The sequence below is a fragment of the Ailuropoda melanoleuca genome, chromosome 18 (assembly GCF_002007445.2).
Source record: "Ailuropoda melanoleuca isolate Jingjing chromosome 18, ASM200744v2, whole genome shotgun sequence".
Taxonomy (NCBI): Eukaryota; Metazoa; Chordata; class Mammalia; order Carnivora; family Ursidae; genus Ailuropoda; species Ailuropoda melanoleuca.
Window position 1 is genome coordinate 30,688,093 of NC_048235.1, and position 285,705 is coordinate 30,973,797.

At 47.5% G+C, this 285,705-nt stretch overlaps 5 protein-coding genes across 17 annotated transcripts; 2 read left to right on the forward strand and 3 right to left on the reverse strand.

Moving 5' to 3' along the window:
* The first annotated feature begins 9,175 nt into the window (after positions 1-9,175).
* Positions 9,176-138,434, forward strand: ANK1 (ankyrin 1). 9 transcript variants are annotated; one of them, XM_019798971.2, is made up of 43 exons: positions 37,672-38,679; positions 46,314-46,415; positions 67,205-67,303; positions 71,810-71,908; positions 72,473-72,571; positions 73,523-73,708; positions 74,728-74,826; positions 75,300-75,398; positions 75,694-75,792; positions 77,856-78,053; positions 79,425-79,523; positions 79,938-80,036; positions 80,561-80,659; positions 81,732-81,929; positions 82,486-82,584; positions 83,035-83,133; positions 87,078-87,275; positions 89,537-89,635; positions 91,257-91,355; positions 91,590-91,688; positions 92,919-93,011; positions 93,448-93,520; positions 95,151-95,244; positions 96,397-96,475; positions 97,948-98,045; positions 98,147-98,371; positions 99,425-99,585; positions 99,872-100,083; positions 100,638-100,842; positions 101,163-101,259; positions 101,519-101,747; positions 102,710-102,835; positions 102,932-103,051; positions 104,389-104,467; positions 104,757-104,831; positions 106,673-106,804; positions 107,628-107,774; positions 122,797-123,355; positions 126,513-126,768; positions 130,806-130,889; positions 131,842-131,907; positions 132,237-132,370; positions 138,080-138,434. In XM_019798971.2, the coding sequence occupies exons 1-42, from the start codon at positions 38,641-38,643 to the stop codon at positions 132,333-132,335; spliced, it is 5,616 nt and encodes a 1,871-aa protein (XP_019654530.1). In that variant the 5' UTR covers positions 37,672-38,640; the 3' UTR covers positions 132,336-132,370; positions 138,080-138,434. The 9 variants fall into 9 exon arrangements, with proteins under 9 accessions (XP_034503398.1, XP_019654530.1, XP_034503399.1 ...); XM_034647509.1 differs by lacking the exon at positions 132,237-132,370 and having other exon boundaries at positions 37,680-38,679; positions 122,797-122,960; positions 123,180-123,355; positions 131,842-131,982; XM_034647507.1 differs by lacking the exons at positions 37,672-38,679; positions 132,237-132,370 and adding an exon at positions 9,176-9,349 and having other exon boundaries at positions 131,842-131,982.
* A 4,657-nt stretch (positions 138,435-143,091) lies between these two features.
* NKX6-3 (NK6 homeobox 3) lies at positions 143,092-147,076 on the forward strand. Its single transcript, XM_034647775.1, has 3 exons — positions 143,092-143,452; positions 145,389-145,558; positions 146,837-147,076. Exons 1-3 carry the CDS (start codon positions 143,092-143,094, stop codon positions 147,074-147,076), a joined length of 771 nt encoding a protein of 256 aa, XP_034503666.1.
* A 16,539-nt stretch (positions 147,077-163,615) lies between these two features.
* Positions 163,616-198,180, reverse strand: GPAT4 (glycerol-3-phosphate acyltransferase 4). 2 transcript variants are annotated; one of them, XM_034647493.1, is made up of 14 exons: positions 198,025-198,175; positions 186,004-186,150; positions 184,130-185,132; positions 175,264-175,333; positions 174,580-174,880; positions 173,705-173,779; positions 172,865-172,954; positions 172,594-172,687; positions 171,869-171,984; positions 170,966-171,021; positions 170,343-170,428; positions 166,825-166,953; positions 166,659-166,738; positions 163,616-164,656 (listed from the first exon to the last, which is right to left on the reverse strand). In XM_034647493.1, exons 3-14 carry the CDS (start codon positions 184,292-184,294, stop codon positions 164,548-164,550), a joined length of 1,371 nt encoding a protein of 456 aa, XP_034503384.1. In that variant the 5' UTR covers positions 184,295-185,132; positions 186,004-186,150; positions 198,025-198,175; the 3' UTR covers positions 163,616-164,547. The 2 variants fall into 2 exon arrangements, with proteins under 2 accessions (XP_034503384.1, XP_019654535.1); XM_019798976.2 differs by lacking the exon at positions 186,004-186,150 and having other exon boundaries at positions 198,025-198,180.
* Positions 198,181-229,185: 31,005 nt separating this feature from the next.
* On the reverse strand, positions 229,186-241,171 carry GINS4 (GINS complex subunit 4). 2 transcript variants are annotated; one of them, XM_019798980.2, is made up of 8 exons: positions 240,998-241,171; positions 239,990-240,103; positions 236,195-236,281; positions 235,348-235,386; positions 232,612-232,709; positions 232,356-232,444; positions 229,385-229,475; positions 229,186-229,295 (listed from the first exon to the last, which is right to left on the reverse strand). In XM_019798980.2, exons 2-8 carry the CDS (start codon positions 240,083-240,085, stop codon positions 229,199-229,201), a joined length of 597 nt encoding a protein of 198 aa, XP_019654539.1. In that variant the 5' UTR covers positions 240,086-240,103; positions 240,998-241,171; the 3' UTR covers positions 229,186-229,198. The 2 variants fall into 2 exon arrangements, with proteins under 2 accessions (XP_019654539.1, XP_019654538.1); XM_019798979.2 differs by having other exon boundaries at positions 235,273-235,386.
* A 14,224-nt stretch (positions 241,172-255,395) lies between these two features.
* On the reverse strand, positions 255,396-280,083 carry GOLGA7 (golgin A7). Of its 3 annotated transcripts, none has more exons than XM_034647592.1 (6): positions 279,928-280,083; positions 279,480-279,611; positions 273,577-273,729; positions 266,530-266,631; positions 265,410-265,472; positions 255,396-256,804 (listed from the first exon to the last, which is right to left on the reverse strand). In XM_034647592.1, the coding sequence occupies exons 2-5, from the start codon at positions 279,588-279,590 to the stop codon at positions 265,425-265,427; spliced, it is 414 nt and encodes a 137-aa protein (XP_034503483.1). In that variant the 5' UTR covers positions 279,591-279,611; positions 279,928-280,083; the 3' UTR covers positions 255,396-256,804; positions 265,410-265,424. The 3 variants fall into 3 exon arrangements, with proteins under 3 accessions (XP_034503483.1, XP_002918590.1, XP_019654540.1); XM_002918544.4 differs by lacking the exon at positions 279,928-280,083 and adding an exon at positions 279,829-279,927; XM_019798981.2 differs by lacking the exon at positions 279,928-280,083 and adding an exon at positions 279,829-279,927 and having other exon boundaries at positions 265,410-265,477.
* Between the last annotated feature and the right edge of the window lie 5,622 nt (positions 280,084-285,705).

Here is a 285,705-nt window from a genome sequence, read left to right on the forward strand (position 1 = left end):
TCCTTAGATTTCCACCTCTTACCTCGGAATCTCTTAGAGATGGTCAGAGATGTTATTCGCACTTCCCCACCCCATGGCTGTCATTGTCCTCATGACCGCCCCAGCCCTCGAGTGTGACCCATCTTGGTACACAGCCAGCTCCTAACCGCCATTCCTATCAAGTTCATGAAGCCATGTGCCTGCTGTGGGATACAAGGCTCCAATGCTGGCTTAGGTGTTCAGTGAAAGGAGGTGAGAGAGTCAAAAGGGGTGGGGCAATGATGACTGGATTTTCCACACTGGACTCCAGCCTAAATTCAGAGAAACTACGGCCGTTCTGGAGGCAATACGCGATTGTGGCTACGGGGGAACAGCTCCAGAGTAAGACCTGGGTTCCTTCTCTAGCTCTGGGATCTTGGTAAGGACCTCTCCCACCTCGGTGACATCCTCACTAAAATGGGGGTTATGACAGGGCCTGCTCCAGCTATTGCTGGATTAGTAAGTGAATAACGGATGCGAAGTGTTTAGACCATGTCTATTTTCTTTACTGTTGTGAACATGGTAACGTGCCTGGCACGTAACAGGTGCTTGGTGAGTATTGAAAGAAAGAAAGAGAGCAAGGGTGAGAGAGAGAGAAGAGGAGAGAGACTGAGGAGGGAGGTAGGAAAGAAGGGGGAAGGAAAGAAATAATAGGTGAATGAACGAATGAATGAGCACATGGTAAGTGCTTAATAAATGCTATTATTATTATTGTCATGTATTGAATTCTTCCATCCCTCCTCTTAAAAAGGATAAGAAGTACAGGGGCACGTGGGTGACTCAGTCAGTTAAGTGTCCAACTCTTGATTTCAGCTCAGGTCATGATCTCAGGGTCGTGAGATCAAGCCCCGTGTCGGGCTCCTTGCTCAGCAGGAGGTCTCTCCCTCTCCCTCTTGTCTCCTCCTGCTCATGCTCTCTCTCTCTCTCAAATAAATAAATAAATCTTTAAAAAAAGGAAAAAATAAGAAGTAGTTTTGTTGATTTGAATATGATTGACCAAATTTTTCTCATGTCTCTTGATGACGGGACTGTCCAGCTAAGAGAATGGCCAAACGTGGGCATAAACGTGGGGCTTCTGAGGCAGAGAAAGGCCTGAAAGATCCATCAATTGATTCATTAGCACATACAACCATCGAAAGTGGAGTTGGTCGTGGTCGGCCACCCTAGAACGTTGCTTTGCTGCTCTTCCACTTTCTTTTCTTGATCCTCCTTTTTTTCACCCAGTAGTGGAAAGAGCAGGGGACTCGGGGGCCTCTGCACTTCAAAAGCCCTGGCCAATCACATTCTGCCCCAGGCCGCAAGTTCCTTTTCACACTGAGGACCCAGGGGTCCTTGTCCAGTCTCTCACCCGCTGGTGCTGGGAGTCTCAGCATCAGAGTCTGAGTACTTCAAGCTGCAGTTTCAAAGGACTCAGGGACCCGCCCCCCCCCAGCCCTCTCTGGAGCTCCCGAGGCCAAGACTGTTCACACCACACTAAATGTCATTTGGCCTCTCATTCTCTCACAGTGTAAAGAACAGGAAAACTTCACTGATATTTGACGAGATTGACGTTGCAACTAACCTTTAAGAGACGACCACTTGCGGAGTTCTGGTGTGCTGTCTAACCAGAATGTACTCCATTAATGGAAAACACGTGAAAATGCTCCGCCTTCCCGGACTGAGGCCAGGTCTTTCGTACCTCGACCAAAACAACAGATTGCAAACCCTTGAATGCAGAAGAAGCTATGACAATTCAGCTGTCTTTTCTTTTTTTTTTTTTTTTTTTTTTTTTTTTNTTTTTTAAAGATTTTATTTATTTATTCGACAGAGATAGAGACAGCCAGCGAGACAGGGAACACAAGCAGGGAGGGTGGGAGAGGAAGAAGCAGGCTCATAGCAGAAGAGCCTGATGTGGGGCTCGATCCCATAACGCCGGGATCACGCCCTGAGCCGAAGGCAGACGCTTAACCGCTGTGCCACCCAGGCGCCCCTCAGCTGTCTTTTCTTAAACCAGACATTATAAACAGATTTGCCAAGTGTAAAGCAACAATCCCCTGCTTGGTGAATTTTTATTTATTTTGCAAAGTATAATTATTTTTCATGAAAAATTTATCTGTGTTAATGTAAAATGGGCTTATTAGGCTATGTCCAAATGAAATAGTACATACTAGTTTTTAAAACTCTCGGTTTTAAGTTCTAACACAGTAAATATTGATAAATTTCATTTTTTCAAAAATGCTCTATGGGGTCCTCAATTATGTTTAGTCTGTAAAGGGGTCCTAAGGCCAAAAAGTTTGCGAGCCACTGTCTTAAATTTACCAGAATAAGTGGGAGTCTACCACTGGATTATTTATTTACTAAGTACCTATGATTTAACTTCTTCAAGCTTTTAATTTCTCCAACTTTTCATGGTGAAATTTTTTTTAAAGGAATGAGATCACTTCTCTATTTTATGTTTTGCCTGAATGTAAGAATTTTGCCGCACTTTAGGCCAGTGCTGAGTGGATAAAGATGTATAAGTTTTAAGAGAATGAGAGCAAAGTTTTCCGAATCAGGACTATGTTCCCCAAATATCGATCTCTTAACAAATTTGTAGCCTGAATACATGTACAGCATGAAATAAAGCAAATCAATAGCCTCCCTCCCCTATAGTCACGGTCTCTTTGAATAAGACATGAGAAGTAGGTGATTTTGTGGGCAACAATGAACGCCCCTCATAGACAAACCATTGCAGACACGAGAAAAGGAAGGAAAGCTAACCCCCAGCCCATTTATGAGTTTAGTATAGCATGATAAGACAACCAAAAGATAAGAAAATAAAATAATTGGCCTATAAAGTAGGTCTACAGATTTTTTTTTAAAGATTTTTATTTATTTATTCAACAGAGATAGAGACAGCCAGCGAGAGAGGGAACACAAGCAGGGGGAGTGGGAGAGGAAGAAGCAGGCTCATAGCGGAGGAGCCTGATGTGGGGCTCGATCCCATAACGCCAGGGTCACGCCCTGAGCCGAAGGCAGACGCTTAACCACTGTGCCACCCAGGCGCCCCTAGATTCTTTGACACACTTCCTTTGACAATGTCTTCGCCCTCAAGTGTCGGTTGGATTTTAGTGGTTTGCTTCTAGCACATAGAATATGGTAGAAATGACGATGTGTGGTGTCCAGAAGGTCATTAGAAGGCTTGTGGCTTCTGTTGTGTTCTCTTGGATCACTCTGGGGGAAGCCAGCTGCCACATCATGAGGACATGTGAGGATGGGTCCATGAGATGAGAAATTGAGGCTTTTTGCCAAGAGGCTTATGAGGACTGCGGAAGATGACCGCAACCCTAGCTGACATCTTGACTGCAACTTCATGAAAGCCTCTGAGCCAGAGCCCTCAGACAAGCTAGTCCTGAGTTGCTGATGCTCAGAAGCAGTGAAGTAAGAATCTGTGTGTATTTTAAATTCCTAAAAGTTTGGAGTAATGTGTCATGCAGCAGTACCAAATTAATACAACCAATATGATTTATGAATGCAAAAATCCTACATAAAACCTTGCAACTCTTATTCAGTGGTGCTATATTGAAAGTACTACAGGATGGCCAAGAACAGTCTAATTCAGGAATGCAAGGATAGTTTAGCATTGGAAAAATCTGTTAATGCAACGCAACACCTTCACAGAAAAGGCAAACAAAGACTTTAATTTCAACATCCGTTCCTGATTAAAAACTTCTAATAAACTGAGACTGAAAGGTACCCTCCTTAACTAATAAATGGTACCCACAAAAACCTACACAGTGACGTACTTACTGTTGGAGCTCTAAAAGCAGCCCCATTTAAGTCAGTGACTGGATAAATATGCTGATATCAATGCCTCCATTCAACAGTGTACTGGATGTCTTACCCAATGTAATAGGACAAGAAAAGAAAATAAGGGGTACAAAAACTGCCAAAGAAATCAAAATGTCCTCAATTGTGAGTAATAGTTGTCTGTAGAGAAAAATTAAAAGAGTTATGGCCACAAACTATTAGGACTAATAAAAGAGCTGAACGCAGCTGCTGGCTACAAGTTCAAGATACAAAAATTAATAAGATCCCTATATACTGCAATAACCAAACAAAAATAAAATTCAATAAAAGTTCTCACTTTTAACAGCATTAAAATAACCAGATCCCAAGGAATAAACTTAAAAAAAATGGGAAAGATCTTTTATGGGGGAAATTATAAAATTATAAAACATTAAAGATCTGAATGTGTATACAGATACACCTACCATGTATATACAATTGAAAGATTTGATATCATAAAGTCAATTCTCTTGACATTGATAAATGAATTCTATGTAATTGCAATCAAAATCCCTAGGTGTTTTTGTGTGTGTGGCATTTTCCCAAATACACATGGAAGAGCAAACGGCCAAGAGAAGTTTTGATACTTTTTTTTTAACATATTCAAAATACATGCTTTTTATTTAAGTTTGAAATTGATGGGCTACAAAAGAAACACTCCCAAGCTTATAATATAAACTATGAGGTAGTTTATAAATACAGTAACTAGATATGATGATTCAGTACAAGGGCTAATATTATATTAAGATCCTAAAAATGAATTTTCTAACTTATGAATCAAAAACTAAAATCAATTATTTCAATGCAAGGCATAAATAGACCCCAACTCTCTTTTGTCTAGATTTGTATCTAAGCCAGTCTACTGATTTTCTTTATTGTTTTCTGTTTCCAGTTTCATTGGTTTCTGATCTTTTAATTATTTTCTTCTTCTTGAGTTTATTATACTCTTCTTTTTCTAGTTGTTTAAAGTGAAAAGCTTTGATACTTTCAAAGAGGACTAAAGCAAGGAGGTATTAAGACTTATTACAAACGATATTAAGCTTATGATAAAGCAATAGCAATAAAGACAGTGTGATATTGGCAGCAAGACAGATGCACAGGCCAAGGGGTAACAGGAGAGAGCCCCCAATGGACCCCTGTACATGGAGCCTGCGCGTAGGATGGGGATGGCACCGCACTTCAATGGAGAAAGGACAAGCTATTCGGTAAATGGTGCTAGGATAATCAAGGATCTATATGGGAAAAAACCAGAACTCTTAATTCACACTCTGCATATAAATAAGCCCCGTGGATTTAAGGATCTAAATATAACGCTCAAAACTATGAAATATTTATAATACAGGAAAATGTACTTATGAGCTCAGGTTAGGGAAGGAGTTCTTAAACATGACAGAAAAAGCACCAATTGCAAAGAAAATGATTGATATATTTAACTACATTAAAATAGACATCTATTAATCAAAAGATACTATTTTATTTATTTTTCAAAAGAGTCTATTTATTTATTTGAGAGAGAGAGCATGTGGGGGAAGGGAAGGGGACAAGCCAACTCTGGGCTGAGCTGAGCCCAATGCAGGAGCTGAAACCAAGAGTCAGACGCCTAACCAATTGAAGCACCCAGGTGCCCCGAAAGATACTATTTTAAAAAGGAAAGAGATGCGCCACACGCTGGGAGAAGATATTTGCGATGTGCGTAATTGATAAATGATTCCTATCCAGACTATATAAAGCACTCTTACAGTTCAATAAGAGAAAGACAAACAACAGAACAGAAAAATGGGCAAAGGGCTTAACAGTAATTTCGCAGAAGATGAAAAATAAGTGGTCTGTAAACATGAGAAAAGATGCCCAACCACATTAGTAATTAGGGAAATGCAAATTAAAAACGTAATGCCGCACCATTTTACACCTGCCAGTTTGACAAAAGTTTGAAAGTGTGACAAGCTGGAGGAGCACCTGCATACCCTGCTATCGGGAGTACGGATTGAACAGCCAGGTTCAAAAACAACTCGGCCTTATCCAGGAAAGCTGAAGACATATGTACAGTCCCGTTAAGGAACGCTGCTCCCGCTGGCATTCACACTAGACAAATCTTGAATGTGCAGCGCGAAGCTCTTATAAGAATGCTCATAGCAGTAACGTTTTAATAGCAAAAAGCCGAAGACAGCTCAGATTCCATTAGCGGTCAAATGGATAAATAATTTGTGGTGTTTGCTTACTATGGAATACCGTACAGCAGTGAAAATTAATAAACAACTCCTGGACCAATCTCAGAAACATCATGTTACGTAAACATGCAAATAAGCTGAAGAATCTATACAGCATAGCTCCACCTACTCAAAGTCAGAAAAACATGCAACACTACACGATACCTACAGAAGTGGTAAAACTGTAAAGAGAAGCAAGGGAATGACAGACGGACCACACAAAGTGCAGGACGGTGTTTACATCTGTCTGGGGAGGGTGGGGACACGAGGTAGAAGGAATGAGACGAAAGACTATATGCACCACCTTCCATTTTTCAAATGTGTTTCAATGAGGATGTCTTATTCGTTTTATAATAAAAACTTATTGAAAACTTCTTCTATTGACTTATTTATCATCTTTGAACTACAGAACCTGAAACAAGAGTACTTTGAAACATTCAACAGTTGTTGAATGCCATGCTTATCAGTCATGGAATGAATAAGTTCCTATTAAGGAAAATCAATTAACTGATAATTAATTAATGCTAACATAGTAATATTAATTAATAGGAAGGAAAATGGATTGGTTAACTGTGGACAAAATTAAAGTGTTGATCCCAAAGCAAAATGACCGAGTTGGCCTCCAGACCCTAGATGCAGACTGCCTGGCCTGGAAACTGGCTCTCTGCCTATTCTTAAGTAGTTTTTTGATCACTTCATTCCTCAGTTTCTTCATCTGTAAATCAGGCCTAATGATAGTGAATCCCTCACAGGGGAATTATAAGGATTATATGAGTGGCCGTCAAGTGCTTAGAACAGCTCCTGCCACACAGTGAGCGCTGGGTATAAGCTTGTATATAAATAAACAAACCAGACAAAGAGCAGAGGGGCTTGTGAAGGACTGGGGTGGAGGGGGTTGAATTTTCAAGGCATCCGCACAATCCCGAAATAGCCTGGGCCTGCACTTTGCGCACCAGGACGGACTTGTGGTTCCCTTTTAGAGATTAAGAAAAGAGAAAGGTATTTTGTGGCAGAGAGCTTGTGAAAGCTCTGGAGAGCTGTGACAAATATCACTTCAACTCACATCACAGAATGCACCCATCCCTAGCCTGACGGTCCCGGGAACCCTGCTCCAGGGAGGAATTCTGGGATCTCAAGCACATCGTGGGTCCAGTTATTTGAGACCCAGGTGCTTGCGTGCGGGTCCCATTCCCTTTAGCCTGGTTGTTTGGTTGGCCCCACATGGGCCTGGCCATTTCCCTCCTCTATGTATCCACGGGAGAGGAACCTTGCGTTGCCAAGGGGGCAGGTGGAGTTCTGGGGTTAAGTTCTGAGACGCCCTAGTTCCCAGAGCGGCTCAGCTGCTGGAGCCTAGGGCTCAGGTACCTGTGAGGCACTGTCTTGCCTCCGGAAGCACTGCACAAGGACCTCACAGAAAGAATCAAGCCTGCCTGACGTCTACCCTTGCCGAAGATTTGAAATGAGTTTCTACTTACAGGGCATTTTCTAAATCGTGTTACACGCCATGTTTACTTGCTAACATTTTCTCCTCAGAGACTGGAAACTAGTCTCTCCTCTTCCCTGGATGGTGAAATGGCTCCTTGCTCTTATCATGCTGCTGGTGACAACCACGGATCCATTCCAGAAACATTTACTGAGCGCTTGCTATGTACCAACTCCCCTACGATTGATTCCTAACCCATTGCTGCACCTGACTGGGGTGCAGGCCAGCAGTCTGCATCACTGACTAGCCTAGCCCAATGGCTGTTGCCAAGGGAGGCCATTTGCCCCATGGTAGAGCTGTTTGAAGTCATGTCTAATAGGACCTGCTTTTACATCTTTTGGCCTTCTGGGCCCCTTAAAAAGAAAAGCCATAGTTTGGAATTGTATGCTTCAACAGACATCTGTAAGGACTTGTGCTGTAATGACTGTGGTGGTTATTTTTAGTCTTGATGAGGCCTCAAATCTGCTTTGCCCTCCCCACACCACATCAGGGGCTGGTCTGCTTGGAGATGGCCTTGGCCTCCACTGGAGGGCTTTCCAGCTGCTGTGAAAAACAGAGCAGCCCTCGGTGGCGTTTTCCACAGCAGCTGTGCCCTCACAGCAAGCCCCCTTTGGATCTGCCGAAAAGCTTTGAAGCCAGATGGCTGCCTGTCAGGGGACCTGGACCAGTCGCAGTCTGGCGGCAGGCTGAGAGGCATGTGAGCAAGGCCGGAGGGACCCTTCCCAGGCAGGACTACCGCAGTGGTGTCCATACGCCTCTAGAAAGGAAAACGAGGATACATGGCACAGAAGCAGCAGCCCCATCCAGGCCCCAGGGAGCCTGCCTTACAGTTCAGCTCCTTCGGGTCATCTGTCCCCTCTGCCAGCCACCAACTGCTACTCTAGGGCACAGTGTTCTCACTGGATAAAAAAGCCACTCCCGGCAGACGCCACCTCATCCCACTGTGTGAGGGACAGATGCCGTGGAAGGTGAAAGGAGCCTTCCCAAGGCAGGCCTGCAACAGCTTGGCCTGGGATGGGCCCAGCCTGGGCTCTGTGGGCAGCCCCCACCTCCTGGCAGCTGGGGTGTGGGGCGCTGCCTCGGCCCCCTTTCCTTCCTGTCGCTGTTTGTGGTGACTCACCTCTGGTTCCCAGGAACGCTGTTATTTTTGGCCCCGATGTTATTAAGGTCGTGCCCACATTCCCTGCAAATCAGCAATTAAGGAACACCTCCCACCCCCCGTGAAAGCGTGTGAAAACCAGGGCCAGAGCCACGGGTCCCTGCAGACCCAGGGCTGGTTAGCACCGAAGGCCAGAGGCTCCCCCACAGTCCTCTGCCCATGCAAGGCATGCTGCCCCCACCTGGGGCCTTCCTCTCCTCCTGGCGCCCCCTCTGGGCAGCCCCGCCTCCGGAAGACCCCGGCACCCCAAACCCGGAGGCGGGCGGGCACTCCCCTCGCCCCCCTGCGCCGCAGCTCTGTAAGGGACTGGCCGACCTGGCTCAGGGCCCCCGGGGGCTCTCGGAAGGGACTGCGTCGGCCGCGGCCCGGGGAGCGGGACCGGGCGCTCGCGGGGGAGCGGGAGCCGGCGAGGGCGCTGCTGTAATCTGCGAGCCCCAGGCGGGCGCCTCCCCTCCGCCCGCGCGCTGAGCTCCGGGGCCGCCCGATAGCGCGCCTCTGCTGCCGATAAGGCCGTCGGAGGGCCGCGCGCTGCGGCCGCCTGCCTCCAGACGGCCCCGGCCCGGCACAGGCGCGGCGCGTCCCGCAGCCCCAGCTGCTCCCACAGCGGACCGCGGCGGACCCCCGGCGGGATCCTGGTTAGGGACCGGCATGCCCTTCCCGAGGGGCTTCCTCAAAGTGAGTGCTCGAGCAGCTGCTCGAAAGGGAGGGGGGTGCTCGGGAAGGGCGAGGAGTTGGCGAGGGGCGGCGAGGAGCCGAGCTGCCTGTGCGCACACCTGCGCGCACCCCCTGGGCTCCTGGCTTTACAGTAGCGTCAGCACTCGTTCGCTCGGTCGCTGAAGGTGGCAGGCGGCCTCTGCTTGACTCAGTCCAGTTCATAGGGTTTACAGCCCGAGATTTCCTGTCAAATTGAGTTCCACCTACCTGGTTCTCTGAATTATGTTCTGTCTGCATTAGGGGTTGGGAAGAATAATCTTTGGATTATATTCCTTCTCTGGTCTATTGAGATTCTAGAAGCTTTCCTTTAAGTGTGTATTTCAGGTGTGTTTTCACAGGCCAGCGGCCCTGAAAAATAAGGACCTGTGAGAATTTGGGCTGGTCTGACAAGTCGCCTGGGTCAGCCTCGTCTGGAAGGGGGCTTGCTTGTTTACTCAATGACCCACAAAAGTCAGTTACCTCATTGTCACACCTTCCCTGCTCTTGAAAACTCAACTTGGGATTTATGTTGCTAACTTACTAGAGGGGGGAAAAGTCTTAGAAACAAGGGCAAAAAGCCCCAGAGTGGCTCTGGGAGCTAGGATCTGACAGATATTCTTTAAGTGGCAATGGAGCATTACAGGGGGTTACCCCATCCCACCCCCAATTCTCCTGTCATGATAGGACATATCACCATCTACCAGCACCGCCTCTTGGCTGTTTTTAATGTGTCCTGTGTCAAGTTGTGGTTGTTGGTTTTGGTGGGGGATTCAGAGGCCAGAGGTGGACCCCAGGCCACATGCTTAGAGGGACCCTAGTGTTGTCACTTGGGAGAGCGTCTACCCTTCTAAGCTGTGTAAAAGTGTATGGGTACGAGGGAAACCATAGGAAGTGGGAATTCCTTTTTAGTGGTTTCACATCTTCACAATTTGCCTTCCTGATGATTGATTTTCTTCCCCGGGAGGAGGAGTGTTTGTGGGGGAGCCTGGGGACTCCGGCTTTGAGCCTCACCAGCAGCAAACAGCAGCCAGGTTATGTGCACCTGAGGCTTTTCCTTCCACTGGGCAACCCTAGGCCAGAGTTTCAAACTGAGTCTAGGAGGCTGTTCATAAGAGACCTCAGAGCTCGGGGAGGTGACTGTGAGTGACACAGGAGGCGTTAGAACTATCTCTAGACCCAAACAATGACAAGCCCAGCATCTTGCAGGAATAGTGAATGGCTCCTGAACAAATGTTGAAAACGAGCATGATGACTTTCACCAAATAGCCTTGGGAGAGACACATTTGGTATGTGTGTCAGTTTCTTTCTGGCTACTGGGTCCGCTGTGCAGCTGAACATGAAAACAGTAGAAAATGAAGCACAGGCATCCAGGGTTGTTTTCATAAGCAGGGTCGTAGAAACTCAGCTGATCCGGGACTTCAGGGGCCAGTTACAATCAGTTTTTAAACCCAGGTTGTCACCCCTTCCCCCAAAATGTTTTGGCCAGTGTCTTTGAAAAATCAGCTGACCTATTTTGAATGTAATTGAAGGGAAGCATATTGAGAAAGGCTGTTTGTTGTTGTTGTTGCTGTTGCCAAAAAAAATAAGAGAGAAAGTAAGAAAGACAACAGGGTGCCTTCTAAAGGTAAAGGCACTGAATATCTTTGTCCTCAAGGTCTGTTCAGCGTTTACTAGACATTCATCAAGTACCTGCATCTGTCAGGCCCTGTTGTAGGCACTGGGAATATAGGCAGGGGACAGAGCAGGCACAGGTCCCTGCCCTGTGGAGCTTACACTCCAGCAGGGCAAGGAGAGCGACAGGAAACAAAATAAATGAGTTCTTATTTACTGAAAGGTGAGACGTGCAGGGAGCAGGGAACATGCAAAGGGGATAGAGAGCCTGGGGAATTCGCGCATCCATAAGGCAAGCAGAGAGAGCCTCCGTGAAGTTCACTTTGGCTGCTGTGTCTCAGACTTAGATTCCACATGACTGATAGTAAGGATTCCAATTTAATGTTAAGAATCTTAAACGTTAGACTTTGTTGATTACGAGAAGCAGATTTTTCAGTTACATTCTCACTGTTGAGATGGATTACCTGGAGAATCGAAGAGAATTCGTGATACTTGGGGATGCAATTATCTGTGTCAGGTTCTTCCGGTATTGGGTGGGAGGCTTTTCTTTCTGGCTGGCCCACTTGGTTGAATGACATTTTAATCAGTCCTCCACTGTTTGTGTGGCTAGCATTTCTAATGCCAAACTGCTGACGATGGTATTTATCCATTATGATTTGGGGGGGAAACTTTTGTAAGATGGCCAGTTAAATGGGCGCTGACAAACATGATGATCTTGGTTAGCAGGATTCTTAAAAATAAAGAATATTGTTTTTTGTACCTCGCTTTAAAAAAAAAATAAAGCAATTGAGCAAAGACTTGAAGGAGGCCTGAGAGAGGGCCATGAGCAACATTGGAGGAAACAGCACATGAAAGGTCCTGAGGCAGGTGTGAGCTGGGGGAAGAACCAGAAGACCAGTGTGCGTGGGGCAGAGGGAAGAGAGCAGAGTCCGAAGGGGTAAGGTCAGAGAGGTGGTAGGAGGGAGACTGGGGAGGGGGCAGGGGTACAGAATATCTAGGGTCTTGTATACCATTGTAAGAACGTTATTTTTACCCTGAGAGAGACAAGAAGCATTACACGATCTTGGGATTAGACACGTGATACGATTTGCCTTCTTCCTCTGCCTCTGAGTTCCTAATGCCTCTGAAACCAAGCTCCCAGGAATGAGCTACCAAATAGAACCACCTAGGCCACACAGTTATCACTGACCTCTGGTGCATTTGTTCTCAGCCTTTTTTTTCTCTGGGATACATAGGGCTGGTTGTTGACATAGTTCTGCTTGATAGATTTCATGGCCATACCCCGGTATTGATAATCCCCTTCTCCCTTGCGCTCTCCAATTTAATGAGAAAATAAATAATGCCACAGATGCTCTTTACTTAAAAAATTGTCATGGGTAAAATTAAATAGGGAGCAGAAGCCACTATAAAATCACAATTCATATGCAGTACAGTAATGTGTAATCACAGCTACTGACCCTTCGCTGCTTCCTTTGGACCTCCACATGGATAAAGCAGACTATGGTTCTGGAACATAAGCTGTCAGGAAAGCTTATGGGGTGTAAGCGTGTGACAGCAGAGTTGCCATAGAGGGGGAGCCTTGCATTTGCTCTAGGTTTTAAAAAGTACGAATGGTCTTCCTACAGGGCATCTTGCCTTCCAGGACCCCTCCTTTACACACAACCACGGTGATTTTGTAGAAAGGCAAGTCTCACCATGTCACTCCCTTGCTTTGAAACTTCAGTGGCGCCTGGGTGGCTCAGTGGGTTCAGCGGCTGACTATAGATTTCAGCTCAGGTCATGATCTCAGGGTTGTGAGATCCAGCCCTGCCTTGTATTTGGGCTCCGTGCTCAGTGGGGGGTCTGCTGGAGATTCTCCCCCTCTCTCTGCCCCAGCCCCCACTTGCGCACGCTCTCTCTCTCTCTCTCTCATAAATGCATAAATCGAGTCTTCAGTGGCTTCACATTCTTCAGGTTAGAATCCAGACTCCTTACCAAGACCCCTCCTGCCCTGGCCTGCCCATCTTTCCCACACTGCTTCCTACCCCTGGCTCCATGAGAATTGCTTCGGGCACACCAAACAGGCCGCACTTGTCCATTTTTATATGATGTTTGTAAGCTGCACCTGGGGGGCCGTGTGCTTGTCTCGTTCGCTGTTGTATCCTAGGCACGTCACGCAGAGCCTGGCAAGTAGCAGGTGCTCATGAAACGGTTGCCTTCATGAATGAGCAACAGACTACTCGCCAGAACACCTCCCGGCTGATTCCTGCTCGCTAGTTTGGTCACAAACCTGCAATCAAAAATCACTGCGCTAGCAGTTTCTATGTTGACCTTTAGGATACTCTGCTGTTGGGATTTTTTAAAAATTCACAAGATAGTTTCTCCTTCCTCAGAGCTTTCCTTGCACTTTCTTGGAACCTCCCCTAAGATCCTTCTCATTGTCTCTCTCTTTACACTATTTACACACCCAAGCCGGGGGTGGCAGGAGGAGAGCAGCAGCTCCAGCTGACTCACGTTTGAGTCACTTCTCCTATTTTCCCTGGCATCAACCACGGTCTTGAACGTGAGGCTGAACTTGTCCGAACCATGAACATTGACTGAGTGTTAGGAATATGTTGGGTCGTTTATTTGGAAAATAAATCAACAGGGCCTGCGAGGAGTCGGCTGTCACAGCCTAATGCCCCAGCTGGCCGAGCGACCCGCTTTCTCTGACATGGACTGAGGCCCATGTGACTCTGCTCAGGCCACATTCGAAGTTTGTCATCATTGTCTGACAGGCAGTGACAACCAATTAGAGATCCGGTGAGAAGCAGAATTGTTTCCTTCCCTGCCTCCCGCTCACCCTTGACCACACCGTCCCTCTGCGGCTGGCTCACTGAGTGGAGGCTGATTTATCTCCTGAATTTACTGTCACAGTACAGGAAGGAAGGCGTATTAAGGGCGGAAGCCGTCCCACAGCTCCTGCGCCTGGCCAACCAGCTGCTGAAATCTGCTTGGAGTGGAAGGTGGGACGGGGCTGGCGGCAGCCTGCATTGCCAGAAGGGAGAGCTTGCTGAAGGGCAGATTAAGACCATCAAAAGCAGCAAACAAGCCCTGCTCTCCTACCCAGGGGCTGGCACCTGAGCGCCCTCCTGAGAAAGCTGCAGGCACTGCTTGTCACTAGGAGACAGAGGAGGCGGGGGAGGCCTGGCTGGCCCTCCCTGAGACGATATTGGTCAGAAAACTGCCTGCCCTTTCCAGGAGTGGATTGTGAAGCCTTATTTTGTAAGAGAGAGCACCTGGTTTCAATTTCTTTTGGGAAGCTAGTGCCTAGAAAAGCTGAAAAGAAGCTGGCTTTAGTCCAGTCCTGTTCTCTGATGGCCCGGCCATTGATCAAGGGTGATGATGATTTGCAGACAATGGAAATTGTCCAGCTGCTTGGAAAAGCCTTTCTGGGCCGCACTCCCTTGCCCACTCTGGCAAGCTCTCCTTCCACTGGGGTGGGGTGGGGTAGGGTGGGGTCATAGTGTATACCTATGGCTTTCCTTTTTTCCAAGGCTAGGGGGTGTGTCACCTGCAAGTCCCACTTCGGGGCAGGCTAATGTTTCTGTCTAGTGGTATGATTCGAAGGTACAAGTAGAATGCCCATTCTCCAAAACCATCACCCCGGGTCTGCAGTGAAGCCTGAAGTTACACCATTAGAGATTATTCTTCAGGTTCTTAAAGGGGTTTTGATCTCTAAACATCTTCTATTAAGTGCATACACTTAAGCCTTTATAATAGGATCTTGAATTGTACAGATGCAAGGAAATAATTCTTATTTGCATGGGATTAGTTGAGGATTTAGGCAAAAGCAAGGAGTGGGATTTAGGGCAGGTTCCTGGAATAGGGGCATGGAGAGGGGTGAGGTGCTGGTACAGTGGGGAGGAAGGAAGAAAAAGCTCGCTCTCTTGCTTAGGACATGGCTGGGCCCAAAATTCCTTCCCAGCAATTTGTCTATCCCAAGATCTGGATCCCAGGCAATCTACCCATCACAATGTGGAGTGTGCAAGTCGATGAGCAATGCTGGCCTAAGTGGCAATAGAGACTGGTGATGGAGTTGCCAGACTGAATACCCTTCTCATGCACACGCCATCCAGGCCATGGGGTCAGCCCTGGAGCTGGCGGGACTTCGTGGCTCCACTGCCACAGTTGATAAAACTGTGTTCTTCCACTAGACCTTTGCAAACGCTAGTGCTCTTCCACTAGACCTTTGCAAACGCTGTGTGGAATTGATTGACCAGGCGCTGGGGCTCTCCCTGCAATAAAATTGACAAGAGGCCAAAGGGGAGCTCTAGGCAAGGCTTTATTGGAGTCTGTGCACAGGCAGAAGGGAGGCAACACAGTGTCGCCAGGCTGACTCCCTGAGGCAAGGTCAGGAAGAGTTTCTTAAAGAAGCAGGTGGGAGGGGCGCCTGGGTGGCTCAGTCAATTGGGCATCCGACTCTTGATTTCAGCTCAGGTCATGATCTCATGGGTCATGAGATCTAGCCCCACACTAGGCTCCAAGCTCAGCAGGGAGTCTGTTTGCGGATTCTCTCCCCTTCCCCCATCCCCGCTCACATTTTGTCTCTCGCTCTCTCTAAAATGGATAAATAAATCTTTTTTTTTGTTTTTTTAAGAAACTTAGGTGGGAAAAAGGATGATGTTTAAGCATGTAGAGGTGAGGTTTTCCTTGCCTACTTTAGAGATCATGCTTTTCCATACATCGCAGGTCTCATTAGCATGTGAAATCTGCACCCCTGCGCGTGATTTTTAGTATTTAAATGAGGGAAAGGTAACTTGAAAGTAGTCCTGGCGGTCACTGTGCACCTGCTAAGGCCAGCGTGGGGGTCCATCTGCTGCAGACTGGTTTGGTCTGGATCTCACTAGTTATTTTGGGAGGCTGGCTCCCTCCTTTAAGTCGATGTCCTATTTTCTGCATTCCTGTAAGAGATATTGCTCAAGAAACACAGACTCATGAGTTTTCTTTTAGGGAGTTTTTCCTTTATGGTACATCGCATCGAATTAGGGTTTTGGGAGGGGCCTCGAGTCCTGTCCCTATTCTGTCTCAGAATAATACAGTTTTACAGGATACCAAGTATGGCATTTTCTTTACGTACTTTGTCTTAATGTGATATTGAAACCACCCTGCAAGGTAGGCATTATTACCGTCTCTTTTCTGATGAGGAAACAGAGGCTGAGCAGCAAATTAACTGGTCCAAGTCCCATGGCTGGGTTGCCGACTTCTGTCTGTCCCCGACTCTCTATATAGACAGATGCTGGCAGGTGTGTGTCTCCACACCTCCAGGATAGGTCACATTGAAATGATTATTTTATGTGCCTGTCTCCCCACTAGTCTGCCTTCCCAGCGCCCGAACTGCGGGGTGTGGGTGAACACACCCAAGCAACACTGAAGGCCTGTGGGCTCTGCAGCCAGACCACCTGGGTTTGAATCCCTGCTCTGCCCCTTTCTAGTTGGTGCCCTTGGGCCAGCTATAGACCCTCCCCCTGCCTCCAGTTACTCAACTCTAAACTGGAGACAAGAGCGGTTGTCCTAGGGTTGTAGTGAGGAGTACAAGAGATAGAGCTTGGCATACCAGGGAATACTATCTATTTATTTATTTTTTGGAATCAAAAGTTCTGTGGATCAATAACTCTCCATATACTAAGAACTTTGGGAATTGAAAAAAATACCTTTCTACCTTCAACATCAGTTCAGTTCAACAGAGTTTACTGAGTAGGAAGCAAGGGTAAATGACTCTCAGGAAGGGGTGAGTGCTCATTAGTGGGAGGCTGGAATGGGGAAGAATTAATTCTGCTTGTCAGTTGAACAAGGGGGTTTGTCAGGGAAACTTCGTAGAGGAGGAGAACTCTGAATGGCCTTGAAGAATCAGCAGAATTTCACAAAGCAAGGATTGGGATGATGGCGGATGCAGAGAAAGCATGATCAAAAGTATGGAAGGAGGAGACATGCCTCGTGTGTCTGGGAAAGGTGTGTGGTCCAGGTGTTGAGGGACAGGTGGGTGGCGTGCGGAGACTGTGAAGTTTCTGAACATCAGCCTAGGACTGTGGACTTGATTCTGCCGATGCTGGGGAGCCAGCAAAGGCATTTGAGCAGGAAAGTGTCATGATCAGAATGCTCACTGTGGCAGGGTTGAGGAAGAGGGGTCACTGGAGTGGCAGCGAGTGGAAACCAGTTAGGGAAATACCGCCGATCTCCAGGTGAGCACTGATGACATCCCAATGAAGGGGAGCGGCAGACAATTAACAACACTGAGTAGCCGCTGTGTATCAATCACCACGCTCTGTGATTTACACGCCTCTGCTCATTTGGTGCTCCCAGCAGACACCCATGTTACAGATGAGGAAACTGAGTCTTGTGGCAGTCCGGGAAAGTGAAGAAATTAGGTTGCTGTCTGGGGGTGTCGACAAGCTGCTCTTGGGGTGCCCCGTGATCGGGGGGGGCTGGTCCTCAGCTCGCAGGCCAGGTAACTTGGTTTTGAGGCACAGCCAGAGCAGCAGGCTTGGGAACTGACTTGCTGCCAGTCCGACTCACAGGAGTCCGGAGTTAACACCAGCCTGCCAACTTCGCTACGAGAGGTATGACTTCTCTGGCCATCTGGTGCTCTTGCGCCCTTACTTGTGTTCCCTGATCAGTGGATTCCAGCCCATTAAGAAAATCTAACTGGCAAATCAGTTATAACCGTGTTCTGGTGAGCATGCAATCAGAGAAACGGGGGCGGGGGGAAGTAATCTTGAAGAATATGTCATCAAGACTGCGCTAAGGCCTGATGAACCATTCATGCCCCGCAGCCGAGAGCATCACGTTTGTTATAAATTGCTGATTAAACAACATTGGAATAGAAAACGAGGCTCGTTGCCTGTGTCGACGCCAATCTGATTGGAAGCAGCTGCCTGAAATGCTGTGTTCAGAAAGATTCTGAAGCCACTTTTAGGCTGATGGGCAAGACTTTGGGATAAATTAGCAGCCTCTGCCAGGGCGCCAGGGGGGGAGGGCTGGTGTATTGGTGGGAGTGTTACCGGGGCCATTTCTGGACCAGTATTGTTTTTCTTCTTTCTCTCTTTTTTTTTTCCCCCAATGGAGCCCAGTCAGATAAACCATGTTCCAACAGGGACGCCTGAGTGGCTCAGTCGGTTCAGCGGCTGCCTTCAACTCAGGTCATGATCCCAGGGTCCTGGGATAGAGCTCCATATCCGGCTTCCTGCTCAGCAGGGAGCCTGCTTCTCCCTCTGCCTGCTGCTCCCCCTGCTTGTGCTCTCTCTCTGACAAATGAATGAATAAAATCTTAAAAAAAAAAAAAAGCAAACCAAAACCATGTTCTAACAGTTATTTATTTGAGAGACACCCAATCTTTCAAGGAGACTTCTGAAGCTAACTAGTGTTCTGCATTATGTGTTGATTTTGCAGGCTATCCCTCAGAAGTTATTATAACATCACTGATTAGAAAGTTCCTTCCTCTGCTAGCTATCTCAGGTTCCAGGGGGTCAGGTTCAGGTCAGAGAGCCAGGCAGTGGTAGTGTCTCCATTCAGACGGACACCTGTAGGAGCACAGAGCCCAGCTCCACCCCCACTCCCTCACTGAAGCAAAGGGCATTGTTGGTCTTTTCTTTGCCTAATGAGTGTGAATTGTCAGTCGGTATCACCTGTTGGAATGGAGCTTTGCAACCGAACCTCTCTAGGCTTTTGATGGAATCACCGACAAACAAGGATCTCAGGATCGTTGGTCCCCAGGCCGGGCCTGCCCCTCCATCCCTATCTCTCTGCACCAATCCGAACACCACCCATCCCTTGAGCCGTAGAAAGTCCACTGTCCTCGGCAGGTTTCAGAGCCCCCTCGGTCCTCGGCATCCCGTAAGGCCATGGCACTCATCTAGCATGTGGCCCATCTCCACTGTAGTATGTCTCTGGTACAAATAAATACTGCGGAGTTTAAAAAAAGAAAAAATGAATGACCATTGAACTCTGACTTCGGTGTGTGTGTTGAAACGTGAAAATGTGGCAAGGTTGTTGGTCTGAATGATTGGTTCAATGGAACTTTCTCCAGCACTGCCTTTATTCTTCTTCCTAAATCCTCATAAAAAAAAGCCTTTTACTAGAATTTCAGTCTTTCTCGGATTTGGTTGAAACACATCTGCAGGTAGAGTGATGAACTGACTGCTGGGGAGCTTTGGATTTTCAGTCTCCATCTAAATTGTCTTCCTTTGGGGTTTTGAAAAATCACTTATGAATGTCCTTGTTTCTCCACCTGAAAAATGCAGATAATATCACTTGACATTGACAACCACAGGAGTTTGGTATCAGGGGCTGAGTTAGTATGAGCAGGCCGTTCTGAATGTCTCAGGCACACAGTGATGTTTAAATGGGTGCCCCAGGGGCGCCTGGATGGCTCAGTCAGTTAGGCATCTGACTTCAGCTGGGGTCATGATCTCAGGGTCCTGGGATCGAGCCCCGCTTTGGGCTCTCTGCTCAGTGAGGAGTCTGCTTGTCTCTCTCCCTCTGCCCCTCCCTCTGCTTCTATCCTCTCTCTGATGTAAATAAAATCTTTTTAAAAATAAAAAAAAATGGGTGCTCTAGGATTAGGACAACTGTACTAAACCCTCTTTCCCTACTCCATTCATTTGCAGCATGGCAGTCGGTAACTTTGCTCCTGGCCTTTAAATAGATGAGATATTTGGAGCAAGAAGTGCACGGTGCAGCTTTAAGTTATCGATTAAGGGTCTTTCCTTGTTTGCATCTAATTTTGTTTATGTAACAATAAAAGTGCTCCCACTTCGAGACATTGCTGGTAACTGAGCTGGGCAGTGGCAGGCCGGGGGGCTCTGTCTTCAGGGTCTCCATGGTTTATAGCATGCCCCAGGCAGCCCTTTCCAGGCCCTGGCGGCAGCAGGAGGCCTGCCTGAAGACGGTCTTCACCATGCCTTTCACACATGGAGGCCTTCCTCTGAAATGTTCTTAATTCCCTTACCCCCATCATGACTTGCTCTCACTCCTGTTCCTTCTGAGTCATGCTCCAGAGCTTTTTCCATGCTGATGGGTAATGACTGAGCACCCGAGAGGGGCAGGGTCCTGTGCGGGTGCCGATGTGAAGTGGCCTGTGGTGGCTGCCCTTCAAACTCCCTCAGCCCGGAAGGGGGGGTGAGGCGTGAACACAAACCGTTCTGGTCCCAAAGAAGAAAGGAATCCATTGCAAGGGATACAATGCTTTGGACATTCAGAAAGAGAATATTGAAAGCAGAGGACATCAAGGGAAGGTCCTTGAAGATAGTGCCTCCAGGTTGGCTGTAAGGGACAGATTTGATAGAGATAGTCGAGAATGGAGGAAGACAGGAACGTGGAAGGGCACCCCAGAGGGAGAGGTCACCCTGGGGAGAGAACCCGAGTCGTCAGTGCATGTTCATGTCAACTCAGGTAGGAAAAGAAGGGTATGAGATCAGGATGGAAAGTGAGTGGGAACGTAGATGAAAGAGGACCTGGGAATGACCTGCCAGGGTGTTCAAAGGACCGGAAAGCAGTGGGGAGCAATGGAAGGGTTCTGAGCAGAAGTCTCATGATCCTGGTTGTGTTCAGGAAGTTGACTGGTGTGCCAGTGTGCGACATGGGTGGCAGGGAGCCGGGCTCAGGTGCTTGCGTTAAAATGGAAAGCAGTGCGTGGATGGGAGAGAACAAACTAAGAAAAGGAAAATGAGAGGGCCTCACTAATATCTTCTGAGCCGTGTGCCAGGCCCTTTTCTAAGAACCCTACAAGTATTTTTTCATTTCATCCCTGGGTGGCTCTACGAAATCCTTGCATGTCACAGATCAGGAAACTGAGGCGCAGGGAGATTACAATTTGCCTAAGGCTATGTAGCCAGGAGGTGTTGGAAGGTGATATGAAGCCAGGGAAGCTGGGCCCAGAGCCTGACTCCTTAACCTGTACCTTATTCTTCGGGAAGGGAAGCAGGGGCTGGCCTCTCTCCTCCCTGACCGCGTGGTGGCATTTCATATGGGACTCCCAGGAGTCCACTCCCAGATGCTGGCTCTTTGGCAGGATCCTAGCAGATCTGTCTTTTGGATCCTTCATATCATACCACTCTGCCCCGGGGTGCCTGGGTGGCTCAGTCAGTTAGGCATCTGCCATCGGCTCAGGTCATGATCCCAGGGTCCTGGGATCGAGTTCCGCATCGGGCTCCTCCCTTAGCCGGGGGCCTGTTTCTCCCTCCGCCTGCCGCTCCCCTGCTTGTGCTTGCTCTCTCAGTCTCCTTCTCTCTGACAAATAAATAAATAAAATCCTTAAAAAAAAAAAAAAAAGACGCATACCACTCTGCCCATTCCTTCAGCATAGCCTCATTGGACCCACCACGCACAGGCTCTCCCCTGTACTTTGAAACATGAAGTGGAACTGCCTCAGTAAGTGTGTAGTGTGTAGACATCTGAACCCCCAAAACAGATGTGTAACAGGATGTTTACTTAACTTGCAAAAACTTCACCAGGGGGGTTTTTTAAGTAGCTAGTTCTCAAGTGCATAGGAAAATTATTTTATATATAAAAACTTTCATTGAAAGCAAAAAAAATGCTTTAACTGCCTAGATTTGGATATACCATACGTGGTAAAAGCATCTCAGAATGTTTCCACTTCCTCCTTGCCTTTTGTATTTGTCAGTGAATTCAATGACAAATATCAGTCACCTAAAAAAATACTCATGTGGTAGCTGGAAGCTTGAATTGAATGAAACTTACTGAAGAGGTGAAAATGTAAGATACTCATGTGGTAGCTGGAAGCTTGAATTGAATGAAACTTACTGAAGAGGTGAAAATGTAAGATACCAAAGTTCACATGCACAAAACAGGAAAATTATGGAACTGGCTGATTTTTTTTTAAAGATATTACTTATTTGAAAGAGAGAGAGAGAGAACGAGCAGTGGGGGAGGGGCAGAGGGAGAGAGAGAGAAGCAGACTGCCTGCAGAGCAGTAAGCCTGATGCGGTGCTCAATCCCAGGACCTGGAGATCATGACCTGAGCCGAAGGCAGATGCCTAACTGACTGAGCCACCCAGGATCTCCCAGAACGGGCTAATTACATCCCCAAAAAAGTGTTTTGCTTTAAGAAGGAATTCACTAAACACAGCTATTGCATTGAAGTTCTTTATGGAGTGAACACGAGTTGGGCATAAAAATACAAGGACGTCTGCAGAGCTGAGCTAGCTGGAGATCAGAGCGAAAATGACCAGCCTCTCCTGCCCTGTGTTGTGTGGGGACATAAAGAGTTTTAGAGTCAACCACCGGGAAACAGTGGCTTACACACAGCTGGTCAGGTTTCTCCAAGACCGCTCAGAGCTCTTCCACGCTCCCTTGCTTTGAGAATCTCTGAGGGTAGAGTTTGTGTCTCCCCACGCTTCCTCGCCCAGTACACCCTTTGGGGTGGGGTGGGTTGACAGGGCACAGGGCTGGTGGTCCTGGGGAACACACTTTGGGAAACATAGTATCAGGCTACATTGAGAGGGTGTTGTTCAGATTTTCATTTTAGGAGAGACCCTGGTAATAGGAGCACAGATATAGGCAGGAAATCACCAAGGAAGGGGGTCTGGAATGGCATCTGGGGGAAACCTTGAAGGAACAAGGAGCAGAAAAGAATAAGGAGTCCGGAAGAAAGTCCCTAATTGTCACTAGGGTGCCACTGGCAAGAGCAGAGGGTCACACGATGGTGTTCACAAGGTCATGACCAGGTGAAAGATGGGGCAGAAGTCAGAGGAAGGCAGATTGCAATCTACTGTGAGGAACGACTTAGCAACAGGCAGAATTCTCCGGAAAGTAGTGTCTGATCAGAGGCCTGTCAAAAGCTTCCAAGGAAGGACAGTGGCATCGACCAGGACTAGGACTTAGATGTCCTTGGAAAGGAGAGCCTTGAATGATGTGATTATAAGATAAACAACGCAAAGAGGAAATGGGGTTTGGTGCTGTATTCACTTTGCTGAGGTCGACTACCTTACGTTATCTAATTTCTTTCTTTCTCCTCCTGGGTCTGTGGGGCCTTGATAATTTGCCTGGTTGGTTTAATAGCTCTCTGTGGAAATGAGGAAATCATTCAATCAGGGGAAATGGATTTGGGATGAGCAAAGGAGCTTTTTCCGGTGTGGATATTTTAGGAATGCCTACACCATCTAGTATATACAACGGTTAGAAATCTTGGGGCTTTCTGATCGGCTGATGTCTAATGATCAGGGCAATGAAATACTTGAAATTTTATAAGCCGAATAGGATGGAATTCTTTCATCTAATTTGGGACCCAGATTTGCATTTTGTTTACTTAGATTTGCATAGGTGATTAGAGAGACCCAAACTCCAAATGTGTAAGACGAAGTAAAAATTAATATTTGCAATGTACTATCTTTTGATTCAAATAAAAGGCTTATTGTTTGACTCACCAGGAGTCCCAAACCCCCTGAGATGGTTCTCCAAGGTGTTAGGAAATCCCTGGGGGCGGGGGCGGGGAGGGCCTTACAGCTCCCTTGAGACAGGCCTGCAGCCTACGGAACTGATTGATTCTGTGTGATGCCCCCACTGGAAACACAATCTGATTTGGTGGAGGTGGAAACTGGGGAACAGGAGGTTCAGGCGACTGGTTTGCCATCACTCACTGGTTGGTGGCAAACAAATAAGGAGAGATTCACGGAGGAAGCCTGAAGGGTAGCGGCTTTTTTTCTCCCAGCTTGAAACACCCACCCAAGAAACAGCAGGCACATCCTCAGCCAGCACAGATGGATGACTTCCCTGCAACACGCCCAATTTCTTTCTGGCCCTCCCTCTTGGCTTTGAGAGTTTGCATGTTCGAGTTAACAGCCGGCTCTGGAAATATTCCCTCCTCCATCGGCTGGTCCCACGGCAGACGTACCCAGTTCCCGGAACTGCGGTGCGCTGGGGGACAACTTAATACCGGGAATGAGAAAGAGGGCGTGACAGGCAGGTCTCCTTGGTGAAGGGCTCCGGCGCCCTTAGGCTGGTACCAGGGGAAGGGGTGGGGTGGGCAGGCCTGTGAATGGCCCCATCTCTCCAAACTCAGGACTCAGCAAGTAGTGACTAAACCCCTGTTTTGTAGCTAGCCATTTAAAATTCCTTGATTTAAATCCCCGGGTTGACCAGCTGCGTTCCCAGTTTGGCTAGAAGTTGTTTTGACTGCTCTGCCCTTGGCCTTAATTTACATGGGGCCGGCCACCAGGCCCCAGGCGGCTGCTTCAGACGAGGGAGTGGCCAACAGCCGGGATCCCTCAGCCCCTCCCGAGTTTACTCCTTACCCCCAGCACGTGTTCTCACCTGCCTAACCCTGGGCTCTGAGATCAGACCTGAAGCTGACAACGGGCCCCCAATCCCTCTTGGCCTTGGAGACCTTCTCCCCTCCCCTCCCTGGCCCTCTCTCCTTGCTCCGTTGGTCCTCGCTGTCTGTGCCCTGTCCCAGTAAGGACAGGGAGAAGAGGCCACCGGAGCCGACTCTAGGGGTGAGGTTGTGGAACAGGCTGGACTAGAAGACAGAGGGCTTGGTTTCTGGTCCCACTTCTGCCATGATCTGTGACCTTGAGCCAGTCGTTCTGTCCTTCCAGGCCTGGAGATAAGGGGTTGTTTCCAGGCCTGGAGATGAGGGGTTGTTTCCAGGCCCTGAAATCTATGCCTCTCCGGCTGTAATGGGAGCATGCAGCTCGGAGTGTAGGTTGATTTCGACCTTTGCTGGGTTTGGGAATGACTGCATGCTGCTTCTTCTGCAGAAGACAGCAGCGGTGTGTGAGGGGGAAATCAAAAGAGGGTAGAGAGGTAGGAAGTGTGGTGAGATCCGAGCCTGAGCACCCAGGGCTCGGGGAGCATGGGAAGGTGGGTCCTGCCTGTGATCCCTGGGATGCGGCCCCCTGAGCAGAAGACCCTGACACAACCGTGGGCTGGGGGTGGTTCCTGTGGTACCCGCCTGAAAGGAGTCTCTTGAGTCGCACAACGGTGCCTTTCCAAATAGGGAAGAGCCAAGAGGCAGGGAGCCTGACCGCGGGTGTGCGGGTGGTCCAAAGTGGGCTGACTGCTGGGAAAACGGCAGAAGGCGGGGGAGGCTGAGGGGGTCGAAGAGATTTTGGGGTGAAGTGCAAGGTCACAGATGAATCCCGCTCCTCATCACTGACAAAACCTCTGACTGGTGTTCACCTCCTCTCTCAAGCCTTCCAAAGAGAGCCCTCAGTTCCAACAAAAAGTGACTTTTTTTCCCCCCGAAGAGGGAGACTCGCCACAAACAGAAGCAGAGGGCAGAGACATTTCTCTTCAGCATTTCTGGTCAGGGATTTCACCAGTTGTACAGTGAGGCACGACTGCAAGTTAAATGCCAAAGCGCTCGTGATTTTTTTTGTATGTGGCATGTTCTCTCCCCTCCCCCACCCCCATTTTGAAGTAATCTGTCCCGTGAACTGTACCACAGCTGCCCACAGAAAAGACCTCTAGCAGCCCCCTGCCCTCCTCACCATCCTCTCCCCTTCCCTGGCCCCCAGCCCCAGAGTCTAATGCCCTCAGACTCGCTGTTTGTCTGGAAGTCTGAGGCTGCCCTGACAGGGACGGTTCCCGTGCACACGCGTGTACACACACACACACACACACACTCCCTCAAAGTGGCCTGGGCAGGTTCTGGAACCACTCAGGCCTTGGGCTCCAGGAAAACCATTACCGTGTGGGCCCAACAAGCGTCGACCCACCGGGGGTAGGACTCTAGTGTAGGGGAGGAGTCCGCTCCTCTCCCCCTCTCCCTGGCTGTGGGGTAGGAAGACGTCTCACCCCCGGGAGGAGAGGAGAATAAGCTGAACTGTGCTATGATAATGAGTCACTCAGGCTAACTCAACAAACTCCTACAGGCATTTGAAAAATGTTAACGCTATTAATGAATTCAGTCAGCATCCAAGAGGAAGTAATTGGAAGTTACTGGTTAAAAATCGAGAGGAGGTGAACTTGGGCCTCCTATCCGGTGTGATTAGCCAGCTGCATTCTGGGGAGTCCCCGGGGAGGTCCCCCGGGGCTGTTTCAGCTGTCTGTGACTTCAGCTTCCCTGATTGGCCTCGGGACAGGGTAGGCCCTTCGCAAATGCAAAATAATAATTAGACTAAGTGGCCTGGACAAAGCCCTGCCCTGGCACACACCAAGCGGCCATTAGAGAACAGAGACCTCCCCTGGTGTTCTCTCATTGCTTTCCCAGACAGAGCTGATGCCTTGTTTATTTATGGCGTCCTCAGAGTTCCTGGGCTTTCTGTCCTTCCACAGTCTCGGTGTCCATGAGAGCCGAATGCTTGCAGGAGCAGGTTTGGCTCCAGATTGCAGAGTTCAAATCCTGGCTCTACCACGTATATGCTGTGTGACCCTGGGCAAGTTTGGTAACCTCCCTGTGCCTCTCCCTGTTTTCCATTCATAAAATAAGGACCATTAGAGCGTTTACCCTCTGAAGCTGCTGTGAGGACTAAATGAGTTAGCGCTAGCATTGTTATTTAGGGTTTTTTGCATTTTCATTCGTAAGAGTAAATGGACTATAACATTTCCTTTTTAATAATATCCTTATCAATAAGGTTTTGATATCAAGCTTATGTTGACCTTATAAAACAAGCTAGAAAGTTTATACTCATTTTCTATTTTCTGGAAGTTTGTGTAAGGCTGGAGTTATTTTTCCTTGGTGTGTAAGTCCCTCACTAATAAAGCCATCTGGGCTTATAGTTTTCTTTGTGGAAAGGTTTAATTATGGGTTTAATATTTTTATTAAAGTCTCAGTAAGGGGGCGCCTGGGTGGTGCAGCCAGTTGAACGTCTCCCTTCGGCTCAGGTCATGATCCCAGAATCCTGGGATTGAGCCCCGCATCGGGCTCCTTGCTTGGCAGACAGCCTGCTTCTCCCTCTCCTCCCCACTTGTGCTCTCTGTCACTATCTCTGTCTCTCTCTCGAATAAATAAAATCTTTAAAAAAAAAAAAAGTCTCAGTAAGTTGCATTTTTTCAAGGAATTCTTTATTTTTGAATTTTCAAATGTATAGACATTAATTGTTCATAATGTTTTTATTATTGCCTTCATGTCAAAAGGATCTGTAGTGATGTCCCTTACTTCATTCCTGACTTAGGTCCTTGTGCCTTTTCTTTTTCCTTGATCCATCTTCCCAGGGACTTAACAGTTTTATTAGTTATTTTAAAGAAGGGGCACCTGGGTGGCTCAGTCAGTTGAGTGTCCAATTCTTTTGATTTTGGCTCAGGTCATGATCTGAGTCATGAGATCCAGCCCTGGGTCAGGCTTCACGCTCAGCAGGAAGTCTGCTTGAGATTCTCCCTCTCTCCCTCTCTCCCTTTCCCTCTTTCTCTCCCCCTCCCCACCCCCCACCCTGCCGCGTGTGTGCACGCTCTCTTTCCCAAATAAATTATAAGTCCTTAGAAAAAATAAAGAAAAACCTTTGACTTAAAAAAAAATTAAGAGTTAGCACTTAGAGGATGCTTAAAACAGTGCACACCCCATAGTAAGCACCCCCCGAATGTTACCTGCTGCTGTCTCTTGGTTCCTCACCAGTGAGTACTTCTACCGTCTTGTCCAGTGGACATCACCAAAAGATGCACAGAATCTGTGGGTGTAGAGCAGGGCACTCCTGACCCAGTAGGAGGCGTGTCTCAGTGGTGGCAGAGCAGTGGGATAGAGCACTAGAATGTTCCTTGACCACATCAAGATACCTCTCACCACCTAGGCACTTCCGGATACCACACACTCCACCTCTGCCTGCATTTGGGCCTCTGCTCCAGCGTCACCTCCTCAGCGAGGCCGCCTGTGTCTGCCACGCATCCCACCTCACTCCCTGTCCTTTTCCCTGTGTGATTGTCCGTTGTGGGGCTTGCCACTTCCCTATCAGATCTGCTGGATTCTGAAGAGTGTCTGGCACCCAACAAGCATACAGATATATACTTTTTTTAAAATAAGTCCTATGCCCAATGTGGGGCTTGAACTCACGACCCCAAGATCAAGAGTCACATACTTCGCTGACTAAGCCAGTCAGGCGCCCCCTTGCAGATATTTTTTGAACCAATGAATGAATCCAACAACCATCATCTCATTTTCCTGTTTGCATAAAACCGTTGTGAGGGACGGAAACTCCCTTCGATCTCACAACAGGAGATATTTAAAATGTTAAAAGCTGTGCTATCATTTGGAATGAATTATTCTTTTGCATAATATTCACACAGTTCCCTAGAGTGGACATATTTCTTTTGTTGCCATACATATATGTGTGTATTTACAAGTGTTTGTTTCTGGATCCGTGTGTTCTATCTTCTGTAACCAAACACCTGGAGCGTGGGGGCCAGGGGGAGGTGCAAGCTGAAACTGATCCCATGACTTCCTAAAAACTGGCAGTCGGTCCTTAAGGTTTGGTTCAAATCTCTCTGCTCAATAAAAGATTGCCCTGAGTGCCCTTGCCTCCTCTGACCTCAGCACGTCTTACGGGATCCTGTCATTCAGTTTTAGCCGGGCCATGGGGCATCTCTTACTGGACCTTCCACCCTTTTATTTTCCATACAGCGTATCTTTTTGTCTGCTAGTTTGCAATCTTCCCAAGGGTGGTAACCATGGAATCTGCTGATTTCTTTCTTCCATCCGGTTCTTGGACTGCACATGGCAATTCACCAGTTCCTGTCTGAATGGAAGGTTAAATGAATGAGACGCAGAGCTATCAGCACCACCAAGTCTTATGTTGATAATTGATCTCTGTTACCCTCACCCTAAAAGCATCTGAGGGACCAAAGGTCGATATGGATATTGGCAATGATTTTCCTTTGGAAATTTTGATTGGCATCTTTGTATCTTATTTCAGAAATCCTGGAAATGTTTCTCTCTCTCTCTCTCTCTCGGCAAGAACCAGCTCAGTCATTATAGAAACGATAATGGGTTTTTTAGTGATACTTGGTTCACTGCCCCCTTCTCTTGTTCTTTCTCCAATACTTAAAATACCTTTATTTAGGAGTTCAAGATCAGGAGTGTTGAGAAAGGTCATTGTGAGAAACAGCTTGTAGAACTATTTGTCAAGGTTGATTTTAAGTACAAGGAAGATATTCATAAAGTCATAACATTTTAGATATGGAAAGAACATCAATACTTCTGTAACATTTTATTTCTTTAAAAAGATATGAAGCCAAGGTTTAAAAAAGGGGCCATCTAGATATGTTTCATCATTGTACAGATTAGATATGTCCAAATGAGTAACATACCTTAGGATTCACCCGTTATAGGCGGGGATTTCTGCGGACCAGCGGGACAGAGAGAAATGTAGATGTGGCTGATTTTTAACTTATTTCCTCACCTTTTATGTAAGTAATTATAAAAGGGGTGATATAAATACTGTATGAAATGATATCTCAAAGATTAGCCAGCCAGAATTCACAAGGGGATTAAATAGAAAGATAATGGTCTCTATTCAATTATTAAGACTAATATGATGAGCCCCATGTGAAATATTATGGGCGGCACCCGCTCTTGTTGCCTTGGTAGTAAAGAGAAAATAGGCTTGGGAAGTAGGAGGCAGATACCAAGGTGTTCTTCAGTGGTAACTGCTAAGTCCGCTGTGGAAAGGAACTTAAGATCTTGAAGGCAAGAGCCTATCTTCTAGTTGTCAGGTTGTGAGGAATGGCAGAATTCAGGAGATGCTAGGTAGGCCAGGTACTGGCTTAATTGGGTTTAATTGCTTTGAAATGTTTTGTCTCTGGGAAGAGAGAAGAAACCCCTTCAGCCAGCATTTGGCCAGCTGGGTCTGCTCTGACCATCAGGGCTCCAGTGAAGGGGAAAGAGACGGTTTCACAGCAGAGGGTCCCTAAGGACTCCACTCCCTCATTATCCCTCCCAGGGTTGAGGACCCAGGGCCAGCTGTGGAGGCTTAGCACCTGCTTCCTGGAGCTGTTCTCACTTGGCTCCAAAGGGGGTATTACTGAAGTTACTGTCATAATTCTAGGGAACTCAGTTGGACTGGGATTAAAACCCACCTTATTGTTTCAAGACTCTGCATTTCCCCAACCCTTTGGGAAGAGACAGTCTTGGTTCGGTCCCCTCTCATTAAACCCTTTAGGGCCCAGGGTCATGCAAACATTTTGGCGTCGAACTTGCCTCTGTTCTGCGTCTGGGGTCTCTTCTGACTAGCGGGAATCCCAAATTAATAAAGAAGCCCTTAGCTGCACTCAGATTTCCAACACGGATCCATTCTTCTTGGAGAACACTGAATTTCACTTTTCTCATTTACCCCCCAAATACCTTAGCTCATATAGTCAAGCAAAACCCAGAGCAGCTCTCTTCCCTCCGCTTCATGCCCTGCCCAGAGCACCGTCGTGCTCTTGGGTGACTTTGGGCAAATTACTTCATGTTTTTGTGCCACAGCTTGTCTTCTGTGAGATGCGAATTCTAATGACTGCTCCCTAGGGTGGTTGTAAATTCGCTGACATCTACGCACTCAGGACAGCGCCTGGCTCTGAAATCTTAGCTCCTATGATTTTCAGCGTCTTTCCCCTTCCTACTCTTGTATCTGTACCTCATTGGCACCAGAGTGAAGTATTATGGGCCAGAGGGCAGGGAAGGGGGTCCCAGGGCGTGATCTTCCCAGGCCCCAGTTCCTACTGTGGGTCTCAACACTACCTCCCCCGAGCTGGGTAAGCCTTGCTCCAGAGACTGGACAAACTTCGGGGAGCATGACCCCCTCTGGAATTCTTTCTGTAGGTCAGACTGGCCGTGGGCCACCCATTCCAGCTCTCTCTCTTTAGGGAGGATTGTTCAAATAAAGGAGAGGCCTGAGCAGATCTCCTGGCCGACCATGTAGGGCCATCTGAAGGAATACTTGGGCGTCCTTTGGAAAGTGAGCCATGGGGTCCACTGCCAAGAGTCAAGCCCATTTGGCAGGTTGGAAGAAAAAAAGTTGTCCATGTTAGCATGTCCCAGTGTAAAATGAGTTTGATTTTGCAGCTTCTTCCCATACCAGCAGGCTGCAGAGGAAGGTTTCCATAATGTGTGGGAACGCTGGACAGAGTGTAGTAAACCGGGCCATTCTGGCAGTGCGGCTCGTACATGTTTTCCAAAACGTGTGTAATTTCCGCCCTGAGTCTTGGGCTCCCCCGGTCGGCAGCCAGGCAACATGTTCTGAAGTGTCTGTTCTGAACGTAGCCAGTGCCTTATAAGAGTGGCGAGCAAGGAATGTGGCAACGGGACGCGGGCCAGCACGCTTGATGAGGGGGCGCCTTCAGACGTCTCTTTATGCACCCCGTGACAGGTCACCGTCCTCCCGCCCGCAGCAGACAGATAGGCACCATTAAGGACCCGCCTGCCTCATTGCCTTGGGAGTGAGGAAGCACACTTGCTTGGTCAGGGGGCGGGGGGAAAGCTGCGGGTGAGCCCTGGGGTGCAGGATCCTTTCCTGCCGCACAGCCCAGGGCTCTGCCCCACCTAGGAAATGACAGCGGTTTCGAGGCCGTTTCCACAGGGGCCATCACAGCATGTGGGGAAATGAAAAATTTGGCCAACCAGCTCAGAACATCTGATTTTTTTTTTCATGGATGTGACTCATTTTAAAATCTGAATTGAATGAATTTCTTTGGCTTCCAGTTCAGCTAAGCTTTCCTGAGCCTCTGGTGTGCGGTCTGTATCATGCTAACACGCACGTATGTTGCTTTGACCCGGCCGGGCTGAAGCTCCCATTTGGCTGACTTGGGAACATAACCCTGTTCAACTTGAGAGACACGTATTCGTGCTGCTTCTGTACTGGGCATGGAGATGTCGAGGTGAACGAATATGAGAAGATCCCTCATCTCATACTTGGTTCCTTGCCTGGGTAGTCCTGGGTGGTTCCAGAACTGCTCAGCAGGCAAAAGCTTTTGCTATTCTCAAGGCATTGAGTTCTTTAGGAATTCCGGTTCTAGTTCTTATCCCAAAACAGAAATGGATACTGAAGTTGAAATTTGTTATTGTACGTAAAACATTCTGCTCTCTTCATCTGGTTATTGGATGCCAAACAGTGACGTTTGGATGCCTCTTTGCTTCTCACTGTTGGGAAAATAATCCTGCCCCCTGCAGATTTGCCATTGGGGTCTACTCCCCTCCTTTCTCTCCAGCACAGGGACAGGATTTCTGGGGTGCTGGGCACAGAGACCACTGGGGAGGTCAGGCTTTGTTGGTCTCTCCCATTGGCAAACTCTTGGCTGTGAGCACAGCCTTGCTTCGGGGGTGGGGGGGTTGGGGGTTCCAGAATACATGATTTGAAAATCAGAGAGGGAGGTGACAAGTATATTCAAAAGCACATTGATTTTTCACACCAGGAGTGGGGATATGCCAAAACAAAACAAAACAAAACAAAACCACTCAATACTGAAAAAAATGGACTCGGAGTATAAAACCCTTTTCCAAATCAAGGACTTGCGAGGGGTCAAATTCCACTGAGGTCGAGTCAGAGTGCACTTACAACTAAAAAGATCCCTTTGGAAGGACAGTCATTATCTTGTCCCAGGAGTAAGGGGAAACCCTGGGTGTATGTTAAGAGAAAATCCTGGATTCAGCCCGTCTCCCCCGGAGCAATCCCATGTTTAATGTTGGTCCTCTCCGGATACCATGTAGCACCTTTCTCATGGGTTTAAAAATAGACTCCAGGCCTGCCAACCCTCTTAAAAGGAACATGATAGAGATCAGTGCCAGCGCGATGGGACCTGATACCCGGCTCTGATCGCCTCCCTAAATAGAGCCCACACTTGCGGTCTCTTGCTCTGGGGAGGCAGGGCACCCAGGGCTACCCAGTTGGCCACTGAGTGCTCACCACACAAAATTAAATAGCAAAACGACCAAGACTGTCTTTTCTCCTTTCCCTTTCCTCTCTCACTATTAAAAAGCTTAAGAAGGAATTACAAGGTCTGAAGAGAGTCAGGGTGGATTTCTTAGTCCATTCAGCATAATAGCTATAGCATATATTCTGCCAGGTGCCTTCCTAATGAATTATTGGGCAGGGGGGTGGGGGCTAGCGCAGGAGGGTGCGACCGTGTCTCCGTGAGGAATAACGTCTTCCCAGCAGCCATGCTCTTGATGGTTTATGAACTCCCCGGGGTGGTGGATGGCTGGCTCCGCTGGCGATAAAGGAGCCTGCCTTTCTCAGTAAAGGGTGGAGTTCCTGGTACCCACCCTTATCCACTGTGCGCAGAGGCTCCAGGAGCTGGGGCAACTCCCTGTGTGCACGAGGGCCCAACCAGATAGAAGACTGGTTGAGGCAAAGCTCTATTTGTCGGAAGGCCACGGGGCAGCCAGAGGCAGGGATGCCACCAAGGGAACTGTCTGATGTGTGGCTCGGGAGCGGGGCTTGAGCCAGACATACGACTGGAGACTTTCTTCACCACAATGGATGCTGAAATGGTGCATGATAAGCCCAAGGGGGTCTAGTCGCTGCAGCAGAGTGCTGGCAGCTCTTGGGGGTCCCGTTCTTGGCCATGGGTGTTGGACTTTGGGGAAGCTCTCCCTAGGCCCTAATTTTCCACAACAGAAACAAAGCAACACCCCATACCTCTGGGGGTGGGGGAGTTCACCTTTGACAAAAGTTTTAGTTGAGAAGAAGGAAGGGAGAGGAGGAGGGAAAGGGGGTCAATTGTCATTTTACTGAGCACCTGCTTTGTGCCCCATAATGGTACTGGGGATTTTTCGTGATTTTCCTAATACCTGGAGAAGTGAGTCACCTTATTTTCATTTTACTGAGGAAGAAACCAACACTTAGAAAAGTTATTTCCCTTATCAAAAGTCACACAGCTCAACAGCAGCGGAGTGGGCCTACTGATTTCGAGAATTGTAAGGCTGCCCAGAAAAGCAGAGTGCTATTGTCATTAACTTAGTTCCAAGTCTGAGGATTAAACCAGGGGAGCAGGAGGGGCTCGTGTGTCACTCAGTGAATGGCAGGGGAGAGCCTTTTTGCCAGGGCCTGAGGTGCCAGGGAGGCCCCTCTCTGGAATCCTGGGTCTGCACTCAATTTGTCAGCTCTCGTGTTCCTTTAGAGAGGAGCCTGCTTGGGTCTAGGCTGGCCGCCACCTGAAACTGCCTGTTCCTGTTCCCCCAGCACGTTCTGGGGAGGCACAGTCATCTGAGAATCCCATGCACCTGAGATTCTTTGCTCCAGGCTTTTGAGCAAAAAGGCATGTTCTCCCAGTTTCTGGAAGAGCTAGATTCATGGAGGAGTCTTGGCAGGGGCCCCATAAACTGTCCTGGGCTCCCACTCCCCACCGGGGTTTCTGTGTCACAAGTGAATAGCTTGTCTTTTTTTTCCCCACAGAGCTGGAATTGGCCTAGGGACAGGCCCCCCAACTGGAGCCTCTAGCACCATTAGGCCTGTCTGCAAGGGACCGTCAGAGACAGTGGGTAAAATATTTAGTGAGATTAGAAAAAACCTGTAGATGCCGCAAACCTACAGGATAGAACAAGTGGTCCCGTGTCCTTCCTGAGAAGCCCCAGGTTTTTCTCTAGCCCATCAATTCCTTTCTGTTGCTTTACTTTGATTTCAGGAACGCGCACTGGCAGATCTCACGGACACACTCAATTCCTGCAGTAAAAAATGCAGCCCTCAGGTTTGGAAAGGAAAGGAAATAGGCAAGGAGCAGGATGGTTATTTGTTGTCTGAGGGTGTGGTCATGATGGAGGGTGCTGGAGGGGCAGTCAGTTCATGGGGAAAATAATAATCCCTTATCTTTCCGAATGCCTAGAGCCCAAAGACTCCACGGTTAGTCGTGTAGTTTACCCTGTGCTTCTGTACGCCTTATCGAATGGTGAGCTATCTGTCTCTGCTCTCCTGAAGGATCCCAGCAAAGATTCAGCCCTTTCTGAATAATGAGTTTTATTAAGTCACATGCCCAACAGCTGGAAAGTTCTTTCTTTCTTTCTTTCTTTTTTTTTAAAGATTTTATTTATTTATTCGACAGAGATAGAGATAGCCAGCGAGAGAGGGAACACAAGCAGGGGGAGTGGGAGAGGAAGAAGCAGGCTCATCGCGGAGAAGCCTAATGTGGGGCTCGATCCCATAACGCGGGGATCACGCCCTGAGCCGAAGGCAGACGCTTAACCGCTGTGCCACCCAGGCACCCCTGGAAAGTTCTTTCTGTCTAAATGTCTAATGGAAATCTTCTCCACATCAACTTAACCCCATGGCTTCCCATTTCCTTATGACGACGGTAGGTATGCCCTCTTTAAACATCAGTTGGCAAGCATTTATGGGCACCACTGTCCAGCACTGTGCTGCTCCCATAGGGGAGCAGGTGGGGAAGGGGAGGGGTTGGGAATAGAGAACATTTGAACCAAGCTACTTCTGCCTGGAAGAAGCATCATGGTGACCATGCCTGGGAAAGGCACCATATAATTAGGCCGGTCCTGGGGTTCCAGGCTCTCGTCCTAGAGGACTTTACATTCGAAGGGCCATATCCTTTAGCCTTCTCTTCTTTAATGCCAACCACTTCAGCTCCTGTAACCTTGGGTCTTACTGAGCAACACATATGAAATTGTTTCCTCGCTTCTCTTGGGCCTTGCCTCTCTGCCTATTCAAGTTGCAAAGCCTCAAACTAATGAGGTCATGGCTAACATCAAGAATTCTTGGCAGCCCAGAATACTCAGGTCCTCTGATCGCACCTCAGCATCTTTCCCATTACTCCCACAGTACTCTGTGAGAGCACTCTCCTCTGATTGTAGTTAGCTTCTGGTCCCCTGTAACTATGTCGTCCTTTTTCTTTGTGATTGCGTATAACCCATAGCATTACAGGGTACAAAGGACACTGGGCTTAAGAGTTAAAGGTCTGGGTACCAAAATTGGACTGGGAATATTTTAGTATTTAACTTCGAGTATTTCACTTTACTTGCAAGGTCTTAGTTTACCTCATAAAGAACTCTTAAATTTCAATAATAAGGAAACACACAACCCGATTTTAAAACGGGCAAAGGATTTGAACAGATACACCATCAAAGAAGATATGTGGATGGCGAGCAATCCCCCGAGAAGATGTTTGACACCATTAGCTGTTAGAAAAGGCAAATGAACGGCACAGAGAACTACTACTACCCGTCTATTAGAATGTCTGAATTAAGATTGACCACCCAAGTATTGGAGGCCATGTGGACCAGCCGGCAGAGGGGAGGGATTATGATGCCAGAGGAAAATTTGGAGGTGATTCTGGAGGCTTGTTATCTGAATTGTAGTGATGGTTTTATGGGGGGTATGCATAAACCAAAACTTACCAAATTGTACATTATAAATATGCTGTTTGTGTTATGTCAATTAAACTTCAATAGAGCAGTTAAAAAAATAGTCCGTCTTTTATCGCGCGAGTCAATTCTACCAGTGTTTTTGAGAGTATCATACATATTATTCATCTTCCATTTGAGTATGGCGTTTTCTCTCTCTCTCTAAATATTAATGCTGGAACGGTGCTTTAGAATCCCTTGAGCTATTCCACTGGGCTATGATCAGGGCTGTTCCAGTAAGCATAATTTATTAATTGAAGCTTTCTCTGTAGAGCATTTTAGCAAATCTGAGAGGCAGGTTTAAGAGGCGTGGGGCCAAAGACCTGTAGGGATGTATGTTTTAACATTTGCATGGGTGCGGAGGGGCTGGGGTGGCTTCCCACACCCAGACACCTTGCCCTTTGGGACAGCGGGGCAGAGGTGGCCTAGCCTGAAGTTCATCCTCTAATGATGTTGAAGGTCTCAGACCTGGAATGTTCTGAGGCTGCAGTCTTCAAGTGCCAGTTTTTTCACCCCCATGGGGAGGTGTTAGCTGCATTATACACTTCAGATCACTCTTTTTTTTTTTTTAAGATTTTATTTATTTATTTAACAGAGATAGAGACAGCCAGCGAGAGAGGGAACTCAAGCAGGGGGAGTGGGAGAGGAAGAAGCAGGCTCACAGCAGAGGAGCCTGACGTGGGGCTCGATCCCATAACGCCGGGATCACGCCCTGAGCCGAAGGCAGACGCTTAACCGCTGTGCCACCCAGGCGCCCCCAGATCACTCTTTCTTGACAACATACTGACCTCATCTCTTGATCTTTATTTATCCCACTTATTTGGGACTTTGCCTTAATTGTTGAATGGCTTTGAAGAGCATTTCACTTTGGAAAACACCCAGAGTTTTTTCTAACCTTCAGGAGCATGCTCCAGATTACCTATTCCTGGCTCTGAGTACACTTTCATTAGGAATCTTGCCAGTGCTGTTAATGGAAGGGCTTTGGGTCCACTGGACCCTCCTTTTACTGGTGGTGAGCATGGTCCTGACCCTACCTCTCTGGGCTCAGTTTCTTTGCCCATACAACCATAATAGCATCATCTACCTTATGGGGTGGCTGTGAGGATTAATTGAGGTAAGGCAATATGTCCATCACCTAACACATGCTCAGTGCATTAATTCTTTTTTTTTTTTTTAAGATTTTATTTATTTATTTGACAGAGAGAGAGGCAGCCATCGAGAGAGGGAACACAAGCAGGGGGAGTGGGAGAGGAAGAAGCAGGCTCCCAGCGGAGAAGCCTGATGTGGGGCTGGATCCCAGGACTCTGGGATCACGCCCTGGGCTGAAGGCAGACTGAGCCACCCAGGCGCCCCTAGTGCATTAATTCTTCACCGATACACACACCTCTACCATACCTATGTGTCAGGGCAGGAGGGGTGGGAAAAGAGCATTTGGTATTGTGTCTAGGCTGCTATTTGAAGACAAGGTGAAGCCGGGCTCATGATATAAAACATCCATGCTCTGAACAAACAGTTTTGCCAGGGGCCTGGTTACCTGGCATTGCTTTTGCTGATCCCTTGTCATCACCTGTTCTTAACAATCTGGCATCACCCTTGCCCCCCACCCCCCCACACATGCTTTTGACATCTGCCCCTGAAATGACCTCAGGAAAAGGTGAGGCTGGTCCCGAAAAACTGGGCGCTTACTCCAGCCTCCTCGGGTGGTGTTTCATTAACCCCGCAGACTTGAGGGATGAGGGAGATGGTAGTAACAGATCTGTGTCCTGCCTCTCAGCTCCATTTCGCATCGCGGCTCTCTGGCAGAATCTGGAATAGGCTGATTAGCTGGTATCTCAGGACACGATGTAAGAGCTCAAAACATGCAAATTGGTTACGGGGCATAAATAGACTTTGCTGAGCTCACCCTGGCCGTCTTTGCAGGCTCCGGGGCCCGTTCACTAGGGCAGTCGGGGTGGCAGGAGGCAGGGCGGGAGCGCCATGCAGCTTGGAGCTCCTCACCTCCATTGGACGTGTGTGCCTCCCTTCTGCAGCGGCAGGACGCTCGCTCCCCGCCCGACCGGCCGGCACCTGCAGCTGGGGCCGCACCCCCACCCGCACCCTCCACGCACCCCCTCCGCTGGGCTTGGCAGCCGGTGCCTTCTCTCCGGAGATCGCTTCGCATTAACTTTCCCATCTGACATAATAATGGAGAGAAAATGAAGAGATCCCATTAGCGGCTGGCTAGCTGGCTGGAGGGCTGGCGGGCGAGCGCGGGGTCCGGGAGCCGGAACCCGCGCCGGAGCCCGAGCCCGAGCCCGAGCCCGAGCCGAGCGGAGGGAGCCTGTATTTTTAGCCAGATGCCGCGTAACTTGCTGGCGCTCCCCGCGCCGCCGAGCAGATAACGGGGGAGGGGGAGCAGGGAACCGGGCTCGGATTTCAGCGCGGGCGCCGGACGATGGCAGCGAGACAGGGCAGGTCCGGTCCAGACCCTGCGGTGAGTGGACGGCCTGCTCGCGGCCGCTCGGGCGGGGAGCTCGGCGCGCGTTGGGCCGCCGCCGTGCGGGGTCCGGGCCGCAGCGCCCCTGGTCGCGGGCTGCGGGTCCCGGCGGGCTCGGCGGGCGCCCNTCCCGGCGGGCTCGGCGGGCGCCAACTTTCCGGGCGGGTGCGGGGACGCGCGCCGGCGGCCCTTCTGCTGCCTCACGCCGGCCGGGCGCCTAGGCTTCTAGCAGGATCCAGAGGAAAATTCCTTTGGCCTGGAGGCTGCCGCCGCGAAGGGGCCGGTGGTGGGAGGCGGCCCGACCTGTGGCCGGCCCGGGTGAGGCGGGCGCACGCGGGAGCGCGGGGGAGGAGACCGGGGCGCTCAGGGCCCTCGCTGAGGCCGCGTCCCCTCGCCCCGGAGGACAGTCCCGCCGAGTGGGTTTGCTGCTGGGGACCCACCCCCACCCGCACCTGCAGGGATGCCAGTGCCCTGGCCTTGGCTGGAGAGGGGGCCGCCTCTCCCGCCGCACATCTGACCCCTCAACCTTAGACACCCTAGTGCCCCAAGTCCGGAGCTAGAGGGAAATGAATGGGGATGAGAGGAAGGCAGACCTGTTATGTGCTGGGGAGCAGGTGCTTTCCCCGTACCCTGTCATCCCCAGGGCCCCCCAGCCGTGTATCATCCCTGTTTTGGCAATGGGAAAATTGAGGTTTGGGAACTTGTAGGAGGCATAGCATCAAGTGGCAGAGCGGGGATCACGCCAGGTCTTCCCAGCATCAGGGTCGACCCTGGCTCCGCAGACATCACTGCATCACCCGGCCTCTAAGGCCAGAGGCAGGAAGTGCCCTGGCTTGGGCAGGGCTTTTCCCAAGGCCTGGCAGTTGTGTTGGGAGATTACAAGGGAACCCCTCCCGGGACTCCTGCTTGCACCTTTTATTTCCTTAATGACACCTTTAATATGTTCATTCTACCTTTGCCAATGGCAGTCTGACTGGGGCTCCTGGAGACAGTTTGGGAAGCATGACCAGCATAACTTTCTGGAAAGAAAAACGAAAAACTTAATGAAAATGCACGCTGTGGCCCAGGGTTCACTTCTGTTTGTAGCCTGTGCGATAAAGGCAGGGGCGACACAGGTGTGCTCACTGGCTGGCGCTGGCAGTTCTTCCTGCGAGGCCTAGGGGGGCTCCTAGGAATAGCAAGGTGCTGAGTATGAAAGAGCTGTCAGATGTGGAGGGCAACCCCCAAACACAAGCAGACAGCTCTCATCTGGAATGGTGGTCTGCCTTAGTCGTCTGGATCTGCCACAGCACCGCCCCCCCCCCAAGGATCTAGAATCTCTTCCTGGGAGTCCTGACAATGGCCTTATTAAAGAAACTGCATTTTACTCAAACAAGACCCCTAGAGAAAGAGATACTATCTTATCTCTATTATCTTATCACTGTTTACTGATAATAGCTCAGTTTCCATCCACCTTTTTAGACATGAATTTTGCACTAAGAGAACTTGAGAAACTAATTCATGATTTGCCCTGGGCAAACTTGGATGGGCTCAAGGCCCAGAGAAGGTACAAAGAGGCCCTGGGATTCTCTTACTCCGCCTGAAACTCCACTGCGCTTGGCCTCTGGCGTTTGTGGAGCCTTCCGTGCTCGTGTGTTCCAGGCACGCTGACATTTCGTAGTGTGCTTCCGGCCTCTCCCTCCCAGGACACTGGAGCCCCCTGGGCTACTTATCTATTGCTATATTCGTATCACCCCACTCAGGAAGTGCAAGTTTAATAATAGTCTGGGTGTCTCAGGTAACCAAGGGTTCACCTCTCTTTTCCAAGCAGACCTGATGAGAACTCAAGGCCCTTCCTATCTCCTCCATTACTTCCTCCTGAAGTGAGGGCCAAAGTGGGCATGGCCTCTGAGCGCAGGTGGAAGGCTTCCTCCCGCAGAGCTGAACTTGAGAGAAACATTATGAACACTAAAAGTGATTGGCCCATGGGGCAGCATAGCACAGGGGTGAAGAGAAAGACCCTGGAGTTAAGCTACTTGGATTCAAATCCTGGCCAAGCCATGCATTAGCTGTGTGACTTTGGATAAGTTACTTAACTTCTCTGTGAGTCATTCACCTCGTCTATGCAGAAGAGACATCTATGCACCTGCCTCCTGGGATTATTGCGAGGAGCAAATGAGCCAATTTATGTAAAGTGTCTAAAACATAGTAAGGGATTTAAAAAGGCAAACTTGGGACGCCCAGGTGTTTCAGTCACTTGAGCGTCCGCCTTCGGCTCAGGTCATGATCCCAGGGTCCTGGGATTGAGCCCTGCCTTGGGCTCCCTGTTCCTCAGGGAGTCTGCTTCTCCCTCTCCCTCTGCCCCTACACCCCACTCATGATCTCTCTCAAATAAATAAATAAAATGTTAAAAAAAAAAAAAGGCAAACTTATTTTGTTATGAAAGGAAGTTCAGGGACATCGCATGGATTAACCAGCAGGGATGTGGACTGAGGACGCAACAAAATGTGTATACACCTTCCTGCCCTCAATGCTGGCGTGAACAATTTTCTCACAGGTAAAATTAGATTAAAATGAAGCTCAGGGGGCGCCTGGGTGGCTCAGCCATTAAGCGTCTGCCTTCGGCTCAGGTCATGATCCCGGAGTCCTGGGATCGAGCCCTGCATCGGGCTCCCTGCTTGGCAGGAAGCCTGCTTCTCCCTCTCACATTCCCCTTGCTTGTGTTTCCTCTCTCACTGTCTCTCTCTGTCAAATAAATAAATAAGTAAAATCTTGGAAAAAAATAAAAATAAATAAAATGAAACTCAAGATGAGGAAGGGTCAAAGACACAAGCAGGCAGCCTTGGTGGGGTGCTTAGAGGGGAGGGCAGCTCCTCGGCGTGTTGCAGGGCCCTTGTGGACTGGTTTTCTGGAACACAGTGAACAGCCTCCTTCAGGTCCTCTATCTAGTTTCCTCGAACAGAGAGGCCTCACTGAGGCTGCCCCACATCCCAGGGACAGGTGGGACTTGGGGAGGGCCACGAATTCTGCTCCAATTTATCAGAGCCTGGAGATAGTCTGGTTAACATTTTGTCATTATTGCCATTGTTGTTTTTCTGGTTAGTGTCTACTCCAGTAAACATTCTAAATGGAACGTGTTGGATTCTTTTGACTCTCTTTCTGCCCTATTGGATTACACAGACTGTTCCTGGATGCACCAGAAAATTGCACCTGGGACAGGTCATTGACTTGGAGGTAATTGAATTAGATAGATGGGCAGCATGGACTCGGAAGAACAAGATGGTGAGAATGGGTCTCGTATTCCAACCAGGGTCATTTGTTCCACGGCTTAAATATTCCTTGGCACCTAGGAGGTACTCCGTGAACACTAGTGTAATGAATCAACGAGTGCGTGCATGCATGCACGAATGACCCCTTTATAACTCCGTCACTTTGTTTTTCAAATCATGAGGGCAGGGACCTATATTCTGATTTTTTATTCTATTTCTTTTTGCCCTAGCTGAATCCTGGATTTGAAATAGGACCTCAGCAAATATATTGTACAATTAAACTGAGTGATACACAGTGGGAGTGACACCATTATCTATAATTCACCTGTAAGGTACCCTGAGGATCCTGCTAATGTCCTGACTACTCTATGCCAGAGAAGACCAAACGGAAAATGAAAAGGCCTTAGCAATTGAACTTCACCTCTAACTATATAGGTGACTTTAGCCAGTCACTTTATTCTTACCATTGGTTTTATTATCCCCAAAAGGAAGGACTGGGATGAGATGGTCCCATTCTCAAGGCCTGTCTTGGGCTTAGTACAGCCCTCAGGGTTAGAGCTGGGACCTGCCTGGGACCCTATCCCTGCCATGGATTAACCGTTTGATTGGCAAAGGCATGTGGCTCCTCCCAGGCCCCACAATCTGTCAGGGCTGCCCCAGGTTTGAAATTGCTGGCGATGCATCTTGGGGTCAAAGGCAGTGGACGGGCTTTCATCAGGGAGTCTTGGGCTGAATCCCTGGGTGTTAACTAACTGCAGAACCTGGGCAAGTTACTAACCTCTCCAAACCTCAGCTTCATCACCTCTAAAATAGGGATGTTAATTGTACCTCCCTGACCGGTTGCAGTAAGGATGGAAAGATACCATGTTGGTAAGACATCTGCCCAATGACTGGTGTTACTGTTGTAATTTCATTCCTACAGCACACAAACCACACAAACTATTTTGGCCTCTGCAGCCTACTCTCAGTTGGGCTTTCCTTACCCTCTATTTATTTGCTTGCTTGTCTGTCTGTCTGTCTATCTGTCATAAATATTCTGCTTCACCTGAAACAGTCAAGCCGTGTCACGTTGCACTATTTTTACCCGCCATACTCAGCTTTCCATCCTGAATCCTATCATTGTGCTGCAGAAGGTAGTGTGGGTAGGTGGGATAGGTGGGAGATATGTCTCTCAAATACTGTCATTCTTAGGGAATAATTTAGTATTTTTCCTAATAGTTGAATCCAGACAGACTTTCTGATTCAGCAGGTACAAAGAGACATTTCTCTGATGGATTAAACCTTGAGTCTGATTGCTCTGGGAATCTAGCTCTTGGGGCACCAACAGAGTGATCCTCATTTCTGAGATATTTCCCCCACCACAGATGCCTAGCCGAGGAACTAACGGGGACATTCAGGGCCTTGTGTTTTCGGCCAAGGGGGATCGTGGTCTAGCAGACATTTTAAGCTTTGAAGGATTTCCAAAGAGGTAGAAAATCTAGTCCCTGACCCAAGAAGTAAACAGTTTGGCTGGGGAGACAGAGAAAGATGTATTTAAAATACATTTTTAAAATAAAAAATCAAGCTCTTGTTTCTAGATTTAGAGATGGTAAATACTGAGTATCCAGGGACAGCATCATAGAGGAAATAGGAGCTGAGTGGACCTGGATTGGAATTAGCAAATGAGAGTGTCAAAGGGCTGCAGGCTCCCTTGAATAATCTGGGTGTGGGCCTGGAGGCAGACAGCCTGGGAATGCCACGGGAGGAGAAAGAAGGAAAGAGAACGGGATTCTTCTGCCAGCTGTGTTGGGGGCAGTGAGATCCAAGTGTGTGTATGGTGTTTTTGTTTTTTGTTTTTAAAGATTTGTTTATTTATTTTGGGGGGGCGGAGGGGGAGGGAGAGAGTATTTTTTTAAAGATTTTATTTGACGGGTGTCGGGGAGAGCACAAGCAGGGGGGAGCAGCAGGCAGTGGGAGAGGAGAAGCAGACTCCCCACTGAGCAGGGAGCCTGACACAGGGCTTGATCCCAGGACCCCGAGATCACGACCTGAGCCGAAGGCAGATGCTTAACCGACTGAGCCACCTGGGCACCCCAAGGGAGAGAGAGTCTTAAGCAGACTCCACCCTGAGCGCACAGCCCAACCAGGGCTCTACCCCAGGACCCTGAGATCACGACCTGAGCCAAAACCAAGAGTCGGACACAAAGCGACTGCACCACCCCCTCCAGGCACCCCCCCCCCAAGTGTGTGTCTGTTGTGAACAGGCAGACGCAGAGTTTGGGTTTGAGCTTATATAATGGGGCGGGGGTGGGGGCATGTGGGGCCTGGAATATGAGAGGGCTGGCAGGAAATCAGGACTTTCAGAAGATCAGCAAGGCAGGTGGAGTGGGGTTGGCTGGGAGGCAGAGAAAGGAAGCAGCTCTTCTCCTGCAGGACTGGAGGCTGGAGGTGGCAAGAGGGGAGGGGAGGGGCGGGACAGCCCTCCGGGGTGAAGGTAGTGTCTGTGAGGCTGGGGAGTCTTTTCTGCCATGGATTGGCTGTTAGATTGGCAGAGGCATGTGGCCCGGCTCTGGGGAGGGGTCAGGGTTTGCCTGTGGGCTGGTGTGTGACACCGTGTTCAGGGTGAGGAGTGGCAGCATGTGTCTTAGCGCCCTGTGGCTGCTGTAACAAGTCCCCGCAAACTTGCAGACTGAAAACAGAAATTTACTCTCTGGAGGCCAGAGGTCTGAAATCAAGGTGACGCAGGGCCGTGCTCCTTCTGGAGGCTTTCGGGGAAAATCTGTTCTTCGCCTCTTCCAGCTTCTGCTGGTTGCTGGCTTCCTTGGCTTGTGGCCTCACCGCACTGATGTCTGCCTCCGTCTTTCCATCGGGTTAAGAAAACACGGGCGTGTGTGTTCTCTTGGATCTTTTATAAGGATACTTGTCAGTGGATTTAGGGCCAACCTAGGTAATCTAGATGGGTCTCATCTCAAGACCCACAAACTTAATTACATCTGAAAAGGCTCTTTTTCCAAATAAGGTGACATTGCCAGGTTCCAGGCATTCGAGCACAGACATATCTGTAGGGTCCACCATTTCGCCCACTACGGCATGTTCTCTGAGGAGGGAGTGTGAAGGAAGGAGACAGAGTATTCTTGAAAGGAGAGGGAGCCACGAGGTACGGGTGGGTCTCCTGGAGGACTGGCCACACACGCTTCATGGCGTGTCACGTGACAGCCCTTACCCACCTGGGTACACACCCAGAGCTCAGCCAAGCACAGAGCTCAGCCCTTGGGCTGATACAATAATTATCTGAGTCTATATTATTTCCTTTCAGTTTCACAGCAAGGGTAGGAGAGAGGCCCTAACCCCCAGCAGATAAGGAAAGAGGAGCAGGGTGCCCGAGAAGCACGGGGCTCCTGCTCTGAGCCAGCCCCCCACTGCAATACTGTTCTACCACGCTGGGCTGCGCTCGCAGGCTGTGTTGTCCTCGCCTCTCACTCTCTCTGGCTGTCTTTAGTACAGACAAACATTCTTGGTGGCAGGTCTTGATGGGCATGGTGTTGGCGGCAGAGCAGCTATGGAAAGGAACCGCTTTACTCTCCTTCACGAGAGCTCAAAGCTCATGTTAAGTTGGCAGCTGAGCAAGGAGGTCAAGTTCACGGCTTTCAGAGGCGGGCTGTGTGCGTTTGAGCCCAGGCTCTGCTTCTTGCCTGCTGTGTGACTCTGCACAAGTCACGTCGGCTCTCTGGGCCTTGGCTCCTCATCTGTAAAAGGGGGACCACAATGCTACTTACTTCTTGGGGTTTTCAAAAATGAGTATTAAATGCAGATCTCTGCGGGTTTGTGAACAGATAGTAAATGTGAAGTGCTGATAATGGTTCTTAGTGCAGAGTAAGTGCTATGTGCTGTGTACTTAAAAGATCAAACCACAGAATAGTGCCCAGATACGCCTGCTAGGTTCCTATGATGCCTGCATCCCCAGCTCCCTACAGTCAGGGGCTACCTGCTATGGGCTCTTCTGTAAGAACGAGGAGCCCTTGGAAACACTGAAGCAGTAAGACACCAGGCAGTGCTGAACGATTGTGGTTGGAACGGGGTCCCTCGCAAAGACTGGTCCATCCAGGGCCCTAGCCAAGAGGGTTTGCTTGGTATCTTTATAAAGATACCAAGAAGAAGGGAGGGTGGGCTCAAAGCAGCCTCACTTTACAGACCTGAGAGCGGTCTAGTCAGGGACTCAAGGCCCGTCCCACGCCTGGGTGCCACGGTGGGCACCGGGCAGGGGGTGGGGCTCCGGGGTGCTGTAACGGGAGGGTGTAGGGGCTGCGGCCAAGACTTTGGCCCTTTTTCGCAGCCCAGGGCTTGAATGGGATCTTGAAGTCATCACCACAGAGCACGCTCACAGCCTGCCATTTCTCCTCACAGGCCGATGCTGCTACCAGCTTTCTGAGGGCAGCAAGATCAGGGAACTTGGACAAAGCTTTGGATCACCTGCGGAATGGCGTAGACATTAACACCTGTAACCAGGTACGTGGGATGGGGACAGGCATATGGTCTCTGAAGAGAGGCTCTTGCCCAGTGCCATTTCCTGACAGCTTTAATCTGCCTCTATTAACTTTTTCCCAGTGACCTCAAAAATCCCCAAGGGTTTCTGCCTGCTGAAGGCCCTAACCTTGGTGTTCACATCCCAGACGCGGTGCAGGGCCCCATGGAGAAGGACTGATGCCCGAACAGTGTGGGCCGAGCCCAGGCTCCATCCCCTGCTGCCTCTTCCCTCAGAAGTTGCCTTGGTTCCTGCTGTGGTCTTAGAATATGTGGCCTTTGAAACGGGGCAGAAGGAAGGGCCTTTGAAGGATGTTGTGTCAGTGGTGACATTAAATCTCCTTTGTCCACTAGCAGCCTTTGTGGGTTCTCGCTGTGCTGAGAAGGAAGTCGTGATGACAGCTCCCTTGCTCTGTCAGGTGTGGAAGAAAGCGAGTCTGGCTCAGGCTGAGAGCCACCGTGGCTTGAGTGGCTTCTCTGGAGGTTCCCGGTGCTAAGTGGTGGGTTTGGTGTCAGGTGGGGGTAGTAAGGAGACTTCGTGTGTTCAGGTCAGATCGGAGGGCAAAGAGTCAGGTTTGGGGCGCAGGTCTATGAATTGACTGAACAGAGAGGAAATTATCATCTAGAAAGAGAACAGGGGTGTAGCTTGGGCTCGTGGATTGGATGACCTTGGTTTGGTTTGTTTGGTTTGGCCAGCCAATTAAGTCGTTGGGGCATATGTGCTAAATCAGTTTCTAATTTAGAATACATTTACCAATCATAACTTTTTTTTTTTTACCATTTTAACCATTAAATTATTTTTAATTGTGATGAAATACACAGATCATGGAATTTACCATCCTAACCGTTTTTAAGTGTCCAGCTCAGTGGGATAAAGTCCATTCATGTTGTGCCATAACCATGACCACCATCCATCTGCAGAACGCTGTTTCTCGTGCAGCACTGAAACTCTGTTAGGCGCTAATTCCCCATTCCAGCCGCCCCCACCCCGGCCACCACAACTACATTCTGTCTCTACGAATCCGACGGTCTAGGTCCCTTCTGTCAGTGCAATCACACAGTGTGTCCCTTTCATGCAGTGTAGTGTCTTCAAGGCTCGTTGTGTTGTACTGCACTAGACTGCTTTTACAAGCCAGCAGGGGCAAATTCCCGGAAGGCAATGTGCCTCTGTCCCCCTGCCTTCTCACCCCCTGTCCCCTCCCTGTCCCCTCCACCCTGCTTAAAATGCAACATACCACTTGCTCTTTATCTTAGGACAGGACCCCATTTGGATTCAGTTGGTCCTCTGTGGTGTAAGTTCATAGCTCAAAGGTCAGAGAGTTAGGAACAGGTGCTGTGTTAGGTAGGAAGTAAAAGTAGGTGTGATATTCAGCCCATGGCAGTGAACTTCAGAGGGGAGACAAGCATGTGCCCTGGCCTTGAGTCTGTGGACGGGGTAGGGGCGGCAAGCCCTCCTCCCTTTCTCCCAGCCCTCCACCCAAGTGTACTGACACACAGTGAGGACGTCTGCGGCCACTCTCACCAAACACACAGAGTCCAGGTGTGGCCTCTGGAAAAGATTGGACCTGTGAACCCATTTCTTTCAAGGGAAGAGGATGTAGGAGCAAAGTATGGGACAGGGAGCAAGTCCTGGTATCGGAGTGGCTCAGGAGAGGGGCTCCTGGCTTCAACACTGCACCCCGCAAACAGCTGTAGTTGTGTCGTCCCAGCCCCCCAGAGGCAAGGGGATGGCTCTCTGTGTCCGCCTGGAAGGTTCCGAGGCTTCCGCAGCAGAAATGCAGAGGAGGGCTTCTCCGCTGTGTCGTTCCGCCGGACGAGCACCGAACCTTCAGAGGCCTTCCAAGGGTTAAGATGCCAGCTCTCAGAGGAATCCATTTAGCAGAAATGAGGACAACTGAATGCTCATAAGCCTTGAGCCAGGGCTTATTTTCGGTGTGAAATTGGAAGATTTTGATGACGCTGGGGAAATGGCTTTGTCCCGATTGGTCTGTTGGTGAGGCCCCAGGTGTCACTGGCTCAGCTCCCTGCCATCTCTCCTCAGGGCACTTCTGGGGTTCATCTTCACACGGCGAGCATTTTTGCACTTTATGACACTATTTTCAGTGGGCTCAGTGCCAAGGACAGGTAGCGCTGAGCCCTGCAAGCACCAAAGGGATGCTCCGGTCCCAGAAAGGTGTCTGTGGTCCTGGCTAAACCTGGCCTCCTGTCTGAGAGGACACAGCTGCAAGCACGGACATGAATGTCAGGGTGGAGAAAAGGGAAGGATTCGGGATCCTGCAAAACCCCTCGGGGCTGCTTATGCCCAGGGCCCCTTGCCTGGCTCTCCGGATCTTGGGCCGTTCAGGTCTCCTGCTCTGTGGCTGTGCAGAGGCAGGAGCGGCAGACAGAGGCCCTGGGAAGAGCCGCCAGGCTTCATGCCGGCTCTGGAGGGCCCTTGGCCTTGTGCTCCGGAGTGAAGAATGGGCGGGGGAGGGGCCATAGGAGCCGCGCTGGAGCCCTCATTAAACACATTAGTGCAGCCATGGGGACAGAGCGGTGCCTTACAGCGTTCACAGGGCTGGCGTCATGAGGGGCCTGGACCTAGCTTCTCAGAACATGCCTTCATTGTTTTGAGACTAAAAGCAGGCTCCTGCCCGGGGCCGCGGCTTGAGGAAATGCTTTGGCTTGAATCTTTTGAGCTAGTGGACTGTGATAGCAGTAACACAGCAAATGCTAATCCTTATATAAGTAACACACTTTCAAATAGTATGTTTGGTGGAAAGAGTAAGTGTGTCTCGCCGTAATAGGAAGTAATTACGCTAAGCGGTGTGAAAAGAGGAGCTCTTGACTTATGTAAGAGACATCTGAATATTCAGGGCAACCTCCTTAATGCATGGATTATGTCTACTAATTTTGATCGTCATCATTATTATATTTATAGAAAAGAACAAATTCACACATAAGGACGCATGTATGCACAGGCATGCACCGGTGTCTTTCTATGAATGCCTGATGCTTTCATTGAGCCAAGCCATAGGCAGGCTTTAGACCCACGTAGCCAGTGTCTTCCCATCTATCTCCACATGTGGATGGAGTGCTAGGCCTCAGAGATTTGATAGCACAAAGAAAAGTCCCAGTCCTCATCTTCTCTGAACTGTAGTCTACTGGTAGTGAGAGCTATTCATTAAATAATCACATAAATTGTAGGCAAACTGAAGTGTGTTCAGAACTGTGGAGGAGAGGCGTAGGATTTTTTGAGCATATATGAGACTTGCCCTAAAGTTGGAAGTCAGAGAAGGCTGTCATGAGGAAGAAATAGTTGAGGTAAGGGACAAGTAGAAGTTAATGATGTGAAGGAAGGGAAGAACATTCCCATCATAGGGGCGCCTGGATGGCTCAGGTGGTTAGGCATCTGACTCCTGATTTGGGCTCAGGTCATGATCTCAAGTCATGAAATTGAGCCCCGTGGGCTCGGCGCTCAGCTGGGAGTTTGCTGGAAGAGTCTCTCCCACTGTCCCTCCTCCTGTTCTCGTGCATGCGCGCTCTCTTTCTCTCTCGCAAATAAATAAATAAATCTTGAAAAAAATCCAATCATAGAGAACAGCCTGTGCAAAGTCCCTGAGGCAGGAAAAAGGACAGAAAGTTTAAGGAAGGCCAGAGTGGTTGCAGTGCAGAGGCAAGAGGCTCTAGATGAGGTTGCAGAGAATTTGGGATTTTGCTGGGCCCTATAGGCCGGGGTGATCGTCACCACAGTCAGCTGGGATAGCGTGTCCCAGGGCCACATTGAGTGTGTGTGTGTGGGGGGGGGCTGTTCACCTGCTGCGCCACGCTGTAGTTGCTGACTGAGGGGAAGAATCTGGGGGAAGGGACAGAGTGGCCAGAGCAGCAGGGGTGGGGGGCACTTGATGCAATGGCTCTCGGAGGTATTCCAGGTGTCTCGGAGGAATGGAGGCAGTTCAGCTTTGAGCAACCGGTACAGCTGTTCCTGCGTGTCCTGGAATATCCACCCTGCTTACGGAAGCCATGTTAAGGATACCGATCTTTAGCCCCAGAGCAGAGGGAAGCGGGCCACAGACTCAAGCTCAGGAGTGACGTGATCAGAGGTGTGCTTTGAAGGATTGCGCTGGCCACGGCATAGAAGACAGACGGAAGGGCCCAGGGCTAGATAGCGGAGGCCAGTTGCAGACAGTCACATCATTCTAGGAGAGAAATGGTGGTAGCTGGGATGAGGGTCGTGGCTGTGGAGATGCAGCAAGGTGAACAGGCCTGGGTGTGAATGGCATGGGGGAAAGTAGGGAAGGAAACTTTGAGAATGACCCTCAGATGTCTGCCTCGTGCAGGGGGTGGAGGGTGGCACCACTCACTGAGACGAGGAGCGCTGGGGAGGACTCGGTGTGAAAGGGGGAGGACACGAGATCAGGGCTGTGCAGAGACCCTGCTAAGGAGTCTTTCAGGAATCTAAGTGCAGATGCATAGTGAGCAATTGGATATCTAAGCCTGTCACTCAGATAAGAGGTCCAACCCAAACATAGATATTTGGAAGTCACTCAGCATTCGAGGAAGTCAGATGCTGGCATTGGCTGGTGAAAACAGGGATGAGAGGCTTTGCGAGCTTTATGTTGAACATAATCCCACCAGTGTCTTTGTGGGGGTTGGTCCACGTGTATTTATTAAACACCTACTTTGTGCCAGCTGCTATTCTAGGCACCAAACAAGATAGACAAAACAGACAAAGCCTGTGCTCTTGTGGCATTTCTATGCTGGTAGAAAAGACAGCCCATAACCAAGAAAATGAGCAAATGTATAATGTCAGCAAATGAGAGCGTGGAGGAGAAAAGTAAAGGTGCCTGTTGCAGATGGGGTAGGTAAGGGAGGCCTCTCTAGGAGATGACTTTTGAGAGACTCAAAAGAAGTAAGGGAGAACCACATGGTTTCTGGGGAAGAGCAATCCTGGAAGAGGGGTAAATGGGTGCAAAGGCCCTGGGGTCAAGAGTAAGCTTGGTGTTTGGGGAACAGCAAGAAGGACAGTGTAGCTGCAGTGGAATGATCTAAGTGCTAGACAAGGAGGTGGTTGAAGTTGCCGAGGCCAAATCGAAGGTTCGCAGGCCATGGTGAGGACTCAGGGTCTACTCCAAAGATGCTGAGAAGCCATTGAAAGATATTACACGGGAGATACTCCATTCAATTTAAGTTTTGTTTTTTTTTTTTTAAGATTTTATTTATTTATTTAACATAGAGAGAGATAGAGAGAGACAGCCAGCGAGAGAGGGAACACAAGCAGGGGGAGTGAGAGAAGGAGAAGCAGGCTCCCAGCAGAGCAAGGAGACCGATGCGGGGCTCGATCCCAGAACCCTGGGATCACGCCCTGAGCCGAAGGCAGACGCTTAATGACTGAGCCACGAGGCGCCGCATCAATTTAAGTTTTTAAATGATCGCCAGCCCTGGCTGCTGGGTGGAGAGTTGCTTGAGGCACAGAGACCAAAGCAGGGGACTGGTTAGGAGGCTGAGGCAATGCACCAGGTAGAGCCACGCGGAGGCGTGGAATAATGGGGAGATAGCAGAGGTGGTGAAGCCAGATGACTTGCCTCCCTAGTCTTTTGGAGTGTCGTCGTGCTGGTTTGCGGTCTCAGCACACACCACACAGGGACGTGTAGGAGCCAGGGTCCACCTGCTCAGCCCGGGCTGTGTCGCATACCAATACCAGCTCTGTATGGCCAATTTCCAGAATTATTACTTATGTCAACTCGAAATATTTTATTATGGAGCCATAGCAGTAAAAAAACACATATTTTCTGGGAGGATCCAACTGACTTTACATATTTGCCAGTTGGCCAAATTAAAAGAAAGAAGAGGAGAGCAAGTCAGAGGCTCTGTTTTCCTGAATTCCTCGAATTGTCGGGTGAACACGGGAACACAGATGCTCCACTGGAAACACAAGCTGTAAGTCCACGGCAAACACCCTCACTGTTTTAGCTTTCTCTTCTATTCCTTTTTTTTTAAGTTTTAAAAAAGATTTTATTTATTTGTTTGAGAGACAGAGAGCAGAGGGACGGACAGAGAGGAAGAAGCTAACTCTCTGGGGAGCACGGAGCCCCATGCTGGGCTTGATCCCACGACCCTGAGATCAGGACCTGAGCCGATATCAAGAGTCAGACGCTTAACCAATGAGCCACCCAGGTGCCCCATTCTTCTATTCTTATAACTCTAACAAACCCTGGCTCAGTTGGCCTTCCTGATAGGAAAGAAAGGTACTTGTGACCCCAGGAGAAAATTTCACGCCCAAAAGAGAAGCCTCGATGTCTACAGTACTGTCATAAGGCAGAGAGTAGAAGAGAGGTTTCCTGGAACATTGCAGGCATCCTCTGTCCCCTTGACCTGTCTTATTTATCTCCACAGTGCTGAGTACCATGAGACTTACTATGCCTCTATGTGTCTCTTCATTTGTCCTTGTCTCCTCCACTAAAATGTAGGAGGACTTTGTTTTATTTGGTGCTTCTAATCAGGATTCTGCATGGCATATAGTATGTGCTCTATGAATTCAATCAGCAGATGCTAAGCTATTGTACCCACCGATTCAAGCTATGTATTTGACACTTAGCCCATCCGAGTGCTGTCGTTTTTTTTAAAAAAATAAATTAAAAAAATTTTTTGAGAAGGGGAAAGAGAGAGAGAGAGAAAGAGAATCTTAAGCAGGCTCCATGCTCAGCACAGAGCCCGAGATCATGACCTGAGCTGAAACCGAGAGTCGGACGCTTAACCGACTTAGCCACCCAGACACCCCTGAGTGCTGTCACTTCTAAGAGCAGGGTGAAATCGTCGTTCTTAGGGACAATGACTCTCTTGCATGCTGGTGGTTCCAACGCTGGCACCAGCCCCAGCAGTCAAGTATGTGGCCATAGTTGCCGAGGTATCAGAAGCTCGAGTATCTGAATGATCATGAAAACATGAGGGATTTCCAGTGTAACGCACAACCAACAAGGGCGTGTGAAACCATGCACGTTCTATCGATGTTCTCTAAGTTTCCACATGCGCCTTCCACATGAAGCCCATCACTGCTGGGAACTGGTTTATCTTGAAGGTAAAGGGTTTTAGGCATTTCAATAAAAGGAGCACTTGTACCAAGAGTTTCTGCTCGAGAGGAATCTTTTCCACAGTGGCCGCATGCCAGGTCTTTTCATCAGGATTTGTTGGGCTCTGGCGATTGTGACAATTGCTACCTTTCTAAATTAAAGAGCCTTAGAGCCAAGAGGAGGTCATGACATTCGACTCTCACTTTATAACTCAGAAAGCCGAGGTCTGGAGGTTACTTGGAATATCTTGCGAGCTTTATGAGTTTGGATTCCGTGAGCTGGCGGTAAGAAGACCGTCTTGTTTCTCTGCAACTTCATTTATTCTGTAAACATGGATCGAGCACTTCTAAGGAATGACCCGAGCTCCTTGCAAGAGACTAACTTCATTCATCCCCTTCTCTTGAAGAAATCAGAGGTTGGGAAAGCAAGTCCAGCTTGTAAATAGAAGGTTATAGTTGAGGGTCACAAGTGCCATCCAGGACAGGCTCAGGATGTTTCCATCAGTGATGCATTCACTGAACAAACGTCTGTTGAGCTGCTCCAGTAGGCCATGTGCTGGCTATTCAGAGCAGAGTAAATCCAGGTGCTACTCTCACATTGCTGCTCGTCTGGGGAGTGGCTAAAATGCCAAGGAGTCAGAGAGGCTTTGAAGGAAGAATAGGAGTTTGCCAGGTAGACAAACGGGAATGTGGAGTTGCAGTGGAAGGAAGAACCATGCAAAGGCAGGAGTGGTGGAGGACACGAGCAACAGGGGGATCGGTGATGTTGGGATAAATGAAGTGAAAGAAGGTGAGGATGCGGGGCGCCTGGGTGGCCCAGTCGGTTAAGCATCAGCCTTCAGCTCAGGTCATGATTCCAGGATCCTAGGATCAAGTCCCGCATCGGGCTCCCTGCTCATCAGGGAGCCTGCTTCTCCCTCTACCTGCTGCTCCCCCTGCTTGTGCTCGCTCCCTCTTTCTACAACAAGTAAATAAATAAAATCTAAGAAAAAAAAAAGAAGGTGAAGATGGTGGTCGACCAAGGAGGTTACCACTAGATCAGTGTGGATATGGAGTCTGTTACTTTTCTCTGTCTTCTTTTTCATAGGAACTGTTGCCAGACAGAGATGGCACTCAGTCCCCTGACTCTGCTTGTCACCACCCCCAACTCACACAGAAAACCTCCCCATAGGATAGTATGGGAACATCGAGCCTCTTAAAACGTGCTACTATGGTGCAGCTCTGGGAGAGAATTGAAGGAATGGAAAGAGTGTAGACTGCAGCCCCCACGTGGGACAGGGCGATCTGCCGTGCGCAGTCAAACAAGAGAAGCAACCAGATTCCCCTGGGCCCGGTACTACGGGTCCTTCGGAAGTTTTGGTTCCTCCTAGAAAAGGCATTTAGTGAAAAAGTTGGGACTGAAAACCCCCATCCCCTGAATTAATTTAAATAGGTAAATTGCTTTTGCATCGCAGCCGAAATAAACTATTTGATGTTCATCTGGGTGATTGTCCTGACTAATTTGTAGTTTTAAAGTACGTTGATGACTTGTCATGAGTCAGGGTGACCCACGGTGTTTAATAATCACAGATCCCAGCTCTGCAGTGTCTCTGCTTTCCCCAGTCGTTCCCCAGCATGACCTCACTTCACCCTTGAGAGAGGCAAAGAGGGCAAGAGTCTTCCAGAACAAGGGCCAGGGGCTCCCAGCTCCCAGCCCAGGTCTCTGTGTCCTGCGCGTCAGCTGCAGAGCTGAGCCGGGCAGCAGGGCCCGTTACTCCTCTGGGAGGCCCTCCCTGAGCTGCTTTCATTTTCAGTTTGCATTCATTCTCTGTTAAGGAAGACTTGACTCACCAGTTCAGTGACATGACCAGGGACGTCTCTGGAATCCTGGGGACCAGGAAAAGGGTGAATGGCATCGTTAAGAATGATCTAGAAGATATTTTAAGGAGCGTGCATCCTCCACGCTCCGCTTTAGGCTTCGATTGCTATGGATTTACAATATGAAGAACAGATGTGATACTCTTAGTCTAGAGAGACTGAGAAAACAAGATAACTCTGTGCATGTGTCAGGTTGCACGAGGGTGCATTCGACTGCACGAACCCTTGTGGAGCGCACGCCCTGGGCCAGGCCCCATTCACCTACCATCCAAAGGTGAGGAACACATAGGAACCGAAGGAAGTCCTACTTTGAGAGACACAGACACAGGAACAGATAAAAGCAATTTCATGGGACGAGGGCCTTGACAGATTATCCCCAAGTGCCTTGGGGACACGGTTGAGAGGGCAATTCACTTTTGAGAAGCTGGAAACAGGGCGCGGTGTGGCAAAGAGAAAGGGACAGGAAAAGTCCCAGAGAAAAATGACATTCGATCTGGGCCTCAAAGGAAGATTTGCTTCTCTGGGTATTATAGGAAATGCTAAACACAATTCACAATTCCAGTTCTCTCTCATTGAAATAGACAATGCATGTGAATTTGCCTGGGATTATTCTCATTTGATTATGAATTTTTTGCTATAGATGTTTTTGACAACTGTGTCCTGATTTTAACTGTTTTGTGATTTTTAATTTAGCAAGAAAATGACTTCATGGTAGTTTAAAAATTTACACTGGGACACCTGGGTTACTCTGTGTTAAGCGTCTGCCTTCAGTTCGGGTCATGATCCCGGAGTCCTGGGATTGAGCCCGGCATTGGGTTCCCTGCTCAGGGAGGAGTCTGCTTCTCTCTCTCCCTCTGCCCCTCCCCCTGCTCCTTCCCTCACTGACTCTCTCTCTAATAAATAAAATCTTTTAAAAAAATAAAAATTCATGCTATATGAAAATATGTAAAGTCTTCTGTAAGTTTCCCTGTGTGCCCCCAGTCCCCAAAATCACTGTGAACAATGAGGTGTGAATCTTCTCACACCTTCTTCTATGCCTCTCTGCACACACATCTTAACTGTTTTCTGAGAGCTGTTGCATTGTTTTACTGTGGAATTAGGGGGAAGCCAGAGGATTAGGGCAATTCTGTCATTTTGAAAATACAGAGACTGAGGCCTGAGAGGTGAGGGCACACATCAGGACAGCTTAGAGGCCTCACCTCCTTCTCCAGTGCTCTGTCCTCTGACCACCCCCCCCCACTGCCCTTCTTCTGAAGGCCTGGCTCTTGTTATCTTTTTAAAGGAATGCCAAGGTCTCGGACATGGAAACTCTTTCTAGTCCACAGGAGATATTCTTAGCTGCTGAGCTGAATTTCCGCGTCCCTGTCTCTCATTAACTTGAGCTCACACTTCCTGCTCCAGGCTCCCGGGAGGCCTTCAGCCCCTGCAGCGGATGGATCTGCCACGGAGCTGCTCAGTGCGGGGGTGGAGGAGGTGTGCACCTTGTGTCTCCGGCGTGGAGAGAAGGTGATCCGGCTTGACTCATCTCCTCTCAGGGCTCTGACTAGTGTGGGTTTCTTTTTTCTTCTTCCCCATTTTTTTTTTTTAAGATAATGAAAACCATTCAAGTGTTTTCCCTCTTCGTGAATACCTAGTGCACTGGCTCTTAGCTGCGTGGGTAGGAGAGCTAAATCTAGGTTGGAATGAGCGGAGGAAGGCCAGGTGCCCGGAGCTGGTATTGCTCCTTTCCATCGGCGCCGCCCGCTTCTGAGCGTGCGCCATCTCGAACTTTCCGTTCCTCTTCTACCACCCTGGTCGGTCCCGGGACAAGGACGAGCTGACAAAGGAGATCGGGGTGATTTTCCACCAGGATGGATTATGGTCACTGCTTCAGCTCTGCCTGGCTTCTGGTTGACTGGATTTCAGGATCCTATATATATATATTTTTAAAGATTTTATTTTATTTATTCAACAGAGAGAGACAGCCAGCGAGAGAGGGAACACAAGCAGGGGGAGTGGGAGAGGAAGAAGCAGGCTCAGAGCAGAAGAGCCTGACGTGGGGCTCGATCCCGTAATGCCGGGATCACGCCCTGAGCCGAAGGCAGACGCTTAACTGCTGTGCCACCCAGGCGCCCCAGGACCCTATATTTTTAGCAGACCTTTCCCACCAAGCAGTTTCTGGGGAGCCATCGGCTAGCTGGGTGAGATAGAGGCAGCAGGGGGGATGGCCCTGTGGGAGGTGACCCCTAGCCTCCGGAAGAGGCTTCCCCATCTGCTGGTTTCCATGCCGGGCGGTCCGGTGGGGTGATTCTGGGTCTTCCATTGTGGATTAATCTCAGACCTCCAGTAAGACTCCTACCTCACGGGTCCTTCAGAAGCAGGAGGGTGTGTGTGCTCAACTCATTTCTGGCTCTGAGTCCATAGGCACGCAGGAACCTAAAGGCCCCCCATCCTCTCCCACCACAGCCAGAGCCCAGAGTTCCTCACCACAGTGGTCGCTCCCCCCACAGCCTCTTCTCATCTACCACTACTTCCTCCTACCTTCGGCTTTCTTTGCTAAAATTGTAAATACTTTTGAACGTGTAAAAAAAGTTGTAAGAACAATACAAAGAATTCTCACATCTCTCTCACCTAGACTGTTACCATTTTACTGCATTTGCTCTTCCTGCCTGTTTATCTATAATAGGTACTATGTATGATGTGATTCCCCATCACCCCTAAACATTCCAGTGTGTACCACCCAAAAGCAAGGACACTTTCCCACATAACTACCCTGCAGGCCTCCAAAGCAGGAAATCAGCATTGATGCAACACAACCATCTACAGACTCCATTAAAATGTTGCCAATTGTCCAGATAATGAGAAGTTGTTCTCCCTCTCCTTCCTTCCCTCCCTTTTTGCTCCTCCACCCTGCCTCCCTGCCTTTCCCCCAGTCTTCCCCTTCTCTCCTTCCCTTCCTGCCTGCTCCCAAGCTCCCCAATTCTCTCTCTTCCTCTGTTCTTTGGGTCTCTCCAGACTGTATTTAGTTGTCATTTCTCATCAGTCTCCTTCAGTCTGGAATGCTTCCTCAAGTCTTTGCCTGTCTTGCATGTTTCCAACAGTTTCCATTTTGTAGTTGGAACCTCAACTGTGTGTCTGCTGATGGTTCCTTAGGGCCAGACCAAGGTAGCGCAGTCTTAGTAGGAATACCCCAGAAATCTGCCCCCTTTCCTCCCCTGCTGATGTTAGCCTTGGTTGTCTGTTGGTGTCATTGATTTTTCCCTTGGTCACTGATTAGTATTTTGTGTGTGGGGGGTGGGGATATTCTGATATAATGCCAATATCCTGTTCTTCATCAGAGTTCCAGCCACCAACCTTGGCATACATTGACACCTTCTGCCTTATCAGCTGCCACTGTGATGGTTCCAGAGAGTGATTCTCCATGTCTGTCATTCCTACTACATTTATTAGCTGGCTTTTCCTCCTCCCTCATTGATTTTTTTTTCATTCTTTGTTTATACCTGTTTAGATTCGTGGGCTCCTATTTTATTTGATAGGTTATAAACCAATACTCTCATGATTTATTTTGATGTTCAGGTCTAAATGAGGCTAGTGGAAGCACTCAATAGTCTGGCTTCTTTGTTCTTCAACACGCCCTCATAGTTCTTTGAGCATTTCCTTCCTTTCTGGAACCTGTTGTCCCAAGGTGGTTTTGTACTTTTGGATCAGCCATTTTTCCAAGGTTCCTCTGAGTGGTGGGTGGTGTTTAGACACCACAATCTGGTCACTTGATGTGCTCATTGCTACTGGTTGTCGTGTGTGTCCATACATCCAGATCCAGTTCTGCATCTCTGTCTGTATGTATATTTTTTAAATCCATGAGATCATGTCAATACTTCCAGGTCTAGTCCAACACCTCAGAGTTCTTTCTAGGCCTTCCTCTTTCCGTGTTTGTAAGTCCCTTCAGACAGTGAAGACCCTGACTCCTACTGACATTCATCTTCCTTGGTGTATTGACTTGTTTGCTCAGTGTAACAATCTCCCAAGCACTGAAGCAGCCCCCTGCTCTTTCTCAGAGCTGACACACTGCTGCCTGCAGCTCTGCAGGGATCCCTTCTGGTTCCCTGCCCTGCTGCCTCAGATGCTGACATCTCTGAGCTGGGACGGGAGGGAAGGCAAAAGCAACAGAAGGGAAGGTGGGAAAACTCCCGTTCATTTTTTATCTCATTTCTGTTTTGGCTGAAAATTTAATGCAGGCAATTTGGAGAAAGGAATAAAAATTTATAGTGTTCCAGTGATTTTTTGGCCAGCATCTTCATTCACTCCCTCATGTAGTCAGACTGTAGTGATAGCCACCCTCTCTTTCCTTTTCTACCACTTCGTTTGGTCCTCACCCTCTCTGGCTCTGGTTTCCATAGTCTGCCTTTCTTTCTTCCCTTCCTCTTTCTTTCTCATCAGTCTCAGGATTTGGAGTAGGAATGGCAATCCTTTTTTTCTCTCCACAAACCCTGTTTAGATTCTTATTTCCTGTTCTGTTTCAGGGCTGCAGACTTCCAAATATATAACGTCAGTGATTTTGCTCCACAAAAGGATCAATAATACAGCATTGACAAGTCACAGGTGTACAGGCTGGGTGTTATTTGGAAAATTAAACTTCTGTAACATAGAGTCGAATCCTGATCTTCTCTGGACAGATAGAACAAACTAACAGAGAAGCCAGATTGAATAGGAAAGTGGGACAGTAAGTATAAAGACCTAGGTGTATGACCCTCTCTGTCGACATCCTTATCCTCATTATGGGCTAGATCTTCTGATTAACCAATTGACCAATTAACCATTAACCTTTACTGACCGTATGAGTAAAGGGAGTGTTGCATGAAGGCAGTGTTACTTAGAAGCCCCTCTCCCCCACCCCTCTTTTTGTTCATTCTCGGGTCCTCAGACTTCTTGGCTTTCTCTGCCACTGCTCTTGGCTTATTCTTCCCAAGATCCCAGTCCTTTCCGTCCCCATCAAAACTTCCCCTGGCCAGTGCTCCATTGCCTCTGGGCCTGGCCGGATGGCCACTAACTAATCTGATCAGTCGAACCAGAAGTTGTTCATGAATACAAAAAGTCATGCTTCCTGGATACCACGTTAGCATATTAGCTTAAGTCCTCCAGAAACACGCTGCTTGGCTCAAATGAAGAGAATGGGGGACTGAAATAATAAGTTTCAGAACACGTGGTGGAGGTGGGAGGAGGAGGTGGGCCTCAAGGTCCTCAGGACACAACCTGGGGCTGCCTGCTCTGTGGGCGTGGGGGCCAGCCATGTTCGTGGGTAAAATAAACAGCTGTGAGAAAAGGAGATGGAAGAGTGCGTATCCACATGGGAAGGTAAGCAGCAGCTTTCGAGATGTTCGTGCAGTTTTCAAAGAGATCTCGCATTTCAGGACACCATAGCTTTTCAATCTGAAACCATTCTCTGCATTGGACAGGAGAAGAGTTAAATTCCTTGTGACATGTCTACTGTATTTGTACATTTAGAAATCAATTAGTGTAATTGGGGCAATCAGAGATGCTAAACAGAGGAACAATTTACTGAGAACAAATGTCTGGAATTGTGTATTTTGCCAGTGGAATTTCTCACAGTTGGTATAAGAAAATACTCCAAATTAAATCATTCAGGCTGAATGTGACTTTTTTTTCCTTCTTAAAAATGTTAAAAGAAACACAGCCTGGCTGAGAACTCCTCCCCCTCCTGTTGGACAGATTGCTTCTCAGAAAAATCCTCTAAATTGACATTTTACCTGAAAAAGAGCAGAGGCAGATGAAAAACTCTGGGTATGTGTGCTTGGCTTGAACACATTTGCCAAACAAGATCATAAAAGGGCTGTCTGCCCTATTAGGGCCATGGGAAATGATATCATATGAGGTCAGGCGTCCTTAGAGGCTTAGTATAGGGAGTATGTAGGATGTAAAGAGCTTCTAAGAACATTGTTCCTACCCTAACAATAAGAAAGGCCTGGACAATCTACAAAATTATAATTTGTCCTGAGCCCTTCAGAGGGCTGAGATCACGCTGTGCAACCAAGTTAACTGAATTCCGAAGGGGTGTAAGCCCCTCTAAAGAGTGGCTGTGGCAGAGTACGGGAGAAAGAAGCAGCTATTATAATAAAGCCAAAATCTTTAACAAATTCTTAAAGGTCAGTGTGGACTGCAGTGTGTCTGAAACCATAGGCCTCTGGTGGATGTTCGTGAGACATATTAGGATAAGTCAGAAGACCAGAGAGAGTCCCTCAGGAGGGCAGGGGAATATAGAAGTTACTTGGTGGCTTTGTTGGAGGAATAGGTAGAGGCAGGAACAGAAAAAGCCTTGCCTGCTTCCCCAGATTCTTCCCTCATGTGAAGGAAAAACAAATCCTCTCACCTTCAGACCATAGGCAAAAATCCATTCTTTGGGGGAGGAATAGAAACAAACTACCTCTGCCCTAGGACACAGCAAAGACCCAGAGGTGCTGCAGGGAAGGTAGAGGCAAAACCCTGGTTCACCTGGAGGAGGGCAGGAGACTGTCCCGGCCCCAACATGGTCTTGTACCAATAATGAACAGAGGTCTGCTACTGCTGGAGAGGAGCAAGAAACTCCCACCCAAGACCAAGTATAAAGACAAGGTAGGTCTTGCTGCCACAGAGACGAGGGGAAAGAATGCTTAAAACAAGAATCCCCCCTTTGAGGTCCAGGTGCAAGACCTTTTGCAGTATTGTTTGTAAGACTAAGTCTGGGCCAAGGCAAAGGAGTGCTTCCCTGTTGCCCTCCTGCCCCATGACAAGGCAGAGCATGTTACTGCTGGGTAGGGGACAGAAGCATGGAGAAAGACCCCAGCTGAGGTACAGGCATGCAGGGCTGGCTGATAGCTGAGGGGAGATCAGCAATGCAGGAATCCCTCCAGCACCGTGGCTCCTACTCTAAGCTTAAGATAGCAGCAGCCTCCATCTAGAGGAATTTGAATGCTTTAGTGCACTGAAGGTAACAAACTCAAGCCTAAGTCAACTAACCTAAGTCAACACACATGCACGCATGCACATAAGAGAAAAGCAAAGCCATTGTCAGGAGGCAAAGCAATCAATAGAAGGAGACTCAGAGATGACCAGGATGTTGGAACTATCAGATGGTCTTTAAAATAACTGTGATTAATGTGGTAAAGGATCTAGTAGAAAAGGTGGACAATATTCATGGACAGATGAAGAATTTCAGCAGAGAGATGGAAAAAGAATCAAATGAAATGCTAGAAATTAAAAAAAAACAGTTTTGGGCAATGAGGAATTTCTTTAATAGGCTCATCAGTAGATTGGACACAGATGAGGCAGGTATCAAAGAACTTGAAGGTAAATCCATAGATATGATCCAAAGTGACACGACAGAGAAAAAAGAATAGGCAAAGAGAAAACAGAGCTGAGCAGCCAAGAGCTGTGGGACGATGTCAGTTAACTGAATATACGTGCAATTAGAGACTCCAAAAGGAGGAATCTCTAGGAAGAGGAATCTAGCAAGCTGGTGTTTTCCCAAGGAAGGCATATGGTTAAAAAATGGCCACAAATAGTTAATGCTTTGCTCCCCAGCTTCTCATTTAACTGAAGCGTTTACTCTCATTCTCCTCCACCTCCTTGTTGCTTATCTTCTACACCCAGTTATTTGAGATATGAAATACGTGACTTTCCCCATCATCTCCCTCAGCAGTCTGTCTGCCGTTCATCGTCAAGAGGAGGGACTGGGTAAGGTAGCTGGAGCGGTGAAAAGATGCCGGGCAAGTTTCAGCGGCTTACTTTTTCCTTTCAGCAAACAACGTAAACTTGAGTTAACTAAAATAAAACACACGGATCCTGGTTTCGAAGAGGTGGTAGATTATGGTTCATCTCTGTGGTTCGTTTCATCTTTGAAATACTGGAAGTGATCTCTTGTATTGGCTAGTAATACATCTTTTTGAAGATTTTATTTATATTTATTTGAGAGAGAGAGAGAGAGAGCAGGGGAAGAAGAGGAGGGGGAGGGAGAGGGAGATGGAAAGAATCTTAAGCAGACTCCACATGGAGCCGGACATGGGGCTCGATCTCACAGCCCTGAGACCCTGAGTCAGACACTTAACTGACTGAGCCACCCAGGCCCCTCTAGTAACGCATTCAGTAAGACAGTTGTGCAAGTTCCTTACTGTATATGTGCCGTAAATTAGTTTTCAGGCATTCAGCGACTTTAGCTGCTGGAGGGTGACCAGCTGTCCACCGGCTGAGGTCAGTTGCTGGAGAAAACTTGCTGCTGGGGGTCTGGGTGTTTGTGCATCTCTTGAATTAGGATGCTTACTGGATAGAAGGGGAGGGCACTAGGTGAGAAGGGCTGGGAGCATAGTCTCTGCAATTTTAGCTCATGGGATTAGAATTTAAACTCAGAAGGAGCTTCTCATCTTGCCATCGTTGATGAACTTGTACCCTGCCTGTGCCCAGGTTGCCTTGAAAAGGCCTCCGGGAAGGTTCCCTGACCCTCTTGTCAGAGCAGCTCCTTCTCCTCCGTCCTACTTCTAATCTCGCGCATGCCATTTTGGGCATTTTCATATTATCTTGCGCTTATTTTTAATGCATCTGTTGCCTCTACTAAATTGAGATCTTCAAGGATAAGGGCCTGCGTCTTATTCATCTCTAGTGTGGTGCCAGGCACAGAATAGGTTCTCAGTAAGTTTTGTCTGAGCTGGAGTAAGGAAATGCTTGCGTTAGGTAGCTGCTGTGACTCCAAGTGTGGTTGAGACAAGTGTTCGGTCCTGCCTTGTTCCATAGTTGATCTTGTTCTGCGATAAGTTCTGGGCCTTCTTGCGTATCTCCTATGCATGTCATAGGCATCTTGCATGTGACAGCTATGCCAGATGGAGCTTGGTTCTGTGGCTCTGAGGAGGGCATTGGATTCAGATCACCACAGCGATAGACTGAAAGTGACTTCGGGTGACTATGCTGAGAGCAAACAAACAAATTAAAAATAGAGTCAGAAAAATACAAAGTCATAAAGAAGAAAGAGAACATTGATCCAGGATCTGGGATGGAAGCTGAGTTACACAATTTAAGACACAGATCCGTTCAGATGGTCCCTTTTGTGTGGCACCTTCTGCCAAGAGTGTAGCTTTCAGAGGGAGGCCTATGATGCAGGGAGGGAAAGAGAGGGACTTTCTGTGGATCAGGGCAAAGAAACTCCTGGATATCAAACTATAGTGGCCATGACAGACCCGTGTGAGTGATTGTGACTGAAGGTTCGTTCTGAGCTGCCTGGTGAGCAAAACAAGGAGAAATGGGCTTTTATCCTCTGATGGAAACATACTAGTTCCTAAGGGCCAAAACAACAACAAAAACCACCACCAACAAAACACCCCAAGCCCTTTTTTTCTTGGGAAACCCAGATTTGTTTTGTATGTGGCTGTGCCCTAGAAAGGATGTGTGACCTTGGCTGGTCCTTTGACTACCTTGATTTCCTCAGCGTTCAGGGATCCTGACATCTCATTCCACTCCATTCCCTGGGCAGACAGGACATCTAGAATCCCTCTGGATGGAGATGCTGACACGGGCTCCAAAGAGCAGGAACAGACACCCTGGAGCATCAGCAGTCAACTTAGGTGTTTTCCTTGTTGACTTGCCAGCTCCCCAGCTTTGAGGCATTTGGGAGCCGCGACTGCTCATGGGAGGGGACCGTGCTGCCCCAGCTAGCACTAAAACCACAGCCGTCAGCACCATGCCACTCTCCCTGCCGCCACAGCTGAGTCCCCTGTGGGAAGCACACTGCGGCAGCCGCAGACAGCAGCCAGAGTCCTGAGCAATTGCAGGGAACCTTCCAGAACACTGCTGGGTTTCCAGAGTGGATGGCAGAGCACAGTGAGGGAGGACGGGCTCCTGTGCAGACCTGCCCTGGGGTAGAGCTGAGGGCCCGAAGCTGCAGGGAGGGGCTCCAGGCTTCCAGAGCCCCAGTCTCTGGACGGATTGCTCTTCAGCGAATTTGTGTTTTGCAAATTGATTGGAGGGGCACTGGTTTACTGCCACCCAGTGTTCTTCTCCCTCCCCCAGATTCCTGTTCTCACAGATCCGCTGTCTCCCTTTCTGTTATCAAACCTGATGGGGCCCAGCCTTTATCAGATAAGCCAGCTCACACTGGGGTGTGAATAATTCACACCGCTTTGGACGCTGCATTTAATGGTGTATGCAGTCTGCAAGAGGAGAACATCTCACAGTGATTTCTAGGCATTTGCATGAGGGAATGTTACGTGAGAGGGCCCTCCCATCACTCCCCAACCCCCACACACACCCGGCCAAGCTGGCTGTGCTGACATGCAAAGATTTGGTCCACTGCATTCTGTGTGTTTGGGGGTGCGGGGAGGGCCTGATTGAATGGAAATGCGGTGAAGTTCCCTTCAGAGCCCACTTCCTCCTTTTTCTGACACCCCAGGCACCTGTTGTATTTTCCCTGCTCAAGGCCCCAGTGTAAAGAGAGTTTTAGATGCCTTCCATTCTCCCATCGTGAGATACCTGCCCTCTCTCTCCTTATTTCAGTGCTTCCTCATTACTTCCTCTGCCAGTATTAGCAAAGCAACAGGACTCACCTGTTAAGGATTAATGCACTGCCACTCCCAGATAGAATATTTGTGTTTTAACAGGAATATCCTGATGCTGACTGCTGGGGTTTGGTGCTCCCGTGGGCAGGGCCGTTGCTTGCCACGAGCATTCGTTGGTCCTGAAGGCTCAGACACAAAGGGGGAGTGGGGATTTCAGGGGCACGTGGTGGGGCGGTCTGAGTCACACCGTCAGGAGCGAAGCCCTTCCACTGTGGTGGTGAGGGTCTTTTTTGTTAGCCAGAGCCTGCAGTGGCTGCGGGGCATCCCCTGAAAGGGAACGTGCTAGAACAGCGTTGACTGAAACAGGAGACAGGAAGGAATGGGAGAAGAAGGGGGAATGGCTGGTGGGCAAGGAGGAGGCGGAGGAAGAAAACACAGCAGCAGGGCACAGGGAGTGCTGATTGACTAAAATCCTCTTCCATATGGAGCCAAGATCTGCTCATCACTGGAAGCGAGATGAGATTCATCATATTGTCGGAATTATGTGTGGCTCTAAGTTGCACTGTTTGAAGTCAGCTTTTGCCAGGAAGTTTCCAGGCATCTTAAGTGCAAGGATCAGAAGGCGGGACATGTGAGAGTGCCAAGTAAAACCTTCTCTCAAACCTCAGTACGTACAGCTGGAACTTTCTGCGGTCAGGGAGAGTTCTGCTCCTGTGGACTGCCAGTTGGGCATGGACAGTGTTGGTTCTTCCCACCCGCACCCCACAATTGAACTGTCAGACAAGATTGACCGCATTTGAAATGGCAAAGTGGCCAAGGGACCATTTTAATACGGATTCTTCTGTCGAGGAAATCTTATAGCTGGGTGGTTGGTGGTATTTAATTCTCAAAAGACCTTATTTCAGAATGTATTTTTTTTTTTTTACTAAATATGCATCTATGTCTACAAATGTTTGGGATACACTGGTGTTGCCCCTTGCTTTTACTGCTTGCTGCCATGAAAATTAACCAGGGGGTTAAAGCTATAGAACTTCCGTGAAGTGATCACCAGAAGCCTGGCCAAGATCTAAATTTCAGGGTTACCCACTGCCTTAGTGAGAGCTTCCCCACACTTCTTCTGATGGAGCTGAGTCCAGGGAGTGGTGGTCTTGTTATTGCCCTGCGTTCCTATTATCTGGTGCTTCCGCAGAAAAGAGCTCGGAGAGGCTGGGCCAGCGCCACCAGGGCCCCTCCCATTCTTCCGGAACTTCTGGTCTGTCACACATCTCTTCACAGGGAAGTGGCCTCATCCCAGCCACTGGAGCAGCAGAATGCAGAGTCCCCTAACCACACTCTTCCTGCCTCTCTGCTCTTTACAGAATGGGCTGAACGGCTTGCACCTGGCCTCTAAAGAAGGCCACGTGAAGATGGTGGTTGAACTTCTGCACAAAGAAATCATTCTAGAAACGACAACCAAGGTATGTCTCTTAAGGAGCGGGAGCTTTTCATTGATAATTCAAGTGTGGGGGTCCCTCATGTATTGTCCCAAACTTGACAGAAACCCAAGCATGCTTCTGAATTTCTCTTGTCCCTCCCATCGTTTCCCAGTTCTAGGCATCCCTGAAGTCGCCTGGAAAGCACGGGACCCTATTTCCACAAAGAGTCGGTGGGCTTTTACTTTATCCTCCTCGCTAGACTATAAACCTAGAAATAGAGCCCTTTTCGTGGCTTTCTGTTTTCTTGGGGGTCTTTGACTCCTCCAGGGGCTAAGAGCGCTGGAAACCCCACTGTCAGGTGCCTGGGGTCCAAATCCCAGCAGAGATCCTTCATACTCTGTGACTTGTTAGCTAGTGAGAAGTCTCAACTCCCTCATCTGTAAAATGGGGATGATAATTCTTGGTTTCAGGATTCAGATGACGAACAAACAGGCATCAGCAAATGTTAGTGGCTGTGTTGCTACTGCGGCAAGGAGAAGAGGGCCAGACCCTCGCAGTTATTCTTCTCCAGCAGTCTCCTTGGTCAGCTCCACACTGACTTCCTCCCCTCCCTGATTGCCCTGAACAGCCTTCTCTTCTCCTATTAGGAGGCACTGGGCAAAGGCTGACGTCACAGCCCCCACACCAACATGCTCTTCCCCGTAGCCCCAGTGACAGAAGCCCAGAAACCACAGTCACAAAATTATGCATCTACAGGTTGCAAAATCGGTCTTATTTCTTAAATCCATCCGTCCCGTTTGCTTAGCAAGCAAAAGGCTGCCTGCCGCCGGCACTTCAAAACAAAACGACACCAAAAAATCACCTTTCTCTGCTGACTTGAGTATTGCTTCCTCTCCTCTTTCTTCCTGGTTACTTCCCGCCTTTTTCCTCTTGGCTTTGGGCCGCCAGCCTCTTTCTTTCCCTTTGCTGTTCCTTATCGGTGGTCTCACACCCAGCCTCAATTTCAGTTCCGGGCGGTTCTCTCCAGCACAGAACCGGAAGAACAGTACGTAGACGCCAGATATAATAGTTATGAAGCACATCACCCAAATATTATGAAGGTACAGTCATCCCCGGCGGTGAAATGCTGTAATTTTCATGTCATTTCCCGAAGGTGAAGAGATCTTGCCGGTGAAATAGACAAGACTTGTTCTTTCTGGATGTCTGTGTGTGTGTGTGTGTGTGTTTTTTTTTCCTGACAAGTACCAGTTGTTTCCACCCTCCTTCTGTGGACGAAGGGGATGCAGTTCGTTCTCCTTCTGGCGCTCCCCCGTACCTGGCTGCCAGCAGCGCGCCATCTGCGGGCTCCTCTTCCCCTGGCGCGGCCCCAGGAGCTGCGCCAACAGCGTGCTCCAGAGCTTTCGCTCTCGCCGAATTTCCCCCTTTGATTGTTATTTTGCAAGCGAACGCTTGGTGTGTCTTTGTTATTTATAGACATTTTGTCAGCCAACGTGGTTTCTGAATGCCACACAGAGGGAGGAAAAAAGGTGAAGCAGAAACCGTGGGCTGAGCCTGAGTCGTAGCAGATTGGGGAACTCTAATGGGTCTCGCAAGCATGAGAAAGATTAAAAAAAGAAAAGAGTAAAAAAGCCAAAACCGATATAGTTTCCTAAACTGTGCTTAGAAATTTTAAAAGCACAAAACAAAAGCATTCTTGTCCCCATCCTCCCGTCTCTGGCTCTCAGAGGCCTGTGCTCAGCCTCTAGGTTGGTGGTGGGGGAGAAAGCCTGCATCTCCCTGCTCACGGCTACCTGGCACCTGCCCCAGCCACCTCCCTTCGAGGAGCTCCGGGACTCCCTACCAGGGGACAAAGGGGGCTTTGTGGATCACATGTAACTAAGAAATTTTTTCTTTTGCTCCTTCGAGGGCATGTTCCTTCATGCAGAGGGAGGGGTGGAGAAAACAGGGGCCCCAACTCCTTGCCCTGTGACCTTCACCCCAGGCCAGGGGCCCTCTTGCACCTTGCACTGTGTGCACGTGTCTGTAGTTGGGGGGTCTGTTTCCCACAGTCCCTCCTTTGCTGTTACCCATCACCCATGCTGCCCTCAGCCCAGATCCAGAAGGTGGGCCAGGATCCACAGCGAGGGTTCCACGAGGGCCCATCTGCCCCCACCCCCACCCCCATGGGTTTCTATGGGAAGAGCTCTACTGTTGTGTGATTTCAGGCAGAGAGGGGCAGATGGAAAGCAACATCTGACATTGCTTCTTGAGGGCAAGGAGCCTGAGTGTCTGCCATCTCGATACTCCCACGCCTGGACCAGCGCCTGACACACATGTGCTCGGTGTGTAGCAGACGCATGAATGGGCACAGCACACTTCCTTCTAAATGGGGAGACTTGGAGTTCTGAGTCCTGATTTCTAGAGAAGGTTCTGGTGCCAACAGCCGTGTCCCACTTGGTACAGTGAGTGAGTCGGACCCAGGTGCCAAGGCCTCTAAATGTAAGCTCTTTGCTTCCATGAAAAATGATTAATTAGCATCCATACCTTCATTTCTGGCACTTACTCTCTGACAGATATTTGGGAAGAATTTTTGGTTTACCAAATGGAATTAAGGAGAAGTCAAAAAGACAACTTTGGGAGGCGACATGCAGGGCTCTCCTGCCTGATACAGGCCACACTTTGTTTAGAAACTAAGAGCTGAGCCCCCTCCAGGCCCCAGGTGCCGGCAGTGGGCTGTCTCTCCCACCTGCGGGGGCCTGGGGCAGCAGTGGCCGGGGAGCCGCAGGGCTTGGTGCCCGTGCTGCTCCGTTCCCCCCAGGTGAGGACACTTTTCTCCCAGTGACAGACGGCCCCCGTGTGTGGACTGAGTTTGAAGTCCCTACTTGTCGGGGCTTGAGTTGCCTAAGATGGCTTAGCAAATGTTTATGTAGTTTAGGTAAATTATATACCATCTGAACTACAAAAACATAGTCCGTTTGGGATCTCTGCTCCTTAAATAGCAGAGGGACAGATGGGCCCAGACGGGTCCTGTTTCTCCTGCCTGCCCTGTGGACAGAAGCTGTGGGGGGGCCCGTCCTGCCTGCCTCTCACTGAGCAGGGGTGCCAGTGGAGAGTGCGCCTGTGTTCCAGCCCCAGGAACTCCGGGAGGCAGGAGGGAGACTGGCAGGAAGGCTGGCATTCCTGATCACACGCAGCCTGCTAGAGCTGAACCCCATCTAGCAACGGTTAAATACCCAGAACGGATCCGGACAAGAAAATCTGAGTGTTCCAACCACCTGCTCAGAACCTGCCTGCTTTCTTTTTCTTTCTTTCTTTTTTTTTTTTTTAAAGATTTTATTTATTTATTTGACAGAGAGAGAGAGACAGAGCGAGAGAGGGAACACAAGCAGGGGGAGTGGGAGTGGAAGAAGCAGGCTCCCAGCAGAGGAGCCCAATATGGGGATTGATCCCAGGACCCTGGGCTGAAGGCAGATGCTTAACGACTGAGCCACTTAGGCGCCCCACCTGCCTGCTTTCTTAGTCCCTGTAAAGGGTTTTAGCTTTTTAAAAGTTTACTTACTTACGTACTTTATTTATTTATTTGTTTATTTATTTATTTATTGGTGGGGGAGGGGCAGAGGGAGACAGAGAACCTTAAGCAGGCTTCATGCCCAGCATGGGGCCTGACACGGGGCTTGATCTCACAACCCCAAGATCATGACCTGAGCCGAAGAAGCCAAGAGTCGGACGCTTAACTGACTGCACCACCCAGGTGCCCCTAAAATATTTACTTTAAAACACTTGTGTACTGCCTTTTCTTCTAGTGTTTATTCTCTCTGGCTTTTGTCTCCTCTCTTATTTGGGAAAGGCCTTGCTCATTATATGTATTTTATTGATTGATATTTCAAATAGTCTTTTTTTTGTCACTTCCTCTGTAAGATTTCCCTATTTCCCCCCATTTACATCCATATTTTTCTTCCCTTCCCTACATGCATTATGGAGTTCATTTTATTACCCCCAGTCCCTTTACATATTTCTGCCCTTCCTTCTCTTCACCTCTCATTCCTCTGTCCCCCTTGGCCCAGCTTCGGGTGAAGGGCGCCGAGCCCGCGGCCTCTGCGGCCTCCTTCCCCGGAGCTCCGGGCCTCGCGGGGCTCTGTGTCACCCTGCAGAGTCACAGCTCGTGAGGAGCTGGACGTCCACAGAAGGCCGGCTTGCCTGGCACGCCTTTCAGCGTGCGTCCTGAGGAAGGCCGACGGCCTGTCAGCCGCTGACAGAACGCTGTGTCTGCGGGCAGCAGACCAGGTGTTGAGAAGTGGTTTCTTTATTCTTCAGCGTGATTTTTTCTGTGTGGAGAACGGGAAGGGTTTTCCTCCTTGGGCTTTCAGTACTGTTTCAAGGTGTATACAGGGTCAGGCACACTCCTGCGTGCTGTCTATCCCTTTTGGCTGTAAAGAAAGTCCACTGTCCCCCACCCCAACCCACACCCTTGTTAGTGACCCTTAATGGTGACCTTTCCTTTGACCGTCACGGTCCTGTGGACAGCTGGGTGGGAAACGTCCTCCGCTTCCTCTCCCCCGTGTGTTGCAGAAGGGGAACACGGCTCTGCACATCGCCGCCCTCGCTGGTCAGGATGAGGTGGTCCGGGAGCTGGTCAACTATGGCGCCAATGTCAACGCCCAGTCACAGGTAATGGCCCTGTGGGCTCCCGGGCCAGAGGGCATTGCCCTTCTTCTCCGCTTGCATTTCTGTTCTACTGTGGGCACGTGGTCTAGATTAATCAGCAATGGGTGTCTCAGCGGCAATGGAGGCACCCTGACTCTGTTTGCCTGTTTCCACTACATGTTCTAAGAATGATGTGGTCGATCATTGTGGACCCATCTCTGTTCAGGTAACCAGCCAAACCGTATGTCTAGCTACGGCTTACCTGGGGACAGAAAGCATGTTTAGGGGTGGGTGGGACACGGGGGGTTCGCAAGGAAGGGAGTGAAAATAGAGGGGGTGTGTGTGTGTGTGCAAGAGGCTGATTTCCATGGAGTGTCGCCCCCACCTGGTGGCCTTTTGTAATAATCCCACTAAGCCATTTCAAAGCCTGAGTTTTTCCACCAAGAGACACAGGTGGGGACGTGGCCCTGTGGGCTAGGTGAAAATAGGAAGAAGAGAGAGTTGTCCTCAAGTTGCGAGGATTTTGCACTGGGTTCGGCATCTCTCATTTTGTGGGTGAGTGTTAATGACTTTGCTCTTGGTCCGCAGAAAGGCTTTACACCCCTCTACATGGCAGCACAAGAGAATCATCTGGAAGTGGTTAAGTTTTTACTGGAAAATGGAGCTAATCAGAATGTAGCCACAGAAGTAAGTACCTTGGGCAAATGGCCTCCCTGCTGAACACCCCGGGAGTAGGACACCATTGGGGGTGTGCATTCCCAGGACATGGCTTGAGAGCTTCCTTTGTTGCAATCAGTGTGAAGTGTCGTTGCGTGCTCTCTCCCTTCTGATCACGGCACTAATCCCGGGTGCTGCCCGGCTCTGCGAGGGAGGAAGAGACAGAGTCATGGGTCTTGAGGAATGCCCAGGCACATGCCAGAGACATGACATCAGACTCAAGCTTGTCCTTCCCACACTAAGCACCGCTGAAGGCTGGACCATGATGAGAAAGGATCCTGCCATAAACCATGAGTCACTTCAGCTCTGGTCCTGAGTTTTGTCATTGAAGAAAGGATGAAATTGAACTAGATAGCCCAAAGCTTCTCTTGACTACTAACATTGTAACCCTCAACAGTTAGGTGACCTTGTGCTCGTCTTGCTTCCCCAGTTCATGGGGTCCTGTGCCCCTCGGCACACAACCGAGGAGATTAATCACAGTAGCTCACCATCCAATCCTCAGTGCCTGGCATAGTTTCTAGCATTTGGTAGGTGTTACTAATACTCGTGCAGTGAAGAAATGAATGGTCCTCTGCCATGTTGAAGGGGGAGAGGGAGGGTAGGCAAGGAAACAGAGGGTAGTAAAAGCCTTCAGAGCACTCAGTCAGACTGGGAACAAGTTATAACGAAAAATGAATGGCCCTCGGCTCTGGGAGATTGCGGGGAAAGAAAGTGGGTCCAAGAAAGGCTTTAGGGAGGAGATGGCATTTAAACTGAGCTTGACAGATGAAGAGGGCTCTGTATGGTAAGAAAGTCATTTCCCGCGGAGGGCCCGTCATAAGCAAGAGCCCGGAGGTGTGAAAGCACGCTTCCTGCCTGGAAGACAGGAAGTGGTCAGGTGGGGTCGGAGTGAATGGATCTCTCCTCCTTTCCTGTGGCCAGGACGGCTTCACCCCTCTAGCGGTGGCTCTTCAGCAGGGCCACGAGAATGTGGTGGCCCACCTCATCAACTACGGGACGAAAGGGAAGGTACGCCTGCCCGCCCTGCACATCGCGGCGCGCAACGACGACACCCGGACAGCTGCAGTGCTGCTGCAGAATGACCCCAACCCAGACGTGCTTTCCAAGGTGAGGGCCAGGCCCTGGGCCGCGGAGCCGTAGGCGTTACCCCCAGCCACTCCCTGAGAACGCGCCGAGACCGGAGAGGGCACTCGCCCTCCGCCCAGAGCACCACCAGCTCCCACGGTGCCTCCGGATTCCCACTAGTGCCCTGGAGAGCGCCAGGGGACAGCCCCGCGCGAAACCCCCTAGTGAACAAACACCCAGGAAGATGTGCCTGGTGTGGATCAGGGAAGGTTCTTGTTGCCCCTGGTCATCCAGGGCAGGCTGGCTCTCCGGCCAGAGTGAAACTTTGGGATCTGGCAGGTGGTGTTCTAGAATTTATCCCCCTCTTTTCCTGGCTGGCCCCTGGTGGAGGAAGGGAGGTGTCCCTACGTGGGAAGATGAGAACGGGGAGGGCTCCGCAGGGGCCTGGACCGCTAGCTGTCTGATGTTTTGAGGCACTGCTGATGCATTCTCTGTAAGTTGGGGCTGTTGACGACTTCTCTATAGTGGGAGTGGTTTGCACTGAGCTAGTCACATGGTCCCTCCACCCCAGGGTCGCTGGGTTTGTCTGGAGGGCTGCTGACTGGATTAGGCACAGCTTTGGGCTTATGGGACAGAATGATGACAATGACCTGCCAAGGGGTCCAAAGGACCGCCTTTGGCCAGCCCCCTGAGTCACCACGCCCTTTTAGGGAGCTGAAACAATCTCTAGAGAGAAGATCATGGCCTGCATGGCACTTGTCATTCATTAATTAACATCTCTTCATAAGTAACCGTTCACGTGAGTGGGCCCTGCAGAGTTTGGGGTAATGCTAGTCCGTGGTTTGTCCACAGGAACCGCAAAACAAAGAATGGGGGTCCCTCAGAGGTGGGACCCAGCTTTGAATATGACTTGCTACAAAGCATTTCTCAACCCCTTCAGCAAACCCTTCCGTCTTGGGTCCTCGGGCCCTGCCGACATTTCCAGAATCCCTGTCCTTATTCTGAGGTGGAAATGGCGGAGCATGGCTTGTGACAAGTTGTCCCCCTCTCTTGTGCCCCAGACGGGATTCACCCCCCTCCACATCGCAGCTCACTACGAGAACCTCAACGTGGCCCAGTTACTCCTCAACAGGGGTGCCAGCGTCAACTTCACGCCCCAGGTAAGGCCCTCTGGCAGGCCCCGCTCCTGGGCCAGGCCCCTGCGCTTGTCTCCCCCTCACTGTGACACCACAGATTTCCTCCTTATGGCACGAGTGCCCTCGGGTGAGACAGCCCTGGTGTCTCTTAAGGCTCCTCCTTGATGGGTGTCTGATGATCTGCCCATCAGTTTCCATTTGCCCATTCTCGAGGTGGGAAGTCTGGAGGGCAGGGCTTTCTTCCAGTCTGTTGTGATGACACTGGGAGACAGGCCTTGGCCAGATTACTGCGATTACCCACAATACTGTCACATCCTCATAGATTTTGAGGTCGTTCCTAGGTGAGAAGTGTCCTAGCAGTAGGCTGAAAGTGGCTTCTTGCATTGCTGCCACTGTAGGGCTGGGGCCGGGGGGTGGACAGGGGTGTGGGGTGCAGAGCAGCTGCATTTGAGAGGAAGATGCCACAGCCTAACTGGTTCCTGTTCCTCCCCTTCCAGAACGGCATCACGCCACTGCACATCGCCTCCCGCAGGGGGAACGTGATCATGGTGCGGCTCCTGCTGGACCGTGGGGCCCAGATAGAAACGAGGACCAAGGTGGGTGCCAGTGAGCTCCGCGGCAGGGCAGGGGGAGGGAGTTCTGCCTTCCAGAGCCCCCACTGGGGTGGTGGGCTCTCCGTGACCGGCTAGCGACGGGCCTCCAGCATCCTGGAAGAGCCTGCAGCGGGAGCCAGGAGGCAGCAGGAGACACGGCGAGATGTGTTGGAGTTGAGCTGGTCCTTGAGGAAGCATCCTCGCTTCTGTGGCTGCAGTGATACCATGGGCAGTCTTCCCTCCAGTGGCTCTGATAGGTGCCTTTGGGGCTTTCTCTTTTGGACTCTGTCTTTTAAAGGATGAATTGACACCTCTCCACTGTGCAGCTCGGAATGGGCACGTGCGAATCTCAGAGATCCTGCTGGACCACGGGGCCCCCATCCAAGCCAAAACCAAGGTTCGTGCGTCCCTCCTATGAGGAGCGTCCTTTCAGCAGGGCTTCAGGTCTAGCCAACTCAGGATCAGATCCCATCTCTGAAAAACAGAGATGCTAATACTCCTAACCGAACCAGTGTGATGTGTACGCCAGTGCCTGTCACACGGGGGACACTCGGTGTAGCTCTAATTATGAGCTACATCAGGCACGGCCCACTTTTTCTCTAAAGGGCCAGAGAGTCAATATTTTTAGACTTCGCAAGCCATGCTCTCTGTTGCAACGATTCCACTCTGCCATTGTAGTAGGAAAGCAGCTATGGATGATATGCAAACTAGCAGTCGCGTTCCAATAAAACTTTATTTACAAATATAGGCAGCGGGCCAGATACTTCACTGAGAACTTCTCACTTTTCAGTTGGGAAGTATGGTATGACCCTTGTGACATTCTCTGAGTGGCAACTAACTATTAGCTTGCTAGGGCTGCGCTAGCCAAGTGCCTCACACTGGGGGGCTTGAACCGCAGCGGCCCATCGTCCCACAGTCCTAGAGGCTGGAAATCTGAGATCAGAGTCAGCAGGGTTGGTACCTTCACACACTCCCCGTTCAGAGGCTGTGAGGGGGAATCTGTTCCAGGTCTCTCTCCTGGCGTCCAGTGGTTGCTTGCAATCTTTGGCATTCCTTTGGGATCACCCTGACCTCTGCCTTTGTGTTCACACAGCGTGGTCTCTGTGTGTGAGTGTCTGTGTCCAAACTTCCCCTTTTTATGACGACAGGAGTCATATTGGGCTGGGGCCCCCTCTAAGGACCTCATCGTAACTAACCACATCTGCAGTGATCTGATTTCCAAATAAGGTCACGTTCTGAGCTCCTGGGGTTAGGACTTGAACATGTGAATTTTGAGGTGACACGGATACCGGCTGTCATGCAGCCTGACTGTGTGCCTCCCTTGCTGAAAATGTTTCCATAGTCCCTTTCTGAAAGCTAACACCCCACTTCCTGAGCTCACGGACCGTCATGAAGCCCCTCCTGCCTGCCTGGAGCTCAGCTCCACGCCCCCATCACACTCGGCCCTCCTGCAGCTTGCACTGCATAGCTAGGGCTCCCCGAGTTCCTGAAGGATCACTGCCTCTGGGTACAGCACACAGAGCTCCCTTCACTGGGAGGTTCTTTCCCTTCTGTCTTCCTAGAGAAGTCCTAGCTCCAGGCCACCTCCTCCTGAAAGCCTTCTCTCCCCACCCTCCCTCCTGGAAACTCTACCCTCCAGGGACCTCTGTGCTTTGATCTTGCCTTCCCTGATGGTCGCACACTGCGTGGCAACAATGTATCTGTTTCCACCTCTTTTGCCTGTGGGTCCACAAGCTTCCTTCTGCCAGGGATTATGTCAATTCTCTTTTGTTTCCCCAGAGTTTAACCCATAACCTGGTGCTCATTAATCACTTAATAAATATTTGTTGAATTACTGTGTGAAGGATTGAGTGAAGAGTCTTCTCTGTTTTTTATGTTTTTTTTTTTTGAAAGAGATCGCTACCTAAGAAACAGTGAGAGTCCTTAACGAAGTTGGTTAAGTGATGTGTGTATGTTAGTGGCCAAAAACAGAGGGATTTAGATCCGAGGTCCATGTTGTGGTCATTCATTCATTCAAAAGCACATGACTGAAGGACCGCTGTGTGTGTGCCGTGCTCGTAAGGAGATTGTGGGGCATATGAGAGATAAGAGGCACAGTCACTGATCTTAAGAGGCTGGTAAGTACAGAGACACACACCCAACCAGTTAATTCAGCAACTCTATGAGGAAGGTCCAAGTGAGTGGGACTGATGAAGAAAAGCCCACAGAAGTCTAGGGTGGTCAGGGAAGGCATCCCGAAGAGGTCAGCCTGGCTGGAGCTGGCTTGGAGGATTTGATGAGGTGGAAAGGAGAGTGTGGTCAGAGACCAGCAGGAGCATGAGGGCCAGAGTGAACCAAGCTCACTCAGGAGTCATGTGGAAGCATCGTGGAGGGAAGAAGTAGGAAGTGAGGTTGGAATCATCGCCTTGAATTCCCGTGTTCATTTCCTTTGCAACTGCTTGTTTCTCCCTCTTCTCCCAGAATGGCTTATCCCCCATTCACATGGCGGCTCAGGGAGACCACCTTGACTGTGTCCGACTTCTATTGCAATACAACGCTGAGATAGATGACATCACCCTGGACCATCTGACCCCACTCCACGTGGCAGCGCACTGCGGCCATCACAGAGTAGCCAAGGTCCTTTTGGATAAAGGAGCCAAACCAAATTCCAGAGCCCTGGTGAGTGGGAGGCCACTAGAGAAGGTGCCAGAGGGGCAAAGGCTAAGGGAAGCAGGACCAGAGCTGCATGGCTGAGCCTGGTGGGAAGTGCACCATTCGGTGCCTGGAGGGACCCCCAAGACTCAGGGCCTGGAACGTGGCAGTGCCAGCTGGGGCCCAGGAGGCATGGTAGCATGCAGGAGGGCTGGTGACCTTCACACTCCCCGTTCAGCACCCTGATGACAGGCTGAGGTCAGGGGGGAGGGGAATTGGGCCCAGGAGACCTCACTAAGAAGCAGTGTCTGTGGTACGTGTGTGGGTTGGGGGTGCCACTCCATCTAAGCCAGCCTGGAGCTGAAGAACAGTGATTCCTTATAGGCTGCCTGGCTTTTTTATCTGCTTTGGGAGGGGGTGGTGAGTGAAATGGGCTGAGTTAAGCATCGTTCCTCTGCTCATGGGCTTAGTTTTCCTAGTGCTGGGGTAGAAGTGAGTTCTCGCCTAAAACAAGTTCCCTCCAGGGGCTGTGGTTCCTCTCCCCCTTGCCCCAGGCCAGGCATTCCTAGGGCAGTGTCAGGGATCTGGTGGGGCCAGAGCTCTGCACAGAACATGCCCTTGACCACCATCTCCTCTCTGCCCACTCCCACAGGGGAGAATTGAGAAGGCAGGGGAGCTACCAGGTTCGCAAGGATGGCTCCTTCATTCATTCAGAAAGCTTTCACTGAGCTCTTGCGACATTCCAGGGACTATTCTGGGGTAGCTGGGGCATTTCTCAACCTCAGCACTATGGACATTTTGGGTCTGATATTCCTTGTTATGGGGGGGCTGGCTTAGCAGCATCCTTGCTCCCCACCCCCAGTTCTGATATCTTCCTCCCTTGGTTGTGACAATCATCAGTGTCTCCAGACATTGCCAAATGTCCCAAGGGATGCGGTGGGACAAAATCCCCCCCCCCCATGGAGAACCACTGCCTCCCCGAGTAAAGCCCCAGGAAAACAAACACACAAAAACAAACAAATAAAACTCCCTGCCCTTGTGGAGTTGACAGACACAGCAGAGCTGCTGTCCCGAAACCCACTTTACTAAAAGTGATCGGTGATTTCAGGGGAGAGGGAACATGATTTGCTTCACAAAAGGGCTCTCTATTGTCAGTTTCCCTGAAGGAAACTTAAAACGGCGGGCCCTTTTTGTGCATCCAAAATATGAACACATTTTTAAAAAAGGCTTATAAACAACTTGTTCAGAAATGTGCTTGGTGCATTAAAGGGAGTGCCACCTGCCTCTCAGGGCACTGGCAGTAACAGACAGTCCAGGCAGTGGGCAGAGGGTGCCTCTTCATCAGCGGGGATGATGACAAGTTCCTGCTTGTCTCTCTCCCTGTGTGTGGGGCTGCAGAATGGCTTTACCCCCTTACATATCGCCTGCAAGAAGAACCACATCCGTGTCATGGAGCTGCTACTGAAGACCGGGGCCTCCATCGACGCCGTCACTGAGGTAGGAGAGCGCCGCAGATGGCACGTGTCCCGTGGTCTTCTTCCACAGGCTTTCTGGAGAGTTGCTCCTCTTAGCTGTGGGTGGCTGCAGGACTGCTTGTGTGTGTGTGCAAGTCCAGACTGCTTGAGGGGATCACTTGGGTGACTAGACAAGGGGACGTGTGTCGAGTTTCAGGGAGCTTTCCAAGATCACGTGCGGGATTTTGAGTTGTAAAGCACACAGAGTCACCCTGCAGTGACTTTTTTTTCCCCCAACCATTTTCCTGGGAGCAAACCCATCTCATTTAACTCCCTTTGCTTGGAAAACCATTCTGGAGCCCCTGGAAACAAGAAAGCACTAGATTCATCTGGCTGTCTCTTCTTTGTAGGAGCAGGAAAGGCTCCTCTGTTCTCATTCCTCTCTTGTGTGTTCCAGTCTGGCTTGACACCTCTCCACGTGGCCTCCTTCATGGGGCATCTGCCCATCGTGAAGAATCTTCTGCAGCGGGGGGCGTCACCCAACGTCTCCAACGTGGTAAGGCCGAGGGGGGAGCAAGGGCTCTGTCCTCTGGACGGACGGCGCAGAGGGCAGATCACATACTGAGCCTAAGGTCTCCTCTCTGGGGCTAGAGCTGGAAATCTCACAATAGGAGAGACCTCGAGTTTGGGGAGAATATGTGTGTATCTTGAGCCTTTCCCCGTTAAATTCGTCACACCATCTGTCACTTCTAGGGGTTTTCTTTAGGCAATAATTTGGGAACGTCTGTAAGTGTTATCTGGGAATACATGTACAGTTTTTAACATTCATTAGCTCTGAAGTTTACTTTTAAGTATACCTAGAACACACACACGCACGCACGCACGCACACGCACGCACGCACACGCACGCACGCACCAGGTGTCAGCGGGGTAAAGGCTGAAGTAACTGCGTGCTGGGACAACTCCATCTCTTGGACAAAAACCCACCAGGTTACTCCAGGCTGGCACTTTGGAACTCTGCGTGTGTCATTTTGGGAACTCGGCATGGATGAACGTGTCTATAATTCTGTTGTTTCACAGAAAGTGGAGACCCCGCTGCACATGGCAGCCAGAGCAGGACACACGGAAGTGGCCAAATATTTGCTCCAGAACAAAGCCAAAGTCAATGCCAAGGCCAAGGTGAGTTCTGGAGGTGGGAAGGATCCTGGGATGTAAGCAATTCAAGGGCAACGAGGAAAAACCCATCCTTATGAGAGGCCCGGCAGCAGTGCGTGTGGCACAAAGGTTCCTCGTCGTTCCCACGGTGGTTGTCCTGAACGCTGAGACTCTGCTGTGCGGGGCTTCTGAGAAGGCCGGAGATAGGTTTGCGTCAGAGCTGTCTGTTCATTAGGTTAGGAAAGCCCAAAGAGCGTGGCTGGCCTGCAGGGTTCGGGGGCTGAAAGGGTTTCATGGTGGTTACAGTCATGGTGTAAGAGGAGAAGCAACTTTTTGGAGAACGTGTTACCAGTGAAAACCAGTCAGGAATTACTTGATCTAAAAAACGGAAGATGCCCCGACTGTGAAAAGTATTCTCAAGGGATTGGGCAAGTGAACAGTACAAATTGCTACTGAATTTGCAAGCAGTTGGCTCTGACCGACATTGGGTTTTCCCACTCTCCCGATGACAGAGGCTCAGTTTAGACTTAGAACTGTGGTTTGTGTTTGGGTCATGCCCGAGGCCCCCAGCTGGGCCCAACCGCACCAAGACCCTACCCCTGAACCCCTTCAGTATCGGGGGGGAGGAGGAGCAAGGGTGAGAGGAAAAAGCCATCTTTCCCCTTCAGCAGTTTAGACTTTCCCATGACCACATTTAAGCAGAGAGGCAGGTATTCACTCAGACGTGACTTGGGAGACAGGAAGAGCGCCTGTTACACTGTGTGAAACATTTTATATACACCACCTGCTTGATCCTAACCAGAGCCCTCTGAGGTAGATTACTGTTCCCATTTTACAGATGGAAGGCTGAGCCTTTAGGCAATTCAGTAGAAATAACAGCTAACTGGAAGGATAGTCATGAGGATTAAATGAGAGAGCGTATTTGTTTCTGTAACTCAGAGACTTGATTTGAATCCCAGCTCCTCATCTTACTAGCTGTGTGATCTTAAGAAAGTCACTTGGCCTCTCTGGGCCTCACCTTCCTTCTTTGTAAAGTGAGGGGTGGGATTAAGAAACCTTAGTATTCCCTGTTGTTTGTTTTCTCTTTGGACTCCAGGATGACCAGACCCCACTGCACTGCGCGGCTCGCATCGGCCACATGAACATGGTGAAGCTCCTGCTGGAAAATAATGCCAATCCCAACCTGGCCACCACTGCCGGGCACACCCCCCTGCACATTGCGGCCCGAGAAGGCCATGTGGAGACGGCCCTGGCCCTTCTGGAAAAGGAAGCATCCCAGGCATGCATGACCAAGGTACAGCCTTCTTCCTCCCGTTCTCAAGAGGCAACTGGGTTGTCACCGCTGGTCCTGGGGTGTGGGACGGGCATTCCCGCCTGGTCCTCTGCATTGCCTGGATGATGCTGAAAGCAGATAGGGAGCCAGCACCCCCAGACTGGCCACCATCTGTGAACCCAATGTGTCATCCTTGCCCAGAAAGGTGGTGAAACTGTAGTTTTTCGTTCCCCCACCTAAACTTTATCCCTTATCATGGTCTAGCTATTAGCTCTAGTCAAATCAGGTTCTGGAATACAAGAGGACTAAGACAACCCTTGCCCTCGACCAGCTGGTAGTGGGATAACAACACAAGATGGTTACGTGCCATCACCAGGGGCGCAGGTGGCAAGTGGGACAGGAAACCCGCTGATTCCTGGGGCCTCGGCCTCTTGGAGGGATCAGACATTGTTGTGTCCTTTACGTGATTGGCGTCTCCATGCCGGCGACGGTGGGACACCTCCTTTGACGTGGACTCTTGCTCTGGGGCGGACGGCTCTGGCACCCCACGGTTCTGACAGCCTGTGTCTCTCCTCAGAAAGGATTTACCCCTCTCCATGTGGCGGCTAAGTATGGGAAGGTTAGGGTGGCGGAGCTGCTGCTGGAACGGGACGCGCACCCAAATGCTGCAGGAAAAGTGAGTTTGCACTTCCTTCCCTCTCTCGGCTCCGGGCCAGAGCCAAGGATACACTTTGCTGCTTGTGCCTCTTGTGTCCACCTTTTGAATGGGCGGCCATCTAGGGGGAAGGGGCTCTGGCAAGACTGCCTTTCTGACAAAGGCCCTGTGCTCTTAGAAAAGAGGAGGGAAGACAAGCTTCCCTGAGCCTTCTCTGAGCGAGTGTGGTGATTGTGCTGCCCACCCCACCCCCCGGGGTCTGCAGAGCAAGGAGGTGGTCCCGGGTCTGGCGGGTTATGCTCTTGAGTGACTTCAGATCAAGACTGGATTTGGAAGGACTTTTAACCAGATTGTACCATATATGAAAGAAGTGATACAGAGCCCCCAATGGGGCTGTCCACAGCTGAAGGGATCACTGGTGGAAAGCCAGCTGAGTGAAGGCTGTCGTCTCTGTCCTCTTGACCCCTGCAGAATGGCTTGACTCCCCTGCACGTGGCCGTCCATCACAACCACCTGGACATCGTCCGGCTGCTGCTTCCCCGGGGTGGCTCCCCGCACAGCCCCGCTTGGGTAAGCCCGCCCCAGGTCCACACACCGGGGTCTCCAGCCCCAGACCTGCTCAGGGCCTCAGCTCCTGCAAGGCAGGCCCGGGGCCACCCCGTCCGGCACGGCTGTTCCGGGAGCAGCTGGAGGGTTTTCGTGTTTTGCTTTTATTTCTACCTCAGAGATGTCGCCTCGCTCACACAAATGTTACCTGCAGTAATTGCTGTTATTTGGAGACCAGGAGTGGGGTGGGAAATGGGTAACACTTCTCAGCAACAGGTTACCTCGCAGAGCTGGGCTTTGTGTTACACAACAAATGGGTTCCCCAAACTACAGCGTGTCAACTGAGTTCTGTCTGCTGCGTTTTGTCAGCTGGCTGCCAAAGGTCAGTTTGTCCAGGATTCTGGGGGGGGAGGTGAACCTTGGTCTCAGATTCTGACTCCATTTGGTGCTGGCGGCACAGTGTCTCCACTTTGAGAAAGATCGAGGGATTCAGGGGAACCTGCCGTAACCTTGAAGGGGGCTATTTCAAGTGTGAATAGTCAGCCCCAAATGTATTTCCCGTATGAGTTCAGATTTTAAATCATGGTGTTTTTAATAAGGCACACCACCTGTATTACGTGGTGGACGTAAGGCCGGTGTGTCAGCCCCTGAAGAGTAGCAGGCTCATTGCCTCTCAGGGGAAGCAGGTAAAGGGAGTTGACTGGGCTTGCTTATGTAAGATCAGACTCGGTGGGGGGGGGTGGGGGTGGCGGGGAGCCAGAACAAGGTGAAGGGATAAAGCTGGACATGAGGATCATTTTTGGGGACAGGCTGCCCTGGGTGGGACCAGAGGGTGTGTGGTGTTTGTCTGTGAGGGGAGGGGGCCGATGGCCATGCAGGGGAGGAAGGGGAGGAAGGGGGCAGGGCTCTGACACAAAGGATTCACCCATGATCCCTGCCCCAGGAGCTCACTACAGGGCAGCCAAGACTCAGAAAACCAGGATAATTTTGGGGAGAGCACATCCCAGTGCTCAGCCATGTGGCAGGGGGAGCCACGGGGAGGGGAGGTGGTGTGTGATGACAGCTGACACCTGCTGACTTCAGTGGGAACAGAGCCCAGAGTCAGGGAAAATTGGTGCGGGCTTCAGCTTGTCTTCCCTCCTCAGAATGGATGCTCATCTGAATTTTCCAGCATCACTTTGCCGGAGACACAGCGTCTCCCAGACACCTCTGTCTCCTTGGGCTCCTGTCCCCGCTGTTGTAGCAAGCCCACGTCACTGTGTAGACGGAGCATGCGGCCCTGCTAAGATGTGACTTACTCCTGCCTCTAAAAATAACGAGCTGGACTCCCGCCTCCTCACTCGCCTCCTGATATAAAAGAACTTGGAGCCAGGTTCATGGTATTTAAAGAGAGCCTTATCCAAGTACAAACCTTGTACAGATGGGGTTTGTTTCCATGGCAAAAAATAGTTTCCCAAGTAGTCTGGCAATTTTGTAGAATTTCACATGCAAATCTCTCTGCACCCAAACCAAACCCTCCCCCTTCTAATTTTGATGCTAATGTTGTTTTAACATTTAGGCAGATCTCTCTCCAGCACGAGCTTTCTTTCGGATGAGCTCATTTCCTTGGGGAAGAAGACCTTTTTGGGGCACACAGCCCTCCCTAACCTCTCTACCTAGCCGCCCCTTGTCCTTGTCACCTACAGAAGGTCATTCATTCCCTCTAATGCTGCTTTTTGGGAAGCGCAGAGGGGCAGCCTGTGTTCTGAGACCACCAGCTGTTGGTTTTAACCAGGAGTCACCTGGCCTGAGCTGCCTCCAACACAAGGGTGCCCTTTGCCAGTGTGGACCCCCACAGCTGGACTCCTGATTATACTGCCATGAGGATACTGCAGCTTTTGCTCCAGTTCCTGCCCCTCATCTGTTAAAAAGAGTCCTAATAATCGTTGCTTTCATGCTGTGGGTATTTGCTAGGGATTGGGCTCTGTTTAGGGCTTCAGCAACCTAATCCCAGTTCCTCCTGTGACAGCACAGAGAAGTAGGCGTTCTCTGGTGCTCCCCTCACAGAGAGAGCCCCTTTGGGGACAGCTCGAATCTCAGGCTTCACCCAGCGAGCCGCACCTCTTTGCCTTCTGTTGATACGTTCCAAACATCATTTTGTTTAGTTAATATTATAATCAAAATGTTGATCTCATTATGGGAACACAGCCTAAAAAGAATGTATTCTCGTTTTTTTTTTTTTTTTAGAAAGGATCACTCAAATGAATTATCTTACGTAATTATTCAGAGGAAATGATTTTTTTAATTCAATAGAATTCTTTGGGTAAATTACAAGTTCTCATTTTCCCACGAAATCCACTTTCCAAGTGGCTCTTTCCCTGTCCTCCAATGCTGTAAAACGGGAATGTTACCATACTGTCAGATCCCCCTTGTCCTCTTTCCTTTTTGTGAACAGTGGTCCTGGCAGAATGGTTTGCACAGTCAGAGCCTGGCAGGGAGGTTCAGTTCTCTGGGGTAGCCGGAAGAATGCTGGTGAAGGTGGGGAAACCAACATCTTATTCCACGCGCTCTGGGACTAGCGTGCGTGTGCTTTGAAAGTCATGGGTCCTGCTCGGAGGTCCTCAGGCCTGGCCTCTCTTCTAGCCCTGAACGTGCAGGGGGCCTCGCGACAAAGTGTGGTCCCTGGGCCGGCAGCTTCAGCATCACCTGGAAACTTGTGAGAAACGCAGCATTTGGGGCCTCCCTCGAACTTCTGAGTCAAGTCTACATTTGAGCAAGATCCCGAGGGCTCTGTGTACACATTGTGGTTTGAGAAGCACTCTTCCAGCTGAAAGAACCTCAGCTCTAGGGTCTGCAGGCCGGCGTGGGTTTCCCGTTGTTTCTTTACTAGGTGACATTAGATAAGGCACTTACCCTCGCCGAGAGCTGACTTCTTTAGCCACAAAATGAAATAATAATAAAAATGCCTGCCTGACTTGCTGTACGAGGGACCATGTAGGTAGAATGGGTTTCTAACAGTGAGGGCCAAAGCAGACTTCATCTGTCTGCAGCAGGACGAGGAGCTCAGTCTGGAATGTAAACCCATGAGCTGCTTCCTTCCCTGGAAAAGCCTTCCTACCAGAGAGAGAGAGACCAGCTGAATAAACAGTATATGGTGTCACAGTTGATTGACTTTTGGCCAGGCGCCGTCGTCTTGTCATGGCCTCAAACATCTTGTTAAACCAGTGCACTGCAAAACTGTATGCAGGCTTATTACTTTCGTATCTTTATTTTGGAAAACACCTTCACATATATTATCATATTTTATCCATCCAACAGCTGCGAGAAAAGAACAAGTTGGATGTCATTATCCTATTTAAATGCCTTTTAAAAATACAGAAGGGTGTCTAGAGGACACGGACTCTCCAGTCACCCGGCTAGTTAATGTGGAAGGAGGACTGACTCCAGGTCCCCGGTTCCTCACTGGGGACACCTGTCTCTCTGAGACCAGCAGCCCCAGCCCGCAAGCCCAGGGGGAGCCCGGGGCCCGTTGCACAGGAAAGAAGAGGGCTCTCTGATCCTTTTCCTTCATGAAATGCTGGGGCGGGGCCGGGGGGGGGATGTTCTTGCAGACAGGAGCCTTTCATTTACTTACCCGGGCTTCCAGTTCTTCCGTGAGCTGCCTGCTTGACTGCTAGCTTTTGCGGTGGCCGAGCACGTCCTGCTCAGAGTATGAGCACAGAAAATAGGGGGTGAGGAGAGGCACAGGACGGTTGCTGGCTGGGATGTGGGGGACGTGCGGATCCTTGAGAGCCGTCTCCAAATCAGAGGGATTTGGTTGGTTTTGTTGACTTTAATTGCTGTCCTTGGTGACACACCAGCTGTGCTCAGGGGGCGTGCAGCAGGCCAGAAAGCAGGCTGCATCCTCCCTCCGGTGGTCGGACATTTGAGGCGTGTGCTTGTCCACTCAGCACTCCCGTAACCAGGCTCCCGGGCTGCTTCTGTTTCAGAATGGCTACACCCCTTTGCACATTGCTGCCAAGCAGAACCAGATGGAGGTGGCCCGCAGTCTGCTGCAGTATGGGGGGTCAGCGAATGCCGAGTCGGTGCAAGGTGTGACCCCCCTTCACCTGGCCGCCCAAGAGGGTCACGCGGAGATGGTGGCTCTGCTGCTTTCCAAACAAGCCAATGGCAATCTGGGGAACAAGGTAAACATGGCTTTCCAGATTTGCCCTGTCATCTCAGTAAATGTTTTCTTAGTAGCTAACTATTCTAACCATATTCTGTCTGAATATTGAGCACCTACTGTGTGCTTAGGTTCTGAGGTAAGTGGTGTGTGTGTGTGTGTGTGTGTGTGTGTGTGTGTGTGTGATCCTTATAACAGCCCCGTGTAGGCTTTATCTGAGTTTTATAGATGAATAAACAGGGCCAGAAAGGTTGCTCACACCCCAGGTTGCATGACCCTGAGCTTACCTGATGCCAGAAACTTTTCTAATTAGATTGACTCAAGGATCTGCAAAAAGATAATACTAAAATCCATAGTACACTTTCCCAAATATAGGCCAGTGTCTACCTTCAGGAATGTGATAAGTAATTTGGTACTAAATATTCTTTTTCTGTGGGAGAATATTTTTAAATGCCCCTCGATACGCTAAACTAGCAGTTCCCAACCCAGGGACTATTGGTGGAGGACTATGGGTCCTTCCAAGACTACACAGCATTGTGGGAGGACGGGCACGTGAGCATTTTTCTAGGTGAGGTCTTCATAGTTTTTCTCAGCTTCTCAAAGGAATGCACGACCCAAGAAAGACTAAGAATCACTTGTGTTTTTTTTTATTANCCCTTCTGTTTACCCCCCCCTTCTTCCCTTTCTTCTCCTGCCGATCTTCCTAACTTCTTATGTTCCGTAAATGAGTGAAACCATATATATTTTTTTAAATAGTAGTTTTACTGAAATATAATTTAAGTACAATAAAATTCATCGCTTTGAACTGTCCTATCGATGGTTTTTAGTATATTTCAGAATCGGGCCACCATCACCACTATCTAATTCCAGAACATTTTCATCACCCCACAAAGAAGCCTCATACCCGTTGGCAGCCACACCCCATTTCCCCCAAACCTCTCAGTCCCCATCAACCACTAAGCTATTACCTCTTTGAATTGGCCTGTTTTGGACATTTCATATCATGGAACCATTACAAAGAGCCACTCCCTTAGATGGTAAGGGAACAGTTTCAGAAAGGCAAGCATTTTAAGGGCAAGCCAATCTGTTAAATCCCTGTAGACCCATTGGTTCTTTTGGCACAGGTTTGGACAGGCGACCCCCAGGAGGGAACTGTGAGGGCAGGACTGTTATATTGGATTGGATGCTCAGTTTCTTGCTTGTGCCGTGCCATTTCACGCAGGCTCTGTGAGGGGCCACGAGGGTGATGGTGATTCTCTATACTGGAGACATCCTCACTCATCCACACGCCACCTCACGGGGTGAATTACCGTGTTATCCCAAGAATCAGGCAAGGCACCCAGAGACTTGTGACTGAGCTAGGACTGTTCTGCCTGCTCTGGCCTTGGCTGCGGAGGGTTACTGCGAATGGGCCTCTGGTCAGCTGGCAGGAAAGCTCCGGACAGGCCCTGCCCCCGCTTCTGACTACAGAGGCATCATAGTTCTGTTTGTCCCATAGTTGGGGGAGCGTATTCAGTAGGGTATGGGGGAGAGAAGACTTTCCTGACATTTTGGTGTGAGAGTACACATACACGTATCAGATCACATCTCTGGGGCCCCCTTCTCCTCCTGAGAAAGGTGTGCTGAGAACCCCCAAGAATATGGTATTTTCAGTGCCAATAGGACCGTCCATCCTCTGACAGTGAGGCGCGGGCTGTGAGGTGGTAGTCACGTGCTACGTTTAAGTGGCATGTTGTGCTTTCCAGCGTGTTTCATCTGTGTTTTCTTAGATGGTCAGTGATCATCTCTATTTTCTAGATAAGGAGAGCAGGGTCTGAGGCTTATCTCAAATCAGGAAAATAGGGAATGTTATAAATGGAAAGTTCCATAAAGTTTATCTAGTTCAGAGGTCAGCAACCTAGGGCCCATGGGCCAAAACCAGCCCACCACTTGTTTGTGTAAATAAAGTTTTATCGGAACATAGCCATGCCTGTTTGTTTCCATGTTGGCCATAGCTGCTTTCTCACTGTAACTGACAGAGTTGGGTAGTTGTGACAGAGACATGAGCCTAGAATATTGACCATCTGGCTCTTAGCAGAAAACGTTGCTGACCTCTAATTTCGCTAAACCACCTCATTTTTTAGGTAAGGGTGTAGAGGCCCAGAGCTGCAAGAGCTTCGTCCAAGGTCACACAGCTGTGTGGCGGCTGCACAGACAGATTGGGCTTCTAAGCCTCCGCACTCTTTCACGGTGGCCCGGGATTCCCTACCGGACACAAGGTGATGAACTTCTTTTTCTTTCCAGAGCGGACTCACCCCCCTCCATCTGGTAGCACAAGAAGGCCACGTTCCAGTGGCGGACGTGCTCATCAAACACGGTGTCACCGTGGACGCCACCACCCGGGTAAGGCAGGCAGTTCCGCGTGGGCTTGGCCTCCCTTCTCCCCAGTGCGCGCCCCTCGTCCTGCCCGGTGCCGGCCTCCCCCGGCCCCACTTCAGAGGCAGCTGTTCGCAGAGCTTTGACAGCCCAAGGGCTCCCCAGCGTGTCGTTCTCTGCCACTTCCTGGGGTGACAGTGGAGCGTGAAGACACTGACCCTAATGTCCTTACTTTCTGGTGGGGAACTTCGAAAAGGTTCCTAGACCTTTGAACCTCTATAGTGAGAAACGAAGAGGAGCGTTTCATCGTGATTCGATGCCTTTCCTAGATGAGCAGTGTGTCAAGATCTCAGGCTTTGCTTGAAAATTCAGCCCCTTTTATTCCAGCAATTAGTTACATTCTGTTCAACTTTCTGTGAACAACTTCTGTGTGCGAGGAGCTCTGTGGGGCAGTTGAGGATAACGGAGTGTACAGCACACGGGGGGACCCTGCCTGGAGGACTTGCAGTCCAGTGTGGGGGGGACGATGGCAGGAGGTTGGGGGGGGACCGCCGGTCAACCATGTGATGTTGGAGTCTCTCTGAGAAAAATTTAGCAACTGTTTGATCACCAGCTGTCTGCAGCTTCACCAGGAATCTGCTTAAAGCCCAACAATGTTCTGGATCTTTGAGGCTTTTCTGGGCCCACTTAGGTCTTTTGGGGTCCTACATGAGAGACCCTATACTGTGAGTTAGAATTGGGGGTCCCAAAGCCATACAATTGCTTGAGGTCCAGCCTGCAGCGTTTCAAGATGGTTTCTGGGATCTGGTACCAGCTCCCTGGGGATACTTAGACCCAAAGGGCTCGGGGAACCTTGGCTTGTCGGCCTTTAAGGAAGCACCCAACTGTTCAGCAGAACAGATTCCTTGAAAATGAGCTCCTTTGCAGCCTAAGCTCCAATCAGTCAGTAAATACTCCAAGCCTGCTTGTTTCAAGCAATGACCAGTTCCTATAAATTCCATTCCATTACAACTCGATAGCCTTCATGGGGTTTTTGGACAGTGGGATTTCACCTTTCTAGTGGAAATAAGTATGTTCTTGTCCCAGGTCGGCAGCAACCTCCATGCAACTGTGTATCCCCGTTGGAGCCCCCTTCCCAGCAGACAGCCCAATGGCAGCTCTTTCCCTCTGGACTGATCTCCCCAGCTTCTGTTACCTGTGACTTCCCTGCTTTGCTGCTGCTTCCTCCCACCTCCTCTTTTCTGTCTCTCCCTCTATGTGTTGCCTCGGAATGGGGGCCCCACTGTTTCTCTCTACACTCGTTCTCATCTGCAGGACTTTCACCTCGCATAAGCGTCTCCTTGCCTAGACCTCTTCATGGGGTTCAGTGTCCGTTTTCCAGTCGCCTACTTGGCATCTCCACTTGGCACTCGCAGACACCTCAACCTTGATTTGTCCAAAACCAAACACTGTTCCTTCCCAGGCCAGTGGCGTCCAGCAGCAGTGGCAGGACAGCTCGCACCCCGTGCGCACAGCCTTCCAAAGGGCTTCCCTGGCCGCCGTCCTTTTCAAGCAGCCCTGCTAAGGATTGCGGTAATGCCCAGCCACAATGGCTCTGGGGATGCCTGGCAGCCCTCCTGCTCATTCATTCTCACCTCTTGCTTTTCAGATGGGTTATACTCCACTCCACGTGGCCAGTCATTATGGAAATATCAAGCTGGTGAAGTTTCTGCTACAGCACCAGGCAGACGTCAATGCCAAGACTAAGGTACAGGAGCACTGGAGAGCTAATCTCTATACTTCTTAAGTGCCAAATTAGGATACAGAGTTACTCTGGGTGTGCCTGGGGCTCTGCCACAATGTTAAGCCTTGACCCTGGAGGAGGAAATGAGGAAAATGCATTTTTTGTGGGTTTCATTTAGAAGACAGGCTCTGTAGTATGTGGGCAGTTCTTTCTCTTATAGCTAGTTAATCCTGCCAAAATGTCACCTTGATTTTACAGCAAGGATACAGTCCCTTGCACCAGGCGGCCCAACAAGGACATACAGACATCGTGACACTGCTTCTCAAAAATGGTGCTTCCCCAAACGAGGTCAGCTCGGTAAGTACCCACCAGTTTCCTGATTTTGGAAAGCTGTTCTCACGGGCAGCTCTGTGAGACCCCTATAAACCACAGAAGCTCGGTACCTATCCCTTCTGCCTGTCTGGGGCCTGGGCAGGCTGCAGTGAACTGTAGGTTCTGGTGACTCTAGGTTATCCCTTTTTTTAAAAAAACTTTATTTATTTGAGAAAGAGAGAGCACGTGCGAGCATGAGTGAGGGGCAGAGGGAGAGGGAGAAGCAGACTTGATCTGAGGACCCTGAGATCGTGACCTGAGCCGAAGGCAGACGCTTAACCAGCTGAGCCACCCAGGGGCCCTGTAGGTTACCATTTTAAGTACCATTTACCCTCCCCCTTTTACCTTTATTTAAATATCACCTTCAAAACTGTTTCTATATTATGCGAAGCTGCTGTCAGTATCAAGCGAGCACAACAAACGTCTTGGGTGTTTCCTGCCGTTTCGGGGCTCCGGGGTTGTCTTTGGCATAGTGATCATGGTTGAATGGGGCCTCCCCATCCGACGACGTGAAGCTTTCCTAGGCCTTCTCCATCCAGCTCTGGAAGCGTGCAGACCTTTGACTGGAGATGTGGCTGCAAAGCTTGTAACTGTGGTTGGAGCTGAATCTGCACAGGGCCCAGGGCACATGCTGGGACTGGAGGACTCAAAAGAACAGAGCCTCCACATTTACTTACTTCCACAGAGCTCTGCTTCTTCAAATCAGAGTAGAAAATATACCCCGCCCCTGGCTCTGGTGACCGTGATTTCCGACGGGCCTAGCTAGTTCTTTGACGTGTGTATGGATTATTTTAACTGTTTTGACGCTGGGTGACGGACACCCGAAGAACCGGGGTTGGGAGCAGTGAGCAGCATTGCTCTTCGCTTTCGTGTTCCAAAATCGCATATGGTGCCTTCGGGACCCATTCCCTCCGGTTGGTTTGGTTCCCTCTTGGCAGTTGTTGGCATGTCCTGGCAAGATTTCCCCGGCTCTCATTTCGAAACTCCCGCGCTCAGTGCTACGGATTTCGAGTCTCCGCGCCCTCCTCTCCCCGGCACCCCGTCTTGGCGAGCATCGTTGCTAACACCCGTCTGGGCTCGCACATGCGCAGGGGCCTTGCTCTGGGCTCCGAGGTGCGGCGTGTCTACGGGAGCTTGGTCTGTGTGAAAGGGGCAGTGCTTTCCCCCCAGAGTCCATTCCTTGTGTGATCTCGCTCTCTCTGCTGCTTTCCCCAGAATGGAACCACACCTCTGGCAATAGCCAAGCGCTTGGGCTACATTTCTGTCACAGACGTGCTCAAGGTTGTCACGGATGAACCCAGTTTTGTGGTATGTCGGCTCCTCCGCTGCACCCGCCACCCCAGACACACACAGCCTGACAGGATGCCCCTGTGGGTTATTCCGGGAATGAGAGCGCATTCTAGGTCCGGGGTAGGAAGCACCAGACCCAGGCGGGGCTGGGGCCCGCGGGAGCGTGTTCTCCATCGCGCGGAGTTGTACTGCCACCTAGTGGCGAGAAGAGTTAGGGCTGTGCGCAGAGCTAAGGGGGCAAACAGCGAGGGGGGTGGGGGCAGAGACGAGGCCGAAGGACGCTGGCGTTGCCTGTTCACGCCCTTGCCAGGCATCAGCTCTCAGGCCGAGGGCAAGGACAAACCTCCTTTCCCACCTCCTTCCTGTCTCCACAGTCATAACCAGGTAACTGCTGGATCGGTGAAAGGGCCCACTGTTCTACTTGGGTTGAATTCTCTTCTTTTTCTCAACTTAGCTAACCAGTGACAAGCACCGGCTGAGTTTCCCTGAGACGGTAGATGAGATCTTGGATGTCTCTGAAGATGAAGGTAAAGTCTAGGATTAACAAAAAGAGGGGGGCAAGTCAGGAGGAAGGGAGCACAGGGGGCGGTGAGCCCCCCCCTTCCTGGGGTCTCCTGGCTACCTGCCGTACTGCACATCCTCGGTCCGCCGGTCTGTATCGAAGCCAGAGAGAACCGTTTAATGATGTTGTCTTGTTATCAGCAATCTCCTTTAATGTAATTTTAGGAGAAGGAAAAATTGACATCTCAGAGATTAAAATACAGAATTCTGTGAAGTTTCCTAAATATTTGAGTGTTTACATATATAATACATGGAGTATGATTCTACTCAGATCAACTCTCAGACCATAAAGAACTGCGATAAAACTTAGCCTGAGATTTTCCTTGTGCTTTGAACAAATAACAAGCTATTCATTTAAATTCTGTAAGAATCTTTCTTAATAAGCTACGCTTCCGTCCCCATAGTGGGTCAGTAAGTTTTGGAGTGTATCCATTATTATGAAATGACTAGAGTTTCAGCTTCTGTGACCCACAGAGTGCTTGCAGTATTTTTTTTCTTGCCCCACATAAGCCCATCTCGTCAGGGAAGTCTTAGGGGACCCCTTGTGATGTAAAATGGTGGGGTTGATCTGGATTTTCCCTCCAGCCCCTGGTGGTATAACCGTGTTGGCGAGATGATTAAAGCTCCTTTTGTGTCCCATTTAATGATATGCCTCTTGCTTTAACTGACTTCAATCCTGTCCTCTCTTAAACTTGGCTCTTCTTTGCTTTCCAGGAACCGCTCATATAACTATAATGGGTATGAAACACTTTCTGTTCCCTGTGGCCCTTTCTCACGAGTGCATTCCACCCTAAGCAATCCCCGCTCTCACTAATGCATTCCCGCTTTCCACCCTCCTCTCATGGCTAACAGTCTGGAGCCGGGAGTTTGACTCTAACAGGGGATGTACACCTGTAAGATCCATGCCCAGGCGGGTGGCTCCCGCCTGTCCATTTCCGTGTCTGTGCCCATGCCACTGTGTTCATGATCATAACTGCATGAGCTGTTCTTCCATTCTGTCAGCTCCAGATCACAGAGCCAGGCCACTCCCCGCTAAGTGACAGTAAATGACACTGCAAGGTCGAGGGCTCCCACTCCAGTCCAGGCAAGGAGAGAGGAACAACGAGGCAGTCTGGCTTGAACCCATAGTTTGAACCTCTTTGGAAGGGACTTAGGAAGTAAAGAGGTTTCGGCTGCCGTGATGGCCAAAAACCCTAGAGCCCTTCGGAATGAATGGGTCCAGTCCATTGTAGTTGATCTTTCTGCAGTGTGCCGTGTGGCAAAGGACAGAATCAACTCTTTCCTTGTGTCTGTGTACCCTGCAAGGGCTGTTTTGAAGTGCAGCTTGCCAAGCCAAGAAAGTCCTTTCTGGGCTGTATTTTTTGTCTTCTACAAAGCCTGGTGTGACCAAGCTGTTAGGAGCTGGCTGCCTTGCTCTGTGCACCGGGGCTGGAGGAACAGGACTGGCGGAAGACACTGTTAGTGGTCCCCTTGGAGCAGCAGGGACCTTGCTCCACTCCTCGGGAGCCAGCACTGAGAGGAGGAGCGGGAGAGCACTTTTTAAAAAGAAAGAGGAGTTCTCCTTCTTGTCCCTCACGTCCGCTTGTGTGGTTTCAGGGGAAGAACTCATCTCCAAGGCTGAGAGGCAGGATTCCAGGGATATAGATGAAGAGAAGGAGCTGCTGGATTTCGTGCCGAAGCTGGACCAAGTGTAAGGAGTGGGCATATGGTGGACACGCAGGTCCAGCCCTGGGACACAGAGGAGAGGGACTCCTGACAGAAGGCCAGGCCCCACGTGTGCCACTGATGGGGATGGGATGCCGGGTGGTTGGACTGTGGGTCCAGCTCCTTACAATCAGTGAACTCTGCCTCGACCGCCGGGGACACAGAGTCCAGTGCCCCCCCCCCCGCCCCCGCTTACAGCATGCTGTCCAGCAGTTCGTCCCTTCCTCTTCCATGCCCCTGCTCCCAACTTTCTGCCTCCCTCTCTCGGTCTCCTGTTCACAGCCCCTCCCTCTCCTGCACTCCCAGTTTCTCACCAGAAAGGTCCCCTGAGGAAGATTCACATTCACAGTGGTGGCCAAGCTAAGCTCACATGCTGACCACATCCCTCTGTCAGCACGGCGCCTTAGGGAGACCCACGGAGGGTTTGTGTCCTCCTGGAACACACCCCCTGCCCTGGGGTGCTGGGAGTTACTCCCATGTGAGTCCATCGGCACACAGGGAGGTTTGGCGAATAAATCTAAATGCAGCAACTCTGTAGAAACACCGAGTCCTTGGTGTTTTCTGAAAAGATAGACGTGTGCCGGCTTAGTCCCATGGCTTCTACTAAACAGGGCAGTGGGCCAGCGGGAAGTGAAACCCCCAGGATAGTTCATCAATTAGTATTTACTGGATAAAATATGAATCTCAAAACTCAGCATCATTAGTATTTACTGCACATCAGCTAGGAAGAAATACGAGACTTGGTCCTTCAGAAAGAACTGACCTACTTATGTGGTGGGATCACAACACACCCACCCAAAGAATGAGATGTGAGGGCCAGAGTGAGGATCCTGCCAACAAGGGCTGAGGCTGAGAAGCAGGTGATAAGTGTGACGGAAGGCTTCGTGCAGGAGGCAGCCCCTTCACGGGCTTGTGGAGGACAGCTGGGCCCCGGGGAAAGGCTCTGAAGCGAGGGACGAGGCTGGGCCGTGCGTGCAGCTGAGTAGTATTGCCTATGTGGTGGGTGCTTTGGGGTGCAGCAAGGGGCAGGTGGGAGGGTTTATTACGGGGGTACAGAGCTGTTTTGTTAGGCCTCCCATGCAGATAGGGGCCACTTAGAAGATCATCCCTTTGATTTTCCAATGTTCTGGGCATATAGGGTCGAATCTCCAGCCATCCCCAGGATCCCTTGTGTCACACCTGAGACAGTGGTGATCAGAGCAGAAGAGCCGGAACAGGTAAGAAGCACCTTTTCTCTTTTTTCCGCATCTGCAGAGAGCAGGCACCCGGGACAGTGACGGTTTTGAGAGGACCTGCAGTACAATAGGAACTACGAATCCCAAAGCCTGTGGCACTTCCCAGGCCCTTAGATCCTTGCTTCCACACGTCCCTTGCCAACCCCTGTGCTGCCTGAGTTCTCCTTAAACCAGATATGAATGATAGGAGCCTCCGAGAGCCCGTCGTCCAGCCACAGCCACTCTTGGCCTGTGCCGCCCCAGGGCTGTGTGTCTGACAGCAGCAGCCATAGCCCCGGACAAGGTGGCATCCAGGGACAAGGCAGCTATGAAGCTGTCCAATCAGTCGTTCCATACTAGGGTATGTCATAGTGCTGGGACACTGGTGTCACTCACGGGCAGGCATTTGGGAGATAGGGTCAGCTATGGCCCCGGCACAGCTCTGGCCAATTCCCTGGATTCCGCCAAAGACAAGAAAGTCACCGAGTCGACCTGTGTCCTGTTGTTCCATGAACAAACCCATTCTCCTTGCTGAAGTGATGAACTCAAGCCAGTGGGTATTCCTGGATTTCTACTCTGTGCCTTCTTCTGGGCTTGACATAGGCAAACTGTGAGACCCAAGCCTGCCCCCTAGGAGCAGAGGTTCAACTGAGAAGGGTGGGCTCAGATACTTGAAGCTAGTTAACCCAGAAGGCAGGAAGAATCTCGGTCCTGATGCTCAGTTGTGCTATGTGAAGCCTTCTGGATTGGAGTCATGGGAAAGCTTCGTGTAGGAGGCAAGGTGCGAGGGTGGGTGGACAGGGCCAGCGAAGTTGAGGGACAAGGGCGTCAGGCCCCTGGGAGCGAGAGCAGAGTTGGGAATAAACCTGGAAGGGATGAGGGCCAGATGCAGACCCTGCTGGCTTTCTTGAGTCCTTGTGTTATGCAAGGCCCCATGTGTGGCAGCCCCGTGTCTCTGCCCCTGCAGCATCACTGAGGGGCAGGGACTGTCCTGTTTGCCGATGAGGCCACGGGAAGCCCCCCAAGGGTGGGGTCTGCTCTGATCACCTCCCGTACCTCAGATGGCTGCGGGACGAGTCCCTTGCCCGAGCTAAGTAGCTGGTAGGTGATGGTGCTTGGCTGCAGTGGCAAGTCTGCGAAAACTGAGCTCCCTAGAACAGGGGTTTCACGCTGGGGTGTGGCTGGAGGAACGAGTGGGTGGGGCTGCAATTTGTGCAGTAGATGTAGGACCTAAAAGGAGCCAAGGAGAAGCCATGATGGTAGGAAGAAATCTGTGCTTCCTTTTCAACTCCAGGGAAGCCTCGTCCCAAAAGGGCCAATGGTGAGTGTGTGGGAATATTTCCTCCGTTGGGTCACTTGCTTTCCGGCAAGGAGATGCTCCCCAGCCTCCCCAACACGGAACACCACCAGCTGGGCGGGACTAGTCCCCGTGGCCCAGAAATCGGTGGGACAACTGGCCTTTCTGTCCTCCTCAGGCGTCTAAGGAGTATGACGAAGACTCACTCATCCCCAGCAGCCCGGCCACAGAGACCTCAGACAACATCAGCCCCGTGGCCAGCCCCGTCCACACAGGGTGAGTGACTCCTGTGACGGCGTCTCGCGGGTTCTGGCCCTCCCCGTCCCCGTCTCAGAGAGAGTGCGGAGAAGCCCGACGCGGACCTGCCTGTGCCGTAGGTTTCTGGTGAGCTTTATGGTGGACGCCCGCGGAGGCTCCATGAGGGGCAGTCGTCACAACGGCCTGCGGGTGGTGATCCCGCCCCGGACGTGCGCCGCGCCCACTCGAATCACCTGCCGCCTGGTCAAGCCCCAGAAACTGAGCTCGCCGCCCCCGCTGGCTGAGGACGAGGGCCTGGCCAGCAGGATCATTGCGCTGGGGCCCACGGGGGCCCAGTTCTTAAGGTGAGCGGTCACTCGCGCTGGACGTGCGTGTGCGCAGCACGTGCCCCTAACCCGCCCCGTCCCGCCGGCCCGTGCCCGCGGCCTCAGCAGCAACCACCCAGACCCAGCCCAGGCGCAGGGCAGGGAGAGGCGAGCCCCGGAGCCCCACGCCATCTTACCGCTCTGTCCCGACAGAGGAGCAGAACCAGGCGTGGGCTCCCTTCTTCCAGAAACACCGAGCAGTCCATAGCCCAGGGGCGCCTACTCCTCTCAGACCTTGTAGGACACTAGAGAAGGGGACTGAGAGGACAGGGCTACTTTGGGGCCCCAAGGGTTTAATTCTTTAAGCTCTAAAATGGTATTTCTAGAAGACAGCCCTCCAGCATTGCCCCCAAGGACAAGGCGAATGGGCTTCCGAGGCCTCCCCCTCCTTTTCCGAAGCCAAGTGTGGGCGCTACTTGAGCTCCGCTGTCCGTCAGACACCACGGACGGTAATGTTGGGGCAGGTCTTGCAGGGAGGCCCTGCCTGCCCGTCTTTGTCCAGTGCTGTCCCCGTCACCAATGTCATCAACATTTCCCTCAGATGGAGGCTTCGATGACTACATCGAAAAGTGAAAATCAACACGAAAGCACTCTGCAGGCGGCTTTAGAAGTGGTGGGTGGAAGCTTGGTGGATAGAGGAGGCAGCTGAGGCTAGGAAAGGTTTAGTCCCCCGTCTGGGGACATCTAGAGATGTCTGGTGGGTTCTCGGCATCAGGTCCAAGGTCTGGGTGAATGGGCGAGCCTCCCCTGGGTGGCCGTGGCAGGAGGGCCCCCTGTGAAACGGGATAGAATCCTGTGCTCGCTGTTACTCGGGGGCCTGGCGGTAAGTGAGGGGCCGTTGGAGCAAGTCAGGAACCCAAGGCAGATCTGTTCCTCTGTCCGGCCCGCCCCAAGGTGGGCCTCGCTCTGGCTGTGGGGGGGGGGGGACCCTCCCCCTTCTCCTGTCCTTTCCTCCCCGTGCCCAGCCACCTGCCCACAGGCATGCACACCCACATCTTTATCCCTTGTCCCCCATCTGCTCTGTCCCCTCAGCCCCGTGATCGTGGAGATCCCCCACTTTGCCTCCCATGGCCGCGGGGACCGTGAGCTTGTGGTGCTACGCAGTGAAAACGGCTCTGTGTGGAAGGAACACAGGAGCCGCTACGAAGAGAGTGACCTGGATATGGATCAGCTCCTCAATGGGATGGACGAAGGTAACAGCCCCAGGACACCCTCCTTCCAGAAGGTGATATTTGAGCTTGCACGTTTGGGGTGGGTTGTTGGGGCCGCCTGGAGTTTGGGAAGGTGGGAGAGCCAGGATGGCCCCATGAGGTCCAGTTCCGGGTCCCTGGGACACCTAAGGGGGTGCCCAACCCCACTGCTCGGTGCCTGGGGAGGGGGCGGGCCTCAGGAGCCAGGGATGAGGAGGTCCTGGGGACATGGCGGTGGAGCCTGTGCCCAGTGTGACCAGGTGGGCGGCACTGTGCTGTGTGATTCCAGAGCTGGGGAGCCTGGAGGAGCTGGAGAAGAAGAGGGTGTGCCGTATCATTACCACGGACTTCCCCTTGTACTTCGTGATCATGTCACGGCTCTGCCAGGACGATGACACCATTGGCCCTGAAGGGGGCCTCCTGAAGAGCAAGCTGGTCCCGCTGGTGATGGCAACGTTCCCAGAAAATGCTGTCATCAAGAGAGTGAAGCTGGCCCTGCAGGTGACACAACCTTCCTCCTTGCCCCCTACCCCGCCAACTCAGAGTTCATGGAAGGCGGGAGGAATGCAAGACCCCCAGGAGGACGACCCTCTTCCCCAGGACATCCCCTCACTTTTATCTAATGCCTTAAAATTCCAGTTAGAGGTGTGACCTTAAAAGTCAAAAGCGAGTCGGACGGGTAGGAAAAGACAGGCACTCCCTGTGAAATTGCAGAAAGCTCCGGATAGTGCATTCAGCCCCGGGGGATTCCACGGGGCTTCCTGGGGAGCTAACTAACACAGAGCAAGGGTGGTGACATCCTGGGAATGAGGAGTGGGAGAGAAAGGGGGAGAAAGGGCTCCGGAAAGACAGCTGAGAAGTGACATCAGCCCTGAGACAGGCCCTGTGCTCAGTGAAACAGATCTGCATGGTACAACAGTGGAGGCCCCCCCAACACCCCCAGGAGCCTTTGCCTTCTGCATAAACAGCCTGCTCTCCCTTTGGGGGTGCACTGCCCCTCGTGAGCAAGCACCTCTGCTCCTCGAGGCTGAAGGTCCACCTTTGATGCCTCACAGGCCCAGCCTGTGCCAGATGAACTGGTCACCAAACTCCTGGGCAACCAGGCCACGTTCAGCCCCATTGTCACCGTGGAGCCGCGGCGCCGGAAGTTCTACCGCCCCATCGGGCTTCGGATCCCGCTCCCTCCTTCCTGGATGGACAACCCGAGGGACAGCGGGGAGGGGGACACCACCAGCCTGCGTCTGCTCTGCAGTGTCACTGGTGAGAGGGGCCCCTTCGCCTCTGCTCCATCTTCCCAGCAGCAGCAACTCCTTGTGGCCGCATTCAGGGGAGACGGGAAAAGGGGAAGCCAGCCATCAGCTTGCTTTGACTTCCCTAGGGGATGTGCTCCCTCCATGGAGTAGCCCTGTGACCCCTAGAGGAGGGGTCGCCAGGAGGAGGAGAGTGTGAGAGCAAAGGTGTGCTCAGGGCCACGCAGATGTGCGTGTCTCTGCCCTTCCGTGCTCCGCCCTTAGCATTTTGCCAAGCTCTGTGTCTTCCATCTGAACGCTGCCCCCAGCCCGTCTCTGCTCCCGTTGCAGGAGGAACAGACCAAGCCCAGTGGGAAGATATAACAGGGACAACCAAGCTCGTGTACGCCAACGAGTGCGCTGCCTTCACCACCAACGTCTCTGCCAGGTGGGCCGCAGCCCCTGCACTGAGGGGGGGGTCAGCGCCGCACCCACTCATGCCCCATCCTCACACCCCGACCCGCGCATCCTGCGCTTGAACCCGAGGGAGGGCCTTCTGCTGCCCCTTGGCACACAGAGGCCGCGCACTGACTGGCGGGCATGTCAGAGTGGCCACGCCCACGGCGCACAGCTCCTTCTGTCGGCACGGAGATGAAGCTCTCCATCGGCGTGCCGGAGCAGGCGTCTGATCAGCCCCCTCCTTCTAGGTTCTGGCTGTCCGACTGTCCCCGGACTGCAGAAGCTGTGAACTTCGCCACTCTGCTGTACAGGGAGCTCACCGCGGTGCCCTACATGGCCAAGTTTGTCATTTTTGCCAAGATGAATGACCCCCGCGAAGGGCGTCTGCGCTGCTACTGCATGACAGATGATAAAGTGGACAAGACCCTGGAGCAGCACGAGAACTTCGTCGAGGTGGCTCGGAGCAGGGACATAGAGGTACCGTGCCTGGCTGTGCTGTGCCGGCATCGTCTCCCCTGATTCTCACCGCTGGGCCTGCTCCTATGATCCCCCATCTGCAGTCCACGGCACCGGGGCCCAGAGAGGTGAAGTCACCCTGACTTCACGCAACTAAGGAAAAGGTAGAGAAAGGATTTGTCCAAGTAGTCTGAGCCCAGAGCTCACGAGCTTACCTGCTCTGTCAGGGTTCTGGTAGCGCCCTGATGAGGCAGGGAGGATGGCTGGACAAATGATGTGAGGAGAAAGGAACGGGGACTGGATTTGAACCTGTTGCTGACCCCAGGAGACGCATCGTGTCAAGACATGCAAGGAGCCAGGATCTTTCCAAACGTCTGGCCTCAGAGTCTGTTCTGAGGCTTCCTGGGGGGCTGAGGGCACAGGGTTGGCACTCTGGAGCCCTACCTCTAGTCCCGATTCGGGAACGAACTAGACAAAGTATTGCTTCTCTTTGGGCCTCAATTTCCTCAGCTGTCAGATGGGTTCAATGGTAACTTCTCAGTTGAAAGCATTACGTGCACAGTAGGGATTCCTATATGCATGGGTGAGATTCCAAAATAACGTGGTCCTTTTAGCACTTCTCAGAAACAACCTTTCTGGACAGGTGTAAAAAAAGACCCAGCTCTCCTGGGGAAGCCCTGTGATTCTTTAGTGGTGTCCTAGAGCACTCAGACGGCAATCCTAATCTACCACCCAGGGAGACACAAAGATGCCTGCCTATTCTAAAATCCTTTGAAGTGGGAAAGCATGCCTCACTCATTATAACCTCAGAAACAAAACCTTTTTCAAAACAAAGGGTGGGATTTCCCGGAGCACGGCCCCAGCGTCTCGTGTGGTAGATGGGGTGTGAGCTGGCAAAGGCAAGACCAGAGCTAGAGGCAGGACGGGACTTGCAGTCGTATCTCCCGGACAAGCTGTATTTGCTTTTCTTCTCCCTCCTGCAGGTTCTGGAAGGAATGCCTCTCTTCGCAGAGCTCTTTGGGAACCTGGTCCCCGTCAGAAAAGCTGCCCAGCAGCGGAGTTTCCAGTTCCAGTCATTTCGGGAGAACCGTCTGGCCATACCTGTGAAGGTTCAGATGCACGCTCCGGGTCTAGGTTCGGGAGGCAGAAGGCACTAAGCCTCTGAAACAGCCCCCCGAGTCTTGCTTTTGTGTGCTTGGATTAAGGTGAGGGACAGCAGTCGAGAACCAGCAGGGTCCTTGTCATTTCTGCGCAAGGCCATGAAGTATGAGGACGCCCAGCACATTCTCTGCCACTTAAACATCACCATGCCCCCCTGTACCAAGGTGAGCTGCCCCCTGATGAGGGCCCTTGCCAGAGGGGGTCCCCGCACAGACTCAAGGTCAGGTTCCTCTGAAGGACGACTTCTTGTTGAAACGCTGCCTTTGAATTCCCTGAGTTCCAGGAAGGCTCTTGGCTGTCCTCTGGACAGTTGAGTGTGGCCTGGCAGGGGAGCACGCCCCGGCCCCTCCCACAAGCTAGGAGCAAATGCCAGTGTCAGACGGCGGTATGCGTGTTCTCACCATGGGCCTTGAGCCCTCTAGGATGTTCTTTCTCAAAGGTTAGAAGGAGCCCCACAGGCATCCACCTTGGCACCCCTCGTCTGAGGCCTCTGAGATTTAAAACCGGGTGTTGAATTGCTCAAGGTTACTGGCTGTTTTTGAGGGTTTTTTCAAGCCTCTTTTTCATGTACTTGCTTACCTTCACCAGGCTGCCAGGCCCTCAGAGAAGGGCGCCCTGGGGTCTCAGGCACTGGAAACACCCAGAGTTTTGGGCTCAGCAAAGGCATCCTGACCAAGTATGTTGATTTATCCATCCCTGTGAGAGTGTCAGAGTCATCACTACTCCAGGGACTTTGGAGGGCTCATGCCTCTCCATGTTCTTGTTCTTTTGCTGCTACTGGTAACAGTCAGCCTTCCATGCCCAACTAGGGAAAAAGCAAGGCTCTGTCCATATGTCTGTGACTCAGTTTCTCTTTACTGTCCGAGGAGAGTGTGAACAACTTTTCTTTCAAAAGAGTATTTCCTGCACCCTTGGGCAAGCATCTGGGTGCTTCTCTGCAGAGTTATTTAACCCCTCTATGCCTCAGTACCCTCATCCATGAGATGGGAGTGGTACTAGTACCTACCCGGAGGCTATCGTGAGTGCTGAACAGGGTCTGGCACCTGGTAAGGGCCACACGAGCTTGCCATTATTGTTACTCTTTTTTCTTTTTTTCAAGATTATATTTATTTGCTGACACAGAGAGAGAGAGCACAAGCAGGGGGAGCAGCAGGCAGAGGCAGAGGGAGAAGCAGGCTCCCCGCTGAGCAGGGAGCCTGATGTGGGGCTCGATCTCAGGGCCCTGGGATCATGACCTGAGTCAAAGGCAGATGCTTAACCGACTGAGCCACCCAGGCGCCCCTTGTTATTTTTAATGAAGTCTGTGAACCTCGTCACTCCCTGTCACCTCGACCTCCTCGCACACATCTGGTCTTTGTGTCACGGCTCCAGAGAAGCAGAGCTGCTCACAGTTTGCCAGGACGGGCATCATGCCCCACCCCACAGCCCACGGGCTTGAAGCAGCTCCAAGAAGGGGGAAGCCCCAGACCCAAAGTACCCTTTCTTTGTCTTTCCTCGGCAGGTGAGCAGTGCCGATGAGAGGAGAAGGACTCTGACGCCGCTGGCCCTGAGATACAGCATTCTCAGCGAATCCTCACTGGGTATAAACCTCTTTGCCATGTGTGCTCACTGCCTTTCCAGAGGGTTGTAGGTGACATCGCTCCCCCTCGCTCCTATAAGAGCTTTGTGTTGACGCTCTTTGCTTAGCCTGAGCACAGCACATGGAGGCTTTGGCCCCGGTCTGCACCTACCCCTCACAGGCTTAGCCATCAGGCCAGCGGACACTGAGGTCTGCCCGTGAACTGAGCCTCCGTCTGAGGTCATTTACTCACACCTGCTGATGCTGTGTCCTGCCAAGACTACTGACTGTGACACAATGCTTCTCCCCAGGTTCCCTCAGTGGGACAGACCGAGCAGATATGAAGATGGCTATTATATCAGAACACCTTGGCCTCAGCTGGGCGGGTGAGTTGGGGAATTGGGGGCAGAAATGCACTTTGCCAGGCTACACATACCCCTACAACTCCTTCCCCCTCCTGAGCAACCTCCTTTCACCATCCTTGGTGCCTCTGATGTGTGATTGCCTTGGATGAGTCTGTTGCCCCAGCAATGCCTTTGGGTGCCAGTGCAAAGTGAGCTCCCTCCCTCCTCCATTTTCTGCCTGGTTTTTCTTTATGAGAAAGAATTAGCTTTTTTTTAAAGATTTTATTTATTTATTTGAGAGAAAGAGAATGAGCAGGAGGGAAAGAGACTCTGAAGCAGATTCCACACTAAGTGGTAAGCCCAATGCAGGGCTTGATCCCATGACCCGAGCTGAAACCAAGAGTTGGACGCTCAGTCAACTGAGCCACCCAGATGCCCCAGAAAGAAGTAACTTCTGAAGTTACAAGAGACCTTAGAATAGATCTGAATCTCTTCATCTTACAGATGGGAAGACTGAGATCCAGCTAAATAGAGTGGCTCTAGTTTTTAGCTAGTTAGTGAGAGAACTCTGGAAAACCATCAAACAAAAAACACAGAGACAAAAAACTACGTCTCCTGACCACCTGCCACTGCTCCCTGTATTCACATTGCCCTTCCTCAAAGGGTGGCTTTGTTGACGGAAAGAAAGGAAGAAAAGTAGAAGTCTCAAAATTTTTCTCTTATAATCTCTGACTGTTGCTGAGGTCTACCAGAAGTCCCATCAGCAGAAAGGGCAGACCTCATTTGAAGTGAGGCTGTGTGTGGGGAAAAATACAGTGAAAGCTCAAAATGTTTTTTTGTTTTTTTTTATTATGTTCAGTTAGCCACTGTATAGTACAAGAAGAAAAAGAAAAAGCTCAAAATGTGTTTTACTCAGTCACCGGCCCTATAACTTAATCCATCCCCACTTTTTTGTTAGCTTTCATACGAATGGACTTCCTTCACTCAGCCGCCCTGCAGAGAGGGCTTCAGACAAACTCAGAAACCTTAGCAATAACTTGCTGAAAGACTCTGTGACAAAAATTTACAACGGAAGCTCAGGGACTATTCATTCTTAAGCCAAAAAAGAATGTCTGCTGCTTCTTTGTGTGTGTGTGTGTGTGTGTGTGTGTGTGTGTGTGTGTCTGTGTGTGTGTCTGTGTGTGTGTGTGTGTGTGTGTGGTATGTGTACATTCTGATTCTTACTATCAGTGTCCCTCTGGTCTCCCTCATCCTTGAAATTGGACTCTTTGGCTGTTCTCCCCTCCAAAGCACCTGTGAGAAATAACAATAAAAACAATGGGAGGGAAAAGCAAACATTCTGTGTTACTGCCTTGCATTTAGATGGGAACTTGTATTTTCATTTTAAATGTAAATAATGCCTTTCCCTGAAGAAACCTAAGTACAGAAATGCATTTCGACTCTAATTGCTTCTTGGTGGAAAGTGAGTGGCATCCTGGCGTCATTCAGACAGCCCTGGATTGGGCATCCGCCAGCTCAGCCTACACCCGGCTCTGGCATTGGCTTGTTCTGTGACCTTGATGAGCGCTGGCCATGCTGAGAGGCTCAGTGTTGTCATCTCATATTTGAAGTGATGAAAGCAAGAAAGGACATTCATTCGTTCATTCATTCACTACCTACTTTTTGAGCACTCCTCTTCCTGCCCCACTTTCTGGAGATACAAAGATGCGGGAATCTCTGTTTCCCTAGATACTTCTGGGTAAGAAGGACTACCAAATCCACGGGGAGACTGTCCTTTAATGCCTGGTACTCCCCGCCAGATGCCCCCCTCCACGGCGCCCCCCTGGGGGGCCAGAGCCTGGCTCTGGCGTGGCTCACCCCCTGCCTCGGGTCTTTGCTTGCAGAGTTGGCTCGGGAGCTGCAGTTCAGCGTGGAGGACATCAACAGGATCCGCGTGGAAAACCCCAACTCCTTGTTGGAACAGAGCGTGGCCTTGTTGAACCTCTGGGTCATCCGTGAAGGCAAAAACGCGAACAGTCAGTACCGTTAAGCTAAGGAAACCTTCTCTTGCCAAAGCCCGTACCTCTTCGTGCAAGCGATTCTTCCTTCCCGTTCCAGTCGTGATCCTTGCCTTTGGAACCAGTCCCTTTTGCACTCTGTCTCTGTCTCTCTGTCTCCCTGACACACACCTCTCAGGGTCACGGGTCCTCTAGGCAATCCTGTCATGAGAAGAGAGGAGAACCTTGGCCTCAGCCTTTTCCCCAGCTGAGTAAGAGAACGGTCACACGGGGACTGAGACAACCACATAGGTGCGGGGTGTGTGACTTCCTGTCACATGAGCACTGTCCTCTCAGGACAGAGCGGGGGAGAGGGGAGCAAATCCTGCCTATATGCGGGAGTATCTTTTCCTCCAACCTGGAGGGAAGATTTGTCTCACTCTTTCCAGTTCTTCCTCAACTAAATTCCCAACCCTCAGGAACACTGAGAGGGAATTGAGTGTCTGCATTTGCATCTCAAATTGACTGCAAGGACCAAGGTTTTCAAAAGGACAGTACCCAGTTCTCCTCACCCTCACTCCCTGTGGAATTCCTCTTAGATGACAAACAACAGTCTTTCCATGCTTGGAAATTGGCCACCGTTAGGGGTTTGGAAAAGATCTGTGGAAGGATGACAAAATATCCCCCAGCAGGTAGCTTTGATTCTGACAAAAGAGGGTGCCTCCACATTCTGAGAAGATAAATCACCCCCATCCCCCACTTCCTGCCTGCCTAGCTCTTGGAGCCCCCCCCCCACATTCCCGCCCCACCCACAATGATGAGAATCCCCCAGCGAGCATCCCTTCTCTTCTCCCCCCTGCAGTGGAGAATCTGTACGCAGCCCTGCGGAACATTGACCGGAGTGAGATCATGAACATGCTGGAGGGCTCCGGCAGACAAAGCCGCAATCTGAAACCTGAGCGATGGCACGGGGACCGGGACTACTCTTCGTCACCCTCCCAGATGAATGGTGAGTGTCTCCTGGAAGGAGCTGGGGCTGAGCCGGGCGCCACTTTCTGGGCACCAGCACATGACAGTTCACGAAACCATCTCTCCCTTTGGTGGGAGGTGGACCTCCACACCCTCCCTCCCTGGTGGTGGTGGGTGCAGAGGCAAGCAAGAGAGACAGGTGTGCACTCCTGGGCAGAGAGTCTCCCTGAAGCTCTCTGCGGAGACAGGCTCCTGGTGTGGTCCAGGAAAGAGCTGGGGTCGGGGCAGGGGCTGGACTCCCCGCCCCTCTCTTTAGTTCTGTGCCAGGAATGGACCCTCTTGGGGCTTGTGTTCCCATCTGCAAGACAGTCAGTGATAGAGAAGCAAAGGGCATGGAGATTTGGGCCCAAGAGCTGATGTGGATAAGCCAGCTGGTGTTTTCAAAGTCCTATTGCAGCCCTTCTGTGAGGCTAAGTGGGCTCCTTTTTTTTTGAGTCTAGTCTCTCCTTCTCTCTCTCTCTCCCTTTTTTCTCACCCCATCTCTTTCCTCTCCCTCTTTTTAATGTGCTTCAAGCATGGCGCAGACCCCCAGCGTGACCAGTCCCAAGGGGAGGAAGCCCAGAGGCCCCTGCCCTTTGCCCCCAGGAACCCCACTTGGTGGGGGGTGCCTCCCGTGCACCTCTTTCCTTACAGCGGCAGTGAAAGTAGCCACCTGCATGAAGGAGAGGGGCTGGGGTCCCCCACGGCCTCTCCCTCACTTGCCCTCTCTCCAGCCACTGGGCGCAGAAATAGCAGAGGCCCTGCTCTTTGGTGGGAGCCAGGAAGCTAGGGTTCTGGTCCCTTCTTTCTTCCTGACTCCATGAGCTGCTGGGCTATCTCCTCCTCTTTAAAGTCAGCAGGTTAGAGTCAATTCCTAAGAGTCCTTACAGACCTTGAAGAAACCATTTTACTTCTCTGGTGCCCAGTATGTCACCAAGGGCAGCCGCACCACGCTGTCCTCCCCAGGCTGCTAGTTTTCGGGCGCCCCTGGCCACGCACTCCCGTGCTGGCTGCACAGGTGCCTGCGGCCCGGGGTCGTGCCCGCAGCAGGTGAGTTCTAGGTGGCTCTGGGCGTGGGGCCTCCTTTTGCCAGGTGGAGCCTGTGCATGCTGAGTCCCCACACGTTTCTCTCTCGCGCGTCCTGTGTGTCCTGAAACACGCCATCTAGCACCACTGGCCGCAGGGCTCATCTGTTGATCACGTCCTGTCATCTTTCTCTTCTGCCTCTGACCTCACCTGGGCCTCTAGTCCGCTCATTCTCTCACACTGCCTGTCTCCACTGTCTCCACCTCGGCCAGTGTTCAGGAGCCGTCCACCTCCACAGATGCATGTCATGAAAGACTTCCAGCCCTTCCTCCCCACGTGTCCCACGGCTGCGCGTGAGGGCGTGTGTGCACGTGTGTGCAGGGGGACGGGGGTTGTCTCTGGCTCCAGGGGAGGCCGCGTACTGCGCACTGCTCACTCTTCATACTTGGCATCGAAAGGCTCCGAGACAGTGGTCCACCCCACACCCCTCAGGGGACCAAGCCAGAGTGCAGCAGGGACTGCTAAGGAGCCCAGCTCCCTTCCGCAGAGAGAGAAAGGGAGGGATGCTGAGGGATGCTGAAAACTTCAGGAAAACCACATGACAGAACGCTTCTCCTTTTCTCTGTGATATCTGATCACTTGGTGCTGTTTCAGTCAGGTCAAATCAGCAAGCTTTTGTTGCTTTGTGTCCCAATTACGTACCTAGAGGCCAGCAGGCACATAGAATTACGCGAGTATAAACAAGGCAGGACGACAATTAAAACTATGTTACGAGGGTGGATCCCATGTTACATGTTCTTACCACAATAAAATTAAAAAAAAAAAAAAAGAAAGAAAGAAAAAGAGTGCCAGACTCAGGCATCTGTGAACCTCCCATCAGCTGCAGGACTCGCAGCCCCAGTCAGGCCTGGGGAGGCCAGTGCCTAAACAGATTTCGAAATACTGGTGAAAAAGGCTGTTTTAGTTGGTCTGCTCATTTGGCAAATAGTTTTTGAACACCCACCACATACCAGGCATTGGTCTAGCAGGAGAGAGAAATCAGTTCTCAGACAGACATGCACAAAGATCCCCTAAAAGTCTGCCTCCAGGGAGCCTACCTTCGGTTTGGAGAAAGACCGTAATATGTAAGTGAATGCTAGACCGCACTAGCAGAGGGAGGCAGGAAGCCAGGGCGGGAGCAGAGCTCAGAGGCAACAGGAGCCCAGCTCTTACAGACTACCCTGAGGACACTGGGTTCACTGGATTAGACAGAGAGCCACTGGAGGCTTTGGTGCGTAAGAGTAGCGTGATTTAACTGCAGCTTTCAAAGGCTTCCCCTCCCTACTTTGTTGATCTTAGACAATCACAAACTGAATGCTTCTATGCGTCCTGGCTTCCCTGTCCAGCCTCGTCACCCATTCCACCCCTCATCCAGCAAGCCTCCTGATGGACACCATGTGCCCTGATTGGTGCTCCCCCCCGTGGCCCAAGCAGACACTCATGAGCAGACACTTGGCTCGGTCTGCTCTGCCTTTCTGGCACTAGAATTGGCTTCTGTGTGTTTATCCTGCCCTCTTCCCCGTCCCAGGAAGACCACCCCATATCTGGGTACCATTCTGGCCTGTAAAGAAGGAACAGGAGGGCTGAGAGGCAGAAGGGTGGGGAGAGAGCAGCCGCCTGTGGTTCCCCTGGCACTCCCCTGGGCAGGGGCTCATGATGGCTTGTCCTGCTGCCCGCCCAGCCCGCTACACAGATGTCACAGTTGGACCTTGCCTCCTTTGCACTTTACCTTGCTTCTTTGCTTGTCTGAGCCTCCTTATGAAGTGATGGGGATGAAGGGCAGGACTTGGGTGCTCTGTGCTGTCAGGGAAACAGAAACTCGAGGTCTGTTTTCCTTCCGTCCTGGCTCCTCTTGCCATAGGCACCTGCCTGGTCAGAGCAGGAGGGGGCTTAAGTTCAAAGGCCAGTTTTCTTCCCCTCCACAGGAGGGGACTGCCCTGGGCTCTTGGGTAATAAACATGAAGAAAAATATTGCTTATAAAACCAAAAAAAGAAAGAAAAGCATGTTTCTAAAAACAAATCATATTTCTCATATAAGAGGGAAAAAATGGACATCTCCCATCCACACTTGTCAGTCTATTTGTTTGGTAAGTTGGACTGTGGAAATGTCTGTTCAGAAATAAAATGTGTTTCACTTCTGTCAGCTCCGGAATTCAACTGGTGAATGTGGCTCTTGTCTGAGGCCAGGGTGGTTGTCCACTCCTTGTCTAGCTTGCTACTAACATTGAACTCTGAGGGTGATCATTACATCTTGCTTAGCAGAGATGCAGCAGGATAACCAGAGAGGAGGAGAGACTTGGGGAGGGGCCGTGGGCCTGTGCTGTGTCCCAAAGCAGTATCTGTAGTTGCCTCTTACCTGATCTCCCCAAAATGCAACCCCAGAGTGGGAAGCTCCAGACTGAGGGATGGGCTGGTGACTCAGGTGTGCCAGAGCCACATGAAACTGTTAGAAAGACAGGCATTTCTGAAACTCAACCGAAGGGACTCAGCAGACCTTATTATGGTCTGGTCCACCCTAGATTTTGTGAGATAATCCTCATGAGGATGTGCTCAGGCCTGAGGAGCATGGCTCTGACTTAATAGTAATTCCCACTGGCACTTTGTATGGCCACCTGCAGCCTCCGACCTAAGCTTATGGGGCTGTGGCTAGATCAGTGGGTATCCTCTGGAGCCTGAGAGGCAGCAGTGAGGCATACACCATAAACACTTATTACTAGAGGAGGGGCTCCAGAAAACGCAGGAAGTCCTGGGAGAGGGTGTGCATGAGTTCTCTGCATGGACACATTTCATTTGGGTGAAATTCCACTAAAGTAAACACCATGAAAGTTTTAAGGAAGAAAGGTCCCCAAGGATAACCAAATGAGCCTCAGGTATTCTGTGGCCAGGAGAGCTACCCTCTTCCTGTCTTTATCAGGTCTTAATGAGATTCCCAAAAGTGACAGAATATTCACTTGGCTATAACCTAGGGGCTGTTTAAGATGAGGTAAATAAATAAGGACTGAATATACCCTCCTGCTTAAAATAGCCCCCCACACCTCAAAATGGGCCAAATATATGAAACAACAGCTTTCATGACTTTGGACATTAGTCAACAAAAGACAGTGATCCATGGGACATGGGAAACAATCAAGGAAAACTCTGTAATTGACAGTTTCTAGGTCATGCCATAGGGAAGAGAAATCCAAGAAGTTTCCCTAGGTTGAAGAGAAGTTGTTGAGAGAGAATGGGGCAACTAGAGTTGCTGAGATATAGAGTACCAGGGGAGACATAGGTGCTTAGAGAATTCTGGAGATCTTCAGAGGGTCCCTCACAAGTTTTGGTTGAGTATTAATCAGTGATTCCTAACAGTCAGACTGATCATTCAGAGACATTGCATAGGGAACAAAAAAGGGTCTTATCTGGAAATAGAAAAACAAAAAAAACTTGCTCTAGGTGATCAATGCTCTAGTCCTGTCTAATCAGCCTTGAAAGCAAACCTCAGAAGGATCAGATTGCTTCCAAGTTACTTACTTAACTGCATAATAGAACAAAGCTCGAGAATATTCATAGGAATACAGAAATATCTAGCACCCACCAAGATAATATTCACAACGTCTCACATCCAGTTAAAGATTACCAGGCATAAAAAGAGATAGGAAAATGTGACCCATAACAGAGAAAAATCCATTAAAACTGACTCTTAACTGAAACAGATGTTAGAATTAGCAGACAAGCATGGTAAAATGGTTATCATAACTGTATTTCAGGTGTTAAAAAAGTTAAGTAGAGACATAGAAAACATTTTAAAAGACTCAAGCCAATCTTCTAGAGAGGAAACTATAACGTGTAGGATGAAAAATACACTGAATGAGATTAGACAGTACAGAAGAAAAGATTAGTGAATTTGACAACATAGTAATAGAAACTCTTCAAAACTCAAAAGAAAATAACATTTTTAAAAATCATCAGTGAGCTATAGGGCAATTTCAGATGACCTTATATTTGTAAAAATAGAGTTCCCAACAGAGAATGGGTGAAAAAGCATTTGAAGAAATAAGGGCTGAAAAATGTCCAAATTTGATGAAAACTATAAATACACAGATCCAAGAAGTTCAATGAACCACATGTGCAAGAAACAGGAGAGCAACTATGGCAAAGCATATTTTAAACAAACTGGTCAAAACCAGTGATAGAGAAAGTCTTAAAAGTAGCCAAAGAAAAAGGGACATGTTATGTACAAAAGAACAAAGATAAGGATGACATCAAACTTCTTGTTGGAAACAATGCAAGTCAGAAGACAGTGGAGCAACATCTTTAAAGTAGACCACATCTTTAAAGAACACCTCTAAAGTAACCTAGAATTCTATACCTAGCAATAATTGCTTTCCAAAATGAAGGCAAATGAAGACTTCACAACATACAAAAACTGAAAGAATTCATCACCAGGAGACCCATGCTTCAAGCAATGTTAAAAAATAAATAAATAAAAGTCTTTCAGGCCAAAGTAAAATGACACCAGACAGAAATATGGATCTACAAGAAGGAACTAACAGTGCCCAAAATGTTAACTGCAAGAATAAATACATAATTTTCTAGTTGGTTACATTATTTCCTATTTAATCTATTCAAATCTCTTTAAAAGATAATCGACGGTGTAAACAAAAATAGTAACAGTGTAATGTTGGTTTATAACATATGTAAAAATAAAATGTATGACAACAATAGCAGAAAAGTCAAAAAAGTCAAGAGGGAAAAACAGAGGTGTACTTTTAGAAGGTGCTTATTATACTATATACCAAGTGTTAAAATTTCACTTCAAAGTAGACTATGATAGGGGCACTTGGGTGGTTCATTTAGTTAGGCATCTGACTCTTGGTTTCTGCTCAGGTCATGGTCTCAGGGTTGTGGGATCACCCTGCCTCACGCTTTACACTCAGCGGGGAGTCTGCTTCTCCTCTCCCCCTCCCACACTCTCTGTCTTTCTCTAAAAAAATAAGTATTTAAAAAAAAAAGTAGGCTGTGATAGGTTAAGGATGTATATTATGAGCCTTAAAGCAGCTACTGAAAAAATAAAACAAAGAATTATACCTAATAACCCATCAAAATAGATCAAATGGAATCATAATAAATTTTAATTAATCCAAAAGAAGACATATAAAGAAGAAAAAGAGAAGAACAGATGGGATAAATAGAAAAGTAGAAATTAGCAAGTGATAGAATTAAACCTAACCATATAAACAATCTCATTAAACGTAAATGGTCTAAATACTCCAGTTAAAAGGCAGAGATAGTCATACTGAATATATAGGTAAATCTTGACTATGCCCTTCAAATATCAAAATATAAGTTCCTTAAAAATAAAAGGATGAGAAAAGACAAACTGTGCTAAAACTAATCAAAAGACAACTGGCATGGCTATATTAATATCAAACAAGTAGGTTTCAGAACAAAGAATATCACCAGTGATGAGGAAAATAATTGCATAAGTAGCTCATCAAGAGGGCATAACAGCCCTAAATGTTTATGCACCTAGTAATAGAGCTTTAGAATACATGAAGCAAGAATTGAGAAAACTGCAATGAGAAATAGACAAAACCACAGTTACAGTGGGAGATTTCAATACCCCTGTCTTGATAACTGATCGAACAAGTAGAAAAATCAGTAAGCATATAGAAGATTTGAACAACACTATCCTCCAGCTTGACCTAATTGACATTTATACACATTCCATCCCATAACAGCAGCATGCACAGTCTTCTCAGTTGCATCTGGAACTTATACCAACATGGACCATATTCTAGACCATAAAGCAAGTCTCAGATATAGAAGAATTTGAGATATACAAAGCATGGTCTCTGACCACAGTGAAACTAAATTAGAAAACAAAAACAGGATATCTGGAAAATTTCAAATATTTGGAGCTAAATAATACACTCTTTAATAACCTGTGGGTCAAACAAGAGAGTAAAAGGTAAATTAGAATGTAGTCTGAGTTGAATGTAAGTAAGAACACAAGACATCAAAATTGATAGGATGCCAGTTGTTGTGTGTTGGACTCAGCCTATCAATAGCTAATAATGTGGCTGGGCCAGCCCTTGTGGTTCTTATTATGATTGCAAGATGCCCATTAGCAATAACCACCAGGAAGCCTTGTGGAGGGGATTTTATTACTTACAGAACTTCAAATTTATATGGCATATTTAGGGCCACATAGCATGGTTGTGAGGAGAGAAAGAGAGCAAGCTTGGGGCTGGGGTTCTGCTTTTTTGGGGGTTGAGAGCAGGGGCTTAGGGTTTCATGGGCTCACTTTTTTAAAAAGATTTTATGTATTTGAGAGAGAGAAAGAGCACAAGCAGGAGGGACAGGCAGAGGGAGAGGGAGAAGCAGACTCCCCACCAAGCAGAGAGCCTGACGTGGGGCTCAATTCCAGGACCCTGAGATCATGACCTGAGCCCAAGGCAGACAGTTTACCAACTAAGCCACCCAGGTGCCGCTCATGGGTTCACTCTTTATTGGTAAATTTAAAACATAAAAGTGGGAATTTAAAGCATGGGAAAAGAAAAATCAAGTGGCCCAAATGATCAGTTATTAAAATCATCCAAGATCCCTGTAACAAAGGAGCCTCAGTCAGGGCAGGTGGCCTAGCCCTTTACCTAGTCATGTGCCTGGCAATGTGTTCATCTGAGATAGCCATCTTTGAAGTGGATATCTGGGCAATCGAAGCTTAGGTCAGGGTGGCTCAGTTGGTTAACCAACTGCCTTTGGCTCAGGTCGTGATCCTGGAGTCTGAGGATTGGGTCCCACATCAGGCTCCCTGCTCAGCAGGGAGTCTCCTTCTCCCTCTGACCCTCCCCTCTCTCATGCTCTCTCTCTCTTTCATTCTTTCTCTCTCTCAAATAAATAGAAATCTTGGGGGGGGGGAAAGGCTTAGGTCGGTCACTTGCATTACAAAAGGTAAAAAAAAGAAAAAAGAAAAGAAAACTCGAAGGTCAGAGCTTATACTACACTGGTAAGACAGTACTTAGTGGGGGAAATGTCCTCATAGGAAAACAGAAACATTCTCAAATTTTAAAAGTTAGCCACATGACAGAAAAGAAATACCCAACTCCAGCCCATGCTAGCCATCTTTTCCCACGTAAGGTAGAGGGAAGAAAATTTTAATACTTGTGAAATTCATAGTCCAAAGGCATAGAGGCTCACTAAAAGACTAAGACCTAATCACAGGACTGGAGAATGCTTTTCCTCCCCCCACACCTCACCACTGAATTAACAAAGGCCTATTCACAGCAGTTCCTTTTATCCAGTACCTCACATCTGGATATCAGGAAAAATTTATAAGACATCCCAAAAGGCAAAAAACACAGTTTGAAGAGACAGAGCAAGCATCAGAACCAGACATGGCAAGGGATGTTGGAACGATCATACTGGGAATTTAAAACAACTATGATCAATATACTAAGCATTCTAGTGGGTGAAGTAGGCATCGTGCAAGAACAGATGGGCAATGTAAGCAGATACATGGAAACCCTAAGAAACAGCCAGAAAGAAATACTAGAGATGACACCATGAATGAAGAATGCCTTTGATGGGCTTACTAGTACACTGGACACGGCTGAGGAAAGAATCTCTGAGCTTGAGGATATGTCAACAGGAATCTTCAAAACCAAAAAAGTAAAGAAAACAAAGATGGAAAGAAACAGAATAGAATATCCAAGGAGTGTGGAGGGACTATAGAAGGTATAAAATACACATAATGGAAATACCAGATGGAGAAGAAGGAAAGGAACAGAAGAAATATTTGAAAAAAATAATGACTGAGAATTTATCCAAATTAATGTGAAACACCAACCCCCAGATCCAGAAATCTCAGAGAACACAGTAGGATAAATGCCAAAAACTACGCCGAGGCATATTGTTTTCAAATCACAGAAAATCAAAGATAAAGAAAAAAATCCTGAAGAAAAAAAACAAAACACCTTACCTACAGAGGAACAAAGATAATATTACATCTGACTTCTCTTAGAAGCCTGGCAGACAAGGAGGAAGTGAAGTGAAATATTTAAAGTGTTGAAAGGAAAAAACACCAACCTGGAATTCCATATCCTCTAAAATTTTATTCTTCAAAAGTGAAAGAGAAAGACTTCTCAGACAACCAAAAATTGAGGGAATTTGTTGCCAGCAGACCTGCCTTGCAAAAAGTATTAAAAGAAGTTCTTTCGATGGGGCGCCTGGCGGCACAGCGGTTGAGCGTCTGCCTTCGGCTCAGGGCGTGATCCCGGCGTTCTGGGATCGAGCCCCACATCAGGCTCCTCCGCTATGACTGCTTCTTCCTCTCCCACTTCCCCCTGCTTGTGTTCCCTCTCTCGCTGGCTGTCTCTGTCAAGTAAATAAATAAAATCTTAAAAAAAAAAAAAAAAAGAAGTTCTTTCGAGAGAAGGACGACAATATGGGTGAGGAACCTGGATGTACGTGAAGTAAGGGAGAACATCAAAGAAAGATTAAGTGACAATAAAATAAAATCTTAAATTTTATTACCCTTAGTTGATCTACAGTTTGTTCAAAATGATGCTAGCAATAATGTGTTCTGTGATGCATGCTTATGTATGCGTCTTATGCGTGTACACACACACACACATATATATGCTTATGTATAAGTGAAATGAATGATGAGTGATACACAGCAGTGGTGGAAGGGATGGGAGGGAGGAGTTAAGATTATTCTGTTATTATAAGGTACTCACTACCTGTGCTGTAGTGTTATTTGAAAGTGGACTGTATAAGTGTATATTGCAAACAGCAGGGCAACCACTAAAAAAAAATTTTTTAAAGAAGCATAACTAATATGGATGGAATCCATAAGTAATAAAAGGTGGAATCATATAAAATGCTCAATTAAAACCACAAAAGGCAGAAAAAGTAGAAGATTAAAATAGGCACAAAGAACAAGGGCAACAAATAGAAAACAGTAACAAATATGGTAGATATCAATCCAACTATATCAAGAATCACTTTGAGTGTCAATGGTCTAAATGTACCAATTAAAAGACTCATATTGCATCAAAAAACACGTCCTGTCACATGAAACCCATTTTTTTAAAAAGATTTTATTTATTTATTCAACAGAGATAGAGACAGCCAGCGAGAGAGGGAACACAAGCAGGGGGAGTGGGAGAGGAAGAAGCAGGCTCACAGCGGAAGAGCCTGATGTGGGGCTCGATCCCATAACTCTGAGATCACGCCCTGAGCCGAAGGCAGACGCTTAACCACTGTGCCACCCAGGCGCCCCATGAAACCCATTTTAAATATAAAGACACTTGTAGATTAAAAGTAAATGGATGGACAAAAATATATCATGCTAACACTGATCAAAAGAATGCATGAGAAGCTATATTAATTTCAGACAGAGTAGACTTCAAAGCAAAGAAAGTTATCAGGGATAAAGAGGGGCATTACATAATGATAAAGAGGTCAATTCTCCAAGAAGGCATAATAATCCTTAACGTGTATGTGCCTAGCAACAGAGCATCAAGCTGTGGGAAGCAAAAACTGAGAGCACTGCAAGGAGAAATGGATGAATCCACTGTCAGAGTTGGAAACTCCAGTACCCCTGTGTCAGGAATGGACAGACTCAGTAGGCAGGAAATGGGTGAGGACACAGTTGAACTCGACAACACCATCATCAACTGGATGTGACTGACGTCTATAGCCTACTCCATCCAACAGCAGCAGAATACACAGTCTTCTCAAGTTCACGTGGAACATCCACCAAGATAGACCACATTCTGGGCGATAAAACATACCTTAGTAAATTTAAAAGAACAGAAATAACAAATATGTCAATGTAATTCATCAGATTAACAAACTAAAAAAGAAAAACCACGTGATTATCAGAGTAGATGCAGAAAAGGTTATTTGACAAATCTGATATCCATTCCTGATTTTAAAAAAACAACAATAGCAACAACAACAACAAAAGATGGGGAAATTAGTGGAACAGAATGGAGCCCAGAAATAGAACCACATATATATGAACAACTGATTTTCAACAAAAGTGCAAAGGCAATTAGGTGGAGAAAGGAGAATTTTTACAAGTGGAGCTGGAACAATTGGGTATTCATAAGCAAAAATGAACTTGGATTCATACCTTGCATCAGCATATATAAAAATTACCTCAAAGTGGATGGTAGCTTAAATGTAAAACCCAACATATAAACTTCTAGAACTAAACATAAAACTGTAAAACTTCTAGAAGGAAACATAAAAGAAAACCTTAGAAACCTTGGGTAAGGCAAAGATTTCTTAGCTATGACACTAAAAGTGCGATCTGTAAAAAAGTGATAAATCGGACTTCATCAAATTCAAAAACTTTTGCTATTCAAAATACACTGTTAAGAAAATGAAAAACTAAGCCACAGATAGGGAGAGAATATTGGAAATAATCATCTGATATAGGACTTGTGTCCAGAATATATAAAGAATTCTCAAAACTCAGTAGGAAGAAAACAAACAGCCCAATTTTTAGGAGAGCAGAAAATTTGAATGGACAGGTAGCCCAGACGAGATACGGATGGCAAATCAGCACGTAAAAAGATGCCCAACATTGTTAGTCATTAGGAAAATACAAATTAAAACTACAAGGAGATCCCACGACCCCCCTGTAGGAATGGCTAAAATGGAAAAGGCCGATCATACCAGGTGTCGACGAGGATATGGAAGAACTGGCCGTCTCATCCACTGCTGGTGCGAATGTAAAATGGGACTACCAATTTGGAAAAGACTTCGCTTCTTAAGAAGTTAAAATACACCCATACAGTGATCCAGCCACTCGATTCCTAGGTGTGTACCCAAAAGAAAAAGCATATGTTCACACGGACAATCAGCTTTGTTTGTAACAGCCCCAAACTGGAAGCAACTCACATGTGTGTTAACAGGTAAATGGATGAACCACCTGTCACGTACCCATCTAATGGAATACAGCTCAGGGGTACCAATGGGTAACTCATCGACACACTCAGCAGCATGGATGATACCCAAATCACTAGGCCCAGTGAAAGAAACCAGCCAGAAAAGAGTATACACTGTATAAGTCCATCTATAGAAAGTTCTGGGAAATGCAACCTAACATACAGTGACAGAAGCAGATCAGTGGTTACCTGGGAACAGGGGATGCAGAAGGAAGGATTGCAAAGAAACGGGAGGACATCTTTCAAGGGCAATGACTATCCCTCTTTCGTTGCGGTGAAGGTTTCTTGGAACTTATCCAGTTATCTACTTTAAATATGTGCACTTACTGTATGTCAACTACACCTCAATAAAGCAATTTTAAAAGATACTACTGGCAAAATCTAGTGACAAGACCACTCTTACTAACTGTGCCCCGAGCCAGCTGCTGAACGTCTAGTTTGCTAATCTGTAGAGTAGAAGTAATATTGCTTTCCTTGTAGGGTTGTTCTGACAACTAAAAATAACATATTAGGTTTGGGTGTTTTTTTTTTTTTTACAAAATAGATGCTTAATTAGTAATGGAAATAATATAATAGTGCTTTCAAGAATAAGAAGAGGGGCGCCTGGATGGCTCAGTCAGTTAAGCGTCTGCCTTTGGCTCAGATCATGATCCCCGGGTGCTGGGATCAAGCTCTGCATTGGGCTCCCTGCTCAGCAAGGAGCCCATTTCTCCCTCTCCCTCTGCCCCTCCCTTTGCTTGTGCGCTCTCTCACTCTGCTCTTTCTCTCAAGTAAATGAATGAAATCTTTAAAAAAAGAAGAAGAAGAAAAATAATCACTTGACTCTAAAAATAACCACTTGACTCTCAATGTTCTCCTCGCATATATTCCACAGAGATTTCCATGGAGGGTTTGCAGGCCATTGGCCCTGGTTTCCCAATTCCTTAGGTCATGGTTCCACATACAGTGACTTGGATTTAACATGGGAAGATTTGGCCCACCCATTTCTCCTACTCTCCCACCTCCTCTTTGTTCCTCCTCGTTTGGGCCAGAGCTGTTAGTCTGCGAGCACAGTGCCACCCTCCCAGCCACCCAGCACCTGATGGTCTCTTCCTCCTTCTCATCTTGGGCCCTGGAACCACAGAGACATACAGAGATCAGTCAGGAAGAAAACTCTCACGGGATGATGAAGAGAGGATGTGTGTCAATCATACAGCATGCTTGCCGGCCCCTTTTACTAAATGTGGCTGAGGTCATCTATCCTGGCTCCTGTGTCCTCCTCACACATCTGGAGAGTTCTGCAGTAGACACCAGGGCCTATGGAGTCCCAATCCTGTTCTAGGAAAGTGAGGGGGGAGAGGGAGACACCATCCCTGCCCTCGGAATGTACAGTCCCACGAACCAGCTTAGCGAGAGAACACAGGACGGTTTCAAAGATGGGGGGAAATGGGGTGAGCCAAAGCTGCTGGGAAAACGTCAAGAAAACAGAGGGTGAAGAGCACCTGTCTTGTTTGTGTGCGTTTGTGTACTTGTACTCCTCAACCCTTTAGCGCAGTTCCTGACATGTAAGTGGCCCTCAGTAGCTTTTGGTCGAGCAAGTGTGTGAACAAGGATAGCTGCAGATAGTATCGTCTCCAGCAAAGAAATGCGAGAGCGGGAGCTGCGTTACAGCCTGGGAATGATGAGGGTCCATTTGTGTGGGACGAAGACCAAGCCCAGGGAAGAGCTGGATGCTAGGTTAGGGGCCTCTCCAGGCACAGGAAGGTCCCTAGAGACCGTAGGGGCGGCCTCGCCCGTACCCAGGGGTCCTGTTTTGGTGCCACTGGGTCTTTATTTAGGCCCCAGTTCCCGAGCTGAGCTGAATGGAGAAGCTGTCACACTTCTGGGCCTTTCTCCCACCCACAGATTGGCACAAGCTCTGAAGGGGAATCAGAGGCTCTCTTTGCCCTATCCATGTACCCCCACTCCTGGCTAGAGCAGAGCGGAGGAGCCAACTGACAGAACACTGCCCATTCGGCTCGCACTCAGATTCCTCATACACTTACATGTGACCCGCACTCAGGCTCCGAGTCACTTCTGAACATGAGGAAGCCCATGCCAGAGCCAAGCAGAAGACTAGCAGGCATGCGTACCTGAGCCAGTCGCAGGAACGGATGTATGGACAGGCTACAGTGACCACCGGGCCAGGCATGAGGGGGCCTGGGCTAGCTGGCCGCAGTCCCAGCAGCTCGCCGCTGACGGGGGGCCGGCATGAACAGTGCGGGGCCTGTGGGCCAGGAGCTCCTGGGCAGAGCACTGAAGCAGCAGCCCATGGGCCTGCTGCCTCCTGCTGCCCTCTGACCTGGCCCCCTATTCTGAACCCTTAGAACTCTCACTCGTGCCACTTTAGATCACTCAGAGTTTCCAGAAGCAGTCTGCAACTTGAGGCAAAGTGACTTCATCTGGAACCAAGTGGTTTCCCGTTTGACGACGGCGTGGAGGGTGGGTGTTCAGTGGACCCCATCAGGCCCCTCCAAGGCAGCTTGGTTACTGCCCTCAGCTCTGGGGGCTGTTCCCTCCCTTGAAAGTACCTCCTGGCCTGGTTACCCCAAGGACTGTGCTAAAGGGACATTTTGAACAAAGAAAGAGCAACATTTCTTTCTGCCCAGACATCAAGAAGTGGGCTTTCATCTGGTTGGAGACAGATCGGAGCACAAATCCTTCGGATCCAGGCTTCCTGATCTAGCGCTCTGAACTGGATAAGAAAGAATTCCAATCTCTTCTCTTTGCCCTTCCGCAAAGGAGCCCCTTCCTCCGCCTCCACTCCCTGGCTGTCCCCTGCCCATCCCAGAGCCTTGTTTCTCCTGCTCCCAAGCCCCGGGCAGCAGCCACAGGCCTGAGCGTTGGACACTGAGCTTGGAAAGCCTCCCTACCCGGAATGTGCATGCATATCTGTGGCCGTGCCTGTGTGTGCGTGTGCGTGTGTGTGGATTTGCACGTAAGCGTGTGTGACAAAAATCGCTTCTGGAGCATGTTGCCCTCTGTCTGCCCATCCAGGTTACTCCTCGCTGCAGGACGAGCTGCTGTCCCCTGCCTCCCTGCACTACGCGCTTCCCTCTCCGCTGCGTGCAGACCAGTACTGGAACGAGGTGGCCGTCATAGACGCCATCCCCTTGGCGGCCACGGAGCATGACGCCATGCTGGAGATGTCTGACATGCAGGTGTGGTCCACAGGCCTCACACCCTCCCTGGTCACTGCTGAGGACTCCTCTCTGGAGTGCAGCAAGGCCGAGGACTCTGATGCCACCGGCCACGAGTGGAAGCCGGAGGGGGTGCTCTCCGAGGGACCCCAGGGCCCCACGCTGGGCTCTCTGGACCTTGTGGAGGATGACACAGTGGATTCAGATGCCATAAATGGCCTTATCGATTTGCTTGACCAGGAAGAAGGTCAGAGGTCAGAAGAGAAGCTGCCAGGTCATGAGAGGCAGGAGGACTCCGCAGGTGCAGGGCAGGCCTCAGAGAATGAAGTGTCTCTTGTTTCAGGCCAGGCGACGGTGCAAGCCCACATCACAGAGTCCCCCAGCGTGAGTCGGGTGATGGAGACGAGCCAGGACAGGTAAGGGCTGGGCTGCCATGGCAGGATGCCTTCCGTCTTCCTGGGCTTCGGGGGAGAAGTGAGCGCAGAGGGAGTTGCTCGGTGCTGCCGCCCACCCCAGCGCTGCGTTCTAACTTCCCGGGAGCGAAGCAGCCCCGTCTGGCGCTGGCTTGCTGCTGAAGTCACCCAGCCGGCACTCAGGTCTCTGTCCTGTGCGCGTGGAGCCGTGATCTGTAAAGGCCAGTCTTTGCCCAAGATGCCCCCGGGTGTGGCCTGCAGGAGAGAGGCTGGGGCGGGGGGGGGGATGCGGTTGGCACAGGAGAGGCCATGAAGAGAGAGATTATAAGGCCACCTCTCTCTTGAGTGCAGCTGAGAGCAGGTGCTCTGGGCCCTGTTGCTATTGGGTGCTCATGGAGAAGACCATATTTAGAAACCTAGGAGCACCAGGGCCCAGGGGAGTGACTCAGGCAGTCACACAGCCTGCGTGTGACAGAGCTGATAATGGTGCCCTTCAGCTTTGCCCCATTGAGAGTGTGAGGCTGGTGGGCTTGTTAGGGGCAGGCCAGGGCTTTCAGCTGTGGAGAGACTGGGGATTCTTCTGGGCTGCTCCTGGGCCTGCAGCAGGCAGCGGTGTGGGCAGTCAGGCAGGGGGGCTTTCGGCCAACACCGACGGTCTCAGGCCTCAGGCCCGACTCACGTCCGTGGCCATGGGCCCACCACACCTGGGTGGAGTGCGGAGAACCACTTTGGCCTTCCTAGACTGGCACAGGAACTGAGCCACAGTGGCCCTTTCCCCTGAGTTGCTTCCTAAAGTTTCTCTAGAGCAAGGAGATGGTCCCTGTGCTCCCTGAAGGCTATGCACCCCCACCACGGCCCCCGCGGCTCAGGTCTGGCTGGGCTGCGGGAAACCTGTGCGCATTTCCTCCTCCCACCCACCCGGCTCCCCGGGCCCACTCAGGCTGACTGGGCCCTTCCCCAGGGTCTACGCAGTGTGGCCTGAAGACTGTAGGTGGAGGGAAAAGAAAGCCATTTACAAGATGAGACAGTGAGGATTTACGTCCTTTCATTTTGTTTCCCAAATGAATCCTTTGATGAGGAGGAGAATTGGACAGATGGGTCCTGTGGGGATTCAGAGTGAGATGGTGGCATCCCTGTGGCCAAGGCCATCCCCCAACAACCCGCGACAACCAGTCACTGAGCCACATTGGCTGGGCGCGCCCCACGCACACTGTGTGCTGGCCTGGCCGCTGCTCCAGGGGCACCGGGCCGCCCACAGGGGAACCGGAAGGTGTGGTGCTAGGCCTCGGTGTGGTAAGCTCAGTTCTCTGACCTCGGTCAGCCTTCCAGTGGGGACAGGTGGATTTCGTTCATTCCCCCAACAGTATGTATGGAGGGCCTACTGTGTGCCAGGCACCTGTAAACTGTGCCTTGGTGCTGGGAAGGTGGCATTGAGCAGAACAGACAAAAGTCTCCATCTGCAAGAAGTTTATGTTCTACTGGGGACACAGACAATAAATGAGATAAAGCTAATGAAATGAAAATCATTAAAAGGGAAAAGTTAGGGGCTCCTGGGTGGCTCAGTTGGTTAAGCATCCTACTCTTGATCTTGGCTCAGGTCAGGATCTCAGGGTTGTGAGATTGAGCCCCATGTCGGGCTCCGTGCTGGGCATGGAGCCTGCTTAAGATCCTCTCTCTCCCTCTCCGTCTGCCCCTCTCCCCCCCATAAAAAGGGAAAAGTTAGGTGATGGTGCTAAAAAGGAAAATAAAGGAGTGAAGTGGGTAGGTCGTATGTATGTGTGTGGAGAGGAGATGGCCAAAATGAGGGATAGGGTAGCCGGGGAAGCCTGAGACCGCCACATTGGAGTAAAGAGCAAAAGGAATTAAGGGGTGAGCCATGTGAGTATTGGAGGGCAGATATCCAGTGGAAGGCCCAGCCAGCACAAAGGCCTTGCAGTAGGCACAGTCGAGGAACAGTGAGAAGGTCACTGATCACAGCAGAGTGACTGAGGGAGGTGATGGGGCCAGACATGTCAGGACTTGAGGTTCTAGAAAGATGAAAGACTTTGGCATTTACTGGGTGGAATGGGGAGCCACTGGAGGCTTTCGAGCAGAGGAGTGAGGTGATGTGGCACCTGCCTTGAGGGCAGCTTCACATGGCCAGGGCTCGAGGGAAGGGACAGGAGCCAGGAGGCAAGAGTTGCTGCTGCTGCTGGGGACCAAAATGGTCACTGTGCTGGCACCCAGAGGTGCCTGTGCTCAGGATATATACATTTGAAAGCTGAACTGGAAGGTTTCCTGAACAAAGAAGACATGGAGTGTGAGAGAACGAGAGAAGCCAGAGCTACGGGTATCCTTGATCTGTCCCTGGGAGGATGAAGACATTGTCCTGAAGTGTGAGGAAGACCGGGCAGGACAGGTTGGGGAAAGTCAGGAGTGTGGACTTGACCGTGCTGTCCCTGAGGTGCCTGTTGGACCCTCCACAGCAGAGTTGTGTAGGAGGCAGTTGGGTCTACACCTATGTAGGTCAAGGAAGAGATGCTGGCTGCGCATCTGGGCACGAGGAACACACAGATGGGGTGTGGACCAAACCGTGGACCGGACGAGCTCACTTCGGAAGTGGGTGTAGGTAGAGATGAAGCCTGAGAACTGAGCCTTGAGTGCTCCCATGTTCAGGAGTCAGAGAATTAGGAGAAACTGACAAAGGACGCTGAGAAGTGGTAGCCAGAGAGGGTGGGGGGAAACCAGGCAAACATGGTGTCTTGGAAGCCATAGAAGAGCGTGTTTCCAGGGGGAGGGGGGCCACCTTATTGGATGAGCGCTGGGATAAAGACTCTGGAGTGCAGGTGGCCCGGAGGGCTGGAGGGGAGGCAGGTGAGGTGATGGGCGTGGAGACCCGGGTCACACCCATCGGGGTGAGCCAAGTGCCTCAGGAGCCCAGGGTGGAGAGCCATCCACTTAAAGGGATGCGGCCAGTGGTACTGGTCCCCATGGGCTCGCACCCTGTGGGGTCTGGGGATCTGGGCCTCTCTGGACAGGACAGGACAGGCAGGCTTGTGCTGGCTGTGGGATTTGTTCATGCACTCCCATCCCTCCAGCTCTGGAGAGGGAGGGTATCTATCTGAGCAGCCAGAGACTGAAGGGTGATCAGATGTCTCCTTTCTCTCTTCCTGGACCCCAGACTGCAGGACTGGAATGAGGAAGGCTCCATTGTCTCATACCTGCAAGATGCTGCCCAAGGTTCCTGGCCAGAGGAGGTCAGCCAAGGCACACACTCCTTCCAGAGCACGGTCACCACCATCCAAGAGCTGGAGCCCAGTGGGTCTCAGGAGTTTGAGAAGGTCCTGGTGTCTGCAACTGAGAGCAGGGAACGGAGACGACAGAGCCACCAAGCGTGGGTTCAGGAGGCTCAGAGCACGTTCTCCCAGATGGCAGAGGTGAGCGAGCACCGAGGCAGGGGCGCTGGAGGGGCCCGAGGCCCAGGGCCGCTGCTCATTCAGGCCAGCCCAGGCCGAGCTTGCTTCCTTTCTTTAGAAATTGTGACACTGACTTCACTTTCTCAAGAAGTAAGGCTACAAAGTCACGGTCTCTGCTGAGGGAAGGGAGGAGCTACCATCCCCGGAGCCCCCAGAGCCCCCGAATCTCCCAGGCAGGGCCTGTGTGGTTGTCATGCTCGTGCTCCCGCAGCTCTCAGCTGTTACTCCCATGTGGCAGCGGACAGTTGGGCAGCTTGACCAAGGTCACAGGATCGGAGGGGGGCTTTGGAGTTAGGTCGGGCTGATTCCAAAGCCACAGTCTTTGTTTTCTTTTTCCGTTGTGTTTTAGGAAGGGCGTAGAGCAGAGAGACCTGGGTGTTAGGCTAACTCTGGTCCTGCCGTGGTCCGCGTGGCCACGGACAAGCCACTCGCTTCTCGGCACCTTGGCTTGCTCACTGGGAAACGAGGAGTGCATGGATTGTTGCCAAGCTTCGCTGGCTCAGGAGTGCTGTGACCCTCTGAGTGGGGCTGAGTGGGTGGACCAGGAGAGGCGCCCCGCCTCAGTCCCGACCTCCCGTCCCTGCCCCCTCCCACCTCCCTCCCCATGCTGGGTTTGCCCTGCTGTACTTACTTTATCTATTCGCTTTAACTTCACTCCCCATTCCTATTCCCATTTTAATGTGTTTGGGAGTATTTTTTTATTATGAAAAATCGCAAATAAATACAAAAACAGAACAGCATGTTAATTTCCATGCACGCACCACCCAGGTGCTAGTTACCCAATTATGGCCAATACTGTTTCATCGATGCCTACCCCTCTCTTCTCTCCCCCCAACATATGTTTTTGAAACAAATCCCAGACAGCTGACTAAGGTGCGCCTTTTCAATGTACGTGGTTTTTAGAGGCATGTCGCTGCCCCGCGCCTGCGTATTTTAGTGTTTGCATAAACACTGTGTCCTGCATCTCATTTGGTTTCTCCTGGTTCATCCTCATCCGGGAGCTTTCCCTCCCCCTCCCTTCTGCCACGCTCTCTTCCCTCTGCCCTACGTGAACCTGAGCCCTAGCGGGCACATTGGGGCCCCTGCGACTAGGTTAGCGCCACGACACTCCTGGGCTGCCAGCCGCAAAGAACTGCTAGGAATCCAATAAGGTTTTATTTGGACTCCTTATTGGATTCCTTCCCTCCAAGTATGTGCCTTGGACCAGACAGGCGGCTGCGTCCGTTTTTAACCCCAGACCACCCCGTGCATTCTTGACCAGCATGCCAGGAGCCTTCTTATCCCTCTTCAGTTAGCCTTTGGTGAGGGGAGGACTGGAGAGAAAGCAGGAGCCCTCCAGGGGGTCACGGGAGAAACCTTCTAGGTTTCTGAGGAAGCTGAGGCCCCAGAGAGGCTGAGGGCTTCTCCAGGATCACACAGCGATCCAGTGTGAGGGCCGGGAGAGTCCAGATCTCCTGCTTCCCAGGCAGAGGGAGTGTGCAGGGCCACCAGGCCTGATGCTTTCCAGACCCGGGACAGGATTAGTTGGCGTAGATGAGCTGTCATCCTAATCCTCTGACGGGACCCCAGGGGTGGTCATGAGGCCTGCTTAAGGCAGGGGTTTGCAGAGCACTCATTGACTAGTATTTCTGGTGAATCTCTGAAGACACTGATGGAGAGAGAGAGAGATGCCCTATAATCTGGGGCCAGGGAGGCAAGGCTGAAATGACAGTAAGACATTCTTCTCTGAGGCCCCAGATGGAACTATGTGAGGTTGGGCTCTCCTTGGCTGGGCCCAAACCGAATGCTCTGCAGCACCCAGCTCCTTTGTGTGTGCGATGGGCTTTTCTTTCTCCAGGTGCTTCCTTGTGGAAATGAGGCAGTATTGTGTAGTGACGGAGTTGGAAATCAGACCCTTTCATTTACTTACTGTTTGATTCTGTGCCTCCATGTCCTTTGTGTAAAATGGAAAAAGCATCGAACCTGCACGGTAGGGCTGTGGGAAGGCTTCAGCGGGTTGGTACGTTTACGGAGCGGCGCTCACTAGGCGAGGCCCGTGCTGACTCTGCATCCTGAGCGTGCCCCCATACCTGCACTCCTCGCCGGATGGGGTCGGAGAGCACCTCAGTCCGTCCCTGATTCCCAGAGAAGGTGCCCAGAGCTCCCCAGCCCCCACGGGGAGCGAGCTGCAGGTCACATGGCTGTACCCCAGATCTTTGTTCCCTCTGCCATGGGGACTCAGAGCGGCACAGCCTGATGCGGAAAGTTAAATTCCTGTGGGCCGCAGCTGCCACGGCTGCATTTGTGAGTAAGCTCTGCAAGGCGAGCCGCAAGCGCGTGGTTCCTGCTCGTGGGCGCTGACAGCCCAGCCTGGGAAGAGCCTTTGAGGACAGGCCTTAAATAGACACACCAGTTACACGCTTACGTTTAGGGTTGCTGGGCCCCGAGGGAAGTGGGGAGGGGGGTGTGCCGAGGGTCCTCGGGGCTGACGGGAATTGCATGGGCTTCCAGGTGGCCCCACCACCTGTGCTGGACCCCGCCGAGCTAATTTGGCTAGGCCTGAGCAAATCACTCAGCCCAGGGCTATTTTTAAAATAAACCCTTAACTCTCTCTCCAGGGTATTAGCCGGTCCCATCCCTGTGGGTGGGGGTGAACTCCATTCTGATCACAGCAGTAACCGCCCAGAGACACACACAAGTGGCCACATTCTCCCGACACCTTATTTCCTGGAGTCCCAGAAAGAGAACATTTCCATGGGCAGAACTGCTTCTAGTGCGCCTAGAGCCGGGCAGGCCTGGGCGGGTGGGTGTGAGGACGGGGCAGGTTGCCCGTCACCCACAGAGTGACTTTGATGTACGCTTTCAGTGCCCGGGACACGCGCACCTGCCCGCTCCCTTCTAGCCCAGTTGGACAGCCCCAGCAGCTGGTTTGGGAGCTAAAATTATCGAAGCCTGATGTCACCCAGGCATGAGGGCAGAGCCCGGGGCTGCTCGGCAGGAGGGCACTCAGCGGGCAGTGCTAGTGAGGGGCCGTCCAGTCTCCCGCCGAGAGAATGCAAGGAGTCCCAGGGGCACCCGGGAGTCCGAGAGGAGAATGAGAGGTTGGCCCCCCAGTGGCCGGAGCCCTGGCCCCGCTAGTCCCTGGAGGGCCCAGCTGCTGAGGAGGTGAGGATGTGGACTTTCATCACCCAGCTCCTGGTCACCCTGGTGCTCCTGGGCTTCTTTCTGGTCAGCTGTCAGAACGTGATGCACATTGTCAAAGGCTCCCTGTGCTTTGTGCTGAAACATATCCACCAGGAGCTGGACAAGGAGCTGGGGGAGAGCGAGGGAGTGAGTGACGACGAGGAGGCCATCTCCACCAGGGTGGTCCGGCGTCGGGTTTTCCTGAAGGTAACTGCCAGGCAGGAGGCAGGGCCGAGGGCGCCGCGACGTGCGTGGGCAGCACCTGCGGGGAAGGGACGGGACCCTGAGTCAGGAGCCGGCCGCTGCCCTGGGAGCTGGAGCCGGCGGTGGTGCCCGCTGGGACCGCCACGTGGCGCTGGTGCGGGCAGCTCAACTCTGGGACTTGGGAGGCCCGTCCTTGGCCTGCCCCAGCCCCACCTGGCTTCAAGAAACAGGCAGGTCACACCCAGGGCGCTGGTGTCTGTGGAAGGGCTTTCCATGCTGCAAAGGGCTGTCCGAAGATAAATTAGGTGCTTCACTTCCTCACTCAGGGCCTCCTGACACTTGCGTGACCGCCCCTGTTTTGCCTGCTCCCCGGTGCTGCTGAGGGATCTGGCACACAAGGCTCTTGCAAGCGTGGGGCCATCCCGTCGTCAGGCCCCACAGCCCCCAGGGCGCCTCTCACACTCGGAGCCACCGGTTTGGCCGCTGCTACTTGCTGGGTTGGAGTTTCCTGCCGTGGCGGGGACGTGGTCGGCTGTGGCTGTTGGCTGTGCTCTTTAATCCCCTCATCCTCCACCTTATGCCCAGGACACACACTGGCTAATCCTGAGTTTTCTCCTTTTCTGCAATTCTAGGGGAGTGAGTTTCAGAATATTCCAGGCGAGCAGGTGACAGAAGAACAATTCACAGATGAGCAGGGCAACATTGTCACCAAGAAGGTGGGTGCACAGAGTCCCCCTGAGCTGGGGAGAGGCGGAGGGGCTAGAAGCTGAAAGGTGCTGGGCTCACCTCCTTGCTTCTCACTGCAGCCCTAATAGAGGGTTAGCATGGCTTGGAAGGGCTGGTGCAGGTGCTGGGAGCTCTGGTCCTCTGAGGTCCGGCCTGACATTCCTCATAGCCTCTTTACCTGATTCCACCTGAATTCAGCTCCTGCTACTTTGTTCCAGAAGGACCAGGCTCCGTGGAACAGCCCGAACCTAGCCCAGCGATGTCTAGCCCTGGAAACAGTGTCAGACAGCAGGTGGTGGTCCCCGAACTACCCCGGGCCTCCAACAGCAAAAAGGCTGTGGAAATCCATTGAACTGGTTGCAGATTTTAATTCACTAGACCTGATTTTGCCTGTCAAGCATTGGGCACCATGCTAGGTCTGGGCAGAAGGGAGAAGGAGGAGCAAAGGGGGGACCTTGTATGTGCTCCCACTGTGGTGCTGCTCCCACTAAAGTGAAGCAAGAGCCCCCAGCTGTCCATCTTGCCTCCTGCAAGGTGTGCCTCATGCAGGCAGGGATGGTGTCTTGTGTTTTCATCGCCCGGTCTGAGTACGTGGTAGGCGCAGAGTGGACAGTGTTAGATATTTGGGTGAGTGAATAAGCGAACATGTTTGCTTGGAATCCCCGTAGATGAAAAGGAGCTGTGGGGAAGACAGCAGGACCTTATCAAGAGGTAAAACCCTGATCATTGATGACCAGTCTGCAAATTCCAGCCCTTCTGAGAGCTTGTTTTCCACATGATGAGGAGGGGGCGGGAGACCAGTCCCTGTTCTTGGCCACTCGAGGAAGGGCGCCTTAGGACAAAGGCTGCCTGTCCCCCAGATCTCATGGCTGGGGACCTGCTCTTCTCAGCCTCTGTCTCCATGGCTTCATGGGCCTTCTGTCCCTTCCTTCTCTTTTCCAGATCATTCGCAAAGTCATTCGGCAGATAGACTCGTCCGGTGCCGATGACACCCAGGAGCTCGAGGAGGTGATTGCTGAGGGGCCCCTGGAGGACCCCAGTGAGATGGAAGCTGATATTGATTCCTTTATGAAACACGCACAGGTACTGAGGTGGCTGCAGCCCCCCCGGGGCTCCCGCGCCTCCGGGCGCCCAGCACCTCTACCAGCTGCTCACCTGTGCGCCCGCCCACTCTGGGCTTCAGGCTGCACCACGCTTGCCTCCTTCCGGTCTTCCCCTTGTGCCTCTGTGCCCTCTGGCAGGCAGCGTTTCCATGGCCTCCGAACGTTCTCTTGCCTATCTCTTGCCTGTTTCTCTGTGTGATCTGTCCTGCCTTCTGTTTCTGCTGCTGTCTCCAGGTGGAGCTGCGAGGGAGTAGCCTGCAGCCGGACCTGATAGAGAGCAGGAAGGGGGCTCAGATAGTAAAGCGGGCCAGCCTAAAAAGGGGGAAGCAGTGATCTCTAGCCCCTCCCCTCAAATGGCCTCTTTGGAGGTAATGCTGTCTTTCTGCATCCTTTCTGCATGGCCTGGTGCTCGGAGTGGCTGATGCTGGGAATGGCTGCTCACTTCCCCACGTCTCCCTGTCCTCCGAGGGAGCTCCCAGCTCCGCCACCCCCAGTCTCAACTTCCTCCTCAAGTAAACAGCCAGCAGTATCTGCTGACTGACCTCCCCGGGAGCGCAAAAATACAAATTTGAGAAGATGCTTTGATGAGTGAAAACACTCAGTCAATCTCAGTGATAATATTATCCTGAAAGCCAGGTGATGGGGATGGAGGAAGGGGGCAGGCCTTGGGGAGCACAAGAGAGTCTGTCTAGGCCGGGCCATGTCATCGCAAGCCCCCCTGCAGAGCTGGGACAGTGATAGAACAGCACTGTCTCTTGAACCAGGAGCCCTTTGAAAGTCCTGATCAACCCAAGGCGCCCGCTCTGCTCGGTGTTTCTGGAGACAGGTCGCTCCGCTGCTTTCTAGGAAAGGGTGAAGGGAACAGGCCCGAGGGGCCGATGGCGTCCTCCCAGCAAGCTAGAGGGTTGTTGAGGCTTGGTGCATGGCCTGCGGGAGCACGGGGACCCTGTGGCTGAGGAGCAGGGGTGTGCGGTGGTTTGCAAGGAGGGAGGGCCTTGAAGAACCGCCGTGAAGGCTCTCCGGCAGGCCCGCGCAGTGCTGGGGGCTTCAGCGGGCCAGCTCTGACCTCCGTCCTCCCTGAGGGATCCTGTACTGAGCTGCCCCGAGGCCGTTCACTGTGCCCAGCTCGGGGCAGCTCAGTACAGGATGCGTCGGGGTGGGAGTCGGCGGGAAGCAAGGAAGCCTGGTGGCCCCAGCACCGCACTAATCAGGTTCTTGGCGTTTCAGCACCCCCCCAGGGCCTGGCTCTGGGCCAAGAGGAAAGCAGGCTCCGGCTTTCTGCATTCAGCAAAAAGCAGGGCCGCTGCCTCCCCAGAAGTGCTGGCTCTGGGCTTCCCAACATACCTCAGCACTTGGGCAGAAAAAAAAACGGACTGCATATCCAGTTATAGGATAAAATTAGACCTGACTCCTCAGCAGCTTAAGGAGGTCACAGTGTTAACCCCGGCATTGCCAAGAGTCCCACCAGGCTGCGGGTTTAGCTGATGAGCTGGGATGAGTTCTGGAAAGAATCCAGAGGTGCAAACAATTTGAAGGAGCAGGGAGTGGAAGAAAAGTGCCCTCTTCTGCCTGATTTCTCCTTATGGCAGCAGCAGCAAGCAGGGGCTCGACATTTCCGCTGCTTTTTGGCTCGGGTTCATTCTATTCATGTTCCTAAACAGGAAAGAGGGAGCCCAGAAACCAGGCTGGGAGGAAGGGAGGAACCTAGAAAAAAAATTTTTTTTTAATTTTCTGTGGATGTTGTGCAAGGTAGCTTAAACCCCCAAGGGAGATACGGTTCCAGACCACTGAGCATGGGTGTGGGGAACGCAGGGCGGCCTGGCTCCAGCACGACGACGCTGGGGTCTGGGCCAAGAAAAGGCCGGGGAGTATGCGGTGGGGACAGTGGGGAGGGAGCCAGTGTGGAAGCAGGCTCCTGCCTAGGTCCCCAAGGGCTCCACCCTCGCAACAGGACAAAGGCCGCAGAGCAGACAGAGAGGGGCTGCTGGCTCTCTGACCCTTTCAGTACTCCCTGCCACGGACCCACAAGCCCACACAGTCGGCCCTTAGTGTTTGCGGGTTCCACACGCAAATTTGCCTACTGGCTAAAATTTATGTTAACCCCAAAGCCCACACACAGAGTGCTTTCGTGGTCATTCACAGACACATACACTCCATGGTGAAAAGTTTGTGTTCAGTGCCACGTTGTTTGCATTTTTGTGCTTTTTGTTGGTTTTGCTGTTTAAAATGGCTCCCAAGCCTAGTGCCCAAGTGCTGTCTCGAGTTCCTAACAGCAAGAAGGCTGGATGTGCCCCACGGGGACAAATATGTTGTTAGATAAAATTCACTGGCCATGAGTCAGGGCGCTGTCGGGGGGTGGGGGGGCTAAGGAATCAACACTGTATTAAATAAGGTGTCCTTATACAGAAACACACATAAAACCAGGTTATGGATTCATTGTTTGACACGGATGGGTGAACAGAGGCTCACAGGAACCTAACTGGGCATTTTCCTTGAGAGCAATGGTGTTGTGTTGGCTAATTCAGTGTTCCTGGCAACTTTCCCGAACATGAACACTGAAAATGGAGAGAGTTTACTGTGTCTGTTTCAGAGTCAAAGCTGGGGCTCAGGAGTCTAGATTGAAGGCTTGGTTTCTCCTGTTTCCAGGTCGTGTTGCCTTGCACTAGTCATTTGCCGTGAGCTTCTGTCCCTTTGAGGGAGATTGCACATGGTCCCTTCCACTTCAGTTGAGAGGTTCAGAAATAGTCGTGGTCCCTGGGCAGGCCGTGGTGAGCGGGGCAGGACAGCTGTGCTCAGTCAGCACGGATCCAGGCATGACCCAGGGCAGGTCAGCCAACCTCACCGCGCCTCGGTTCCTTAACCAGAAAATCGCAGCGGCACCACGCTCTTCCCTTGCCTCTAGGATGGTTACGATGATGGATGGGGCGTGTTGGTGAAAGGCTTTACACATTGTTAAATTCCCACCCTCCGTTTCTCAAAGTGTCCCAGAGTCAGGTTAAAATGCAGATTCCTGGTCCCTGCCCCTGACCTACTGAATTAAAAATCTGGAACTCGGGATTCTGCATCAAGCTCCTCGAGTGATTTTTTAAGTGTGGTGTAGAGTGAGTTCTGACCGATTTTGGTTTTCCTTCCAAACATCCTAGAGGTGATGGGGACTTGGTATCAAGTTGCAGACTTGATATTTAAAAAGTGGGCTGCAAGGAACAATGGTTAGAAGTTTGTTCAAAGATGGCAGAATGCCCCCATCCCAGGTGAGGAGTGAATAGACCCCCTCACCCATCGATTCCCTCCAGTCACCAGCACATTGGGAGGGACTCTGTATCTAAGCCTGGCAAGTGGGGGGGCAGGGTGTTTTCTGGTGGTGTTTAAGAAGCTACGATATTGCTGTTTAGTTAAGGCCTGCCGGCAGGTGACAATACCAGCTAGTGGGTTTTGCTCTGTGCCCCAGGAGGTAGGTCCAAGAATTCGGGTGTGAGCTGTGCAAGAGCGCCAGCGTGGAGCAGGCAGCTGGAGGGCTGTGGCAGGGGCAGCCCCGACGTCTGCTGGGCTACCCACATCCTGGGCAGGTGTCGGGTCTTGGCATCTCTCTGCATCTCCGTGGCTCTGGCTTCTGGAACTTTCAGGAAGCTGTGGCACAACCAGGTTGCTGCTGCTTCTTGTTTTCCTTTTTAAGAGACGCTTTCCATTCAGACACTGTGGTTGCAAGAGCTTGTGTTAGCTTCGACAGTGGAATGTTTTAGTAAGTTTAAAAGTTAAGCAATTAGTCATCTCCATGGGAAGGGGCAGGGAGGCAAAGGGTCATGTTTTATGTTGCTGTTTTAAGTTACAGACCACCCTACTCCCCAGCCATTGCAGGGGTGCGAGTCTGGGGCTGAGGGAGAGGGGAGAGGGCCACAGACGCTGGACAAGGTGGGAACAGGAGGTACGGCACAGAGGGATGGGATGGGACAGGCACAGGAGCGGAGCAGGACGGCCACTTCTCCCCACTCTCTATAGGCTGAGACCTTTCTCTTGGGACAAGAGGTGCAGAGGGGTGGAAGGGTCCAGGACACAGCCAGGAGAACTGCCTTCCAGTCCTACCCCTGCCGCTGCTGGGTGCTCCCACTGGACCCATCACCGCTCCTCCCAGAGTCTCAGCTTAACCAAAGTGGTCACCATAGAATGATCTCTAAGCCTTGACCTCTCTCCTCTGCACTGTGTCTGGGCAGAAAAGTGGAAGATGGTCGGCTGTTTTCCACAGGCTTAAGGTTTTACGAGGTCTCTTGTTTCAGGCGTGCTTAGCCTTGATGGGGGGGCAGACAGACCCCTGGGAAGGGTAAGGCTGGGCCCTGGCCCTCAGAGTGCTTGTGCTCCAGCCGGGGAGATGCCGCAGGTGTGACACAGGCAAGAGAGCCCAGGCAGAGTGTACACCCACATCCAGTGTCCGGGCGTTCTGTAGCTCTTTGAAACATCACCCTCATCTAATGAGCTACGGCCTATTACTGCCCTCGTTTTACAGCAGAGGAAACTGAGTCACAGAGAGTGTAAGTAATGGGACCAGGGAAATTGGCAGAGATAGAATATTTCAAACTCAGGCAACCTGGCTGGCTTCAGAGGTCCTGCTGTTAGCCACTATGTCCTGTGACCACTCTGAATAAAAGGTAGTGGAGGGAGGTGGGGCTCTTCCAGAGCTGAGAGGAGAGAAATGACAAGGAGCCGGGGTTATCAGGGGGGCTTCCTGGAGGAGAGGTTCTGAGGGTGGTGAGAGCAGAGCTTCTGCAGAGAGGGGACTTGACGGCATCTGTGAGGGGAGGGCTGCGAACAAGGCAGGAAGCTGGTGGGCACTGTGGGTTTGGAAAGCTTGGAGGAGACCAGCTTGGCCAACAGAGAAGCCCAGGCAGCGACGAAAGAGTCTTGCCCTCCGGGGTGACAGCTGTTTTGTGCCACAACAGCAGAAGGCTGGTGTTTCGCTGTGTGGCAGCCTCTGGCGAGGAAACTAGCCCAGACCTCCCATCCCTGGAGAACCACTCAGAGTTGAGTTCACCTTGAGCCCCGCCAGCTTCCTCCGCAACCGCGTTACCTGTAGGGTCCAGCACAGCTCCCTGTCTGGGGACAGCTCTGCTGCAGAATGAGTCTCTGCCTCTCTGTGTCCCTTCCCACCCTGCCCAGGAAATCGTCAGCTCTTCCTTATTTGAGCGTGCTCCTTTTCCGCATCCAGCACCCTGAGTGGCTGGGCTCGGAAACATGGAGTTCTCAGCGCAGGCTGGAGGGGGAGCAGGCACCATCCGGTGGCGGTAGCGCGGTCTCCCTGTGAATCGCAGGCTACAGAAAGTGGACTCCAGCCTGCACGTAAACCCGCTGTTCTCCAGCCAAACATACATAATAACCTGCAGAGAACGCACCTGTTTTGCCAACGAACTCTTAAAAAAAAGATCTCTTTGCCCCAGCAGAGGTTGTCCCGCCATGGGGCGCAGAGAGAGGAGCCAGAGGCACTGGCCAGGAAGAGCTTGTGGACCGGTGCCACAGAGGGACAGTGGTCCCTTGAAGCCCCAAGCTCCTGAGGCTGTCTGTGAGCATGTCTGCTCCATCTCTGGGTGCCCGGGGCTGGCACTGAGAGATACCAGTGCCTGTGGGCTGAGCTGAACTGAAAAAGTGGAGGGCACCGCTGCCCTCTTTAGCACAAGCCCTGGCTTATGAACTTGACCCCTTCCCTAGGTCCAAGGATCTACTCAAGGGGATTTCTCCCCAGGGGACCGCAGGCGTGGGAGCCTCCGGCCTGCTCTCTGACGCACAGAGCACACACACAGGAGGGTTTTCTGGGGAGCTCGTCCACTCGGGCAGGGGACCCAGGCAGGCTTGGGCAACCATCCCTGAGAGGCAGCCTCTGGGCTGGGGAGTGGGACAAAGACGGCTGGCAGTTCAGGAAGGTCAGGGCCTCTGAGCGCAAGGTCTTTCACCTCATTGCCTTGCTTGGGGACACTGCTTTTCCTGAATCAGATCCGGCCCCAGCAACCAGCACAAAACTCAGGAGTTGGGTTTTTGGCGGGGAGTTGCACCATTAGATCCTAAGTAACTCCTTCTCTCTTTGTGTCCCTCAGGATCACACCTCGACACCCAACCCTTGAACTCCACACACTCTGCCATGCACACGGGAGGAGAGCTGGAGCGGAGGGCTACGGAAGTGGCACACCTGTTCCTCTAGGCTGATGGCATGATCTCTGTAAGGGACTTCCTTTAGTCTCCTATTCGCATGAAAGACTGACTGTAGACGCATGACCTACAGTCCTCAATCCTGCCTCTAGTGACGACGGATCTCTGTTGGGAATCAGGACAAACGCCTCAAGAAGGGGGGTGGGGAGAAAGAGAGGGATAGAAAACCAGCGCGAGAGCGTGTGAACGCAAAAGTGAACAAGGGCTCTTTTGTGCTTGGGGATGATATATTTTTTAAAATCATTTTAATTTTGACTTGTTACAGGGTACTTTTTTTTCAACCTCATCTGTAGGAAATCCATGTGGGCTTCCTGGAAAGAAAAAAAAAAAGAAAGAAAAACTAGGCACAAAATCAGTTCGGCACGTTAATCCCATGTCCTCATCTGCCAGCCTTCCCCACCGCCACAAGCGTCCATTCCATTTGTGACATCCCATCCCACTCCCCAGGGGGCCACTCCTCCCAGAACGTTCTACATGACATTCAGGACACGCGCATAGGCGCGCGCGCACGCACACACACACACACAAGCACCTCTCCCCTCTCCTCAGTGTACACACAGATTTTACTGTGACGTCCGAAGCTGTAGAGAATCTCCTGTGAACAAACTGGAATTTTTTTATGTTGTCTCTCTCTCTGCCAGTTTCAGTATTAATCATCTTCCAATGGAAAATCATTACCTTGAGAGTACATTCGGGGTTCCTTGTGTTAGGGACAAAAGAATCTGAGGTGAGGACCCCCCAGGCTCCGCTGTAGGGCTCAAAGGGAGCCAGTGCCCCCTCTTAAAGGGTGTCCTCTCTCAGCTGGGGGCGGGCCGGTGGCTGTCCCAGGATTGCACCAGCATGTTCAGTAGAGAAGGTTTCCTATATCTTCAAGCACTTATACCATAGTCTGTGTTCAAAGTGTAAACTGTACAGTAATCAGCCTTGTGTATATGAAAACAATAATACTATGCAAACCAACAGAAACACTTTAGCAGTGTGTAGAAAGCACTAAGAGCTCGGCTCCCGAGGACTTCAGGCTGCGGGAGAAGGAGCTGCAGCCTGTCTTTCAGTGAAAGAGGAAGGAAGGGAGTAGGGCTAGTGAATGTATCTGTCAGTTCTCACAAGTCAGCCACCCCACCCCACCAAGGTCTCCCGGAGCCAACTTGGTGCTCTAAGTCCAGGCAGCCCACAGGATGGGGGGCCTAGGCCGGACCGCCTCAGTGCCCCCACTCTGACCAAGCCCCTCTGCCCCACTCGGAGAGGCGGCCGAGGGGCCCACTCCGGGCCCCACTCCGGGCCCCAGGCGTAGGGGGAGGAGAGCCGGAGGAGGAGAGAGCAGCCGGCCACCTGGAGGCCCCCGGGCTAGGAAGTCGCCCTTCCTAGGCCAGCCCCTCGGTCAGAGCTGGAAGGAGACAGCTAGCTGGCCGTTCCTCGTCTCGGTGCCACCAGGGAAGAGCCTTAAAGTTCCGCTGGAGCCTCCGGCGAGCGAGGCCCGAATCAGCACAATCCGCCCCGCCCGGCCCGGCGGGCGCCCCCTAGGGCCAAGAGAGCGACTGGCAGGCTCTTCTCGCTCACGAGAGCCTTTGTTTGCGGACGTCCTGTCCCCTTCCTCCCTGCCGCTCCTCCGAGGCGGCCTCAGACACATCCACCCTTCCAAGTAGCACACAAGCTCCCTCACGACCGACCCCCGCGGCCCTGGTGCCCGTCACCAGCGCACAGGCCCCACGCGCCCGGGCCGCNCTCCCCTGCTCGACCCCGCGCCGTCCCCCGCAGGCCGCCGCGGCAGCCCCCCGTAGAGCCCCGCGTGGGCCCCGCGGCTGCAGGCTACGCTTTGGCACCTTCCGCTGCGTCCGGCATGGCTGCTTGGCCCGCCGGCCCCGGGCCCCGGGCGGCATGGCTGCGCGCTCCCGTTGCTAGTAGGAGCTGTTAGCGGAGGAGCTCGGGGTCTCCACATGATGCCTAGAGAATGCTGCAGTCTGCACATTAGACGCTTTTTAGAAGTTTTGGAATTACCTTGATTTTTTTAATTGTTATGAAAATGACTCTTTTCTTGACTCTCTCCCAAATGCTCTGTTATCGGGAGAGAATCCCCCCACCCCACTCTGATGTATAGACCATTCTCCCTACACCAGCTGAACAAATGTCAAAATTAATAAAGAAATTGACTCACGGCACAGGGCTCCATCTCTCCTTCCTGGCTCGGCCTGCGGAATCTGAGGTGCTGGGGCAGGAGTGAAGCCGGGGTTGGGGCTGAAGGAGTCTGGGGTGGGATCAGTCAGCAGGCAGGCCTGCATCCCTGGGGGGTGCCCACTTCCTGGAAACCTAGACAGCCCTTTCATCAGACCGCCCTCCCCCCCCCCCCCCCNCCCCCGCAGAAGCCCACCAATCCCCTGAGCGTGGTAGAATGGATTTCTGTCGCCTAAGGATTACCATGAGATGGGGGCAAGTCCAAGGTGGGTGGAGGGGGGCACCTCACATCCCCAGGGTGCATGGTTGGACCCACAGTATACACTAAGGGGGACCCACCCAGACCCCCCTGTGAAGGTGTCTGGCTCCTGCACTCAATGTCTTTCAAAGTTCAAGAACTTTTGAGAAAATTGCCCTCTTCCTCACTAATTCCTAACACTTCACGAGGCTGGTCACCAAGCTGGCCTCAGTTTTCTCATCTGTCAAGTGGGGGAATGGATTAAACAGTTGCTAAAGTCTCTTCGGTTTGTCATTCTGGAATTCCAGAACGTGAATGCCTTTGTGAAGCTTGGCAGTAAAAAAGAATCAAATCATTTGCTGCAGCTTTTCTTCCTCATAAGTTCCCATTACTAGGGGGTGACCAAGTCACAGTCACAGTGTTCTAGGAGCACTGCCAGCCCTCACTCGGAATCTGTAGCTTCTCTCTCAGAAAAGCCACCCTTGACCAGGTGCCAGCCGTGGCTGTGCAGCCGCATGGCCCAGAGGGGTTTCAAAAGCACGGTTTCAGGATCACAGTCACCGGTGGGGAGGAGGGGGGGGTGGTGTCGGGCAGCAACACTGGGAATCGGAATTAAGTTTCTCAAATGCTTGTGATGGGCAGCCTGGTAACACAGGCAACTCAGAGAGGTAAGATCCTTTTTTCTTGTTTTCGGTCTAAACTTCTAGAGACATATTCTCCACAGCCTGCGTGAGGTCTTTCTTGCATTGACCTCCACCATGTACACTGCAGAGAACACGGCTCGGAGCAGCCCCCTCCACCAGGAACAGAGAACAGCAGCCTGGGGAAAGGCTCTGCGTGCAAGGGGCGCCCTCCCCAAGGGCCCGGTTCAGACCTCCAGCTGGAAGCCTAGGTGAAGGCCAGCATAGGGCACCTCTTTTCTCCCACCTGCCACCGTGGGACCACGGGGTGTTGAGGCAGCCAAGGAGCCCATGGCCTGATCAGGAGAGGCTTTGGAACTGACTGGCAGAGGAGGGACAGAAGTCTGTCTGCCTGACAGTCACTCATGTCCTGTCATTTGATGTGTTCAGACCAGGGGCATGCTGGTTTCCACTTTTTAAAAAAACAAAACAGAAACCAGAACTGTAAGGCAGGGCGCTGCCCCGCAGAGAAACAACCGCGTCCTCACCATGGCCCCCTGTTGGTAAAAGGGAAGAGGGCCCCCAGTAGAGCCTTGTGTGTTGGAAACATTCATTAGAAAGAAAGGCATATGGGTGCTCTGCCACTCAGTCTAGTCCCACCCATCAAATAATATCTGAGCACCAACCAGGTGTCTGCCAAAAGGACCCACTACTGCATCAACAGCCATCTCAGCCGTCCCAGCACTCCCACCCAGGTGCCAAGCCAGACAGAACGGGGCAATGGCTCCAGCAGAGGCTCAAGTGATCCCTCGGAGGAGGAAGGTGTGAGAACAGAGGGAATCAGGAAAGGCTGCTTGGAGGAGGCAGAGGTGAGAAGAGCCCACACACAGCACACGCAGAGCTGCTCCACTCCCGCCCCCTGTCCCAGTCTGCTGGCCGGCTCCACTCCCAGGCTCTCAGGCCCATCACAGAGATTCACAGCCCCACTCCCCACTGCCCCAGCCAAAGCCCAGCCTCCGCACTTACCCACCTCAGCTCGGAGGAAGGAAGAGAAGCATCCACACTCAGACTCCATACTCCCCCACTGCCTTGGGCCTGGGCACCCCAGGACAGCACCCCCTGAGCCTGGCCTCCTTGCCCTCAGGGGAGCAGCTGCAGGAACTGTACCTTCCAGCTGCCTCAGGAGCCTCCAGGGGGCCTCAGGTACCCACCTTTCCCTAGATGCTGGACTTGGGGGACCAGGAGCAGGTAGACCCTGTGAGAATGAACCGAGCTTCCAGAGCTCATGCTCTCTCTCTTCTCTCCCTCTCTCTCTCTCTCTCTCACACACACACACACACACACATACACACACACACACACCCTGGCTGATTTTACAGTCAATCTTTCAAAGTGCAATTTGTCTTGGAAAAGCCAATGTGAGGCCTGTGTGGGTTTCAACCAATGGCGCCGCACCTCTCCCAGCTCAGCCAGTCTCCGGTCTGTATTCTAATGGGCCCTATCTTTATCAGGGAAATGTTGCTTCTCTGAACTTAAAACTTCTCATGGAGGGTCCCCAGACTCACAGGCAGAGGAGGGGTCTGAACTGAGGCGTGGGGAGCCACCCCTCTCCAGAACGGGCAGAGAGAGAGCCAAGGGGCGCTGGTGAGACCTCTCACCTGCCCCGGGAGCACCTGACTTCCGAGCCGCTGACGTAGGTGCTGGTCCCCGGGCCAGGGCTGGGCCGGATGCCTTAGGTAGGAGGGCAGTCTGGGGCTTGGGCCGCTCTTGACCCTCCAAACCTGCCATGGGCTTCTGGGTCAGAGCTCGGGGTCTCTGGCTTTAGGGGCCTGGATTTGGGCTTCTCGCCTTCCCTCACCCTGACCCGAGGATCATGGAGTCCAACCTGCAGGGGACGTTCCTGCTGAACAACACGCCACTGGCTCAGTTCTCGGAGATGAAGGCCCCCGTGTGCCAGTACTCGGTGCAGAACTCCTTCTACAAGCTCAGCCCTCCGGGGCTGGGCCCCCAGCTGGCCGCCGGGACCCCCCACGGGATCACAGACATCCTGAGCAGGCCCGTGGCCACGCCGAACAGCAGCCTCCTCTCCAGCTACCCTCACGTGGCAGGCTTTGGTGGACTCGGCTCCCAGGGGGTCTACTATGGACCCCAGGTGGGGAATTTTCCCAAGGCTGGCAATGAGTACCCCACCCGGACCCGGAACTGCTGGGCGGACACGGGCCAGGACTGGCGAGGTNCGGCCCCCGGCCCCCGGCCCCCGCAGGATCAGGGGAGGAAGAGGTGTGGGAAGGGAAGGGAAGGCTTACAGGGTGGTCCATACCCGCCACCCACCTCTGCTCAGCCACCGTCAGACACCTGGATCCATGGCTCACTGTGGCGCACGACTGAATTCTCCCCTCCCGGGCCCACCCCAGCTCTGCCTGGACAGGTGTCTCGCCCCTCACCACCCACCCTTACCAGCAGCCACCTCAGCTGCCCTCCTAGAAACCTCGGGGGTCTCCAGTTCTGGAGAAGACCACATAACCCACATTTGCCTAAGGTGGGGCCCACCTGGCCGCTCACCTTCCTTCTCCTGCTCCGAGCCCATGTCAGTTCTTCATCCAAAGCAGGCAAATGCTGTCCCCAGTGAGAAGTTGCCACAGCATCACCTTCCCAGCGAGCCCACTCATGCCCTGACACCATTCCGGGCTACAAAATGCACTCTGCTCCCATCTTGGTCCCACCTGCGATCGAGGGGGTGGCTTGCCACCATCCTCCTTGGGGCTTATATCAGCAGGAGCAGTGACAACTGCCCAGGCTCTGGGAGCAGCTGCCGAGTCAAGTCAGATTTGGCCCTAGTTGTCGTGGGGGTCTCTGTACCCTACCATGCCCAAACCTGTTTTCAGGGAACTGGTGTGGGGTCCCCAGGATGCCAGTCAGGGCCCAGAGGCCATGGCAGGACATGCAAGGGCAGGTGAGGCTCACCTGGGAGGCAGGGAGGTGGCAGTGGCTACAGGAGCCACCCCTGTGCCACGGAGGCCCAGCCAGGACCAGGCAGGGGCAGAGGTGGAGGGAACTTCCTCTTCTCTCTGACCTTGGGGCTGCCCCACTGCAATGTGGGTTGGGGCCCACCAAGGAAACCCCAAAACACATCTGCCTCCCCATCTGCTCACTGCTCCGGGTGGTCACACTGCCTGACAGCCCACCCCTCCCGCAGCCTGAAACATGGCCAGTTCCATGTGGGTGAAGACCTCACCTCTTGGAGCTGGTTTTGGGGGTGCTTTAGGCCTCAGTCTCTCACACCTCCATCTCCCCCTTCCCCCACCACACACACTGTCTCCACACCCCTACTCTCCAATCCCAAGTGCACAGCCGCATGCGGGAAAATATCTCAGTCAGTGGCTGAATTAACACAAAGGGAGAGAGGACTGCAAATGACAGTTCTCTTGGGAAGTTTCTTCCCCATCCAGTGCCTCAGTTTCCTTACCTATAACATGAGGAGACGGGCTGTGGGCTGTGGGACTACACTAAACAAGGCCCCACAGGTGGGCCTTCTGCCTCCCCAGAGCCCTGCAGCCCTCCCTCCCGGCTCCTGCCTGAGTGGCTGGCTAGCTGGACAGGGGCAGGGGCCCGGGCCTCTGCGTGCAGACTGTCCAGTGTGGTTGAGGCCACATGACTTCTAGGCCTGGTGACAAGGGACAGCAGTCACTTGGGGCCTAAAGCTCTGGTTTTCTCAGAAACCTGGAAAATGGGGTCCCAAGAACAAGGGATTTGGCAGGGGAGGAATTTCCAGACCACTTGGGGCCCTGACTGTTGGTGGAAGGTACCTAGTCTGTGTCTTGGTGAGAAAACCGAGAAGAACGTCCTGTTGCCCCTGGAGGGAAGGCAGCATCACTGAGCAGTGAAGACACTGCACAGAGAAGGAGTACAGGGCAGGCTGTACACTCCCTCTGCCCCTAAGTAGCTCTCACCTGGGCCAGGTGCCCTCTCGGGGTCCCTGTCCGTCCAAATGTGGCAGAAGTCAAGGTCACTATCGTCAGGACGCCTGGAATGCCGCTTGTTAGCCGTATCAGGATGCCCCCACAATCTCAGTGGCTGCTCCACAGGAGAGAGCTCGCCCAGTGGGAGATGCAGGACAGGGTTGGCACCCCTACTCATGCCGCTAACCACATGCCTTCTTCCTCCCACCAGCCCCGGACCCCCTGAGCGACAGCATCCACAAGAAAAAGCACACGCGGCCCACCTTCACGGGACACCAGATCTTTGCCCTGGAGAAGACCTTTGAGCAGACCAAGTACTTGGCTGGCCCTGAGAGGGCACGGCTGGCATACTCGCTGGGGATGACTGAGTCACAGGTCAAGGTGAGTTTGTGCGGGAGAAGGTGTCTGCCCCCCGGGGAGCAGCCTGCCAATGGAAGAAAGCAGCTTTGGTCTCCCAGCAACTCCAGCTCTGGGCGGGAGGCTGTCCTGCTGTCTGGGCACTGCCTGCCCACCTCACCCCAGAGATGGCGGTAATTCCGGTAGCCAAAAAGATGGCTGTCAATACTGCTCTCAGCAACCTGGAGGTGGGGCTTCTTACCCATTTTACATATGAAGACACAATCTCAGCTGAGCCTCTTGCTCAAGGTCACCTGGCTGGCTAAGCGCTGAGTCAAGGCTCAAAGCCAGCTCTGGGGGGCACCCACCTAATGCTTTCCCCTCCTCTGCACAGTGTTGGCCAGGAATTTCAAGGGCTGATGGCAGCCTCTGGCCCAGATCAGGGGTCAGTCTCTGGGCCACGTTAGAACTGGATTTACAGGCTTGTTGCATCAGCGGGCAGGAGGAGATGGCCTTGGTTTGCCAATAAGGTGAAGATAACACCACCTTCCAGGTCCACCCAAATGAAGCTCGGATGGGATGGGGGGGTAGGCAGCCTCCAAGTGGCATGCAAGGGCCTTGCTCACACTGCACGCCAGGGAGCCTGAAATCGTGACCAGGCTTCTCCCTCCAGGCTCCCAGAGGCCACTGTGATGCTAGATCTCTCCTGAGAGACTTGGGGGGGGGGGTTCCCAAAAAGAAAGCTATGCCCAAACTGCCCAGCTCTGTGCCATGGTGACAGGTTTAAGGGTAGAAGAGGGAAGCACAGCGGCAGGTGGGGACCCACGTCTGGGCTCCGCTGACATCACCAGCCACCTACCTCTGCAGCCTCGGGGTCTGGGATGGAAGCTACTGCCCTCTCACTGCATTCTGCAACTATCTTAAGCAATGAAAAGATGTTACTTTTATAATTAGGGGGAAATTATTCATGAAGTTCAGCAAAGGTCGATGAGACTCAAGAAGGGACGACTCTTGAGCACCCACCGAATGCCCTCACCTGGCATCTTCCATCCAAGTGCCCCAGGTGGCAAAGAAGATCCGCGGCAGGGAGGGCCATAGCTAAGCAGAAAGGTGCACTTACACGCATTTGTTTTTATTTTACCCGCAACCCCCCACCCCGCCGCCCAAATGGTGTGAATATTACAACCTGGTCTATTACTGAGCCATTTATTTTACTGTAAAAATAAGGATCGAGCGTCCTTGCCGCCGAACGGAGTCACCCTCCTAAAGGGAGGCCCTGTGTATGCTGTGCGCGTACGAGCCTCAGCCTCCTTCTACACCCAGGTGTGGTTCCAGAACCGAAGGACCAAGTGGCGAAAGAAGAGCGCCCTGGAGCCCTCGTCCTCCACCCCTCGGGCCCCGGGCGGCCCGGGCGCGGGCGGGGAACGCGCGGCCTCGGAGAACGAGGACGACGAGTACAACAAGCCGCTGGACCCGGACTCCGACGACGAGAAGATCCGGCTGCTTCTCCGCAAGCACCGCGCCGCCTTCTCGGTGCTCAGCCTGAGCGCGCACAGCGTCTGATGCCCGCCCCCGGCCCCCCCGTCTCCGCCGCGCCCCGCTGCAGCCCCTCCCCTGCCCCTCCCGGGGGTCCGGGGCCCCGGGAGGAGGAGGAGGTGGAGGGATGGGAGAGGGCGAGCGGGAGGAGGCCAGGGGGCGGTGGCGGCGGCGGCAGCAGGACCAGCCCAGCTGAGGGAGGAGGGAGCAGGACGCGAGGTCCAAACGCGGCCTGAGACCCGGCCCCTGGGGGCCGTCCTGCACCCCTGCGGCCCAGGCCTTGCCCTGCCCGCTCCGCAAATGCGTGAGTGCACAGGGAGATGAAAATGACCAGGCTCTGCGACCAGGAAAGTGGCAGTGGGGTCCCAGACGTGCCACCGTGACCCAGCCGTTGCAGGGGGGCCCACCCCAGGGAGGGAGTTGGTCCGGGGCAGAGGTCTCCCTTCTGCCCTGGGACCTGGGAGACCAGGTGCTGGGTCCAGGTGGGCTCTTGGCTGACCGCAGAAGAAAAGCTGGCATGTCTGGGTACCTCCTCCGTCCTTGGTGCAGGAAGCATCCCCCTGGAGGGGCCAGAACTAAGGCCAGAAGCCCAGCTGGAGGAAATCCGCCTCAGGGAGGGGACGTGGGTCCCAGCAAAGGAGAAATGCCCCTGACACCCTAAGTCCAGGATCACACCCCTGGAGGGCCTAGTCCTCCTGGCCCCCTTTCTCCACTCTGCCCTCAGTGGGGATTTCCTCAGAATAGGAAGAGACCAGATCCACCCCCCCTCCACCTGGCTGGGAACAAGGGAGGTTGGAGGCAGAGGCCGAGAAAAGATGAGAGAATGCCAGGGCCAATGCTGCACCCCAGAGCCGCCCACCTGGATTTGCCTCAGTGCTGATAGAGGACAAGATCACCTGGAGAGAGGGGAGCTTGGCAGGGCTGCAAGGGACCTCAGAACCCCCTGCTTCTCCAACTGGGGTGCCCACACAGGAAGGGAGAGGCCCCTGCAGGGTCGGGCTGCACCAAGGGCCCCCCTCCTTTCCTTAGGCTGCCCCGAGGCCTGGCACCCATGGGCTGGCATTTTTCAGCCCAGGTGACTCGTAGTGGCGGGCAGGTGGGAGGGGTGGGGGAGGCGGGTGGGGGCTGGCTAGAGGAATACAGCCCAAAAGGGATGAGGTGTTCGCCCATCTTTACTGGCTTTTAAAATATAAAGAGTAAAAATAAAAGTCCCAGAAACTTCCCCATGGCTCCTGTGCGTCTGTGCCCCTGGCTGAGGAATCCCAGCAGGAGGGCTGTGAGATGCCCTAGCTGAGGGTAGGTCTCTCTGCTCCTAGGCCAGGGGATCCGAGCTCTGGAAGTCTGGAAACCTTGCACAACGCTGGTCAATCTGAAATCCCATCGGTCAGTGCCAGCCACTGTCACAGGTGCTGAGAAACCCAAGACTTGAACGGGGTTCTGACTTTCAGGAATTCATAGCTTAGTGGGGGAAAAGGTCCATTTGGGGAACTAGAAAAAGAAAAGATGAGGGGGGACAGAATAAAAGCACTGACAGTAGCTGAACACCCCTCTACTAAATTCTCCCACGTGGAAGGCCTGGATGACCTTACTTGACCTCACAAGGAACTTAAGAGGTAGGTGTTATTCTCATGGCATGGATGAGGGAACCCGGGCTCAGAAGGTACCTAAGCCGAGTCCCAGGAGTGGGAATGGGGGCAACCGGAGAGCGGATTCCAAGGTTCTCACATCCACTTGCCCCAGACGCAGCCCTTCAAAGATTTTTCTATAAAATGAGAGGCCAAAACAAGGTGTACTTTCAGAACCCTCCCAACTTGAGTGATCCATGCAAACACCAGCATGGCCTGAGACCCCTTTGCTGTCACAAGTCCCTCAGTTTGTCCCTCGGGCCCCCAGGGCGGGAGACTCTGGCCCGGGGAATCAGCCTGGAGTGGGAAAAGGGTAGGAGGAAGACCCCAGCTCGGGCCTCTTGAAACCTGAGGCACCAACCTTTCATAATAACCCTAGTGGACCCACAGGACAGGAGTGACTGACAAGAAAACATAGAATGCTTTTAAACATTAACCCTCAACCCAAAACGATGGCCACGCTCAGTCTCTCTGGAGGTAAAGTGGGAAGGAGACAAGAAGACAGCTGTAAGGACAGAGTGCTGTCTCTGGAAGCCCTGGGCCACGGGCTGCACCGAGGAGCGCTCCGCTGACACGTGGGGCCTGAGCCGGGCCCTGCGGCCATGCTGGGACAGCAGCCTGGGAGCACCTGGGGAGTCACTCAGCACAGCCCCCCAAACACAAAAAACCTCTGTGGGCTCTGGGAGCTGGGTGCTGGGCAGTGTCTCCCAAGCACCTTGAGAAGAGCATGGGGCCTGCAGGCCGGGAGGAAGTGCTGCCATCATCCACGTGCAAAGTCATGAAGCAGGTATGGAGGAGGCCAGTGACCCCCCCCCCCTGCAATCGAGCTCATTTCCTTCTTTTGTAAGCATATTATAATCCCAACCGCTCTCTTATAGCTGTAATTCTTGCATGTCTGATTCAAGTCATTTGGGGTCAGTATTAAAACAAGCCCAGGGGAAGTTTTTTCCTGGGGAGACATTTGCTGAGCTAAACAAAATCTTCTCCAGTCTCGAAGTTCTGGGACACCTGCCATTGGAACCTCCAGCTCAAAGACTCCATCTTGCCCGCCTTGCTCGCCATCTCATGTACCTCCCTCCTGCTCTCACGGGGAGCCTGAGCACGGGCCCGCCCCTGCCTCCTACTGCACTCTGATGCAGGAGAAGAGCCCGAGGTGAACGGCCCAGATTCCTGAGGGTCATTGGAATAAGTCTTGTTCTCTGCAGATGTGCACCTGTGTGTGCATGTGCATGTGTTTATGGGTGTGTGCCTGTGTGTGTGTGTGTGTGTGTTGCTGGGGAGAACTCAAGGCCATGGCACTTCATCTATCATGAAGAAATCATAAGCCCTAGACATTCTGTGCCTGGTTATAAAAGCGATTTCTTGTACATCCCGAGTTCAACAAAAATCCAAAGTTATTTTGGAAATTTGTGTTCTCGCGACTCATCTCCTACCACATCCCAAACTTTTCAGGGATGAGACAAGGGGCAAGAAATTGAAACCTGTGTTCCCAATAGCCACAGAGTCCCGCTCTGATGGGCAGCCCAGCAGGCTCTGACAGGCAGGTGCAGATTCAGCCCCAGCCCTCCTATCATGGCTGCCAGTGTTAGAAGGACACAGGACATGTCCCAGCCAGCCTGGGAGCAAGTATAGGGACAGCAGCGTCTTACCAGATTGAGAATGGCCATGTCCTTATCACGAAGATTAAAGAGGAGATGGGGTACTGGAATATTACACTTCTGGCAACCCCTCCCCATACTCAGGCCCCCAAGAGGAGTTGAGGCTGGACACCAGTTGACCCGAGCCTTTTGCCGCAGCACAACATAGAGGACTGTGCTCAGTTCCCTCCTGGCTTCACCATCTTGTGTCCTGGGCTGGTGACTCAGCCACTGAGCCTCAGTATACCCATCTGTGAGACAGGAATAATTGCACAGACCCCGCAGGGGCTGAGACCAGAACTAATGAGTGTGCCTGGCATACATAGACACTCGACCTGCTGCATTTTCCACAGAGGGCTTTGAGGCTCTGAGTCCTCAGGTTACCAACTAGTGGCTGGGTCATATGACCAAGTTCGGTGACCTCTTGAAATCCAGTTTCCTCATCTGTAAAATGAAGCTGACACCGCACTCCGCCAGATGGAGAAGATGAAAGGAAATCGTGCACCATGAACAGAACGGTGTGGGCGCTAAAATAAGGATGCTCATACCTCTCCTCCTCCTCAAATGCATCCTTCAGGGAGGGCAGAGCCAGGGCCGCACAGCTCTTTCCCACAACGGACCAGCTCCCTGCTCCTGCCGGGCGTTCAGCCCCGGCCGGTCACCTGCTATCTGCGCCGCTGTGGAAGGACTTGGGTGTGACCAGATTTGTTTACCTGAAAACTGCCTGAGATTCCGGACTCCCGGGCAGGGTGCTCGCAGATGTGGAGGGCCAAATGCAGCCTGCAGATGTGTTTCTTCGGGGGCAGACTGTGCTTTTGCAGAAATGTCAGCTGGCCTCTAGGTGCAGTGAGGGGTTCCCACCACTTCCCGGCACTTCTGCCTGCCTGGGCTCCACACCAGGGCCTGGCCTGCCTGAGGCGTCTGGATCTCTTTTCTGTACAGAAGCCTTGTTATTCTGAGACCCGAACTGGGCGCCAGCAGCGGCCTCACCTGGAAACTTGTTAGAAACACAGATCCTCAGGCCCCATTCAGAATCCGCGTTTTAACCAGACGCCCCCTCCGGTTCTCATGCACGCCATGCACCGTGGGACAGGTTCCAGAATGGGCATGGCTGTGTGAATGCGTGTGGGTAACGCTTCTCAGAGCACAGAGTCTGGCCCAATAAACAGTTGTTCAGTGGAAACAGTTAGAGGGTAGGTACCGTCATAGCTTTGTGAGCACGGAAAACACAGCTGGGACCCCACTGTGAGCAACATTTTTAAAAGTCTTGAGGACAAGAAAGTAGCCACCACAGGGCACACGCTGCTCTCCCAGGTGGCCGGAGCCCCCGGCTGCAAGACCAGAGGCAGAGGCCCCGAGCCTAGATGTAGGGTGGCAAGTGTGCACAGCGGCCCACAAGGAGAAAGAGGAATTCCAGAGCATAGCCCTCTGGGGGCGTTTGGTAATAGGACCGAAAACCCGACTTAGGTCAGAGGTCTTTGGAGACAGCACTGTGGTTCCTGTTCCTAATGATGTCCCAGAGCCATCAGAACAATTAAACCCTGTCCTTCAGCTTCTGCGTAAGAGGACGAAGAGCATGTTTGAGAAGGATTTTCATTGTGAAATTATTTTGCGTTGAACAATTCACTCTCTGACGATGTTCAGGTAAACAAAATGGAGGCAAATAAAAGAAATGTGCTGTTCTATCAGGTCATGTCATTTCAGCTTGGTTTGGAGGGTGGGCTGGGAGTTTATGGAAGAATCTAGTACAGACCTGTGGTGGGAAGGACTTCTGTCGTTTGGGAGGCAGAGGTCATGGGAATGTGGCTGAGGGAACCCCCATGGTCACCTTGTCTCCACGCCAAGAGCTTTGGCATCAGGCCAGGATGCTGGAGAGGCGTTCGTCTGTTCCCTGTACTGCAGAAGAGTCCAGCGCCATGAACGAAAGGGACTCCTTCCAAACGCTTTACTCACAACCACTCATTTGTCTCCCAACAGCCGCGTATGATTTAGTATTCCCATCTTCCAGATAAAGAAACTGAGGCAGAGAAATAAACTGATATGAGTCTGACCCCAAGTCCATGGATACGCAGTAGTGATTCTGCTCCACCCTCAAAATCACGCTCTGTCCTCTCACCGCACTGACGGCATCTACGGCCGCTCCTGTGGTGTCTTCCATGAAAAGCCACCTTTCATGAAACTGAATCTGTTCAGCTGTTCCATGGGCTTCTGTCATTTCATTTCCAAAAACACCCACATGAAATAAGCACCATTAAGATACCCATTTTATAGCCAAGGACACTGGGACACAGACAAGTCGAGTAACTTGCCCTACATCACACAGCTTAACCCAGTCTGACTCTGGAGCTCCCACTTGTGACCACCATAAAAGGGGAAACAGAGAGGGGCCATTTGAATGAGGTCTGGGCTACGAACTGTTTAAAAAGAAAATCAGGATTATATGCGTTCATGAATGGAAATGCATGCAAGTCCACATTTGAGGTCTGTTTTCTGCCTGGCCCTGTGCTTGCTGCTGGGCGTCCAAACGGAGGACAAGCCCCCTACACTCCTGGTGCTCATCGTCTGGAGGAAGGAGAGCAGCTGCCAAGAAAGAATGCGGACACAACGCTCTTGGTGCTGTGAGGACCGTCTCCGCCGGGAACAGAGGGCCCCCAGGAGGCAGTTGTTAAGGATTAGAGAGAATGTAATTAATGGCAACGTACATGAACAAAAATGCAATTCCCTGTTGATACACGTGATACCGTATCTCATCACAAGCATTATATCCTGTACCGTATAAAGGGAGCCCTATGAAGAAAGGCGACTTTCCTTAGTGAGAACCACTGTGTCTGTATGACCTAAACATTAGAACTTAGAGACTTTGAACGAAAAGCAATGACTGAATGCTCATTTGAAACGATAAACTATGGCATTCTATACACTTTCATGCCCATTCTTTCATTTGATTCTCCGATAGGCCGGTCATCGGATTCGATCCCAGTTTGCATAGGAGGAAACTGAGATCTAAGCAAGTTCAAAACTCCTTGTCTTCTGGGGCGCCTGGGTGGCGCAGTCGTTAAGCATCTGCCTTCGGCCCAGGGCATGATCCTGGGGTCCTGGGATCGAGCCCCACATCGGGCTCCCTGCCCCGCTGGGAGCCTGCTTCTTCCTCTCCCACTCCCCCTGCTTGTGTTCCCTCCCTCGCTGGCTGTCTCTCTGTCAAATAAATAAATAAAAACTTAAAAAAAAAAACAAAAACCCTCTTTGTCTTCTAAATGCAGGCTACGTCTCCTCCACGGACGTGTAAAGACCTGAAGGCCACAGAGGACACAAGAACAGATGAAGTCCTCTAATCAAAGACACACTGATCAATGTGTTGTATGCACGACTACAGTGAACAGCATTTCTCTTGCTGTAGTTTCTGCCGCTTTGCAATTGACCACTGGTGTCTCTGGAAGGAGCAGATACGCCACAGCCAGAGCAGATGTTCACTGAGGCAAGTGCCCAAGCCTGCCTGACGTAGGATTTGTCAGGCATACAGATTCCCAGGGCCCCTCCAGGGCTTCGGACTCAGTTGGGTGACGGCTGCCCCTCGAATGTGTCTGGGGGAAAGTGTCCCAGGGCAGTGCAGTGGACAACTTTGGAAAATTGTGATTTTAGAAGCCCAACTTGATTTAAACCCACATTTTGGCTCTCCCTGCCCACTTTGGAGTTGTTCACAACGACCTGCATGGGTTCTGTAGGGTTTCCTTCTTCCCCGGGTGACAAGGATTCAAATAGTCAGGGAAGGCAGCAGGGGTGGAAACAAAGCTGCAAAGAGTCTGGATCTTCTTCCCAATCAAAGAGGGAGGGATGGCAGGACGCTTCACGTCTCCTGCTGTTGAATCAGCTCTGTGGCTGTGATACTTGTGAGAAGATCTGATATAGTCAATCCTTCAAGGGCTCCTGGGAGAGACCCTGCTCTAACAGATTTGCTAAACCCCTGCTGCCGTGTTCTGGAAAAGAAAGCAACGTTGGGCTTGCGGTTCTAATACTGCTTTAGCTGGGACCATCACATACCAGGGTGGAAGGAGCCAGGGCAAGCGGGGGCGGTGGGCAAGGGGCAGCTAACTGTAAAGTACGGTGCCTTGCTCAGCGAATGGCAGCTCCTACGCTCACCGAGAGTAGTAAAAGGGTGCAGGGCATGTCTGTGGTTTGGGCTGGCCTGGCACTGATCCCTGCCTTTTTCTGGTAAGGTCACCCTGATTTGTCCAGGGAAAAACAACCCTCCTGCCTCATTAGATCTAGTTTGGGCGGGCTGACCCCACCCCCAGGCATACATGAGTGACACAGCCCTAAACCAATCAGTGAATGCCAGCTCTCCGGTCATGTGACAAATTGGTTCTGGGATTGGCCTGAGGCTCAGTTGCAGCCAATGAGCAAGGATCGAGATTGTCCTCAGGACTACCTGTCTTACCTCTCCACCTGGCGCCCTTTCTGGCTGCTGCCGCGGACTCACCTCTATGAGCGTGCGCCCGCCTGAGAAGGGAGCCAACCCCGGGGAGAAGTCGCGCTGACAGATGGAGGGAGAGCAGGATTGAATGGGTGACACTGTTTCAGGCCCAAACGCAGCCAGGCCTGATCTACCCCCAGCCTTTTCAGGAGATGATACCGTTTTGTCTTGAGGCTGGTTGAATTGGGTTTCTATAATTTACAACAGCAAAAATAAACAACCCTATTGTTTGCTTATAGGCTGGTCCTTCAGGGGACCTGCAACATAAGGGTACATGGACAAAGGGGAGCACCGTGGGTGAGAATTCCCCAGTGTTCCTTCCTTCCCAGGGGGGCCAGAGAGCTGGCTCATACCCTTTTCCTCTGTTTACTCCCCTCTCCCCCGGACCTCAGCTCAGATGGCCAAGTTGTAATGAATGGACCACCCTTAGTGACAAAACGGGGCTGAATTAAGCGATCCCTCCCGTCCTCAGTGTGTATGAGTTCTGAGTCCTGCTCAGATTCCTGAAGAGAGCAGCGCCCGGCTCCAGCTCTCCCCGGGAAAGACACTTGAGCTCCTTGGAGGGTCTGCCGGCCAGGCTGCCTTGGCAGAGACGGGGGGGGGGTCTACCTGACCTGCCAGCACCATGAGGAAATCTGCAGAGCCCCTGCGGAGCCCCCCAGAGTGCGTGGATTTGCAGCGGCCCGACTGGAGGGGGAGGGGCTTCGTGGTGCCTCTAGGGCCCAGCACCACCCTCCCTGCCCCACCCGCCTGGGCTGCCTGCCTTGCCCAGAAGGGTCAGGCTGCTGGGCTCCTTCTTGCCCTATTTAGGCTGTGCTGAGTCTACAAAGTCACAAACAGAAGCTGCTCAGATCCAGTCTAGTGCCACGTCACTTACAGGAGTCTGCTCCCCGGAGGCAATGGGCCTCGTCCCTTGTCCTGATGCTCCCCTGCCAGCGGCCCCTCCTGAGAAGGCCTGGCCTGGCCAGTCGTATTTGTTGCTCTTCAGGCCCTGACCTTTGACAATGCCCATGTGTGCAAATGGGTAAAGGCCCCGGGGGAAGATAGCTTCAGGTGTCAGGCAGGGGAGGGGCGTGCAGGGCTGCTGAGAAGGTCTCCTTGTGGGTAACAACCCCATGGGGGCAGGACACAACTCTCATCCTTTAACCAATAATGCTTTCTTCCAGGGAAGAAATGCCTGTTTCTTCCAGGGAAGGCCCCGGCGCCTGAATAGGGACGAATAGGAATGGCGACATTGGAAGTGAGGGAAGAGGCTGGTTCTCCTTGGTGTGGGGCAGTTTGCCAGCCTCTTCCCCCGCGGCCAACCCAGAAGGCATGCCATTCAAAAACCCCTCATTAGGGCCTCTCTGAGCAGGCAAACAAACATCATTAATCCTGGCAAAGTGAGTGAAAGCACATTCACCTGTCCGAGCAAGAGAATTAATGCTGTGTCAATAGGAAATTAGTGTTTACCTCTGGCCTTTACATCTTCCCTTTGCTACAAAAAGCCCAGGGCGGACCAGCCCAAATGCAGGACCATAGTCAGAGGAAAGAAAAACAAAACCCCACTGGCACGGGCCGGCCTGGGGCTGGTGCAGGATGGGATGCCGGGTGACAGGGGACACCGGCTGGGAGTGAGTTCTCTGGCGCAGGGAGAGCCTGGGAGATGTTGCCAGCCTCAGACAGGGTGAGTGGTGACCACAGTGCCTTGGGCCAGAGATTCTAACTGGACTGTAAATCTTGAGTAGACATGCAGCCCTCACCCTGAGTGGACAAGCGTGGCCTCGGGTGACTGTTTTCTCTCTGGCACACATGGCTGTGATCTCTCGTACTGGGCAGTCAGCGCACTGTAGCTGCACAGGCTGAATGGGGCAACGTTGCTGGTCAAGGAGCTGTTTATTGAGCACCTGCTAAGTGCCAGATACTGTGTGTGGTGAGGGACAGTGGTTCTCCAAGTATTCTCCAAAAAGGTATTCTGCCTTTGTCTCAGACAAAGATGATATCGCAGGGCAGAAAATCCAATAGGTTAGCCTCAAGGCCACATACAGGCAAGAGGTGGATTTGAACCCAGGTCTGACCCCGAAGTCAGTGTTTCCCCCCAGTAATGGTCACACACACTTTCACACCAGGAAGGATCGGCCCACTGCAGGTGAGGTTAAGTGTAAAGACAGGAACTCTCTGAGGAAGCCTTCTGGGTCATTCCATGTTCTTCCTATCCCCCAGGAATGCCTCAGTGTTGGGGGGTGGGTCAGGGAGAGGCCGGGCTGGGCCGGCCAACTTGAGAGTGCAAGGGTGTGTGCGTGCCTGTGTGCCCCAGGAAAAGAAACCGAACAAGCCGATAAGATCTCTCGTTTCCAGAGCAAAGCACCAATTAAACACAAGGCAGATGTGAGCAAATAAAGCTGTGGCGTCCAGAGAGAAAATCAATACTAGATTATATGCCCTAGCCCAATCATATACCAATTAATACAGAGCGGGTGGGGCTGGGTGCTGGGGGAAGATAAGTCTGGCTGGCCAGTGTGCAGGGGCTGACTGTGCCTGCCCCCAACGTCCCCACAACTTGGGGCTCCTGCCCTTTTCCTCCTCGGGGTGGGGGCTGCGCCTGAGATGTCTGGGGGGCAGCTTGTGTGAGCAGTGCAGGGAGGGGGGCTGGAGGTAAGAAGAGCTACCCTTTAGTCCTGGGAGCAGCTGGGAAGGAAGGAAGAAGGGCATGGAGATGCTTCGGGAGGGCAGCACCCACTGGAAGGGCACAGACAGTTCAGAGCATGCACACTGGCTGCTGGGTGTTTAGTTTGCCACATAAAAAATAAGTCGCTTGCTTCTGGAGAGTGATTGAAAATGGGAAAACTAGAAACCAAATTTCTACCCCTAAGAAATGATACTGAAGCTCCTGGTTATTCTGTCCATGTTTTTATTTAATTCAGAGAGTACAGCCAAGCAGTTAATAAATAATTTTCAAGAGGGGTGATAAAAGATAAATGGCAAAGGGTTTGCAGCACAGGACCAGGTGACTGTGGGGGTGGGGTTGTCCAGAACATTCTGTGGAAGGGCTTCAGGTTCATCACCAGGATGCCAGGGACAAGGCAGTGTGACACACAGCCACCTGCCAACAGAGAGAGTTTACCAAGTTTAGCAGGCCCCCTGCCCCAGGGAGGTGGCTTTGGCAACATCAGAAGGACAAATCAAAGGTGCCGACGTCCCAGGGAGAGGAAATCTGGCTGTGGGCTGGGTGCCCGGCCGCAAGGACAGTTACAGACCATGAATTCCTGCCCTTGTGGGGGTCAGGACACATGGTCGCAGAACGAGTGCGCCCTTCCACCAAAATTCCCAGGGCTCTTGGGGAAAGGAGACCCAGTTGTGTGGGAAGCAGAAAACAGAGTGGAAGGAAGGGTGGCAAATCAGTGCTGAAAAGGGCACAGTCTTCCATTTCCCCCACAGGGAGCTTCTCTGGCCAGGGTCCCTCCTGTACCCTGAATACTCCCAGACGCACCCCCCAGAGCAGAGGTCCCTCTGTGGACCAAGGACTGTTGCATGCCAAAGAAAAACGAAATTTGCTAGCCGAATATTTTTTAGACATTTTGCAAGATGCACGGCCTCCCTGACAATTTTTAATGTACTAACTGCCTGGTCCAGTGAGCTGATTAATTGGTGCTGGAGAGATCAATAAAAAACAGAAAATTAAAACAATTTTAAAGTGATTAAGTAGTTTAACACCTGTCTCCCGTCACGTCAGCGCAGGAAGAAAAATACAGCAGGTGTCGAAGGGGCCTCCTGAAGCAAGAGAAAACAGCGCCTGCCTCGGAGAAATGACAAATCACAGCTGGCGGATCAATCTGAGTGCAGGCAGCCCTTCGCCGAGCCCACGGCGGCAGCGGCGGGAACCAGAGACCCCAAGAGGCTGGGCACCCCCCCCCCACGGCGGCTCCTGCAGAGCCTCTCCGCAGCTGGGAGGCACAGTGTCTGTCCGCACCCTGAAACAGGCCGGGAGGGCGCCAGGGAGCCGAGGACCATCTTGGCCTGGAACTCTGGATGAGATGAGGTGGGAAGGCACCTGCTGACCTTCTCCTGACCTCACTTCCACCAGTCAGAGCTCAGTCTGTGCTATGTGGAGGGGTTCAAAGGCGATGAATATGCATTTGGGGAGCTGTGGGGCCAAAGGAGGGAAACCCATTGTCATAGCTCTCTAGGCTTACCAAATTCTCCATTCTGGAAGCTTCAGGTCTCCAGCCTTTACTTCCTCCCAACCTCCACCTTCCCCGGCCTCAACGGCCTGGCTGTATCTACAGGTGTGCGGGTACCCGCCATGATGGCCCAAAAGTCTCTTGTAAGTCCTCTGTGCCGGCCTCACACCCCTAGCCCCCAACCAGCAGCCGCAATGGGAGCTGCCCAGCAGCAAGTGTCACCCCTGTCCCAGAGCTGAATGTAGGATTCCAAGTCACCGGAAGCAAACGCATGGAGCTCAAGAAACCCTGAGATGACTTTTCTTCAACTTCCCCACCAGAGTCCTAAAACCAGAGTGGAAAGAACATGGACAGGGGAAATGAGGTGAGGGGAACTTAACAAAGGCGAGAGGCAAACCCCCCAAGTGAAACATTTCACAGGTCTCTTGTTTCACCTTGAAAGTGGACTTGAATTTTGCACATATAAAGTACAGAATATACTCAATGTTACCCGTATTCTAGAAAGCTAGGTGCACGCTGCCCTGTGGCTTTCCTGTCTGGGCACACCACTACACCCCTTCTCCCCGGGGTTGGGGTGAGGCTCATCCTTAGGCACAGGCTCTGAGCTCCTTGGAAGGGGGAGCTGGGCTCCTTGGCTAACCTCCTGCAGGTGGGGGCAGAATGGGCCATGCCCCTGAACACCCGCATTCCTACTCACCTGCCTGGTGGGATGGTCACACGTTTGTTTTCTGCTCTCCAGCTTCCTGTTCACCTTTGAGGTTCCCTTGAAGCTTTCCCTGCCAACACCAGGACGGAAAAGGAACTCCAGGCAACAACAGAGAAACCTTGCAGCGGGTTTAAAACATTAAAATTTGAAAACATTTAAAAATGCGATTTAAACGTTAAATAACCTAAAATGTTTAAAAACATTAAAGCCCTCACCTGAACTTCTTACTAGCAGTCCCCATTTTGCGTGTCTTCCTGTTAACACCTGTCACACTGAATAGAAACGGAAATGGAGTCACAGCAGTAGTCTGGATAGGCCCAGAGTCAAGGAGTTCCAACCATGAGCTTTAATAAAAGCCTTTTGCTAGCCACGTTCTCTGAACTTTCTACCAATTCCGTCTGGGCTGGGAGTTCTGCTTCTGTATTCCGTGTTTGGGCCTCTGTATACATGACAATCCTTGTGGGGCTGCATTAGTCTTAATGAAAACTTGTCAATCCTTTCCAGCAAATTTTATGCCAATGACAGTCTCACAAAAAAAGACCAACAGTCTTCAGCTGTTGGCCCACTTTTAAAATCACCCATACAGCCAGATCTCTACATAAAATATAAACTATCTCCTGGCATTTCCTGCCACAAGATGGGACCTGGGAGATTTGGTGGGGTTGGAAGCTGAGAGGTCCTGCGCGGAGTCGAACTTTTCTCAAGGATCCCAAATGCCTGCTTGTCAAGGGTGCCTACTCGGGGGTGCAGCTCTCCGCCGGTAGGGCTGGCAGGTGCGGTGGCCCGTGGCACCGCGCAGGCTCTGTGCTGCCCCCGGGTGCGTGTGCGTGTGTTGTGTGTGCGTGCCCGCGCGGGGGGCCGGCCAAGGTACCTCACCGCTCTCGGAAGCAAAGTTCTTGACACGGCGCCCTCCGGCCTGCGGCTGCTCCCTGTAGAGTACGGGTCAGACTGACGAAGATAAAGTTTCCCCGGGCCCAAGTTCCAAACTCGGCTGTTTTGTTTCTGTTAAAATGCAATTGTTTTTCTCTGGAGTGTGCGGTGACTGCTCGGCGTCAGGAAGATGTATGAAAGCCTCCACTTCAATTCAGCATCCCTTTTCTCCCAGACAAACACGGTCGGATTTTAATAAATCAAAGAGCCACACTGTTTAATAAAAATTTATTGACTTACAAGTGATTATTTATCAAAAGACCATTAATAGCAGGTACTGAAATGATGTGTTACTGGGTGGTGCTGGGGAGACTAATAGGAAATCAATGCAGCTGGCCGGCCGGAATGCATATGAGAAGCCCACCCCACCCCCCCCGACGGCTGGCGCAATTGCACCGGCAAAATACACCAGACGCTACCCCTGCTGCAATGAAAAGTCCCCCTTTTTATTTATCGTTTACAAATGAAATGATCAATACTTTTAATCTAGAGCAAAATTTATTAACTTTCCCATCGGAGAGAGACATATTGACTGGGGGGAGAGGGGGTGTTAGCGCCATGGTAGATGGATGGCGGGATGGTCGTCTCTTCGCCTGTCCAAGAGCCAGTGTGCGTGCAGCTGCCCTTCCAGCCTGCAGGTCCCAGGCCACAGCGCGAGTGCGACGGGAGAAATCAAGTCTGGCCACCCCAGAGGCACAGCAGGCCCGTGGGACCCACAACTCGGCCGACTCGCTCTCGCTGGCATGTCACGGCCGTGGAAGCACCTATCCCACAGAGCACGCGGGCCGTTCCAGGAAGGAACGGCAGGAGCTCCAGACCCAGACCACCTCTGCAGGACAGCAGGGTTCGCGCGGGCTGTTGGTGGGCTGCTGCTGCTGCGCTGGGGCTCCTGGGGCGCTGCCACCTCACAGCCGGCCTCTTTTCACCTCGGAAGGGCAGCAGCAGGGAGTGGGGGCAGACGCAGTCAAGAATCAAGTTCTAACATTGGCTCTACTGTCGCAAGGACATCATGTCTAACTGCTCCCATCAAGCTGAGCTTGCCGAGCTCCGGCCTGGCTCACGGCCTTCTACTGAGCTTCCTCTGACGGGAACTTTCCTAGCCTTTTTAGAGAATTCCTTTTCTAACTTGCTGGAACAAAAGTATCACAGGGTTGAGTGGAAACAGCTTTCCGAGAGCCACAGATCTGCCCAGCCCCACTTCACCTAAACATGGAGGCCCCTTCTTTACACAGGGACACCCTCTAGGGCAGTGTTCACTAGCCCTATGTTCTAGAGGAAACAAATGGGTACAAACTGACTTATTTCTGAACCCCATGACTTTAGAACTGAGAGCTTAAGTTTGAACCATGATTTTTAAAGTTAGACATTTGAGGTGGAAAGAGCTTTGGAGGCCATCCAGCCCAAGTCCTTAATTGTGGATCAGAAAATCGAGAAATAAAGTCAAAACAGCAAATGAGGAGGTTTGGAAGTGGGATTAGAAGCTGGCCAGTGCTCATCCCACCCATTGACGCTGTTGGTTTTATTCCAGAATCATCCTCATTGTTGCTAGAATCCTAAGTGAGTACTCTGTACTTGACACTGCTTTACATGATTCTGTCGTCGTTCCTACGTGCTGTAAGGCTTTACCACCCAAGTCCTGACTTGGGGGTAATGCGGAACCTGCAGGTCCCCAATTAAAAAAGTGGTGTAGTCAGAGTTGTCTCCATACTTATGACAAGCACTAAATAAAAATTTTAGAAATTGCTTTTCTGGGGGTGTAATTCACAGCTCTTCGTAAAACCGTAAAATAAGCCTTGCTTAGTTTCCACAAGTATTTCTTTACACAGCAGCTGATTCTAACCCCGGCTCTTGCAATACTCTGCTAGGTCATCAACAGACAGGCATATTTTTAATATTGTTTTTAGTTTTTTCACATTCTTTTCAGCACACCTATGAAAATCATGATGTAAACGTACTAAACAGAGAGTTCTTTTAAAAGAGAACTTTTTTAAAAAAGGGAACTTGATCTTCAAAACCAATTTTAAAGATCATTCCGGATGGTGTTTAAACACTATAAATATATTGCCTCCTCTAAAGGCTGAAAACCACTGTTTACTCTTTGTAAAACAGTTCATAAGAGGCTGTTCCTTACAGTCAAAACAGGGTTTTTATTGGAAGGAAAAATCGTTTTCATCGGTTAGCAATAGGGCAGGTAAGAGAAACAGGGGGCTAGTAAGGGAGGGAAAGGAACAGAAAGCAGTCAGGGCAGGGAAGACAAAGTGCTATCAAGTCAGTGCCTCGGGAGCAGGGCTGCCCCCCCCCACGGCAGCCCCTGGGCACAGGCCAGAGGGCAGCCTTGGAGAGCAGACACTTACCACGGCTGGTGCAAATCCTGAAAGATGTCACGGCTGTGCCATGCTGGAGCCAGGGGACGGAGCGGGGAGAGACGGACAGATGGCTAAATGGTGGGGGGGAGACAACTCTCTTTTGTCAGGGATGTGCAACTGGTGCACCCCAAGAGCCAGAATTAGTGAGGGCTGCTTGGCCCTGGATCCGCCTTCACAGTGACTGTAGGTGGGCGCAGGAGACCCATGAAGCCCACAGTTTTCCTCCGGCTGTGTGGAAGCCCACAGTGCACCCAAGAGCCACCTGCCCATTCTGTCCCCTCCCTAAGCCTTCCAGAGCCTCTGTTCCTGCCTTGCCCCCCATTTCCTTGCTGCTTCCCACTCTCCTTACATCCAGACTGCCCTGCCCTCTTGGCCACTCTTCCCAACCCAAACAAATGGTGCCTCTCCACCCGCCTCTAATCCCAGGCACCCACCGGTGGAGAAGTCCACATCTCAGTCTGTGCTGGAAATTCTAAGTTAATCAGAGAGAGAGGTCAACAGCTGATAGGAGCAGCAGCTTCTTCTGAACAATACTAGTTCTCAATTCCAGAAGTCAAGGGGACTCCCTATGGTCTCGGGGTTATGGTCAAGTCAGAGAACTGTAACTCCTATATGAAGCATGTTGCTTAGGCTACATCCAGGGGACAAAGAGTGAAGGGAAAACCCCTCAATTAATTGACCATCAAAGACAATTTTATTTACTCACAAAAACAAACTCAAAGCCCTTTGCAGCAGCTCTGAGCTCAGACCTTTTCCGGCCACATTTCATGGACCTATACTTGTAACACTGAGCAACTTGTCCTTCAAAGTAGCACTTCAATCCCCACAACAACCCTGTGAGGTAGGTATCACCACCCTTCCCCTCCTGATCCAGGTTATAGATGGGGAAACTGAGGCACGAGTTAACGAAGAGCAAGTCGCATGGGAGTTCAGGGTTAGCACTGGAGTTTGAACACAAAATGACTCTTGGTTCCCACCACGCCCTAGTCACTGGTCCACCTCGCTTCTTGCCTCCCCTTTGGTGACTGCCCGTGGGCAGAAGCATAGGAATTAAAATCTCATTTTGCCGAAAGCCCCCGCAGACAACGGTTTTCCTCTTATCCAGTCTGCACAGCTCCAAGGCTCGGGGGGTGATGTGTACGCTGAAGCAAGTCACACTGCCTCAGCAGTGCCTCTCCTCACAAGTGCCGGGGGGGCCCTTCCCCAGCAAAGTCCCTGGCATGTGGCATCCGTAACAGACTGACATCCTAACGTCCTGAACACAGGAATGTGGCCGACTCTTCCCAACCACTCAGCCCCACACGTGTACAGGTGGAGAGGTGACTTTAATGGCATTCCTCCAACGGACCTAGTGTAAAAGAAACAAGAAGGCATCTCATCCTGGGTAGCAACCCCCAGTAGCGTCCACTTCAGACGCTGCGCCCAGGGATCCCTGGCACGGTTCTGAAGCAGCTGGAGTCCTGGGATCCGGACTGGCCCGAAGAGCCCCGGAGCTGGAAAGGGTGCAGCAGTGGGGGCGGCAGGGGCAGCGGCAGCAGCAAGTCCAGCTGGCTCGCGGGTCGGGATCTGTGAGTGGCGGCTCCAGGCAGCGCGAGGCGCGGGCTCAGGACCGGCTCCTGTCCTCGTGGTTCCCAACGATCATCTTGCTGTACAGCTTCTGCTGCTCTTCTTTGAACGTGTCCTTCACCTTCTCCCTCTTCAGACCACCATCCCTGATGAGAGAAAGTCTGCTGTAGTAGCAAAGACGGCCTCCTATCCACCCTTATAGCACGAGACCACACTGCTCAAGACCCCGGAAGAGCCTGTCAGAAACAAAAGCACTCTATGGCTCTCCCACTCCTAAGGGTGACCTCAGGTACTGACCCGGCACTCCCCAGTTTCACCATTTCTACCTTAAATCTCTCACTCTTGCCCTGGGGTCAGAAGTCACTACTCATGTTCAAGGTACTTTATAGTCACTCAAACCTACCTACCAAGGAGTTTACAATGCTTTCTACTCAAAATTCACCCTCACCTTACGAAAGGTAAAGGAGGTATTCTGGCATCATGAGGGTGAGCCAAGCTTTAAGAACTACTGAGACTATAATGAATCTATAAATCTAATCTGTGAAACAAAATCTGTAAAATTCAGACCTAGAGATTCATGCCGACAACAAACACAGGGGGACCTGCGAGTTCTTACTTCTTCCATGCCTGAGGGATGATGGTGCTGGAAAGGAATCCAAGTCACTCTCAGACTCCTGGGCTGATGACCCCGGCACCTCCCTCTGCTATCCCTGCACTTGGATTTGCTTCTTCAAAGTCCCATTCCTACCTGGCACCCCGACTGCTCGCCTACACCCTAGAATTAGCATCCCTAACCTTCAGTGACTAATGGAAACCCCAGTCCACCTTCAGGCTTTCTGCTACACCTATACTTCCCCTCTGAGTTACGCAGGTGGCGGTAGCAGAAAAAGTCTGATGAAGCCCGCACCCCCTCCCCGCCCCCCATCGCTGGACAGACCTTACACCGAACACTCTTATATGTGGGATGCCCTTTACGATCCACAGCAAAAGCGCCTTTTTAAAGGTAGCCATGCTTGTCTTTCTAAGGCCCCGTGGACGGGGAATGTGGAACAGTGGTCAAACATTCCAGCTCTAGCAGCCTGTCAGACCTGAGTTCAAAATCTGCCTCCACTGATACTCTGTGACTCTGAAAAACAGGTACCTGACGTCTTTGAGTTCTGGTGTCTCATCTGTGAAATGGGAGTAACACTCCTTATACTGCGTGGGTTCACTGTGTGGATGGGGTAAGGTCATCATCTCCAGCGCCAGCAGCACATGCCTGGCTCACAATGAGTGCCGATAAACATGAGCCTTTTTTAAAAGGCCACACCTGAGGACCGTGCCGTTATCAAAAAATCCACATGTCAGTTTAAAATCCGAATCTCTACATCCTTCTCCCATAATGCCCACTTTAGTCAAATGCCCAACACAGATGACCTTTGTGCTTAAAACGAAGGGTCCTAGAGGGTGGAAGGATTTCCCTATTCAGCTCCTCTTATCTGGAGTCTAACTATCTCACGCTCTAGTGTAAGGGTCCACAATTATGGCCCGCGGGCCAAATCTAGCCTGACACCTGTTCTGAGAACATTTTACTGGAACCCACGCATGCTCGTGTGTTTCTATATGGTTTCTGGTTGCTGTCACACTGGTGGCAGACTGAAGCAGTTACAACAACGGCAACATGATCCACAAGGTCTAAAATATTTACGACTCTTCACAGCGTCTGCCAACTCTTGCTTTAGTAGGTAACAAACTAAATGTAATAAATGAAACTTCTGCCTTTCTAAGGATGGTCCAGTTTTACCAAATATACAAGATCAGAGAGCCCAGTTAATGCAGTTTCCAGACCAGCATTAGGTCCCCCCTACCTAAAGAGACAGGGACTGTCTGGGAGCCCTGGCAGATGGGTACAAACCCCAGAAGGTACAGAGAACCAACTGCTTCAGCCCAAGCATGCTGTGCTCTGTGTCCCCAAGGTCAAGGCAGCATGGGGCACTTCTGAGCTGGAGCTAGGAGAAAGGAGTCACACAGCACTCTCCAAGGCTGGCAAGTTTAATTCTCCACACCAGGGAGAGGCGGATTCCTTGTAAAAGGAGTCAACAATTCAGCAGCCACTTCAGAAATTCACATCCTGCTAGACTCTGCCGATAAAACCTGGCTTTGACTCACCACAGCAGGTCCACGAGCCCCCCCTGCCTGGCAATGGCAGATTTCACCCTATTTGCAAACTGGACGGCATCTTCATCTGTCTGTAAGAAAGAATAAATGAGACCACTCAACACAGGCTGGCGTCACATGGAAGGAGGCGAAGACTCTGCGCGGTGTGAGTACCCACCTCTCTGGTCATGGGAGGCAGGTACCAAACACTGCAGACAATGGCCCAGCTGGTCATCATTCTCAGCAGGTACGTTACCATCCCATATTTGCTGCTATTCCAGAAGGCATCACCAAATTGAGGGTCATACTGAAAAGCAGTGGAAAACCGGGTGGTAAGAAGTCAGTAGTTCTAACAAAACGTGGGTGTCAACAGCAGCTTTCGAGACTGCCTCATGTGGTGCAGTACCAGTTCCAGACAGCCGCGCTCAGACCCCCTCCACAAACACTGCTGAAGTAATTCTATGCCCGGGCAGTTCTGACCTCTAGCAACACGAACCTCCCGATGGACTCAAGCTTCTGCTGTAGATCACTAGGGAGGACTCCCCCAACTGCTTTCCTCAAACAAGCGAGCTCTCTCTCTGACCCATTTCACGTCTTCCTCACTCATAGGTGTATGTAATTCTTAACATGTTCAAGCATATCCAAAACCAGAGAGAACAGATACTCTCATACCTCCATGCCCCAGATTTAACCGTTAGAACATTCCACCGCACGAGCTTTGCCTATCCCCAACACTGCGTCATTCACTCATCCACACTCTACATGTCTCTCACCCAAAGACACCCACTTTTTAATATTTCTGGTGCCCCCCACCAAGGAGAAAACACTGCCAAAGCTTCTGATAGTTCTCTGGGACGACACCACTAAGCAAGCTAACTGCAGGAGCAGGAGGTCTGGCTGACCGCAACACCCATGCCCCTGGGCGACCAGGCGCACACGACACCACACGAGGCCTCCGCCACACAGCTGCTGCGCTTCCCACCACACAGCAGGCTCCCCAGATACGCTCTTTTGCCAATGACTCTAATGGAAGCGAAGGCTGTACTTCAGCGGCATTTTGTGGGAAATGGGGCTGAAGCTGTGACCCGCAGTCTCACCCAACAGAAAAGAAATTTAAGTGGCAGGTAAGCAGGGGGGAGAGGTGAGGGAGGAAGTTCTGTAAGAAGCCACAAAAGGAACTGAGTCCTTGAAGAGATAGCCCGGAGAGTCCTGCCCCTGCTAGCAAATGTCTGAGGGGCTATCACAGATGCCCTCAGGCTGTGACTATGGAGCAAACAGAGGACCAGACTGTGGAAAAAGAAAAGGGGATGGAATTGCAAGAGTGACCGCGCAGAGCAGGCTGCCACTGGTGTCAGGAACGCCCTCTCCCTGGAGAAAATCGAGAGGAACACGGGCAGGGACGCGACGCTGTGGGGAGCTGCACTTGATGGAGGCGGGGGGGGGGGGGGNGGGGGGGGGGGGGGGGGGGTGGTGGCTGGGGGCTGGGTGTGAACCAGATGATCTTTTAGGCTCTTCAAGCCTAGATTTTATGACTCTCAGAACAAACTGGATAATTATGCCTAGCCGTGGACCTGACTACACAGGAAGGAAGACACTTAGATTAAATTACGATCTAACTGCTTTCAGCTCAGGGTGCGATCCCAGGGTGCTGGGATCGAGCCCCGCATTGGGCTCCCTATTCCGCTGGGAGCCTGCTTCTTCCTCTCCCACTCCCCCTGCTTGTGTTCCCTCTTCCGCTTAAAATCTTAAAAAATAAATAAATAAATAAATAAAAAATAAATAAATTACAGACTAAACTAAGAAATTTAGATTTAACTACAGAAAGCTTCAGGAGCTGACATTATAACAGCAAAGGGAAATAAGGAAGAAGAAGGAGTTTTAAGTAGAAACTAATGCTTATGTTTTAGAGAAAGTCTTATATTTTACAAAGCACTATATGGGTAAAATAGTTGACATCGAATGTGAGAGCCCTTTGTTTAGAGCTGAATCTCTGTTCCATGCTGGGCTGACATCGTAGAGAGAAAAACAATACAAAAACCCAAATTGCAATAAATTTCAACATCAAGTAATGACTTAACTTTGGTGGAAATAATAATAAGAGTCTTGAAACTGCTATGGTTATCCAAATTTGGTTAGCAATGAAGGCTTTATAAAAACTAGCAAAGTTGTTGTAGAGCATAAATTCTTAATCCTAAATGGGCTTTAATAAATCTGGGACAGAATGAAATTATATGTAAAACTGACATGCCTTTTCTTTGGAGAGGAGCCCTAACTGTCCTAAAGGTCCATGTCTCAAAACTGTTTAAGAACCACTGCTCCACAGCAGGGCTCCCCAAGTGTGGTTCCCAACCAGCCCATCCGGAGCACCCAGGAAAGGGCGAGAAATCAAGTTCAAAAACACCCAGCAATCTGCATTTTCCCAGTCCCTCCAGGCGATGCTGATACAGCTACAAAGTACTGATGTTCTGGAGTGAACAATAAGGAAGGGCCTCTTCTAGCAATGTTTTTACTGCACATGTATGGGGAGCCCTGGATATTGAAATGCAGGATGGGTTGCAGGTGACACAGACACCACTCCCCAGGTTCTCCTCCCATGGCAGAAACCGCTGACAGACTGTTTTCTTTCCTGCTGTTCCCAGAAGCAGCACCCTCCACAGGTGGCTTGGGCAGCCCTAACCCGCGGATCAGTCAGTTCTCCTCCAGCCACTGCGCATCGGCCACTCCTGCCCCGGTGCTCTGCCTCCCTGGTAAAGGGGATGCTGGGAGCACTTGCTTCCCCGGGAGAAACAGCGCTTCCCCCACTGCACTAGCTGTGCTGGCCAAGTGACACCGATTCTCTCAACAGAATGCTCTGCACACAACACGCAGACCCTGGGAAAGGATGGAGACGAAATTTTAAGTAAAACAGGCACGAATGCACTTGCTGTTCTACCCTGCTCTGAGATTTCAACTTAAGCATTAAAGACACCGACAGCCTGTGGCGTTTAGAAGTAATAACATGAGTAATAACATTCTTTTAGAAACAGTACAATGTATGGATTTATAAAACCAGATGGATGTAAAGGCGGAGAGAGGAGGGAGAAAGAAAGAAGAAACTAACTGAAGCCCCTCTTCAAAGTGAGCTTGAAGTACAAGCTCCGGAAAGGTGGGGACAGCCTGGACAAGCTGCACTTCATTTTTACGAGTAGTTCCCGGTGTTTACAATGACACCACAACCCAAAGCAGTGGAGCTGTTTCTTCCTTCAGGATTAAGGACACATCTGCGGCCATCCATGCTCACCTCTCCACCAAATGCGCACATCCACTGGGCCATCCCCCTACTCCCTGCAGCAAGCCTCCTTTTCAAGCGGAGCACCTTCCACTCCAGGGAGGTTTATGAAGAGGTCTTGAGCAGGCGACAACACGCAAAGTTTGTGAAGAGTTTGCCATTTCCTGAATCTGGTGATGGCAGCGAGGTATGGGCTGGAACCGGCCGGTCCTCATTCGCCCACTCCCCATCCCTTCTAACGTAGCGGGTTATGAACCGTGAACAAGTCCCTTCCCCCTCTCTAGCACCCTCTACCCACACTAGCCCAGCCCAAGCTGCTCCACCGGAGGACCGACCGCTGACACCATCTTCTTCCTCCCTTTTCTCTTGCTATGTCCCACTCACGGCAGCTGCGACAATGACCACATGTGCCCTCAGAGGTCTTGTACCTTGATAGCAACAGGGTAAACCGTGGCTCCAATTTCAAAACTTCCCTTTTTGAACATCATCACTGATGTATTATTGATGCAGGTTCCTAAAATGCAGAAGAGAATAAAATGTGCTTTCTTTTGGTCCTTACCTCAGAGATTAGGAGTTTAAGAACTCAATATAATAAGAAAAATTCTTCAAACAGGATAAATCTGTCATCTCCCTGGCTTAGGAATGAATACTGAATAGGGATAAAGAAAACCCTGTACTGTCTCCTATGCTGCTGTTACAGGATCACCTTCCCCAATGAACACACTCAGCCTCAATGAAAGGCCAGAGCCACTCAGCAGACTTGCGTTCTCAGGAAGAACTCTACAAGACGCTGAGACCCCACTGGCATATGACAGAAAGGACTCCTGTACTGAGAAGGTCACACTCTGGCACTCTCAGTCAAATGCTGAACTTCCCCGAGTTTTTAGTCCCACAACCAATTTAGTGGGGGACTGAACATCATTCAGTGAAAGCAGATAACCCCAGCCAGGGTTGAGGGACTTGGTTCTGAGGCAACACCAGAGTCACCATCCTGCATGGTCTCCCCACCCTCCCACACAGAAGCTCTCTGCGGGGATCGACCCCTTCTCACCCTCTGGGAAGATGAGGATGGGTAGCTTGCTTTTATCCTGCACATGCTCAGTCAGTCTTTGGAAGGGAAAAAGAAAACAAGGGTTCAGACAGCTTTACATTCATCATAATCAAAACGCACTTATAAATAAACTATGCAGACCTCACACTGGACGGCGTACGAAAGCAAGTTAACAAACACAACGATCTTTGATAAACCCATAGCCTGAATCTCGTAAAGACAAAACTTATAAAGACAGGGAAAATCAGATGGCTACTATTGAACCCATACAGCTGTTCAGTTAAGCATTAAGGCCTATTTAAAGGACACTGCTCAGACCTGGGACGACCTCAAGGATGTGCCTGCCACAGGGACTTGCTAACAGCACCCTCAATAAAGACTTGTTACTGGACTTCTGGACTTCCTGACAGCCATGTTGGGGGCTGAACCTGCAGTCCACCTGGCTTAATACTGTCCCTGAGAGATGCAGTAAAGGGATCCGGGGCCAGGTTCATCGGTTCCTGTAGAAGATGGTCTCAGCTGAGTCTTCATTCCTCCCAGTTTCCTGCAAAGCTCTTGCTATCACATATACCAGCTCTACCTTTTTTCCATTGCCTTAAGTTTGTTTTTATTTGTGATAATGAATTCACCTGGAGATTTCAAATAGCATTGAAAGTTCATATGTGGCTTATTACAATGAGTACAAGGAATAAAAAAGGTTAAGAGATTACTAACTTGGCAAATAATACCAAGGTTTCTATATTTTTTATATTCCATATTTTAGGGAAAAAATGTTTTATTATGAAAGCAGTACAGGCTCCGTGTAGCAGACACTATGATTCTACTGTGAAAAAATAACCACCCCTAAAACTCACTCATTCTTTCTAACTGGTCGTACAGAGCAACGGCATTTTGTGGATTTACCTTTTAGCCACCAGGTGGCGATCTTTCACTTCAGAACGCTCAAACCAGACGTGCGGGCAGGCCTTCACCATGGCTCTCTGAATCACACCCATGAGTCCCCCGTGCACTTGACCCACCTAATCTCACACAAAGGAATAACAAGAAGTGAAGACATCCTCACACAAATCCCCCACTCTATGGAGACAGCCCCAGATCCCAACAGTACCCCAACCTCTCAGCCTCTAAACATTTTGTTGACAAGCATAGGTTTCTCACTATTTAGAAAATTAGACTCTGAATCTTAAAATTTTGCCTTTTATTCAGTGATATCAAAGATACATCATTAAAAACGTAGCTGAAAACCCAAAAAAGAAACAATGAAGGTGAGTAATACCTTGTGTAAAAATGCTTTTACTGGACAGATTCTCTAATGCCCTTGAACCCAGTCCTTTAAAATCCTCCTTCCCTATCCTTCACCCCCTTCTGTGGCCTGCCTAAACATCCAAAGCCTAATCTCCAACCACATTCTTGGTTACTACTCTCTCAGAATACCTCCTATCAAAGTCCCAAGGAGTTCTCAAAGCAATAGAAACAGAGGCGACAATCTAGGTTGGGGCCCGTGTGTAAAAACACGTTTCCATGTTTAACACTCTTCAGTAAGAGCTCTCTGAAGGGTCAGAAGCATCCCAGCCCCAAGCGTTCTAAAGCTCTTACTTGCCCAAGAATGCAACAGAGAAAGGTCTTACCATGGCATAATAGCCATCACTGGCCAAAATGATGACGTCAATTGGAGAGGTGTGATTGGCCACGCAGATGCCCCCGTTTCTAGGCCTGTTTTCCCTGTGTTTAAAAAGAATGCAAAGCAACAAAATCCATGTGAGACAACTGATCTGGAACTCAGCCCTTACCTCACCCGCCTCACGGGCTCTGAGAGCTCAGAAGAGCGCTCACTGGCCAGCTGCAGGTGAGTCGCGGTTAGCCAGCGCCACTTCCCCATGTCATGCAAAGTGCCCTCACCTGTCGTGGTAGGTAATGATGGCTGTCAGGGCTCGCACGCAGATCCGGTAACACATTAGGTGAACATGTTTACTCAGGAACTCCTTAAACCTGGTACGACAGGACAAAGATTTTTATTATTACTTTACACATAGGAAGTCGGGAAAAGTTACAGCCTCTAACAGCATAACTATCACTGCCTACAGCCGTTTATGACTGCAGAGTAGTTTTATACCAGTTAAACTCCACAGTGTACGAGTGTCTTTATGCCTACGAATGAGGAAACAGAGAAAGGATGAGAATTGCTTAAATTCACTGAAGTGACTGGGTTTAGAATTTATAGCCCTCAAATTTCCAGCAAAGGTGAGCCTCCTCAATTCTTTTCCTTCCCAGTCAACGCCTAGAGGCAGGGCAAAGGACAGAGGAGTCTAACCTCACCAGCCCAGGGAAGAAGACAGCTAGCCCCAGAACTTCCAGAAGGAACAAATTTCTCTTTAAAACACACACACACACGCACACACACACAAGCCCTACCTACATCTCTTCCTTTTACCAATTTATCAACACAGCAGAATGCTTAAAACTAAATGATAGGCTGTAAAATCTGCTGGTTCCACAGTTGTGAGGTTTCTCCCTTGTCTTTAAAATGGGAAGAGTGTGAGTGTTAGAGGGAAAAGAACGCAGTCACAGATCAAGACTGGTGAAAAATACAACCTTAATGCTGAAGCTGTTGTTATCACTGGGTTATCTCATCTTTCTAAGATGCCATGGGGTCTGGCTGTCCCCAAAGGAGTGGCCCGGTTGGAGCCACCACTACAGAACTAAGTACCCTCCAGAAGCGGACTCTCGTAAACCACTCACCTCCCGTTTGGCAGGTATCCCACCATGGTCGTGCCTACCACCAGAAGGCTAATCCCAGTAAAAGCAAGAGCTATCCTGTAAGAAGACGACATGTGAAAATACAGCAAATAAACCCTTGCACTATAGATAGACTGGAACGTGTGAAGATAAAAGTGGGCGTCACGAGAACCACCCCTAAGACCATCTGATCACCTAGGATCCAGGTAAGAGTTTCATCTAGAAATGAGAGCAGGTCTAGCATAACCAGAGATCATTTTAATTCCAAACTGACAGTGAGCTATGGATTTGGCTCTCAGCAGACGCTATCTCCTCAGACATCAGGCAGCCAGAACGATGGAAAAGCCTACTGTTGGCTGCTCTGCCCTCGGGCACCTGCTGTCCTGCTGTCTTACCCTTCCCTTTGGCTCCACACCCTGGCGGAAGCAGAGCTTCTCCGTGGAGCAACAGGAAGTAGAGCCTGAAGGAACCGGCAGCCGGCAAGGCAGACTCAGAATTGCACACGGTACAGAAAACCTGAGAGCTCAATATTGCCTCTGTATTAGAGGCAAACTTGCAGGAAAGAACCGGCCATGCCCAGGGAGGAGTGGCCAGAAAGTACGCCATGTTCCCTGCCCCTGTATTTAGGCCATCTAGACGAGCAGTCTGATTTAAGAAACCCAACGATTTCTGTCTGCTGTGCAGAGAATCCAAGGGCCTTTAAAAGATAACCTCCAGTGTACCCTTCCAAGAGTCGGAAGGACTGGCCGGTGACAGAATCATACTATGCTCCTTTCTAAGACGGGAGAAAGCAAAGCAAGCGACACAGGGCGGTCAACCACGCCTCGGGCTTAGGCAGCAGCAGCTCCGGCCTTTTGTTCCATCAGGCCTGCCCTCACCTGAGCGGCAGAAGGAAGCAGTAGCGAATCAGCACTCCTAAGCCCCATAAGACAGTGAGCCGAAGGCTGATGTACTGGAAGTTATAGTTGGTTCTGCTCAGCAGGTTCCAGGACTCCAGTTCCTCTGCCGAGAATCTCTTTGTCACCTCATCATCCATAATGGTCTCCATTCCTTTCCGGCAAAAGTAGAAAATGTCAGAGAGCTCAAACTCTGGAGTATTATCCAGAGCCCTACTACTGCCACTTCGACGAATTTCTTTGATCTCTTCTTCTAGCGAAGTGGGATCTTTTGCAATGATTCCTGCAAAAGAGAACACCCACGTCAAGCAGCATGCTGGCAAGAAGCATGTTAAAAATATTCCGAGTCCAGGGGCGCCTGGGGGGCTCAATCAGCTAAGCATCCAACTCTTTGGTTTCAGCTCAGGTCATGATCTTGGGGTCCAGGGATGAGCCCCTCATTGGTGTCTGTGCTCAGCACGGAGTCTGCTTATTGCTCTCTCTCTGGTCCTCCCCCGCTCGCACGCTCTCTCACTCTCTCTCTCAAGTAAATAAATGAATAAGTAAAAATCTTTAAAAATATTCAGAGTCCATATCCTCCCTTTGAAGAGTATGTATGGAATTAAAAGCACTTAGGAACATATTTCAAAGGGACTGTTTGGGATAAGGAGCAAGAGCCAGTCTTACCATTGGTATAGGGCTTGTAAAGTTGGTGGTTCTTCTCCTTGGCGCCTCTCTCCATCCTCAAGGTGGCCCACTGTGGGGAGAAATGGCAACACACAGAATGAGATCCTTCTTCATACAGCGAATGACTCCATTTCCATTCTAGGAAAGCCTCAATCCCAGTCTTCTGAGATCGGACTGTAGCTGAGAAAGCACCCACTCCAGAAGGAAAGTCAAAGCCTTCTCCTTCTAGAGCAGTCCCCCTCCTTGATGACAAGGAACAAAAGATGAGTCACCTATAGTAAAGGCCTGGAGACTCAAGAAGCTTGGAGAAATTTCTTGGGCCTAGGTTCTCTCTGCCTCAATCTTTCTGTCTTCAGGGGACCTAAGGAATTCACTAGCTGACGGTACACAGACCTCTCATGTTTCTTCTTCACTGCCGAACAGCAGCTCTGCACAAACAGCAAAATCAAGCATCCTTTAAGCAACTGCCTACCACCTGATGCTGCCTACCTCCCAATTATTCCAGAAGCAACAATTTTAGTTTTTGAGTATTTAAATAATATACATGTCTAAACTGTCCATCCTCCTCTGAGTAGCTTTGTAATATGCCGACCCCCAACCTGATATAGAAGGGCTTAGTGTTAAAAACACAAAAAAACACCATTTGGAGATTTGTTTTTTGTTTTTTAGGTTTTATTTATTTATTTGACAGACAGAGAAACAGCCCAAGTAGGGGGAGCAGTAGGCAGAGGGAGAGGGAAAGGGAGAGGGAGAAGCAGGCCCCCCACTGAGCAGAGAGACCGATGCAGGGCTCGATTCCAGGACCCTGGAATCATGACCGGAGCCGAAGGCAGACATTTAACGACTGAGCCACGCAGCCGCCCCACCATTTGGAGATTTAAAAAAAAAAATCTAATTGGACACTTACGCTAAGTCCCTTAAGCAACTCATCCCAACACTCTTTTCTATCTACAAAATAGGACCGATGGCACGTCAGCCTCCTGCTTCACGGGGTCGCTCAGGATCAAGTGAGATCATACACATGTGACAGAATTTGGGAAACTGCAAAACACCCTAACTGTCCTCACTGTGACTGAAATAATAATGAACTCTACAAGAGATTTAGAAAAGAAGCCTCTTTCTAGAGCCTCCCTTCCTTAACATCCATCTAACTACAGTAAGTGAGCCAGGGTCTCTCCCACTATCCCACAACGAGAGGTGAAAACGAGCTCACTGATCGCTAACTGGAGTATGTATCACTGCACAGAAAGTTATGTCCGTGAAAGTCAAAGAAATAGAATAGATATTTTGAAAGGTATCTTTTCAAACTTGTTTCCACAGTTACACAAGGTGAGAGAGAAACCTATCATTCTGTGATGCAGCAAAACGCACACAGCCCAAAGCATCTGGTGCAGATTGTGCTGCCAAAGCCTCAAGTATCAGCAAGACTGCTCTGGACGCTCCAGCAGAGCCAAAAGCAGGACATGCGTTTAATCACTGATCTGACCTCATCTGGAAATTTCTTCAAATACCGCTGTCTAGAACAAAAGACAGCTTTGAGTCACCCACTCAGAAGAGGTCTGGGGCAAGAAAACCCACACAGCTCATTTTCTATACTTCGGATATTTAGCACTGATGCTTTTTGGCTCTATGCATGCATGACCTTTTTTTCTAGAAGAAAATGTAAATGAAACACCTACAATGGAGGAAGGTAGACTCCCCTTGGGAATTCCATCTACGGAAGATGTGAATAGGGGCAAGGGAGCTTATAGCAAGCGTGACATACAAACACAGGCCACTCAACTGGAGTTCAGGGTTTTCCATTTTGGCCAAGACTGCATTAGTACAGCGAGCATAGAATCAGAAAAGCTTGGTTCTGTACTGACAATTCTGATACTCAGATGAGGCTGCAGCAGGCAGTTAATGTATGACACCAAGCCTCTTGAGCACTAGAATTTAAGTCTGTGAGGACTGCTTCACTCTGCAAAATTCAAGATGGCTGTGGTGTTTTAGCTGGAAAGGTACAGGTTAAACGAGACCCTACATCTCCTAGCTCTATCACAGAGCTGTCATCAACATCGCCTTGCCCTCCTGCTTTGTACATCTAGCTTCGCTTTTCCCCCACTTCAGGTACATTACAAAATGCTTCTGTGTTTAGAAGAGAACTGTCCAGTCACAAGGCTGGAGGAACCTGGCTGTTAGCTGGGAAGAGTCGGTTCAGGAGAAGCTGATCGGTGAACCGGATTGCTTCGGCCCGGTGCAGGAGACTGAAGGAGGGGGCACTGCACATGAGCAAAGTCTGCTAACTCCACAACTGGCTTCTCTGAGTGGTCACTTTCCGAAGCACAGTGTGCAGAGATCCAGAATAAAACTGAGAATCCTAGGTTCAGAGTTCATTCCCATAAACCTCCTCTCCTTCCCCTGACGTGAGATGCCATTTACCGTGCTATTCAGCATCAGATTACGAAATTATTCCTGTCTCAGGTTCTCCCGGACAGAGAAGAGACCATTTAAGGGCATTAACAATGCTGCACGCTTAGGTAACATTAACCCCAAGGCAGACCTTGGCAGGCGAAAGGCAGGCCCAGCTCCCAGAAAGGGAGAGGGTGCAGTGGTGTACTTTGCTAGCTATTCCCTCTATTGAACACTACAGTTTAGGAATTAATCACAAGTCACATCCAGCAGACTTTGCAACCTAATCTCAGCAGAAACCGCCTCCTTTTCAGTCAGCCTCCACTGCATTGTCCCATGAACTAACCATATATACCCAAAGAACGAGACCCTTAGAAAATTCAGGCTCCCGTCTTCCAGCACCTCTATTCCCCTGCAAACACTACCTCTTTTAACAACTCTCCTTTTTCTCCCTGCTTCAGCTGTAACCCCTAAGAATCTACCAGCAAATCTGCAAATCTTTACTTCACTAAAGTGCCAACCTCACATTCCCGATGGCCTGATGGTCATCTCCCCATGCAAGTCCAACCAGCCCGCACCAGCATGTTGCAAATGAAAGACAGCACACATCGTCCCAACCCTGAAAGTGCTCCCGCCCACCCCGGCCCTCCTCCTGAGGCACTGGGATCACTATCCCTCTGGTCATCCAAGCTTTGAAGCTTCCCATCTGTCACCAAGTCCTATCGATCCTCCCCTGAAAGGGCACTCTTTAACAGCTGCCTCCTGTGTGATGTCATTACCTTCACTCCCTAGCTTATTCTCCTGCCTGTATTAATGCAAGGGCAATCCGACTGCTCCTTCCTCCCCTCAAGCCACCCAAACACATGCTGCCAGTCCGATCTTGTCACTTCCTTGCACAAAAACCTTCACTGGCTTTTCAACGCCTAAAGAAACATTTGGTTTTATAATCGACCCCACTCCCTCCATGCACCCAATGTTTTTGCTCCACTAAGCTATATACAGTCTCTAAACAAGACTGTACTTTCTCATCTGCGCTTCTAAAATGCCTTTTCCTAAGGGGGGCGCCTGGGTGGCACAGCGGTTAAGCATCTGCCTTCGGCTCAGGGCGTGATCCCGCCGTTATGGGTTCGAGCCCCACATCAGGCTCCTCTGCTATGAGCCTGCTTCTTCCTCCCCCACTCCCCCTGCTTGTGTTCCCTCTCTCGCTGGCTGTCTCTATCTCTGTCAAATAAATAAATAAAATCTTTAAAAAAATAAAAAATAAAAAATAAAATGCCTTTTCCTTTTTAAGATCCAGTTCGAATGCCAACTCTTCTGTGAAATGTTAGCTACCCAATTCCTGCGGAGTTCTTCTTTCCCGGGGTATTTGAATTAGCACCCAATTGTGAATTAGTTATGCATGCATGTACTTGTCTTTCTTACTGGACTATAAATACCTTGAGCAAAGGAGGCAGACCCTACCATGTTCTCACCCCAGCGGAGTCTGACAGAGGGTCCTGCACTTAGTAGGCAGTCACTAAGGGCTGCATTTAACTCCCCGTATTTCTCTCCATCAAGATCTCCTAGAGCTGAAATGATACAACCGACAACTACTTCCCATCACCTTCCCTGCCACAGTCATATTCTCACCTTCTTCAGCTCATCCTCTCAGCTAGTCAGGGTTATGTTAAAGTCACCCTTCTCGCTGGGGTAGGGAGGACATGCACATGAAGCAGGGGTTGTGACTTCCACTCTGTAGATGAGGAAGCACACAGCAAAGCCTGATGACTTGGGTCAAGTTTCAGAGCTCATCGAGGAGCCCTGGATTTCAAGCTAAGGGCCACTGACTTAAAAACTCTTGCCCATCCCACTATACACTCCCATTGTACAGACTTCAATTTCCTCACAACCACCACTGGCTTTCTAGGACTCTCCATCAGCCCTTTCCGCGCTGGAGTTTCATGTTTACAATTGTTGTAACATTTACAACGGTCTCTGACCTGACCTGATCAAGCCTTTGCCCATGAGGCAAAATCACCCAGGTCATTTCTTTCTATTTCCAGGCTTCCTACTTTCTCCTTTTCCAAATCATTCTCAACTCAGTGGAAAGCCACTCCCAGGACTTCTATCTCAAATAATATCATTGCCACTGTACTGAGAGTAAATCTGAAGCACAAACATTAAGAAAACAAAAACACTTTTAAAAAACACTGCTGCCCTCTGCACAAGAAAATCTTCTGCAACTCAGCATTGACAGGACCTACAGAGTTAAATCTTCCAGGACAGGGAACCGAGAAGACACTGACCCACCCACATTCTCCCCTTGGCAGGGATACCGAGGTTCCTTTATATAAAAGGATGCACTAATTATGGGAAACTAGCTGTTAAGCCAGGGTTTGCTTAATTCTGCCAAAAGCACAGGTATAAGTACTGCATGGACCAATAGGATATGCAGTTTTAATCATCTTTATGAAGATTACCTATTAAAAATGGCTGATAAAATCCCAAAAGAAAATATGGATACAAAATTACATATACATGTTATTAACACAACCATAAAATATGAATGCAGTTGCCAAAGACTGAAAGGTAATATACGTACAAAAACGTTAAGGTATTAGAAGCTGTGTAAGCACAAATGTATGTTTAAAATTCTTTACTATTATATTACTTGTCTGGTTATCTACTGCTACATAACAAACCACCCCCTAGCTTAGAGGCTTAAAACACCACCACCATTTATTTTGCTCAAGAATCTTGCAAACTGCACGAGGTCTGACATCAGCTGGGTGGCTCGAAGGCTAAGGACTGGGATCCTCTGCAGACTTGCTCGCTCCTGTGGGTGGCAGTCATGCTGGTTGTCAGGGCCTCCCTGGGGCTGTGAGTTGGAATACCTAACACCACGTGGCCTGGGCTTCCTCACAACATGGTGGCTGGGTGCCAGGGGCAAGCATCCGAGGAGTCAGAAGTTACACTGCCGTTTCTAACCTAATCTCATCTATTACACAGTATAATTCATGTCCACTACATTCTATTTGTTAGAACCAAGTCATAAAGCAGGCCCCCCTATTCACAAGGAAGTCAATCAGACTCCCACCTTTTGATGGCAGACCTCAAGATCACTTGGGAAGTTTTAAAAATATACCCATCCAGACCAATTAAATCAGAGTCTCTGGGGAGATTCTAGTGCTCCCAAATAAGCACTTTAGAATGCTTCCCCAGGTAATTCAAATGTGTAGCTGGGGGGTAGACTCACAGAATCAAGATGATCTCTAAGCTTTCTTCCACCTCCAACATTATATACATAGCAGCCCAATTTAGGAAGGATGAACAGGCTAAAAAAGGTAAAATAAAAGTCTATTAAAAAATACCCACAAGTGGGGTGCCCGGGTGGCTCAGTTGGTTTAGAGTCTGCTTTCAGCTCAGGTCATGATCCCAGGCTCCTGGGATCGAGTCCCGCATCATTGGACTCCTTGCTCAGCGGGGAGCCTGCCTCTCCCTCTGCTTGCCGCTCCCCCTGCTTGTGCTCTGACAGATAAATAAATAAAATCTTAAAAAATAAATAAAATAAAATAAAATAAATAAAATAAAATAAAATCAGTTTGGCCAAATCCAACTTGTGTCTAATACTAATGCTGATATATAAAGCATTCAGTTCTTACCGTCCATTAAGGTCAACTCAGAACAGTAACATTCAGAAAAGACCAGACATTCCTGCAGAGCCACCTATACATAACCTTGCTGGAATGGTATCAGTCCTTTCTAGCCCACCCCTGACTCTAGCTTATAGCCGAGTTGTAATTACCCATGCAGCTCAACAGGATAGCACCCAGAGTACCCAGAACCCTTTCAGTGGCTGATATACACATCTCTAGGAAATAAAGAAGCACAAATCCAATTCCTGAAATCCTAAGACTTGAGGTCAAAAATGGGTACATACATAAACATATATACATTTACACACATTATTTCCATAATCACTTCTAAATCACTGTGCCTCAAACTAGTGATTTTCAAGATGTGTGATCAGCAAAGAAAGTCTCTGACAGCCCAAGATTACTTATCCCATGGATTGGCCAACAATATATATCTAATCAATTTCAGTTATGTAATTAATTATAATCTGCATTAAAAGTCACAAGAACATACATTTAAAAATATAGTCACAATCAGAAGGATTTTCATTGACTATGAACTTTAAAATATTAATTTGGGGGGACAATTCAAAATAGAATACAGAATATACATAGATTCTAGGCTTTCTGTGGTCCAAAGTGATCCAAGTTAGAAAATTTTAGCTACTACAGAATAACTCAAAGGCTGATAACGCTATGATTTCTACGTTTTAAAAATAAGGATTTCCATAGATATGTGAGTTAACCACTTGCTTCTAAACTTGAATGAAAGCTAGCCATTACTCAATGTTGTCTCCTAAAATTTTTCCAGCTGTTCTACTGACCCTCAACTGGTTTACCACAGTGGCAAAAGGGCATGCATAGTTAAGTTATATGGGCCTCTGGAATCCGGGGCTCGAATGAAGATTTTCTTGGACTGAAATTTAAGAAAATTACATTTCTTGATTAATTAAAATAAATACTACACATAAGCAAAGTAGCTGGTCCAAAGACTGACTAGATCACCGCTTCTCAAACTTCAGTGTGCATGTGAATCACCTGGATCTTGTGGAAATGCAGATTCTAATTTAGTAGGTGTGGAGTGGGCCTGACACTTCCATTTCTAACCAGCTCTTAGGTGACACTCCATACTACTCCCTGAGTAGCAAGTAACTTGATAACCTCAGAGACCATCCGTAGGGCTCAAAAATCATCCCACTGAAAACAGGTACTCAAACACGAACATATACACTCTAGCAACACTACTGACAACAGCCAGAAGGTGGAAACAGCCCTGCCATGTCCACCAGCGGATGAACGGATAAGCGAATCATGGTACAGACACACAAGGGAATATTATTCAGCCATTAAAAGAATAAAAGTACTGAAATATAATGTGGATGAATCTCAAAAATACGCTAAATGAAAGAAGGCAGTCACAAGAGAGCACATTTTATATGATTCCTCGAATACGGAGCATCCAGCGTAGGCAAATCCAGAGCTAGAACATAAACTCCTGCTGGCCAGGGGAGGGGAAAACGGGGGCAACTGCTTCAAGAGTGTGGGGTTTCCCTCTGTAGTGATGAAAGTGTTAGGGAACTGGGCAGAGGTGATGGCTGTACAACACTGTGAATATACTAAATGCCACTCTTAAATGTGACACAAATCATATTCTTACAGGAATATTAAATACCAAAACCCAATGTTCAATAATACACATAAAAAATATTTCCCAGTATAAAGTAACATTTCACATAGCTCACTTAATCTTTCAGAGTCTCTGTTTTTTCACTGACAAAATGTAGACACCCTGTCCACTGAAAAATTATAAGGAACCAAAGGAAAAGGAGAAAATTTATTCTGAACCATAAGCTACTATATGAACAAGTAATTTCTCAAATTTTGGTTTCTCAAATTATATATGGTCTCAGCTATGAGAAAGAATACCTAAAGAGGGGCGCCTGCGTGGCACGGCGGTTAAGCGTCTGCCTTCGGCTCAGGGCGTGATCCTGGCGTTTATGGGATCGAGCCCCCTATCAGGCTCCTCCGCTGTGAGCCTGCTTCTTCCTCTCCCACTCCCCCTGCTTGTGTTCCCTCTCTCGCTGGCTGTCTCTATCTCTGTCAAATAAATAAATAAAATCTTTAAAAAAAAAAAAAAAGAATACCTAAAGATTTGGTGACTACTGAAAACAGATACTGCTAATAAAGTACCAACTCTCTGGATAGATATTAAAAGTCCTGTGGCAAAGATCAACTTCCAGGAACGGTTCCTTTACGCTGTGACCAGTTTTGTTCAGCGGTATAATTAGCTAAGCTCTGACATATGGTAAGAAATTGATTGTCCTTCTCCTCTATCTTTAAGAAAATAAAACAATTCATCAAATGCCCTGCCCTGTTAATTTCTTCTATCTGAAATGCAAGAACCTACTTAAGATATTTAAGTCTAAACAAGAGAAAAGTCTCTCCCAAACTTATTAGTGAGGGAATATGTGAGCAGCAGCTCCGTGTTTCATTACCTGTTACATAAGAAGAGACAGAATCTAGCAATGATTTTTTTTCTTAAATTCTAAGCCCCTCTCTTTGAAATAAATAGGCAAGGTGTGGAGTTATGAATAGGTTCCTTTGCTCAGAAGAATCAAGCATACAAGCACCTTAGCTCGAAAAGAAAGTTTGCTAAAGGCTTTCTCAAGTACACATTTAGGGAAGTTTTCTTTTTTCTTTCTTTTTTTTTTTTTTTACTAAAAATGACACTTCCCATTCTCCCAACTTTCTCTTTATGCAATGAAGAGATAATAACCTGCCAGATTAGAACAACTCTTTATATTATAATAGCATTTCTTTCCTCCTCCGTAAAGCAACTATTTGTAAACAGCACAACTTACCGCAAAGATTTTTAACAAAGTTTTCATGTAGAGCTTTCGAATGCCAAAGGAGACTCCAAAAATGGCAGGGACTATGATGAAAACAAGAAGGAGTGTGAAGAGGACAGTCAGGGAGATGCCCAGAAGGTTGACGATCAGGCTATCAAAGGGCAGCAACAGGAACATGGTGGAGGATCCAGGCAAAGCCAGTGCCCTCCACCCCAAGAACAAACCACCGTCTTCAGATGGTCCTGTTAGACAGCACCAGTCTGGGAAAAAGAGCAAGTCCCCATAGGATAGCAAACCCTGTTCCGAGTTCACATCGTTTGACTGCCTGGGGACAAAAGGACAGTAAAAAGGGCCACAGGAGGCAGCCCGAAAATGCCAGCTCTCCCCAGAATAGATGGACTTTTGAGGTGAATGAAGCAGGACCAATCTTCAGTACAAGCATCCGAGTCCAGGCAGAGTTTCTGTGAAAGTGAGTAGTGAGGGAGGGATCTCTGCTCTGCTACCCTTCCACTCCCTCCAGAAGTTTTACTTTTTCTTTCCTGCTCAAGAGCATTTAGCAGATAAATCTGTCCTGAAGATCTGTCATTGCCAGAAGTACCAAGAAGAGTTCAACGTGGTGCCAGAACAATCCTGATAACTTCTGTGGAAGGGGGGGTGACTGCTGGCACTTCACACAGAAGGCTATTGAACTTGAATATGTGGAAATTAAATAATTGTTTTACTTAAAACTCCTTCATAAGCTGAAAACTGTATTCATTGTAGAGAGTTCACATCTGGCCCCATTCTTCCTCTAGAGGCTCCTGGTGCGTGCTGCTTCCAGGACCCTCCAACCTGGAGAGCTACAGTCTTTGCCAGCAGAACACAGATGCTGGCACAGAATGTCTCATGCTGCCTGCGTTGAGCGTAACTCCAGACGTGTCTGGCATTGGTTTCCTCTGGATATTCTTCTCCCTAAGGCCCCCTTCGCAGCGGTGACCTGGGTTCTTGGCAAGAAGCTGCTTACACGCTGCCAAAGCTGCGGATGGAAACAGAAACACCATCAGTCACACAAATCAAGAGGAGAAACATCAATATGCTTTGCGGGTGGGGGGGCTGTTTTAGAGTAGGCCTAGAGTCAGTGCCAGCTTCTCGAGCCATCAAGGTCAAAGGGAGCAGGCACAGCAACAGGTGGCAGACGCAGATGCGGAACGAAAACGGAGATGTTTCGTATAGCTTTCAATTCCAATGATATAATCCGTGGCCAGCTTTTTAAAGAGAAAATATATGGATATATGCCACATTTTAGAAGTCTGGGCAAGAGATCCATCATATATGGATATATGCCACATTTCATTTATACTATGAAAAGATTTCCCTCCTACTTGTCCCCACCTACAGAGAGTTCTTGTCTGCAGATGCAACCATGTTACCAGCTTCATATTCTTCCCAAGGTATTTATTCTGTGCTTACATGAGGAAATGATAACTTATCTTCTCTACTCACTCCCTCACCCTGGCAACAATAATGGTGCCATATTCTATGCACTGTTCTTCACCTTGTGTTTTATTTTGCGTATTCAGCTTACCATACCTTGGAAGAGTATTCCACCAGCACATGCAGGGCTCCCTCACTCTTTACAGGTGCATAGCTTTCAACTTTAAGACTATCCCATAGGGGCGCCTGGGTGGCTCAGTCAGTGAAGCGGCCAACTCCTGGTTTCGGCTCAGGTCATGATCTCAGGGTCGTGGGAGTGAACCTTGTATCAGGGTCCACGCTCAGTGGGGAGTCTGCTTGAGATTCTCTCTCCCTCCGACCCTCCCCCTGTTCGCGTGCATGCGCACACTGTACACTCTCTTTCTCGCTCTCACTCAAATAAATAAATAAATCTTAAAAAAAAAAGACTGTACCATAAGTTAGTTAGCTGGTTTCCTTAGGTTGGACACCAATGCTTCCACTTTCTTGTTGTTATAAATAATGTAATGAATAACCATGTGCATACATGATTTAGCACACCAAATGCACATGCAATATAAATATATCTTCAGGATAAATTCCTAGAAATGGAATTGCAGGGAAAAAGGAAACACAGTTTTAATTTTATAAGATACTGTCACATTTTCTACATGGAGATCAAACTCTTCCAGTTGTCTTATCTCCCCACACTGGTCACTCCTTTTTGTTTTAAAGACTATTCTCCTTAGAACAGTTTTGGGCTCACAGCAAACCTGAAAGGAAGATACAGAGATTTCCCACATACCCACTGTCCCTATTATATGTACAGCCATTACCAACAGCCCCACCAGAAAGGTACATCTGTTACAAGTGCTGATGAACCTACATTGACCATCAGAGTCACCCGAAGTCCACAGCTTACATCAGGGTTCACCCTTGGTGCTGCACATTTTAGAAGCCTGGGCAAATGTATAATGACATGTACCCATCATTACAGTATCATTCAGTATTTTCATTGCCCTAAAAATCCCCTGGGTTCTGATTATTCATTCCTCCCTTTCCTGAACCCCTGGCCACTGGTATTTTACTGTCTGGAGAGTTTTGCCTTTTCCAATTGGAATCGTATTTTCAGACTGGCTTTTTCCACTTAACACAGCCACTCCTGAACTCCACTACTTTAAGTATCTTACAAAGTATTTCAATTTTGTATTACTTATCCCTAACCACAAGTTACCAATGCAAGTCCTGCACTTGGGAACGTCCTTTCAAACCTCTGGCAAACACTGTGGCTTCACCCCAATCATCCCCTGGCTCCGTTCCTATACATTCAGAAGGTCAAGAAATTGAACAAATAAGCAGGTTACTACCTTTATCTTAAATTTTGTCCAGTGTCTTTTTAGAACTCTTAGAGCCCTTCCACGGTTCTTTCATAACCTGTCAACAGTATTATTTCCGTTTACCAATTAGGACACGAAGGCAGACAGAGACAGATCCAGTCCTTCTGACTCCTAACCCAGTACCGCTCCCATCACATTCCCACACGTTTAGTGATTAGATCAAAAGGACCTGCTATTTCATGGCACTGAGTCACAAACGCTAGTTCCTATTTTGGACCCTCCAGTTCTTCCACTTTCACGTGATCATCATCACTGCTAACATTTACTGAATGCTAACAGCAACATGTGACCCCGAGCTCACATAACAAATATTTTACACATATGGCCCTCAGGTAAGTCTCACAACCCTATGGTGGAGGTCTTGCTACCATTGCTATTTGACGCAGGACTAAATGGAGGCTTAGAGGATTATGTACGTTATCCAGAATGACACAGCTACTATGTAGCAGAGCAGGAAGTCGGAGCAGGGGATCTGTCTCAGAGCCCGCGCTCTTTTACCACCATGCCCTCCTAGCTCCCAAACAACTCTGAAATAAATGAACACTTCCTCCATGCCAGGCCTGCTCTACAGAACTTCTTGTGGTCGGCGGAAAAACCACAAGGCCAATCTGGATTATTCATGTATCAGAATTTGGTGTTCTTAGAATCCAAGGTACAAACCTGCTCTTTCATTGTTATAAACTGGCCAAACTGACTCTACATGCCAGATTTCTAACATCCCAGCAGAGGTTGAGGAAATTAGATAGAATTTCTGAGACTTAATTTGCTGAGTCACTGTATCCTTTAAACCTAATTCAAGCCTAATTCTAGGGTCACATCTCTGTTCCACTCTTCCGTCCCTGTCCCCCTTGTCCAGCATTCCCATGGGAAAGTAGCAGCAAAATCCCTCCATCCCACTGGCCATGGTTACTCTGAGCTCCATGGCCTCAAGATGACGGACACTGGGGTCACTGTGACTTCCCATGCCAAGGTTTAGATCTCTTTTCTTTGAATCACAATCAACTGAGAATTCCCAAGGTTATTCTGGGTTCATGTCCCCAAATCATTAAACACATCTGGCAATAAACTAGTTTCTTCACTTAGTTCAGAGGTTGGCAAACCATGGCCTGTGGGCCAAATCTGGCTTTGGCCTGTTTTTCTAAGACTCATAAGCTAGGAATGGTTTTTACATCTTTAAAGAATTGTAAAAAACAAAGAATAATTTGTGACAGAGACCACAGCCAGCAAAGCCGAAAATACTTACTATCTGACCCTACAGTTTGCCCACCCATGACCCAGCCACTCCTCCCCCCCCCCACCCCTTAAGTTCATGTTTATTAGTGCCAGACTCCAGAACAGAGAGAACAGTAACCTAGCCAAACAAGTTATCTGGCCAGCACTAAACAATCCTCACATAAATTCTTAGAAGTAAGGAGAAAAAGCAAGCAAACTGCAGTTACCAAACAGAGTTCCAAACATCCTGCTGGCTCAGCAGAGTAGCCATTAAGGCCTGAAGAGTGGTATCTTAGGCCCCCTTGACNCCCCCCCCCGGCATTGACCACCGCTCTACCGTCCTGCCCCACCCCTTAAGTTCATGTTTATTAGTGCCAGACTCCAGAACAGAGAGAACAGTAACCTAGCCAAACAAGTTATCTGGCCAGCACTAAACAATCCTCACATAAATTCTTAGAAGTAAGGAGAAAAAGCAAGCAAACTGCAGTTACCAAACAGAGTTCCAAACATCCTGCTGGCTCAGCAGAGTAGCCATTAAGGCCTGAAGAGTGGTATCTTAGGCCCCCTTGACACAAACTTTAATCTCTGAAAATAATATCGGAAAATTAGTCACAGAGGAGCTCTACCACACAATTTCCAGATAACTGCTCATTTAGGAGAGGATATCACTTTGCTTCAGGTAAAATGTAACCATGATTCCGTAAGTATGAGGTAGTATTTGCTCATTCTCTAAATTTCCACAGCTCTCAGCCAAACTCACGGAAAGTTAATTTGGACCAAAGTTCCCCTAACAGCCCAAAGGGTCCAGAGGAAAAAACCTAAGAACCAAGTAGTTCTGAGCATTTTAGAAGGGAATGTGACAGAACCCATCACTAAGCTAACTAAACCTTTCGACCCACAGAATGGCAAATCTGGGCCTTTAAGCCCCCAAATGACCCAATTTCCAGTGCTCCTCAGTTCTCAGAGTGACGAGTTCTTTCATACAACAAATATTCACTGGGCACATACTATGTGCTGCCACACATTATGTCAGGTGGTATTTAGTGATGAACAAATATGCCTAGAGGCAAGTGTTACGCAAATAAGCATACACAAAATTGTAATTTCACACGTTGATAATTGTTAGCAAGAAAAAGAGGATCCTGGAAGAGAAAATAACAGAGAAAACGTCATTTAAATAGGTCATGTAAAACCAATTCGGACCCAATCACAAGACAGGGACTATTATGATTCCTAACTGCAGAATCAAATACATCTGACCCCTGAACAGCAATACAGGTTTGAACTGTCAGGTCCACTAATACATGGATTTTTTTCATAAATACAGTACCATAAATGTATTTTCTCTTTCTTATGACTTTTTAAAAATTTTATTTATTTTGAGACAGAGTCTAAAGGCACGCACACGCAAGCCCTCGAGGGGGCAGAGAGGAGGGAAAGGAAAAGAAGACAGTCTCAACCAGACTCCATGCTCAGTGCGGAGCCCAATGCAGAGCTCAATCTCACAAACCTGAGATCATCACCTGAGCCGAAACCAAGAGTCAGACACTTAACCAACCGAATGAGCCACCAGGGCAGCCCTCATTATGATTTTCTTAGTAACATTTTCTTTTTCTAGCTTACTTTTTTAATAAAAATACAGCGTATGATACATATACAAAATACTGTTAATCTAACCTACTGTATCAGTAAGGTTCCTGGTCAACAGTAAGCTACTAAGTTTTAGGAGGGTAAAAAGTTACATGCAGATCTTCGACTGTATAGGGACTTGGTGTCTTTTTAAGAACCATGTTGTTCAAGGGCCAACTGAATTTCTTTTCAGCTAGCTCTCTGTGACACATCCTACTTCAGGAGACCATGACTACCAAGATATGTCCAGAGAGATGTCACATACCAATTCAAAGGAAGAACATATTATCATTTTATTAAACATAAATGCTTAGGCAACACAGGGATAATGCATTTTTTAAGCACACCCAAGCACAATATCTGTCACATATTAAATCTCAATAAATGGTATGTACCGTCATCATTCCACTAGGATCAGAAAAAACCCAGGGTACTGTCTTCAGTTTTTTTCTTTAAAGATTTACTTATTTATTTTAGAGCGAGCATGCCTGCGTGCAAGAGAGAGCAAGAGTACATGCGTGAGTGTGGGGGGCGGGGCAGAGGGAGAGAGAGAACCCCAAGCAGACTCTCTGCTGAGCCCAGAGTCCAATGTGGGGCTCAATCCCAGGACCCTGAGATCATGACCTGAGCCAAAATCAAGAGTCGGCCACTCAACTGACTGACCCACCCAGGTGCCCGTCTTCAGTTCTAAATACCAAACTTTAAGAGAGCTAGATAGAGAGGAAAGCATTTTAAAGTATGTCACAAAACCCACAGGCCAAAAAATACTACATGCCTAACACGCACTAGGTGTTCAGTAAAAAGGTTAGTTGTAAAGCACAGAAATGTGAATTAAAACTAGTGAGACAGCAAAAAACCAATTTCTTTTAGAAACCACTGTACTGGAGATGATGAGAAAATATTCTCAAATACTGCCAGCTGGAGTGTAAAAATGGCACCACCTCTTTAGACAACGACTCAGTAAAAGCCATCAGAATTTTAAATGCACATAACCTTAGCTCCAGCGACTCCACCTCTACAAATGTACCCTGAAGATAAATCAGAGGGGTCCCTGAGTGGCTCACTCAGTTGACCATCTAACTCTTGATTTTGGCTCAGGTCATGATCTCAGGGTCCTGGGATCAAGCCGCCCCCATCAGGCTCCACCATGGGTGTGAAGCCTGTTTAAGATTCTTTCTCCTCCTCTTTCTGCCCCCCCCCCCAAACTCGCACACACGCTCTCTAAAAAACAAAACAAACAAATAAAAACAGATAAATTAGACAGTAGTTTTCAACCAGGGGCCATTTCCACCCCCCAACTTCTCCCCTCTCCCCCAACATTCCCCCCACCATTTGATAATGTTTGCATACATTTTTAGTTGTCAGGACTTGGGATGAGGAGCTACTGGTAACGAATGCAAAGAAGACAGGGATACTGCTAAACATCCTGTAATACGTAGACCACCTCTGACAGCAAAGAATCATCCAGCCCCAAATGACAATGGTGCTAAGGCTGAGAAACCCTGTACTGATACATATACAAGATGATGTATGTGCACGGTTACTGACTGCAGCACTCTTTGTAATATCCAAAGAAACATCAACGACCACAATTAACAGAAGATACAATGGAATGCTATTCATCTGTTAAATGGAAAAAGACATTTACTTGTGCACTGATAAAGAAACAATCTACCAGTTAGATGCAGAACAATGTCCACAGTAAATACGAATTGAGAGGGAGGAAAAGGAAAAATATACACAGTTTAAATGTATTTGCAAAGATACAGATTTCTGGAAAGATACAAGAATGGCTCTAGTTGCTGCCCCTAGGAGTGTGAGGGAGAGGTCACTTTATCTTTTTGCTACCTTTAAATTTTTATTTACCATTTTGAATAGGTAATAGTGCTGGGTGAATTGAATGTCAAGTATATCAGAGTAGTGGAGTATAAGAAATTTGCTTGAATGAAATACTGGTGCTTAGGAGGAAGTATACAGTGTTTCCAAGGAAACAGGGCAGCACTCAGCGCTACTAGGCTGAAGTGAACCTGAAGTGCTAAAAAACTAGGACTATACATAGAGCTATCAATTCTAAATAAAATAAATGGTTTAAAACAAAGTCAAGATACAATAAGCTAAAGGATAAGTCAACTCACCAGAAAGAAGACAGTAATATGGTCAGTTTCGGGGTCTTGGTCTTAACTAAGGTCACTCTGACCTCATGTAACTTTCCCCTTGCCTACAAGGCACTAACCTGAGTTAGCACTGGGTAATAAGAAACCTGGTACCAAGTTCCCCCAAAGCAATATGAAGTCTTCAAAGCTGGAAAAGAAAAAAAGGACAAAGGACACAAGATATTTTGATATTTGGGGGCAATTGGCCTAAGAAAGGACAATTTGACTCACGGGGGTTTTAAGACCCAAGACGTTTCATTACCCAACTTGAACGCTGCTCCCAGAGCTCCATCTCGGAAATGGTGCTTTTACATTGGAGTACTGTATATGTAACTGGAAGCAACTTCCTGGCCTTTTTTTTTTTTTTTTTTTTTTGATCTGGCCTATCTCACTCAGCATAATTATTCTGAGAGTCATTCATGTTGCTGCACATGTCACAAGTTCATTCCTTTCACTGCTGAGCTATAGTTCAATGCATAGATATACCACATTTACTTATGAATTCACCTACTGATGAACAACTGGGCTGTTTGAGTTTGGGACTGTTATAAATAAAGCTGCTATCTGCCAGTCTTCATATAGACATACATTTTTATTTCTCTTGGGTAAATACCTAGGAGTGGAACAACAGAGTCTAAAACACGTGTATGTTTACCTGCCAAATTGCTTGCTTGCTTTTTTTTTTTTTTAAGATTATATTTAGGGGCACCTGGGTGGCTCAGCAGTTAAGGGTCTGCCTTCAGCTCAGGTCATGATCCCAGTGTCCTGGGATCGAGCCCCATGTCTGGCTCCCCGCTCAGTGGGGAGTCTGCTTCTCCCTCTACCCCTGGCCCTGCTTGTGCTCTCTCACTCTCTCTTTCCTTCTCTCTCAAATAAATAAATAAATAAAATCTTCAAAAAAAATTAAAGATTTTATTTATCTGTCAGAGACAGAAAGAGCACAAGCAGGAGGAGCAGTAGGCAGTGAGAAGTAGGCTCCCCACTGAGCAGGAAGGCCGATGTGGGACTCAATCCCAGGACCTTAGGATCATGACCTGAGCCAAAGGCGTGTGCTTAACCAACCGAACCCCCCAGGCATCCCGCCAAACTGCTTTCTAAACTGGTTGTACCATCATTTTGCATCCTCACCAGCAGTATATGAAAGTTCCATTTGCTCTACAACCTTGCCAACACTTGATAGGATCAGTCTTTAATTTTAGACACACTAATCAATGTGAAGTTCTATCTCATAGTTTTAATTTGCATATCCCCAGTGACCAATGATAGTGGATATCTTTATGCTTATTTGCCATCCATCTATCTTTGGTAAAGTGTTCAAATCTTTACCCATTTTTTATTAGGTTATTTTATTACTTAGTTTTGCTACTGGCTGTTTTTTTAAAAATCAAACCTTTTCCCCCCAACGACTAAATAGTGTTATTTAAAATGAGAAAGCATTATTACTGGACTACACACTTAAAAATGGTCAAGATGGCTAAAAAAGAGAGAGAGAGAAAGCATTTCATCACAAAGGTACAAATCTGTAGACCATCAGACTTCTTTGTTCAACTTGCTACAAACTTGAAACAATCCTAATTATGCAAAGAAAAATCACTAAGACATGAAACAAAAAAACCAATGATCACAACCACAAACTCTATTTTAACCTCAGAACTGAGTATTACTAAGAACCTAAAATGCTCCTTTATCTTTATACTCAGCTGACAGAGATTCCGTGTTGTCCAACACAGCAGCCATTAACCACATATAACTCTTGAACACCTGAAATGTGGGTAGTCCAAATTAAAATATGCTGTAAATGTAAATAAGATACACATTGGATTTAAATGTTCTATGAAAAACTGAATATAAAAGACCTCATTAATAATCTGTATATTGATTACATGTTGAAGTGATATTCTGGATAATTTGGGTTAAATAAAATACATGATTAAAATTATTTTCATGTGTCTCTTTGTACTTTTTTAAAAGTGGCTCTTACACGGGATGCCTGGGTGGCTCAGCTGGTTAAGCATCTGGCTTCGGCTCAGATCATGATCCCAGACTCCTGGGATCAAGTCCCACATCAGGCTCCTTGCTCACTGGGGAGCCTGCTTCTTTCTCTGCCTGCCACTACCCGCCCCCCCCCCCCCCCCCCCCCCCTTCTCCCCCCCNCTCTCAGACAAATAAAATCTTTGAGGGGAAAAAAAAATTTTTTAAAAGTGGTTATTAAGAAATGTAAAGTTATATATATGGTGTGTTTTGTATTTCCTATTGGATAGCACTGATCAAAAACGTTTATTTTTTATTTATTCATTTTATTTAAGTAGGCTCCACACCCAGCATGGAGCTCAACGATGGGCTCCAACTCATGAATCCGAGATCAAGACCTGAGCTGAGATCAAGAGTCGGATGTTTAACTGACTGAGCCACCCAGGTGCCCCTGATCACAAATTCTGAAAGCAGACACTGAAAATAAAATATGTGTAACTGGTAAAGAAAAAAAATATACATAAATATTTTTTTCCTCTCCATTCTGCTGTGTGAAGAAAATGTTACCAGAGAGGAGCTTAGAGTTGGAACTCAGGCGTCTCCTTAGTTAAGAGTTCAGGCACAGTTTTGTTACTATTTGGTCTGCGCAAGTCATTCAGCTTCCCTGGATTTCAATTTCCACACCAGTTTTTTGGTATTTTAATTCAAAACGTCAACAACAATTCATTATGCTTCTACTTTTTACAGTGCATTATTCTAATATTGCAGATCTTGGGCTTATTTTAAAGGAGGTGCAATGCAAACATAAGGCAAACTAAAACAGTGCCCAAAGAAAGGAGAGAAGGTCCTGTGACTGGTGGCAGGTGCATGGGTATGCATGTTTTAAAGGAGAGAGAGTACCTTTAAAGGAGTTAGGAAAAACTACAAGCTTTATAACATTCCTACTAATTCTAAAATTCAGTGCTTTTAAGAAGCATTCATCATGCTATCCTAAATATTTTGTAGTTTAGTGATACATGGACTTGATGATACTTGGTCCAGTCCTCCCCTGAGCATCATGATACAGGAAGAAGTAAATGCCACACCGTAATGAGGTTCTACTTGAAGAAACAATTTTGGAGTACAGTTCAACCAGGGTCACGATCCCTAGCTTCTATCTCCAGAAAGCAAGAGATTTTTTAATAAAAAGTAACATTTTGTGATGTGCCTACAGATAAGAGAAGTGGTTTATTCTTCAGAAATAACTGCAGAAACCAGTTACCACGCTAGAATCCTAGCTAACCCCTGCACTCTTTCTGATACCACAAACACACACACACACACACACACAAAACCCACACAAGGGGTGCCTGGGTGGCTCAGTCGGTTAAGTGCTGACTCTTGATTTCAGCTTAGGTCATGATCTTAGGGTCCTGAGTGTAAGGTTTTGTATTTGGTGTGGAGTCTGCTTAAGATTCTCTCTCTCCCCTTTCTTCCTCCTTCTCCCTCCCCCCCCCCAAAAACCACAAAACCCACACAAAACATAAAAGTTCTCCCTGCACCCATGTCTTTAGGGTAACGATTTACCAAGACACCCCGATGCTGTTATCTGGGCAGTTATTTCCATAAGCGGGATGCATGTGATGACCACTGTATTTAAGTCACAAGCTAACAAACTTCATCCTGAAAATAATTTATAAACAACTATGTCACATCATATAAACCAAGCTTAAAAACAAACTCAATGAACTCTATATACAAAGATTCCTTTGCTCACAGCATTCCTTGGAGGTACAATATCCCCTCCAATTTCAAGGGCAAAAACTGAGGTACAAGGACTGAATTTACCTGTCTTTCCTGAGATAAGGAAACTTAACAGCACGAAGTGTGCTAAGAAATACGTACTATGGGGGCGCCTGGGTGGCACAGCAGTTAAGCGTCTGCCTTCGGCTCAGGGCGTGATCCCGGCGTTGTGGGATCGAGCCCCACATCAGGCTCCTCTGCTATGAGCCTGCTTCTTCCTCTCCCACTCCCCCTGCTTGTGTTCCCTCTCTCGCTGGCTGTCTCTATCTCTGTCAAATAAATAAAATCTTAAAAAAAAAAAAATAACGTACTATGGTTTTGGAAAAAACAAAAAAAGAAAAGAAAGCAAACACCTAATTCATGTTACATCCAGTCTAGGATTTTTATCTACTGATGGTAAGAAAGGATGTTGTATAGGAAGGTACTACTGTTCCCTCTGCTATCAAGAGCAAAACTTCAGCAGTGATGCCAAATCATCCAGTTTCCCTTACTCTTTCTTAAATAGCTGTGAATGTTATCTACATCTTTTAAAGTCAGTAATTATTCTCAGTCTGGTATTCCCCTTCTAAGGTCACAACTTTCCCATGTTTACTAAAAGCTGTGATCAGAATTTCTCATTTGTCCCATATCTGGCTTAAGAAATACTTTAAGACATATCCCCTAGTTTTACTATTCCAGAATTTGATGGAAAAATTCCTATTAATAATACCCATCCAAACCTTTCATTGTAAAAGTCTTCAGTTATAGCCCTTCAAGACATTTCCCTTTCCTGAAAGAAACAACTTAAAGACAGTACTATGGTATAGGAGAAAGTAGACTGAATGTGGAGTTGGGAGGTTTCCAGCCTCAGTTGGACTCTTATTCCCGGTTAATCTGGACAAGTCACTGAAACTCTAAGGACCCTGAGGGTGCATCAAAAATGAAAAAGTTAGAAAGATGATTTGGAAGTTCTCATCCACATCCAAAAGACTTTTTGTTTCAACCCTTGATCATTTTAGGTGCCCTCTTCTGGCCCTTCTCCAATGCTATTACATATTTCTTAGTTGAAGGACTTCCAATAGTAGACTATGTCCCAAAAAAGTACATTATGACTTTACACACTGGTACGTTTTTTATTTTGAATCTCACGCTACTTTTGACAGCAAGTACTTATCACAGAGCTTAGGAGAGGCGGAAATGGATGGGACAGGCTCAACCTGAAGATCAGTTGTTGAGGCAGGATGATGGACACATGCTGGCTCACTATTTTGTCTATTTTGCTATGTCTGAAAGTCTCCATAATACAAAGTTGGTAAAAAGCAAAACAAAACAAAAACACTACCAAAGTGAGACGAGAATACCAGACTGGCATTATTACAGGACTCATTTCTCCAGTCTCTGGCACATGGATAACTGCTTTCACACCATTTCCCTTGGGTTGAAATAGAATCTACAGGAGATGAAACTAAGCAGAGGCACTCAAAGTTCAGTCAAAATTATGGAAAATGAACCAGAAAGGAAATGCTCTCAAGAAGGTTATCACTGAGAAGATCCACGGCACTGAGGGCATGAGCAGTGACAGGCACTTATATCTAGTACAGTACAGAACTTATTTCGAGCTATTCCATATGTTTCATACGTTATATTTTCCCTAACTTTGAAACTGCAAAAGTTAAAACCCTACGTGAAACGGAAGTGAATAAATAAACAAGACCCTGTGGCAGGAGGATGCCTTGCAGGGCGTGAAATCAAAACGGACAGATAAGGGATTTCGGGGTTTAAGAAATTCGAAAGAAAGAAAAATGGGTTCCTCTGGAGAACAAGCGAGGAAAATCTACATCCCCGTGAAGCCAAAGGACATAAGGAAAGAAATTACAGGTGAAGGCGCCTCCCCGTGATCTCTAATAATCCCTCAGCCCTCCCAAGCTCCACTCCTCCACGCTCGGGGAGGGCGGGCTGCGGAGCACCTGGGATGCGGGAGAAGCCCGGAGAGCCCGTCCGGGGTGGGACCGGACGGAGCAGGGAGTGGCGGCAGCCGCCCGGCACCGGCCTCCGGGAGTGCGGGACGCGGGCTCCGGGGCGCTGCGGCGGGACCGGAGGGCGGCGCCGCAAGCGCTCGCCGGGGGAGGGGCGCGGACTGTTCCACTGCGGCCGAGGGGGCGGTACGTTCCGAACGGCCGGGAAACCCCAGGAAGAGGCGATGGTGTCTCCTGACGCCGGAGCGGCGTAGGGAGGGGGGGTTCCCGGACCGCAGGCCGCTCGTGGGGTGCCTGGGCCCCGAACCCCCAGGCCCGCTGTCGGCTCCCCTGGGGCCAGTGACCCTCAGGACCGGAGGGAACTCGGTCATACTCACCGACCGCGAGGCTCCGGGGCTCCCAATGCCTCCGTGGACGATACCTCCCGCCCTTGGCCGCCGCCGCCGGCCGAGGCGTGCGTAAAGACGTGCGCGCACCCGCCCTTTGTCTACGCCGCTTTGACGTGACCCCTCGCGTCCCATCCCCACCCCTCCCGCCGTTATCCCTGGGCGGGGCGCCGCGTCACCTGCCCGCGGTCGGGCTCGCCGGGAACAGACCGAGGCGCCCCCTGGCGAGCGAGGACCCGTTACCTCGGGCTGGCCGAGCGCCGCGAAAGCTGCTACTGTGCTTGCAGGGCCCTGGTCGCCTGCCCCTCAACGTGGCGCGCGTACCCCGGGATTCCTGCTCGGATAAGGGGAGCGCTTCCCCAAAGAGGGGGTCTCCACGTTTCTGAGCTGTGCCCGGGCCCGAATACTGGCTACTTCCCCCAAGATGCGCTCGCGTAGGTTCTAGAGCGGGTGAAATCAGTCCTGATCAGCGAGAAAGCCTTGAGTCACTAAATTATCTTGTCGTCTTGGGGTTGTTGTGAGTATGCGGTGAGATACAGTTCTGTATGTAAAGAACCTAGCTCAAGGACTGGCACGCTCAAGAAACATTAGCTGCCATCACATCACCATCACTGCGGCCGCCACCACCACCACCACCATCATCATCATCGAAATCATCGTCATCATCCCTGAGTCTCATTTGTCTTACTAATGAAGCCAGGGAGTGCAAGGGGTTTGTGTGGACAGATCTCCGTGTTCCCTCGCAGCTGGTACTTTCCAACGTCCACCTCAACTCGAAAGGGATCTCTCTGCTAAAGTCTAGCTGGTGCCTGCTGGAGTTTGCCTGTATGTTTCTCACCAGCACTTCAGACTTCAAATGCCTAACCCAAGAACTCAAGTATATCATCTTCCCTCAAATGGATTCTGCTTAGGAAAAAAGTTAGCCCTTCTCCTTGTTCTTAAAAGACATTTTTACCTCCAATACCAAGCCCCCCCTCCAAGTTTATTCTGCGTACTAGTGTCAGATTGCCATTCCATGCCAAATAACTTGATAATAAATCTTCAGGGTAAAGTCCACGTTCTTAGGCTTCAAAGTCTGACTATAAGAATGACGGTTCTTGAGACACTTGGGTGGTGCAGTCGTTTAGCGTCTGCCTTTGGCTCAGGGTGTGATACCAGCGATCTGGGATCGAGCCCCACGTCAGGCTTCTCCGCTGGGAGCCTGCTTCTTCCTCTCCCACTCCCCCTGCTTGTGTTCCCTCTCTCGCTGGCTGTCTCTCTGTCAAATAAATAAATAAATAAAATCTTAAAAAAAAAAAAAGAAGGATGATGGTTCTTCTCCAAAACACTGGACCACTCATCCCCACTCATCACCACACCTGTTTGGGACTTAACACATATTTTAAACTCAATCTTTTGTCTATTCATTTAACAAATCTTCACCAAGTCCTTCCCATGTGGCCAGTTTTTGCCATTGTCCAAACGGTAATACAAAGTTGAATAATGCATGGCCATGGCAATCTTCAACTATATTAAATTACATAAAAGAACCTGGACATCGTACATTTTTGTGTTCTCCTCAGTGCTAAGGCTAGAGTTTTAAAAGTGGTCACCCCCATATTAAATGGTTTTTGGATTCTGATATCTGGTCTCCTTTCCTGCTCCCAGGCCCAGTCAAAACTCGGAGGTAGGGGCGCCTGGGTGGCACAGCGGTTAAGCGTCTGCCTTCGGCTCAGGGCGTGATCCCGGCGTTATGGGATCGAGCCCCACATCAGGCTCCTCTGCTATGAGCCTGCTTCTTCCTCTCCCACTCCCCCTGCTTGTGTTCCCTCTCTCGCTAGCTGTCTCTATCTCTGTCGAATAAATAATAAAATCTTTAAAAAAAAAAAAAAAAAAAAAAAACAAAAAAAACCTCGGAGGTAGTCTGTGCTCTGCTTTTGCGTGTTTGTGTTTACATTTTCTTACAATTCTCACCATGTATTACCATTATTTCTCTATGATAATGTTGAAATTAAAAGATGTTTAACACATTTTAGAGACTCAACACAAATGACATTGATTGATTCTTTGCCCAGTCAAATAGTGGACTCAGTTGTTGGGTATCAAAGCACACACGCATACACACACACACGCACATGGCATGTACATATGCCCTGGCACATTCTCTAAACTTCTTTAATGCAGGAAGGCAATCAAACTTCCTTTTGAAGAGGGAGCCAATAGGAACTGAGTTAATATGTTTCCCTCAGGCGCCAGAATTTTGTTCGCAAATGTCAATGAGCTGGGCACATCTCTGTCATGCCCGTTTCTAGGCAGAGGAATACAAATGAGAGAGATAAGATTAGCAAGTAATGCTTGAAAAATTAGACACAAAGTAGGTTTATCTATAGAGAAGGCCTGCTGCCTATAGCATGACTAGGCTTACATCCAATACTAAATTCCTTGTCACTCTGAATTTGGACTGTCTTTAGATTATGGTTGAGGTATTTCCACATTTTAGAATGAAAATACTCTTTTAATACAAAAACTATGTGAGTAATCTTTAAAAACCTGATGAAGGATAGTCTATTAAGAAAGGAGGATCTTGGGGCACCTGGGTGGTTTAGTCGGTTAAGTGTCCGGCTCTTGATTTGGGCTCAGGTCATGATCTCGGGGTCATGAGATGGAGCCCCACCTGGGCTCTGCACTCAAAAAGAGTCTGCTTGAGATTCTCTCTCTCCCTCTGCTCCTCCCCACCAAACCTGGCTCACACACTCCCTCTCTCTCTCAAATAAATAAATAAATAAATAAATCTTTAAAAATATATAAATAAAAAAATTTAAAAAGGGGATCACAGTGTTAACAACCCCTATGTCACTCTGACTTTGAGCTAATTTCCCAAAATGTGCCTCTATAATCATTGTGTTTGCTGTGTGCATGGCAAATGGTGCTATGAACCTGGGAATATACTCCTTTTAAAAGATACTCCTTCACCCAGTAGAATAATCCCATAGGTGTGTTGCATAACTTCTCTCTCTTCCACGGACACCTTTGACATTAAGAGGTGAACCACAACTATTTACTAAACAACCAGCACTACCAATGTTCATTTCTAAGCGCCAAGAGAAAAAGACAAATTAAGCAAAGGGTGTATTCTTTTTATTTTATTTTTATTTTTTAAAGATTTTACGTATTTATTTGATAGAGAGAAAGTACAAGCAGGGGTAAGGGCAGAGGGAGAGGGAGAAGCAGGCTCCCCACTGAGCAGGGAGCCCTAGACCAGGCTCGATCCCAGAACCCTGGGATCATGACCCAAGCTGAAGGTAGATGCTTAACTGACAGCCACCCAACGCCCCAAGATGTGTTCTTTATTTAAAAATTTTTCATTGTGGTAAAATACACATAAAATTTACCATCTTAACCATTTCTAAGTGTACAGTTCTGCAGTGTATTCACATTATTATGAGATCAGTTTTACAGATTTTTCATCTTGAAAAATGAAAACTTATACCCATTAAACACAAACTCTCCATTCGCTCTCCCCCCAGCCCTAGGCAACCACCACTCTACTTCTGTTTCTGAATTTAATTACTCATACCTCATACTCATGTCTAAGTGAAATCATATAATATTGGTCTTTTTGTGACTGGCATATTTCACTTAGCCTAATGCCTTCCAGGTTCATCCATGTTGTAAGGTGTCACAATTTCTTTCTTTTCGAAGGCTGAATAATGTGTTGTAGGTATATGCCGCATTAACTTTATCCACTCATCCACTCATGGGCATTTGAGTTACTTCCACCTTTTGGCTGTTACAAATAATGCTGCTGTGATCATGAATATACAAATATTTGAGACGCTGCCTTGAATTCTTTTGGATCTATTCCCCAAAGTGGGATTGCTGGATCATGTTGTAATTCTGTTTTTAATTTTGGGGGGAACCGCCATTTGTGATACTCTTCTTTGATATGGGAGTCTGAAGTTGGGAGGAGAGATCCAGTGATGTAAATCAGAGAGTCATCAGAATACGGCTGGTGCACATGTTGGATCAGATCAATACAAAAACACTCTGACTTAAGAAGTAGAGACTTTGTGGTTAAGAGCAAAATGAAGAAGACAGGGGGCACCTGGGTGGCACAGCGGTTAAGCATCTGCCTTCTGCTCAGGGCGTGATCCCGGTGTTATGGGATCGAGCCCCACATCGGGCTCCTCTGCTTTGAGCCTGCTTCTTCCTCTCCCGCTCCCCCTGCTTGTGTTCCCTCTCTCGCTGGCTGTCTCTATCTGCGTTAAATAAATAAATAAAATCTTTTAAAAAAATAAATAAATAATGAAGAAGACAGGTTTTCAGTCTGCATCCACACTGCGGTCTTCACCTGGAAAATTCACAGACACAACTTTGTCAATTCACAGGAACATGATCTGGTTCTGGGGGCCTTATTTATTGAAGTAGGTGGAGAATTGAAAATGCAAAATTAATGGGAATAATAGAATCCATAGGTCATTTCATGCCCTCAAAGCAACATCTACTTGGGAAACCAAATCAGCATCAGTAGGTTGATGATAAAGTTTTTTAAAAAAGAGAAAGGGAAATGTATGACTCTAAAAATTTGATATATCCCTAAAGTTGTGCTTGTATGGGGTTCTACCTGCCAAACAGCCAAAAACACTTGGCTGAGCAGTATGTCCTCTTGGATGAATACAACCATCCCCTCCTCTTGGCCCAGCTCTCCATTTTCCAAAATTCACTCCTGCCTGCCATTATCACCTCCATTAAAACAATGGCTGCCTTCCTGGGATCCTCAGGGGAAGAAAAGGGAAATTTCCAATTAGTGTAACGGTAATTCAAAAGTCTTGTGGAAATCACATATATGAATAAGGCCACTTAGGCTAACTGAAATGTAATTTTGACAAACATCCACTCATCTTTTGGCACTCACTTTGGGGGTCAACTCCAACAAGACATTTTCTCTGATTTCTTCCTAGGTGCTCATTCTCTCTGTGTGTTTTTTTTCTTCTTTTTTCCTTTTTTTTTTTTGTCTTCCAGGTGTTTCTAACACTGCCTGGTGTCTCTAACATTATTCTTATTGACCATCTATATGTCTGGCTCCCTTCACTGGACTGTGAGTTTTGTTTTATTCATCTTTCTAGCCCCAAGAGTTAACATGATGTCTGGCACATCGTGGTTGCTCAGTAAATGTTTGTTGAATGACTCAAAACTAAACGATGACTACCAGAAACTTGAAAAAGTATGCATGTGTTTCATAAAATCATGAATGAACTAGTACTTAATGTATGAAATTTGGTAGACAATACAGGGGGTGTGTGGGAAAACCAGTAAAAGGGGTCACAATGGAGAAATTACCTACATAGGAAAGGTTATCATAAATTAAACCAATTTATCTTAGTCTGACGTTTGAGAGGTCAAGAGTCCTGGGCCACTTTTGTTTTTCTGAGATTATCACTATAAAAAAGAAAAAACAGAATTACAGGATTATAGCTGTGGCATATAGTACACGTGTGTATTTCCAAAATTCACAATTAAATACTGTTATGCTATTTGTAAGATAAGGCTTTATAAAAATATCAAATATTAATTCAATAGTATACTTTGTGATTTGGCATTGAAACATGTGAAATTCAAAGATGACTAACGGCATCTCTTTTCAATCCTGTTAGCTGTCTCTGTGGTTGCAGGAGTAACGTCACTGGAGATAATATCCTAAGTACAGATTCCTCAGCTCCCCTAAACTGTGAGACCTGACCTACATAGTCCTCCAAGACTTCCCTTCTCCAGTGATGGGCCTTAACCTCAACTGTATTTTCTTACAAGTTTCAATGAGATTTCAGAAAACCCTAGTTTCATGAGAACTATATCACAACACATTCTAGGGGTAAGCCACCTTTACAGCCAACTGCTTATTTTTTCTGTTGATTCTTACCAGCTTTAATTTCAGAGACTGACTCCCAATCCTGACAGCCTAGCTTGTGGGGACCACCTACCCTATTCGAGATCTTCTCTTAATGAATCAAGACTAGAAGCCTGGGGTGAGGGGCTGGAGAAAACAGTGGCACCCCTTATCAGACAAGGAAGTCCCTGGAAGCTTTCATGTTCGGCTCCTTCTATCTTTACCCTGTTAACCACCTGGCTGTTTTACACACAGAGGGAATCTGCTGGGGGCAGGCCCACTAATGGACAAAAGTAAATAAGGCGAATGTTGTTTGCTCAACCATTATGATTGCATGTATTAGCCTGCCACTGGCACAAACAAATATAGCCCAAGAAGTCAAGGATCAGAAGAGATAAAGATTTAAAAAAAAAAAAAACCAACAAACCAACGCTTTTGTTAAAAATTTATCATCTACGAACGATAATCTTAGAGAATGAACAATCTCTGTAAAGAGGCTAAAATCTTCCAAAGACTAAGGATCTCAGAACATTATAAATGGAAGCTGGGGGCATACTTGGCACTGATACTCATGCATTATTTCAACCCATTTGTCTTGAGTGTCTCAGGGTGGCCAGCCTATGGCCAGCCATGATTGGGCCTGTCCCAGCCTTCCCAGGCCCTGACGGGAGCAAACAATTCAATAAGCAGTTTCAATACAGGGGAACACACGCAACAGGGAAATTGTGGGGGGGCGGGGGCGCATAGGAACAAAGGTCTGGCTTCTGGGTCTAGGTAAATTACACTTAAAAGAACATGCTAAACAGTTAAAAATGTTTGTTTTTAAAGTACATTTATTTTGAGGTAGACAGTTCTCTGACTTTTTCTGCTGCAAGAGGGGAAAGGTCAGGTGTTGGTAGACAATACAAGATGAACTCTTGAAGATGCTTTAACAAACTTTTTTTTTTTTTTTTTGCAGAAGTTGAAGACGCAAGACCATATTGAGTTACCAGCCCTTTCTGGATAGAGAGGAAAGTAAGGGCACATTTCTGTGCTGCATCTCTATCTTCAAAACAAAGAACTCCTCCTGACCTCTCCCAGACACCCGCACGGCCCTGAGAGACACTCTCTGCAAGGCCTTTTAAAATTACACGTAAAAGCTTTATTTATGTTTCTTCTGTTCCACATTCCAAAGGTTTCCTTCCCTGCAAAGGGTAAAGGGTGCCATTCCCAGCATCTTCCCGAAGGAAATCTCATCCCTTTGGACAGGAAGTGAGCCTGCCCTCGAGGGAGAAGAATGCAAGGCATTCAGGGCCCGGGGCCCAGGGAGCGGGGCGTGGCTAGGAGTGGCCTCAGTCCCGTTTTCCCGCTGTGAATTCCCGAGCAAAATTAGTCTGGAGAGAGAGGAAACACGCCTGGGCAAGAAAACCAAGCTTTGCCCGCGCAGAAAAAGTAATCGCAGAGGGCTCCGCCTGTGGGCCCTCAAAGGAGTTCAATTTCAATCTGTTGAGCAGGACTGTGAACTGAACACCGCGCAACAGATTTGTCCTTGATTGTTGTCCCCCAAAAGCTGCTGAACACACCCTAAAGAGAAGCAGAACGGGATGGTGTCCTCAGGACCCGGGGACTCTCGTGGCCTTGCCACCTGGAAGCCGAAGCTATCAGTCTCTCCTCTGCAAGGACCGGTCGTGTAAACACAGGGAGCTTCTCGAACGAGTCGCCGGCATCAAAGGTCGTGCCATCCACACTGCCTTCTGGAAGGCCAGAGTGAGCCCCCGCACGGTGCATCGCAGGCAGCCCCCTTGCCCCGCCCTCTGTTCCGGGCACACGCTCCGGATCTGCAGGCGCCTCCGGAAACCCCGAGTCCGCCCCAAGTGCCCGGAGGCCCTGGGCGCAGGGGGCTGGGGGTGGCGCGGGGCGCGGGAAGCTGGACAGGGGGCACCAGCAGCTCTCAGAGTCTCCGCCCACAGCGTCCTCAAACATGTGCACAGACGTCAACGAGAGCCCCTTCGTGTCTGCAAACACCACCTGCTTCCTGGGGCCCTGGGGTTTAGGAGGTCGTGCCAGGCAGGAGCGTAAGGACCGCAGGGGCCCCGGCTGGGCTCGGCCAGACCGCAGGAGCTGCTGCGGGTCCGCGCTGTGGTCGACGCAGAGGTGCATGGAGCGGTGCACTGGAGACGGGCTGGCAGCACTGGGACCTTCGACGAGAGGGCAAGGACGTTCTGATGGCAGGGAACAAGGACCTGGAGTTCTCCCCTGCAGCCCAGCCTGCCCCTCCTTCCTGCCCCATCGCTGCGCTTCTCCTCCCCTGAGGTCCCCTGCCCGCAAAACTCTGGTGAAACTGGGTAAAAGGAAGCTCAGGCAAGCAGTGGCTGCGGGCTGGGCGCCAAGGGGGAGCCAGGCGATTCCTGAAGGCGGGAGCACTTACCCCACGCGGCTCCAGCAGCAGCGCGCGGCAGCTCCCCGAGTCTGAGCCACGCTCCCCAGCCGGAGGTATTTATGCGCTGCTGACCCCCGGCCGCCCGCCGCAGCGGGGCACTGGCCCCTGTAGGCAGCCAATCAGAAAGGCCTTTCGCGTCGGGGACCGCTTGGGGAAGTGTAAGGAGATGACAAGAAGTGTGGAGATGACAAGAAGTGTGACTCAGACACTTTGCCCTGGGCCACCAACACTCCACCCCTGAGCAGACGGCCCCAGGGGTCACGCTGCGGTTATCTGTGGTTGTGGTCGAGGACGAGGAGAGGCAGGGCAAGGACACAGACCCAGGCTTCCAGGGAGGAGAGGGTTTCCGACGACGCTCTGCGGCTCATTACTTTTCTCTGCCTCTCCCTTGACAGGGTCGGCTTTGCGGCTCTTCCCTGTGCAGTTACCTGCTGCCCACTTTTTGGCTTCTCTTCTCTCTCCCTCGCGGTTTCTTCCCAATCACATTTCACCACTGCCTTCTTTCTGAATTTCTGTTTCTGTGTCGATTTATTACTCTGTACCCCGCGTGTGTGTGTGTGTTCGACCTCCAAAGAGAGAGGAGGGTCACTGGGTGAGGCACTCATTGACCAATATCGTGCCTATGGGGCCTGGGGCTTGGATCTCTGGTTCAGTCAGTTGTGGCCAGAGTGACAGGGTCACAGGCTACAAAGTACCCCCATAAGGAATCCCACCGGGTGGGGGGATGGCACTCCTGTGCCTGGTAGGATCAGACTGCCCCAGGAGCTGGACAGCTGCCCTTGTGTTCTTACCTCTGGTGTCCTTCTCAAGACTCCTCTGCAAACCACTGTACTGTCTCTGTCCCTTCGAACTTAACGCTCCCCACATCCTCAACCTTCTGCATTTTTTGCTTTAGACCTTTTCCTCCAAGATCCTGATCCAATTTGACAATTACTCACTTTCATATGCTAACTCGCACATCCGGAACTAGCTTAGACCTTTCTCTTGTCGCACTCCAGACTCCTAGATCATGGTTTTACTTCTTGATCTGGGTGGTGGTACCGCAGGTGAGTTCCCTGTGTAATTTTCTCTATGTGTGTTTTACTTCAATCAGTCGAAGCTTTATTGAAAGAAAAAAAAAGGGGCGCCCGGGTGGCTCAGTCAGTTGTGTCTGCCTTCTGCTCAGGTCATGATCCTAGGGTCCTGGATGGAACCCCTAGTCCAGTTCCCTACTCAGTGGGGAGCCTGCTTCTCCCTCTCCCTCTGCCATTCTCCCCTGCTTCTGCGCTCTCTCTCTCTCTCAAATAAATGAAGAAAATCTTTTAAAAAATAAAGAAAAAACCAGCAAGGAGGCAAAATTGTTAATTATATAGTGGTTTGAAGATTTTATTCTTCTAAGAATGGCCTCAGAATGAATATATATAAAGGCAATATGTATTTTACACTTAATATGTACAGCAGTGAACATCATTTCATATTACAAATGTGGCTCATTTTTCACCCATGGTGCATGGTAGTCTATCGTATGGGTCCACCATACTCTACTACACACATTTAGGTGATTTTAAATATTTTTAAAAGATTAATTTTTTTAATTTAGAGAGAGAGAGCATGAGCACGAGTGGGGGAAGGGGCAGAGGGAGAGGGAGAGAAGCAGAGTCCCCACTGAGCGCAGAGCCTGAGACGGGGCTCGATCTCACCACCCTGAGAGCGTGACTTGCGCTGAAACCAAGAGTTGGAGCCTAACCGACTGAGCCACCCAAGGCACCCCGTAGGTGATTCTCAATTTTTTTGCTAATAAAATAGTGCAACTAAAACTGTTGCCTACTGGGGAACCTGAGTAATTCAGTCAGTTAAGCATCTGCCTTCGGCTGGGGTCTGGGATTGAGCCCCACTTTGGGAGGTGGGTCCCTGCTCAGTGGGGAGCCTGCTTCTCCTCCTCCCTCTGTAGCTCCCCCCCACTTGTGCTCTCTCTCTCTGTCAAATAAATGAATAAAATCTTAAAAAACCACCCCTTCAAAAAAACTCTCACATACATACATTTGTGCACACGTGTGAGAATTTCTCCATGACAGATATTTAGAATGAGGACTGTTAGTTAGAAGGGTACCCACATATTGCCTCCTGAAATGCTGCGTAAGTTTATAATTTCACCAATAACCTTCAAGAGATGCCCTATTTCCATAGCTTCACCATCACTAGAATGATCACACTTTAAAATATTTTCCAATATGGTAGGTGAAAAGCTATCTCATGATTGTTTTGATTCTGCTTCTTTTTTTAAATCTTTATTTATTTATTTTAGAGAGAGCGAAAATGGTGGGGGGGGGAGGGGCAGAGGGAGAGAGAGAATCTTAAGCAGGTTCCTTAGCCAGAGCAGAGCCCCATGTGGGGCTCAATCTCATGACCTTGAGATCGGGACCTGAGCTGTAATCAAGAGTCAGACACTTAACTGACTGAGCCACCCAGGCACCCTGATTATATTTTTAAATGAAAATGGCATGTAGTATTGTTTTCATATGTCTTCTGCCATTTCCATTTTCTTCTCAGCGAAATGCATAGTCAAATCTTTTGCCAAGTTTTATAGTAAGCCATTTGTATATTTTTAAACCAAGTAGTAGTTCTTGGGTTAATAAATAACAATGGCGCAGTGGGCTTTTTTTTTTTTTTTTTAGATTTTATTTATTTATTTGAGAGAGACAGTGATAGTGCCAGAGACAGCGACAGAGACCGGGAGAGAGAGCACCAGGGGAGAGGAGAGGGAGAAGCAGACTCCCTGCTGAGCAGGGAGCTTACCAAAGTGGGGCTGGATCCCAGGACCCTGGGATCATGACCTGAGCTGAAGGCAGACGCTTAACTGACTGAGCTACTCAGGCGCCCCCGTGAGAATTATTCTTAAGCATGTTATTGAAATTTCTACGGGATGATCCTGGGGGAGGATATATTTTTCATGTTGATTTTGAGTTTTATTGTGGGTCACCTTTCCTTTCTTTCTTATGTGCCAGTGCTCTGGATCCCTACACGTGGTAAGGATGTGTTAGGTGCTGAGGTACAAAGGTGAACAGAAGTGGCAAGGTTGCTGACCACATGGGGTTTAATTTCTAGCATTCAGAAAATGTGGTCTACTCCTGAGGCTTTATTTTGGGGAATTTATTGAGATTTTCTTTGTTGGCCAAAATGTGAACAAATTTTCTTTAAAAAAAAAAGAAGTGTTTTCTTCTTTTGTTAAAATAAAATTCCCTCACTTGAATTCAAATTCTGAGAAACGAGTGTTCAAATCTTCTATGATGATAGTTTTTTTCTCAAATTCATATACCCTGGTAATTATGTTTTATATTATTGCAATACTACCTTGTTTGGTGTGTGAAAGCTCAGCGCTATTATACCTTCTCAGTGAGTCTATGTTATATCAACAAATCCTCTTTATCTTATTTAATCTTTTTGCCTTGCAGTCTACACTGATAATTCTATTGGTACCCCTATTTTGCTTCATTAATATCAGCCTGTTATAGCTGCATTTAGTACGTATTAAATCCACTTTTCTGTTATTTTAAGTGTGAGGTTGTTGGGGAGGAACAGAAATAGCTGGACTGTGTTTTTCTAGATTTCTTTTCTTTTTCTCTTGCTCTTGGTCCTTTCAATAAGCTTTAAGTTTTCAATTGACCTGCATCGTGTAAGAGTTGGTTTTTCTCCATCCTCATTGTCTAATGCCAGGCACCTAGTTCAATGAGATCCTAGCGCTGCTATCAAAGCTAATGTGGACTGAACGGGGAGTTTCTGGCTTTTATCCAGACCTCCTTCTATCAGGATTCTGTATACTTATCCTGTACCCCTAAATTTCCCAAGTCTGGTAAAAACAGAAACAGACATGTGCATGCAGGCATGTGAAATTCTCAAAGATTTTAAAAATCTTTCACCCACAAAGACGTGTTGAGTTGGAAGAACATAGCGAACCAAAGCTAGAAGTGGAAAAGGTCTACCACAAGATAAGCAACCTTACTACCCACCACGGTACGTGGAAACTGGGGAGTTGGGTAGGCGTTGCCTGTGTGACTGCCATCTGAAGAGCACAAGGCTAGGACATGTTTCTGTTGGGCAAGTGATGTAGGGTCAAGGAGAGATAACTGGTTTTCTGCGTCAGCAGTGCTGGGTTCCGGTGTTGGCCAAATCACTTACTGGTAATCATGAACAGCCATGATAGTCTACAAATGGGATAGGAATCTCTGCCTACATCAACGTATTGTAGAAGAAGACAGCAATAAATGAACAATTTATATATGCATTAATATTTTAGAATTTTCTAAGACCTTTTCACACCTCATCTCACTTTTTCCTTATGACAACCCTGCTATGTTGGTGTTACTAATCTCCCTATTTTACATGTAAGGAAGTGATTTCTCCAGGTTCCTGAGTTGGTAAAAATGCAGATTCAGGACTTGAGCCTAGTTTTGACTCCAAATCCCAGCATCATTTCATGGTAACCTGTTCCTTGTGAAAACATTTTGATAAAAAGCACCTTGCAAATGTAAGGATTTTGTGTTAATTTTCTGAAAGAGGCATGTGTGGCTCTGGGTGTGGATCTGCAGAAGACTGCTGGGCTGCAGGCAGATTGAAAAGTGGAAGGGAACTTGGGAGATTTTCTGGTCCGATCCTTTGCAAGCAGTAGGCAAGCAAGTGTTGAAAGCTTTCAGGAACAGAAAAGTATCCATGAATTTTTTTTGCATCTCCAAGATCTTAGCTTCTTCAACCTTCTTTCGTAGACAAATCCAGTGTTTTTTTTATCTGGATGACAAAAAGCCTTTTCTTGGTGATACCATATAGGTCTCTTTCCTCTTTGTAAAAAGTTCTAGGTTTGTCTTTCTTTGTCACTTGTCACTTTTCTGATTCTTTCGTTCTTTATATATGTTCCTGAGTGTGCTGACTTATACTTAGAAAAGCAGCTTGATTTTCTTGAGTCTCCATTTATTTTCCATTGTTTTCCTCCTGCTAATCATAATATTAGAGAATTTTGGTCTTTTAACATTCATTTTTTAAAAAGCTGCTTAATTCCTTCCTTCTTCCTTTCAATTAAATAATTTTCCAACCATTTCTTCCTGCATTTTTTATCCCATAAAACTAATTTATCCCTTAAAAACCAAGACCAAATTGGTCATCAGATCCAGTTTATGCCTCTAATTACCACATACAAATTGATGGCCTCATCATTGGTCATCATGTCCAGACTCCCATCTGTTCTGTTTAATTCACTAAAATTAAGCAGTTTCATTTTTTAAAAATTTTAATTCCAGTGTAATTAGCATGTAGTAGTATATTAGTTTCAGGTGTACAATATAGGGATTCAACGATTCTATACGTTGCTCAGTGCTCATCATGATAAGTGTGCTCTTAATTCCCTTCACCTCTTCCCCATCCCCCACCCACTACCCCTCAAGTAACGATCAGTTTGTTCTCTATAAAGAGACTTTGTTTGTCTCTTTTTTCCATTGTTTGTTTTGTTTCCTAAATTCCACATGTGAGTGAATGCATATGGTATTTGTCTTTCTCTGACTCACTCATTTCACTTAGCATTATATGCTGTAAATCTATACATTTTGTAGCAAATGGCAAGATTTCATTCTTTTTACGGCTGAGTAATATTCCGTTGTGTATATATACCACATCTTCTTTATCCATTCATCTTCAATGGACACTTAGGTTGCTTCCATAATTTGGCTACTGTAAATAATACTGCAGTAAACATAAAGGTGCATGTATCTTTTCAAATTAGCATTTTCGTATTCTTTGGGAAAATACCCAGTGATGAAATTATTGGATTGTATGGTAGTTCCATTTTTAATTTTTTGAGGACCCTCCACACCGTTTTCCACAGTGGCTGCAGCAGTTTGCAGTCCCACCAACAGTGCATCCTTGCCGACACTTGTTTCTTGTGGTTTTGATTTTAGCCGTTGTAACAGGTGTGAGGTCATAGCTCGTTGTGTTTTTGATTTGCATTTCCCTGAAGATGAGTGATGTGGAGGATCTGCTCATGTATCCATGGCCCATCTTTATGTCTTTGTTGGAAAAATATCTGTTCATGTCTTCTGACTGTTTTTTTTTTTTTAAAGATTTTATTTATTTATTCGACAGAGATAGAGACAGCCAGCGAGAGAGGGAACACAAGCAGGGGGAGTGGGAGAGGAAGAAGCAGGCTCCCAGCGGAGGAGACTGATGTGGGGCTCGATCCCGTAACGCCGGGATCACGCCCTGAGCTGAAGGCAGGCGCTTAACCGCTGTGCCACCCAGGCGCCCCCTGACCGTTTTTAAATTGGATTATTTGGGTTTTGGTTTTTTGGTTTATTTGTTTGTTTTGGTGTTGAGTTGTACATGTTCTTTATACATTTTGGATACTAATCCTTTGTTGGAGGTATCATTTGCAAATATCTTCCCTCATTCAGTAGGCTGTCTTCTAGTTTTGATTGTTTCCTTGGCTGTGCAGAAATTTTTTATCTTGATGTAGTCCCAAGAGTTTATTATTAAGCAGTTTCATTTTAAAGGCCACTAGAGTCTAAAACAACTTGGTTGGCTGTGAATTACAAACAGCAAGGAAATCCCAATTTCCCACTGATGGAGGACACAGCTACATCTTTCTCAGAGACTTCGAGGATGGAAATTCCATGGAACTTTTGCCTCCTGTTTTAGTTCAGGCTGCCAAAACAAATACCGTAATCTGGAAGGCTTAAAAAACAGACAACTATTTCTCATAGGTCTGGAGGCTGAAAGTCTGAGATCAAGATGCAGCATGGATGGATTCTAGTGAGAGCCTACTTCCCGGCTTGTAGTTGGTTACCTCCTTGCTGTGTCCTCCCATGGTGGAAAGGGAGGTATCTCTGATCTCCTCTTCTTATAAGGGCACTGATCCCATAATTGAAGCCTCACCCTCATGACTTCATCTACACCTTATTACCTCTCAAAGACCTCACCTCCAAATAGCATCACCTCGGAGGGGTGGGACTTTAACATGTGAATTTGCTAAGCTGGAGTGGAGTAACCATGAAGCTGCCTGCAGCTCTATTTCCTGCTCAGGAGAAACCCCATCTGCAGGAGAGAATAAGGTCAAAAGACATGGAGATGCAGGAGAAGAGATAGAGACTTGTACACACACACACGCATGCACACACACACACGCACGCGGATGCGTGTGCGTGCATATCCCTCTGAAAGTAGTGTTAGAATCTGTGGACCTTGTTGGTCATTAGAGGCCAGCTGCCATTTTTGGTTATAGGAGTCAGTAAATTCCTTTTCCTGCAGTTAACTCAGGTTGAGTTTCATCACTTGTAACCAGAATCCCTGATCTATGGAACTCTCTTCACACCCTCTAGTCTACTTGTCCTTCGGTTATCTCATCTGCTCCTAGGACTTCAACTTCACCTGAGTACTGATGACTTCCATGTCATATTCCATGTCGGACCTCCTTTCTGAGCTCCAGCCAGTCAGATTCCTGCAGGAATTTCCACTTTCTTGTTCCATGAATACATTAAGCTCCATATGTCCATGACATCATCATTTCCTTCATTCTACTTCCAACTAACAAAATTTTTCTATATTCTCCTATACCAATTAGTGTAATTTTTGTTTTCACAGTTACCCAGATTGGATGTCATTCTAGACTTCTCTCTCTTCTATTGTAATTTCCACTCACCTCTAATCTAAATGGTCATCTCCTTCTTTAGACTTGCTCATTGCTAACCTTTTTTTTTTTTTTCCAAATCTGCAATGTTATTTTGTATTGCTTCTAGTTCCTCACTGAAATATTTTAGTTCATCTTTTACCCCCATGGATATGGTTGTTTTACAGCCTGTGCCTATTAATTCCACATTTGGAATACCTGACTTTCTGTTATCTGTTCTTTCTATTGGTTCTCACACATATTATCTTTTCTCTTTACATGCCTAGTTAACTTATGCTAGACATTGCATTTGAAAAATTATTTATAGAAATCATTTGAGGCCTAGGACGTTCTCTTTCCTGAGAGAACGAGGAGCAGCAGTTCCTCTGTTCACCAGCAGTCTGGATAGCTTTAATCCAATTTACAAGTTTGAAAATTTCAGGACCATCCACATGATTCAAAGTGGACCTAAAATCTCGTGTGTGAGGGGTTGGTTTATTTCTAATTCTCTTTTACTCCCTGAGTCCTAATCCCACAGGAGGGTGATTTACCAGAACTCTCAACCTTCGCAGGCATTGAACTCTAACTCTTGTGCCACTGGTTCCACTAGGTAAGAGGTGCTTAACCTTTTTCGTCTTTTGACAATCTGATGGAGCTATGGGCTCCTTGGAACAATGTTTTGTTTTAAGTTTTTTAAGTAGGTGTGGAGCCCAACACAGGGCCTGAGCTCATGACCCTGAGATCTAAACCTGAGCTGAGATCAACAGTCAGACCCCTAACTGACTGAGCCAGCCAGGTGCCCCTAAAATCATAAAATAAATAGTATTACAAAGGAAATCTATTATATTGAAATGAAGTTATCAAAAAATTGATTAAAAATTTGTGATACGGTAATATGTGTGCTTCTCTATTAATGTACTAAATAGCAAGTTCTAGCAGTGGTCTAATACCAACTGTAATTTAGAATAGTGATGAACGTAAATGACTTGAAGAATCTGCAACAACTGTAAGTGTGGCATGAAATATCTGATTTCTGGGGGTGCCTGGGTGGCGCAGTCGTTAAGCGTCTGCCTTTGGCTCAGGGTGTGATCCTGGCGTTATGGGATTTAGCCCCACATCAGGCTCCTCCGCTGTGAGCCTGCTTCTTCCTCTCCCACTCCCCTTGCTTGTGTTCCCTCTCTCACTGGCTGTCTCTTTCTCTGTCAACTAAATAAATAAATAAAATCTTAAAAAAAAAAGAAATATCTGATTTCTATTGATGACAAAGTCACAAGTACTGTGGATATTACTATGGTTTGTGGCCTAGATTAGTAATAGGAGAAAAGTCTAAGCTTTGTTTAGTGGGTAAGAAAAAGAAAGATGTCGTTTTTTTCTTACCCAAGGTTATAGACGCCCTGAATTGAATGGTCTGTGAACCTCAGATGTAGGATCACTGCATTTGGCTGTTGGCAGTGCTGTTCAGTCTCTTGGCTTACACCTGGCCTGGGCAAATGCTGAACTCACTTCTCCGGACTTCTGTGTTATCCTAGATCTTGATGCAACAATTCCTCACTAGTTCGTTAGAAATTTGATGTCTTCAGAAAAATGTTTTTGTATTTTATCCAATTTTTAAATTGTCTTCAGTGTGAATTGACCCAAATTACCTACTCTGACCATTACAGCAAGCAGAGCTGCCTGCGCACTGCCATGCCATCCCCACGTTTATGTGCCACAGGGTCCTTATTTCTTCTCATTTGGACTACCAACACAGCCACTGATTTCTTTTTTTTTTAATTTTTATTTTATTTTTAAGTTTTATTTATTTATTTGAGAGTGAGAGAGAGCACAAGCTGAGGGAGAGGGAGAGAGAGAAGCAGACTCCCTGCTGAGCAGAGAGCCCGATGTGGGACTCGATCCCAGGACCCTGAGATCATGACCTGAGCCGAAGGCAGACGTTTAACAACTGAGCCACCCAGGTGCCTCCCCCTTTTCAAATTTTTATTTTATTTTTAAGTTTTATTTACAGCCACTGATTTCTAACCCTGTGGTGTGGCCTCTATTCTCCATAGTCACCAGAAGCATTTTTCTAAATGCAAATCAGATTTTAAAATACAATTCTAATCATTTCAGAACTTAGCTTCAAGTCCTCCAGAAGCTCCCAGGTGTCTCCTATGGGACCCTATAAGACTGCCCTCCTCCCACATCCCACTCTCATCCTAATGTATTACCATGCCCAGCTTCTTGGAGTGCCCATAGTACTGTATGTGCCCTACGGCTTTGTGCCTTGCTCATGGTATGTCTACCCCAAAATAGCCATCTCCTCTTCCTTCCTTGGCCTGGCTAACTGCTCTAGTGTTTCAAGTCTTGACTTAGGGCGCCCTTTCCAGGAACCTTTTTGTGATTTCTTGTCCTTGGAGTTCTTCCTGCGTTCTTTCGTACCACTTCCTGCCCATTCCAACTTTTGCAAAATCATGTTATTCTGTGATTGTGTTCTTCCTGGTCTCCCTCACTGGGTGATACACTTTCTTCCTCTAATGCACAGGTTACATGCAGGTTACACACCACAGTGTCTGACCTTGTATTTGTTCATCAGATTGAGAGGAGTTATACTTGGCATACTACTATTTTTTTCTAATTTTAATTTTTTAAACTTCACACCTTTTTTTTGCTATTGAATTTTAGATGAAGCACACGGCATACTACTACTTTTACTGTGTCATTTACATGATCTAGTCACTCTGTAAAGTTCTAGACAGGACACTACGACTCTTGCCTGCATTACCACTTTTGTTTATGTCCCTCGCCTAGGAATTTGTATTCCATGAAATGGCTCACTCCTACGTGTTTTAAAAATTGGGTAGACCAGGTTACTAATATTTGTCCAAGTTACTACTATGTACTTATTTATTCTTAATTCTCCTTAAGATTTGGCATAGCTTTTAAAATTAAGACAAAATAGAATTGTAGGTATAAAAAGATCAGAAAGTATTTAAGGAAAGACCCAGGGCAATGTGATGGGAAGCCCTGGTGAGGCAATGGACACAGGAATTGGCTCTGAGCTCCCTGGTAGGAAGGCTAAAAATGAGAACCAGTAGGACTCCTCTGATACAATGAATTATAGAAGTTTGAAGAGAAAAACTTTTACTTGTACTAAATTTCGAGAAAAATTTCTTACATGGATCCTTATAAAGATAACAAAAGTTGGGGTGCCTGGGTGGCGCAGTCGTTAAGTGTCTGCCTTCAGCTCAGGGCGTGATCCCGGCGTTATGGGATCGAGCCCCACATCAGGCTCCTCTGCTGGGAGCCTGCTTCTTCCTCTCCCACGCCCCCTGCTGTGTTCTCTCTCTCGCTGGCTGTCTCTCTCTCTCAAATAAATAAATAAAATTTAAAAAAAAGAATCATTTAAAAAAAAAGATAAGAAAAGTTAATATAATTAACTTTGATTATAATTTTTGGAAGACATGGAAATGTTATTCACACAGCTATTTCTCTGCTAAAATCAAGGAATACATTCCCATTGGCCCAGGGTAACTGCTTTCTGGGACCAAGTATGATACAGAAATAAAACTTGTGGAACCAGGAAAAAGAGACTGATACTATGGCCCTTAGTATCTCTCTTGTTTTGTTTATTAAACTGTTGATGCGCCATGGTTGGCAGTCTATTACTCACAACTGAGTTCACGCAAGTGTAGACATGTGATATTGTTGACTGCCGGTCAGAAAGTTTTAGATACCAGGAGATGGCAAAGTTGATGACCTATTATAAAAATGATGGAGGTGGACTGCAGTCTCACTGAGACTGAAGGCCAGCTGCCATGTCTGGAGGTTGATGGCAGCCATGCCTGCAAACACAGCCAAGTGGGTGCACACATGCCGTGTTTGCTATCAAATGAAATTAGATGAGGCATATGCCATTTCTCATTATGTTATTTTTCATGATCTATTCAGGAAATTAGATTGCAGTCATGCTTAAATCATCTTGTTTGTTCCAGTGTTCCTAATATAAAATTATTTATACCTTACCTAATTCTCCAAAGAATTTTGGTGGGATTTTAATGAACAGAAAATAGTAAAACTGTAAAAGATTAGTAACCATTTAGGGAAAGAGAAAGGCTGATTTAACCAGGAAGCTGGGAGACAATGTGAGTATGAGGATTAATCAAGGTAATTTGTGGAGGGCAATTCGTGCATTGTTCTGGACACAGATGCACAAAAAGTATTAACCTCCTTACTCCCTTCCTTTTCTGTAGGGAGTGGGTAGCCACTGATGCTTTTTAAGAGAAGCAATGAAATGGTCAGAATTATACTTGAGGAAAATTGCAGCTTCAGAGATAACAGAAGCAGCAACTTGAAGTTAAAAAAATTTACATTTGAGCTGGGAACAACTTTGAATCCTAAAGAATACCCCACCTAAGGGGCTTAAAACATCCTCTCATATATTAAGCTTTGAACCCAAGCAAATCATTGCCTTTCAAATGTCATAGCCCTGCCTCTTAAGACAATCTTTTTCTTGAGTTGAACAATCTCATATTTTCATATTTACACTTTAGGGGGTTCTCTTAGGATTCATTGTAAATTCCTTGGGGGCAGAAATAGTCATTTACTTTTATTCTCATAGAAACTAACAGAACTGGGACAAAAAGCAAGGCTTAGGTAATTAATTGTGTGAATTTATTTTGAATAGCTTTCCTTAACAAGCTAGAAGAATTTGTAAGCAAATAAAGTTGCTGTGAAAAAAAAAATAAAGTTGCTGTGAAGATTTACAAGTTTATCCTCCTGAAGGCATAGAATAGTATGACTCATAGTAACTACTTGATCAACATTATTGCCTTCAGAATCTGTAGTACATTCCTTTGAATACCCTGTTAATCTTAAAAAACTGAAACAGTTATTTTACCAGTGAAAATGGGCTTACTCATGAATAATAGAAAATTGCAATTTAGGAACATGCAAGCTATGGTAAAACCATAGGACTGTCCAACAAAGTAAGGAGAGGAATGTTATGTTATGGAGAAGGAGAAAGCTGGGAGGGGTTGTTTTGAAGGGAAGTCTATTGGAGAAAAGTAAAAGTCCAGGGTGATGACAGTTTCTCATCGGGTGAGTTGCAGGGGTAGTAGAGATCTTGTTGGAGATGCAATGTACATCTTTCCCTATTGGGACTTGGAATTGATGATTTTTCTGCTAGTGCCTTTTAATTGATGTTGCATGATACTGTCCTCTCTTCTGGCCTCCCAACTGCACTTCGATGAGGTTTCCCTTTATTAATTTTCACAACACTCAGTAATTGTTTTTCAGCCATGGAAGGGATGTTCAAGTTTTTAGAAACAGCTATGTTATTTGAAAGCAAGCTGTAAATAAAGGCTACTGATTTTGCTTTTTAAAAAATGAAGTTGTTTTGATAAGTGAGAGTATTTTCAGAGCTAATTTATTAGATACATTAAAAAATAAATTCTCAGAGGGTTCTGGGAAGATGGTAGAGTAGGAAGCATCAGGAATCCATCACTCTGCCTAGACAATAATTACACTGGCAGAATCGGACTTTTGTAACTATTTTGGAATGCTGGAGTCTGTTGCAGGCTTTCAACTTCTAGGGGAACAGTTGGATGGTAAATCCCAGTTGATTTTGGTCAGTTTCAGCTCTTAGCTCAGTAGCAGCTACCCATCCTTCACTCCTGGCCATGTGGTAGGTGGTTGTACAAGTGTTCCTGGAGCAGCTTACACTCAGCTTGTGGGAGCTAGGGTGGGCAAAAAGGACCCAATCCTCTGAATATAGAGGGTTCTGTGCTCTGATTGCCGACTGGTGCTTCTGATCTCAGAGGTGCAAAGAGGCAGGCAGCCATTATTGAACCTCCCCTCATTGTTGCAAGCCCCTTTCCCTCTGGTTAAGGTGACTTCCAAGGGATTTAAAGGGCTGGTACCTTTTCTTTCTCCATTTATTTTTCATTTTTTTCCCTATTCAGGAGCCAGACTTAAAGACGAGGACATTCAAAAATAATTGCATATGCTGGGAATACTAGAAAGTGACTGTGCATGCCCAGGGAAAAGCTCCAAAAAGACTGAGAAGACAGTAAGTTTATACCTCAGGTCTCTCCTTGGCACTGAGACAGCCTACAACAAACAAAAACCCAAAACCAATAAACACAAACAATAACAAAAAACAGCAAACTCTGGAGAAAAGGGAGTGTCTGATTTACACAGTTACCCCATTATTAGTTTCAAAAGTCCAGTGTTCAATGCAAAAATCACAAGGTTTACAAAGAAACTGGAAATTATGACCTATTCAAAGGAAAAAATAAATCAATAGAAACAGTCCCTGAAAAAGACCTAATAGTAATCTAGCAAAGATCTTTAAAAACTGTCTTAAAGGTGCTCAAAGAACTAAAAGAAGATGTGTGGAGGGGCGCCTGGGTGGCACAGCGGTTAAGCGTCTGCCTTCGGCTCAGGGCGTGATCCCGGCGTTCTGGGATCAAGCCACATCCGGCTCCTCTGCTAGGAGCCTGCTTCTTCCTCTCCCACTCCCCCTGCTTGTGTTCCCTCTCTCGCTGGGCTGTCTCTGTCTCTATCAAATAAATAAAAAAAAATCTTTAAAAAAAAAAAAAAGAAGATGTGTGGAAAGTCAAGAAAATGATTTGTGAACAGAATGGAAATATTGAAGATACAGAAAACTTAAAAAGAAACCAAAAAGAAACTCTGGAGCCAAAAAATTCAATAACTGAAATGAAAAATTCACTGGCAGATTCAAAGGCAGATTTGAACAATAGAAGGAAAATTCAGTGAATTGAAGACAGGCCAATGGAAATTATTTAAGCCAAAGAACAGAAAAAAAATTGAAGAAAAGCAAACAAAACCTAAGGGACCTGTGGTACATAACACCACCGAGGGGACTAACGTAAGCATCATGGGAGTCCCAGAAAGAAAAGAGAGACAGAAAGGGACAGAGAGAACATTTGAAGAAATAATGGCTGAAAACTCCCCAAATTTGATGAAAGACACAAATATAAATATCCAAGAAGTTCAACAAACTTCAAGCAAGATGAATTCAAAGAGACCCACACAAAGACTCACTATAATCAAACTTTCAAAAGCCAAAAATAGAGAATCTTGAGAGCTGCAAGAGAGAAGTAAATAATCACATAACAAGATATCTTCGATAAGATTATGAGTAGATTTCTCTCAGAAACTTTGGAGGCCAGAAGACAGTGGGTCAATATATTCAAAGTGCTAAAAGAAAAAAACCGTCAACAAAAAACTGCAATAAAACTGTTTTTCAAAAGTGAGGAAGAAATTACGATACTCCCAGATAAATAAAAACTAAGGAATCCGTGACCACTAGACCTAGCCCCATAAGAAACGCTCAAAGGAGTCCAGCAAGGTGAAATGAAATGACACTAGTCAGTAAATCAAAATCATATGAAGAGATAAAAACCTAATAAAGGTAAACACACAGGCAATTATAAAAGCTAGTATTATTGCAACTGTACCTTTTGTTTTCTACATGATTTAATAGACATGTATTTTAAGAAAAAAAACCCCTCAATTTTATAGTGTCAAAGCTAGTATTACTGTAACTTTGGTTTGTAACTACAAATCTTGCTTTCTACATAATTAAGGAACTATAATGAATTTAGATGAATCATGAGTTTATGTTTTTAGGAACACAATGTATACAGATGTAATTCTGGGACACCAACAACTGAAAGGGGTGGGACGGAGCTGCAAATAAGCAAAGTTTTTATGTTACTGAAGTTAAGCTGCTATGAATTAAAATTAGAGTGTTATAACTTTAGCTTATTAAATGTAATCCACATGGTGACCACAAAGTAGCTAGACAGTATACACAAAAGGAAATAATAAAGGAATTTAAACATTTCACTGAAAAAAAAATATCAACTAAACACAAAGAAAGTACAGAAATGCAGGAAATACAGAACAAAGTGGCTATAGGGCATATAGAAAACAAACAGCACAATGACAGAACTAAGTCTCTCCTAATCAGTAATTACTTTAAATTTGTACATAAACTCTTCAATCAAAAGATCGGCAGAATGGATAAAACCATATGACCCAACTATATGCTGTCTACAAAAGCTCACTTGAGGTCCAAGGACACAAACAGGTTGAAAGATAAGGATGGAAAAAGATATTCCATGTAAATAGTAACCAAAAGAGAGCACAGGAAGCTTGTGCTAATATCAGACAAAATAGACTTTAAATCAAAAAAGGTTAGAAGAGACAAAGAATAACATTATATATTAATAAAAGGTTTAATACAGCAAGAAGATATAATAATTATAAACATTTATGCATTTAATGACAGACCATCAAAAATATATGAAGCAAAAACTGTCAGAACTGAAGGAAGAAATAGACGACTAGTTTTACAATAACGGTTGAAGACTTCAATACCTCCTCATAACAATGAATGGAACAAACAAGTTAAGTAAGGAAACAGAGGACTTAACACAGTAAAGCAACTGGATCTAACAGACATATACAGAACACTCTATCCAATGGCAGCATACACATTCTCTCAAGTGCACATGGAACATTTTCCTGGATAGATCACATTTTAGGCCACAAATTAAATCTCAACAGATTTAAAAAGATACCATACAAAGCATTTTCTCTGATCACAGCAGAATGAAGTTTGAAATCCATAAAAAAGCTGAAAATTTCACAAAATTGTGTAAGTTAAACAATACACTTTTTAACAACCTCAAAGAAGAAATTCACAAAGGAAATTAGAAAACAGATGCAAAGGAAAATGAGAACACAGCATACGAAAACCTTATTAGATGTAGTAAGAGCAGTGCTAATGGGAAAATTTATAGCCATAAATGTTTTATATTAAAAAAACAAGAAAAATCTCAAATCAACAACCTAACTTTACAGCTTCGGAAACTAGGGAAACAAAGAACAAACTAAAACCCAAACCTAGCAAAAGGAAGGAAATAGTAAGGATTGGAGAAGAGATAAATGAAATATAGAATAGAAAATAACAGGAAATCAATAAAGCCAAAAGTTGGTGCTTCAAAAAGATCAACAAAATTGACAAACCTTTGCCTAGATGAACTAAAAAAAGACAGAAGACTCAGATTACTAAAAATCAGAAATAAAAGTGGGGACATTACTACTGATTCCAGAGAAAAAAAGGATTATAAGAAAGTACATGAACGAAAATTGAGTAACCCACATGAAATGGACACATGCTTAGAAACACAGAACCCTACCAAGACTAAATCACAAAGAAATAGAAAATCTGAACAGACTTATAACTACTAAGGTGACTGAATATGTAATAAAAAATATTTCACCCAAAAAAAGCCTTGAACTTGATGGCTTCACTGGTGAATCCTACCAAAAAATTAAAGAAGAAGTGATACCAATCCTTCTCAAATTTTTCCAAAATATGAGAGGAGAGAACACTTCCTCACTCATTCAATGAGGCCAGTATAACCCTGATACCAGAGCCAGACAAAAACACTCTAAGAAAAGTACAGACCAATACCCTTTATGAACACTGATGCAAAAAGGATATACACAGTGACCAAGTGGGATTTGTTCCTGGGATGCAAGGATGGGTCAAAATATGAAACTTGATCAATGTAATAGGCCACATCAACAAAATGAAGGAAAAAAAAATCACAAGGTCATCTCAGTTGATGCAGAAAAAGCATCTGACAAAATTCAACACCCTTTCAGGATAAAAACACTCAACAAAATAGGAAGAGAAGTAAACTACTTTCACATAATAAAAGCCACGGCAAACACCATATTCAATGGTGAAAGGCTGAAAGCTTCTCTAAGATCAGGAACTAGACAAGGATGCCCACGTCTACCACTTGTATTTAACACAGTACTGGAAGTTCTGGTCAGAGCAATTAGGCAAGAAAAAGAAATAAAAGGTAGCCAGATTGGAAAGGAAGAAGTCAAATTATCTCTGCTTGCAGATGACATGATCTTCAAAGTAGAAAACCTTAGACTTCACAAGAAAGCTGCTAGAATACATAAATTCAGCAAAGTAGCAGGATACAAAGTCAAACACACAAAAATCAGTTACATTTCTATACATGACCAATGAAAAGTTATAAAGACAGTTCCATTTACAATAGCATCATAAAGAATAAAATACTTAGGAATTAACCAAAGAGGTGAAAGTTTTGTACAATGAAAACTATGCAGTATTGCTGTAAGAAATTAAAGGCATAAGTAAATGAAAACACACTCTGTGTTCATGGAATAGAAGAGTTAATATTGTTAAAATGTCATTACTATCTAAAGTGATCTACAGATGCAGTGCAATCTCTATCAAAATCTCAAGGACATTTTTTTGCAAAAATAGAAAAAATATATCCTAAAACCCATATGTAATCTCAAGAAAACCTCGAATAACCGAAACAGCCTTGAGAAAGAACAAAACTGAAGGATTTACACTTCCTTGAGGATAAACTTACTATAAAGTTACAGTAATCAAAATAGTGTGATATTGGCATAAAGACAGACATACAGACCAATGAACAGAATATGGAGCCCAGAAATAAGCCCTGACATAAATGGTCAAATGGTTTTTGACAAGGGTACCAAGACCATTCAATGGGAAAAGGACAGTCTTTTCAACAAATGGTGTGTGTGTGAGTTGGGGGGAGAAACTGGATATCCACATGCAAAAAAAAAAAAAAAAGTTGAACCCTTACCTAACACCATATATAAAATTGAACTCAAAATGAATCAAGGACCTGAATGTAAGACCTAAAACAATAAAACTCTGAGAAGAAAACATACAACAAAAGCTTCATGACATTGGATTTCATGATGATTTGTTGGCTACGACACCAGAGGCACAGGTAACAAAAGAAAAAATTGACAAATTGGACTTCCCGAAAATTTAAAAATTGTGTGCATCAAAAGACACTATTCACAGAGTAAAAAGGCAACCCACAGAATGGGAGAAAATGTTTGCAAATCGTAAATCTGATAAGGGGTTAATAACCAGAATGTATAGAGAACTCTGACAACTCAACAAAAAAACCAACAACCCAATTAAAAAATGGGTAAAGAACTTGAATAGACATTTCTCCAAAGAAGATAGAGGCATGGCCAGTAAACACATGGAAAGATGCTCAGCATCACCAATTATTAGGGAAATGCAAATCAAAACCATGAGATACCACGTCAAACACATTTGGATGGCCGTGATAAAACAACAATAGAAAACAGTGTGAGGATGTAGACAAACTGGAGCCTGGAACTCTTCTGCACTGTTGGTGAGAATGTAAAATGGTATAGTGGCTGTGGAAAAGAGTAGAATGGTTCCAAAATGTTCAACGGAATTACCATATGATCTGGCAATTCCACCTCTGGGTCTACAGAATTGAAAGCAGGGTCTCAAAGAGATATTTGTACATCCATGTTGGTATTATTATTATTATTTTTGAGAGAGCATTGAGTGGGTGGAAGGGCAAAGAGAAGGAGAAGCAGGCTCCCTGCTGAGCAGGGAACCCAATGTGGGGTTCAATCCCAGGACCCCAGGATCATGATCTGAGCTGAAGGCAGATGTTTAACAGACTGAGCCACCCAGGTGCCCCTTTAGTACTATTCTTTTTTTTTTTTTTTTTTTTTTTTTTTTTTAAAAGATTTTTTTATTTATTTATAAGACAGAGATAGAGACAGCCAGCGAGAGAGGGAACACAAGCAGGGGGAGTGGAAGAGGAAGAAGCAGGCTCATAGCAGAGGAGCCTGACGTGGGGCTCGATCCCATAACGCCGGGATCACGCCCTGAGCCGAAGGCAGACGCCTAACCGCTCTGCCACCCAGGCGCCCCTAGTACTATTCTTAATAGCTGAAATGTGGCGGCAACCCAGTGCTCAATGATAGATGAATGAGTAAGCAAATGTGATCTATACATATACAATGGAATATTATTCACCTTAAAAAGGAAAGAAATTCTGGGGCTCCTGGGTGGCTCAGTCGGTTAAGCTTCTGCCTTCAGCTCAGGTCATGATCCTGGGATCAAGCCCCGCGTTGGGCTCCCTGCTCAGAGGAGAGTCGGCTTCTCCCTTTCTCTCTCCCTCCGCCTTCCCCTCTTCTCGTGCTCTCTCTCAAATAAAGTAATAAAATCTTTATTTTTTTTTAAAGATTTTTTTATTTATTTATTCGACAGAGATAGAGACAGCCAGCGAGAGAGGGAACACAAGCAGGGGGAGTGGGAGAGTCAAATAAAGTAATAAAATCTTTATTTTTTTTTAGGGGCTCGATCCTGTAACGCCGGGATCACGCCCTGAGCCGAAGGCAGACGCTTAACCGCTGTGCCACCCAGGCGCCCCAAAGTAATAAAATCTTTAAATGAAAGAAAGAAATTCTGACACGTGGTACAACATGGATGAACCTCAAGGATACTATGCTAAGTGAAATAAGTTGGTCACAAAAAAGAGAAACATTGTATGATTCCACTTACGTGAGGTACTTAAGAGTAGTCAAAATCATAAAGACTGTAAGTAGAATGGTGGCTTCCAGGGGCTGGGAGGGAGGTAAATGGGAGCTATTGTTAAGGAGGTATAGAGTTCCAGGTTCACAAGATGAGAAGTTATGGAGATGGACAGTGGTGAGAGCTACACAATGTGAATGTCTCTAATACGCTGAATGGTACGCTTAGAAATGGTTAAGATGGTAGATTTTATGTTATGTGTATTTTACCACAATATATAAAAACATCAATTCTTGAAGAATTCCAAATGTTTGAAATTTTAGCTTCCCACGAAAAATTAAAGAACATTACATTAAGAATTGATAATGTGCTTGCTTGACAGTTTACTCCGAAAGCTCTATGGCTAACTCGTGCAAGTCACAGACGGCAGTCTGATGCATTCGAGGAGGGCACTAAAGTCCCGTTGCCTGCCAGAGCCTGAGCACATAGTTAATACAGCTGACCTTGCTGTAAGGTCACAGCTGAATCATGATCGCTGTGGCTGGAAAAACCCAGATAGGGACCTGCCAGCACTTCTCAAGAATGGCCATCTTGCTAGCAACAAGCTTATGATGAAGTATGACGCAATTATTTGAAAAACCATCTATCATGCTTCCATGATGAGCTCTTATCGATAGAGCAAAATACCACAAACTGGAAAAGTTGAAGTCAATGTCACACTAAGCCACTTCATTTCCTTTCCTACTTGGTTTTGAAATTGAACTTCCCCTTTATCTTAAAACGACTGATTTAAACTAGTCTTCCTTTAAAGAGGTGGCCTAGGAAATGGAGCAATGCGCTCTGTGGCTTTTGTAGAGAACTTTCAGTCTTCTGTGCAGCCTGGCATGTACACGGGAGCCGGTGATGACATAGAGCTCTACCACTCAAAGTGTGGTTCCTGGGTCACTAGCGACGGCACAGCCTGGGAGCTCCTCAGAGATGCAGAATCCTGGGCCCCATCATCGTCTTCCTGAATCAGAATCGGCATCTTAACGAGATCTCTGGGCGATCAGTGTTCATATCAAGGCTCTGGAGGCACTGTTCTAGATAACAGTGTGATAGCCCACATCCCTCTTCGGGCTGCTCAGCACAAGGGAGAGACATTGGGGAGGGAGCTCGCATATGCGTGATTAGGAGGGAGCTGTGGGTTCTAGTCTCAGACTTACCACTAAACAATCACTTTAACACCCGTTAAAAAAAAAAAAACCAGTAATACTGCCAGCCCTGTGTACTTCTCAGGGCTGCTGTGGGGACCAAATGGGATCCTTGCTAACAAAGCCCTATGTGATCTGGGCCCAGACTGCCTCTCAGACCCTACTGTGTACCACTTTCCATTTCACCCATTGTGTTTTATGACTGTGGGCGGAGCTCATTTCTGCTTCAGGGCCTTTGTATAAGCTGTCTTCTCTGTCTGGAATGACCTTCCTTTTGATCTGTGTCTGGCTCCTTGGTATTCAGATCTTGGCCTGATTTAGTGAGATTCACTGAATGAGGTGAGAATCTCTCAAACTCCCACTCTAGTACTCTTCATTGAGTCTCCCTGTTCCAATTCTGTGTCTTATTCTGGGTTGGAGCCTCAGTGCCTTGAACTGTGCCTGGCAGCCTACATGCTCAATACATATTTGTTTTATAAATAGCTGAAGAGGGTAAAAACACTGGAAAAAATAAAGCACTGCATGAAATATAAAATGCTTTTATTAACAAATAAACCCTCCTTGCTTTTACTTAGTGATTTCTCTTGGAAATGGTGGCCATATGACATTGATTACTCTAACAGCCTGTATCACATAAACGAAAATCTGCTGCCTTCTCATCTGCAAGAAAGACTGGAATGCAGGTTCCTTTTTATCATGTTTCAGGGAAAGACGATTCATTCACTGTCTACATCCTTCCTTCAGGCATCACTGTGACACACTCTGCTCATGTTAACTTCACCCACTTCCCTTGAGAAAGTAGAGCTAAAAACAGAAACGCTGTTACTGAGGTCACAAGGTAGGATAGTTAATGTTGCTGTTAGCAGATCCCTGGCCAAGAACGGCCAGATGGCCCGGAGGTTGGCTTGGCGAAGCTGCCTGAGTCTCAGAGAAGGCTGCAGGTTAGCAGAAGGGAGCACATACCGCATTAGGTTACAAACTGAGAACTGGCCAGAGGCCCCATCTGGCACAAAACTGAAACTCAGTAATGGTTTCTTGGTTTAGTTGTGATTCTCAGTTAACCAGGGCAGAAACTGGTTTTAAGTCCAATATTAGAGGTTCCAGAAGGTTAGTTCACAAAATCCAGTGAGATAATCTAGAAGACATTTCATCTTCTGTTTTTCTACTGCATTTANGGATCCCATAACGCCGGGATCACGCCCTGAGCTGAAGGCAGACACTTAACGACTGCGCCACCCAGGCGCCCCTGCATTTATACTCTTCTTACTGGGGAGGGGAATGAACTGCCCGGTCACTCTCAGGTCAGGGCTAACTACCATCTCCTAATCATAGGCAGCGATGCTTTTTTATGAACTGTGGTTGCCTCATTTCCCTTGGCTCAAGAAATACCACAAAGGAAAAAGGCCCACAAAGTGAGATTCTCCCAGGGCTCGGCAGGCGAGCGGAATCAACAGAGCGATGGCTCCATCTGCTGATGGTGGCTAAGATGGCAGGCAGTGAAGACGTGTGGCAAGTTAGTAATGGTGCCTTGAGCTCCTCCTTGATGCCCAAGTGACCCCCGGCACTGCTGGGAATGTCTGCTGTCCTCAGGCACAGAGAGGTAAGGCGTTCTCACACATTTTCTTTAGGGTCCCATGCCGTCATTGTGTATTTACTTTTGATTTTATATCAGCTGAACTGCTCCAGAAGCGACCAGGGGCGCAATGGTTTTGTATCGGATCAAGTGCTGTGAGCCTTCCTCCAAGTCAATCACATAGTCCCTGAAAAAGGAAGAACAAATGTATGCAGAGCTGAGCTGGTGCCCCCAGTGGAGGCGTATGTCCCACCATCAAGGTCACATGTTGCTCACCTTTGCTCATCTGTTTCTGGTTCTACCAGGATGTTTTCCTGTCGTTCTTTCACTCTCAGAAATACGTATGAATCTAGATCTGGTTTGGGAACTGCCAGAGAAACAATAATGCAGTCAGAAAACGCTCAGGCAACAAGACCAATCTGGGATAGTTGCTGGGATTCACTGTCCCGAGCACTAAAGGACCCCTGATGTGACAGCATTTTGCAGGGAGGGTGAATTGAGGAGAGAGCTGGCTCCTCACAGAAACAGCACACTTTCTATCTAGGGTCTCACAGCAACGGCTCATTCGACAGACGCTGAGTATGTAAAAGGAGCACATTGTGAAAGAGAGAAGCAAGCGTGACACTGACTCACTCTGAAAAGGGCTACCGGTCGCATCTGATAAAGCCTCACATTGGTGGCACAGTCACTCAGGGAAGTGGGGAGGAAGACGTCAACGCAGACTCAGTGAGCCTGGGAGCTAACGGCAAGGGCCAAGGCAGAAATATGCACACCGTGTTGGGAGGACAAATATGTGTAAATCCAGTGAGAAAATGTTTTTATATATAGCACTAGTAGGAGAGAGCATTAGAAAGATTGGGTCACACGGGGAGAGTCTTGAGTGGCAGATGACGGAACACAGGTTTTCACCGTAAGTGGTCCTTCACTGGCTGATTCCAGGGTGAGAGGTTGCTGCCTCTTCTACCAGCAGCCAGCACTGCATGTAAGGAGGGGCCCCGGGCTGGGCTGCTCGACAGCTCTTCACTTCTTGGAGCTCCATGTGTACCCAGAGGACTCCATCAACTGCAGGTTCTGAGAACCTCCTGGATAACTCTCAGTTCTAAGAGCCTAGCTCAGCATTCCTATTGCCCTTGATTCCCTCATCCACAGGTGGGGGTTCAGGATAACCAGTTCCTGGTTATCCTGAAGGTCTAAGGGGGACCCTTGGGCACTTCAGGGTTTGGAGCCTGCCAAAGAGACTCCAACTTCACAGGGCCAGTTGACCCAGCTGGGCAGCTGATTCCAGGAAACCCAGCTTAGATTTCAACACGCTTTCCCTCACTCTGCCCGCGGGTTCTATAATGCTCCAGAGGCCTGAAGGGGACTCAGGGCACCTGGGCTAACTAAGCAAGACTGATTTCACTGGGTCAGGTTGATCCCCTCCACAAGCTTCCAGTTCCAGGGGCTTGGCTCTAGTCCTTGCAAGGGATCTGGGACAAGTGACATGTGTTTTAGGAGGTGTTGGCCAGCATCAAGTAGAATTCAGTTAGATTCAGCTTCAGGAGTTTAGATGCGTGCACATGGCTGCTCTAACCAACTAGGCGATGCGGCAATGATTAGGGATGTGGTCCTTGCTTCATTCCTTGTCTTCCAAGGTGCAGACAAAAAGTGGCAGAACCGGACATAGACCAGGCCCTTTGTTTCCCTCGGGCAGGTTCACCAAAATGAGCAGCTCAGAGGCCCTCAAATCTGCTATGGGTTTGCTCCTGGTGTTACAGGCTGCACTTGCCCCCTTCCCCACAAACACGTATTTGACGCCCTAACTCCAGTACTTCAGGATGGAAATGTATTTGGAGACAGGGCCTTTAAGGAGGTAATGAAGTTGAAACGAGATCGTTAGGGCAGGGCCCAGTCTGATCTGACTGGTGTCCTTATAAAGAAGAGGAAGACACATGAGGGGTGCACGTGCACAGAGGGGCAACCGCAGGAGAGGCCCCAGAGAAAACCAACCCTACTAGCACTTCGGTCATAGACTTCTGGCCTCCAGAAAGGACACGTTTGTTCTTTAAGCCCTCCAGTCTGTGCTACTCCATTACAGCAGCCTGAGCTGCCTGACACACCCGGGGAACCAGGTCTCCAGCTGTCCTGTTCTAACTCTTCTGCCTGCCACGGAGGGTCACTGGGTGGCCCCCAGCACAGACTAGGTGGGAGATGAATTCCCAGGGCTCAGTTGTACTTGAACTTGTGCCCTCAGTGCATTACATTTAGATTGTGAACAAAGTAGATCCCAGTCCCCCGGAGAACTGTTTGACTTGATCTGGCAATTTTGCCTGATGAGGTCCTGCTGGGATAGGGCTTGCTGTGAACGACTGAGTATGGACTTTAACCTAGGTGTCAGGGGTCCCCAGCTGGCCAATCTGAGATTAAGAGTGACTACCATAACTCTCTTTCCTTGGCTCAGCAGGATGTTAAGGGGACTGTGCCAGGTTAGCCAAAGGTGGCTTTGGCTTTGCTCCCCCCTCCCCCGCTGCCTTCTCTTTCTCCTCCTGCCCTTAGCCCTGCCCCTCTTTCCATGAGATGCCCCACACAACAAAAATATTGGGAGCCCTTCCTCCAGATGGCTGGGAAGTGACTGGGAGTCACTGAGGGTCTCTTTAGCCCCAGATTTAACTCCTTCTGGATAGCTAGACAATCCCTGCATGGGCTGGAATCTGTGAGGAAAAGCGTGCTAGCCCCTTGAGAGTAGAGAACTTTGCCTCTTCAGTGCTCAGAAGGGCTTAGCCCAGGGTGGATGCCCAGTAGATACCGGCTGAAGGAATGGATGACTGCAAATGTGAACGAGTCTACATTTTTAATGGCTGTCATAAGAATTTCAACCTAAGCTAAATACCACAAAAGTAACGCTGAAAAGGCTACCCTTATACCTGCTTTTAATGATTTCTTAAAGATTTTATTTATTTGAGAGAGAGCATGAACAGCAGGGATTAGGGGTGGGCAGAGGACAAGCAGAATCTCTGCTGTGCGCAGAGCCCGACATTGGGCTCGATCCCAGGACCCCGGGATCATGACCTAAGCTGAAGGCAGATCCTTAACCGACTGAGCCCCCCAGGCGCCGCAATGATTTTTTTGTTTTGTTTTTAGCTCAAATGACTTCCTCTCTTCTCTTTTCTGCTTATCTACATATTTATTTTTCCAGGTTAGAGAGTAAAGATGAAGATCTTACCCTAAGGCACCTGAAGATAGGTCTAAAAGAGAGTGCTCCGCTCACCTGACCTCAGGAGGTCCACCGTCTGCAAGTTAGGAGGCATATGCTTTAAGGCAACATTCCTGAGGTAGGTCTCTGTGTTAGCCATGTACCTGAAAGAGAGGAACTCAAATCGCTGCGATCACCTGACTGGCAGGAGTGGTCAGGCTCTCAGACACACAACAGTGGCCCAGCCATCAACTTCATGGAGACAAACACCAAAACTCATGCTCACAAGCCAGAGGAAAAAAGCAGTCCCCATGCGTTGCTGCTTACTCACTGTTTGGCAAAGACCAGCTCCTCTGGAGAAAGGCTAGACAGCTCCCCCTCGTGGGTTGTTTTCTCCTTTTCAAGGATATGAGGGAAAAACTTCTCTATCTGAGGATAAATAAAAAAGCATTGTGTAAATGTGTCAGGATTCGAGAATCAAATATACTAATTTTCTGAAATAAGTTGAGGTTAAACTAGAATTGACTTAAAAAATGGCAAGTCTTCACAGTCAAGACCCTTTCTAGACTTCTAAGTTTTCAAGAAGGCAGGTTTCAAAGAATTCAGAGCAAAGATACGGGCTCTAAAAAGGAAGACCATTTAACAAGGATGAGAGGCTTTCATAAAAGGAAATATGAAAATACAACCGTAAATGATATTAATGAGGGAGAGAAATATCATTTAACATTTCTAGGCAACTGCTGTTCTTCTATAAGATGAAGCATGTACAAAAGGTGAGAAGACACATACAGAATACACAAGCAGAGAGAACAGTGACATTTTAAAAAAGTATTTTATTTATTTATTTGAGAGAGAAAGAGAGCATGAGCAGAGGGGAGAGGGAGAGGGAGAAGCAGACTCCCAGCAGAGCAGGGAGCCCCATGTGGGACTCAATCCTGGGACCCTGGGATCACGACCTGAGCTGAAGGCAGATGCTTAACCAACTGAGTCACCCAGGTGCCCGAGAACAGTGACTCTTAATTATAATATAACCAGCAAGGATGAAGTCCACAGTGAGGCAAGGCTAGGAAAAAATGATAAGAACTACCAGGAAAAATAAAAAACAAAACAGAAAAAAAAATAAAAAGCTAAAAGTTACATGAAGACATTTGGTCAGGAACTGCATAGGGATTAGCTCAGAGTCAGGGCTGTTAGGGTTCTCTGTGGAAGGAAGTACAAGTAGGGAAATGACTATGGGAAGGAGGACCTGAGACCAAGACAAACGAGCACTTATCTGTTTAAAGGAGTTCATGTCTTTGGGCTTGGATCGGTTATATTCCAGGATAAATGAACGTCTGTACGGAGTTTCAGTGCACGAGGCGCTCTGCGCTAGCCCGCGTAAACTGCTGCGGGAACTGCCTCCATCACTTAGCGCGCTGCCGACACAGGCAGTCTCATGATCTCAGAATCACTGCGCTCAGAAGAGGTGAGAGAGTGGAGACCGGCCGGGTTGCCAATTTTCAAAAATACAAAGAAGGCGGGGGAACCTTCAAATACAGATTAATGTCCTTCACATTGGTAGGTGGCATTATATTAGAATAGATCATTTAAGAGATGGTTTGTGAAGTCAAAGAAAATTAAGTGGTTAACATGAAGAGGATTTATCCAACTTAAGAAGAAAAAAAAAAAGTGAGTGGCCTGGTAGTTGAGGGTGGGGTGGAGAGGCATATTTAAAAAAAAATCTACATTTTGTCAAAACACATGACACCATTGTTATGACATCCTGCGGGCAAACTGCAAAGCCAGGGCTGTGACAGTACAGATCAGTATAGACTCAGCAGCTGAACAAAAAACACTGATTCAACAGACAGATGTTGACCTGTAGGGAAGTCTCTGGTAGAATATTCTGTCATTGGCCCAGTCCTATTAATGAATCAGTTAAGACCTTTGATGACATACTTATCAAACTTGACATAAAGTGAAGATATAAAGTGTTAAGAGATAGCTCATATATTAAATGACAAGATCGGGATCCAGAGAGCAGGGAAATGGCCCAATTTAATAAGATGAAGGAAAAAAGGGGTAAGTATCAAGCCCCACATTTAGGGGTCGAAAAATCAAACCATTCAAATACAGGATAGTGACAAGATGGGAAAATAGTAACTCAAAAACTTCAAAGAGGCTAGAGGTCATGGCAAGTGCAGAATGAACAGCGTGATGTATCTGTAATATGCTAATGTGATACCGGGTGGCATTACTCCTAGTTTAATATCCAGAATAAGGGAAGTGATCATCCTGTTTTTCACAAAAGTGGCCAAACTACAACTGGAATATTGTACTCAGTTGCAGGTGGTATGATTTAAGGATACCGACAAACTAGAACCTTTGTCAGAATGAGGACCAGGAGAGTAAATGGAAATAAATGGTTGAAATGTTTAGCTGAGAGCATTCTCATGTAGGAGAGAGAATGTATTCATTTTGTAATAACTAAGGGGACAAGTGGAACCTAATGGGAAGATGCTTCAAGGAAGTAAGAACTTTCTGGGTTAAAATAGACGTCATATAAAACAAGAATATTTTGCAATTTCATTTTCGTAAGTTAGATGGCCTCAGCACTATGGCTGAATGTCAAGTTATCATGGTCAATTTGATATTGACTATATGATAGCTGCAAAATAATTTCTGATACTGGTTCTCCTCTGGTCAGTGTTCTCTAGTCAACCAAGGCAAACGACTCCTCGGCACCGCCATGCTGTAATTCCAGGGGGCACCTTTCACACAACAGACAAACAGACTACAAACGTGTCCCCGGAGGTGTGCAACACATGTTCCATCTACGCTTCTCCAGATTAATCTCTTGCCGTCCTTATTGTCTAGCTACCCCGATATTGGGGCTTCACGGCATCTTCAGGCCCTGGATTCTCCCAGGCCCCAGTCCAACATCCCCCCAAAATACTCAGTCTATATTACAAACTGCATCGCCTTAATGCCCACAGGTATCTCCATGTCAAACCTTCATGAGCCGACACCGCAAGTAGCTGCTAAGGACATAGCGGATCCTTTCCATCTCCATTCGATGGATACTGACCTTCAGATCCCCCTTCTTGGCTCTCCGGAGATTTTCCTCCTATTAAAAGAGAAAACGAAGTATGTAATAAACATGATATTCAGATGAAGGATCTTTTCCCTTCAATCTGCACAATTCCACAGGGACTATCATCACGGGCAATGTTGAGGACTCACAGACGACATTTAGGTCAAAGGAGAACCAGAAAACCCCTAAGAGTTCTCATTTTCTTACACATATAATGTATGAATACAGCCTCATTATAAAAAGTTCCAACAATATTCATTTACTTTTAGAAAACAACCATCTGAATAGAATCTGAATATGGTCAGTGGGAAGGGCTTAGAAGAAGTCTGGCCCAATTGTAAAGGAGATAATATAGCAGACAGAAGACATGTCTGAGGGCAGTGTTCAATCACCAGTTGAGAAACTGCAAAATACCGATGTTGTAAAGCTACTCCGAGGCTAATAATGTCTTAAGCCCAGTCCATCTAAGCCAAGGGCCACCAACTCAAGTGTCTGTGGGGCCAGGCAGCCCAGCTATCTGAGAAAGGTGGGCAGGTAGGGACTGTGGGGAAGAGAGCCCATGAAAAGGGGGTGGCCCTTACCCTGCTCTGATCAGCTGTTCTCATATAGAAACGTGGGCCCAGTATTGACAGGGTTTTAGACTTTGCAGGGGAAGCTGACGTCCAGATACTCACAGGAATGCACATTTTTTATAAACGCAGGTAACTAATTCAAGATTAAAAAAACCCACTAGGCTGGGCCAAACAAAAATGGATTTCATATCAGACTTCAGCCTCTCCCTATGCTGACAAACCCTTCTCAAGATCTCTTCCTTTGTAATCCCGACATAAGCAACTCTTACCATGTGATCTAGCTGTTCCATGACACATTCCACAATCTCAGACTTGCTTTCCAGCAGCTCAGGGGCAAACTTCTCATTCATCCAGGCCTAAAAAACAATGCCCCCCACCAAATATAAATATAAATAAATAAATAAATATACATATATATATATATATCAGTGTCGTTCACAATGGAGCAAAATAACCCTGTGAGTCTGTACATATCCCGTGAAAATCACAGCTATTTCTGGCATAGAAAACTGTTTGCCCATGAGTTGGAAATACTGGAAATGCTTTGAAAACAAGCTATGTTTATGGATGAATTTTCTATTTCTTTTAGTGGGAAGGCTGTGCTTCCAAACTTATATTTAACCAAAATTGCAAAAAAAATCACTGTTCACTTCAAAAATGTTGTCAGTTTGCCTCTCCAGTTCCCTAATACCATTTATTTAAAAAAAAAAAAAATGCTATGATGCCTACTAGTGAGAGCACCACCACCTGGTGCTCAAACAGTACCTTTCACCAAAGAGCATCAACACGTTCCTACGACTTCACCCGCTATTTCCCACCAGGGGGCGCCAGCGCCCTTCTATTTTGAGAGATGAAGTAACCTAAATCTACACTTCTCATTTGGGGAGCTTAAGGCACTTTGCAAATACTTTTTTATTCATTATTATAATATCTGAGAGGAATGGATACAGTTATCCTTATCTTATTAATGAGAAAACACAGATTATTTACTAACTGCCTAAGAGTATAAAGGATCACAATATAAAAGGATCAACTATTAAATAGTTTTGGAACAAGGGGTTAAATGCTTAATTTATGACTCAGGCCCAGATATTTGGTACATTTCAGAAATTACCAAGGCTTAGAGAACTGAAATATCCACAGGTGACTGAGGAAAGCTAACCTTGTCTTTCAATTACAGGAAAGTCAGTTGCAAGCAAAGCTCAAAATTACATGCGAATCAGGCTCACTTTATTCCTTTCGACGTCCTTGAGTCTCTGAGTCTCCAATTATCACCATGAAGACATATTATTAAATAGTAGGTAGTGCTACTATCATAAAAGTTTTTTTTCACGGGCTCAAGCTCCTGTAATAGTGCTGTAAAAGTTAACTAGAAAGAAAGTCTGCATTTTCAAGGATTATTACAAATGAGAAAAGATCGAACTGTCATGGAGGACTTACAAAGCAGGAGTTTTTCTTTTTAACAGATTTTATTAAATACTGAATAGGTATAGAAATATTTGTCACATATAACATGAATAGAAATATAAACTCCTGTGTACACATAACTTCATCAGCAAGTATTATCATTATTTTAAAAGTCCCTGTGTCTTCCTCCCTCTTCAAAGGTAATCATTAGCCTGACCTTGGTATTTAATTTTCTATGGGCTCACTACATTTGTATCTCCACATGATTCCTAATGATTTCAAAGAAAATGATAGCACTTGTTGGGTACACTGGGGTAAAATGGGGTAGATTTGAGGGGGATTTCTCATTGACATTATGAAATTATTTTGGTAAAAATATTTAAAACATTAGGAAAAATTTATATTAGTAGAAAACTTTCAAACAAAATGTTTTCAAAATATTTAGTGAGAAATTTGCATTTAAATCCATGGTCTTTTTTAAAAAAATAACCAGGTTCTATGTTTGAAATAGCTACATCTGACTCCTGATCAAAATTTTTAATGACAATCTGTTCATCGTTATGGGCTTAACTGTGTTCCTCTCCACTCCCAACTCGTATGTTGAAGTCCTAATTCCTAGCAGTTCAGCATGTGCCTGCATTTGGAAACAGGGTCTTTAAAGAGTTAAGTAATTAAGTTAAAATGAGATCATTAGGCGGGCTCTAATTCAATGACTGGTGTCCTTCCAAGAGGAGGAAATCTGAGCACAGACACGCGTGGAAGACCACGTGAAGACACAGGGAGAAGATGGTCATCTACAATCCTGGAGAGAAGCCTCAGAAGAACCCTACGGTGCCAGTACCTTGATTTCAGACTTCCACCCTCCAGAGTTGAGAAAATACATGTCTGTTGTTTAATCCACCCAGTCTGTGATGCTTTGTAATACAGCCTTAGCAAACAAATACAATCGTTAAAGTGAGAAACTCTGCACTGTAGGTAATAACTTTTAAATCCTTTTTTTAACAGGCATTCATGAGTATCCTATATATGCTCCTGGAGTTGTGTTTATCAGTGGCCCTGTCAGGTGGCTCCTCAGGCCATGCTCTGCAGCCTACGAGTTTGTGTCCGGCTACAGCAGCTGGGGGGGCGGTGGACCAACTCCTGGGCTGTGCTCAGGGCACTGCAACAGAGTTTCAGGCGAGATGAAACTCCTGCTCACCCACTGCCAAGCCGAGGCTGGGCGGGCTTCCAAGGAGCCCCTCACAGCCACAAGAGGCAACCAGCCCGGGGGCTCCGGCTATCCCAGAGGGCAGACGGTCAACACTGCGACGCACTACAGCATACCAGCGTGTGCCATGAGCTCTGCCTGGTTTGCAAGTGTTTGAGCTCAGCATAAATGGTTTCTTCAAAACCTTATTTTTTATTGTTCTACCATTATGCTCCGAAAGTCATGCATGTTGTTGCAGGACTCTTTCACTCATTTTATTGCTGTCTTTTTTTCCCATTGTGTATATAGATCGTAACTTTTTATTCATCTTATTGTTGATGGATATTTGGGTTACTTTTGGTTTTTAACTATTGCAAGCAATACTATGATCATTTTGTGCATGTCTCCTGGAAGTTTTCTCTAGGGTTTGTACCTGGGAACAGAAAGATTGGGATACAAGATATGTATGTTTTCAACTTGACAAGACAATGATAAATTATTTTTCAAAGTGCACCAATTCACCAGAGTAAACAAGTGTGTAAATGGCTCCACAATCCTTTATATTGTTTTATTTATATGTTGCTTTTTATTGTTCATCTTTTTCATTTCTACCAATCTGATGGGTATGAAGTGGTATCTCCTTGGGATTTAAATTTTTAGGTTACTGATTATTAAAAAGACCAAACATCTTTTCCATACGATTAGTGGCCATCTTGGTTTCCACTTCCGGGAGATGAGTGTCAAGACTTTATTTTTTCTATTGGGTAGTTTGTAAAGTTTGTTTATATAGTGTGGATACTAATACTGCAAATATTTTCTCCCAGTTTTGCAGCATGTATTTTTACTGTCATCAATATGTGAAAACAAAAGTTCTCAATTTTAATGTAGCTGAATGTATCCATTTTTTCCTTTATGCTTTGTGCTTTTGAATTTTTATTTCACAAATCCTTTCCTAATAAAGCAGGGGCTCTTAAAATAGGTGGGCAGATTTCAGGGTGTCTGAATCTCCTGAAATTAGATGCAAAATTTCTGGATATGTGTGTGTACGTATATTATTCTGGGAAAAGTGCCAGTTTTCACCAGATTTTCAAAAAGGCCTGTGATATAAAAACAAATGAGGAATTATCATATAAGATATAATTTTAAAATTATCTTCCTTTTGTCACTCATGATGACATGCATGGTAGGACAGAATGGAGAATACTAGAGTAACAAACAGAAGAGAGTTCCAGAAAGGGGCTGTTAAAGAGAGAAGACAAGAATAAGGCAACAGGTGTAGTAGATTAAGAGCATATATTTTGTAGTCAAAGAGACTTGGTTCAGTAATACTTGCCTCATTGGGTTATTGTAAGGATTATTACTACTCACAGCTAACACTGACTGCTTACCATGTGTCAAACAATATGCTAAACATTTTACATATATTATCTCATTTAGTCCTCGCAATGACTCTGTGAAATAAAATGCTTACCTGCTCCAGCCTTTCAATGAGCTCTGCAGGAGTTAGGACCACCTCTTCACTACCCGCATCAGAGTCCTGTCCTGTGAGGTCCAGTTCCTCTGTCATCTTCTCTGAAACCGGTACCTAATGAAAATAAAAGAACCAATACCCTGCAGTGTGGTTTCCGTTTATTTGCAAGAATAGGCAACTGTCCATCTACCGCTGGTGTTGTAGAGGCTCACTGGCAATCGCTAGTCAATTCACAGGCTTTGATTCTTTTCAATTCTTTGCCTCTTCCTTCGAACCTTAGGTCAGGTATCAGTTTCTCAGAGGTCGCCCCTTAATACTGTTTCCCCAGGGGCGCCTGGGTGGCTCAGTCGTTAAGCGTCTGCCTTCGGCTCAGGGCGTGATCCCAGAGTCCTGGGATCGAGCCCCACATCGGGCTCCTCCACTGGGAGCCTGCTTCTTCCTCTGCCACTCCCCCTGCTTGTGTTCCCTCTCTCACTGGCTGTCTTTCTCTCTGCCAAATAAATAAAATAAAAACTTAAAAAAAAAAGTGTTTCCCCATACACCTCGAACTGAGCATCTGTCACGCCACATAATAACTGTTTGTCTTCCCGGTAGAGTCCTTTCCTTTGGGGCTGTGTTCGCTTCAGTTCAAATAGGAATCACGCATCTGCTTTGTTCCCGGCACTTCCAGGCGCTCGTTAAGTAGTGGGACATCATTACCTGTGTACTCCCTGGGCTTAGCACAGTGCTTAACTCACAGCAGGCACCTAAACTTGTTGCAAGGACTAATCAACCAGAGCCACAAGGCCCAGCACCATCGGACCAGTGATCCCAAATGCTAAGAAGGTGGGTGGTGGGGACGAGAGGATGTCTTCGGAGCATCAGGGAAACTGAGCATACTCCTCCCGCCCCTCTCCGGTCTGGGTGCCACGAGCACAGTAATCCCCTCCCCCAACACACACACACACACACACACACACACACACACACACACACACACACTACCAGAGGTCCCACTTGGATGCTCACCTGGGTACCTGGGAGACAGGCTCTCCGACGTAACAGGCCGTGAGGAAAGCCGTGAGGAAGAAGCCCCGATTTCCCAAGGAGCACCTGGCAGCCAAACAATCTTCTGAAGGCCTTTCCCGGACGTAGCCGACCCCGGACTTCCCAGCTCCCGCGCTCTTGTCACAAACTTTCCGCCCCGGCTTTACGTCACCGCGCTCGGGCGGCGTTGACCAATCACGGCTCGGGGGCGGGGACTCGGATCACCGCAGCCAGTTCCCCCGACAGTCTCACGGATGGAGGTTAGCCACACCCGCCTCTGCCGGCCGGCTGTGTGCGTTCACGGATGACACTACCCGAGACCGTCGGGAGGGGGCGCATCGCCACCGTGGCTGCAGAGGCCCGGCGGAGTCACCCTTGGAGGTGCGGTGGGGGCCCGCGGTGCAATCGCAGGAGCGTGCCCGGGCCTACGGGGGGGACAAAGAGAGAAATGGGCTCTGTCAAAATCAGGCCACTTCCGTCTCGTGGGTCGTGTTCCCTGCCCACCGCTCTTGTGACGCTTCTGGTTCGCCAAGGCTTCAGCTGTGGCCACTACTTCCAGGTCTAAGAACCTTTAGGTTAGTTTTTTCTTTTTCTTTATAATATATATATTTTAAAGATTTTAGTTATTTATTTGACAGAGAGAGGGAACACAAGCAGGGGGAGTGGGAGAGGGAGAAGCAGGCTCCCAACAGAGGAGCCTGACGCGGGGCTCGATCCCAGAACGGTGGGATCATGACCTGAGCCGAAGGCAGACGCTTAAAGACTGAGCCACCCAGGGGCCCCTAGGCTAGTGGTTCTTAAAGCGTGGTGCCAGACCACAAGCAATAGCGTTGCTCCAGAACTCGTTGAGAAATGCAGATTCTCAGGCCCGACCCAGCCCTGCTGAGTCAGAAGCTCGGGGGGTGTTTGGACAGGCTCTCCAAGTGATTCTGATGCAGGTGAGGTTGGAGAACACAGCTTCAGGCTATGCTTCCATTCCAGCTGCTCCACTCTCGAGGTTATTTTGACATTTACCGTACTGCTATGCCTTCTACCTTTAATGTAGGACAAAAACATATATATATGTATGTACATATTCATATTCTCTTTGTGTGATGTCAGTTTTTCTCAGAATTGCTGATGTTTTCTCTCTGCCCTGTTTTCTGTACAAAGTACCGCTTGTGGCTCCTCTCAAGTGTCACTTCCCCATCAGTCTGAAGACTCTAATTGTGGTGTTTCCTACGCTATACTGATTTATTTGATTACAATCATGTTTTGAAAATAGAACAACATCCTGAGTAGCAGATGGGCATATTTACAAAGGGCTATGGAAGCTGAGGGACCTTGAGGGATTCCAAAAGGAAGGGACAATTATGTTTGAGCTTGTCTTGCAGAATGAGTTTTGTTAGTGACAATGGATGGTCTTTTCAAGGGCCGTTTCAATGGTTTGGTAATCCCGTGGTTTTCAGTTGGGGCAGACTCTGTTTTCCAAAGACAGCTGCTCTGGTATAGATCTCATCCCACGTACTCTTCTTGCAATGTGAGGTTGACACTCCTCCATTGAGGGAGGGGGTGTGTCTATATTCTTGCCTCTGGGAAGACCTTCTGAAACCTCTAGAGAAACGTAAAGATGGCTGGAAATCAAGACGCACACACTAGTGCTTCAGCAAGGCTTGACATCAAACTAAACAGATTTTTCTGTTCCTAATTCTTGAAGCCTCCTCCTCCCTTTCACTTGTTTTTCTGTAGAATCCTTTGTTCCAGGAGCTCAGTGTCAATATTGACATCTTGCTGATCTCAGTGTATACTTAGTAACAAGACAGGGATGGCCAGCACCAGCACTTGTCATGAGACCAGCTTGAAGACATGACGAATGCGGCTGGCAGCAAGTACCAGCTTCCTACCCAAACCAACCAGAGCCTGTATTTTCTTATGAAACCCCTCAGCCTTTCACTGTGGGTGCGCTTGCAGTCCTGGCGGCATTAGCCTGCCGCAGCCTCCTTTGCCTGGCAAAGTAATAACTATCTTCCTTCTTTATGTGCACACTCTGTCTTCGTGTTACATACTTTGGCTCCAGAGCACAGAGGTCAGTGTTCAAGAGCACTTTGTAATCGCCTTGACCAGAAGAATGTGGCAGAAGTGATGCTGTCTGACTTTCGGAGTTAAGCCTTAAAAGGTGGTGCAGCTTCCACCCGACTCTCTTTCTTGAGCTATATCCCTTGGGAGCAGTGAGCTGATATGTAAGGAGTTTGGCTATCCTGCAGCTGCCATGCTGAAAGGTCCCTACGGAAAGGTCACATGGAGTAGAGAGTGATGTCTCTGGATGGAGCCCCAGCAGTCCCATATGTTCTCCTCCAGATGTCTGAGCTGAGTGAGCCTTCCTATGATTCTAACCCTCAGACTGTGAGCAATCCCAGCTAACACAGAGGGGTTGGAGATGAGCTGTCCCTGCAGAGCCCTGCCTGGATTGCAGATTTCTGAGCAAAATATTGTTTTAAACCCCTAAGTTTTGGGGTGGTTTGTTGTGTAGCATTAGATGATCAGAACATTAGCTGTTGAGCACAATCCCATTCTTCTGTAATTTTCATTCCTACATAGCTTTTCAGTGGTTGTTATAGATTTGAGTCCAAGCACTGGTAACTTCTCCACCCAAGTACCAACTGATTAATTCACTGACTCAGAGACTTCCCTTCTCCAGTGCCAACTGCCTTTTCCAGTCTCCCCCTGCTCCTCAGCTGGGGAGCGGGGGTCCAACTCCTGCTTCCTTAATAGAGAGAGCACTGTGTATCTTCCTGAAGGCAGAGGGATAGATAAAAAAAATCGAGGGGCCCTCTTTCACTTCTAAGATCTTTGATTCCAACTAATATGCATCAGATGAAACCACATTATAGTACAATGAATTTTCAGCGAAAGTTTTCTGCTATGTAAAAATGGAGGATTTAAGGAGATGTCCAGAAAGAATATATAGAACTACTTGGGGAAAAACCTGTGATGAAATCCTTGGTCACATGGCACTGTCAAGTTCAGGAAGGTGGGAGAAAAGACATGTCTTAAGTTACAATATGGAGACTGAAGAGAAAAATCAGGTTGATGTGTATGTACCTACTGCCACAAAATTAAAAAAAAAACACGACTACACAGCCATGTAAATGGAATGCCATTCATTAAAACAGTAACATAAAAGAGAATCACAGAGGTTATGACAGCAGGAGGGTGCAGTTTGATGGTGGTAAATGGAACTGCGAGGCAGAGTTTGTAGGCAAGTTCTGATGATTGAAAGGGCAAGACACGTACTAACCTGGACTCAGACAAGCACAACATGAAGCCACAAACAGGGCAAAAGAAGGGAAAAGCTACTGCCCGACATTACGGAAAACATCAGCCTATACGACTGAAGAGCCGAGAAGTTAATGCAATTTCCCGATACTGCTCAGTGAAGAAATTAATTGCAGTTATAGACATAGCAAATAGAAACAGCCAAAATATTTGTGGATAGCTATGGAAATACACGTTAATAAGAATGACTCTAATTGTTTTTCAGTCACCAAGGATGAGACAAAATCTGCATAATCTATACAGTACTGTGAGCCTTTTGCAGAAAGGTGCTTTTGAAATACAAAATAATATTATCATTATTGTTCTCATATCATCCCTGCCCTTGCTCATTTGGTCAACAGCTGTTCCTCATTGTCTCCTTCCTCTAAATTCCATCACATTCTTGGTCTCATTGCCCTGAGAAGCAAAGCCTTACGTTTTGGGGAGTATATTAAGGGAAGTTGAACTCCCAGTTGTTCTGAATGAATGACAATTTGGACTAAGGATAGGAAATTTTTAGGCAACTTTCATTATTAAGGGAGAGTACAGAGAAGTACTTAGGATGTTTCCTTAGCTGCTCAAGGAAAGATATTGATGGGTGAACTTGCAAGTATTTTTCTGGGCAATGGTAAAATACCATACGAGCTTGTATGGGCAGATGCTGGAAAACTCAGGAGGCCAGAGTCTGGTTGGATCTCCTTGACAAATGTAAGATCTGGGCAATTCAGGATAATCCAAATTCCTTTTCTCCCCCTTCAGATTTCTTTCCTCATCCCGTACCCATCTTGATTTCAAGCACGTTAAATTAACCCAGAAATGTCTTCAACAAACATGTACACTTTTCAGACCTCTTCTAAGTTCTTCTTTTCTAAGTTTTGAGATCACGGTTCTAAGAGTTTTAACAGGGAAAGGCAAATATGATTTGTAATAAATAATTTGTTTAAGCATGCACAAACCGTCAGTGCTACGTTCTCTGTCTTGTCTGTGCCCTCCCCTGTAGCAACACGGTGTGACTCTCTTCCTTCGTTGGTCCTCACATATTTCTAGTTTCTGGCACAGATACATAACTCCTACCTTCACCTCTGCACTTCGTTTTCTAATGGTTAATGGGAGGATGCTTTTTTCATGACTGTAGAATCAGCCTCAGAATATCAAAGAAAAGTCAGTTTGCTACGTCTGGATACTCATTTTCTGGAAGGAGAATGGACCCAGGAAAGAGATCACGTGGCTCCAAATTTCAGCTTGGACACAGGCTTCCCAAGGCTGAGCAAAGACCCTTCGATGCCATCTCCCTCCTAGCCCCCCTGCCTCCTCTTTGTCACTAAGGCAGCAGAGGCATTGATGCCAGTCGGAGGCTGCTGCCTCCCAAGCGAAGCATAAGATAATGATCTTTTGCTTCAGTGTTCCTATTTTACACTCTTTTAAAAGGGCTTTATTTAAATTCCAGTTAGTTAAGATACACGGTTATATTAGTTTCAGGTGTGCAATACAGTGATCCATCACTTCCATACATCACCCTGTGCTCATCACCAAGCACGCTCCTTAATCCCCATCACCTATTGCACCCCTCCCCCCGCTCATCTGCCCTCTGGGAACCATCGGTTTGTTCTCTGTGGTTTAAAGTCAGGTTCTTGGTTTCTCTCTCTTTTTCTCTTTGTTCATTTGTTTTGTTTTTTATATTCCACATATGAGTGAAATCATATGGTATTTGTCCTTCTCTGACTGACTTATTTCACTTAGCATTATACTCTCTAGCTCCATCCATGTTGTTGTAAGTGGTTAATATTTCATTTTTTTAATGGCTGAATAGTACATACATACACACACACACAGACACACACACACACACCCCATATCTTCTTGATCCATTCATCAACTGATGGACACTTGGGCTGCTTCCATATGTTGGCTATTGTAAATAATGCTGCCAATACACATAGGGGTGCATGTATCCCTTTGGATTAGTGTTCTTGTATTCTTTTGGTAAATCCCAGTAGTATGATTGCTGGACTGTAGGCTAGTTCTACTTTTAACTTTTGGAGGAACCTCCATGCTGTTTTCCACAGTGGCTGCATCAGTTTGCATTCCCATCAACAGTGCACGAGGATTCCTTTCTCTCCACATCCTCATCAACACCTGTTGGTTCATGTGTTGTTGATCTTTGCCGCTCTGACGGTGTGGCGTGATATCTCATGGTAGTTTTGGTTGTACTTCCCTGACGGCAGGTGATGATAAGCATCTTTTCATGTGTCTGTTGGCCTCTGTGTGTCTTTTTTGGAAAAATGTCTGTTCATGTCTTCTGCCCATTTTAAAATTGGATTATTTGGTTTTTTTGGGTGTTGAGTTGTCTCAGTTCTTTCTATATTTTGGATACTAGCACTTTATTGGATATGTTATTTGCAAATATCTTCTCCTACTCCGTAGGTTTCCTTTTAGTTTTGTTGATTGTTTTCTTTGCTGTGCAGAAGCTTTTTATTTTTATGTAGCCCCATATTAGCTTTTGTTTCCCTTGCCTTAGGAGACCTATCTTGAGAGAAGTTGCTCTGGCCGATGTCAAAGAAGTTATTGCCTATGTTCTCCTCTAGGATTTTGATGGTTTCCTGTCTCACATTTAGGTCTTTAATCCGTTTTAAATTTATTTTTCTGTGTGGTGACAGAAAGTGGGCCAGTTTCATTCCTTGGCCTGTTGCTGTCCAGTTTTCCCAACACCATTTGTTGAAGAGACTGTCTTTTTCTCATTGCATGTTCTTTCCTGATTTGTCGAAGATCAATTGACCATATAGTTGTGGGTTTACTTCTGGGTTTTTTATTCTGCTATTTTGCACTCTTGACATTTTCCTTAGAGGAGATTGTGAACAGAACACCTGTAGGCTAGCACATCATTGCCCTTAGGCCTAGACACCTGCACCGGAGGTGCGGGACAAAGTAAAATCCCTCGAGAGAGGTAGGGAGGCTAGCAGGCACTGGTGTGATTTTAGTTATTCTCTTGGAGAACAGTGCTGCTGATTTTCTTGTAGTATAGGTCTTCCTCCCTTATACCCTCTTTGCTCCAGTCCTGTTGAACTACTCAGGGACACGAGGGATTTTGTCTTCTTTCTTTGCACATGCTGTTCCCTCTTTCTAGGCTTCTCTTTATTTCACCTGGTGAACTCCTCTGCGTCCTTCAAGACTCAGCTGAAGTAACTCTTCGTCTGTGACAAGCATTCCTAATCTATCCACCCCTTCGTTAGGTCACCCATATACCTTATACTCTTCTGGCATAACATTTTTCATGCTACGTGGCAGATTTCACATGTCTGTTTCTTCCATTAGGTTGTGAATTCCCTGAAGGTAGCCCTCAGATCCAGTACAGCGCCCATCATCCATGCTTGCATTTATTTCTTCATTCAACAAGTATTTCTTTTTTTTTANTCCATAGTCTCTCATGTTTCATTCCCCCTTCTGATTACCCCCCTTTTCTTTATCCCTTTCTTCCCCTACCGATCCTCCTAGTTCTTATGTTCCATAGATGAGAGAAATCATATGATAATTGTCTTTCTCTGCTTGACTTATTTCACTTAGCATTATCTCCTCCAGTGCCGTCCATGTTGCAGCAAATGTTGAGAATTCGTTCTTTCTGATAGCTGAGTAATATTCCATTGTATATATGGACCACAGCTTCTTAATCCAGTCATCTGTTGAAGGGCATCTCGGCTCCTTCCATGATTTAGCTATTGTTGACAGAGCTGCTATGAACATTGGGGTGCATATGGCCCTTCTCTTCACTACGTCTGTATTTGGGGTAAATACCCAGTAGTGCAGTGGCTGGGTCATAGGGTTTCTTGAGCAGCTAATGATATTTGTTTGAGTAGCTACTGCCAGGCTCTGTGTCAGTGCTAAAGAAAAAGCAGTGAATAGAAAACACAGACTCTGTGATAGGCGATAGACAATTAACCAATAATTATTTGTCAGGTGGTAGAAAATAAAGCTGGGTAACAGAATGTTGCAGGTGGGGACATTTTAGAAGGTCGCAGTAGGCATCTGCTTCAGTCCATTTGGGCTGCTATAATAAAATACCATAGACGATTTGGCTTCTAAACAGCAGAAACCTATATTTCACAGTTATGGAGGCTGGGATGTCCAGATCATGGTGCCAACAGAGTCGGTGTCTGGTGAGCGCCCACTTCCTAGAAGGCTGTCTTTTCATCGTAAGCTCACATGATGGAAGGGGCAAAGGAACTTTCTGGGCTGCTTTTATAAGGGCACTGATCTCATTCATGAGGGCTCTGAATTAGGGGCTGGAGGCTAGGATTCTAATATGAATTTTGAGGGGTCACAGTCATTCAGCCTATAGCAGCTTCCCTGAGGAGGTAACATGTGACACAGTTTGCAGGAAGGATGGATAAATTCCAGCAGAGATGAGCGGGAAACAGTGAAGGAGAGAAAAAACTGTATTGTCATTTTGTCATTGCAGAATGCATAATGACCACGCCTTTTCCTTTTAAAAAAAAATGCAATTTATCTTCTGAAAAACTATGGCCATATAGCAGGTTACAGAAAACTATTTTCTTAATGATTTTCTGGATGAGTCAACAAAGAGAAATGTGATCTTTCCATCAAGAAGTTCGTGTGACCTTATGTCAGGGGCGTCTAAGTGCTGGCAGGCCTTCTTTGTGTTTATTAGGGTCCATGTAATTTAGGGAATGGTCTTTAGGTCTAAATGAAAACCAGGCCAAACTCAGTATTTCTAAGTACTTACAATTTAGGATGGCTCTTTTTTGTTTTTAAGTATGTAGCCACGGGTAAAGGTTTGATTACGGTCATACGAAGATGCTTAGAGGGTAGCCTTGCTCGAGTCCACCCTGTATCAAAATTCCACTCATTGGTTTTCATTTTAATGCTTTACCTTTTTCTGTGTTAATGGATCGTAGACATGGCTCCATGTTGAGAACTTCATACAATGAACAAGATGGTCTTTCCACTCTTCCACGTTGGAGTAAAGTTTATTGAAAGGACTTTTCTGTGTAGGGACAACTCTTAAAATACGATTGGGACTCATCTATATATGGGTATCAGTTTTCCTGAGTTGACAAGATACATGAAGACTTATTTTATTTATTTATTTATTTATTAAAGATTTTATTTATTTATTCGACAGAGATAGAGACAGCCAGCGAGAGAGGGAACACAAGCAGGGGGAGTGGGAGAGGAAGAAGCAGGCTCATAGCGGAGGAGCCTGATGTGGGGCTCGATCCCATAACGCTGGGATCACGCCCTGAGCCGAAGGCAGACGCTTAACCGCTGTGCCACCCAGGCACCCCTGAAGACTTATTTTAAAACTTTTCTAAGTTCTAAACTTTCTAGTTCAAGTTACAGAGTTGGAATTATATTGTCATTACTACCATTCTCTTTTATTTTTACATGGAGCTTGTATAAATTATACATCTCTCGAGATGTCAGTGCTTGAAATAATAAGAAAAAAAGAGGCCTGCATTAATATAAAAATATGAAATATAAAAATCTGTCACATCTGAAAAGCTTCTGGCGTTATGTCTAGGTTTTTTCATTTAAACACTTCTTACAGGTTTCTTGTTGGTGAACTGAACATTTTAATTGAGTTCAATATTCATCCTCTATCAGAAGGCTGGAGAACAGACAGTTTTTAACTGGGTTCCATGCCACAGAACATTATCTGAGTATTTTACTATTAAATTAGCTAGAGCAGATAATGTAATAATTCCACCTTTTGAGTATCCCAGTGATGAAAGCCATGGCATTGTCAGTTTCTATTATGTCCAGTTTAGTTATGAAAATGTTTTCAGCTGAAAATACTGAAATCTGGTCATGAAAGAAGTTGTGTTAACTATTGATATTTCTGGAGACAAGAACCAGAAGCTTTGGGCCACTTGTTGTAGCTGATCTTGCCATGGGCGATGTCATTGTACACGTTGCTGACTTGTTAGGGTCAGGAAGCTTTGGATGTGACCTATGGAGCTCTGGGAAGGCTGAAGTGACTTTGGACTTGTCCCTGTTTATGAGGAAGTGAGACCATAAGTTTCCTACTCAGCTTCTCTTTCTTTCATCTTCGACGTGTTTACATGAGAAATCCAGCTTGACCCTGAACTTTACCCTCGGCTGCATGCCGCTTAGGCTGGGAGTTTAATTCATTTATTTTAAAGGGCTACTCACATATCTGAAAGCAGGAAAAAGCCCTTTGTCCATGTTTTTCACTTTTTTGGTATATTTAGAAGTAGCAGGAGTCAGAGGCTAGTGCTTCTTTTTTTTTTTTTTTTTTTTTTTTTTTTTTGAGGCTAGTGCTTCTGGACAGTGAGGCCAATGAGACAAATAGGCCTGAATGCTTAGAGGAAATTGAAAAGAGAGACCTGAGTGAAATCCCAGGGGGTGTGGGTATTGTGTCCAAATTATCAAAGCCCATCATGACACTGAAGATACTAACTGGTGTGTATAATATTTAGATACAGTATGGACCTATACAGTTGGTTGTTTTTGTAGAAATATTTTAAATTTGAAAACGTATAGAAAATAATAAGCCGTTTCATATTACAAATTCAATCTAAGCCCTGTACTCCTCTTTCAGACACCATTTTCTTTCCTCTCTCTCTACAGGCAACCACCAGCTTCAGTCAGCTTAGTGTTCATTGTTCCCAGGCATGTGGACGTATTTTACCATAGACCTATGTATCCAAAAATAATATGGTAATATATACAAATTTTGTGTATGTGTATCAATTAGGATAACTCATGGAATATAATGTAAAGGAACTTTATTTTTGTCTCTAATATTATTTTTGTCCCTTTATATTGATTTGTTGGGTGGGTATAGTTCTTTCCCTACCCCGGATGAAAACTGAGGAAGGTCCATGATTACTCTTGTCACTCTTCGGTTTAAAAAAAAAAAAAAGTCCTATGATCTTTATAAGTCACAAAACATAGTGCCCATTCAGTAATTAAAATGTCCAGTTTGTTCTAATCAAAACCCCCTCTGGAGAATAGTGCCCCTTGGGGGCTTAGTGTTGGCCTCTGTTGGCCATTTGGGCATTTGGCAGTGGCAGTAGCCGAATCAGTCATAATGAGCAGAAGTCAATGCAGAGTCACGTGTAGCCTCCATCCTTGCTGCCGTGACCATTTTACATGGTCCAAATGAGCAAGCACCAGGGACGCTACGAAGAGGCTGACTGACATCGGAGAACTTTCCATGTCCACAGTGAAACCCTCTCTGCAGTGCACGCTATCTTGTGGGCATTTCCATGGCATATGGATTTCTTCACACTCTGATACAGTTCCTAGAGGTTCTTCCAGAGTGTTCCATTCTTCACCAGCCTTCCCCTTTTGTCCTTCCTGGTCCCTAAGTAGCTGGCCAGCTAGCCACTCTCATGAATCAGTGTACCATGCTCAGATTTCCTGCTCATTCATTTCTCCCGTTGGCTGAATCCTACTGGAAGCCACAGGCCAAGGGAACCTGTTGATGCCATCTGCAGGGATCAGTTTTCTAGAACAGAAGAAGCACATGGAGGAGAAAGGATCTGGAAGGGCAAAAGGAGACTATCCAGCCCACCGGACAAGCTTGAGCCTGCATCTAGGTCTCTATTCTATTCCATTATTCCATCAGCTTATCCTCGTACCAATGCCCCATGTTAAGTACTACAACTTAATATATTATCTTGCTAGTTGTAGGGCAGGTCTCTTCACTTTTTCTAGAATCAGCATGTCAAGTTCCATAAAAAAACCTTATTAAGGCTTTGTCAGGCGAGGCAAATAATTTTTTAAGTTCTTAATAAGTCTGTAGAATGAATTGATTAGACTAAATTTTACCCTAAATGGTTCCTCCAGTCCCGGAGGCATTTTTACTTTCTGCCTTTAACTATTACATAGAGTTAATATGCAACTGCAGTATTATCCTGACACTGCACATTACCTTGATAAACAGAAAAATTGTGGTCACTTCAAAACCTATATAGTACCGGGGAATAGAAATCAATGTACACAAGCTCTGTCCCCCTCAGAGTTTTCTCACAGAGTCTCTATCAGGGATCTGATTATTTTTAATATGTGGCTCTTGCCAGCAGGGGTTGGTAAAGTTTCTGTCAATATGGTTTCTGTTGGGAATTCTGGTTACTTAAAAAGGTGATTTTCCCATCCTGATGTCGTCCCTCCATATCATTAGATGTTAAGTGATTATATTTTTCTGCTATATTAAAAATGCCCACAACATGTTGTTAGGCCTTTCCTTTCCTAATTGTTTAACTGAAGCATCACTCATTTTAAAAGTAGACGGTCGCATCTAAAATAATGTTGCTTTTTCAAGTACATAATCCTTCAAACATCTAAGAAATTAGGAATTGGACTAAATAAAACATTTGTGCATTGTATGAGATACACAAAGATATAGAATGTGCCCACCAATCCTTTAATTGGGAGGAAAAGGTCACATTACATTAAGTCCTTGTATTTAAAAAAAATTTTTTTTAAAAAGATTTTATTTATTTATTTGACAGAGAGACAGCCAGAGAGAGAGGGAACATAAGCAGGGGGAGTGGGAGAGGACGAAGCAGGCTTCCAGTGGAGGAGCCTGATGTGGGGCTCGATCCCAGAATGCCAGGGTCACCCCTGAGCCCAAGGCAGATGCTTAACGACAGCCACCCAGGTGCCCCCATCTAAGTCCTTGTATCTCACAGAATCGGAGCTTCTATGGTTATGTTGTTTGGCATTTGTTTGTTCCCAGAAGACTAATTGCCAAAACATTTTGAATACAAATTATTATGTTCATTTCCTGGCAATAAATTGGTCTGTGACAATACGAGGTAAGAAAATATATACAAGGACAGAAACATTAAGATCAAGAACAACCGATCTGGCAGCCAACGGACTGATTTTTAGCTTCCCCCCTTTGTTTTTATTTATTTTATTTAGAGAGAGCGCCAGCGGAGTGGGAGGGGCAAAGGAGAGTCTCAAGCAGACTCCCCACTGCGTGCAGAGCCTGACATAAGGCTCGATTTCAGGTCCCTGAGATCACAACCTGAGCCGAAACCCTGTCAGACAGATGCTTAACCGACTGTACCATCCAGGCACCCTTTCACTTTTTAAAAAAAATCTTTGCAGCTGAAAAGAAAAAAACATAAATTCTTCAAAGGCAAGGTGATTTATGATTCTGAAGATTAAAGACGCCACATAAAAAAAGTGAGAGCACAGAGTTAAATAAGTTCTTATAAGGTCAATAAAAACTTAACATTGCTCAGATGCTCTTTTTAAAAAACCAGAAAATTCTGCTGGTGTAAACTCATTTTGACAATGACCCGTAACCAAAATCTTTGGTTGTGCTTTATTCACAAAATTCTTTCTTTCTGTGAAGCAGAGGTTTAAGAACTTGTTCACAAGTAGGCAATTCCTACAGGGCTTGTAGGCAGGATCTCACAGAACCTCACTTCTGCAGCATTGGAGATGGAGGGGAAGAACTGACGATGTAAGACGGAAGAGCTATAACCTTTATTATAGTCATGCAATTCTGTGTTTGTTTTGAAGCAAACTATCCTAGAACTTACGGGGTACAGAACCTACATCTTGGCATTCATGATTCACTGTACATATTTGCTATCTTGTACACATTTCCGAGTTTTGAGTACTGTGGAGTTAACTGTTATAAAACCACTCACTACACAGCTTTGGTGGGAGGGAGAGTAAAACCCTTCACACCTTACACAGTTGCAGATAAAGTGGGTCACTGTCATGCTTTTATTTATTGGTTTATCCTCCAACCAAGCACAGATGAGGATAGGGATCACGTATTGGCAATTTCAATGACCTACAGAATAAAAAAAAGGACGAAGTATGAGTTAGAGGCTTACTCATTATTTATAGATCTACGTACTTCAGATTGTTTTGAATATAATTCTTTCCCTTTCCCTGGGAATTCCTACCTAGAGGGGAAAGGTCAACCAGAATCCTTGACAGTAGTGATCTCCATGCAAAACGCTATTCTAATGGAGTTTAAGCCACAGATACCCTTCCAGTCTTAGAACTTTACAAGGGGAGTATACAAGTCGCTATCTTATCAAGTCAAAGACCTTACTAACTCAACATGTAGTGAAGTAACTCTGCTAATGACCCGTCAGCCTGCATCTTATTCAGTTAGCAAATATGAGTGTTAAATAGGTCTATCACCCTGCATGATGATGCTTGGGAGTTAGGGATAGATGCAAGGGTAACTAGGAAACCACCTTGGCCCTCATGGAATTAGGATTAGGGTGGGGAAGGAGACACATGGCAAGGGGAAGTGGACATCAGTGTATAAATCATATATAGCACTAATACTTTGACCTCCCTTATATGGAGTTAAACAACAAAATGAAAAACAAAGCATGTTACTCTTGAGAAACCATGACTTTGTCCTAGGAGCCAGGGTCTTACGACCTTCTTTATGAGTACCATTTACTGTTACTGTAATTGTGTAGGAAAGAGAAGCTGAACATTTTATAAAGAAAAATAATCTCACGGGGCGCCTGGGTGGCACAGCGGTTAAGCGTCTGCCTTCGGCTCAGGGCGTGATCCCGGCGTTACGGGATCGAGCCCCACGTCAGGCTCCTCTGCTATGAGCCTGCTTCTTCCTCTCCCTCTCCGCCTGCCTGTGTTCCCTCTCTCGCTGGCTATCTCTATCTCTGTCGAATAAATAAATAAAATCTTTAAAAAAAAAAAAGAAAAGAAAAAAAAGAAAAATAATCTCACAAAAGTCAGAATATGGACTTATTTTATAAGCGGTTATTCTCTACTAATGCACTTACTCTTAAAAGAGTCATCAGATGATCCAAGATAGTAACAGTAACTGATATTTTATTCCTAATGAAACATCCTATCTTTTATTTCTTTAGCTGGATACATTTTTGACTATCAGGGATGATTTCTTAGTTTTTATCTCTTTAGCTAACATATCTGCCTCTTATGAGATGAAGCATGTAAAAAACTGTAAAGTGTGATAAGTGTAAGATGCTTGTTGGAAAATATTAAGCTGCCCCGATTCTAGTAGTATTGTTTATCTGCGAAATTTAATGCCACATCACATTACCAAACCACACCAAGTACGACACAGAGACAATTTGTTTAAGAAAAGTTTTACTAATGTGTTCTTATTTCAGCAAAGTTATTGCAACAGGTTTAAAAGGCAGACAGACACACTATTACAGGCTCTAAAGTAACGAAGGAATTTTATACAATTAAAATATTACACAGACCAATGAGATTTACTGAATAACAGATACATAAAAGAAACTAAATCTGAAAGATTAAATCCAGTATTAGCACCTACAGTATCTCTGAAAGTAAAACTTTTAACTGTTTCATTCTTTCCTAATATATTTCTGAACTCTCTCCCAAAAACAGTGCTCTCAAACCCCAAAGATGGAAGAAGGGCATAAGAAACCCTGATACTAAGAATATACAGCCAAAAGAACTAGAAACACTGACTCAGACTTGAGAGTTTTAGTTGGAAATCACTTAACTTATTGTACTTGAACCAATCATAAGATTTCTGTGCACTGAATACTGTATATGAAGAAAGTCTATGAATCATAAGGTTTGCCAGTAGGGACAGTTAAAAATTAGCAATATACAGTATTATTCCTATCAAATTTTTCTTCTCATAAGTTATATTTATAACAAAACTATAATTAAAATATTTATTATACTTGCTTATTACACATTCAGGGACACAGCAGGGACATTTATGTGTTTGATGGTTTAGCATCCACTTTATTGTGCTTACTTATTTTTGTAAGGAACACGCAACACATACTACATCCTCCCAACATTCAAGGTAATGCAATAGCAAAATTCTCCAAAGAAAAATAACTGGAAATTGCATTAAATACTGCTTTAATTAGGAATAATTGCTATCATAAAACAAATAACATTATACATTATTTTTCCAATGAGTTTCAGTTTGAGAAACCGAACAGCAGAAACAGATCTTTAAGATTTCAGTCATGGCAAAACTGGTAGTTCTTCGAGATCCGGGAGATGCATTAGCAAAACCACAGACACAGCCTACCTTTCACCAAAATCCTGGAGAAAAGCATTTTATGAATTTGGGGGAAATAAGACTGAACACTGGCTGAGATACGACTTGAAGTCGAGAGCCACCTGGGAAGCTGGCCCAAGGAATGAAGAGAACCACTGGTACTGGTGGCAGATGAGAAAGAAGCTTTGTGTTGGGCTAACCAATGGCCTATTTTATTAATGGCTTTGAATAAAAAAAGTGAAATGCTTCATTGTGTTTTCTCAGAAACTAATCAAAAGATTACAGAGTCCTACACAATTTGGAGACACAAAGTGGATGCTGAGCGACTAGAGGTCACTCCAGGTGTGGAATTTTAGAAAGTTAGTCCTTGGAGTAAATGGCACCATGGCTCTGGCAGCAGATACAAAGGAATGATGCTCTGGAGAGGAGGTAGGGGACACTCTGCGATCGGCCAGTGGATAGATGAGGGTCCCAGCTGGAGGTGGGATCTGCAGGAGATGCAAAATGTAGAAGTTTTAGCAACATCTCCCCTACACCAGCTCACAGGAGCTCCTTCTAAGTGGGCTAGTTCTGCTGAACAGAATACTAAGCAAGGACACAGCTCGACAGTCTAGAAAACGCAAGCCCTGGATATTTCATCCCTCAACGATCCTGTCACAAGAGGTAGGTAGCAGAGCACAGGCTGAAGTGGCGAATCCGGGGTCAGGTCACCTCGACGGCTACCTACTAGTCTTCAGCCTTAGACAAGGAACTTGGGTTCTCTGCGCCTGACTCTCCTCATCTGGGAAAACAGTACGTACCTTGTAGGGCCGCTGTGACGGTCAGTGCTAAGCATTCAGAACAGTGCAGGCACATAATGAGCACCCACAAAAGTTAGCTATTTTCATCAGCGCTCATTTATTGTGACCGGGTAATGATATGTTCCGATTTTTAAATAAAGAAGACAATCCAAAGAGAAAACACCATCGGTCTTTAACGGAGCTATTTTAAACATTTTTAATAAAGGCCATCTCCATGATTTGTGTATTGTTTGGTTAAATCATTAACTCCCATGTAATACTTCAACCTGCAGAAACCTCAGAGGCAGAACTGAATTAATTACTCTTACAGTTTCTCCCCCCTCCTCCTAGACCTCCACCCACACTAGATCCTGGGCCCGAGGAACACACAGCTTTAAACTGAACAGAAATATTTGCATTCATGAAACTATCCAGAAGCTCCAAATGTAAATCTTTCCCATTTCAAAATTTCATAGTTGCCTGACTATTGATAGATTAGTCTCTGGTGTCTAATTGCTCAAAACCCCACACCACCTCAGAAAAACATCGCATTTAGCAATAATAGCTGCAAAATGGGTCATGACAAATGGGTTGTGCCAAGTCCACGCAGCTGCAACTGATAAAACAAACTTATTCCAAAGGCACATAACAAAAGCCACACATTAAGGTTCCTGGTTGTGCCACTGAGAAGTGTCAGTTTGGAAACTGTACACGACAAAGTCTATGAGCAAGGAACACTAAGTGTTCCCAAACAAGGCCTTTTTAAAGAAAGAAAACACATGGCAGAGGATGTCATTATTTAGAGTTTTGGCTTTCAAAGTCAAAGAATTCAGGTGACACTTCCACTAGTGCTAAAAGATGGCAGCTTTGGAATGTTGGTTGGTTTATAGGATTTGATAAATTGTACGGGGGCAGACAAAATGTATCTTTTAAGAAAGTCCTGAAAAAGAAAAGGGGAGGATAAACACTTAAAATAATCTGATGAACTCTTCCCTCTCCCCATGTTTCTGCTGCTGCAAGTACCTACAGGAAGTATGGTGTAAAAAACAGGTGTTTTATGGTCCGTCGAACTTGGGTTCGTATCCCAAAGTGGGTTAAACTGTAATTCTTTGAGAACACCATTTCATCTGTTTGTACCTTGGTTTGCTCATCTCTAAAATGGGGGAAATACCTGCACACTTTTTGTAAGAATGAGACATACCGTTTGTATAACACCTGGCACAGAGCAGGTGCCCTCGGAATGGCAGTTATTACTGCTGCTCTGGGAGGGAGGAGGAGGTCTGCTTTGGCAGAATCGGTTTCTGTGCTGCCTGTTAGTGACAGTCAACTAGGAAAGCACAGCGGCAGAACACTCTCTGTAGAAAGTGTAAATGACTGGAATTGGTAGAAATCACGAAGTGCGATTTTCTGTTACTCAGAAGGCTGTGCTAATGGACTATGGTTTCCACATGATTCTGCGTCTACACTCCTATCAGTATTAACTAATTTGTTTCTCGCTTCTTTAAGGTCATTATATGGATAATGAAGAGCATAAATATTCTTTTTTTTTAATTCTATTTTATTATATTATGTTAATCACCATACAGTACATCCCCAGATTCCGATGTAAAGTTTGATGCTTCATTAGTTGTATAACACCCAGTGCACCATGCAATACGTGCCCTCCTTACTACCCATCACCAGTCTATCCCATTCCCCCACCCCCTCCCCTCTGAAGTCTTCAGTTTGTTTCTCATAGTCCATAGTCTCTCATGTTTCATTCCCCCTTCTGATTACCCCCCTTTTCTTTATCCCTTTCTTCCCCTACCGATCATCCTAGTTCTTATGTTCCATAGATGAGAGAAATCATATGATAATTGTCTTTCTCTGCTTGACTTATTTCACTTAGCATTATCTCCTCCAGTGCCGTCCATGTTGCAGCAAATGTTGAGAATTCGTTCTTTCTGATAGCTGAGTAATATTCCATTGTATATATGGACCACAGCTTCTTAATCCAGTCATCTGTTGAAGGGCATCTCGGCTCCTTCCATGATTTGGCTATTGTGGACAATGCAGCTATGAACATTGGGGTGCATATGGCCCTTCTCTTTACTACGTCTGTATCTTTGGGGTAAACACCCAGTAGTGCAATGGCTGGGTCATAGGGTAGTTCAATTTTTAACTTTTTAAGGGACCTCCACACTGTTTTCCAGAGTGGCTGTACCAACTTGCATTCCCACCAACAATGTAGGAGGGATCCCCTTTCTCCACATCCTCTCCAACAATTGTTGTTTCTTGCCTTGTCTATCTTTGCCATTCTAACTGGCGTAAGGTGGTATCTCAGTGTGGTTTTGATTTGAATTTCCCTGATGGCTAATGATTTTGAACATTTTTTCATGTGTCTGTTAGCCATTTGTATGTCTTCATTGGAAAAGTGTCTGTTCATATCTTCTGCCCATTTTATGATTTGTTTATTTGTTTCTCGTGTATTGAGTTTGAGAAGTTCTTTGTAGATCTTGGATACCAGTCCTTTATCTGTGGTGTCCTTTGCAAATATATTCTCCCATTCCGTGGGCTGTCTCTTAGTTTTTTTGACTGTTTCCTTGGCTGTGCAGAAGCTCTTTATCCTGATAAAGTCCCATAAGTTCATTTTATCTTTTATTTCTCTTGCCTTTGGAGATGTGTCGTGAAAAAGGTTGCTCTGGCCGATGTCATAGAAGTTGTTGCCTATGTTCTCCTCTAGAATTTTGATGGATTCCTGTCTCACATTGAGGTCTTTCATCCATTTGGAGTTTATTTTTGTGTATGGTGTGAGAGAGTGGTCAAGTTTCATTCTTTTGCATGTAGCTGTCCAATTTTCCCAGCACCATTTATTGAAGAGACTGTCTTTTTTCCACCGGATGTTTTTTCCTGCTTTATCAAAGATTAGTTGCCCAAAGAGCCGAGGGTCCATTTCTGGGTTCTCTATTCTGTTCCATTGGTCGATGTGTCTGTTTTTGTGCCAGTACCATGCTGTCTTTGTGATCACAGCTTTGTAGTACAGCTCGAAATCCGGCATTGTGATGCCCCCAGCTTTGTTTTTCCTTTTCAACAGTTCCTTGGAGATTCGGGGCCTTTTCTGGTTCCATACAAATTTAAGGACTATTTGTTCCAGTTCTTTGAAAAATGTCCTCGGTATTTTGATCGGGATAGCATTGAAAGTGTAGATTGCTCTGGGTAGTATGGACATTTTAACTATGTTAATTCTTCCAATCCATGAGCATGGAATATTTTTCCATCTTTTTATGTCTTCCTCAATATCTTTCAAAAGTGATCTATAGTTTCTAGCATATAGGTCCTTTACGTCTCTGGTTAAGTTAATTCCAAGGTAACGCATGGTTTTTGGTGTTATTGTAAATGGGATGGATTCCCTAATTTCTCTTTCTTCAGTCTCGTTATTCGTGTATAGAAATGCAACTGATTTCTGGGCATTGATTTTGTATCCTGCCACCTTACTGAATTGTTCTATAACTTCTAATAGTTTGGGAGTGGATTCCTTTGGGTTTTCCATATAGAGTATCATGTCATCTGCAAAGAGAGACAGTTTGACTTCTTCTTTGCCGATTTGGATACCTTTGATCCCTTTTTGTCTTCTGATTGCTGTTGCAAGGACTTCTAGTACTATGTTGAATAATAGTGGCGAGAGTGGGCATCCTTGTCGTGTTCCTGATCTTAAGGGAAAGGCTTCCAGCTTTTCCCCATTGAGAATAATGCTTGCAGTAGGCTTTTCATAGATGGCTTTTATGAGATTGAGAAATGTACCCTCTATTCCTACACTCTGAAGGGTTTTAATCAGGAAAGGATGCTGTATTTTGTCAAATGCTTTTTCTGCATCAATTGAGAGGATCATATGGTTCTTGAGTCTTTTCTTGTTGATATGATGTATCACATTGATTGATTTGCGAGTGTTGAACCATGCTTGCATCCCAGGTATGAATCCCACTTGGTCATGATGGATAATCCTTTTAATGTACTGTTGGATTCTATTAGCAAGGATCTTGTTGAGGATTTTGGCATCCATATTCATTAGAGAAATCGGTCTGTAATTCTCCTTTTTGAGGGGGTCTTTGCCTGGTTTGGGGATCAAGGTAATATTAGCCTCATAGAATGAGTTTGGTAGCTTTCCTTCTGTTTCTATTTTTTGAAATAGCTTTAGGAGAATAGGTATTATTTCTTCTTTGAATGTTTGGTAGAATTCCCCAGGAAAACCGTCTGGGCCTGGAGTTTTATTATTTGGAAGGTTGTTTATCACTGACTCAATTTCTTCATAGTTAATTGGCCTATTTAAGAAATCTATTTCTTCCTGTTTCAGTCTTGGTAGTTTATAGGTTTCCAGGAAGGCCTCCATCTCTTCCAGATTGTTTAGTTTTTTGGCATATAGCTGTTGATAAAAGTTTCTAATAATCCTTGCAATTTCAATGGTGCTGGTCGTGACCTCTCCCTTTTCAGTCATAATTTTAATAATCTCAGTCCTTTCTCTTTGTTTTTGGACAAGTTTTGCCAGTGGTCTATCAATTTTATGGATTCTCTCAAAGAACCAGCTTCTAGTCCTGTTGATCTGCTCTACTGTGGTTCTGGTCTCTAATTCATTGATTTCTGCTCTAATCTTGGTCAACTCCTTCCTTGTCAGTGGGTTAGGCCTGTCCCTCTGTTGCTGTTCCAGTTTCTTGAGGTGAGAATATAGAAACTGCATTTTAGATTTTTCTATTCTTTTGAGTGAGGCTTGGATGGCTATGTATTTCCCCCTTAGGACTGCCTTTGCAGTATCCCATAGGTTTTGGACCGTTGTGTATTCATTCTCGTTGGTCTCCATAAATTGTTTAATTTGTTTTTTGATTTCCTGGTTTATCGAGTCATTCTTGAGCAGGATGGTTCTTAGCCTCCAAGTGTTTGAGTTTCTTCCAGGTTTTTCCTTGTGGTTGAGTTCCAATTTCAGAGCGTTGTGGTCTGAGAATATGCAGGGGATAATTTCAATCTTTTGGTATTGGCTGAGACCTGTTTTGTGTCCCAGAGCATGATCTATTCTTGAGAATGTTCCATGGGCATTTGAATAGAATGAGTATTCTTTGGTTCTGGGGTGTAGTGTTCTATATATATCTATGAGGTCCAACTCGTCGAGTATGGCATTCAAAGCCTTTGATTCTTTGCTTAGTTTTTGCCAGGGTGTTCTGTCTATTTCTGATAGTGGGGTGTTGAGGTCCCCTACTATTACTGTGTTCTTATCTATATGTCTCTTTATTTTGGTTAAGAGTTGGCTTGTGTATCTTGCTGCTCCCCTGTTGGGGGCATATATATTAATAATTGTCATATCCACTTGTTGAATACTTCCTTTAAGAATAATATAGTGCCCTTCTGTATCTCTCTCTATGGCCTCTAGTTTAAAATCCAGTCTATCTGATATGAGAATTGCTACTCCAGCTTTCTTTTGAGGTCCATTTGCGTGGAAGATGGTACTCCATCCCCTTACTCTAAGTCTGAATGCATCTTTGGGTTCAAAATGAGTCTCTTGTAGACAGCAAATGGATGGGTCATGTCTTTTTATCCAATCTGCAACCCTGTGGCGTTTTATGGGAGAGTTTAAGCCATTTAGATTGATAGAGATTATTGACAGATATGATTTTAATGATGCCATTTCTCTTTAAAGTCTTTGTATCGGTTGTGACTTGCTGCTCTGTATCACTCTTGGGGCCTTTTTACCTTTATAGAGCCCCCCTTAATATCTCCTGTAGGGCTGGTTTCGTGGTTACGAAATTGGTTAATGATTGGCGATTTTGGAACGTCTTTATTTCTCCATCAATTCTGAATGACAGCTTTGCTGGATAAAGGATCCTTGGCTGCATGTTTTTCTCTGAAAGAGCTTTAAAAATGCCCCCCCAAGCCTTTCTCTCATTCCAGGTCTCTGTAGACAGGTCTGACGTAATCCTGATACCTTTGCCTTGGTACGTGAGAAATTTCTTTGCCCTGGCCGCTTTCAATACTGTATCCTTGGATCTAATATTTGCGAATTGCACTATGACATGCCGTGGCGTAGGTTTGTCCTGGTTGAGCTTGGATGGGGTCCTCTCTGCCTCTTGGACACGAATGCTTGTTTCCCTTGCTAGATTAGGGAAGTTTTCAGCTACAATTTGTTCAAATATCTCTTCTAGACCTCTGTTTTTCTCCACCCCTTCAGGGATGCCGATGATTCTGACATTGGATCGTTTCATAGAGTCAGTAATCTCCCGTAATCTACATTCGTGGGCGTGGATTTTTTTAAGACCAGCTTCTATTTTCGTTTTTTCTTCTACTAACCCATCCTCCAATTCGCTAACGCGTTCCTCTGCCTCGGTGACCCTGGCCGTCAGAGCCTCTAGTTTTGACTGTATTTGGCCCACTGAGTTTTTAATTTCTGTCAGATTCGCTCTCATTTCTGCCCTTAGGGATTCTATATTCTCAGCAACGCTTTCTCTGATGCTTTTTTCAAGTTTACTCATCATCTTGACCATTGTTGCTCTGAATTCCATTTCTGATAATTGGGATACATCCATATGTATTAATTCTGTGGCCGAGGCCAATTCTGTGGCAGAGGCCACAGACTCATTATCTTTTCTTTGCTGGGGGGGACTTCTCCTTCTCGTCATTCTGATGAAGAGAGATTGCAGGGTTGTCCAGAGCCCAAGTGTTGACTGGGACCCAGGCCGTGCGCCCTTGTTTTATAGAGATCTTAGGGATGTGGGCTTCTTCCTTAAAGAGTTTATTTATTTATTTGAGAGAGAGAGAGACAGTCAGCAAGAAAGGGAACCCAAGCAGAGGAGTGGGAGAGGAAGAAGCAGGTTCCCGGTGGAGAAGCCCGATGAAGGACTCCTTACGGAGCGTTGTGATCACACCCTAATCCGAAGACAGGTGCTTGGTGACTGCGCCACTCAGGCGCTCCGGGTTGTGGGCTTCTTGATTTTTCAGCCTGCCTTCTGGGGGAGGGGCCTGCCTGCCGGTACTCAGAAAACCCTGTTTGGGTAGAGTCTCTGTGTCCCTTGCGAGGGGGGATGGGGATGGGCACCCTGTGAGCCGGTATTTCCGGGCTTTTGTTCTCTGGCGGCTTTCCCTGGCGGTTTGCTATGCCTCTTCTGAGAGAGCAGCAGCGGCTGAAATTCAGCCTCTGTCTCAGAACAGAGGGATCGCGGATCGTTCTCCACTGATGTTCTGGCCACTTTAACTCTGTTTCTGTTGGTGCTGCTCAACCCTGCAGCATCCCGGGCTGTGCGCCCCACACCCGGCGTCCCAGCCCTCACTTCCAGGGCCGGCACGTCTCTGTCCTTTGTGTTTCCAACCCCGCCAGCCGCCAGCCGCCAGCCGCCCCGCGCGGGCTCCCGGAGCTCCCCGTCTCAGTCTGGTGTCTCACGGGTGCTGACCGCGAGTCCGCCTGCTCCCCCGTGCAGGTGGCCCGCCAACCGCCAGCCGTCCCGCGTGCGCTCCCGGAGCTCCCTTCTCAGCCTGCTGTCTCAAGCGTGCGGGTCCGCGGTCTGTCCGCTCCCCCTTGTAGGTGGCTACCGCTTCCCGGCGCCCTGACACGGCGGCTCCCTCCCCCTTCTGTTTAGCTTCCGATAACTGTGCGCGGTTTCACGGCTCCCCGCCTCGTACCTCGATACTCAGCGCTGGAGATGTTCATTTGTAGAGATCCAGATGTATCTTCCTGAGTCTCAGGCTGATTCCGTGGATATTCCTGGTGGTCTGGTACCTATCCAGCTCAACTCAGGGGACCGGCTGAAAAAGGGGTCCCCTACTCCTCCGCCATCTTAACCTCCCCCCTAGAGCATAAATATTCTAAACAAAAGAATTAAATTTACGGTTTTAACCACCAGGATAAGTTTTCTTCTACAGGGCAATGAAGCCACTTAAATAAAGGAAATATTCACAATCTTCCCCCTCCACTCTGAAATGCTTCTTTGTTTATTAAAGCCACTCATCATACAGGCAGGGCAATTGCTGAAATGATTTTAATATGCAAAATCCAAAATGATTTTTATATGCAAAATGTCTACGATTGCTTTGAAATATTAAAACAAGACCTCCTTCCCTGAAAAAACACCTGCCAAAACAAAGCAGCAACAACAAAACCAGTCTGAAAACAATACAGAAGGGAAAAATCAGGATTAAATTCTAGATCACTGAATAGAACCTGGGTTAAATATACATTTTAAATCTCAAGCCAATACAGAGAATATGCCATTATCTAATGATTTATTTACCACGGAGGCAAGAAAATTCACGCATGCTACAAATGATAAAAACTTGCATGTAAATCGTATAATTTTTTTACCTTTAATTCTACGGTTTATCTTCCACTGCTCATGCCTCTGTCTTCATAAATGGTGATTTCAATCTAAACAGCATAGCTGTTAAGAAAACACTGGAGAACAGAACATATAAAAGGGGACTGTGGCAAGATGATGTGTATGATCTGCACGGACTTTGCTTTCAATTTCCTTTGCTCATTTTTAAATTATTAAGAATTTCTCCTACTTAAGTTAAATATGATGCTTTCTTCACTTTGCAAAAAACTTTAAGAATGTAATTGCCTGTAGTACTCCACATGTAATTCTGCCCCCCGCAAACATTCTTTATTTTTTGGAAAAAAAAAAATTCTGAAAAAAGATGCTATATTGTAGAACTAGGGGATTCTTAGCTGAGAATCGAAGAAAGTAATGAATTCAGGGGTTCAAAAGGCCCTGTAATTATTTGCAAACTTTTTCTTGGGAGAGGGTTCATGACCTCTAAAAGTTTAAGAACCAGTGCTGCAGAGTATAATAAAACTGCTGAAATTATTATCAGCCGGAAGGCCTGGGATTATCTGACCTAGGTTTTTAAAAAAATTTATTTTACTCATTACTCCAGTTATCAAGCTAAATTAGTTTTTTTGCAATTTTATTTACCAAATTCACTTAGTGAGTTTCAAAGCTTACTGCCTCTAAAAATATGCACAGTATGTCAGAGGTAATGAAATGATACATCTGGCAGCTGTAACTGATTTCAACTAGTCAGATGAACCCATGGAACTGCAATTCATTTGGATGACAAGTCTCACCACACATTATGAGTTTATGCATTTCAAAGAGGCTTTAGGTTCAGAGTTTCTGCAGCTGAGATGCATTACTCATGCCACCCCCATTATTACTACAAGATGCCCTCAGAACCACCAAGAAAGACGGTAACCAGAACATTAAACCATCTGAGGACCTGCACAAGGCAAAGGAAGGAGACATGCTTTCAGAAAAATGTTGGAAACAGAAGGCTTATGATAGGTATGCAATTCACACAGAAGATTCCTAGGGCAAATACAAGAGAAGGGAGTTAAATTCTCTCTAGCTGATGCCAAATAGTACTGTCAAAACTTTCTTTTTATAGATATTTAGACCTTATGATCTGGACAAAAAAGATACAACTCGAAGTCCTCTCTCAATGGGATCTGTCAGGAGGAGGCCTTGGGGAGCATATATCTTCTCATTCTGTTCTTGAATGTATTTGGACACTTTCTTCAGAACCTGACAGAAAGAAACACCATAGCTTTTAACACGTCATCAGATTTCCCATTAAGTATCAGCTGGATCTCAAAAAACTCAGGCAGTGGAATTAGCTTTTAAAACAAGAAATGGGGGGCGCCTGGGTGGCTCAGTCGTTAAGCGTCTGCCTTTGGCTCAGGGCATGATCCTGGCGTTCTGGGATCGAGCCCCACATCAGGCTTCTCCGCTGGAAGCCTGCTTCTTCCTCTCCCACTCCCCATGCTTGTGTTCCCTCTCTCACTGGCTGTCTCTCTCTGTCAAATAAATAAATAAAATCTTAAAAAAAAAACCAAGAAATGGATATTCATATGAAGGGATGCAGCTGTGAGTATCTGGCACACACCGGTTGTACACGACACACAGCACAGCCTGATGGACTCCACAAATTACAGGATCTTCTATGCAGTGTAAGTACCAGTGCATACAAAAGCATGAGCGCCAGCCCCTCCTTCTTACCTGCTGTCGTCTCAATCCTGGATATAGAGAAATAAGTAGATGATTATACACACAAAAGTTGGTTGTATTTTTTCTCTTTCCCCCTTATCAAATGTTGTTAATGTGACACCAAGGTAGTTCTTGGCTGTTCCCTTTAACACTTAAGAACTGCTGCTTCTCTCCTTGGAATGTTTTTGTCAACTTTAAGTAATGATACAAAGTTGGCCCATTAACAAGAGATAGCCCAGTTAGTTTAAGAATGAGAAGTTTATTTCCTTTGTAAAGCATGTGACAGCTGCTATGGAGTTTCTGATGACAGGTGTCTTATATCATTTCCACCACCGCATATAATGCTACTCTGTAGTTTGCTCTTGTGTTGTTGATGGGAACTTCGGGTTGTAAGTTTAGCATTAAGGCTGTAAAAGTCAAAGCAAATGCAGACAAAAGCCAGATAGGATACAAAGGAACTTCTGGAAATTGCCAAATCTCTAGCTTTAATAAGGGCAATTTTGAGATAGATAAGCTAGAAGAACATAAATCTTAATAGCTATATACAAAATCAAAGAGTTACATGTTTTATTTCAGATTCAAAGTCATCATAACCCTTTTTTGGCTCTAATGTTCAAAAGGGCTTTGATCCAGTTCTTTAATTACTATATATTTTCTTAAATTCATACTACCAGCATATGCTAAAGTCTTGGATAAATGTGATCACAACATAAGGGAAAAAAAGAACTGTATGAGAATAAAGTTAAAGATTAAGAAGCAATTAAGTGCGGGTCTGTGACATACCAGGGCAAACTAACAAAATTAGGGTGCTGGAATTTAGGTGCTGTCGTGTAAGATGATTTAGAATTTACAACACCAGGTAGTTCATATAATGAATTTTCTTATTGAAGGGAAATAAAATTTAAGTAGGTTTATTAAGTTACATCTTTGGGAATACTATAATTTCATGTTCTAAAAGCATGGTGTTATTACAAGAGCAATCTGCAGGGTTCTTTAGGTAGTGAATTAAGAATAACACTTCTAGGGGTGCCTGGGTGACTCAGTCGTTAAGCGTCTGGCTTCGGCTCAGGGCGTGATCCCGGCGTTCTGGGATCGAGCCTCGCATCGGGATCCTCTGCTGGGAGCCTGCTTCTTCCTCTCCTCCCCCCCCTTGTGTTCCCTTTCTCACTCGCTGTCTCTCTGTCAAATAAATAAATAAAATATTTAAAAAGAATACCACTTCTAAAGAAAACATTTTTTTTTCATCTAATTACCTGAAGTAATACAAGTATCATTCTCATATTTTCAACTCACAGAACTCGAGTGATGCTTGGTCTTTGTGGGCAAAAAAGAAATCTTAGGCACTGTATTTCTATCAGTTTGTCAATCATGCTAAAATAACAAATAGAAGGAAGTAGCCCATAAAGGTGCCCAACTCAGGACGCTCAATCTTCTCTCCAATTCCTTTCTTAGCTCACCTGCCAGAACTGGAAATTGGAGAGTCGGTCTACCCTCATTCCAGTCCATTTCCACTAGGGGGGACAGTCAGAAAAGTGCTTGCATGGCTGGTTTCAAAGAAAGGATTCCCTCAGAACAGCTTTCTTTCCTCTTTCCTTGGGTACAGGTTACCAGCAAAGAAACAGCATGTCTTTATTTGATTTAAGCATAACTCTGTTGTGCAAGGTTTTTATCTAAACTTTAATAACAGTCACGTGCACTTAGGTATCAGTTCAGAAAGGAAACAATGTTTTGTTTTTGCGTAAGCTCCAAATCCTCTTTTACCACTCTGGCAAAGGCAGGACTGTCTTAAACAAGATACTCTTAAACTCTCAGTCTCTTTAGCAACAAGAAAGTATTAACATGAGTAGACTCATACTGCATCCCAGGCAAGACAAAGCAGCATTCTTACTCCCAAGAAACTTTGTTGACATTTTAGTCATAGTTTATTATTTTTGGTAAAGCAATGTCAAAACAAACTATAATATTGAACAAAATTACCTCTGTGATCCTCAAACCCTCAACAAAACCTCACAATCAAACCTCATTGAAGACTATTATCCTCCTTGAGAATATTAAACTGGGGAGACCCTTAAGAAAAAATCCAGACGTTCAAGAAAAAATATCCTAAGCAAAGCTAAGCAAGAACAGCAGGATCTTAGTATTTTCAGAAAATATCTAAGTTGCTTCTGATTTGTTCTTTTACAGATTAGAGCACATAAGCAGAAGGGATGTTATGAACGAGGCAGACAGCTACTGAGAGGAGAAGCTTCTACCAGCCCATTTGTTCCCTAATTATAATGGGCAGCAACAATAGAGAAACAACACTGAAGTCTTTATCTTCTTTTGAAATCAATAAATAGCACATTATAGAGGGAAAAAAGCATGATTGTTCTAGTGAGTTTTAAAAGGCTTATTTACAATTTCAAAAAATTTAACCCACATGATGAAGTGTAAGCATTATATTTGGCTTACTGTTTGTAGACTAAAAATTTTAGTGTTTAAAACAATACAGACTAAATGACTCAATCCTGTCCTTTCATAAAGTGGAAAATGAGAGCACAGAAATTCCTAAGGGACAAACTGGAGAGAGGGAGAGGGCAGCTGTTCTTATATCATTTTATCAAAACTACAAGTATACATTTAATATTTTCTTTTAAAAGTGTAAGTACATGTCTTAATTATGACCATTCCAGTTACTCACTTGGCACGATCTATTTATTCACATCCAGTTTCTAAAATAAAATCACCTACTTAAAAAATGTCACCCTGTCTTAAATTTTGGTTTCTGGACTAATTTTATTTGGTCTTTTTTTTTTTTTTTAAAGATTTTACTTATTTATTATTTGAGAGAGAGAGAGCACATGAGTGGGGGTGGGGGAGAGGGAGTAGCAGGCTCCCAACTGAGCAGGGAGCCTGATGTGGGTTTGATCCTAGGACCCCAAGATCATGACCCAAGCCAAAGGCAGATGCTTAACCAACTGAGCCACCCAGGTGTCCCTATTTTAGTTGGTCTTTACTTGCTTTATAATACTCCATAAAAAGAAAGAAACCTTAATTAGACTTACAAAGTAGTACCTTCTATATTGCCTATGAACCCAAGTTAAAACATGTATTAGGATCAATTTCCACTCTTTCTGATACAGAGAACTGCCTTTCAAGATTAATAATCAAAGGGATATTGATTGATTGATTGTAGGCTCCACGCCCAAGGTGGGCTTGAACTTAACCCTGATATCAAGAGTCACATGCTCAACCGACTGAGCCAGCCAGGGGCCCCAATAGTCAAAGGGATTTTAATTAAAAGCTGCTAAATGTTTTAAGAAGCTAAATAAGTTAGCGGCTGCTAAAAAAGATTACTTACACCTGAAAAAAACTGTTCACAAATATCTGATTAAAACGTGTGTATATACACGTGAACACGAGTGCATGTATATACATATACACACATGTACGCGCATATACACTAACTTAATTTTTAAATTTATCTTAAGAGAACACTATTTATCAGGCATCTACCATATGTGAGGAAATACATTAATTCTAACACCCATTTTATAGTTGAGAGAACTCAGATTAATTTGTCCATGATCCCATAATTAATGTAATTGACTTGGCTGGCACCCAATTACCAATTTCTTTTTACAACTGACATTAGAACGAGGTAGCTATCTATTTTAGCAAATGCACATGGATAAATAAAAGTTAATTAAAATCTTACCAACAAATGTAAAGCTATAGTGAAATGACAACTCAATTACCTAATACTCCACTAAGCATGAACAAAATTGTCTAGAGGATATAATTCTACCTTAAACTGGTAGTATCTTATACTTCTTTAAATGACCACCCTCAGATGGCCTAGTTTCTATCCATATGCAGTCAGCCTTACCCCTCCTACACTCAGTTCCTCGTCATATCTTGGTTCCACTATCATCATAGTCCTTGAACTTGTTCACTTCTTTCCACCTCTACTGCTCCATTCCCCGTCCAAGCTGTCGTTGTCTCTTGCCTGGATTTCTATGGAGCATCCTACCTGGTTTCCCTACTTCCACTTTTATATATCTTTTCTCCCCTAGAGTAAAGGGACTGCTTTAAAACGAAAATCTGATATCAGTCTCCTGCTTAAAATCTTCGAGTAGCTTCCCCGCTGCACTGAGAATGAAATCTGAGCATCTTTCCATGGACTACACACTCCTACATGATACAGCTCCTCCTTCCCTCTCCAAATTCGCCTCTGGCCCCTCTCTCCACTCCTCTCCTTCCACACTGGCCTTCTTACAGTTCCCAGGACCCACTGCGCTCTCTGGGCCTTTGCACACACTGACCTCTCTACCTGAATGGTCCCAGGATTTGCATCCTTCATGTAGCTGCTTATAGGTTACCACTTCAGAGGCCTTTTCTGACCACACAATCTAAATTAGGTCTCTCCTATTGTTTTCTATCACAGGAAAGTTTGTTTTCTTCAAGCCACTTACCACCATTTATAATTTAGTTGGTTTTGTTTCCTTTGCATCAGTTGTTACCACTAAATTATAGACACCACAAGGTCAGCAATCACATTTGCCCTATTCTGTTATATCCCCTGCACACTGTTTAGCACATAGTAGGCTTTCAATAAATATTTATCAAATGAATGAATCCCTTGTCCCTTTACTCAGCAAATGTACTATTAAAGAGAAGCTGCTAAGACAAAACACAGACTGAAAGCTGATACTGATCCTTTAAAACTTCTGATTTTGAATGTTAAACAGGAATGAAAGTTAACTGCTTCTCTGTATGATATGGAAAAAAATATAAACTACTAATTCAGTTATTTAAATACTCCCTTTTATTAGTAACACTAAGACAATTCATGTCAGGAGCTAATGAAGCATATGGCAGCATTTTCAGCCAATAACTCACAAAAATAGTTCAGCTGCAACTGTATCTCCTTTTCACTATAGAGTCCTAGACAATCACAGGGACGCTTCTATTAGGTGAGGTATAATCTGTAATACAGACATCCTTATAGCATTTCAGTTGCTAACCATGCTCAAAATTAAATGATTTATTAGGGGTTACTGTGATTAACTTAAATTCATTCAGCGAGCGCCTAATACACCCAGGGCACAGTGTTGGGCATGAAGAGGGACACAAAACCACTAAGGCACTGTCCTTGACCTCAAGAAAAATACATACCTGAAGTGCAAATAAGAATGCAAACTGCTACATTCCAAAGTCAAGAGAGGTTAAGTGCCAGGAAAAGAGACATAAATAAAATGCTGTGGGGATACAAAGGTGAGAAAGAATTCTGATTTAGAAGAGTAAGGAAAAGTGAGATGACAGTAGGACCTAATGGACTTGGTGAGATTTGAACATGGGAAGAATGGCACTGTAGGTGGAGGAAAACCTTGGAGGGTGTGCTCGGTGCCCGGCCAGGGAATGAGTTTGGCTGAAAGATGAAGTGAAGGAGGGGTGGGAGACAAAGCTGGAAAGGTTAAGTTGGAGGTCACTTGGAGAAAGGGCTTGAACTTTAGGCACTGGCAGTAAATGGGAAGCCAGGGAAGGCCTCTAGCTTTGTAAGAGTACTAGAGGAAGTAATGCAGTGTTGTTGTTTTAAAGATTCTATTTTATTTATTTTAGAGAGAGGCAGTGCACCTGAGTGGGGAGAGGGGCAGAGCAGGAGAGAGAGAGAGAATCTCAAGCAGACTCTGTGCTAAGTGCAGAGCCTGGCACGGGGCTTGATCCCAGGACCCCGAGATCATGACCTGAGCTGAAATCAAGAGTTGGAGGCTCAACTGATTGAGCCACCCAGGTACCCCAGTAATGCAGAGTTTTATGAAGGCAGCAGCGGATGGTTTGGAAAAATAAAAGAATGGAAGAGATGAAACTCAACAGACTATTTCAACAGCCTAAGAGACAGGTAGTAAGGGCATATATTAGAACAGTGGCAGAGGAAATCATGAAATGTTAATGAATGCGAAAATGGAAGATGTATCAGTCTTTGACAACTGATAAATTTTCCCCTCTTCTTCATCTTTCACACCTTCAGATGGTACTGAAAAAGGCAGGGTGCTATTAAACAAAACCAGGAGGTGTGCAGTTTGCCTTTGGGACATCTAAGTTGAGAAGCTGGCAACTCCAGGTCTAGCAGGCAGCTGGAAAAAGAAGATAAGAACTCAGGTGGCAGGATAAGATTGAAGAGAGAGACTTGGGGGAAAAAAGTAAGAGGATTCTCAGAAAGCTAGACAGAATGAGAATATAGATTTTCCACAGTCTTCTTAAGTGTAAGCCAATTTGAACATTGGTATGTCAACTCCATGTTGACAGATCAATTTTGACCAGTTTCTGAAACACTCAGGATTCTTTACTATGTGCTCTAGACACAGGAGCAACAGCAAAATTTAAATTATTATTATTACACATGCCCCTTTAAGTTTTATGGCAACTGCCACCATGTAAGCATGTCAACAACTCACCTTTTTTATGATTTAAGAGATTTTGTGAAAACAAAGGTAGCCTTACCTTCTCATAATGAGTTTCCATGCATAAGAAGATGGTGTATGCTGTTAAACAAGCCAAACAGCCTTCAAGATAGGATTGGCCCCCAAGCTTCTCTGCTTCTGCATAAAGGTTATTTAGAGTTCGAACTGTTTCTTCAAACTGCTGTCTATCAATCTATACAGAAAAAAGAATTCAAAAATAAGTTTTGGAAAAAAAGATTAACCACTCACTAATGCTTGCTATCACTAATTTATTCTGTTTTATCAACATTCCTATCCACTAGCTGGCAAGCATTTTAGGTGATAAAATTAGTACCTATGTTACTGAAACTGCTTAGTCTTTGTTTAATCTTATCCCTCTTATGGACACGGGGTATCTTCAAGACTCAGTATGGTATCTCTTTATTCTCTATGCTGAGTATCAAGTAACTTAATAAAATTATACAATCCTGGGGTACCTGGTGGCTGAGTTGGTTGAGTGTCCGACTCTTGGTTTCAGCGCAGGTCATGATCTCATAGGTCATAGGATCGAGGCCCATGTTGGGCTCTGTGCTCAGCAGGGAGTTTGCTGGAGAGTCTCTCTTTCTCTGCCCCTGCCCCCCAGCTCGTATGCCCTCTTTCTCTCTAAAATAAATAAATCTTTTACAGACGTAGTGAAGAGAAGGGCCAGGTGCACCCCAATGTTCATAGCAGCACTGTCCACAATAGCTAAATTATGAAAGGAGCTGAGATGCCCTTCAACAGATGACTGGGTTAAGAAGATGTGGTTCATAGATACAATGGAATATTACTCAGCCATCAGAAAGAACGATTACCCAACATTTGCAGCAACATGGATGGGACTGGAGGAGATTATGCTAAGGGAAATAAGTCAAGCAGAGAGAGACAATTATCATATGGTTTCACTCATTTATGGAACATAAGAAATAGCAGGAAGATCAGTAGGAGAAGGAAGGGAAGAAGGAAGAGGGGGTAAACAGAAGGAGTAATGGACCACGAGACTATGGACTCTGGGAAAAAAACTGAGGGCTTCAGAGGGGAGGGGAGTAGGGGATTGGGCTAGGCTGGTGATGGGTAGTAAGGAGGGCACATATTGCATGGAGCACTGGGTGTTATACGCAAATAATGAATCATGGAACACTACATCAAAAACTAAAGATGTACTGTTTGGTGACTAACATAACATAATAAAAAATATTATTAAAAAAATAAATAAAATAAAATAAATAAATCTTTTTTAAAAATCATATAATCCCCCCAATCTTTCCATTCACTTATATTCACATTTACTGAGCACCCACTATCAGACAGATGTTAGGACAGGCCTTAGAGAAAGATGAATAAGACACTCTCTCAGTCCTCCAGCAGTTGAGTCATGAAAGCAGAATAGGTATGTAAACATAAAAACATAACAAATTGACAAAGCACTACAGTGGAGGCATATTTAAAGTATGGTGGGGGCACAAAAGGTAGGAGACATTCTCTTTATCTGGAAAGAGCAAGTAATATTATTTTTTTAAAGTTTTTATCTAAATTCCAGCTAGCTAACATACAGTATAATATGAGTTTCAGGTGTACAAAAGAGTAATTCAGCACTTTCATACAACACCCAATGCTCATCACAAGAAGTGCCCTCCTTTATCCCCATCACCTATTTCACCCATCCCCCCACCCACCTCCTCTCTGGTAACCATCAGTTTGCTCTCTATAGTTAAGAGTCTGTTTCCTGGTTTGCCTCTTTTGCTCTTAAGAGCAAGTAATCTTAAGTTGAGTACCTAAACACTGGAATCTACTGAAAGCTCACACTAAACAAGACAAAATCTCAAACTATCGCACACAACTCTTCACACCGAGTCATTCCTATTACCTTTCTATTCAGTGACACCATTATTTCACATTTACACTAATACCACCACTGTCATCCATTTTCACTCTAATCTCCTGCTTTCACTTTTTTCTCCTAATTTTGTAGATTTCAAATCTCAATGCTCTGCCCTAGGACTTTCACCCCATTAGTAGAGTATTTCATGCAACACTATCATTCTCAGCAAAAAAGGACAATTTATCTGTCCTTACTCTAGGCCTCCACTCACACATCTGCCTTATTCCTGAAAGGAGTAACTCCTTACATATAAATTCTATCTTTTATGAAGTCTTTTTGTTTTTTTTTTTTTCTGAGAGAGAGAATCTTAAGCAGACTCCATGCTCAGTGCAGAGCCTGACACGGGGCTCAATCTCACAACCCTCAGATCATGACCAGAGCCAAAATCAAGAGTCAGAGGCTTAATCGACTGAGCCACCCAGATGCCCCACTTTTGTGAAGTCTTTATATAGAAACAGACTCGGAAGAAAGTCAAAGAACTTTGATATACAGTTTGAGACAAAATAGTCCCACGAACATAATTTTTTAAAAATGTAAAACAATTTATGATTTTCACCTTTAAGCTATTAAAATCCTTTAGGTTAGAGGCAGTTGCAACTACTGTTTTGTCCTTTGTGTGGAAAAACTATTGAGGACTCAATGAGCCAATGGCATGAAAAACTTTAATGTGAACTTTAAAGTGGTGGCGGCTCTCCTGTTTTTCAAAAGGAGCTACTTTTAATTTCGCAGAATATTCAGAGTTTCTGACAAGGGCTGGGTGGGTGGAGATGGTGCTAGAAGCCAGGGTAGCATTCCTGCATTGAGCCACCACTTGAAGAATGGTTATCTGGGGAATCCATGTCAGAGTTCTCATTCCCTGAAAACGGACTTTGTTCACTCCATGAACAAATATTTATAAGAAATTGTTATCTTTACTAATTATGCCCAAGTTAACGCCTTCAGTTTGTCACATCAGGAAATCCACAAAAGTCTAAATAATTTCAAACATGCACATTTGATCTACCTAAAATATTATGATCTGATAAGGAAAGTTCTTTGAATTATGTACATTTCTTTGGACACAGTGTGATTCAAAACCATGGGATCCAACCCAGAAACATTTTATTTCTTTCAGATCAGAATTACGGTCATAGCAGAAACATGAATTCTTAAAAAAGTTATTCCAAGATTATAATGCTTTACAGGACGGAGGTAAATCACAGATCATTAAAAAAAATCCAAGGTGAAGGATTTTTCTTAAAAAAAGTTTAATAAAAAGGAAATTAAAGTCAAGAATTTCTTTGAAAGGTTATTAAGAAAAGAAATGGGGGTAAAAAGCATGCTAGGCAGCAGTAAAGGCAAAGGACATAACATACAAGGGCTCAACAGAACAAATGTGGGCATTTTCCTCTCACTCACTTCACTATGAAGACCTCCTGTCAGTATTCTCCCTTGGGTACTTGAAGCTATAAAATTGGGAGATTTGTGAAGTGGGAGCCAAATATAAACTTGGAGTAATAATAGACATTGAAAATCAGAAGGAAACAGGAATCAGACTCATTTTCTCAGAATTTTTGTTTCCTGAACTATGTCATAGAAAGCATGGAGCTAAAGCTTAAAGTGATCATAAGTCAAAGGTAACAAGTCAAAGGTAATTTCTACCAACCAGATGTAGACACATATTTTTAAAGGTATGTAAGGGAACAAATCCTTCAATTATAGTTCACTCATTTCTCTCCTACCCAGACCAAGGGTGCCTAACATGTCTGTATTTTGGCTAAAGTGAGAATAAAGCATTAAGGACTGTCCTGGCAACAAAGTACTTAAGCATCAAAGTATTACATTCTAACAGGCAACAGAAAAAGTAAACTTGTCAACAGGCAGAACTTGTCCTCACTCCGAGATTAAAGAGTACAAATATATGTATGTTTAATGCTTTAAAGTAACACAAAACATTTGTATATTAGTTTTTTCCTCTATTAAATTGCCAAGTGTGATGTTCTCATAGAAGGAAAATCACCCCCAGTGGCAGAGCAATCAGTACAATTTCTAGGTAAGCAGTAGAGAAACAAAGACAGAAACCTTTCAATTTTCCATCAAACAAAGCAAGGAAAATTTAAACCTGTAATTTAAACTTGATTTCAATGCATTAAAAGAAAAAAATCAAAGCTCTCCCAAGCAGTTTAAAGTATAAACTAGTGTTTTAACCCAAACATTTAAAAAGAAAAAGGAAAAAAAAAAAAACCTCAAAGACCTCAAAGACACAATTGGACAGCACCAAATAACACTCCATATAGTTACAAGCAGTTCTAGGCTATAATCTGAAGTCAAAGAAGTAAAAGGACTCCAGAATTTAGAAACATCAATTTCCTGTAAGAATCAGTGGAGTACTGTGACTACATTGTGTTTCTGTATTCAAACTATAAAATAAGGGCTCTACCACACACGGAGTGGAAGGCCAATGTCTGATTCTGCATACATATATTTGGCTCAGTTATGAGCTGGAAGTTTGACTTTAAAACCTTTAAACAAAGGAATCTTGTAACATCCAAGTAAGTGTGGTAAAAAGAATAGTTTACACTCTGATTTGAAAGTACATAAATAGCGTAAGTCAGAGTTTCCATAAAAGGCTTACAAATAAAACATTTGCTTCATTTCATACAAGCCCTAACATGTAAAACATGTTAACTGTGATGTTACATTGTTTTAAAAATAACATTCAGTAGCTCTAGCCAAAAGGCAACTTGCTCAATTTCTACCTTTTCAAACCACGGTGGAAATGTCTACCCAGTGTCAAGCTGAGTTAACTCCACATCGAGATAATGAACTGCAGCATTTATATGGCATTTCACAGACAAGCTAATCTACAAACCATCTTTATAAAGCATACCTGATCTTTTATTTGCACTTTAAGAAACATACTTAGGTCACTAACCTGACCACAGTTATAAATTAAGTTAAAAGGACACTACAATTGATATACATTGATTTTCTAAACTTGGCAATCAGGTAGAACCACCTACCTGTTACAAGCTGATTTTAAAGGACTGCTACACATTTCTCTAGTATAGACTCATCTACACCCACTTATCCCATGACCAGTATTTCTTACTCCCACACCCACAGCACACCTAATCAATCACCTCTAGTCCCTCACCCTCCCCATCAAGGAGAAAAGGGCACAAAACCTGGTCCCATGTAACCAGAAACTGACCTCTAAAAAGAAAACAAAATGGCTCAAGGCCAAAAGATCTTTCTTTGGTTGGGTAAGCACATGCAGGTACAAGAAAGCACACACATACGCTCACTTCACTGCATTTTTAAAATAAGATACAATGATTTTTCCCCTCTCAGTCTGAAGAAAGAGGGAACACAGCCCATTCTTCCATTTCTGTATGCAGGGTTGCCTAAGGGACCCATATCCTGACGCCAATTTTGATATGCAAGCCAACAAAACACAGGTGGCTCCCAGTGATTGTAACTGGGAATGACAAGTGTAAGGCCTTGTTCTGAGATCTTTCCCTGTCCAGGCCAATCTAGTGCTCTGCGTTTCTCAGGTTCCAAGAAGGCCTGTCTGTACTGCCTGGCATGGCAACTTAATAAACCCTTTCTGCCAAGCAGTGCGACCAGCACAATGGCCACAAACGCCAGTCACGAGAATGATGATAATTACTCTTGCCTGGCGAGGTAGGAGGATATAGCTTACAACATGCTGAGTTAGGTGGCTTGGAACCTCAGGAATTAGTTCCTCATCACTGCTGTCAAACCCGGGGTGGGGGTGGGGGGAGAGCAGGGAAGACGACGGCTGGCTGGGTACAGATTCCCGGCACTGGGCACCACAGAGTGTTATAAGGTCATCACACGGGGGGCTTGGCCTTACCCGTCCTCCTCCAAGCATCGTGTCTTGCTTAGTGGCCCTCTTCGGACCAAGGCTCCTTCTTTGCCTGCCCCTCCCCAGAGCCGCGAGACCCTGAGCGGGCCCGGTGTCGGCCCATACTCCCTTCCATCCCTGAAGAGCCCCCCTCCCTCGCCCCAGAGCAGGTGCGGGGTGCCAGTCTGCGTACCCGGTTCTCCAGCTCCGCGGGGAACTTGGTCTGGAACTGGCACCGTGTGCCACTGCTGTAGTCTCGCTGAATGAATACCTTCCCGGACACCGGCGCCTGCTGCGGCCTCATGGCGAGGACAGGACCGGCGCGCTGCGGGTTCGGGGGGGACACCAACCACGGGTCAGATCCCCGGCCTGGACCCAAGACTCAGCCCGCTAGCCCCCCAGGCCCACCCACGGGCCAAAATGGCCCAAGGCTTCCCCCACCCCACTCTCCTTCACCCATACTGTCACCGCAGGCCTTTAGCTACAGCCCCGGCCCAGGCCCCGCGCCCCCCACAGCCCGGTTCGGCCCGGGAAACACGAACCCGCCTCCTCTGCCCTCCAGCTGCAGTCGCACCGCCCACGACGTCACTTACGTCCTGCCGCAAAAGGCCTCTTTCCCCGCCCCTCAACTCGGTTCCTACCTCAAGGCCAGGGCCCGCCCTTTTCCCGGCCGTAAAGCGACTCTGGTGAGGCTGCGCGCTGTCGAGCGGAGGCGCGCCCAGCGGGCGGGGTCCGGGCCGATTCCTTCTCCCGCCCCTCCCGAAGGAGTCAGCACGGAAGGAAAAGGCTGGGCTGGGAGGGACGAGTGCGGGAAAACTGTGGAGGCTGGCCTCTACGGGTGGTTGCGGAGGTCTAAGACTCGGGATTTCCCTGTTGTGTCATATCCGTGTTGTGTCATTTCCCTGGTGATGGTCGAGGTAGTTTTTGATCACTGATGTAAGGCGTAATTTTCACCCTGGATTGGATGTCCTAGCTTACACGTGGGACACCACCCGACTCTATACAAAACAAACTGTTCACACAAATTAGGAAATAGCAAGCAGATGCCTAGGGATCCTTTTGGCAATGGGGCGGGAGAAAGGACAAATAACCTCCTTGGGCTTTATTATCAAGTATCCCCTCCTCCAATTCTCTGAGGTGTTAACCGTTCCTCCTACCCCAAAGATTTTCATTCAGCACCCCAGTCTACATCCCTCAGGTGGCCTCAGAGGACAGGCAGTTCTCCTTTCCTTGACCACTGGCGCTCTCACTTAACTCAGTATACTTTTGCAAGGCAAAGAAACCCCACATTACCGTTGTCTGCTGGTGCCTGGCTGATACAACTTGTTTGCACCACTGTGTCATCCTGCCTTTTATATATTTTTAAAAATTTCTCTTACTGTATTTTAAAAACAGTTTTATGGAAGTATAAATAGCATACAGTAAACGGAACATATTTGAAGTGAACAATGTAGTAAGTTCTAACATATGTATACAACCATGAAATCATCATCTCTATCAAGATTGTGAACATTTATTGCCCTCAAAATGTTTCTTATGCTCCTTTGTGATCCCTCTGTCCTTACCTCACCCATCTTCTTTTCCCCAGGCACTGATCTGCTTTCTGTTACTATATATTAGTTTGCATTTCCTTGAATGTTATATAAAATGAATCACACAGTATCTTTTTTTTTTTTTTGGGTTGTCTTCTTTCGCATAGACATTATTTTGAGATTCATCTGTTGTGTTATCAAGAATTCATTCTTTTTTGTTGCTGCATAGTATTCCATCATATTGGTATCCTATAGTTTGTTTATTCATTCATCTGTTAATGGACTTTTAAGTTGCTTCCGGTTTGGAGCTATTACAGAAAAAGCTGCTATTGGACATTCATCTACAAGTCTTTGTATGGACATACAATTTCATTTCCCTTGGGTAAATATCGAGTGTTTAACTTTTTAGAAAACTACCAAACTGTTTTCCAAAGTGGTTGTACCATTTTACGTTCCCAGCCGCGTATGAGAGTTGCTCCACATTTTCCCAGCACTTGTATAGAGGTATCTTCTTTCGGTTGTAAATTTCACTTTTCTATGACTAATGATTTTGGACATCTTTTTGTGTACTTTTTGCCACCCCTATATCTTCTTTGATGAAGTATCTGCTCAAGTCTTTTGCAATTTGTTTTCCTGTTATTGAGTTTTGAGAGTTTTTATGTATTGTAGAGAAAAGTCCTATATCAGATTTATGATTTACAATCCCCCCCCCCATTCTGTGGCTTGTCATTTCACTCTCTTAACATATCCTTGGGTTTGGGGGCATTAGGGTGCGGACATTTCTTGGGAAGGACATTATTCTGCCTACCACAGGTGTGGATTTAAATTCATTTTTTCTCCACATATGATTATCCAGTTATTCCAGCACCATTTGCTGAAAAAACTCTCCTTTCTCCACTTCATTGTCTTTGTAGCTGTGTCAAAAATCATTTGTTTATATGTGTGTGTGTGCATGTGTGTGTGTGTGTGTGTGTGGCTATTTCTGGATTTTCTATTCCGTTCCATCATCTGACCCTGTTCTACATTAAATGTCTACTAGTGTTTGTCTCTAAAGTTGATGCGTCCTTACTGATTCGGTAAGATCTCCTAGGAGTTGTTTTCCTACATATTCAATATTTGCAGTTGGGAACATCCTTAAACAGATAGAACAGCCTCCGCTCTTGAACTATCAGTCTAGGGGAGTAGACAAAACAGTTTTCATACATTGTGTGAAAGGGTAGTATTTTTGAAATATTTTTCTGTGTACTTTGTCTTTAACTATGGTTTTCCCTGTAGTCCCTGACCACTAAGGCTAGGTGATGAAACAGCTCGTTCATTCATTCATTCATTCATTCATTCATTCATTCATTCATTTTTGCCCCAGGAAACGGGAGGGAAAGTACAATCCTACTGTTGATACTTGAGAAGGAGAACCTCGGTGAAATAGGAATTGAAAGACAGTAAATCATCTTAGTGTCATGTCTACTCCCCTCCCCACACATTCATATGTCTATATTCTTTCAGAAAGAACCTGGAAGTGAGAGATAGTGGACACAACCAGAATGCTAGGGCAGGATACTTTGCTCAATGCTTCTCAAGATTTAGGCCAGAAGTCCCTCTTTCAGCGTAGAACTGGGAACCAGAGCAACACAAGTGCCATGCAGGTGACAGATGAGAGAGCCAAGGCTGGTGGGCCAGAGATGGTGCCTCCAAATATCATGTTCTGTAGTCTGGGGAAATTAGAGCACCCTCTGTGGAAGTGCCAAGAGATCCAGTGACATGAAAGAAGCCTGGGATGGGAATGAGGAGGCTGAGGAATGGAAGGACCTATGGCTGCCCATGCAGACTTCTACATTGCTGGCAGCAGGATGTTCAAAAGGACCTGGTGGGTCTTGCCATGCCTCACTGAATAGTAGCACAAGGTGCCCGGAGACTAGGCAGTGCAAGCTAGACCCAAGAGGATGCCATAATAGGAATCAAATTCTTCCCACAAATCAGAATCTATACAAACTCCTCTAGGACTTGGATTTCCTCCAGGAGAAAGAAGAACTCAGAATTGACTGAGCTCAAAACCTAACCCATATTTAAAAGATGCTTGGAAGTGAAGTTTTCTTGAATGGACAAATTTAAGATCCCCCCTTCTTGTTACAAAATGGGAGGAAAGAGAATAAAAAGAAAATAAAGTTCTATTTGTTTAGCCTACCTGTCCCAGCCTATAAATTTCACCTCTTACAACCCACACCTGGAAAGCTGTCTACCAAAGATGTGAAATCTGATCTTCCATATAAATAGGCTTAAACTGAGTGAGGTGGGCTCCCTCCTGACTTATGTTTCCTTTGGGCCTAGTGATTGGGGTTGAGATTCTATTCTACCAAATTACTGAGGGAGGTAAAGTGTGACTATGAAACTCTTTTTCTCCAAGCGAAATTGGTTAAGACTGATTAGTGATATACTTTTACCCAGTGGCTCCCACACTGCTTCATACACCCGATAGATGGCCAATCACGTTGGTGAAACACTTTCTTAGGTATGCTTAGATGAAGGACCGTGGTATAGATAAAACATTCCAATTTCTATCAGTCTTCGTTTTCCTCCTCCTCCTTCTCCTTCTTCCTTTCCTCTGTCTCTTCTTCAGTTGATTTACTGTTAGTTGTATTGAATGGTCTAGAATGGTTCTAACCTATTCTAGGCAGTTGAACACATTTTGGAATTCTGTACTACTAACTCATATTTAGTTAGCATATTCAGTTTTAGTTATCAGAGAAACCAATAACCATGGTGTGAAACTGCCCTTGGAAAAAATATCCAAATAATTCCCTTGTCTCATAGCAGAAACTTCACTGATAGATTTCCAAGGACTCTAGAAAAGATTTCATAAACTTTTCACATACTGACATTTTAATGCCTAATCTGTTTTCCCTTCTCTGGTTTAAACCATTTCCCTTGGCCCATATTTAGCTGGGAGCTTCAATTGTCTATTTGTTTCTGAAGATTAGTCTTTCTATATTCCAGTCATAGCCTTGCTCCCCTTGAAAGACTAGAACATCTTCCTAACATCTACTGGATCTAACTCTGGTCTTAAGTCAACTGATTTTACATAATTTAGGCACAAAACTCTTTTTCTCTTACACAGTCCTTCATTTTTAGTCAGGCTACTGTGTTTACTGACTTGCTGGGAACCTCTCCTGTTCCCACTACTGTATCTTCACTTTTCCGTTTTGTCTCCTGAAGTGAACTTTGACATTTTCTTAGCCTAAACTAAATCTTCTTCTTTCCATACTCACTTCACATTCGTTGTATTGTTCATTCATTCACTAGCTCATTCACTTACCAGACTCCCCCCCAACCTTTTCTTGAGCTTTAGTGAGATGTAATTGTATATATTGTATATTTATTTGCATATACATAAAGTATACAATGTTATGATTTGACATATGTATACTTTGTGAAATGATTACTACAATTGGGTTTATTAATACATCTATCTCCTCACATAGTAACCGTGTGTGTGTGTGAGTGTGTGGTGAAAATCCTTAAGGTATATTCTCTTAAGCAAATTTTAAGTACACAACATGTAATTATTAACTATAGTCACCATGCTGTACATTAGATTCCCAGAGCTTATTTAACCCTTTGTTGTACCCTTCGATCAGCTTCTCCCCATCTCCTTGACCTCTAACCTCTGGTAATCACCATTATACTTTCTGTTTCTGTGAGTTAGACTTTATATATATATATACTTTTAATATTCCATATATCAGTGAGATCATACAGTATTTGTATCTCTATTTGACTTATGTCATTTACCATAATGTCCCTTAAATTCATTTAGGTTGTTGCAAATGGCAAAATCTTCTCATTTTATGTAATATATATAAATATATAATATATATATATATAATACATATATATGTATATATAAAACATTTTCTTTATCCATTTACCTGACTATGGACATATGGATTGTTTCCATATCATGGCTATTGTGACTAATGCTGCAATTAACATAGGAGTGCAGTTATCTCTTTAAGATACTGATTTCACTTCCTTTGGATTATATACACAGACGAAGGATTGCTGGATCATACAGTAGTCCTATTTTTAATTTCTTGAGGAAACTCCATCCTGTTTTTCATAGTGGTTGTACCAATTTACATTCTCATCAACAATGTGCAAGGGTTTCCTTTTGTCCACATCCTTACCAGCACTTGTTATCTGTTGTCTTTCGATAAAAGCCATTCAAACAGGTGTGAGGTGTTATCTCATTGTGGTTTTGATTTAATATCTGGGTCAATTGATGATGTTGAGCATCTTTTCATGTACCTGTTGGCCATTATGAGTCTTCTTTGGGAAAATGTCTATTCAGGTCCTTTGCCCATTTTATGATTGGATTATTTATTTTTCACTATTGAACTGTATGAGTTCTTTATATATTTTGAATATTAAACCCTTACCAGATATGTGGTTTGCAAATATTTTCTCTTATTCTGTAGATTGCTTTTTAATCTATTAATTGTTTTCTTTTGCCATGCAGAAGCCCTTTAGTTTGATGTAATCCCACTTGTTTATTTTTGATTTTCTTGCTGTGCTTTTGTTGTCATATTCAAGGAATCATTGCCAAGACCCATGTCAAGGAGCTTTCCCCCAGTGTTTTCTTCTAAGAGTTTTCTGGTTTTGGGTCTTTCTTTGGGGGCATTCCATGCAGCTGGAGAAGCTGGGCACTTGTTCATGGGCTCTCACTTTGCCTGTGGGAGAAATCACAGGCTGAGAATGTCTCTCTCGGCACTTAGCTGTGCCATTTTGCAGGAGAAGTGAAGCAGGTGCAATGAAGATGTTGCTTTTATCTTCTTCAGTATGTCCAATCTTGGATTTTTTTTCTTTAAAGGTGTGCTGGAACTTCTCCACTGG

Excerpts from the sequence above, each read along its gene's own strand:
- ANK1 (XM_034647506.1), top strand. The coding sequence starts at position 38,641 with ATGGCAGCGAGACAGGGCAGGTCCGGTCCAGACCCTGCG. Across the intron at positions 98,046-98,146 it reads GCCAGCCCCGTCCACACAGG|GTTTCTGGTGAGCTTTATGG; the intron begins GTGAGTGACTCC and ends CCTGTGCCGTAG. Across the intron at positions 102,836-102,931 it reads GTCTGGCCATACCTGTGAAG|GTGAGGGACAGCAGTCGAGA; the intron begins GTTCAGATGCAC and ends GCTTGGATTAAG.
- NKX6-3 (XM_034647775.1), top strand. The coding sequence starts at position 143,092 with ATGGAGTCCAACCTGCAGGGGACGTTCCTGCTGAACAACACGCCACTG. Across the intron at positions 145,559-146,836 it reads TGACTGAGTCACAGGTCAAG|GTGTGGTTCCAGAACCGAAG; the intron begins GTGAGTTTGTGC and ends TTCTACACCCAG.
- GPAT4 (XM_019798976.2), bottom strand. The coding sequence starts at position 184,294 with ATGTTCCTGTTGCTGCCCTTTGATAGCCTGATCGTCAACCTTCTGGGC. Across the intron at positions 174,881-175,263 it reads TTACAAGCCCTATACCAATG|GAATCATTGCAAAAGATCCC; the intron begins GTAAGACTGGCT and ends TCTCTTTTGCAG. Across the intron at positions 170,429-170,965 it reads CATCCTCATCTTCCCAGAGG|GAACCTGCATCAATAATACA; the intron begins GTGAGAAGGGGT and ends TCTGCATTTTAG.
- GINS4 (XM_019798979.2), bottom strand. The coding sequence starts at position 240,085 with ATGACAGAGGAACTGGACCTCACAGGACAGGACTCTGATGCGGGTAGT. Across the intron at positions 232,445-232,611 it reads GAGCTGGTCTTTGCCAAACA|GTACATGGCTAACACAGAGA; the intron begins GTGAGTAAGCAG and ends CCTCTCTTTCAG. Across the intron at positions 229,476-232,355 it reads GGTGGACCTCCTGAGGTCAG|TTCCCAAACCAGATCTAGAT; the intron begins GTGAGCGGAGCA and ends TTTCTCTGGCAG.
- GOLGA7 (XM_034647592.1), bottom strand. The coding sequence starts at position 279,590 with ATGAGGCCGCAGCAGGCGCCGGTGTCCGGGAAGGTATTCATTCAGCGA. Across the intron at positions 266,632-273,576 it reads TGGAAACTCATTATGAGAAG|GTTCTGAAGAAAGTGTCCAA; the intron begins GTAAGGCTACCT and ends TCTTTCTGTCAG. Across the intron at positions 265,473-266,529 it reads TTGAGAGAGGACTTCGAGTT|ATTGAAATCACCATTTATGA; the intron begins GTATCTTTTTTG and ends TATGCTGTTTAG.